This window comes from Mesoplodon bidens (genome assembly GCF_964165515.1).
Source record: "Mesoplodon bidens genome assembly, chromosome: 4".
NCBI classification, from domain to species: Eukaryota; Metazoa; Chordata; class Mammalia; order Artiodactyla; family Ziphiidae; genus Mesoplodon; species Mesoplodon bidens.
In genome coordinates, this window is record NC_138160.1 from 139,245,008 (window position 1) to 139,520,240 (window position 275,233).

A 275,233-nucleotide genomic window follows, 5' to 3' on the forward strand; every position below is an offset into this window, starting at 1 on the left:
TCACATAGCGCCCTGTCGACAGGAAGGACTTCGTGCCTGCTCCAAGGAGCATGGAGAAGTGGGGAGGGTTGAGTCTAGATGCTTTGGATCATCTTGGAATAGGGGTACCCAGAGATCAAGCCAGCCTCCTCTCTTGGTCCCATGGGGCCCATCCCATCTCCTCAGGGCTGGGAGTGCACACAAGCCTGGTGAGGGCAGTGATGGGCAGGCGGTCCCCGAGCCAGCCATGTCCAGCCCGTCAGTTCTCAGGTCAGATACGCAGCCCAGGGCAGTGTCAGCGTGACCCTGAAGGCCTGCAGGTGCCTTGCCTGCACTTCTAAGCACATGCACCAGCCTTGCTATTCCACACTTGACAGCAGAAACGTCTGATAAGATGTCCCCAGAATCACTTCCCTGAAACCCCAGTTTGCTGGGTTTTCTCCTTCAGGGCAAAAGACACACCCTCTATGATCATCAGACCCCAGACTGCTGTTCAGCTTGTCTCCCTTGGGACCCCCAAACAGCCACGTTGTTGCTGGGACAGACCCCAGGCATCCCCTGCAGGCCACCCTTGGGGGACCACTCAGTGATGCACCCTCTGTACCCCTGCGGCTCCTTCTCAGCTTTCAGGTCCTGTCCAGTGCTTCATCATTGTGAAGCCCCTCCTGGGGTGCTCCCTCAGCTGGGTGGCTGTGCCTCAAAGTGAGTCCCCATAACATGTGCTGTCTGCACCCGCCCACCTGACCTGGGGGCTGTCTGCAGCCACCCACCTGACCTGAGGGCTGTCTACACCCATCTACATCACCCAGGGCCATAAACCTTCAGACAGAGTGCCATGCGGGGCATTGCATCTGTCCTGGGAGGAGCTGAGAGTGCGAACTGAGGCCCTTCTTACCAGCACCAGAGCCCTCAGCATGGCTCAGAGTCAGACACCTCCAGGCACCGGTGTCTGGGGGGTCGGCACCTTTGTCTGTCCCTTGGGCTTCAACCTGGCCTTGATCATTCATTCTTGGAGTCTCCCGACAGGTGAGAGAGCAGGAACCTGCCTCAGATGGCACACCAGTTCTGAGATCTGATGGAGGAGAAAACCGAGGGCCAGACAATTCAGTCCCACATGGGCATCCTGGCTGGTTCTGCCTTCTGGGCAAACAGGCTGGAAATAAAAGTGCCACAGTGAACGCTCTAGCTCTGCCAGTCAGGCTGTTTCTGTCCTGAGGAAGATGCCAGCTCAGTGCCAGGAATGTTCTGGACACGCCCTGGGCCAGGAGAGAACTAAAGAGTCACTAGGCCACCAGCAGCTCCAAGCACCCTCTGCTCTGTGGGTGGACTCACCTGACTCTGCAGGAGACTGGGTCAATAGCGGGCAGGGCCTGAGGTGGCCACTGGGCCAACAGTACCGCTGACCCACTTGCAGGGGGACAGGGACAGACCCCCCCGGATGAGGTAGGTAGGTGTAGACAGCTCTCAGGTGATGTGGGCAAGTGTAGACACCCCCCGAGGTGAGGTGGGCAGGGGTAGATAATCCCCCAGGTATGGTGGGCAGGTGTAGACAGCTCCCAGGTGAGGTGACTACTTCTTCCCCTTCTCCCCTTCCCTCATTGAGTACTATGGAAACCACCCACAAGGCCAGTGAACCACATACTCAAAGATGGACCAGGCTGGCCCAGCCCTCAGCAACTCACAATATTTAGGAAGATCAATTCTAACAGGTGAGTTCCAGAACCTCTGACAGCAGGGCTCACATCCCAGGGCATCAGTGGGGACCGAAACCCGGGATATAAAGCCAGCCCCAAGCCCATGGTCCGTAGAGGACAACTCTTCCCACAGCGCACGTGGGTGGCCTCCCAGGTGTGACACAGGGACCAGGCAGCCCGGGAGCAAGACAGACCAGCTCCCAAGGCAGCTGCTTTGCAGGAGGAGACGGTTCACAGCTCCTTCGCACAAACCTTCCAAGGCTCCCTCATCATCCTGGCTCCCCAAGCCCATGCCCCGCCCCCCACACACACACACACTTGGCCTCCTGCTGCCCTGTGAGCCAGAAGGGCTCATGCCTACCTTCCCCAGCTCATCCCTCCTCACCTGCCGTATCTCCTATGGGCTTCAGCTCTGGGGACAGGCCTCACCCCTCTCCTACCTCTATATGGAGATATAATTGACTTCCTAGAAAGTTCATCCAACTGGATAGCTACATGTAAAGAATAAAATGAGAACATTATCTAACACCACACACAAAAATAAACTCAAAATGGATTAAAGACCTAAATGTAAGACCGGACACCATAAAACTCCTAGAGGAAAACATAGGCAGAATACTCTTTGACATAAATCACAGCAATATGTCTCTGGATCTTTCTCCTAGAGTAATAGAAATAAAAATAAAAATAAGCAAGTGGGACCTAATTAAACTTAAAAGATTTGCACAGCAAAGGAAACTGTAAACAAGACGAAAAAAAAGACAAAAAGACAACCTACAGAATGGGAGAAAATATTTGCAAATGATGCAACCAACAAGGAATTAATCTCTAAAACATACAAACAGCTCATACAGCTCAATATCAAAAAAACAAACAACCCAATCAAAAAATGAGCAGAAAGGGCTTTCCTGGTGGCACAGTGGTTAAGAATCCACCTGCCAATGCAGGGGACATGGGTTTGAGCCCTGGCCTGGGAAGATCCCACATGCCGTGGATCAACTAAGCCTGTGCGCCACAACTACTGAGCCTGCACTCAAGAGCCCGTGAGGCACAACTACTGAGCCCACGTGCCACAACTACTGAAGCCCGTGCACATAGAGCCCATGCTCCACAACAAGAGAAGCCACTGCAATGAGAAGCCCACGCACCACGACAAAGAATAGCCCCCGCTCGCCACAACTAGAGAAAGCCCACGTGCAGCAACGAAGACCCAACGCAGCCAAAAATAAAATAAATAAATAAATGAAAATAAATTTTTTAAAAAATGGGCAGAGGGGCTTCCCTGGTGGCGCAGTGGTTGAGAGTCCGCCTGCCAATGCAGGACACACGGGTTCGAGCCCTGGTCTGGGAAGATCCCACATGCCACGGAGCAGCTGGCCCCGTGAGCCACAATTACTGAGCCTGCGCGTCTGGAGCCTGTGCTCCGCAACAAGAGAGGCCGCGATAGTGAGAGGCCCGCGCACCGCGATGAGGAGTGGCCCCCACTTGCCACAACTAGAGAAAGCCCTCGCACAGAAACGAAGACCCAACACAGCCATAAATACATAAATAAAAAAAAATAAAAATAAAAATTAAAAAAAAAAAAAAAAAAAAATGGGCAGAAAATCTAAATAGACTTTTCTCCAAAGAAGACATACAGATGGCCAGTAGGCACATGAAAAGATGTGTTCTAACAGTTAATTATTAGAGAAATGCAAATCAAAACTACAATGAGGTATCACCTCACATAGGTCAGAGTGGCCATCATCAAAAAGTCTACAAATAATATATGCTAGAGAGGATGTGGAGAAAAAGGAACCACCCTACACTGTTGGTGGGAATGTAAATTGGTGCAGCCACTATGGATAACAGTATGGTGGTTCCTTAAAAAAACAAAAATAGAGCTTCTGTATGATCCTGCAATCCCACTCCTGGAATATATCCAGGGAAAATCATAATTCGAAAAGATACATGCACCCCAATGTTCACTGCAGCACTATTTACAATAGCCAAGACATGGAAGCAACTTAAATGTCCATCAACAGATGAATGGATAAAGAAGATGTGGTATATTTATACAGTGGAATATTACTCGGTCATGAAAAAGAACGAGATAATGCCATTTGCAGCAACATGGATGGATCTAGACATTATCATACTAAGTGAAATAAGCGAGACAGAGAAAGACATATATATGATATTGCTTATATGTGGAATCTAAAAAAAATGATACAAATGAACTCATATACAAAACAGCAATAGATCCACAGACATAGAAAACAAACTTATGGGTACCAAAGGGGAAAGGGGGGGAGAGATAAATTAGGAGTTTGGGATTAACATATGCACACTACTGTATATAAAATAACCAACAAGGACCTACTGTATAGCACAGAGAACTATACTCAGTATTTTGTAATAACCTGTAAGGGAAAAAAATCTGAAAAAAAGAAAAAAAATAGATATATATGTATGTGTAACTGAATTACTTTGCTGTACACCTGAAACTAACACAACCTTGCAAATCAACTAAACTTTAATAAAAATAAATAAATAAAATTTTAAAAAATAAGAAAGTTAACCCATTTAAACTGTACAATTCAACAGTTTTTAGTATTTTACAGAGTTGTACAACCATCACCATAACCTATTCTAGGACGTTTCCATCACCCCAAAAGAAGACCCCCGTCCCCATTAGCACTTACTCTCTAATCCCCCTGCAGCCCCTGGCAACCACTAATCTGCTGTCTCTATACATTTGCCTGCTTTGAAGATTTCATGTAAACCGAATCATACAACGTGTGGACTTTGGGGCCTGGCTTCTCTCACTCAGCATGATGTTTTCCAGGTTCCTTCCTGAGGCACCCTTCACAGCTTATCAAAGTTGGTGGAGAAAACCAACCATGGTTCTGCTGAGGACTGGAAAGGGCCCCACAAAGTCCCTGATGTGAAAAAGACCGTCAACAACAATAATAGCATCAATAATAATAATAATAATGGTTGGCCTTTATGATTGTGGTTCATCACACACCACATACTGGGTATGAATCACGTCATTCTTCTTTTTGCTTTTTTCTCATAACCACCTCGAGTAAGGATGACTGTTCTCTGCAGTCCTCACAGGAGGAGGCTGCATCCGGGAGACGGTGGCTGTCCCAGAATCTCACCGCCCTCCTCTCTCCCTCGCCCACATTCCCCAGCCAGGTGCTTCCCTCCTGAGCCCTGCTCTGGGCACTCAGCCTGGAAGGCTCTTCCCAGCAGCCTTTGCATGGCCCATTCCTTCCTTGGGGGGTGGAGCCCTGCAGCCCCCTGCACCTACAAGGGTTCCCCGGGATGGCAGCCTGGAGACTAGGCACCAGGCAGCAAACTTGGCCCCAACTTAAATGCTCTCATTGAAAAAAAAGAAAAAAAATCAACAAGGAGCTGTTTTTCAGTCAGATGTATTGTATAAATCCGTGAGCATCTTAAAAAATTTTTTTAGAATCCTCTGCTGGTATTAGTGCATGGACTGAACTCTGCATTGCATATCATAGTTTGTCATCTGCTGATCATTTACTATACCAGAATAGTGTTGGGCTGGCCAAAAAGTCCGTTCGGGTTTTGACGTTCTGGAAAACCCCGAACGAACTTTTTGGCCAACCCAATAGAACTGAGTTCCCAACTGAAATCTACACTATTTCCATTAAGATACAAGTCTCAAAGAGAAAATCTCTTATTTACCGTTAATCCACAAATGATTTGTTTCATAGTATTGAGATTAATTTGCTGTTAGGAAAATTTTGTCAGTAAAAAAGTAAGTGCTGTTAGAATTGAAGGAGAAAAAGAGCTTGACCCCTGTAAGTGAGTTGAAAGGTATACCCTGGCAAAAAATTATATCCTTAGTCCTACTTCTTGCCCTGGAACTTGTGAATGTGATCTTATTTGGAAATAGGGTCTTTGGGTCTCCAGCTGTCAAAGGAGACGCAGGGAGACAGGAGATGCAAAGACATTGCATGGGACGGGGGTTAAAACGGGTTACAGGAGGGGCTTCCCTGGTGGCGCAGTGGTTGGGAGTCCGCCTGCCGACGCAGGGGACGTGAGTTCGTGCCCCAGTCCAGGAAGATCCCACATGCCACGGAGCGGCTGGGCCTGTGAGCCATGGCCACTGAGTGCGCATCCGGAGCCTGTGCTCCGCAATGGGAGAGGCCACAGCAGTGAGAGGCCCGCGTACCGCAGAAATAAATAAATAAATAAATAAAGGGTTACAGAAAAGAGCTCACGAAGAGCAGGATGCACCCCAAATCACTTTTCCCGTGTGTGACTAGATTACAGGCAGTGATTAGATCACAGGCGGTTAGAAAGTATAGCTCATAAATGTTTGTCTGTTCGAGGGTCATCATGTAATTTCACAAGTCATTTTGCATAAAATATCTTCAGAATTCTTCAAGGCATGTCTTATTCTGCTTCATAATTGCAGAATAATTGCAAATTGCTTTGGCTCAGCCATTGCCTGGGCCCGCCTTGCAACTCCGCAGATCTGCCCCCTTCCCTGTTTGTCCCTGTCACCAAATCTGTGGTTGTTGATCCCAACGGCCTCGTGTTCCCGGGCCCCTCAAGACAGCTCAGGGAGGCTGATGCAGACACCGCCGTGTGACTGCACAAATCGCTGGCCCGTGGCCAGGTCAGCTCTGGACCTGAAGGCCAGGAGCTTCTAGCTCTCCGCGGGCAAGTGTGGTGCCAGCAGGAAAATCTTTGTTTGGTTTGTAAGTTGAGCCAGCCCACTGTGGAAGTGATGGAAGGGATAATAAAGATGGAAACCCTTGTGGTCATGGTGTGGTCAAGGCTCTGAACTTGGCTTTGATGGGCAACGTCGCGGGCATGGCCCTAGAGGGCTCTGCAGAGAGTTGACGGACATGACCCTCGACCCTTTCGCTTTCTGAAATCATCAGACATCTGCTGAGTGAGCTGTTTGGGAACTGGTCCCAGGCCAAGGTCGTGGAGGGAGCGGAGTGTGGGATGCGGGGCAGATCATCTCAAGGGCCCTTTTCATCAGGAGCACACATGAGTCATTTTTAATCAATCAAAGAAAAGAGACCAAATGCAGTTAATGAAGGCTCGCATACCATGCTGTGATGAAACTTCCAGAAGTCGGATGGGCAACTTTGTAAAACCTTGGAGACAGCTTAAATGTCCCTCAGAAGGGAGAATGGCTAAGTAAATAAGGTTACCTCCCCACAATGAGATATCTGGGAGTTGATAAAAAGAGCAAAGGAGAGCTACGTATGCTGACACAGAAAGATATATGACATATTGTTCAATGAAAGAACAATCTGCAAAACAGTCTGTATTCCTACAGCTGCTGTAACAAATTACCACCAGCCTGGTGGCTTAAAACAACATACACTTATTCTCTTACAGTTCTGGAGGCCAGCAGTCTGAAACCAGTGTCATCAGGCTAAGTCAAGGTGTCAGCAGGGCTAGTTCCTTCTGGAAGCTCAAGGGGAGAATCTTTTTTTTTAATATTTATTTGGCTGTACCAGGTCTTAGTTGAGGCACGTGGGATCTTCGTTGCTGTGTGTGGGATCTTCGTTGCAGCATGGAGGATTTTTTTTTTTTTTGTAGTTGGGGTCTTCAGTTGCGGCATGTGGGATCTACTTCCCTGACCAGGGATCGAACACTGGCCCCCAGCATTGGGAGCGTGGAGTCAGCTACTGGACCACCAGGGAAGTCCCTCAAGGGGAGAATCTTTGCCCTTGACTTTCCAGGCATCTTAGGCTGCTTGAGTTCCCTGTTGAATGACCCCTTCCTGGATGGCACCCACCTCTTGCTTCTGTTGCCACATCTCCTATTTCTGTGTGAGACTGCCTTCTCCTCCGCTTCCCTCTCATAAAGACTACGTGTGACTACATGTAGGACACGCCTGCAAATGCAGGATAATCTCACTATCGTCTCAAGATCTTTAACATAATCACATCTGCAAAGTCCTTTTTGTCATAACCATGATATTTACAGGTTTTGAGGATAAGGACACAAATATCTTTGGGAGGGGGGAGGACATTATTCGGCCTACCACATTCATCCTTGAGGGTGGCTGAAATTGTGTCTAGTTCTACTGACGTATCACAATTTATTATGTGTCATAACATAGTGTATCAGTCAGGGATCAAGGCAGGAAACAGAAGCCACTTGAGATCTTTTAACAGAAAGGGGTTTAATACAGGAAATTCACAACAACTCAACTCTGCCACTGGAGAAAGAAAGCAGCCACAGATGATATGTAAATGAATGAGCATGGCCTTGTGCCAATAAAACTTTATTTATAAAAACAGGCTGCAGGCTGGATTTGGCCTGGGGGCCGTAGTTTGCCAACACTGGGTGATACCACGCCAGACAATGCAAACAAATGGCATAGCCCTCACTTTTCTGCTCCAAACCCCCTGTAGGCTCCTGGTCTGGCCAGAGCACTCTTGCCCCAGGGCCTTTGCACTGGCTGTTCCCTCTGCCTGTAACATACTTCACCTGGATACTCCCATGGCAAAACTCCTCACCACCTCCTCAGTAAGAGGTACAATTGCTGTTCTGACACCTTGATCTCCTCACCCTCCTAGCCTTCTCAGTTGTTGTTGTTTTTTGTTTTTGTTTTTTTACTTTTTCATAATATAGTTAGTCCTCTGTATCTGAGGATGTGGAGCCCACCAATACAGAGGGCTTACTATACTACACAATTCTATATAAGGAACTTGAGCATCTGCAGATATTGGTATCTGCAGGGGCGTCCTGGGACCAATACCCCGTGGATACTGAGGGACAACTATGCAGGAATACCTCATTTCATTGTGCTTCGAAGATACCGTGTTTTTCACAAATCGAAGGTTTGCAGCAACTCTGCATCAAGCAAGTCTATCAGCGCCATTTTTCCAACAGCATTTGCTCACTTCGTGTCTCTGTCACATTTTGGTAATTCTCGAAGTATTTCAAGCTTTTTCTTCCCTTTTTTAAAATGTTTTTTGGCTGTGTTGGGTCTTTGTTGCTGCACGTGGGCTCTCTCTAGTTGCGGCGAGCAGGGGCTACTCTTCATTATGGTGCATGGGCTTCTCATTGCGGTGGCTTCTCTTGCTGCAGAGCATGGGCTCTAGGCGCGTGGGCTTCAGTAGTTGCAGCACGTGGGCTCAGTAGTTGTGGCTCGTGGGCTCTAGAGCGCAGGCTCAGTAGTTGTGGCACATGGGCTTAGCTGCTCCACAGCACGTGGGATCTTCCCGGACCAGGGATCGAACCTGTGTCCCCTGCGTTCGCAGGCGGATTCTTAACCACTGCGCCACCAGGGAAGCCCATCAAACTTTTTCATCATTATTATATTTGTTACGAGGATCTGTGATCAGTGATCTTTGACTTTTTACTATGACTCACTGAAGGCTCAGATGATGGTGGGCATTTTTTAGCAATAAAATATTTTTATTTTTATTTTTTCAGTATGCGGGCCTCTCACTGTTGTGGCCTCTCCCGTTGTGGAGCACAGGCTCCGGACTCGCAGGCTCAGTGGCCATGGCTCATGGGCCCAGCCGCTCCGCGGCATGTGGGATCTCCCCGGACCGGGGCACGAACCCGTGTCCCCTGCCTCGGCAGGTGGACTCTCAACCACTGCGCCACCAGGGAAGCCCAATAAAATATTTTTAAATTAAGGTATGTACATTGTTTTTCAGGCATCATGCTATTACACTCTTAATAGACTACAGTATAGTGTAAACATAATTTTATAGGCACTGGAAGACCAAAAAATTTGTGTGACTGGCTTTATTGCGATATTTGCTTTATTGCAGTGGTCTGGAACCAAACTCACAATATCTCCAAGGTATGCCTGTGCTTATTCCTTTCTGATATACTATATAACTTATTTATTGTGTTTATTGTGTCTTGGCTTTCTCCCCTCACTAGAGGGTAAACCCCACCAGAGCAGGGATCTTTGGATCAATTTTCTACATATGAATACCTTTTGGTTGAATGAGTGACAGTTCTGCATGCACATGTGCACACGTATGTATGTGTGTGTGTGTGTATGCATGCATGAGTGTTCATAAAGATACATACACATATCAGAAAAGGTCCACGCCAAACTATTGGAGAGAAACTAGGGAGAGATTCTCTCTTTTTATCTCACATACTTTATAAGAGCCTGGAACCAATAGAAAACATATAAAGGGAAAACACTTAATTTGGGCATACCTTTTAGTGAGGAAAACCCCCCAGGATTTCTGAGTGAAAATGGACAAAATAGGGCTTCCCTGGTGGCGCAGTGGTTGAGAGTCTGCCTGCCGATGAAGGGGATGCGGGTTCATGCCCTGGTCCAGGAAGATCCCACATGCCGTGGAGCGGCTGGGCCCGTGAGCCATGGTCGCTGAGCCTGCGCATCCGGAGCCTATGCTCTGCAACAGGAGAGGCCACAACAGTGAGAGGCCCGAGTATCACAAAAAAAAAAATAAAAATAAAAGGACAAAATAGCCAGGGTCTCTTCGTAATCTGTTTCTGGTGTTAGAGTTCACGTTGTGATGAAACCATGTGTTAAAATGCCCTGATGAAACAAATGGGCAGATCTCAGCATGGGAAGTGGGAGGAACAGACATATCTGGAGTCCCCTGGGGCAGGCCCTGGGCTGGGGGCGCCATCCAGAGTCAGTGTTGTACCCCAGATGGGAGGGGCCTGCACAGGGAGACCTGAAGTTTCAGCTACTTCAGGTGCGCTTTTACCAGCTGGATGAATGTGCTGAGGCTGCCATAGCAAAGTACCTCAAACTGGTAGGCATTCAACAACAGGAATTTCTTCTCTTATAGTTCTGGAGGCCTGAAGTCTGAAATCAAGGTGTTGGCAGAGTCATGCTCCCTCTGAAGGCCCTAGGGGAGGAACTTCCTTGTTTCTTCCAGCTTCTGGGGGCTCTAGGTATCCTTGGCTTGTGGCCGCATCACTCCAATCTCTGCCTCCGTCTTCACAAGGCTTCCTCCTTCCATATCTTCACACTGTCTTCCCTCTATGCTTGTCTGTGTCCAAATTTCCCCTTCTTATAAGGACACCAGTCGTGTTAGATTAGGGTGAGCCCTAATGACATCATCTTAACTTGCTTAAGTCTACAAGACCCTATTTCCAAATAAGGCCACATTGTGAAGTACTGGGCGTTAGGATTCCAACATGTCCTTTTTAGGGGACATGATTCAACTGGTAACAGAGGCTGTGTCCTCTTCACAGGGCACCAAGAGATGATAGGTGTCTGCCTGTCTGTCTTTCAGGGACGGCTGAGGGCTATGTGTGCCAGGCCCACCAGGTGGACTCTCTTCCTGCAGCTGCGGATCCTGGAGAAATGCTCAACTCTCTTCTCTACCTCCCAGTAGCCTCCGGCCAGGTGAGCCAACCCGCTGGAGTCAGGAGACAGAACAGGCTTCCACTGTGAATAAACTGTTACCCAGAGTATCATGCCCATCACATGCTTATCAGAAGGGCACCCGTGATGGCTATAGAGCAATTACTGGAGAGAGAAAACAGCATTCTCGAAGAGTCTTATTTTGCTAAAATGTTAAAAGTGAGAGGAGGGAATTCTCTGGCGGTCCAGTGGTCAGGACTCAGAGCTTTCACTGTGGTGGCCTGGGTTCAATCCCTGGTTGGGGAACTAAGATCCTGCAAGTCCCATGGCGTGGCCAAACCAAAAAAAAAAAAAAAAAAGTGAGAGGAAAATGAATCTCTCCCACGGTATGAACCAGAACATTCTGACTCAGCACAGGGAGAAGGAAAGAGAACCACAAAGGAAGAGGAAGGCTGAACGCTCGCCTGAGCCCCCTGTGACAGGGATTAGCAGGACGCCAGGATTCGCCAAGCACAAGCCAAATCCCACCTGGGTCCACAGCAAGGGCGTCCTGGCTTGAGTTCTGCGTCCACAGCAGCGGTGCTCACTGTGTCAGCAAATGCTCCTAATTGCTTAGGGTCAGCGGTTCACTGAGCTAATCCTCAGGATATCAGAGGTCTCTGCAACCGCTGAGGGGGGCTTCCGGAACTCTCTGGAACCCAATCAGTTCCAATTAGCCAAAAAGGCAGGAATGTGGGCTGTGGATGGAGCCGGGATGAAAGGGCTTCTCAGCAGGAGAGGAAGTCTGGTCCAGGGGCTGCCTCATGGAAACAGGCGTGGGCTCGGGCCACATCCAGAGGAGGAAGGGAAGGAACCCGGGTCTCATGGTCAGTGGGGTCTCCCTGTTCGGCAGGGCTGCCAGGCCATGGGATCAAGCAACACCACCCTTTATAGTTAATTTGATCATTTAAAATACACGTTTCAGTAAGCTAGACAGAGAAGGACAAATATTGCATGACTCCACTTATATGAGGTCCCTGGAATAGGCAAATCCTTAGAGATGGAAAGTAGAATTGAGACTACCAGGACCTGGGGGCTTGGGGGTGCGAGGAGGAAGGGGAATTTAGAGTTAATGAGCAGAGAGTTTATGACGGGGCTGACGAAAAGCTTCTGGGTATAGATAGTGGTGATGGTTACACAACATGGTGAATGCATCTTATTCCTAATTGTGCATATACAAATGCACAATTTGTAAAAATGATAAATATTATGTTATGTGTAGAGTCTATCACACTGCATTCATTCAAGGCAAAGAAAACAAAAAAACAAACCTTCTGGTGCATAGAAGCCAGCTTCCTCGGAAGTGGCCGTCACCGTCCCTGTTTGCAGGGGACGGATGTGAGGTCCAGGGAGATAGCTCCGTCTATCCCACGGTCACCTGGCGCACCGTGGGGCGGGATTCAACTGCAGCCTCTGGCTTCACAGTCTCTCACCCCCACCCATGTTCACTGTCATTCCTCGAGGTCAAGTGGAGTCTGCAATTCGCCTGCGTGAGCCCATCCCAGCCCCTGGCTATGGCAGGTCCTTGGAAAGGAGTGTCTGAACTTGATTTGTGGCAGTGAGATGGTCCAGATCCAGATTGTTCTGCCTTGTTCTGATAATGGCCCAACCAGCTCTCACCAGTTAATTCAAGGCTTTCTCACTCATCCAGGTGGATTCCTCACCGCCTCTCCTCGTTCACTCCAGCGCATACAAATGGCGGCCACAGTTTCTGCCTCGAATCGAGGCAGCCTAAGGAGGCGTTTGAAAGCTGCTTCTTGTCCAGACTCACTAAACAATCTTAGGCCAGAGGACCACGCCCCAATCTGTGCAGTGAGAAGGTCAGCCCAGGAGACAGAGGTGGTCCCTGGCACCAAAGCCGAGGCACCCTCTTTTTCCTACGGAAGCCCCTTCATGTACCTGATTGAACCCTGTATTAGTTTCCTAGGGCAACTGCAACAAACAGCCACAGACTTGGTGGCTTAAAACCACAGAAATGTATTCTCTTGCAGCTCCGAAGGCCAGAAGTCTGAAATGAAGGTGTCAGCAATTTATGGTTACCAAGAGGAAGGTGGGTGGGGAGGGATAAATTAGGAGTTTGGGACTAGCAGATACACACTACTATATATAAAATAGATAAACAGCAAGGTCCTACTGTATAGCATAGGGAACTATATTCAATATCTTGTAATAATCGATAATGGAAAAGAATATGAAAAAGAATATATATATATTCTTTATATATATATATATGTATATATATATATATATATACACACACACATATGACTGAATCACTTTCCTGTACACCAAAAACTAACACAACATTGTAAATTAACTATAAAAATTTTTTCAATTTAATAAAAGAAAAAAAGATGTCAGCAGGGCCATGCACCCTCCTAAGGCTCCAGGGGAGGAGGCTTCTTGCTTCTTCCAGCTTCTGGGAGCTCCCAGCGTTCCTTAGCTTATGGCTGCATCACTTCAATCTCTGTCTTCACACAACTTTCTTTTTTCTCTGTCTCACATCTCCCTCTGCCTTTCTCTTATAAGGACACTTGTCACCAGATTTAGGGCTCACCCAGATAAACCAGATGATCTCATCTCAAGATCCTTCACTTAATTACATCTACAAAGATCCTTTTCCAAATAAATTCACAGTCACAGGTTCCAGGGGTCAGGATTCGGATGTAACTTTTTGGGGGACCAACATTCTCCCTACTACAGCCCCCAAGCGCATTCTCCGTGAAGGCCAGGTGTCTGCCTGAGCCTCGCCAGATCTTTGGGCAAATCTCCTTTTCATCTTCCTCCCAGGTAGTGCCCAAAACAGACCCAACCTTCTCCTGATGCAGAATTTTCTTTGAAGACCAACAGCACCAGTACTGAAATCTCCATCATGTGAATCCCCTGGCAGTCCAGTGGTTAAGACTCCGTGCTTTCACTGCAGGGGACGTGGGTTCGATCCCCGGTCAGGAAACTAAGATCCAGCCTGCCCCACGGCACAGCTAAAAAAAAAAAAACCTCCACCACAGTTCACCACCACTCGAGTGCTCCACGTGACATAGTCAGACAGGCTACACAAGGCCAGGCAACCAGCCAGGGTGCAGAGCTGAGAGGTTCCAGGAGAGAGTTGGGGCTCATACCCCACCCTGACGATGCGGGTACAGCACCAAAACGTGAAACAAAGCCTTAAAGAGTGATGACATTCAAGGACACTTGATACAAAAAGATGCCCATGCTATTGCAGATGGCAGGTTACCAGTGTACATTTCCACTTCATTTTTGTCTGAAATTCGAGTGGAATTATATGCTTCAGAATGTGAGTTGTGCTTACCTCTCACTGGTGACAATTCTGCAAGATTTGCGACTCTCCTCTTGATGATCTCAATTTTCTGCAATGAACCTGTCAAAAGAATTCCTCTAAGATATAAGAAATACTGAAACACGAATACGATCTGTGAACGTCGAGGCTTTATTTTTTTTAAGTGTGAAAAGACACGAGCAATTTCATCTGAATTGATGATGGGTGATGGCCTGGGCAGGATGGAACTGGCCAGAGGACTGATAAAGGTGGATGCTGGCAAGCCAGGGACTTGCTGCCCCCTAGAGTCCGTCTGGAGAACCTCAGCACCAGGACCAGAAGGGAAGATGGAAGGGCATTGAAGTCAGGCAGAAAGGCTGTGTAAGACCCCTCTGCACAGTGTTCTGATTCCTGCAAGCCCCCCTGCCTCATCTCCTCCTTGAAGACCTGGCCTGGAAGTGGCCCCTCAGGTGTGCTTTGCTCCCCCACCCACACCCACGAGCAGGGGCGCTGTCCACTTTGGGCCCCCAGTTTACTTCTCAGCTGACCTGAGTTCTGTCCCCTCGACAGAACTGCCACCCAGCTGAGGACGTTTCAGAGAGTGGGTGCCCTATCTCACCTCCCAGCCTGGGCGCCTGGCCAGAGTAGGCACCTCAAAGATAATTGGAGCACAAGTGACCTCAGGACTGCATCTCTGTGGCCTCTTCCTTCTGGTCTCATCTCCTCTGTCTAGTTCAGTTCATTCTGTGTGGACTAGAGGTTCCAACATGTGGTCCAGAAGTTCCACTTCGGGGTACTTATCCGAAGGAAACAAAATCACTAACTCAACAAGATATCTGCACCCCCATATTCACTGCAGCATTATTTACAATAGCCAAGATGGAAGCAACCTAAGTGCCCATGGATAAAGAAAATGTGAGATATGTATATATCTAATGGAATATTATTCAGCCATAAAAAGAAGAAAATGTTGCCATTTGTGACAATATGGGTGGAACTTGAGGGCAGTATGATAAATGAAATAAGTCAGATAGAGAAAGACAAGTACTGTATGATCTCATTTAGAGGTGGAATCTTTTAAAAAATGGATGAAGGATCTGAATAGATATTTGCTATGGACTGAGTATTTGTGTCCCCCCCCTAAATTCATAGTCTGAAATTTAAATCCCCAGTGTGATGGTATTAGGAGCTTGGGACTTTGGGAATGATTATGTCATGAGGGTGGAGTCCCCACGAATGGGATTAGTGCCCTTATAAGAAGAGATATGAAAGAGGAAATGATCTCTCTCTTTCTTTTCTGCCATGTGAGCATACAGCTAGAAGATGGCCATCTATAAATCAGAAAGAGGGCTGTCACCAAGAACCCAAGCATGATCTCAGACTCCATCAGCCTCCAGAACTGTGAGAAATAATTTCGTTGTTTAAGCCACTCAGTTTATGGTAAATTTGTTATAGCAGCACAAACTAAGACAACATTTCTCCAAAGAAGATATACAAGTGGTCAATATGCACTTGAAAATGTGCTCAACATCACCAATCATTAAGGAAATACAAATCAAACCCAAAATGAGATACCACCTGGAATGCACTAGAATGGTTACAATCAAAAGTCAGATAATAAAAAATTTTGATGAGGATGAATTAAAAATTAGAAATATCTTAATTGCTGGTGGAAATGCAAGTTGTGCAGCAACTTCGGAAAACAGCTTGGCAATTCCTGAAAAAGTTCACCATAGAGTTCCCATATGACCTAGCAATTCCACATTTAAGTATTTATACCCAAATGAAATGGAAACATATGTCCACACAAAATTTATTCTTGAATAGTCACTTCAACTTTACTGTAACAGTCAAAAAGTGGAAACAACCCAAATACCATCAACAGACAAATGGAAAAGCAAAATGTGGTACATACATACAATTGAATATTTTACAGCTATAAAAAGGAATGAAGTTCTGATTCACACTGCAATGTGGATGAACCTCAAAGCATCATGGTGAGTGAAAGAAGCCAGATAAAAAAGATCACATAGTATATGAGTCCATTCATATGAAATGTCCAGAATAGGCAAAGCCACACCTACCGAAGGTAGACTAGTGCTTGCCTAGGCTTGGGGTTGTGTGTGTGGAAGGGTGGGGAAAGGGGCTGAATGCTAGAGTATGGTGATTCTTTCTGAGGTGATGAAAATACTTTAAAATTAATTATGGTAATGGTTGCACAAGTCTGTGGATATACTAAAAATCCTTTAATTATACACTTTAAATGAGTGAATTATGTGGTTTGTGGATTATATCAATAAGTATGTAAAAAAAAACTTGTAGGTAGAGGTCAAAAACTAATAATAGACCCACTATTATATTCTCACCCCCAAGTCAAAGGGTTGCTGCTCCCTGATTGTAACCTCCTTTTTTTTTTTTGGCTGCGTTGGGTCTTTGTTACTGTGTGTGTGTTTTCTCTAGTTGTGGCGGGGGGGGGACTACTCTTCGTTGTGGTGCATGGGTTTCTTATTGCGGTGGCTTCTCTTGTTGCAGAGCGCGGGCTCCAGCGCACGGGCTTCAGTAGTTGCAGCACACAGGCTCAGTAGTTGCGGCACATGGGCCTTAGAGCACACGGGCTTCAGTAGTTGCAGCGCGCGGGCTCTAGGGTGTGTGGGCTTCAGTAGTTGTGGTGCACAGGCTCAGTAGTTGTGGCTCGTGGGCTCTAGAGTACAGGCTCTGTAGTTGTGGTGCACAGGCTTAGCTGCTCCATGGCATGTGGGATCTTCCCAGACCAGGGCTCAAACCCATGTCCCCTGCATTGATAGTGGATTCTTAATCACTGCGCCACCAGGGAAGTCCTGTAACTTCCTTTTTGAAAGTAACCATGAATTTGTGTGTGGAAATTGTTGCCTTGTTTTTTGACAGTTCTACCACTTGCATGTGGAGCCCCCATGATATATTTTAGTTTTGAAAAACCTGAGTGTCACCCAGATAAGACCTAGCTCCACTCTCTTCCAGCTGCCCATGTTGCTATTGAGAATTCAGACATCATGACTTTCTGTTTCTTCTTCTCTGCAAGTTTGAAAATCTTTCCTTTAATCCCTAGTGTTCTGAAACATATGCTGACTTGTTCAGTGTGAAAGGCAGTTTCTAACATGGCCTTTGGGAGATGACTAGGCCATGAGGGCAGAGCCCTCATGAATGGGATTATTGCCCTCATAAAAGAGACCCCAGAAAACTCCCTTGCCCCTTTCACCATGTGAGGACACAGCAAGAAGACGCTGCCTATGAACCAGGAAGCAGCCCTCACCAGACACTGAATCTGCTGGTGCCTTGAGCTTGGATTTCCAGAACTGCAAGAAATATAGTTTCTGTTGTTTGTAAGTTGCCCAGTCTATGGTATTCAGTTATAGCAGCCCAAACGGACTAAGATAACCTGTTTTCAATTCTTTGGGGTATATAACTAGGAGGGGAATTGCAAATGTATTTAACGGCAGAAGGAGAGTGTGAAACAGCTCTGATTTTCAGGTAGTGATGAGCATGGTGGCAAATTTTGTTTCAGGTATATGAAGTTAAAAATCCCTCGCTCCTTATTGGAAGGGTCAGAAGAAGGAGCTGGCAAAGAGTTTTGGTGTGATGGCAGATTTGGGGGGTATTGCGGGGTTAGGGAGAATGTGGGGAAGTGGGGGGAGCTTATAACTCTTCCACAGAGATGGTCACTTCCTTCCCTGTGTGCCCCCAGAGAAGAGCTGTGTCACCATGGTGGCACTGCTTTTTTGCATTATTTCTTTGTTGTGTGATTGTTTCCCCTGCGGTGCCCTGACAGCAGGATTTTTAGAGAGGATTTGAGTACTGACTTGAGTTGTGTCTTCTTATCTCCCATCTGCTATGATAGCTTCCCCAACCCCTCCTTCTAGAAGCAGTCACCAAATTGATATGAAACCAGCTTTTCTGATTGTAGACCTGACATGTGATCATGTGATCATTACCAAAAAAATGGAAAATGTAAACCAGGAGGGCAGAAGCTCACTCATGATCTGTCACTCAGACCATCACTGTCAGCATATTTGGTGTTCAATTCTAGTCAGTATGCTCATTCTATAAGAAGTCTTGGAAGGTCCCTCACCAGCACAGCACTTTGTCCAACTCCTTGCATGTCTGCCTCTCCGGCAATAGTGGACACCTCTTCTTTTGCATGGGAGCAATTCACAAAAAGCAAAACTCTTTCTTGGCCCACAAACCCTCACTCAAAAATGGTGACAACTTTTAAGTCCCACAGGAAAAAGCTAACTATGTTCTTTTACAACTTAGATTTCCTACTTCACTGTTTTGATCAGGGTCAGCAAACTTTTACTAGGTTAGATGGAAAGTACTTTAGGCTTTGCAGGCCAGATGGTCTCTGTCACAAAGACTCAACTCTGCCATTATAGAGTGAAAGCAGCCACAGACCACATGTACACAAATGGGTGTGGCTATGTTTCAATAAAACTTTATGTGCAGGCACAGGAGGAAGTTCAGATTTGGCTTGAAGTCTGTAGTTTGCCAACACTTGTCGAGATTTTTGCCAGACTTTGTGTTAATTCTCAGCCCAGTCATGGTCGAGAAGCAGTCACACAGAGCTGTATTCTCGTCTTTTCTTCTGCAATGAATGAATGAGGTCAATGAATGAAGATGGTGTGGCTGATGGTGTGGGGGTGGGGGCAGGCACAGGGAATGGGCCTGCCCCATCATAGGGGTTACCACACAGAGCAATTCCAGCCCTTGGGGTCACTGCGCAATGTCCAGACATGTTTTTTGGTTGGGGGAATGCTACTGGCATCTGGTGAATGAAGGTCAGGGATGATGCTCAACATCCGTCAATGTGCAGGATGGGGACTTCCCTGGTGGCGCAGGGGTTAAGACTCCGCACTCCCAATGCAGGGGGCCCAGGTTCGATCCCTGGTTAGGGAACTAGATCCCACATGCATGCTGCAACTAAGAGTTGGCATGCGGCAACTAAGGAGCCCACGTGCCACAACTAAGACCTGGCGCAACCAAATAAATAATAAAATAAAATAAAATAAAATGTGCAGGATGACTTCCGCTGCAAAAAAATGATCTGGCTCCAAACATCAACAGTGCTGACGTTGAGACACCATAACTTGAACGTAAGCATGGCAATTTAGAAAGCCTGTTTGCTTGAATTCCATGTATGAATTTCTTGCGGAAATGTGATACATGCAGATGAGAAAATACTTGACCAAAGGAACACAAAATGCAACAAGAATCACAAGCAAGCATCCCTCTAACCTCAGGGTCCCCAGTGCCCCCACCCTGGACACAGCTTCTCTCAACACATTTTTGTTTATCTTTCCAGATTTTTAGAAATGTTAACACAAATTGTTCCACACCCTACACATTATTTTGACCAGTTTTCACTTAAAAAATCATGGCAATCTTTCCATGTGATTCATCTTCACAATGAATAGTTTTTTCTTAAATAGTTTTAAGTTTAGTTCCTAACATGACAGAGTGTATTTTACAAACCATCTGTTCATTCTGCAGCCCTCTGGAGCCCTTGCTTAATTGAAGCATGTGGTATACCACTGCCCATTTTAGACGGTGGGTGGCATAATTTCACAATTGTTAATAGAGGCCAAAAGATGAAGGGAACTACAGGGAAGATGAATAGTCTAAAAGCTGCTGGAGAAAGAAGAAAAAAGAGCAGAGGGAAAAACAAGCATATGGCAGATTATCAGACAATTATATCCTGAATATAGGGCAACAGGAGGGTTTGGCCTAAGTGCTAGAAGTTTGGACTGTCATTGGTGGAGATGAGGAAGGCTGCAGAAGCAGGGTTGTGTATGTGTACATGTGTGTGCTTATCATATTAAAGTGTACCATTCAGTGGTGTATATTTTCCTGGGTCTGTCATAACAAATTAACACAAACTGGGAGGCTTAAAACTATGGAAATTTATTCTAACCATTCTGGTGGCCAGAAAACTAAGATCAAGGTGTGGGCAGGGATAGTTCCTTCTGGAGGCTCTAAGGCAGAATCCTTCCCATGCCTCTCTCCTAGCTTCTGGTGGCTGCTGGCAATCCTTGGCCTTCCTCAGCTTGTAGCTACATGGCTCCAGTCTCTGCCTCTGTCATCACATGGCCTTCTTTTCTCTGTGTCTTATGTCTGTTTTCCCTGATCTTTTCTTAGAAGGTCACCTGTTATTGGACTTAGGGCCCACTGCCAATCCAAGATGATCTCACCTTGAGATCCTTGTGTTAATTACATCTGCAAAAATCCTTATTCCAAATTCGATCTCCTTCTGAGGTTCCAGATGGATGTATATCCTGGGGGCCACAGTTTGACCCACTACAAGTTGTTTTTAATATATTCAGAGTTGTGCAACCAATACCTCTATCTAGTTCCAGAATATTTCATCACCCTACAGGAAACCCCACACCAGTTAGCAGTCACTCCCATTCCTCTCTTCCGCCAGCTGCTGGCAACCACTGATCTGCTTTCTGTCTCTATGGATTTACCTCTTCTGGACATTTCATGTAAATGAAATCATAAAACACTTGGCCTTTTATGTCTGGCTTCTTCATTCAGCATGTTTTCCAGGTTTATCCATGTTGTAGCATGAATCAGTTTCACTTTTTTATGACTGTGTAATATTCCATTGCATAGATGCACTACATTCTGTTCTTCCATTCACCCATTGATGGACATTTGGGTTGTTTCCACCTTTTGGCAATTGTGAATAGTGCTGCTATAAGCATTGGTACTCAAGTATCTATTTGAATCTCTGGGTTCAATTTTTTTAAGGTCCATACCTAGTAGTGAAATGGCTGAATCACATGGTAATTCTATGTTTAACTTTTTGAGGAACCATCACATTTTCACAGAGGCAGGACCACTGCCCATGCTTCTGACACCGATTAATTAACCAATAGTTAATTATTGGTTAGTTAATCAACAGTTAATAATTCACTAGAAGGACTCACAGAACTCATTGGAAGCTGTTATACTCACGGTTACAGTTTATTACAGTGGTAAGATACAATTAAAACCAACCCAAGGGGGCTTCCCTGGTGACGCAGTGGTTGAGAGCCCGCCTGCCAATGCAGGGGACGCGGGTTCATGCCCTGGTCCGGGAAGATCCCACACGCTGCGGAGCGGCTGGGCCCGTGAGCCATGGCCGCTGAGCCTGCGTGTCCGGAGCCTGTGCTCCGCAACGGGAGAGGCCACAACAGTGAGAGGCCTGCTTACTGCAAAAAAAAAAAAAAAAAAAAAAAACCAACCCAAGAAAGAGATGCATGGGGCAGGGTCCAGGAGGGGTCCAAACATGGGGCTTCCAGTTGCTCTCTCCCTGGAGACTCACAGACAGCAATTCCCCCTCCCAGCCACACTGTGTGACAACATACTCCAATGTTGTTAACTAGGGAATCTTACCCAAGCCTCAGTACTCAGAGTTTTTGTTGGGGCATGGTCATGTACAGCTACATGGCTGACTTTCAGTCTCCAGTCTCTTCCAAAGGCAGTACTCAGCCCCCCATGGCCCAAAGTCCTCATGCACACAGATACTCCTATCCAGAACTCTCCAGGGGCCCAGAAGTCACCTCCTAAGAGCTGAGAGCAAAGGCCCAATTTCTCTTAGGCAAGGTTAGTTCTTCACCATACACATGTATTGAAGAGTTTCTTCTGCTATTGTTTTCTCTCCTGTCTTCCTGGATTGTGAATAATTACTCTCCCCCCATTGTTTATATATTTTTTTATTGTGGTAAGAAATACAGAAAATTTACCGTAGTAACCATTTCTAAGCATACAGGTCACTGGTGTTAAGTATATTCACATGGGTGTGCAACCATCAGCACCATCTTGCAAAAGTGAGACTCTGTCCCCATTAAACACTAACTCAGAAACCACCGTACAACCGAGGTCAGAGAATGTGGGATTTGCTAGAATGGCCCTGGCTCATGGAAACGTGGGGGTTGGGAAGAGAAAGGATGAAAGTTGGGGGCGGTGAGGAACCTTGGGTTCTTGGGTGAACGTCAGCTTAGCTGCCATCAGTTAAAGATAAAATTTACCATTGAAATGTAGAGCTGGATCCAACTCCACTGGTGCTTAGGGAAATGCAAATAAACAAGAAAAATGGTGACGTCTAACCTCTGGCTATTGTTATGAGCAGTAGCTCTAATGAAAGTAAAGAGAATGTTGGGTCACACCTTCCTGCCAGAACAAGGTCAGATTTCTATAGATCTGAGCTTTGGCCACCAGCCCACAAAGGGAAAAGTTATGTGGGGACAACAGAGTACCTCTTAGGCCTCTGGTCATAATCCACATGACATGCGGGCGGGCGAACCAAGAAACTACTGATAGTGGGATGGGGTGTAGTGTCAAAAAGTTGCTTGTAGACAGGAACTGGTAAATGTCAACGGAGGCATGCTCCATGGGAACCAGGAAGACTGCCAGGGCCCACATGGTGTAGACAGAAGCCCAAGTGTGGGCTGGACCGATCCTCTGTGCCATAGTCCCGAGTGGAGTGTAGATTGCAGCTATGGCAAAACCGCATAGGCGTCCCCCAAGGATGGCCGCTGGGACTTTGGACTGGATGGGGAATTTCCATTTGAGGGCCAACTCTGAACTTGCTGTGGGTTATTGAACAGAACTGCCCTGTGACTGAAGGACATGAAATCATCTTGAAAGTGAAATACAGTTTACCCTTGAAAAACACGGGGTTAGGGGCTGTGCAGTCGAAAATCTGCGTAGAACTTATAGTCTGCCCTCCGTATCCGCAGTTATAAATCGTGGATTCAACCAACCACGGATCGTGTCGTGCTACAGTATTTACTACTGAAAAAGATCCACGTGTAAGTGGACCTGCAATTCAAACCCACGGTGTTCAAGGGTCAACTGGACTCATAATGTCTGTGAGGTTCTGAGGCTCAGGACCAGCTCTTTGGAATAAGTTGGGACGACACACGCCTTCCACTGCCCCTTACAGAGAAACCAAGGCTCAACTGCAAAACAGTTTTATTTGTTAAATTATCAAACGAGGTTATCATACAAAACAATAACTATATGGCTAGGCTAAGTGTATAAAGTGCTCATTTCCAGAACATCATATGTGGGTCACTGCAGGTCCACCCCCTCTCCCCACCCCAAACAAGGGGCACAGGACGTGCTTCCTTGTCCATGGTGTGCAGGAAGGTCCCCACTCCAGTTGGGGACACAGCCTGCATGTGGATTCACGGCTCGTTGTGGCCCGAAAGGAGCAGGCTCCTTAGCTCTCCCTGAGTTTCCCCACCAGTGGCCTCCTCAGGATTGAAATACCACTGGCTGGGGGCCTTGGGGCCCTGGGCCTTTTCCCAGGCCTCCTGGTTGATTAAGGCTGCCTCTTTACTCGCCTCGGCAGAGAGTTCCAGAACCTGGGTAAAGCTCCTGTGGAAACAAGACGATGATGACAGCTTTTCACCCTCTGTGCCCGAGCACCTTCGCAGCTGCCATGTCGGTGGGGGGCAGGTTCAGGGTGACCCTCCTCGGGCTCGTGGGAAAGCAGCGGTGAATAAGTTTTGTCCGAACAGAACTCAAACAGGGAAGCCCTGAGAGCAGGACCGGGCAGGTGTGAAAGAAAAGAGTTATTTACTCGACAAATATTTAGGGAGTATCAACACCTGTCAGGAACCATCCTAAGAGCGGGAGGCAGAGCCGTGACCAGGGACCTTCCCCAGCCACCACACAAAATAAACAGCAGTGGGGAGATCAGCACACAACGAGCGTGATTCCCCATTCACTCCTGTGACCCTGGCCACCTAGAACACTTTGGTGTGTCTGATTTCGTCCCGGGGCACACAGTAATGAAGGAGATGCCATAGCAGGTGGTGTTTATCATGAGTACCTTTCAAACCTCTCAGGCACCTCGGGAAGTACATTTGGCATCGTAAAGGAGAAGAAAACTAGATTCTTTTTTGGAAGAGGTGGAAGAAAGCCTCATGGTTAGAAATGTCCTGGAGGAGAGAGAGAAGGGGACCAGGTGGCTTTCGGGGGCTGGACATGGGCTGAATGGACCTGGGCACTGGTTACACAAGGGTGCCCGGTAGTGAGAGCTACTGAGCTGTACCGTTGCAATCTGTGGCTTTTCTATATGTACTTATACATCAAAAAGAAGTTCCTGGGAATTCCCTGGTGGTCCAGTGGTTAGGACTCTGTGCTTTCACTGCCGTGGCCTGGGTTTGATCCCTGGCTGGGGAACTAAGACCTCACGAGCCACACAGAGCGTCAAAAAACTATCTGAGGGCCCCTGAACTGCTGTGTTACCCCAAGGAAGTGATCACCCCTTTCTATTTTGGCTGCTCAAGAACGAGCACAGGAGTTTTGGTTGGGTTGAAGGCATCTTGCCCATTCCCCTCTCCCTGCCTCACTGGGCCCTCATACCCTCGGCCCCTGCAAACACCAGAGCTGCCCACCCTCTGGAACACAGCACACCTTCCACAGGGTAGCCGCCAACAGCCCATCTCTGCCTGACGAGGAGATGAGGGGAGAGGGGCACTATCTTTTTTTAAAAATATTTTCTGTAATACCTTTGGAGCTCCAGATCCTTCTTTTGGGTCATTTCCTTGAGTTCCCTCAGCAGGTCCAAGGCCTTCGCATTTTCTTCTGAGCTGCTGATGCCAAGTTCTCCCAGCAGATGGCATGTGGTCGTCAATTCCCCCTGCAACTTGTCTGGAGGGGAAAAGGGGTTGTCAGCCATGGTTTCAAGGTGCCCCAAGCAATGGATGCACGAGCTGGCTGGCTGTGTTTTTCTCCTTTTGCTGGAATGCTCTCATGTTATGCAGGAATCGTGACGAGCTCGAAGGCAGAAAGGGTCGTGAAGGAAGATATTCGTGCACTGGTCCTGCCTCTGTGCCCCTTTGCCTGAGATCACGGGGCTCTGAGATGGCGGGCCATGTGTGTCTGCCATCCGGACAGTCATCGGAACATACCTGGAATGGTGCACTGGTGTCCTCAACAGAAGCAAATCCAAAAGACAGAGAAGATCTGGTCTAGGAGCAACTTAAGAACAAACCCATGGTTCCCACTCCCGGTTCCCAGCACTTCTGCCCCCAACACCCCCCAAGCAGAGAGCCGCCTACAACAGCACTGGGTCCCCCCTGCTCTAACAAAACCAGCATCTCTCCGAGTCCCGCACGTGTCTCAACTGTAAATTATAACACTTGGGGAACCTTATAAGTGTTCTTACAAACACATATCTTCTTTGCCAGGGGACTGAACTGTGTCCTCCCAAAAAGACATGTTCAGGTCCTACTCTCAAGTACCTGTGAACGTGACCTAACTGGAAATGAGGTTTTTGTAGATGTAACGGAGTTAGAATGAGGTCGTTAGGGAGGGGCCTAATCCAATAACACAGAGGCGCTCAGAAACAAGACCATGTGAAGACAGGGGCGGCAGCACCACCCTGTCACTCCACTACACTGCGACAAGAAGTTTAAAAAACAAAAACATACCAAAATAAAATAGAGCTCGGGGACTTCCCTGGTGGTCCAGTGGTTAAGAATGCTCCCTCCAATGAAGGGGACGCCAATTCGATCCCTGGATCCCACGTGCCGCGGGGCAACTAAGCCCACAGGCCGCAGCTACGGAGCACGCAAGCCACGACTAGAGAGCTACAACTACAGAGCCCACACACTCTGGAGCCTGCATGCCGCAACGAAGAGCCCGCGCGCTGCTACGAAAAGATCCTGCGTGCCACAACTAAGACCCGATGCAGCCAAAAATAAACAAATATTTTTTAAAAAGCTTAAAAAAAAAAAAAAAAAGAGGCAGAGTTTGAAGGAATGCTCCATGAGCCAAGATTGCCAGAACACTAAAAGCCAGGAGAGAGGCATGGGATGCATTCTCCTCTAGAGCCTCCAGAAGAATCCAACCCCAATGACACCTTGATTTCGGACTTCTAGCCCCCTAAACAGGGAGGGAATGAATTTCTGTTGTTTTAAGCCACCTGGTTTGTGGTATTTTGTTACAGAAGCCCTAGGAAACTCAAACAGTCCCCAATCCCAACTCCTGGCAACTATCTAGGGCATTTATCAGAGATGGAGACCAAGAGATATAGACATGCAGTTGGTTGCCATAATTATAAAATTAGAAACCTGGACACAGATGGTGGTTCAACAAGGCTCATTTTTCAAGGTCCCGTTTCATACATATACTATTTCACTTTGGAAAAGGCTTGATTTTACATCAGTAAAATCAAGCTAAACATGTTCAGGTGGCTCATGAGAACTTTGCTTAGAAATAACCAAACTGTACGTCATATGATCCAGCAATCCCAATCCTGGGCATATATCTGGACAAAACTATAATTCAAAAAGATACATGCACCCCTATCTTCATAGCAGCACTATTTACAATAGCCAAGACATGGAAGCAACCTAAATGTCCCTGGACAGATGAATGGATAAAGAAGATGTGGTATGTATATACAATGGAATATTACTCAGCCATAAGAATGAAATAATGCCATTTGCAGCAACACAGATGGACCTAGAGATTATCATAGTAAGTGCTGGTAAGCCGGACAAAGACAAATATCATATGACATTACTTATATGTGGAATCTAAAATATGACATAAATGAACTTATCTACGAAACAGAAACAGACTCACAGACACAGAGAACAGACCTGTGGTTGCCAAGGGGCAGCAGGAGGGATGGAGTGGGGGGCTGGGGTTAGCAGATGCAAACTAGTATATATAGGATGGATAAACAACAAGGACCTACTATATAACACAGGGAATTATATTCAATATCTTGTGATAAACCATAATGGAAAAGAATACAAAAAGAAGAGAATGTCTATATGTGTATAACTAAGTCACTTTGCAATACAGCAGAAACGACCACAACATTGTATTGATAAATCAACTATACTTCAGAGAAAGAAAGGGAGGGAGGGTGGGGTGCGGGAGACAGGGAAGGGGGGAGAGGGAGGGAGGGAGGGAGGACCAAACTGTAGGGCAGCTGAAAACTTGTTTGGGGAAGATACTTGTTCTAAAGAGAATTTTAGGATGGAGGATGGCACTCTTCACACTTGGCGCCTTCTTCAAGTGAAGTATTAGGTGGCAACGCTATACAGGAAAGGGACCCTCTCAGCTCTGCTTAGAAGGCAGGACAGGGTTGGGGTCGGTGGCCCTGTTGTTCCCCAGCTGCCAAAGCACCTTTGTAGACACTGCAGGCTCCCCAGGACGACTTTCAGCAGGACGGAAAATCACTGCGGGGGTCCTACAGACCGAGGTTCAAATCCCAACACAGTCCTTACTCAGGGCATGATCCCACACAAACCGCAGGCTTGCTGGCCCCCTGCGTCCTCTGCCATTTGATGGCTACGCGCCCTCCACCTGAGAGGAGGCCTATGACCTGACACGAACGGATAAAGGTGCCCAGGACACAGGGGATACCAGCACACACTGGGAGGTTCATCCCACCCCTTGCCGGGCAGTTGCCCCGTTTCCTACCTAAGAAGCACTGCCTGTCTCCGTCCAGGTGGACCGATCTCACGGGCAGTTCATGCCTCGTGGTGTCCAGGGCCATCGCAAACGTCTTGTATCGTTCCTTAAAGCAGCCGACTATGGCCTCGCAGGGGCTCAGCATCTCGATCTGCAGGCAGAAGGGGAAGGAGCCTGTGGGATGAGGCCCTGCACTCACCTCCCTAGAAGTTTACCAGATGGCACCTGTGAGGTTAAGACACAGCACTGTTCTGCCAGGTCTCCCAGAGAAATTTCCAAGGGTGCAGTGGGCTCTCCCCTCCCTCCCAGGTGCCCCAAAGATGGCCCGGCCAGTAGCAAGGTGGCCTGGGTCTCCTCACCAGGAACGTGTGTCCGCCTTCCAGCTTGTTCCAGGGCTGGACCCTCAACTGGGATCACAGTGAGGAGGGCCTGGAAGGCTGGACCCTCCTGCTTCAGAGCACTGAGCTGACATGCCTGTCCCCCACCAAGGCCATGCCAGGCAACCCCCTTTTCCCTTGTACACACCGTTTGGGGGTTGTAAGGATTCATTTGTTTAACTGTCTTTCTTTCCCATCTATTGTGAGTTCCACGAGGACAGGGACCCTGTTCTCAGCTCAGGGCCGGGCCGCTGGGCACACTCATGTGTACATGCTGGGTGTTACGGGCTGAATTGTGTCCCCACAAATTCCTCTGTTGACATCCCAACCCCCAGCACCTCAGAATGTGACCTGATTTGGAGACTTTACAGAGGTAATTCAGTTAAGGCGGGGTCATTCAGCTGGGCCTTGATCAGTATGACAGGTGTCCTTACAAAAGGGGGAAATGTGGAGACAGACACTCAGAGGGAGAGAGCCAGGTGACGAGACACAGGGAGAAGATGCCATCGACAAGCCAAGGAGAGAAGCTGGGACACATCCTTCTCTCGTGGCCCTCGGAAGGAACCAACCCTGCAGACACCTTGATCTCAGACTTACAGCCTCCAGAACTGAGAGAGAATACATGTCAATTGTTTAAGCCGCCGCGCACTCTGTGGTCCTTTGTTATGGCGGCCCCAGGATACATACTTACTGGGTGAGGAGCCCCATTCCCTGATTGGCCCTTTCTAGGTTCCCACGATTCACTGTGACCTTCCCTGGCGTGGACACTCCCGTCCCAGCACTGACCACACAGCACCCAGCCCAAGTCTGCCACCAGGACCCTGGCCCAACTGGGCAGGTCTGGAGTACGTTTGTGTCACTGGGCACAAGTCTCAGGATACAAGTCACAAGAATACATGCCCATGCGTGTTGAAGGGACGGCGCCCTCTTGCTGGTTGGTTCTGACATTACCGCCTTGTCCTCTGATAAACCATCACGTAGCAACACCCAGTGGTGTCAGAAGCCGGGCACAGAGTCGGAGCCAGGCAAGGAGCAACACTCACAATAAAGGCTCCCTCCAACCACCCCCACCCCCACCCCCGTGGGACAATGCTGCCGGGATGCACCTCTTGGAGGCTGCGGTCACCCCTGACCTGCGCGTCCAGGACATCTGCCAGCTCCCGCTTCCTCTGACAGAGGAGAAATTGGCGCTTCAGCTCGTGGGCTTTTTTCTGGAGCTTCTCCTTCTCTTTGCACATTATTATTAAATTCTTTTCTGCCTTTTCTTCGAATGCAGCAAGACCACTTTCCATCTGGGAAATGCAAAACAAAAGCTCAGGCCAGAGGCGACCTCACCTCCGCGGCTGACGGTGGCCGCCCTTCCACCCACGACACGCGTGCAGGAGGCTCTGTCCTCACCTTCAAGGTCAGCAGAGTCAGGAGTAGTGTTTGGGATTCCATCATTTCCATCGCTTCGGAGAGATCCTTCAGAAGAAAAAGATACTGCTGGTTCCCCGTGAACTGGTATAAAGCCAGCTCTCTTCCCCGGGGAGGGGCAGAATCCTAACCCGTCTGTACTTTTTTTCAATCAGTAATTCAACAGCTCTAGACTGTGTATCGACTTGTTTCTATTTATTCATTTAGTCTTTCGAGTCCTCTGTGAAAAGGAAGGTGGTTTGGTCCCTTCCTGCAAGCTGGGCCGTCAAGCGCGAGCTGAAGGGCACCCACCAACTTGCTGCCTTGCCAGAACCAGGACTTGGGGTTCCCACCTGGGTGAGACCACAGCCTGGCCGCCCTCCCTGCCATGAACAGGGCCTGGCCTAGTGCCTTCCCTAGCGTGGCAGTGGCAAACAAGGCCTCAATCTCATTTTTCACATGATCCTGCATTTGTATCCCCTCCTGTACATGTAGCTGGGGAAACTGAAACTCTGCAAATCCTCTAAGGATGGGTGAGGTTTTTGTTCTAAAAGGCACAGCTGGCTTGTTCATTCTTGGAGCCCCCGGGTTTCGAGGGGCACGTGGCACAGGGCAGGTTTAGCCAACTTGCTATAGTGGCTTCCCTCTCATTTCAGAGACTTACTGGGCTCTTTTTCCTCGAGGCAGAAAATGATGATGACTCAGCTTTCTTTGACATTGTTTTTTCTAACTGTGGAGTCTTTCGGACCACACTTTTGTCTAAGATCAAGAAAAGCGTTTTATCCATAATTTGAAAAGATACATGCACCCCAGTGCTCATAGCAGCACTATTTACAATACCCAAGACAGGGAAGCAACCTAAATGTCCATCAACAGATGAATGGATAAAGATGATGTGGTATATATACACAACAGAATATTACTCAGCCATATAAAAGAATGAAATAATGCCATTTGCAGCAACATGGATGGACCTAGAGATTATCATACTAAGTGAAATAAGCGAGACAGAGGAAGACAAATATCATACGATATCACTTATATGTGGAATCTTAAAAAAAATGATACAAATGAACTTATACAAAACAGAAACAGACCTACAGGCATAGAAAACAAACTTATGGTTACCAAAGGGGAGGGGGGGATAAATTAGGAGGTTGGGATTAACATATACACACTACTGTATATAAAATAGATAACCAACAAGGACCTACTATATAGCACAGGGAACTATACTCAATATTTTGTAATAACCTATAAGGGAAAAGAATCTGAAAAAGAATAGATATATATATGTATAACTGAATCAATTTGTTGTACACCTGAAACTAATACAACATTGTAAATCAACTATGCTTCAATTAAAAAAAAGAAAAGCGTTTTTAGGGTGAGAAGAGCGTATTTTGGGAGCCCTCAGACATGCACTGCAACCCTCAGCTGGGGAAAGGACAGGTACAGCCAATGACTTACCGTTAATGGCTGAGAGATCCAGGTCAGGTGGGGCAGTGCCGTGCCCTTCCAGCAACGTAGACTGCAGGTCGCCTTTGCCAATTCCACTGCTGTCTGTGGGCCCAACGAGAATCCCCAGAAGTCAGCACAGTCAGCAAGATACTCTATACTTAAGCCCGGGAGCAGGTAACTTTTCTGTACAATATCACCTGCTTCCAAAAACTCAGTTTCTTATGAGGGAGCAGTAGAGAAGGCTGAAAAACCTTTGGAAATTCCCACCGATCAACCTGAATATATTTTAAAGCAGAACTAGAAAAGAGATGCAGTCTTTATAACTGAAAGATACAAATAAGCCTTTCTACTTAGTTTAAGTACAAGATGCTGTGTACAAATGAACTTATTTACAAAACAGAAATAGACCCAGAGACATAGAAAACAAATTTATGGTTACCAAAGGGGAAGGGGGGGATAAATTAGGAATTTGGGATTAACATATACACAACACTATGTATAAAACAGATAAACAAGGACCTACTGTATAGCATAGGGAACTCTACTCAATGTTTTGTAATAACCCATAAGGGAAAAGAATCTGAAAAATATATGTGTGTGTGTGTGTGTGTATAAAATATATATATATGTATGTATAACTGAACCACTCTGCTGTATAACTGAAACTAACACAACACTGTAAATCAACTATACTTCAATTAAAAATAAAAAAATAAAAGATGCTGTGTTCAGGGTATAAGAATCTAATAACACATGATATACTTGTTCTGCCCTCTGCTCTTTATTCTTTTTTTTTTTTTTTTTGCAGTACGTGGGCCTCTCACCGCTGCGGCCTCTCCCGCCGCGGAGCACAGGCTCCGGACGTGCAGGCTCAGCGGCCATGGCTCACGGGCCCAGCCACTCCTCAGCATGTGGGATCTTCCCAGAGTGGGGCACAAACCCGTGTCCCCTGCATCGGCAGGCGGACTCCCAACCACTGCGCCACCAGGGAAGCCCTCTGCTCTTTTTTCCTTCTGTAGCTTCTGGACTATTTGTCTTCCCTGGGAGTTCCCTTCATCTTTTAGCTTCTATTTAGAAATGTGAAATTATTCCTTATATCATCTAAAATGGGCACTTAGTGTACTGCACACTTCAATTAAACAAGGTTCTAGAAGGCTGCAGAAAGAGCAAATGGTATGTAAAACACACTGTTCTGTTAGCAAGTAAACAGAAAACTATTTAATGAACAACTATGCAGTTGAAGAAACGAATATGTGGAAATGAAACGAGTGAAGTCACAATACCTATGTTATGGTACCATTTGTGTTAGAATTTTTTAAAAATTCTACGTAGATAAATAAAAATCTATCAAGAGTGGTTGCCTCCTAGGTGAGAAATGGGAACTAGAGGTGGGAGATGATGACTTTTTATTGCGTTTCCACTGGTTTGAATGTTCTGTCATCTCCACGTATAACATTTTCATTAAGAAAAGTAATTGCCTATCAAACCATACAATAGAACTCAAACAAGCAGTCCCTCTAAATTATCATGACTATGTTTAAATTATGGTTTCTCAGTTTTCGTACTACTGACATCAGGGACCAGATCATTCTTTGCTGTGGGGCAGTCCTGTGCACTGTTGGGTGTCAAGCAGCATCCCATACCTCCCCCCTCGATAACCCACAGCTGAGAACCCTGATTTTTATTTTATTATTTTTTATTTATTTTATTTATTTATTTTTGTCTGTGTTGGGTCTTTGTTGCTGCACGTGGGCTTTCTCTAGTTGCAGCAAGTGGGGGCTACTCCTTTGTGGTGCGTGGGCTTCTCACTGCGGTGGCTTCTCTTGCTGCAGAGCATGGGCTCTAGGCACGCGGGGCTCAGTAGTTGCAGCATGCAGGCTCAGTACTTGTGGCTTGCGGGCTCTAGAGAACAGGCTCAGTAGTTGGGGCACACGGGCTTAGTTGCTCTGCGGCATGTGGGCTCTTCTCAGACCAGGGATCGAACCCGTGTCCCCTGCATTGGCAGGCAGATTCTCAACCACTGCGCCACCAGGGAAGTCCTGAGAACCCTGATTTTTAAATGTGGCAGGCCCAGTTTTTGACCCGTCTGGCAATGCCAGCTTTCCCAGCTTCACACATGGCCTTCAACCCTACTGCATGAGAAAAGACTAGAAGCCTGGCTCCAGCTCCATGTGCTTGCTTCTCAATCATGCCTGGGTCAAGGAACAGCACAATTTCTGACAAACATCCAAGCCAAGATCAGCAAGCTCTAGCATGCAGGTCAGATCCCGCCCACTTCCTGTGTTTGTAAATAACTGGGACACAGACATGCCCATTTGTGTACACACTGTGGCTGCTTTCACGCTGCGATAAGGCAGAGTTAAGTTTCTATGACAGAGACCGCCTGGCCTGCGGAGCCTAAAATATTAACCACTGGCTCAGAAAAGTTTTGCTGACCCTTGATCCGAACAATAAAGCAGGAAATCTAAGCTGTAAAAGAACATACTTAGTATTCTACTATGGGACTCAAAGTTGTCACCATTTTGAATGAGGTTTGCAGGCCGAGAAACAATTTTACTTTTTGTGACTTGCTCTTATGCAAAAGAAGAGCTGCCCACCACTGCTGGTGAAGCAGGCACCGGAGGAGTTGGATGAAGTACTACTCTGGAGAGGAGACTTCCCAGACTTCTAGAATGAGCACACCGACTAGGACTGAAGAGCAAATATACCAACAGCGATGGTCTGAGTGGTAGATCATAAGTGAGTTTCCGCCCTTCTGGGCTACATTCTCCAATTTTGTTTAATAACAAACACATATCATGTCTACAACCAGAAAAACTGAAAGTTTTTCGTATCACTTTGGTGAAAGCTTGTAGAAGGGGTATGGGGAGACCATTATGAGGAAGACCCAACCCAAGGTAGTGAGAGGCAGGAAAATGAGGTCTCATACCCTCTCTGAAAGTCCTGCTCTCAGAGCTCTGGTGGGGAAACAGTCACATGATCAAGGAACTGGTGCCTCAAGGGAGCACCATGATGGCAATGTGGCTCTCCTCTGGGGTCATATAGAAAGGAAATGACTCCCCCCATTCCCCTGCCATCCCCCTTCAGACCTTCATATGCCCCAAATCTGTCTTTACGCTGAAACTATCTGCCAAGCTCCTTTTCCTCATACTTTCCAGAAAGGAAAGGGAGTTTTAAACTTGCATACTTAAAAACAAAATTCACCACCACGTTCATCACTTCCTAAGCCTCAGTGCTGTTTCACACCCTCCTTCTACCTTTACGTACCTTTGCTCTTCTGGAGTAGGCTGAGTTTTCTTCCACCTTCAGGCATCTTCCCACTGGCCTTTAATGCATCTGCTGCAGGAGCCTGTTAGGGGAATACATGACATTCAGGGCACAAGACACCTTCCTTCCATGAGAAGGGGCCCCTCTGCAGTTTGCAAGGTCTGCATCTGCTCTTACCTTGAGGCAAGGGATAGATTCAAGGAGTTCTGACATTTAATTGCATACATACAGGATGAACTAATTTTGTCAAAAGAATACCCTCAAATGCATAGAACATAGGAAACCACCAAAATGTTTGCTGGTGATGATCTCTGACATGGCAGATTACAGATGACTGATTTTCTGCATAATTTTTAGTACTGGCCAGTTTAGGAAAGAGAACATATTACTTTGGTTGTCAGAAAAAACAAAGCTTTTGGACAGGTATTAATCTTCAAAACTTATTTAAAAAGCAAGCAATGCATGGAGCTGGCAAGCCATTATAACAATATAAAAGCAAAAAGAGGGAATTCTCTGGTGGTCCAGTAGTTAGGACTCGGCACTTTCACTGCCAAGGCCCAGGTTCAATCCCCGGTCAGGGAACTATGATCCCACCACAAGCCACGTGGTGCGGCCAAAAAATAAAATTAAGGAAAGCAAAAAAAAGACCTTATAAAGAGTGGGAATATTTTGATGTACAGACACCACTCCTATTCAACCTCCCATTGGAAGTCTAGGAATAAGAAATAAAAGGCAAACAGGTTACAAAAGAAGAAATAAAACTCTCTTCTTGCAGACATGACTCTTCACATAGAAAATCTCAAAACATACTACAAAACACTACTAAAACTAACAAGTTTAGCAAGGTTGCAGGATACAGGGTCAATATAACAAGATATTTCTAGCAATGAACAACTTTGGAAATTGAAATTAAAAGACAGCACCATGGGACTTCCCTGGTGGTCCAGTGGGTAAGACTCTGAGCTCCCAATGCAGGGGACCCAGGTTCGATCCCTGGTCAGGGAACTAGACCCCACACGCGTGCCGCAACTAAGAGTTCGCATGCCGCCACTAAGAGTTCGCATGCCGCACCTAAGAAGTCTGAATGCCACAAGTAAGAAATCTGCACGCCGCAACTAGGAGAGTTGCGGATGAGTCCGCATGCCACAACTAAAGATCCCACTTGCCACACGAAGATCCTGCATGCCGCAACTAGGACCTGGAGCAGCCTAAATAAATAAATATTAAAAAAAAAAAAAAGACAGTACCATGTAAAAGTTCTGAGCAAAGAAAAAAATTTTGTAACTCTGTGTGGTGATGGATGTTAACTAGACTTACTGTGATGATCAATTTGCAATATTTGCAAAGATTGAATCATTATGTTGTACCTCTAAAACTAATATCGGGACTTCCTTGGTGGTATAGCGGTTAAGAATCTACCTGACAATGCAGGGGACATGGGTTTGATCCCTGGTCTGGGAAGATCCCACGTGCCGCAGAGCAACTAAGCCCGTGTGTCACAACTACTGAGCCTGTGCTCTAGAGCCCATGAGCCACAACTACTGAAGCCCGAGTGCCTAGAGCCAGTGCTCGGTAACAAGAGAAGCCACCGCAATAAGAAGCTCAAGCACCACATCGGAGTGTAGCCCACACTCCCCACAACTAGAGACAGCCTGCACACAGCAACGAACACCCAATGCAGCCAAAAATAAAAAATAAATAAATAAAATTAAAACTAATATAATGTTATTTGTGAATTATTTCTAAACAAACAAATAAAATTTCTTCAAGAAAGAAAGAAAGAAAAGACAAGATAGTACCTTGCATAATAGCACTAAAAAAACACCAAATACTTAGGTGTAAACCTAAGCAAACATGGGGAAGGTCTGTATGCTGGAAATTACAAAAACACTGATGAAAAAAATCTAAGACCAAATAAAGGGAGAGGTATACCATGTTCATGGATTGAAAGACTTCGGTGTTTTGGGGATGTTATTCTCCCTGAACTAATGCATAGATTCAGTACAATTAAAATCCCTGAAGTTTTGGTAGGAAATGGCAAGCTAAGGCTAAAATTCATATGGAAAGGCAAAGGAACTAGAAGACTCAGTTTTGGAAAAGAACAGAGTGGGAAAATTCACACAACCCAATTTTAAGACTTACTATAATACAAAGCTACAGTAACCTGGGCAGTATGGAAATGGACTAAAGATAGATATGTAGAACAACGGAAAAGAATAGAGTCTAGAAATGATGCATACATATACAGTCAATTGCTTTCCAACAGAGGTGATGAGACAATACAACAGGGAAAGGAAAGTCATTTCAACAAATGGTGTTGGAACAAGAGGACATCCATACACTTAAAAATGAACTTTAATTCCATCATCACAACAGACACAAAAATTAATTCAAAATGGACCACAGACCTAAACTCATATAGAAGAGAACATGGGAGAAAATCTTTATGGTCTTGGGTAAGGCAAAGATTTCTTAGAGAAGACACCAAAAGCACATTTCATAAAAGCAGAAATTGATAAATTGGACCTCATCAAAATCGAGAACTTCTGCTCCTCACCAGACACTTAAGAGGATGGAAAGCCAAGCCACACACTGGGAGAAAATATTTGCAAATCACCATAAAGAGTTGGTATCTAAGATATAGAAAGAGCCCTCAAAACTCAGTAATGAGAAAACAAACAACTCCATTTTTTTTAAATGCGCAAAAGATTTGAAAGGACACATCACCAAAGATATAGGACTGGCCAATAAGCACGTGAAAAGATGCTCAATATCATTAGTTGTTATGGAAATGCAGTTTAAAACCACAATGAGATACCATTTCATACCCACTAGAATGGTTTCAGTCCTAAAGTACTGACTCTCCTCTGTGGCTCATAGGAATGTAAAAAGGGGCAGCCACTTTGGATAACAGCTGGGCAGTTACTTACAAAGTCAAACAGACATTTACCCTACAATTCCCCTCCTGGGAGAAATGAAAACACATCCATACAGAATTCTGCACAGGAATGTTTAAGGTGGCTTTATTCATAATTGCCAAAATCGGGAAACAAACCAAACGTCCTTTGCCAGGGAATGGCTGTGCACACTGTGGTCCATCCATACAGTGGAATATTCTTCAGCCATCAGAAGGAACTAGCACTAACTGTAAAAGGCAACAACAGGGAGGGACCTTTATATGAAAGCAACCAGACTGCAAGAGTCTGCATCCTGGGTGGCACCTTTTAAATGAGCCTACTGCAAAGGCAAAGCTACAGGGACAGAAAACAGATCATGGTTGCCTGGGGTGGGGAGGGGCTGGTTCCATGGGAGCACAAGGGGACTTTGCGGGGGTGTGTGACCGAGTGTTCTCTATCTTGACTGTGGTGGGTCTGTGACTGGATGTGTTTGTCAAAACTCAGAGAACTGTACACTGAAGAGTGACACTTCCTCTATGTAAATTACACCTTAATATAAAAGATGAAAAAAAAAAGAAAACGGAGAAGCTCTTAAAGATCTAAAATGCTAGAACATGCAAACACATGTTTGCATGTGTTTGCATGGGGGTACTGTAACCAAGTTTGCATGGGGGTGCTGTAACCAAGTTTGCCAGGCAACGTTAAAATTATGAAGTGTGGACTAGTATTCTCTGTTGAAAATCATTTCAATACTATAAACCACGGACTCTGGGTAAGGATGTGTCAATGTAGGTTCATCGATTGTAAATATGCCCCACTCTGGTGCGGGATGTTGACAACAGGGAAGCTACGCATGTGAGAGGGCCGGCGGGGGTGTGTGTGAGAAATCTCTGAACTTTCCACTCAATTTTGCTTTGAACCTAAAACTGCTCTAAAAAAATTAAGTCCATTAAAAAAAAAATCACTCCAAGAAGCATATCAGTTTGCGTAAAGGTATCCTTTTTCTTCAAGCCAAATCTTAAGCCACATTAACCTGCCATTCACCCTACCAGAGTAAAAGAAAGGCAGCAGAAATTAATATTTAACTAAACTTTATCATAAACAAAGATTTGGAAAATGGAATAACACAACCTTCACCACACTATCCGTACGTACACACTGAAACAAAATATGTCATTGGGTAATCTAATGATTATTTTCATTAAACATCACACAAAGCAGGTTTCCAAGTTGTTAAGTGTTTCATGCCATCATTTTCAACGGTTTCATCATTTTTGTGGTGTGGCTAGTTCACTGAACTCTTCCTGTAACACTGGGTGATTCAGCCATGTCTTTTTTCCCCTAAAACCCTTTCTCTAAAACCCTACAGGTATTTTTTACAATATGAGCCAAGGCCGGGAAACCACGTGCCAGGCATTAGACAGAATTGTTTCAGGACAGAATCCAGAAAGGAACTACCGGGTTGAGAGACAGGAATAATTTTATGATTCACTAGGGATCATGGCTTTGCAAAAGAGATTCTCAAAGTGATCAGCCACCCATGACAGAGATCCCTGCCTTGGCACGAAGGGCATGACAGCCCCAAAGGCAACTGGACCAAGTCCCCAAAATGCTTCTTTCAGGACCAGGCTGTGCCTGGCCGGCGTGACTTGTCTCAGAATTCCAAGTTCGTCAGAACTCTGTTCAGAACTGTTTCAAACGTACATTGTATGTTACCTTTTTGGTGGTTTTCTTCTCATACTGCAAGTACCGGGACTCAACCACTCTTCCACCTGTGGGGGACACAGTGTTGGTTTATAATAAAATTATGACATGGCCTGTGAGGACCCACCGTGCACCTAGGATGCCCACCCCCCACCCCGAGAGCTGGATGCTATCAGCCCTCCCCGCTCAGCCTCAAGCATGTATGGGATACCTACTGTATGCAAGAACATATATGGAGGGAGTTCCCTGGTGGTGCAGCAGTTAAGAATCCGCCTGCCAATGCAGGGGACACGGGTTCAATCCCTCATCCGGGAAGATCCCACATGCTGCAGAGCAACTAAGCCCGTGCGACACAATTACTGAGCCTGCGCTCTAGAGCCTACGAGCCACAACTACTGAAGCCCGCGCACCTAGAGCCCGTGCTCCCCAACAAGAGAAGCCACTGCAACGAGAAGCCCATGCACCACAACGAAGAGTAGCCCCCGCTCGCCACAACTAGAGAAAGCCCGCGCACAGCAACAAAGACCCAGCACAGCCAAAAATAAATTAAAATAAGTAAAATAAGTAAATAACCCTAAATAACCTTTTTAAAAAGAACATATATGGAACACCTACTGTATACAAGAACATTTATAGGATACCTGCTGTACACAAGCACCAGGGCTAGAAGCGGAGACACAGAGACCCACAGGAGCTATGATCAAGGAAGATCAGGAATATGTGCCAAAGTTCAAAACAGAAAGTGGACTCAGGGGCAGAGCAGGGAAAAGAAGAAAGATCTTCCACAGATGGCCACCTGCTCTCCTCCTCTTCCCTCCCCAGCTCACTCCCTGTGGTCATGACCCCAACTGCCCTTCTCCCACCCAAGCCCATCTGTGACCCACTCATGGTACTGCCTTTCACATCCCCCACCCCCCTCACCTAGCTCAGGACCGCTCTCCTGAGACACACTAGGCACCAATGCTCTTCTGGGACACGGTTGTGTCCCTTGGTGACAGCCCAGCCCCAGGTGCCCTTCCATCCTGACCCTGGGGCACTGAAGGTGGGTTAAGGAAACACGTGTCCCCCCAACCTCCAGGGGCTCTCGCTGCAGCCCCTGTGATCATCCACAGTCCTCTGTTCTGATCCCCCACCCCGTCTCCCAGACCCTCCTGCCCACTTCCTACAACGGGCCATCCCTCTGGTCAGCTGGTAACCTGTTTCCTACTTCATTGGGAAGACAAAAGCAGCCCCAGGAGATCCTCCCACCTGGGCATCTAGCTGCCTCCCAACCTCAGGGCCATATCCTGGGCCCCCCATGTGGAGCGACCTCTGTGCTTTGGGGTAAAACCAACCCCCCAACTCTGGGTGCTAGAGCCCAGCCCTCACTCCGTTAGGAAACTGCCCTGGCAACCCCTCTCCCCCTGCCCCACCCTGTATCACCCCACTTCCTCCCTCCAATGGTCACACTGCTCATCCCCCTTCCCCTCCCCTCCCCTCCCCCACTTCTCTGCTCCCCTTTGCCATGCCGGATCCTCTTCTTCTCCTCTCTCCTTCCCTTGAATCCCCCCGCACACCCCTGCCTGGCTCTCACAGTCACCACAGCACCAAAGAAACTCCTTTCACCCAGACCACAGACATCTCCCTGCTCTGATGCCTACCCGCCCCTTCTCAGTCCTCGTTCTGAGAAAGCGGCAGCGCTGCAGACAGCGCTCACTTGCACCCTCCTTTTTTTTTTTTTAAATTTATTTAATTTATTTATTTTTGGCTGCTTTGGGTCTTCGTTGCTGCATGCGGGCTTTCTCTAGTTGCGGCGCGCGGGGGCCACTCCTCTCTGCGGTGCGTGATCTTCTCATTGCAGTGGCTTCTCCTGTTGTGGAGCACAGGATCTAGGTACACGGGCTCAGTAGTTGTGGCTCGTGGGCTCTAGAGCACAGGCTCAGTAGTTGTGGCGCATGGGCTTAGTTGCTCCGTGGCATGTGGGCTCTTCCCGGACCAGGGCTCGAATCCGTGTCGACTGCATTGGCAGGTGGATTCTCAACCACTGCGCCACCAGTGAAGCCCTGCACCCTCCCTCTTGAGACACTCTGTCCTCCAGGCTGACTGGCCCTCTGGCAGCTGCAGCAGGCTGTCTTCCGGGTCCATTAGCTGGTGAAGGGTGAGTGCCTCCACACACCTTGCAGGTCCCGTGTCACCTGTTACATGTGCCAGCAGGCACATGCCACCCCTGCCATCTTCACAACTCTGCTCGGCCCAGCCCCTCCCTTAGGCAGGAAGCTACCCCCATCCTGCTGTTTTATCCACAGCAACTGTCATTGTCCAATACACCCTGTGTCTCCTTATGTTTCCTGATTCACCGCCTGTGTCCAGGGTGGCATGCCCCCTGAGGGTAGGGATTCTTGTCTGTTTTGCTTGCTGCCACGTTCCACCACCTCGCAGGGAGGAGGTGCTCAGCAACGTGTCAAATGCATGATGCTGCACTTTTCCTAGGTGCCCCCAGAGCTCAGGGGTCTCCCTTTTTACTAGGAAGAGTGATGTGGTCAGTGTCACCTTCCTTGACAGTTCAGTCCCAAGACTGGGATTTCAACTATATTACCTCCATGCCCAGATTTGCATCTTTCTTTAGATGGGGGTTGCAGGTACAACCACAGTTAACAGGCTGCCTGGAGCTGGACACAGAGGTGTTGGTTGCCCCGGGCGTGCCCCAGGCAGGGATGAGCCGTGCCTGCAGGGCAAGTGGCTCAGACATTCAGGCAGGAGGCACCTAAGGGTTGAGGCCAGGACCAGGCAGGGTCCAGGGGAGAGAATCAAGCCACACCTAGGGTCTGCCACTGGATATCCAGTGAAGGATTGGGGCGAAGGACACCCCCAGTTCCAAGAGGGGGAGACCATCCTGCATTGGGTCTTTCTAATACCATCAGCAAAGGGTAGGAGGAGGCTCTGGGTTCCTTGCACAGTTGAAAAGCAGTTTCAAGTTTCTGGAAAACTAGAATGCACCTGTTTGTTTTCAACAGTGGTGGATTTTCCACAGAAGCAATGTTACAATGAAGGATATAATTTGCGTCCAAGAACTAGACCCTGTGTAAATATAACAGATGTTATAGACCAGATCATCCAGAGATGCTGTGATGCTATAACATATAAACCTCCAGTCATCTGGAACTGGAATTCTGCTCCAAGTTCTCTGAGACCTGCACTAGTGCACAGGCATAAAAAAATACTTCATCATTACAGAGGCTTGAGATACAACATGGGAGATCCTTGGGTCTACAGCCCCAAACTGGGCACTGCCAAGAGTCAAGGGGGGCTGTTGACAGTGACCCCGGACCCACAGGTATACTTCAGATGTGTGGGCACCCCCAAGGGTCTGACGCGCTTACTGAGAAGAAACAGACTTTGATGTTTCCTAACGAATTCAGCTCACACTCTCCCCACCCACACTTCCAAGTGATGAGTCCTGGGTACAACCCGTGACCCCCATGGCTGGAAGGGCCCACTGCCCTAGATGACCCCCACCAGGTCCTGCCACACCCCTGGCTGCAGGGCTGGGTAACCAGACTTGGGGTCCCCAAAGGTGTGACTAGAAGCGGGTAAAGCCCCAGCTCCCCTGCTCTGGCCTGTTTTTCTCTTCTCCAAAAGCACTTACGGGGGGGGGAAAGAAAAAATCAGTTTTTAATCCAGTGGATTCCATTTCAAAAGGTAGATTCCAATTTTACTCACCTTGTATTCTTCTTCCTCTCGTCTTAGCACCACTAGGAGTACTGGGACCCCCTGCAGAAGGCTTCCTAAAAGAGGGAAACGGGGGTCTTGTTAATGCAGTTGGATAGAAAGCTCAGGGAAGCCAGCCAGGAACCTGGGCTTCCTCGGGACAGCCCAGTCCCAGCACCCACCACCCATGCCCATCTCTGCGAGGTGGGGCCACCTCCATGGCAGGAGGAAAACGGAGCCCCAGCCCCGTCACCTGGGGACAACACCTACGTGAGAAGAGCGAGCATTTTTGCCGAACCTCAATGGTCTTGATCTCATTAATTCGTTGGGCGTTTGTATGTCAGCTGTATACCACTGAGGATACAAGGTGAATAGCAGACAAAGCTCCTTCCCTGAGAGGGATGACCAGCATTTTCCTATCAGGCAAGTGTGAAGAGGGAGCACTCCAGACAGGTAAAGGGGTGGGGATTGGGGGTGAGTGACAAAGAACCATTTGCTCAGGTACATGAAGAAGGATATTCCCAGACAGGGCTCACCAAGACCAAGGGCACAGGCACAGAGGAGAATGATGCGGAAATTGGAACTGATCAGTCCTATGGCTTAGCTGGAGAAGACTGAATTTGAGGAGGGGGTGAGGGATGATACAAACATTCAGTCCCTAACAGCCTGGCAGACAGGAGGCACTTGATAAATATTTGTCAGACAAATAACTCAGGGGTGCTCACTTGAGGGCAATTCTGACCCTTAGGAGACATTTGGTGATGTGTGAAGACACCTGTGATTGTCACCACAGAGGGGGCTGCTATTGGCTCAGTGGGTAGAGACCAGGGATGCTGCTCAACACCCTACAAGGCACAGGACGGCCTCCATCACAGAGATGATCGCACCCCAGATGTCAACACTGTCAAGGTTGGGGGACCCCTGGCATGGGGAAAGAGTGATCAGGAGCGTGGGACGGAAGTCTGCTGCAAAACTCCTGTCAAGAAATAATGAACCCTGGGGCTTCCCTGGTGGTGCAGTGGTTGGGAATCTGCCTGCCAGTGCAAGGGACATGGATGGGTTTGAGCCCTGGTCCGGGAAGATCCCACATGTCGCGGAGCAACAAAGCCCGTGCACCACAACTAACTAAGCCTGCACTCCAGAGCCCACGAGCCACAACTACTGAGCCCGCGCGCCTACAGTCCGTGCTCCGCAACAAGAGAAGCCACTGCAATGAGAAGCCCACGCACCGCAACGAAGAGTAGCCCCTGCTCACCGCAACTAGAGAAAGCCCGCGCGCAGCAACGAAGACCCAATGCAGCCATAAATAAATAAATAAATAAATAAGAAATAATGACCCTGAATATTAAGTCCTAAAAAGGAATGAAGTACTGATAATGCTGAAACGAATTAATCTCAAAAATGTTATCCTGAGTCAAACTAGCCAGGCACTAAGGCCACGTGGTGTATGATTCCATGGATATGAAATGTCCAGAACAGGCAAATCCACAGAGACAGAAAGCAGACTAGTGGTTACCAGGAGCAGACTGAGGAGCATGAAGGATGGGGGGTGACTGCAAATGGACATAGGGTTTCCTTCTGGGCTGATGAAAATGTTCTAGAAGTAGGTAGAGGTGGTGATTGCACAACGCTGTGAATGTCTTAATGCCATCGAATTGCTCGCTTTACAATGGTTCATTTGACGTGATGTGCACTTTGCCTCAATTTAAAAAAAGAATGAAGCCTGACATGATAGAGAAGAGGGTCCCATGAAGTAGGAATCACTGACTAGTCAGCTGGTGGGTGTGGGAGAGTCGGGGATGCCTCCCAGGTGTCCAGTCTGGGGAGCGGGATGCCAGGCAGGGGTCTGGGCGCTGTAAATCCTGCTGTCGTCACAAGATGGGCTCCACTGGTGACAGCAGTGGTGGTCCCCTTGCTCAGCTCACTGCAGCCACCTTCTGTGTGGTGGGCTCTGGGGACTCCAACGTGAGACCCAGGCCATGTTGGGGGGCACCTCCAAGCCACAGTGGGGAGAGGCGACTTAACAAATGCTGGCTGGGTGCCAGCTGCTGTACTCCTTCATGGAATCCTCCCCACCCTACAAATACCTAACTGTTCGCCTGCTTTATCTTTGTTTTGCAGATAAGGACCCAAGGCTTATACAGCTCACCCCTGGGGAGTCTCGGAGCTGGAAATAGACAGAGCAAGAGCAAGGATTCCCTCTGGGGTCTGAGCCAGGGCTCTGGAGCCAAACCAAATGGACTTAGGCCAAACCTGCAGGGACACGGGGTGGGGGAGGGGTGTCACTACATATATTCCAGCCTCAAGTACTTCCCCTGAACCTCGGAGAGGCTAACGTCAATCTCACAGTTAGGACAAGGGGCTGTGGAGTAAACAAGTGATTTCAGATGGCCCACTAAATTTTAATTCGCACAGGCACAATAAACAGCGGCAGAATGAACAAAGCCCAGGAATCACGCCCGGCACCAGGTCATTGTTCGACGTCTCCCTTGTTCTTGCTGTGTGAGCCTGGGCAAATGACCTTCCCTCCCTAAGCCTCCATCATCTCATTTGTAAATGGGGAGAACAGAAAAAAGCGTGTGGGAGAATGAAAGGAGATACTTCAGTGGTCCAGAAGTTATCCACTACAAAGCGGTAATCGTAATAGCGACGGATCACACTTAGGGGCCAGACACTATACCAAACGCTCTTAAGCCTCACACTAGGCCTACAAAACTGAACGGCGGCGTCATCAGCCCGGTTTCGCGACGGAGGAAAGCAAGGCACAGAGAGGTTAAGCCACTCGCCTGACATCGCCCCGGATCGAAACGGGTGACCAGGGACCCGAACTCGCCCTGTCTTGAGCCCACGCTCCCGAGCATGCGCAAGGCCGCATCCCACCTCCCAGAACTTGCGCATCCTCGGTGGTTCTTGGAGGAGTCAGGTCCGGACTCACTCCAAGGACCCTCCCTCCCCAACTCTGCTGCCCCTCTGTCCCCAGCCCTCGACCAGGGCCCTCCAGCTGGCACCCATAAATCCAGACCCACGGCGCCTCGACTCACCCAGCACCACGCCCCGAAGTATCCGCCATTTTCCCGCCTTCAACTCAAAGGCCGGCTCTTCAAGTCGAACACCCCCGCCCCCGCCCCGACCAGGCCATATTGCGAAGCTACAAGAGGGGTGGCTGCGGGCCGTGTAGAGCGTGGCTGTAGGCGGAGCGGGCGCCTCCTGCTCGCGCGTCTCTCTGTCCTCCCCTCACACTTGGTTTCGCCCAGCAGCGGCAGGGGGCGGTGACGGGGCCGGGTCGGAAGTGATGGGCGAGGATTCGTGTTTCTCCGCCCCCTTGGCGCTCTGGCGCCACGCCCCCGGACCCGCCCCTCCGGAACCCGGAAGCGGGAGCGCGCGGGGGAGCGGCGGGAGCGGCGGGCGCGGTGGGGCGGAGCGCCCGAAGAGCAGCGGGCTGGCTGCCGGGCGGGGACCCGGGCCGGGACCGGCGGCGCGCGGCGGCCAAGGCCCAGGTGAGTGGCGGGCGGCCGCGGGTCGAGTGTTTGATCTCGAAGCTCGCATCGGCGGGCTGCCTTGTAGAGGGACGGGGCTAAGGGTTAGTCGGGGGGGGCGCGAAAGCAGGGGTCGAGGAGGCGGGAACGAGCTTGGGGGTCGTGGAGAGTTTGCAGGAGACGGAGTGAGAACGGGACGATGAAGGAGAAAGTTGATGTGATGGGCCCGGTGAGGGAGTTTTTGGGCGGGTGTGGAGGCAGATCTTGTGGCTTTGAGCAGCTTCTCTGAAGAGGACGTGGCTTAAGTGGTAGTTGGGGGGTCGCAGGAAACGGGGCTGGGAGGGGGAGAAGCAAGGAGGCGGGGTTGAGAGGCCCAGGCTGGGGGTTGAGAGGAGCAAGGCCGGTGGGGGAACAGCCGGGGTGCGATTGGGGGGAAACGGTGCAGGACGGCCTGGGGGCGTCTGCCTACGGTGAAGAGGTAGAGGAATGGTGCCTGAGGGAGGGCAGCGCCTGGGACTCAGTGGGAGCTCAGTAAATGTGAGGGGCTCTGAACCCACTGGTGCGGTGGCCGGCCGAATTGGTAAGAGGGGAAATGGGGGATGGGAGGGGAGGCAGAAGGGGGATAGAAGCCATGGCAAGAAGTGAGGTCTGGTCCAGGGAGAGCCTGGGGAGGAGGGGAGGAAAGGAAAGGGCTAGAATGGCCCCGTTCAGACACTGGGGTGCAGACCATGGAGATTTGGGGGCCCGTCTTACCCTCTTGATTCATCTTATCCCTGACTTCACCCCCAACTGCTGGGTGACCCAGGCTAGTTTCAGCGCCTTCTGGGCGGTATTCAGGACTTGAAAACCCAACACTGTCCTCCTAAGAGCGGACTGGCTAGTGCCTGGGGGTTCTAGGGAGCAAGGAAGGAGCTCTTGGGCCCCCCCCACCCCAGCTATGGGGCCGGAACTGGGTTTCAGAGGGGGCGGGGGTGGGTGCGCACACAGCCGCATGTGCTAGGCTGTCACCACCTCCTCCGAGTTGCATCCTTGGACTTAAATGGGTAAAACGACATACAGGAAATCTGTCCCCCGGTGGCTGTGAGCTCAGCCTGGGAGAGGCACGGTAGCCGCAGGCAGGCGCCTTGTAGACCAGGAGTCTTTCAGGGAAAACCTCTCCCACACCTCTTTGTCTGAGATGGGAGCTGGTGGGGACATTGTGCCTTACAGTTGGAGGGTCCCAGCTCCTACCTTCTGAGGTGTGTTCTGGTCTTGGAGTCTCCAAACGCTTAAGGCATCCAGGAGCAGTGGGAGGTGACATGGGCAGCTGGAAAGTTGTCTGATGGGCCTGGCTCTGGGGAGGGCCTTGCTCTAAACCGTTTTGATCAGCATTAATTTCTCTTCTTTCCCGACCCTGGGGATCCTTGTCTGGGACCTGCTAGAAGGGCCAGGGAGCCTGGGTTTATAGTGCGTTCAGGACACGAGTCTGGATAGCTTGAATGTAAAGAGGGCCACAGAAAGATAACCACCCCGTTCACTTCCAGAATGTTCTGGCCCTTATGGAAGCTTCCGTAAGCGAGACTCTCAGCCGCGCTTGCCCCAGAACACATGATTACAGCCCACAGTCATGCCTCATGCAGGTTCTGAGTGTGGGCCTGCCCTGGCTGGGACACCCCCCCTCCCCCTCTTCCCCCCCCAACCATGAACTGGACCAGAATCTTCTGGTTCCACAGCCCTGCTGTTGTCTCCTTCCTCCAGGAGCGTGGCCAGGCAGGCTCTCTTGGAGGGTCTTGTGTTGGGGGTCCTAACCTCCGTCAAGTCTCTTTGTTTCTTTACTTGCAAAATGAATGGATTGGCCTAATCAGTGTTCTGCAACTTTTGAAACCCAACCTTGGTGTCTCCAGCACACAGCCCTGTCTAGTTTTATGCAGCCCCCAACAGGTGAATCCCCACCACGGTGATCCCACTTTTGTTGGGCTTTCTGTCCTACAGTTTATATCCGAATATGGTTATCTTACTGCTTCCTTATCTTTCACGTGGGAAATTGCAGTGCCAAATGTGCTTTTGTACATCATACCTGTTCCCAGGGTTTCAGCTGCATCCTTCTGGCTGGAAATCCCTGGGTGAGACCCTCCCTCAGGTCCAGGCCTGTGACTTGGTGAAGCAGGTGGGGACTTGGGAATCTCCCCATTCTGTTTCACTGTAGGATCCATCTTCTATCCCCAACAGAGGCTTGTTAACTTGCCGCTTCCCTTTCCTTGTCTCCCTGAAGTTGTGTGTCTTGGGTGGACCCAGAGTTCAGTGAAGCAAGGGCTGATCATGCAAGATGCTGTGGGCTGGGTCCCAGGGGCAGAGATGAGCCCTTGTGCCCTGGGGGAGGGACATTCTAGTGGGCCACCCTCCCCAGCAGGAATAATGGAGTTCAGAGTAGTTGGTCAGTGCAGCAACAGAGGTGGCACAAGAAGTTGTGGGGAGAGAATCAGGAACGACCAGCAGAAGCTTCAGGGCATGGGGGATTCCAGCAAGTTTCCTCAGGAGAGGTGGCTGGCCCTAAGCCAAGCCTTGAAGGATACAGAGGTGTTAAACCAAGTGGGGAAGAGGGAACCACATAAGCACGTCCATGTGCAGCTCTTTATTGAGCATCTTCTGTGATAGATGCTTTTATACCCAACTGTTTTATTCTGCCAACCAGCAGCAAGGGGATTGCAGTTCCTATTTTCTCGGTATAGAAACTAGGCTCAGGCAGGTGACGACTTCAGAGATGGCTCCCTGTGCTTTCTAGAAGTACGAAGGGTCATTAGTAACCTCACTTTGGCGAAGACCAAATTGCTAGAGCAGTTTCTCAACTGCAGCACCATTGACATCTGGGGCCGGGTCATTCTTTGCTGTGGGGCCACCCCGTGCATTATAGGATGTCGAGCAGCATCCCTGGCCTTCACACACGAGATGCCAATAGTACACACCCACCCCAAGTTGTGACAACCAAAAATGTCCCCAGACATGGCCGTGTGTCCCCTGGGGGACAGGAGCACTGCTCTTTAGTAAAATCTGGTTCCCGCTCCAGGCCCACCATTGCCTCAGTGGGTCTTTGGTGTTTGTTGGGCTCCCAGCAAATTGCTGCCAAGGGCAGGCGTGGGGAAAAGAGGCCAGCAATTGAATCTGGAGTCCTGATAAAAAGGAGACACCACTGGGAATGGACTGAGGGGGAGTTAGAGAACGTGCCCCGAGAATGTTCAGCAGAGGAGGAAGAGGAGGAAGAGGAGGTGAGCTGGGGCCGTCATCACTCGCTGGCACAGCAGATGCCATTGTCTGTCTCTTCTTTGTCTTCCCACTGACCTGGATTTCTGCAGGAACCGTCCTTGTCTCGGAACAAATTGTTGCTTTTCTTCCGAGATTAGAGGTATCAGATTCTCCTCTCAAAGAGCTACTTTGGAGGTATCCCCAGATCACTGTGGCTCTTGTAGCCATGTTATCTTCTCCCATTTGCCCTCTTGGCTCCAGACGCCAGTCCGTCCTCAAGCACAGACTAAGTTTTGCTGTTCATGTGTCCTCCTCTGCTTGTTCCCCGGCCATGACATTGCTGCTTTAACTTCAGGGGAGGAAACCGCACATTCTGGGGCCGTCTGACTCCTTCTGGATGCTGCCCTCCCCCCAGTCCCCATCCGCCAGCCCTTTGTGCACCCAGCATCCCCAACCAACTGTGCCAGGCAGCCCCTGCTCGGCCTCCCCGCCGAGCAAGACAGGCCCTTCTCTCTGCCCTCGTCCCGGAGACGGAGGGACAGAACAAAGGGCTCTGTCTGAGCACCGCCGGGTCCCCGACAAGCCAGCGCACTGCCGGCCGAGGTGCAGAGCCCATCACTTCACCTCTTTGCTTTTTTTCATGTTGGCCCAGAAAGGGCCTTGGAGATTAGGCATGTCTCAAAAACTCAGCCGATGAGTTTGGGTTCTAGTCATTTCCTCGTTGAGACTCTGAGCCCGAGTCCCGATGATAAATAAAGTAGTGATTCAAGGGTTCAGCCTGTGGCTTAGTCGGAGCAATGAATAAGCTGTCCTGGTCTGACTCATTCGTTTACATCCCAGCTCTGTCCCGTTTCTTAGGGTTGTGTGTGCGAGAGGGAAGCCAGCTCCAAGCATTTCATGACGGTCACTGCCGCGTGTGCAAGTTTCCTGGGACTGCTGTAGCAAAGTACCACAGGCTAGGTGGCTTAAGCAACAGAAATGTATTGTCTCATGGATCTGGGGGCCAGAAGTCCAAATCAGGGTGTGGGCAGGGTTGGTTCCTTCCAAAGGCCACGGGGGAAGGATGCATTCAGGCCTCCCTCCTTGGCTTCTCAATGGCTGTCTTCTCCCTGAGTCTTCACCTCTGTGTGAGTCTACACCTTACTTCTGTGTGAGTCCGTGTCCGATTGTCCCTTTGGATCAGGGCCCACCCTAATGACCTCCTTTTGAATGAATCACCTCTTTAAAGGCCCTGTCTCCAAATACAGTCACAGTCTCAGGTCCTGGGAAGTAGGACTTCAACATAATGAATTGGGGGGGGTAGGGGGCGGGCACACAATTCAGGCTGTAACACTGGGTAAGAGACAGATTTCATTTTTATTTAGTGAGGGAATTTTAAATAAATAATGGTACTTATAGAGAATAAGTTCGTTTAGTTTTGTCTCATTCATTTAAATTAACATTTTAGGGTAGATAGGCAGGTTGGCCATGTCACCTTTGGAAGTGCCCTGTTAGGGAATTTTCCAGACCTTGCACAGATCCTTATACTTGGGGTGACAATAGAGAGGCAAGAACAGGACTTGGGAGGAGCAGACCTCATGGGACTTTACAAGGGGTGTGTTTAGAGCCAGGCCTGGGAGGCAGTGTGTGCCCGCCCAGGGGCCGGCCAAGGTTTATAATTGGGGTGTACGGGGGTCCGTGTCCTCAGTATTGCCAGGGTCAAGAGGGGAGTCCAAAAACAACCCATTCATGGAACAAAGTGACTTTGGGACCGGCTGCTGCCACAGGTGATGAGACAAAAGAAGTTTCTGGAAAATCTGAAAGTCATTCCGCAAAAAGCGTCAACAAGCCAGGTGCAGATTTGGCTCTCAGGGATACTGAGGGAGCGGGAATAGCCCTCATCTCTCTGCTCAGAGCACAGATGTCCGGCCAGCAGTCATGTCCACGGAAGTCAGTTTATCAGCCCTGTGAGGGCCGTGAAGTACCCGGCACCAGCGAGCTTGGAACAGGAGCCTGGGCCTGGCTTGAGCTGGCTAACGGAGGAAGAGGAAGGCCCAAGAGCCCTGGCGTGGTCATGTGCCTCCAAGGCCGCTGCTCCTGCTGCTGCTGCTTCCTCTCAAACGAAAGCAGGACCGTGTCAGCATCAGGACCGCCCGGGGCTTTGCCACGATCTTCCTACTCATCTCTCAGAGCCTCTCCATCCCATTCGAGGGTGGACGGAACCTGGTGAGCCCAGAGGAGACTTTGAGATTTTGCTTCTCAGATCCTGGGGGCGCACCTGGGGCTTTCATTTCCTGGCAAGCATGCCAGGGTCCAAGGCCACTGCTTGGGAAGATCACCAAGAGTCCTTGGCTGTCACGCGGAGATGCTGTTTTTCAGAACGCATGACACAAAGAAAGTGTAAGAGCATAGGCTGGCCCTTAGACCCTCAGGGGCTGGTCCCTTTCCTCCTGGTGGTCTCAAGGGAATCTGCCCCCTGGTTTAGCGGGGAGAGGAGAGGATGAAGGTGGGGAAGCTAAGGAACAGGGTATCTGGAGTGGAGAAAGTGACCTGAACGGGGGCAGGTGGCCCTAGGCCCCAACAGCTGGGGCAGTCACCCCACAAGGCCAGCTCCCTCTCTTTTTTTTTTTTTTTTTTTTTTTGTGCGGTACGCGGGCCTCTCGCTGTTGTGGCCTCTCCTGCTGTGGAGCACAGGCTCCGGACGTGCAGGCTCAGCGGCCATGGCTCACGGGCCCAGCCGCTCCGCGGCATGTGGGATCCTCCCGGGCAGGGGCACGAACCCGTGTCCCCTGTGTCGGCAGGCGGACTCTCAACCACTGCGCCACCAGGGAAGCCCCCAGCTCCCTCTCTTGACCCCTCCTTCTAAATATTGTGTAGTCAGGTGAACATGGGCTTGGAATCATGCTAACATCTTGTGTGCCTGTGAGGCCCTGGGGAGACCCTGAAGTGTGCAAACATTTTTCTTATTCATTTAAAGCATGCTTTCTCAGCCTTGGCATTGGTGACGTCTGGGGCTGGATCATGCTCTGTGGAGGGGACCGTCCTGTGCATTGTAGGGTGTTGAGTAGCGTCCCTGGCCCCCACCCACCAGATGCCAGTAGCACCCGCCCCCCAAGTTGTCACAACCAAAACTGTCTCCAGGCATTGCCAGGTGTCCCCTAGGAGAAGAGTCACACCCAGCCCCCGGTGACCGGGCTGGCACAGCAGCCTCCAGAGCCCTACCCGGGGATCTGAACTGCCTTTAAAAGCCAAGCGGCGTTCCCTTGTTCTCCAGGAGCTGCTCAATCTGGTCTCAGGCAGGGCTTTTGTGTGTTGTCACCGCAGCTCTGCCTGTATGAGGTTCTCAAGGTGGCTTTCCACCAGGGCATGATGACAGGTGGACCGTGTCATTGGAGAGAAGGGTCCCAAAGGGTTCTCCTCTGCCCGCCCAGACCCACTTCCCAGGCTACTTTCTATGTCTTTATGAGCCTACCGGTCAACAGGGAAGGACCCGGAGCCCAGCCCCCCACAGGGCCTTGCGGCTCTGCCTTCCCCTTGTAACTGGAACCTACCTGTGTCCCATGGGCTTGACCCAAACCACCATCAGTCCCCCCAACCCACACCTGCAGGAGCCGCCGAATACCTGCCCCCCACCCCGGTCTGCTTGCCACACTAGGCTTGGCTGATCCCTTCCTGATGTCACTCATGTCTCGGTCCTCCCTGTCTCCAACTAGCCAGGGTTCCCCATCAGACTTGCATGCAAATCCGGACTCCTTCCCATGTTCACAAGGCCCTGTGGGATCTGACCTTCCTGACCTCGGCCCTTCCCCCTCCTGCCGGCCACACTGGTCCCCTTGTTCTGAGGCCAGCCCCAGCTGCCCCTGCCCATGGCGCTCACCGCCCTCGCCTGAGCCGCCATCGCCAAGCTCAGCCCGTCCATCCCGTCTCACTGCGCAGGCCTCGGCAGCTATCTCCTCTGAGCGCCTCCCTGCCTCCTGGTTAATCCAAAGTGACCACCCTGCTCTGGTCAGTTTCTGTCCCCATGACGGCACTGCTGACGTCCAGGGCCAGATCATTCTCTGCTGTGGGGGCCTGTCCTGCACATTGTAGGGCGTTGAGCAGCATCCCTGGCCTCCACCCACCAGATGCCAGAAGTACCTCCCCTCCCCCCCCAGTGGTGACAACCAAATATGTCTCCAGCCATTGCCAACTGTCCCATGGGGTAGGGCAGAATTGCCCGCCCCAATTCCCACCCCGCTGAGAGCTGCTGCATGAACACACTGCATTTTTCCTGTCCAAAGCACTATTGCTGTTGGAAATGCCTCTTCTCTGGTGGGTTGATTTGTCAAGTTCCCTGAAGGCCAGATACTGCCACATTCTTACTCTATTTTGCTGCCAGCCTGAACTGGCCTGGGGTGGGGTGTGGGCAGTGGAGAAACATTTGTTGACTGGACAGACTTTGAAAGAAGACAGCCTCGTTGGGGACATAGCCGCAGACCCGAAGGAGAGGGATCAGCCTCAGGGACAGGTGAATGGACGAGGCTGCCCCAGCACTTGCCTGGAGGAATAGCTTTCTCTAGGACTCAGACCGGTTGGGCCAGACTGGAAGGCCTAGGGGGACGAATTAGGGAAGTAAGGGACAGTCATGAGAGGGTGTTTGGGATGGGCTTCTCCGGGGATATTTAAGTAAGGCAAAAGAGAGGTGGTGGCCGTTCCTGACCATAGCCTCAATCAGAGCATCCAGTATCTTCTGCACCAGACCCCTGGATTGGTGTCCTGGGGCTGCCGTAAATTGGTACCACAAACTGAGTAGCTTAAACAATAGAAATTGATTCCGTTGCAGCTCTGGAGGCCAGAAGTCCAAAACCAAGGCATCAGCAGGGCCGTGACTCTCCAGAGACTCCGGGGGGAGACCCTTCCTTGCCCCTTCCAGCTTCTGGGGGCTCCGGACGTTCTGTGGCCTGTGGCCACATCCCCCCCTCACCCAACCTAAACCCTAAACTGTTCTCCAGCTCTGAGCTGCCAAGACTGAGAAACATACGTCTTTTGTAGCTGTTTCTCAGCATGTCCATCTTTCCAATAACTTAATGTGATCATTTCCTTAAAAAATCCCAACAGGCTCAAGGAAACACGTATGGAAAAGTGGAAACACGCTGACTTCTAAATGGTGTTTCCTAACTGATTCTGCTATAACGCCGGCCTTCTCCTTTTAACTTGAGGATGATTTCATCCAATAAACATGTGGCTTCAAATTATGGCCTTATATAAACGAAGCGGCTATGCTACACTTTTTGGAGGCCGCTGTCCTCCTTATTTTCCAGTCAATTCCAAATCATTCGCCAAGCTGATCGACAGACCTCACTTTTTCACGCATGAGACCTTGGCCGGGCCTTGCGCGCGGCTCATTCACATTTGTCCACTCACCCCGAGGGCCGAAATTTGATTGCCTCCCCTTCTTCCCTGTGCCTCCTTTCTCTGAGAGCATGAGAGAAAGGCCCTGAACTGAGGCTCACATCCCCTCCAAGCGCTGAAAGGACACCAGTATGGCGTTTGCAAAAGCCTTTTTAATTTTTCAACGTTCAGGTTTTTCAGCGGGAATTCATTTTATCGTGCACAAAAGATTGGCCATTAGTAACATTGAGATTCACAGTGATGTGCAGCCACCACCTCTATCTAGTTCCAGAACATTTCCATCACCCCAAAAGGAAACCCTGTCCCCATCAACAGTCTCTCCCATTCCCCCTCCCCCAGCCCCTGGCAACCACTAATCTGCCTTCTGTCTCTGTGGCTTTGCTTATTCTGGATGTTTCATGTCAATGGGATCATACTTGGTATCTGGCTTTTTTCACTCAGCAGGATGTTTTGGAGGTTCATCCACGTTGTAGGGTGTGTCAGCACTTCATTCCTTTTCATGGCTGAGTAATATTCCACTGGGTGGGTGGGCCATATTTTGTTTATCCACTCATCCTTTTTTTTTTTTTTTTTTTTTTTGGCTGCTCCGGGTCTTAGTGGCAGCACTCAGGATCTTTGTTGCCACGTGCAGGATCTTCTTTGCAGCATGTGGGATCTCTTAGTTGCGGCATGGGAACTCTTAGTTGCAGCATGCATGTGGGATCTAGCTCCCTGACCAGGGGTCGAACCTGGGCTCCCTGCATTGGGAGCTTGGAGTCTTAACCACTGGACCAGCAGGGAAGTCCCATATCCACTCATCCTTTGATGGGCATTTCCCTTCCACCTTTTTGGCTCTTTCATACAGGAATTTTATAGTCTGCCAGATTGGTTTCCATTTTGTGATGAGGGCATAGTTCTCCAATGAGTTCCAGGTAGACGGATCCTGTCAGTTTAGGGACGGGTATTGCTTCCTGTTCACATTGCGTGTGCTTCCGTGAGCATTAGTCAGAAGGCAGAACAGGCATTTTAACTTCGGGGCATTTGAAGAGACGGTTTGGCTCAAAGACAGACACACGGGTTTTCCGGACCTGCTGCCCCCAACACACGGCCGCAGCATGCAATTGCCACTTCGCCGAGCTATCCCCCCTGGGGACCCAGGGCCCCCAGTTCCTCAGTCCCAGACCTGCTTCCTTTCATTGCACACAGAGTCTGGGGATTCTTGGGGTGCAGGTTTCACATCCACTTGTGGAAAGGACCTTAAGCCACAACATGACTGGCTTCCAGGTCTCAGGCTCTGTTAAGACTCCGTGAGGAAGGGGTGCTTAGAAGCCAGAGAAAACATCTGCGCTCCTCCAAGAGAGATGTCACTGTTTAAGGACATCTCCTGAAGCTGTGGTAATCACAGTGTGGCACCACGCACGTATCAACAGCCCAGAGGCAGACCCGCGTGTGTAACATAACAATGTATGATTTTTAACGAAGGAGCCTCCCTGGTCTGGGGAGAGACAGATTCTTTAATAAAAAGCATTAAAACAATTGCTTCACTCTTTGGAAACCATCTAGATTCTCCTTGCACTTCCCACACTGTACCAGGTTGACTGGTGTCCCCCAAAATTCATGCCACCCGGAACCTCAGAATGTGACCTTGATTAGAAATAAGGTGTCTGCGGATGTAAAGATCTCAAGGTGGCTTCATCCTGAATCCAATAACTGGCGTCTTTATAAGAAGAGGGGAGGACACAGAGACAGAGAAGGCCTCCATGTGATGTTGGGCCAGGAAATCGGAGTGATGCACCTACAAGCCAAGGGTCACCGGAAGCCAGGAGAGTCATGGGGCGGTTTCATCCTCAGAGCCTCCAGAAGGAGCCATCCCTGCCCACACCTTGATTTTGGACTCATCCAGAAATGCAAGACAGTACATTTCTCCTGTTTTAAGCCACCTGGTTTATAGTACTCCGTCACAGCAGCCCTAGGAAACTCTCACACCCTCCAGTATAATTTCCAGATGGATAAAGACTGAAATGTAAAGAGTAAGTCCAGGGAGGGAGAGGAATACAGAGTGTGGTTCCATGTTCATCAGCTCTAGGAGGGGATTGTGCGATAGACATCATGAAAGAAATGACCCACAGATCTGACTGCCTGGGAAATGTAGTATTTGTATCAAAAAGCACCATATGCAAAAGTAAATCTGTATGAATTAGATTCATCAGACGTCGCAAAGAGTTAATACCGTTCCTATACAAAGAGCGCCTCCAAATCAATGAGCTAGGTAGGCATGGTTCAGTGGGGAAAAAAGGGCAACTGACATGAACAGCTTCCAGAAACAGAAAAATCGTTACTGAATACAGTGAATTCTCAAAAAACCCAGCCTGACAGAGGATTATAAGTGACAAAATGCTCTTTTGTGCCCACTGATGGCCATGGGTTGAGAAAAATATTGATCCTCGGTGCCAGTGAGGATGCTTTGAGGCAGCACTTCTCAGGCTGCTCCAGGCAGACCTCTCACTTGGGTGGGCCTCTCCGGAAGTCACTTCGGCAGAAGGGGTCAGGGGCCTTCATAGTGAGGATGTAGAGTGGATCAGATCAGCCCTTGTTTAGGTTCAAGTGGTGCCACCTGTAGAATGAGGAGTCTCTGGGTCTAAGAGGGTACATCCGCATTGGGAACAGAGCTGCCTGGGATCTGGTGGAGGGGCCCGAGGGGCATTCCAACCTGAGGACGAGGACAGGGGACATGGATGGCACTGGAAGGAGGCAACAGTGTGGGGCCGGCCCCCGTCTGAGATGCAGGGGAGGGAAGGGGAGGGCAGGGTGCCAGGCCCGTGGTGATGGCCTGCTCAGTGTCTCATGGGGCTGCAGCCCGGGCTGGGGGAAGCAGACATCCCCCTGTGGGTTGAGGGCTTTGGGCAGCTTCTCCGTGACTGGAGGGGGCCTGCAAGCCTGGGCCTGGCTGGGTGGGGAACAGCCAGAGTATGTCCAAGAACTGCTTCCTGCAACAGCCAGTCTACCAGCGGGGGGCTGTGCTATATGGGCCTTGATGGCCAGGGGCTGAGGGCTGGCCAGAGGGGGTCCCCGAGGGGCTCTGTGTTGGGACACCCACACCTAGACCAATGCTTCCAGGCGCTGCCCTGCAGTGGCCCAGAGGATGGAGACAGGGGTCCCTCAGGGGCCCTCCTGACCTCCTGGTGAGAAGAGAAGGCTGTTCTGGGGATAGCAGACAGGATGTGGTCAGTGGGAGGAGCAGGGAGCAAACCCCCTGGGTGTTTGGGGCTGGAGGTGGGGTGGGCGCGAGCTTAGCCCCTGATGGGGGAGTGCAACAGAGTGGATGGGCTCCAGGGGCAGGTCCAGGTGACAGCTGGTCCCCACGGCTGCAGAGCAAGTGAGCAGGACCAGGAAAGGCATGATTGGCAGGAGCTTGGTGGCATCTCTGGAGAGGGGAGCAGTGGTTTCTACTGCATGGGGGCATAGCAGACCGAGGGACGGGTGCGAGCAGGAAGGACCGGCTCCAGGCTGCGTGGAAGCCAGGAGGGAGCTCAACCCTGGGCTGGAGAAGGATTTACTAGTGTCACCGGTTTTCAGGCCCATGAGCTATTTCAGTGGGAGAGTCCTCCCCTGGGAAGGGGAAAAAGGGAGCTGCTCTGAGAGGAGAGTGCAGGCTCCCTGGGGAGCAGGACCAGGTGAGGCTGGCTGGGCGTGGGGAGGGCCCCACAGGCAGGTGCAGGGGTGGAGTTTCCCAGGATGCAGATGTTGGGCCTGGGTGGGCTATGATGGCTGGAGGGGCAGCTGCTGCAGGGTGGGTCAGGTGGGCCCTGAGGGGACTCCTGTGAGGGCCCCCAGCTGGTGTCCACCCTGCCCCACCCCTCCTCTTTGGCCGGCCCATTCCGTGCAGCTCCAGCAGTCAGCAGGCCCCTTGAGTAAGGCTTATCTGTTAGTACTTCCTCCTGGCCTGGGGGTGGGGTGTGCATTGGCTGAACCTGTGACTGCCCCCATGGCCCCCAGTCTCAAGAGTATGGAGTCCCCTGCTCCTCCCACCAAGGGGCCCAGAGCTGTAAAAGTCCCCTGTGGGCTCCAAGGGTGCCTCATGATCAGCAAGCCCTGGAGGATGTGCGGCAGCACACAGCTCAGTGGGCCACACAGCCTGTCCAAGCGTCAACCAGACCCTTGTCAGGGCAGGTGACAGAGGCCCCGTGAGCAAGATCACGTGGTTGGGCCCTGATGGCTTCTCACTCAGCCCAGCTCGGTGTCCCCTGGGAGGAGAAAGCAGGCGCATCCCTGTGACCTTTCTGCCGCCTGCATTCAGGCAGCTTGGGCGTGAGACCATCCAAAGCCCCTGATCCTTGAGCTGGAACGTGCCCCCAGAAGTTGTAGCGCTTGTGAGCCGTGTCTCCACGAGTGCGTGTCACAGAAGTTCAGGCTCTGCCTGAAGCCCTGGGTCTGCACGCGCGTGTGTGTGTGCATGCACGTGAGTGTGGGTGTGTTCAAAGGAAATTCTGTTCGTGCTTGTGTGTCCACGTTTGTGTGCATGCGTGTGTGAGCACGGTCGTATGAGAGTGTGTATTCAGTCACACGTGTCCGTGTCTGCACGTGTGCTCACATTCGTACATGTATGTTCACAAGCACACACGTGCGTTCATGTGGCCGTGATTAAGGTGCAGATCTACAGTTTGGGCTCCTGCCTCTCTCACCAGGCTTGGAAGCGCATAAACTACCCACCTTCCACAGCCTTGTGGGGCTGCCCAGGAACATCCTGCAGTTAGCTCTCATAGTTTCTGGGGGGACGGTCAGGTGAGCGGCACCACCTGGCACCTCTGAACACAGACAAGTTCATAGATTCCCAGCCGTTTCCTTGCAGTGGCATCCGAGGAACTCGGTGGCTGGGCTCGAGGATTGGGCATTTTGAAAAGAAAGCAAGAGGTTTTTTAAAGTTGTACTCCTGGGGAATTGGGTCCTTTCATAATCCACATGCTTTGTTTTAAACAGCTTTATTGGGTGTAATCAATACACTATAAATAGCACTTATTTGAAGTGTGTGATTGGATGAGTTGTGACACATGCAAGCACCCAGGAGCCCACGACCACCATCAAGATAGTGAGCACATCCATCACCCAAAAAATCTCCCTGACCCCTTTGTCCTCCCGCCCGTCCCCCTCCTCCAAGGAGCCAGCGATCAGTTTTCTGTCTCTAATTAGTTTACACGTTTTAGAAATTTACGTACAGTTGACCCTTGGAACAACACAGGGGTTGAGGAGGCTGACCATCATATACACACGCAGTCAAAAATCCATGTATAAGGACTTCCCTGGTGGTCCAGTGGTTAAGACTCCATGCTCCCATTGCAGGGGGCCCGGGATCAATCCCTGGTCAGGGAACTAGATCCTGCCTGCCAACTAAGAGCCTGCGTGCAGCAACTAAAAGAGATCCCACATGCTGCAATTGGAAAAAAAAAAAAAAAAAAAAAAAAAAAAAAGATCGTGTGTGCTGCAGCTAAGACCAGTCGCAGCCAAATAAATAAATATTAAAAAAAAATTTTTTTAAATCCGTGTATAACTTTACAGTTGGCTCTCCATATCTGTGGCTCTCCATCCTGGGGTTCAACCAACCCCAGATTATGTAGTACTAAAGTACATATTTAGTGAAAAAATCTGCGTATAAGTCAACCCACGGAGTTCAAACCCATGTTGTTCAAGGGTCACCTGTATGTGGAATCATATAATATGTACTCTTGAAAATTTTATTGAGATGAAATTTGTATAACATTAAATTAACCACTTAAAGTGAACAATTCAATGGTATTTAGCATATTTGTAATGTTTTGCAACCATCACCTCTATCTAGCTCCAGAACTTTTCCATCACCCCAAAAGGAAACCCTGTGTCCATCAGGAGTCTCTCCCCATTCCCCCGCCTCTTCACTTCCCAGACCCTGGGAACCACTGGTCTACTTTCTATTTCTATGGATTTGCCTGTTCTGGACATTTCATATAAATGGGCTCATACAACATGTGGCCTTTGGTCTCTGTCTTCTTTCATTCAGCATAATGTTTTCAGAGTCCATCCACATTGTAGCATGAATCAGTAACATGCCATTGTGTAGATGGACCACATTCTGTTCATCCATTCATCAGCTGATGGAAATTTGGGTTGTTTCCACCTTTTGGCTATTGTGAATAGGGTTGCTGTGAACGTGTGTGTCCAAGTATCTGTTTGAATCCCTGTCTTTAAGTCTTTTGGGTCCATACCTAGGAGTGGAATTGCTGGGTCTATAGGTACTCTTTTTCATCTTCTGTCTTTCACTCAGCACACAGATTCTGAGATTGTTCCATGTTGTTCCATGCTGTTATGAGGTTTGGGTTGTGTCCCTTCTCACAGCTGAGTCATGTTCCATCGTATGGCTGGTTTATTCATCCATTCACCGGTTTGTGTACGTTCAGGTTGTTTCTAGTCTGGGACTTTTAAAAACAATGCCATTAAGAACATTCATGTAGGGACTTCCCTGGTGGTGCAGTGGTTAAGAATCTGCCTGCCAATGCAGGGGACTCAGGTTCAAGCCCTGGTCCAGGAAGATCCCAGGTGCCGCAGAGCAACTAAGCCTGTGCACCATAACTGCTGAGCCTGCACTCTAGAGCCCGTGAGCCACAACTACTGAAGCCCATGCGCCTAGAGCCCGTGCTCCACAACAAGAGAAGCCACCACAGTGAGAAGCCCGCGCACTGCAACGAAGAGTAGCCCCCGCTCACCGCAACTAGAGAAAGCCCGCGTGCAGCAACAAAGACCCAACGCAGCCATAAGTTAATTAATTTTAGAAAAAAAGAACATTCATGTACAATCTCTGTATGAACATCTGCTTCATTTCTCTTAAGTCCTAGGAGTGGGTCACATGCTAGGCGTATAATTATCTTTTAAAGAAACTGCCAGAGTGTTTCCAGAGTAGATGAGCCCCACCGTTTCATAGAATTTTTCTGCAGGATACTGTGGCTTTTTGAATAAAGACACTTACCAGTGTTCACATCCATTTATCTGCTAATTCTACATGAGTGAACTGATCCCAAGGAAATGCTCAGACATGGACACGAAGATGTGCGTCCAAGGACTCAGAAATCATGTTTCAAAGCGTATTTCATGGCACGGAGAAATGTTCATCTGTACCAACATACCACAGTAAGAGCAATTCAGGTTTTATTAAAACATGTAACATCTATTAAACTGGAAGGAAATATACCAAAGTTACTTAATAATTTGGAGGAAAGTTTAGAAAATTAAATACTCCCATCTCCCCCAACCTTCCTACCTGTTGCCACTACCTACCTACCTGTTTGTAGCAGCTTCATAATGTCTGGTTTTGTTCAGCCTCACCCGCCCCCCACCCTCCTAACACTGCTGTGGGACTCAGTTTCCCAGAACCCAGATCATCTCAGCCTCTGAGTCATGCTTCTGTCCAGGGCAGAGATCTGCATACTGTTTCTATAAAAGACTGGGAAATAAGTATGTTCAACTTTCCAGGTCTTAAGGTTACTAATCTGTGTCGTCACTATTCACTTATGCTGATACAACGAAGGCAGCTGTGGACAATATGTACATGAATGGGCAGAGCTTCGTTGTGAACTCCTCTTCATCCCTCAGAACCCCTCTTAGATGTTACCATTCCCCTAAAGCCTTCTCTGGCTCTTGGGAACAGTAACTTCTCACGCTCATGGTTGATATTCTCTCATATTTGTTTGCATATTAGCTTCTCCCACTGGGCTTTGAGCCAAGGTCTGGTTCATCTTTGTATCTTCAGCCACGCTTGGGTGGCACACAGTGGGCCCCCTCGTGACCCACACTGCCTTTCTGCCTTTTGCTCCAAGACACAAAATGAGCTGTTGCCAGCATTGGCTGCCTTTTCTCTCTTTCCCGAAATGTCTTTAGGAACAAATGCATTTTGTCCAGGGAACCCTATTACATTAAGTCATCATGTCTCCCCAGTTTCCTCTGCCTGGAATGACTCCTTGGTCTTTCCTTGTTGCTCATGACCTTCACAGTCTTGGGGAGGACTGCCAGGCGTCCCACAGGATGCCCCCAATTTGGGGCTGATGTTCTTGTCATGATTGGAATGGGGTTGTGGGTTCTGGAAGCAAATGCACTCTGAGCAGTTCTCTCGAGCGAGTTTTTGGGGGCCCTCCCTGACTTCATCCTTCTCAGTAGGGTTTCAGGTACCCGGGGGTTTCAAGGTCCCTGAGTTTTGGGGCAGGTTCAGTCTTGCTCATCCCAACCTTCCTCTCGCAACCTTCCTCATGTGTTTTGGGGACATAACCAAGGCCCATGGGGCCGCGTCTTCATCCACTTAGGGATCTGCCAGGGGAGGTTTTGTCAGAGAGGAGAGTCCAGGAAGGGCTGAGCTCTGAGATGGTTGTGGCCATTGGACTTGAGGGTTGAGAGGCTGGTGGGGAGGGACGGGGCCTGGGATGAAGCAAACTCCAGGGGAAGGGTTTGATCTTGGCAGGAGGGGCCTGGTGATGTCTCTCTGCAGGAGCCACAAACCTTAGGTGAGTGTCACGTTTAAGGACAGATAAGGCTCTTCGGCCCTTCTGGCTTTTCAGGAGAGCCCACAACTTCAGGCCATGGGTCTGAGGCTGTCTGTCCAGAGGTGAATGTCAGTGACCCCCCACCCCGACCTTCGCCCTTCTGATTTTGCCACCCCCCTCCCTTCCAGCTCCAGGAGGCGCGCCCCGAGCCCGGGAGGCATGCTGAGGCCAGGCTGCCGGCAGGATGAGTGTGAAAGAGGCGGGCAGCTCCGGCCACCCGGGGCAGGCGGCCTACCACCTGCACATCTACCCGCAGCTGGCCACCAGCGAGAGCCAGACCCCGTGCCAGGCCTCGTGCCGCGTGACAGCCACCAAGGACAGCACCACGTCCGACGTCATCCAGGACGCCATCACCAGCCTGCAGCTGGATGGCAGCAAGCGCTACGTGCTGGTGGAGGTCAAGGAGACGGGTGGGGAGGAGTGGGTGCTGGATGCCAACGACTCGCCTGTGCACCGTGTGCTGCTGTGGCCACGGCGGGCACAGGACGAGCACCCCCAGGAGGACGGCTACTACTTCCTGCTGCAGGAGCGCAACGCAGACGGGACCATCAAGTACGTGCACATGCAGCTCGTGTCCCAGGCCACGGCCACCCGGCGCCTGGTGGAGCGTGGCCTCCTGCCCCGGCCACAGGCGGACTTTGATGACCTGTGCAACCTCCCTGAACTGACCGAGGAGAACCTCCTGAAGAACCTCAAACACCGCTTCCTACAGCAGAAGATCTACACGTATGCCGGGAGCATCCTCGTGGCCGTCAACCCCTTCAAGTTCCTCCCCATCTACAACCCCAAGTACGTGAAGATGTACGAGAACCAGCAGCTGGGCAAGCTGGAGCCGCACGTGTTCGCGCTGGCCGACGTCGCCTACTACGCCATGCTCCGGAAGCACGTCAACCAGTGCATCGTCATCTCAGGCGAGAGCGGCTCCGGCAAGACACAGAGCACCAACTTCCTGATCCACTGCCTCACCGCCCTGAGCCAGAAGGGCTACGCCAGCGGCGTCGAGAGGACCATCCTCGGTGCTGGTCCGGTGCTGGAGGTGAGCGGGACCGCTCGGCGGAGGGGCCTTAACACGTGGGTTTGGTTATCGTTCAGATAACGGCCATGGAGGAAACAGTTATACTCACGTTTTCCAGAAACAGGAGGCTTGGCATTCCCTGCAGGGCCACACAGGGAGGCGGCAGGAGCCGGGGAGGGTGTAGGCAGGAGTCTGTTGTGGTTTTCACGGGAAGGGTTCGGTGAGGCAGGGTAAGCAGCCTTAGGGTGGCTAGTTTGAATAGCTTCAGAGTTTGGGAGCATAAAGGCTGCCCTGGTTGTCTGGTACTTGGCCCTGGGGTAATCAGGGCAGGGAGAGAGTAGCCCTGAGTGTGAGAACGTGATAATGGTGGGGGGCGGGTGTAGGCTCTGAAATGGTTGGTTTGTATTTGGAAGGCGTGTTTGTAGGAGAGTCCTTTGCTCTCTCTAGGACTCGGCCAGCCCTGGCGGGGGCAGTCCCTCCAGGGTCAGCCAGGCCCCAGGTGTCAAAGCATCAGAATAGAGAAAATAACAAGGCCTGATCAATGCCTTGTTGTCTTCTTAATGTACTCCCAATGTCTGGAGGGGCGGCAGTCTGCACTCCGGGTCCCAGAAAGAAAAGGATGGCGTGTCCAAACTGAATAGTTCATGGCGGGGTGTTTCTGGCAGGGAGTGGGACCATGGGGTAGAAGGAAGCCAGCAAGGTGAGTTCAGACCTGGGGGCTGGGGACGGGCTAGAGGAGGGGCTGCTTGGCAGTGCCAAAGAGTCAGTGGGGGAGGAGATGCCCCAGCTTCCTGCACCCTCTCCAGTGTTCCCAATGGCCAGACCCCACAGGAGTCACGGATGTGTCACTGTGGGTGAGCCTTCTGGATATGGGGGCAGTGGAAGTGATCACAGTGATCACTCACTCTCAGGGTCTTGGGACAAGATGCATCCACGTCTCAGAACGTAACTTAACCGTCGTCACCTGGTGAGGGCCAGGGCCGCGTATGGGCCTGGGGTGTGCGCCTCTGGGTTTGGGGTCTAGGGGTCTAAGACTGCTTGCTTTCTTTCTGCTTTTAATAAGATTTTGCAGTGATTAAATGATTTTAATTATGTAACTTAAATAGTTAAATTTTATTAAATATAATGACATAAATCACTCTATTTCTTTGAGCAGTTTTAGGCTTATAGCAATACTGAACAGACAGTACAGAGAGTTTCTGTATTCTCCTGCCACTTGTGCTCTTCCCCCTGTCATTATTAACATGTTGTATTTGTTAACAGTTGGTGAGGGCTTCCCTGGTGGTGCAGTGGTTGAGAGTCCGCCTGCCAATCTCTGAGATCATGAGCAAGAAATTAGCTGGGGCTGTACAGCCTGGCCCCATGCCAGCACGCATGGCCTATATCTGTCTTCTCCTATACGTGTAACGTAAAGATTCATTGTCATTTTTTGCGCAAGCATTTCAAAGACTACCTAGTGATCTGGCCACAGAACGGACGCTTTTCTCTTCAGTGCTGTGTACCCTGCATGCGTTCCGTCCTCTAATCGTCCATTCATTCTGCAAATATTCCGCGTTCAGGCACCGTTCTTGGCACTGGGCTATGCAGTGGCCAAAATCGACACAGAGGCCTGCCCACAGGGAGCTGCCGCCTGGTGACAAGGAGGCAGGCAGCGAGAGAAACAGCAGCCTCGCGCGTGAGCTAAGAGCCGATAAGAACAGTGGGCGGGCTCGTGGAAGAAGGGGTAAGGGGGCAGGAGGCGAGAAGGTAATGCCGAGCCGGGCCCGGAAGCGAGTGGGGTGAGCGATGCGGTGTCTGGGAGGGGGACACGGCTGGTGCAAAAAGCCGGGAGGCTGGACCGTGCCTGGCGTGTTGAAGAAAGCCAGGGGCCCTGGAGGGCACGGGAAGGAGCCGGAGTGGGGTGAGCAAGGGGCAGAGCAGGAGGCGATGGGGACAGGGAGGTGACAGAAGATCATTCAGGGCCTTGCAGGATCACGGGGTGGGCACTGTGTGATACGGGAGCTACGGAGGGTGTCCCAGGTTCAATCTGGCTCCATCCCAGCTCTGGAACTCAGCTGCCATGAAACCACCAATGGCCCCGCTGTCCTCCCAGCAATGGCCGGGGCCCATAACAGGTGCTCTAGGACGGAATAAAACAATGCAGGCACTGAGTGACTTTAGAACTCGGGGACAGGAACAAGAGGACACACCCAACATTTACCAAGTGGGGCATTTTGCCAAGTGGGCCCTTCACCCCTCACAGAACCAGGCAGGCGGGTGGGTGTGACAAGGTTTGATGCAGATGCCGAGCCCCAAGGTTTCAGTGCGACACAGCGAGGAGGCAGGTTTGGCCCCGCGATGCAGCTTCCTTTTCTAGCTGAGGACCATCCGGGGCACCGGGATGAGGTTCCTGGCGCTGCCCTAACAAAGTACCACAGACTGGGTGGCGTCAAAGAGAGGAATTTACTCTCTCTCACAGTTCTGGAGGCCTGAAGTCTGAAGTCTAGGTGTGGGCAGGGCCACACTCCCTTCGAAGGCTCTCGGGGCAGGTGCTTTCTTGCCTCTTCCCACTTCTGGGGGCTCCAGACAGGCGCTCCTTGGCTTGTGTTGCTCCAATCCCAGCCTCTGTCATCACATTGCCTTCTCTTCCTATAAAGACACCAGTCATCATTGGTTTCAGCGGCCGCCCCCATCCAAGATGACCTCATCCTAACTAATTACGTCAGCAAAGACCCATTTCCATATCAGGCCACGTTCACAGGTTCCAGCGTCAGGACAATATAGATGAGCCTTTTGCCGGGGGGACACAAGTCAGCCGCAGCAGTCCCCTGCCGAGTGACAGCTGGACGTGTCTTGTGCCTTCTTCCCCAAGGGCCGCCACTGGCGATCCTGGGGACCCATCCGTCCTCCTGCTGGCCTCCATGCTCCTCCCCTGCCGTTGCCCCGAAGGATTCTGGCACATTCTACGAGGGCCGTTAGTCATCTCCGTGGTGGGTGTCTGCACCCCGTGAGTCAGATGCCTCTGACCTCGCCCAGCTGCCTCCCTCGAGCCTCCGCAGTGTGAGCCGGCAAGGCCAAATTTCCCCAGGGGTTAGGAGCTGCTGGAGGGCGGTGCCCATGCCAGCTTCCAAAACAGGCTTGAGCCAGATCCACGTCACAGCCATAAATGTTCTTCCTGAGGCGACCATTTGGAAAAGGGAGAAGGTTGTTTTAGTTTAGAGCCAGGCTTTGCAGCCAGAGCACCACTGACGTCTGGGGCCAGGTCAGTCTCTGGGCTGGGGGCCATCATGTATGCTGTGGGATGTTGAGCAGCACCCCTGGCCTCCACCCACCCGATGCCAGTAGCATCCCCTTGCCCCAGTGGCAACAACCGAAAAATGTCCCCAGACGTCACCAAGTGTCCCCTGGGAGCAGAATCTCCGCTGGGTGAGAACAGCTGCCTTAGTCACAGCTTGTAATCCCACAAGACCCAGTCACCGTTTCTTTCAAGTGTTGATGGTTTAGAGATTGTCCATAAGTAAGTCCCAACCATTTCGAGCTAACTTGAGAGTTACTTTCTAATAACAGGAATAATTAGCTACCATGCCTTCGGGCCCACTGTGTGTCAGGCTTTGGGTGCCACAGTCTTCATCCATCATCTCTCTGAGGACTCACAACAGCTCTGCTCATTTTAAAGATGAGAAAACAGAGCCCCAGAGAGGTGTACGGGTGTGCAAATGTCCTGGGGCTGCCATCACAGAGTACTATAAATGGGAGAGGATGGAGGTGGAGGGCTTAAAACAACAGGAATTTATTCTCTCACAGTTCTGGGGGCCAGAGTCTGAAATCAAGCTGTAGGCAGGGCTGGCTCCTTCTGGAGGCTCCGATGGAGAATCCATCCCGTGTCTCTCTCCTGGTTTCTGGTGGCTGCCAGCAACCCTTTGGCATTCCTTGGCTTGTGGCCTCATCACTCCAGGCTCTGTCTCTGTGTCCATATGGCCTTCTCCCCGTCTGCCTCTGTATCTCGAATCTCCTTTCTCTTACAAGAACACTGTCATTGGATTTAGGGCCTACCCTAAATCCAAGATGATCTCACCTCAAGATCCTTACTTTAATTGCATCTGCAAAGACCCTATTTCCAAAGAAGTTCCCACTCACAGGTTCCAGAGATCAGGACTTGGACATATCTTTTTGAGGGACACAAGCCGACCCAGTACAGTCTGGGTACCCCAGGCCACACTGCAGGCAGCCACAGCCAGACCACCGTCAGAACCCAGCCTGAGCCTAAGTTCACGGTACCCCTCTGCACCTTTGTGAAAGGTTTCCTCTCTCAGCTCGGCTGGGGCCGCAGGAAGCCTATCGGGACTTTTTCTCAGCTCCCTGAAAGGAGAAGTTGAGTTGTTTTGAGGTTTGGGTGTCGCCGGGCGCCCCCCCACGCAGGGGTTGCCAACTTGCTGTGCAATTCTGACCAGAAAACAGGAAGACGGCACTGTGGAAAGCCGGTTCCAATCAGCTGATCTGGCCGCCCGCTGCAGTTAACTGTTACTGTCACTGTTTCACACAATGTCACTCGGCCAACCTGAACCGCCCCCAGAAACGCGACGTTTGTGCAGGAGTGTTGCCTTAGGTCAGAAATACTGAAGGTCCAGGGCAGTGCAGTCTGGGGTCCGTTACCCAGGCCGGGCGCCCTCGGAGAACCTGGCGACATTGGGGTGCAGCTGCCCCGGCATCAGCCACCGGGCTGGCCACAAAGCCCACCCAGGACGTGCCCCCCCTGCCTCGGCATCAGGGCTGAGGGTGGAGGATGCTCAGGCCAGGGTTCTCTTTGTCCTTCCTGAACTGTAACACACGCCACTGACATTTGCCAACGCGCACAGGGTTTTAATTTCGAAAGCAGAAATGAAACGAGGATCCTTGCTGGCTGGGCCATTTTCCCAAGCGGCCAGAGGCCGAGGTTTCGGGACCTCCCTGTAGCTACTGTGGCCTGACCCACGCAGAGAGAGAAGGCTGGGAGATGGTGGCACCCCAAGCTGCCTGGCATACCCACAGGAGGCTGGTGACCAGGACAGCAAGGCGTGGGACCGAGGGTGTCCTGGAGCTCTCTGCTGCCCCTGACCCACCTCGGGGGCCCTGAAGGAGCCTGTCCTGGGACTGGGATGTGTGCCGGCCTTGGTCCTGAGCACCAGTCCCCACTGAGGGCCCCACAGACCCAGTGTCACATGACCACAGACTCCCCCAGTCTCCGCCCACCCCTCAGGCCACTGGGTCTGTTCCCACTACCCTCTGTCAGCACTGGCCGGCCTACCTGAGCAGGTCACCCTGAACCAACATGCCATCGTTCACCTTGACCTTTACCCGCAGGGACACCTGCCCAGAACATGTCTTTCCCTCCCACAGGGTGAGGATGGGCCAGTCTCTGCCCATCACTGGGGACACACGGGCAAAGCCACTCAACCGGTGTGACACAAAGTTCCAGAACCAGGGGTGTGCCTCTGCGGTTAGGTTTTCTGTTTAAGAGCTTTGTTGAGGTATAATTCACCCATTTCGAATGAACAATTCAGTATTTTTTAGCAGATTCACAATGTTGTGCAACCTTCACCTCTATCTAGTACTAGAACATTTCCATCACCCCCAGAAGGAGACCCCATTAGCAGTCACTCCCTGTTGCCCCTCCCCCAGCCCCTGACAACCACTGATCTGCTTTCTGCCTCTGTGGGTTTGCCTGTTCTGGACATTTCATGGGATCACACAAGATGTGGGCTTTTGTGTCTGGCTCCTGGCGCTCAGCTTGGTTTTTTTCCAGGTTTATGCACACTGTAGCGTGTGTCAATGCTTCATTCCTTCTTCTGGCTAATAGTCCACTGTATGGATAAGACCACATTTTTTTTTACCTCTCACCAGTTTTCTCAGGATTTCAATCCTTTGTATGGCTGACTCTGCAGCTGAGTTTTCTCCTCAGTCCTGACCCCCCTCCCTGCCCCAGCAAGGCCAGCGTCCCCCAATCAGTGTCCCCCTCCATCAACAACGGGAGGGGTGGAGGGTGTGGGGCGGAAGTGGAGGTGATCCCACTGGAGACTTGGGCTGAACTGAGCCGAGCCGGGGAGGAGAGCGGAGCCCTGGCCAGCAGGCTGCTCCGGGTGTGCGGGCTTCCCGGGCGTGCCGAGGGCTGGCTGGGGGCGGGCAGACACACCTGGGTCCGTCCATCTGTGTCCTCCATCTACATGGGGCTGCCACACCTGCGAAGAGGCTGGTGGCCAGGAGGGGGCTGGCGTTCGGGAGCAGTGAGACGTGAATGTGTGGCGCAAGCCACCCGAAGCCTCCGAAAGCAGAGCGGGCTCCCCGAGTCGAGGTATCAGATCAGAGCAGACAGAGTCCAGCGGGGAGGAGGAGGCGGGCTCAGAGCTGCCTGCACAGCGCTGTCGGGATCTGCCCCCCGGACGCTTGCAGGGACTGTGGTCTGGGGTGCTTCATCCCAGGGATGCGCTGACAGCACAAAGACCCCCTTCACCCCAGCCTCGTCAGGCCTTAGAGGTTGTCCAGTCACGCAGGAGCAAGCGGCGAGCTGGGGCACCTCCCGGCCTTGCTCATTAGATATGGGAGGAGGTAAGTTTGCCAGGAGGAGTGAATGTTGAGAAACGGGCACGGGGCCACGGACAAGCCTCTGGGGACCATTTTGGGGGGCATGGGCCCCGGCAGGGAGGAGGCTCAGGATCAGGTCAGAAGGAGGGAAGTTACTGATGTCGCACCCCTACCCCCACGCCCAACCCACAAAGGGGGCCGGGGCGTTCACAGCAAGAGGGTATCTGGGCTGAGAGCCTTTATCTGGGGCTTGTCTGTCTGTCTCCAGGGTCCTAGGGCCTCAGAGGCCCAGATCGTATCTGCTTTGCGTTTTGGGGTGTTTCTCTGGTCTGTTGATGGGAAAGTCGGGCGTCAGCAGGCAGCTGGGTGGGGAGGCAGCGGGATTAGGCTCGGGAGAGTCTGGGGCAGCAGCGTGGGGCGCTCCAGGGAGAGATGTGCCAGCCAGACATCCCCCGACCCCCAGCCAGTGGTCAAGGCTCAGCTGGACCTGGGCTGTCCTCAAGGCTGGGTGGCTGGAAGGTCGGCACTGTGAACATCAGAGTCAACAATCTATGCAGGGGAAGGAGGGAAGTGAGAGCCAGGCCAGGGTGGGCTCCCGGGGGAATGAGCATTAGAGGGAGACAGGCAAGGATGGAGGAGAGGATGCCCCGGGGCCTGGAGGCTGATCACTGAGAGCCTTGGAGGATTGTCCCACCAGGGCAGCTGCAGGGAGGGAGGAATCAAATTTCTGGCTGCTTCTGTGCCCTGAGTGGCTTCCCCAGGATGTTTGGGGAAGTCGTTGGGGGGCCCTGGGTTGGCAGAGCAGCCCGAGGGAGGGCAAGAGCTGAGGCTGGAATCCAGGGTAGGAGGGGGACAGCAGGAGGGCCGATCCCACAGAGGATGACAGGGTGAATGAGGCCTCGTGTGGGGTCAGCTTCAGGCCTTGCAGACAGAAACACAGAGGGGCTAAGGCTGTGCTTCTGCGCTGCTGACACCTGGGCCCAGATCCTTCTCTGGGGTGGGGGCCGTCCCGTGCACTGTGGGGTGTTAAGCAGCATCCCTGGCCTCCACCCACCAGATGCCAGTAGCACCCCCTCTCTCAGTCAGGACAATTATAAATGTCCCCGGACTTCACCAAGTGTCCCCTGAGGGGCAGAATCACCCCAGTTGAAAAGAATTTTTAGGCCGACTGCAGGCGAAGAATGATTTCAGTGTTACAGATGTCCTGTACCCAAATAGGTTCAAATTTGGGGGTTAAAATCGTGCTGTTGTACTTACACATCAACCAGCTGTGCTCAGTTCTGTCTCACCAGCTTAACAAGGGGTGGCTGGCGGGTGGGGATGCAGTTTCTGGCTGGCGATCTGCTTCGTTTCCGGGAACGGGTGGCTGGTGCTTTTTCCTGCCCTGTGGCCAGCCACGGCCAGGAGAACGGCCACTGCCCACCCACCACCAGAAACCTCACGTCTTTCTCACCAAAAACAAAGCATGTTCGGATGCAAGGGTCAGGTTTTCCATCCAAGTTTGGTCTTCCAAGCGCACTTGGGGCGAAGTCTTCAAGTGTTATTCGAAAAGCTGCTCATCAATACAAAAAAAAAAAAAAAATGCAGTCACTCACGTGGTGACCCCCAGAGCTGAGAAGTCACACACTCCCTGTGGGTTTTCTTGCAGGCGAACGTCATGAAAGGCGAACGTCATGTGGATTTTGGGTGCAGTTCGTGCTGGTTCCTATGCACTGCAATTTTGTCATCCCCTCCACCCCTGTCCTCCTGCAGGGTGACTTTCTGAACCTCACGCCAGGTGCTGACTATGGTTCAGCTCTTCTTTAAGTGTCTCCCCAACAGGAAACAAACCAGGGCTGCCATGGTGGTTTTTGCTGCCGGGGAGCATGTGTGGTTATCCGCCGCACTTTTGTAAAACTGTGCCATTATTTTGTTATAGCTTTTGGTTGCACCTTGGTGCTTTGCTTTGCTTTGTTCAGATAACGGTTCATATTTTTAGTATCTTTTCTCCTATTTGAAGTATAATTTCTTTTTGCGTGTACCAGGGATTGGCCCACTACAGCCCACAGGTTAAATCTGCTTGTTTCTACACATAAGGTTTTATTAGTACTCAGCCACGCCTGCTCATTTACATATTGTCTGTGGTGGCTCTCAAGGCAGAGTGGGGCAGTTGTGACAGAGACACTGTATGGTCCCCAGAGCCAAAAATATTGAACCCCTGGCACATTACAGGGAAGGTTTGCCGACCCCTTGTACTTTGTGCACATGGAACATGCTAGAACATTCCAGTTACTTTCTCTGTGCACACTTCTGTCTTCTGCTCTGCTCTCCCTTCCCAAACATAAGGAAACCAGGTTCCCACCCTCGTTGCAGATGACTCCTGTCACCAGCTCAAATTTTCTGCGTTGGTCTGTGCCACATGTGTATTCATATATTCATAAATATACATCTATCTACAGGAGAGTCTGAAAGCGGTCTTGAGGGGTCAGAAAAGAAGGACTTGGATGTAGATGTCCCAGAAGTTCATCTCATAAGTTCACCTTTCAGCTCTCCCTCACCTGCTCGAGCGCTCTGTGTTCCACAGGCAGCTGGGAGCGCTTGTGCAGCCAGGGTGTTTGAGCTCTGGCTGGGGGTAGTGGGAGCTGTGTGTGGGCCCCTCCCGATCTCGCATATCCAGGAGGGGCCCTCGGAGGGTTTCCAGCCGCACCCTGGGCCCTAAGACCACCTGCATCCTGCCTGCAGGGCAACACGGTCTGCCGGGGCACAGCAGGACGAGGACACCAAGCAAGACCCCAATGCCTCCCGGACCCACCCTCCCCCCCGGCAACCCCTGGACCCTCCCTCCACAAGCTGCCAGGAGAGGCAGCATGAACTCACTGGGGCTGATGGGGCCAGGCCAGAGGTGCACATTCAGGGCCGCTGCACCCCTGGAGGAAGCCACCATCTGGGGTGCCAGATGTGTGCCCAGGAGGATGCGCTGGAGCTCATGGCAGAGGGATAATTCAGCCAGAGAGATGAGCATTAGGACAAGCTTCTCGTAGCCTGGAGTTGGGGTGGCTATGTTGCCAGCCCTGGTGCTTAGTACGTATTAGCAGGCATGGGTGTTCCCAGCTCACCACAAGGATGTTACAAGATGTGGAAAATGGTGGGAGCCGCTACAAGGAGCCACGTGTATCGGAAGAAGGGAATGGGGGCAGAGTGACAGACAGCCCAGAGACTGCCCAGCTGAGAAGTAGGGCCACACCAGAGCAGGATGGGGGTACAAAAGGGTAAGAGGTTGTCTTTGGGGGTGTGGAGAGGATCGGGGTGCCCTACAGCCATGAGTGCCTAGGCCTTTGATCAAGGGGACCCTGGAAGCGTTAGGGAGGGGACGGCCACCTGGAAGCCGTGGCCCACCGGCATTCTCTGCCCCTCCCGTGCCCTGCAGACCCGCGAGACTGCCTTTCTGGCCTGCTGCCTAAAAGGGCAGAGCCCTAACGCATTGCAGTAATCTAAGGCTATTTTAGACCAAAGTGGAAGTTATATTTTTGGGAACATTGCATCTAAGAGAAGAGTGGAATTGCGGGTGTATTTTAAGCAACCAGAAAGGCTTCCTTGGAATTTGCAAAAAGAGTTGATTAAAAGGCAAAGCATAGCTCCGGGCCCAGGACACCCCTGCCATGGCCACCGCCCTTTCAGAATATTCTGGGCACTTTGCTGCACCAGGGCTGGGTGGTGGGTGGGGATGTCCGTCCATCATCTATGAGGTACATCTGCCTCGCTGTTTGGGGCAGGGATGCAGCCGGGCGTCGAATGACCACAGGGCCTGGCAGCCTGTTTGTTTCCTAGCGATTATCTAGGATGGAGTGGCTTCAGGGCCCTGTCCCCAGCATCACTGGGGAGTTTCCCTCTGGAAGTTTCCTTCTGTGTCATTCAGCCGCTGCTGGCCGCAGCCAGTTCCCGAGGCCAGGCCCAGCAAGACCTCAGTTACCTGAGGCCCAGAAGTGATCTGTCTTTTGGAAAGGCCGAGGGGTCAAGCCCAAGGCTCTCGGTCAACCGCCCAGCCACTGACCAGCCCTGCGACCCCAGCTCATGGCTGTAGACCGGCTCCTCCTGGGTGGAGGGGAAAATGGCCACCTGCTGGCAGTGGTCAGGCGCCCGGACCCAAAGCCTTCCATGATGTGAGCTATCAGGACACGCTAGATGGTATCCTCACCCCTCTAATAGAGAGTAAGTCACAGCAACCTGTGAGTATTTACACACTTCCACTTAGCCCTTCCTGAGGGGCCAGGGATCTCCAGGGCAGCCAATTAAAAAAAAAATTTTTTTTTAATTGAAGTGTAGTTGATTTACAATGCTGTGCCAATCTCTGCTGTACAGCAGCAAAGTGACTCAGTTATACACATACAGACGTTCTTTTTTTTCATATTCTTTTCCATTATGGTTTATCACAGGATATTGAATATAGTTCCCTGTGCTCTACAGCAGGACGTTGTTGTTTATTCATCCTGTATATAATAGTTTACATCTGCTAATCCCAAACTCCCAGCCTTTCCCTCCCCCACCCCCCTCCCCCTTGGCAACCACAAGTCTGTTCTTTATGTCTGTGAGTCTGTTTCTGTTTTGTAGACAGGTTCATTTGTGCTATATTTTAGATTCCACATATAAGTGATATCATATGGTATTTCTCTTTCTGTTTCTGACTTACTTCACTTTGTATGATAATCTCTAGTTGCATCCATGTTGCTGCAAATGGCATTATTTTTTCCTCTTTATGGCTGAGTAGTATTCCATTGTGTATATGTACCACATCTTCTTTATCCATTCATCTGTCAATGGACATTTAGGTTGTTTCCAGGTTTTGGCTATTGTGAATAGTGCTGCTATGGACGTAGGTGTGCGTGTGTCTTTTTGAATTACGCTCGGTTCTTAGCCAGTGGTGATTCTGCCATCAGGGGACATTTGGAAACGTCTGGAGATGTTTTTTTGGTTGGCCAAGGATGCTGCTCAACATCCTACGGTGCACAGAACAGCCCCTCTGCAAAGGATAGTACGTCCCCAAATGCCAGTAGTGCTAAGGCCAAGAAACCCGCTCTAGTTTAGGGGCCTTTAGGATGTACAGTTGAAAATCAGGCCTGGGGCTCTGGACAGAGTCTGCAGGGAGCTGTGTGGATCCAGGTGTCACTGCAGGGACAGAGCTGCTTATTGGAGGTGTGAATATTGGTGAGATTGTGGGGAGGGGGAGAAAGAAGATTACAAGGACCTGCAGCCCCAGAGGGAACTTCTCCAGTTCTGCCAAAGTGCCTGGACCAGTTCTTTCCCCTCAGCATGTGACTGTGTCCCTCGCCTTGGAATTTACCGCCTCCAGGTCCTCTGGGCCAAGAGCCACCTCTGCCAGGAAGCCCGACTCAGCAGTACATGTGCTGTGTGACCTACAGCAAGTTGACCTCTCTGCTCTGCCTGCTGATCTCTCCTGCCCCAGGGCCTTTACACATGCTGCACCTGCCTGTGTCATCATCTAAAGGCCACCCCAAAGCCTCCTGGGAGAGGCAGAGGAGAGCTCCAGAAGGTCACGAGGCCAGCAGAGTCCTAGCACAGAACCAGCACAGTGTGGCTCCCTGCCCCACACCCTGAGGCTCTGAGGGGCTCTTTGGTGTTCAAGGCCCATTTGTTTCCTGCAGGAGCTAGTCTAGCTTAGCAGCCCCAGATTTCAGCTATGACAGAGCAGGGAGTGAGTGCGCCCTGGGATGAGGTCCTGGCAATGCTGAGGTTGGGGGGGACACCTCATGGGGATCCAGCCCTCCTGTGCATGGGCAGCCTTCTGCACCCGTTCCAGAGCTGCCCCATAAAGAAGGGAGATGCCAAGGAGAGGCCCCCCCACAAGAGAAGCGAAGGCTGGGGCAGGCCTGTGATGGAAGGTCGGAGGGAAGATCGCATCCACCTGAAAGAGGTGACTGGAAGCATTTTACGCCAGAGCGTTGGGGACATCAAAGGGCCTTTGGACCCAGTGACCCTCCTGGACTCAGGTCAGCAACAGCCGTGACTTCCCCAGACCCAAGGAAGATGGAGTAACCCACCAAGGCAGGCCTGGCCATTTCCCCTACTGCCCCTTTTCAAAGAGTGGATACAATGGAGATCACTCAGCCATAAAGAGGAATGAAACACTGACACACCCTACAACGTGGATGAACCTCGAAAATGTTACACGGAGTGAAAGAAGCCAGACACAGAAGCCCACATATTTATGACCCCATCTACATGAAGTGTCCGGAACAGGCAAATCCAAGGAGACAGAAAGCAGATTAGTGGTTGCCAGGGGCTGGAGGAGGGGGGATGGGGAGTGGCTGCCCTGGGGGACAGCGTTTCCATTGGGGTGAAATGTTCTGGAACTTGATAGAGGTGACAGTTGCACGACATAGCGAACGTGTCAGATGCCGCCGAATCGTACGTTAACATGGTGAATTTTACGTTATATGAATTTTAGCACAATTAAAACAGAAATGCAGAGCGGGCTGTACACATCTGGAACGCTCCCCGTCACGTGCCACGACATCCACCCCTCGGATTCCTTCCCATCTATCTTGCAATGGGCAGACAGGAGCCCAGCCATGCTAGAGCCGGTCCTATCAGCTCTGGCCTCTGGGGTGGCCCCAGGGGTACCTGAGCTCCATCTCCCAGGGCCTCACCCCAGCCCCTGATCCAGCAGCAAGATGTGGGACTGGCTTGAAGTCAGACCTGAGCCCCGTCCCTACGGAACAGGCCCCCTTAGGTGGAATTTCTCAAGCAAGTGTGGGAAGTGCCTCCAGAATGTTCCATCCGGCCACTTGTCTTGAACATCACCAGTTCCACCCATGAATGTTGAAGTGGAACATTCATTATGCTAATTGGCAAAACCCTCCCCCAAGGTTCAGTGACAATAAAATTGGCCAGAGCGGGTTTGCGGTGGCTGCTCCCGTGGAGTGTATCCTGGATCAAACAGTTTAAGCTTAAGCCCTGACATAGTAGTTTATACCAGGGATCTGCAAACTGTTTCTGTAAAAGGCCACATTAATGAGCATTTCCAGATTTTAGTGCCACGCAGTCTCTGTCACTACTTCGCTCGCAGCTACTCACTCTGCATCGTAGAGCAAAAGCAATACATAAACGGGTGGGGTCGTTTGCCAGTAAAACTTTATTTGCAAAAACAGGCAGTGGGAGAGAAGCATCAAAGATACCCAGATTGAAGGACATTTTACAGTATACTCAACCTGTCCTCCTTAAAACTGTCAAGGTCTCAAAAAACGAGTCCGAGAAACCTGGCGTGGAGCCAGGTTTGTCAAGGAGATGTGAGGACTGAATGTAACGTGGGATCCTGGGACAGAAAAGGGACATTAGGCGGGGAAATGAGGACATCCGAATGAAATGCTAACTTAGTTTAATAATAATATATCAGTCAATATTGGTTCATTTGTTCGTTGTGACAAATGTGCCACCATAATATTAACAGTAGGGGAAACTGAGTGTGGGGTACTTGGGAGTTCTCTGTAATATTCTTAGAAGTTTCCTGTAAATCTAAAACTGTGCTAAAATTAAAAAGTTATTAAAGAAAAGAAAGGTATCAAGCCAGATTTGGCCTGTGGGGAATAGTCTGTGGACCCCCCTGCCAACACAGACACACACACTTAGACAAAATCCCACCACATCCATGAGATGCAAATCTCAGGTAAGGTCCTGGCAAACTGAACTCTGACCCCACACACCTCTGCCGTCTCCTACTTTTCCATTTCGGTCGTCTGAGCCATCACCACTGGTCTTTGATGCTTTCCTCTATCGCCTGCATACTCGCTATCACCATATCCTGTTGTCTCTTCCTCTGAAATATTTCCTGCCACTGCCCGGGCTCCAGCTGGTGGCCCCGCTGGTGTGTACAGGGACAGTGTCCAGCAGCCGGGGTGGTGTCCACGGTACTGGCTTCCCAGCCGGGCCTGCATCAGAACAAAGCACAACCTCTTGTCGGGACTGGGGCCAAGCCATTGAGCCCAGTTTCCCAGATAATCCCTTGGTTCTTGGGGCTATGAGGAATCACAGCTGAGAGGTGGCTCTGGACAATGATTTTTCTTCCTGCGCCTGTTCCTTCATCATCACGGGGGCCTGATTTCTTCTCCCTCTCCCCTCCACCTTACAGTGCCTGGCTGGACAAGGCTACCAAGTGGCAGTCAGGATGTGAATTGGACCCATCTGGGGTTGGGGTACTGGTGGGGAGTGGCTGAACTCGATGAAATCCTGGAATATGAAAGTTTCCTGTCTCTTGGGGCTAAGCATGAGGAAAGCTGTCTAATTAAACTAAGTATACTGAGCACGAAGCTCTTTGCTTTGTCCCACTCTTGACTATCAAGACCCCTACTCCAGGTGCTCAAGAAGAAGGGAGGGGTGTAAGTAGACATCCTCTTGCTTTATTTCTCCCTAGAGATACTTCATTCTCATAATAAACCCTAGGGCAGTAGTTCTCACCCTTCCAGGAATCAGAATAGCCTCAGGCTCTGGTTTAGGAATTTTGACTCCTTAGCCTTTCCAGAAATTCTGCAAGTCTGGGTTGAGGCCCAAGTCTGTATCTTTTTTTTTTTTTTTTTTTAATTTTGTGGTACGCGGGGCTCTCACTGTTGTGGCCTCTCCCGTTGCGGAGCACAGGCTCAGCGACCATGGCTCACAGGCCCAGCCGCTCCGCAGCACGTGGGATCTTCCCGGACCGGGGCACGAACCCGCGCCCCCTGCATCAGCAGGCGGACTCCCAACCACTGCGCCACCAGGGAAGCCCCCCAGTCTCATACTTGGATTCTCAACCTTTTCTCTCTCTCACCGTAACCTACCAGAGCAGCAAGGTAGTGGTGACTCATGGTGGGGGGCGGGGGAATCTTGACAATTCTGACTCTCCTTCCCCACTGTTGTAAGCAGGGAAGCCCCAGGATGACAGGTTTGCTCACCCCAGGTATGGAGGGTGGGCCCAAGGGGAACCTGGGGCCCCAAGGGGTATCCCTCTCCCCAAGAGTTTGGAGAGAGGCTACAGCACCTGTAGGGAGGGTGGAGGGAGCTCTGGAGACCACAGACTGTCCCTCCAGCCCACCCCTGGAAGCTCCACTTTCCTCACATATGCCAATGCTTAGTTTTGCTGCATGGAAAGTATCAGAAGTCCTTGCTGTTCTCATCATCAGCACCATACAGTTTGGGATTTGTGTAGGGAAACAAACATCATCCTAAAGTGAAACCTACCACAATGAGCCGCCACTTATGGAACAAGCCCTCCACTCACACTCCCCACTTGGCTCAGCCTAAGTATGGCTCCTTCCAGTCCGCCGGGCCTAGTGGGTCCTCTCTCCCAGATGCATCCCACCACACAAATGCAAACCAAATCAGTTGCAAAGTGAGGTTGAAAAATCTTGCAAAAGGTGCATGATTTCAGGAAGTCATCAAAAGTAACCTGGAGAATTGCTCTGACTTATAGTTACTCAGCCACACACAAGCAGCAGATGGGGAAGAGAGCTAGTGATGGAAGCCTGAATTTCAGAAGGGAACGAGTCCATCGTGTTGCTAAATCTAAACAGGTTCATTCTGCCTAAACAGAGAGAATTTTCAGCTTGGCTCACAAAGCAAAGTTCACCTCTATGCTTTATGAACAAGACACAACTAAACCAAAGTAGTTCAGGAAGCTAAAAGTAAAGGGACAGGCACAGATGTATCAGGCAGATAGAAACAGGATAGAACACAGCTGCAATTGTGACGTGTAAAAAGTAGAGCTCAGGCCTCTGAACATCGCATGATGAAGAAGATTCATCATAATGCCAAAATCCTCAATTTACTCTCAAGGTATAATAGTTGTCAACATCTATGCATCATACAACACAGCAGCTGCTTTTACAAAGCAGAAATTATAAAAGATACTGGGAGAAATAGTTACAAACACATAACATAAGGCTCGTTGAGTGGACAGCAAATAAGCAGGGATGTAAGATGCCCAAACCACACATTTAGGCAGATCTTGTGGCCGTGTTGCAAACCCTTCACTCCAGTATGAGAATAAGTCTTAAGTATTCATGGAATGTTCACAAAACTCATCCCTATATCAGGTCACAGAGAAAGCATCTAGAATTTCCAAAATGGGAAATATTACAGTCAGTGCTCTTAACAATGCAATAAAACTAGAAATGAGGGCTTCCCTGGTGGTGCAGTGGTTGAGAGTCCGCCTGCCGATGCAGGGGACACGGGTTTGTGCCCCGGTCCGGGAAGATCCCACATGCCACGGAGCGGCTGGGCCGTGAGCCATGGCCGCTGAGCCTGCGCATCCGGAGCCTGTACTCCGCAACGGGAGAGGCCCCAACAGTGAGAGGCCGGCGTACCGTAAAAAAAAAAACAAACTAGAAATTAATTTTTTTAAAGCCCTTCCATATGGAAAAAAAAATGTTTTTAAGAAAAACTAGCCTTCTGTTAAGTCTTGGATGAAGGGGAAGTTAAAAACCAAAATTGTGGATTTTCTGAAAATCAGTGACCAAAACTGTGTATTATCAGAATCCATGAGATGTGTTTAAAACAGTAATGAGAGGACAATTTGTAGCCGTAAACACTTTATATCCATAAATATGAACAAATGAAAGTAAGCAAATTAATTTCCCAACTCTAAAACCTGAGAAAAAGAACCAAGTAAACCCCAAAGAGAATGACTTGGGTATCAAATGGATAAGATGAGCCCTCAGGGATCTTGATGAATCCCTCAAATATTTTTGGTACAGTAAGAACCAAGCAAGACCCTCCCCCATCAAAGCTTAATTTGTTCTTTATTCTTTCTGTGATCTACACGTGGTTTCATTTATAACCTAAACCAAAATTCAGTGAAGTATGAGATACAATAACTTGTTTCATACTTGATTTCTTTTTTCTTTTTTTTCTAAGATTCGATCACCCCACCTCCCCGCCACTCACTCCACGGCACAGTTTACCATGAAACTTCAGCCCCTGGTAGGAATCTGTCCATTTCAAAGGGCCTTGTTCTGGCCCCAGGAGCCCTTGTTTTCAGCGTTTCTGTCCATCTGTGGCCGACAGTCAGCGCCCTTCCAGATAAGAGTAACAGAGCCTGTTACAAACTGGGGGCACGGAGATGGGGTGAGTCTTATGTCCTGTCAGCACTCAGCTCTCTACGTGCCTCTATCCGCCCGTCTGTCTGTCCATCCAACCTGCCAGGTGTCCCAAGCCCCGTGGGCAACAGGAAGAGAACAGAACCCGGGCTAAGGCTGGATGTCAGCCAGGCCCTGGAAAGTTTCCACTTCCTCATCTGTGATTTGGGGAGCCATGAGGTTGGGGGTGATTCCTCCACTTCCTGCCTGGCATCCACAGGCCCACTGAGCCTGCAGCTATCACCTACGTGGGCTGGCAGGGGGTCGGGGGTCCCATCTTCCTCCCCACAACCACCGCCTCTCACCACCATCATCGCCATCCCCTTCCCACCGTCATCCTTGTCCTCACCCTCCCTGGATCCATCTCCCTCCATCTGTTCTCTGCACAGCAGCTCTGTGGAAATCACATCAGCCATGCTTCTCCCATCCCCACCTCCCACCCCCTCCACTCCCAGCTCCCAGGGAGCTCTTCTGTCTCTCCACACAGCCCCTCTGAGCCTGTGACTCCACTGGCCCATTCTGCGTTCCATGCTTCCTGGTCCTGCTTCTCTGTGTCCCTACTGTGCTTTGGGGGTAGACCAGTCAGCCCAGGCAACACTCACACCCTGTCATGCTCACCTTGCATGTCCGAGTGTTGGAGTCTTCTCCCGGCCCCAGCACTGCCCTGGCCCCCTTTGGGAGAAGGGGACGTTTAACCGAGAGCCTCTAGAACTGTCGCTGGCACACCTACCCTGTAAAGGGCCCAAGGGTCAGTATTGTCAGCTCTTCTGGACCAGTCTTCACCACCACAACTCAACCCTGCCATAGTCCAAAAGCAGACACAGACCATCCATAAACAGACATGGCTGTGCACCAACAGAACTTTATTCATGGTGGCTGCAAGTTGAATTTCATATCACTTTCATGTGTTGTGACATATTCTTTTGATTTTTTTTTCAAGCGTATAAAAATGTGACAACCATTCTTAGCTCACAGACCACACAGAAACAGGTGGCTGGCCGTAATTTGCTGACCCCGGTAGAGGTCAATGTCTAAGCCTGCCACCCACCCCGCATTTCCCCCATCCTGGGCATCATGTAGGTGTCCTCCCCATGGCCACGTCCATTCATGTACGGGTTGTCTGTGGCTGCTTCGCGCAGTTGAGTTGTTGCAGCAGAGCCCCAAATATTTATTAGCTGGCCCTTCATGGAACAAGTTGGCCCGCCCCTGGTTCACACAGATGGTCCCGTTTCGTCCTCAAACAGCCTGAGAAGATGGGTTTACCCCTTCATTTTACAGGAGAGGAACTTGAAACTCAAGAGCAGTGAACTAATTTGTCCGAATCCCCTGCCAACGCAGAGCTGTTCTCCTGGGCTTCTCACCAGAAGTAGCCCTCCACCCCGCACACACCTGGGGGTCATTTTCCTGGCATTTCCACACAGGAAAGCCCCAGCCTGACTGGATGCCCCGGGGATGTTTGCTCAGCAGACACAGCAGAGCAGATCTCCAGGGTGCCTCGGTCCACGGGCCATGGGACGCCTCCCAGCTCTCCTCCTGCAGGTCCGACAGTCACCTGTGTCCCCAAATGGACACGATCTGGGCATGGGCTGAGCGCTGTTTCACGTAGAAAGGTACGCCTGGAACTTGGAGAGCACTTGGGAAAATAAAATAACCCGAGTTCCAGCGGTGGGGCTGCCGTGCCAGGGCTGGTTCCCAGTCACCCTCAGGTGTTGCCTTTCTGCACCCACACCCAGGGCTGGAACAAGAGGGCTCCTGCAGGCCAATGAGCGGGAGACAGTCTCCCTTTCAGCCCCATTTTTAGGCTTCACAGTGGCCTAATATTTGCTAGTGTTCTCTTACCATTCGCAGCCTTTCCTGGCAACAGTGGTCACTCCTCTCTGGCCTTGCCTGGACACAAGAGATTCGGAAGTCCTGTATGGCATGGCTTGTGGTCCCGGGGTGGGGAACAGAGGCTCTGCCCAGATGTGGCATCGCAGGGGGAGGGGCAGTGTCAAGGTCATGAGAGGCAGTGGGCAGCCTCCAGGGTGTCGGGAGGTGGTGACATCTGAGCCATGGCCAAGGTGGACGTGGAGGGGGCGTCCCTGTCGGAGCACCACCAGGGAGGGGGCTCTCTGAGGCTAGAACGGTGCCAGACACAACGGCAGCCAACCAATACATTGTTGTCAAGTGAATGAATGAAACCACATGTACAAAAGCACCACACACTTGGGAAGGGAGGTCCCTGCAGCTAGATCAGGAAAACAGAAGGCCAACCCCACAACCAAGACGAAACCACCGCAGCAAGTGAGGACAGCTGCGGGTGTATCTGAGGGCAAAGGAGTTATCCCAGTTCAGGCCACCTCCGCCTGGCTGGAAGGACCACCACCCTGCAAGGTGAGGCTGAGGGACTTCTCTCCAGGGAAACCCCTACTCTGGGGTCAACTGTCAACACAGGAGATAGCAAGCACGTTTGCCTTGGTGAGCTCATTCAATGGGGCTTTTCAGTTTTGAAACCTGAAAGCAAAACACCGTTTGCCTAATGCAGTCCGTCTCAAGGCTTGTCTGGTTTTCATGTGGGATGCACAAGAGACCAGGTGTGAACTCAAGGCTCGGGAATCCGCCTGCTGGGCTGCCGGGGCAGGCAGACACCCCGAAAAGTCTCAGGCCTGCTCACCTGGCTCCCAGCTCTGAGAACCAGCCTGGACCAGGGACTGAGCGGCTACAGGCATGGTGTGGGTTGGGAGTCGGGGCAGACTTCGGGGAGGTCCGTTGACCTCTGTCCCTCAGTTTCCTCATCGGAAATGGGGAAGGCAGGTCTGTCCCTTAGAGGAATTCGAGCAAAGAAAAGAGTCACAAGCCCGCAGCACTCCTGGCGTGGGGCTGGTATACACCACAGGTCATTCTTTGATGTTATATCACCGTTCTTCCTAAAATATTTATTGCGCATTCCAACAGAGAGAAGAGCCATCCTGTTTAGATAGAAAATGCACTGTCTAGAAATTTCTGGCTATGTAGGCTGCTCAACCCTGGATGTCTTTTTTTTTTGCTCTGTTGGTTCTTAGTTGTGGTGCACAGGCTCTTCGCTTCATTGAGGTGCATGGGCTTCTCTCTAGTTCTGGCACGCAGGCTTAGTTGCCCCACGGCACATGGGATCTTAGTTCCCTGACCAGGGATTGAACCGGTGTCGCCTGCATTGGAAGACGGATTCTTAACCACTGGACCACCAGGGAAGTCCCCAACCCTGGATGTCTTTGATTTAAAAAAGCTTTTTCAGTCTCCCCAAAGAAGAACCTCAAAGACAGAGGCAGTTAGAAGACAGCCAGACATCCCCTGGCTCTTGGCATCCGGGGGTGAGGGGCACCTGGAGGGGGCACACGATCTGAGGAAGTCGGGGTATGGCTGCTTCGTTCATTTTACCTAGAAACCGTGCTTGGGGGTGGGGTTGAATTAATGGGTCATCTCTTTATGGTTTTTTCCTTTCGTTAGGTAAACTTTTAGCATGGTTCTATCTTTTCTTCCAAGTGTACAGCTTATATTAGAAACATGTCTTTTATATTATAAAAGGGAAAAAAAGCATTTCAAAGAAAGTAGAGGCCTTTCTCGAATAGCGTTTTGCCAGAGCCGTGGATCGTCTGACGTGATGGGAAGACAGCATGAGCATGTGGCCACGCCTGCCCCAGTGCCAGATCATATCACATCACTGCTGGCCCGCAGGTCCTGCTTCATCTCTTCCGTCCATCCCCAACCCCACATGATCCACCGGGCACACCAGCCACCCTTGTGGCTGGAGGCAGTGCACGGCCCCGGGAACAGCTACACAATAGCTCCCCTGGCTTCGGGTGCCAGGCCAGCATTTCCTCCTCCTCTAAGGGACGTATAATAGCACCAACCGGATATTTTTAGATCAGCTTTGAAAAGTCGCAGTGTGTTGAGACCGCATACCAGACGCATGAGGTCACTAGGCCCCGTGCTGGTAATCGCAGAACCAGAGAGATGGTGGGCCCTCACATCCCGAGGACATTCCCTCTTATCCCCAGGACGCCAGGCCTGGTTGTTTCCTTAGAAATCGCCACAGAGACTTGTCCCGAGTTCAGAAGGGACCACTGTGGCTCTTCTGGATGCAAATGTGCATTTCTGGGCTGTCTCTGCGGAGGCCCTGAACACAGGCACTGCAGGGACTTAGGACTTGCCCCTGGAGGGAGCCCACTCGGTGTCGGGCACCCCTCTGCCATCTGTTTGAAGTTAGGACAGGCAGGACTTGGCATGCTCGCTCGTGGGAGCTCATTTTACCACAAAGCAGGTCTGTCCTCAGCTCAGACACCACCCTGCAGGGTCTGGAAGGAAAGGAGGAGACAGATCTGCTGTCTGCTTTTCTCAGAGCTGTGGCTTTACCCGATGGGCTTTACCCCTTAACCCCTTTAAAAGCTGAACTTAGAGGGAACAGGAGGTTAAACCTGGAAAGACAGTTTTCTTCGCCAGGGAGCCCATCAACGCCTGCAGTGCACATGGGGACCCTCATGACAGGAGGGAGCCCCAGACAACCCAACCCTGCAAACCCTTTTTACCTCCATCTGTACACAGCAGCAATTCAGCTCTCTCTGGGGATGTTCTGCGTTGTCCCAGATGCTACCGGCATCTGGTGGGTGGAGACCAGGGATGCTGCTCAACACCCTACAGTGCACAGAACAACGGCCCCACCCCAGAAAAGGATCCCACCCCAAGTGTCAGCAGTGCTGAGGTCAGGAGAACAGGGCAGACCGTGGCCTGGCCCCCAGCAGCTGGCCTATAGCTCGGTCACACACATCGGGATGCTGTGAAGAAGAGGAGGGGGTGTGGTCTCTGTGGCTGCTGTCTGACTCCAGAAAGCGCCTTCTCAAGCTCGGTTCTGCTCCGCCAGGCCAGGTGGAGACCCCCCCTCAAAGGGCTCCCCCAACCCCACCCTGAAGGTACCCCCTTTGCAGTCGGGGCCGGGTTGCCTCTCTGGGGCCGCCTCCTCCTCTGTCACTCCCCTGCTTGGCAACTTGGCGGTTGGTTCAGGTTTTACAGCGAGGCCCATTTCTGGGGTCTGGAGCCCCAGGGGCAGCCGAGCAGGAAGTCACTCATCCTGTGACCTGATCAGCCAAGAGCGTGACAGGCGCGTGGGCCCAACTGGGGGGCCTCAGCCCTGATCGCAAGCTCTGCTGAATGGAACCATTTTCCGAGGAAGTACCCCAGGCCTTCCAGCAGATGCTTTTTTTATGGGGCTTCTGCCTTCAGGTGGTCGCACCAGAAGCTCTGATCAATGAGGGACCTGCATCCATCCCCCCTGCAGAATGAGGGTTTCAAGAAAATCCCGGCTCCTCTCGGTGTCTCCCTGTTCCTGGCTCCCCTGAGAGCCTGGCCACCTCTCTTGTACCCTGCCCTTGTCCCCCACCCCACACACACATATCCCATAGCAGACCTTGGCAGTAGCCTTCCCACCTCTTTCCAGCTGCAGCCTTCCTCCCTCCAACCTCCTCTGCCCGGCTCAGCCTCCTCAAATGGGGACAGTGTGAGCCTGACACCTTTTTCGTTTCTGCCAAGCTTCCCTTTTTGCGTGTGACTTCAGGGTGTCACCCCCCCCCATGCCATCTCTGCCTCTTCCCTTCCTCTGCCTGGCCTCACCACCACCTCTTATACTGGCCTCTCACTCCCCCAAAACAGGGAACCCCACTCCCCAGATACCTTTCCTGCCCTGAGTGCCCCCCAAGGCTCCACTAGACCCTCTCCCTGGCTGTTCTCCCTGTCTGGGTACCATGTGGAAAGGAGGTACCCCAGGAACCTTCGTGGTGGACAGAGGGTGTTCTCTGTTGTAATCTGGATGGTGGTCACATGGGAGACCCCATGGGGACTTCACCAAGCCACAGGCTCTGAGCACTATGCAGTGCTCTGAGCACTATACTTTCCTCTACATACTGGGAATGAAGCCCTGATTCTCACCACAGTGTGGTTGAACCCCGAAAACATCAGGCTGAGGGAAAGAAGCTGGATGCAAAAGGCCACCTAGTGTATGCCCTCACTTATGTGAAATGTCCAGAACAGGCAAATCCAGAGACAGAAAGCACATTCGTGGTTACCAGGGGCTGGGGGAGGGAAGTGGGGGAGTGACTGCTCATGGGGACAGGTCTCCTTTTGGGGTGATGGAAATATTCTGGAACTAGATAGAGGTGATGGTTGCACAACACGGTGAATGTGCTCAATGTCACTGAAGTGTTCACTTTTAAAAACTTAGTTTTATGTTATGCCAGTTTTACCCCAATTTAAAAAAAAAAAAAAAATTTGCAGTGAACCAGCTTGTCATCCCATGGAATTGCAGGACCCCTCCAGCCTGGGACCTGTCCCCACGTCTGCTCCCTCACACTGCAGGTGTCCAGACTGGAGCCCGTATCAACCCGGGGCCTAGCAAACTCCTTCTGGAAGTAAATATTCTGGATAATAAAGATTTTCGACTTTGCAGGCCAGATGGTCTCTGTCACAGCTACCCTGCCATCACAGCACAAAAGCAGTTTTGGACAATCAGTAAATGAACGGTCCTGACTGTGTGCCAACACACTTCATTTATGGATGCTGACATGGGAATAGGATTTTTACATGGCAGGGAATATTACTCATCTTGGGTTTTTTTGGTTTTTTTGGGTTTTCGGGGGGGTTTTTTGGAAACCATTTACAAATGTAAAAAGCACTCTTGGCTGACAGGCAATACAAAAACATGCAGTGGACTGGATTTGGCCCACAGGCCGGAGTTTGCTACATGAACAGTTATTACTGAAAAAGAATTCTGACGATTGGCATTTCTAATGTCCAGGACTTAAAACTTGAACACCTCCCACACCCTCAAACACAGAGATAAAGAGTAAGCCCGTGGGATGCGCTGGGGCTACCTACCTTTCTGTTCTCCAGGTCTCACCTGGAGTCTCTGCGTGACTTCCAGGGAGCCCCCAGGCTCCAGGCTGAGGCCTGTAGAAACTTCATCCTCACCACCTGAAAACCTGCTTTTGTTTTCCTCCCAGGCTTTCGGGAATGCTAAAACGGCTCACAACAACAATTCCAGCCGATTTGGGAAATTCATCCAGGTCAACTACCTGGAGAGCGGCATCGTGAGAGGGTGAGTCTGTAGCCACCCGGGCTGTGCACTCAGCCCTCGGTCTGAGGTCCTGAGCTTCCCTGCGGCGGGGTGCCAGGACTGAGCCAGCAGAGAGCTGGGTGCTGAAATCGTGGGCTGGCAGGCATTTGTGAATCGTACAGGGAAGCAAGTGTGATTTTCAGTCGCTGATGTGAAAGTCTGAGCGGTGGGTCGAGGTGGGAGTGTGGGTGGGGGAGGGGCGGCACCTTCGTAACCAACCCTACCTTCCCCAGGACAGCCCCGTGGGCCCAGGCACCCATGGAGTAAGTATAATGAGCTAGAGGTCCTAGCATGATAGAGTTTGCCAAGAACAGGCAAGGGCACGCCACAGGTGCCCTGGTCTTGATGTTTCTAATTCAGTGGGTCTAAGGATGCCACAGGGAGAGTTGATGTGGACTCTGGCATTTGCCAAATGTGCCCCTTTAGCTAGAAGGAGACGTGATGCTGGGTAGCAAAGTGAGGCAGTTGTCCAGGGAAGCACTCAAAGGAGGTGGGTGGGTGAGAGGGAGGGTATGTAGATTGATGGATGGATTCATGGGTGGGTGGGTGGATGGACGGATGGGTGGAAAAATGGATAGATTGATGGATGGATGGGTGGGTAGATTCATGAATGGATGGATGGATGGGTGGATGGATAGATGGATGGATGGGTAGATTCATGGGTGGGTGGACGGATGAATAGATGCATGGATGGATGGATGGACTCATTGGTGGATGGGTAGATTCATGAGAGGATGGTGGGTAGATTGATGGATTTGGATGGACAGATGGATGAGTAGGTGGATGAGTCCGTAGGTGGTAACTGGATTGTGAAGTTGACTGCCTGGTGGAAGTTAAAACAGGTCTACATTTTGTGCCAGAAATGTGAGTTCCTTAGGTGAGGGCACAGTTAAATTCAACTAAATGCGTAATGTTGAAATTGTGTTCCAAAAAAAGAAAGAAAGAAAGAAATTGTGTCCATTTGCACTCTGTGCAATGGTTATACTAATGAAAATATCTGGCAGCTTTATGCAATGAGTTAATGTTACAAGGAATTATCTGTTTTGTCATAATGTCATTTCAGAATTTAATACTATAGGATTTTTTTTTCTTTAAAAATTTATATTCTGGGTAGTTTCAAGTAGTTAAAAAAATGTAATTGTGATTTAATACTGCATAGGGTTTTGGATATTTTTCTAACATGCAAAGGTCTTATGACCCAATAAAACTATTTCACGGTGGGAAAAAAAAAAGGCTTTTCGGCACAGTCCATTGCCTGGTGACTCGAAGGAACCCACCCCCTCCGCATTCTGATGTGAGGGTCTGCAGTGGCAGTGGGATTTGCGAAGGCTCCAGGTGATGTTCTGAGCAGCAGGATAAGAAGCCTTAAATGTTAGACGCGGGGAGACCCAAGCAACAGGCCCCTGGAGGCCGTGAGAAGGCACCGGTGTTTCAGGAAGGGAGAGGTCCTCCGGGACTTCAAAGTGTCCAGGTTCTTCTGTACATCTAAACCTGACGATCATTTCAGTTGATGGTGCCTGTTCAAGACGAGGACAGAAATGTTATTTTCCCAAATCCTTCAGCCTCTGGCTTCTTTCCTTTTTCCTACTGCCCAGGCTCTGATGGGCAGTAGTGCAAGAGAGATATTCTCAATAAACGCAGCATCTGCTCTGGCCCCTTAGCCCTCAAGGACACTTGGAAGTGGGTCTCAGCCCCCCATGGGCTGTCCAGTGGTCCCTTCCCGACTACTGCTGGGCCCAGCTTGGCATCTGCATGGGCGGAGCCACCCACCTGTTCCCACCTGCCCCGCAGGTTTCAGCCCTTTCTCCACAAAGACCCTCACTCATTTTATTTTATTTTATTCTACTGTAGTCTACTCTAATGTACTCTATGCTGTGCTGCGTGGCTTGCAGGATCTTAGTTCCCCGACCAGGGTTGAACCCGGGCCCTGGCAGTGAAAGCGCTGAGTCCTGACCACTGGACCACCAGGGAGTTCCCCCTCACGCCTTATTTTAAATCTGCTTTTCTCCCATGGGTCCATATTTTGCACAGTTGTATCTGCCACATTGCAGAGCCTCTGACCAGCAGGAAAAGCCCAGCGTATCTTACTGGGTAGAGGACACAGAAACAAACTGTTTCTTTAGTTCCAGTGGCTCCTTGGGAGCAGAGACATCAAAAGGCTGCACATGTTTTCCTAGGTCCCAGGCTGGCTCTGCAGGCCAGAAGCCAGAGCCTTTGCTGCCAGTGGGCAGCGCTCCCCGCCTTCTCCGCCCTGATCGCTCCTTCCTGCGTTCTCCATTTCATGTCCTGTGGCTGCTGGAACAAAGTACCACAAACCGATTCACTCAAAACAATAGTTTATTCTCTTACAGTTCTGGAGGTCAGAAGTCCAAGATCAAGGTGTGGGCAGGGCCACGCTCCCTCCAGAGGCTCTAGGGGTGGATCCCTCCTGGTCTCTTCCAGCTTCTGGGGGCTCCAGGCATCCTTGGCTTGTGGCCGCATCACCCCAATCTCTGCCTCTGTCTTCACGTGGTCTTCTCCCCTGAGTCTCTCTGTGATCTCCTATTCTGTCTTTTGGGGCACTTGTCCTTGGATTTAGGGCCCATCTGGACCATGAAGGAAGATCTGATCTCCAGATCCTTCACTGAATTATACCTGCAAAGACCTTTTATCACAGTCACAGTCACATGTTCCAGGTAGACATGTCTTCTGGGGGCCACCATTCGATCCAGCACACCAGCAGGGCTGGCCCTCAGCTAAGTGGCCAGCCTGTCCCACCTCAGCTCCTGTCAGGCTCAGGGCCACTGTGGCCCTTGGTGGCTGGATCTCATAGACCAGCTTCAGAGTCCTATCTATGACCTCAGATTCAGGAAAGGAAGTCCTGCCTCGGCCCTTGACTGTAGCCTGCCCACACTCCGAGGAGGGAAGTACACTTCCTGTCCAGGGAGCAGCTGCCGCCAGCTCACGAGGAGCAGGCCCAGACCCGGTTCTGCTTTTGGGCAGGTGACACTTCTCGATGCCACTTCCCGCTGAGGCCAAGGGTCAGGGGCAGTCCAAGTCTTCCCCCAGTTCCCCAATTTGCAAGGCCTCGTCTTCCTGTGGTCTCAAGGGCTCAGTGCCAGCGGGATCCCTGGCTCCCTCAAGACCCCCTTAGGGGCCTAGGCTCCCAGAATGATCAGCAAAGGGGAGGGGCTAGGGCCAGTCAAATGACAGCTCGGTGCCCCTGAGAGGTCGCTGTCCTCCCCCATATGCCGACACAGTAGAGGGAATCGGCTACAGACTGCGATGAAAACATGAGTCTAGGAGCAGACGCAGCCTCCTCCCCCAGGAAAACAAACTGCTGAGAACTACAAGTTACTGGCCAGTGGAAGGAATGGAAGAAAATACGGGTTTGAAAGAAGAGACAGCACAGGCTAAGCCCTTGGAAACCCACCCATGCAGGTTGTGTGTGTGCATGTGTCTGTGCAAGGCTGCAGACAGAAGACTGCCATCCTGTGAGAGAGGCTGGCAGCATCCAGCAGGCCCTGGACCAGGGGCCCGGCCCTGCCACCCCTCGGGCACCAGCTTCCTCTTCTGTGTAACAAGATGGTTTCAGATGAGGGTGACCTGCAGACCTGTACAGCTCACACACGTGGTGATAGTAGATCCCATGAGAGACAGGGCCACTGCCAGGCTCAGGTCCCTGCCAGGCCACCTCCCTCCTGTGGGGTCCCAAGCAACATGTGGCCTCTCCCAATTTTTAGCACCCCATCCAATCCATCGGTGGGAGCCACAGTGCCCATCCCTGGGGACATTTAAGTCCAGGTCATTGAATCCCTGCAAAACAGTGCCTAGAACCTCATAGTAGATCTCCAACATGACATCAGATGTCCAACAGACATCTCCAGATGTCTCTGTTAGCATTGAGGATGTGGCCGCAGACATGCCTTATTCCTGCCCCAGAGCCCACATAGCCTCATGGACCCAGGTCCTTCAGATGTCCATCAACTGATAAACAGATAAGCAAAATGTGTTGTGTCTGTATGTGCAGACTATTATTCAGCCATAAAAAAGAATGAAGTTCTGGGCTTCCCTGGTGGCGCAGTGGTTGGGAGTCTCCCTGCTGATGCAGGGGACACAGGTTCGTGCCCCAGTCCGGGAAGATCCCACATGTCGCGGAGTGGCTGGGCCACTCTGGCTGAGCCTGCGCGTCCAGAGCCTGTGCTCCACAACGGGAGAGGCCACAACAGTGAGAGGCCTGCGTACCGCAAAAAAAAAAAAAAAAAAAAAAGAATGAAGTTCTGATACACGCTTACAATGTGGCTGAATCTCAGAATCATTGGGTTGAGTAAAAGTAAGCAGATACAATATTCGGTTAACCCTTGAACAATGCAGGGGTTAGTCGAAAATCCAAAGATTACTTAGCGTGGGTCCTCTGTATCTGAGGTTCCTCCAAATCCATGGTTCCTACGTATCTGGTTCCACATCCATGGATTGAACCAACTTCAGATCACGTAGGACTGTAGCATTTACTATTGAAAAAATCCACGTATAAGCAGACCCACAGTTCAAACCTGTATTATTCAAGGGTCAACTGTACTGTACATACTAAATGAGTCTTTTTTTTTGGCTGTGCTTGTTCTTTGTTGCGCACGCAGGCTTCTCTAGTTGTGGTGCACAGGCTCAGTAGTTGTGGTGCGAGGGCTTAGTTGTGGTATGTGGGATCTTAGTTCCCTGACCAGGGATCGAACCTGGGCCCCCTGCATTAGGAGCACGGAGTCCTAATCACTGGACCACCAGGGAAATCCCCTATTTTTTTTTAATTCTAGAAAATCCAAACTAATCTTTAGGGGTTGGTCAGTGGCTGCTTGGGGGTGGGTGGCAGGGAGAAATGACAAAGGGCCCACAGAGACTTCTTAGGGTGATGGATGTGTTCACTATCTTGGTCATGGTGGGGGACTCACAGGGATTTGCATGTGTCACAACTCATCCAGTCACACACTGTAACTCTACTGTGCATCAATTATGCCTAATAAAGCTATTTTTGAAAATTACGTAAAAGGACCCAGTCAAAACTCATCCCGTTGCGTGCTTTGAGTATGTACAGTTTATCATGTATCAATCATCAATAAAGTTGTTTCAAAAAGAATAGAAAAGTGAATCCATTATCTTGTATTTCAATTTTCAATTAGAGGAACATTTCATGGCTGGGGAGATGGTGGGAGCAGGGTTCAACCTTCCAGTGTTATTAGTGGGCACATGGGTCCAATCGTTTCAATTCCTGCCACCTGTGGGGCATCCTGCATGATGCCAGGTTGGGCTTCCATACAGCTGTCATCCCAAATCTGGTCTGGAGGGCAGAAGTGGCCAGCCCAGGTTCCTTATTTTTATAGATGGTAGTCGTAGGGCGAGGCACATTTATGATGATCGTATTTACCTTTAGAGTAAGATTTTCAACATTTAGGTTGCTTGTTTACCACACTCAAGGTGATTACCTTTAGGTCCCTGTGTTTACCATGGGTCCAGGGATGTTAATCTGCAGCTGGCTTTTCCATGGTAACAAATCACTCTTGTTCTTCAAGGAAACAGTATTAACGTGTAACACTTGTCCTTCTTTTTCCTCTTGATGACAGAGCTGTTGTCGAAAAGTACCTGCTTGAAAAGTCTCGCCTGGTCTCTCAAGAGAAGGATGAGAGGTAGGGGGATATTCCCTTGGTGATCCATCACATCTGCCTTCTTCCCTATGAAGGAGAGAAGCAGATGTCCTGAGATGGGGGAAATCTACAGGAGGCCATGGCGGATCTCCTGGGAGCGTGAGCTTTGCCACCTTCTTGTGCCTCCCCGGGGCTTTTACTGGAGTAGGTGCTCAGATGTCTGCCAGAATGTGGTTAGATTAGAAGCATCTCTGATCCACTAATGAGCAAGACATATGCCCACCGCCTGAGGAATCTACTCGCTGGAGAAGCTCCTGGTTTGATTTTGGGGTTTGCTTTTTTTTTTTTTCTTAAGACATTATAAGAATCGACTTGTTGTCTCAAATTTGTACATAGTTGAGCTGCTGTTTCCTCCCTGGCCTGGTCTCCAAAGCAATATTAGTAGTGGTTTGAAGAGTAGCTGTCACTCGGCCTCCAAAAACAACTTTTTTCTCCTAATTTTGACCTACAGGAACTACCATGTGTTTTATTATTTGTTACTTGGCGTCAGCGAGGAAGAGCGTCAGGAATTTCAGCTCAAGCAACCTGAAGATTATTTCTACCTCAACCAGGTAAACAGCCCCAAGACCCAACCACAAATGCAGCCTCTGTTCCCCACGGGCTCTTTACGCACTGCTGGGAGGTCAGAGGCCTTCCGCCTTGGCCCTCTCTAGCCCCCAAACCTACTCCAAGGAGGCCCAGAGGGGGGCGGCATAAAGGACCCCATTCATTCCCCACGTCCTGGGCCAGACCCCATCAGTTCCAGCCAAAATCATCCTCGCACACCACCCTCACCAGCCCAAAAGTACCCAGAGCACTGCCGACTTTGTTTTTCAGCATAACTTGAAGATTGAAGATGGGGAGGACCTCAAGCATGACTTTGAAAGACTCAAGCAGGCCATGGAGATGGTGGGCTTCCTCCCTGCCACCAAGAAGCAGTAAGTGGGTGGGCCCAGCCGCCCTGCCATCTCCCACACAGGCACCCCTGGGGCTTACCAGTCACTGTGAGATGTGACCCACCCCCTCGTAGGGGCCTCACTAAGGAGAGTAGCGCAGTGACAGGGGATGCTCGTCATTAGCCATTGAGAGATGCCAATTAAAACCACAGGGCTTTTCAAAGATCATTCATCATTTTAAAATCTTTTTTTTTTTTTTTGGCTGCATCACTTGGCTTGTGGGATCTTAGTTCCCCAACCAGAGATCAAATCCGGGCCCTCGGCAGTGAAAGCATGGAGTCCTAACCACTGGACCACCAGGGAATTCCTCCATCATTTAAAAATCTTAAGCCTCACATTAACAGACTAATTAACAGATTCTGTTAATTAGCAGAAAACTACATTATCTCAGTAGATGAAGAAAGAAATCTAATAAAATAAAATTTGCTCAGGTATATTTACCCAAAAAACAAAAAACCACAGGGCTTTTGCCCAACAGTGTGGGTATACTTCACAGTACGGAGCCGTACACTCAAAAACGGTCAAGAAAGCAAATTTTATATGATGTGTATTTGACCACAATTAAAAATTGTTTTAATTCTTCAAAACCACACAGGGTGTTCTCCACACCTGCCCGGGCGACCAGGATACCCAGAGGGAACATCTCTGCCGAGCATGGTGCTAGGGGGGCACGAATGGGGCCAACTGCTGTGGACAACCATTTGGCAGTTTCTACTACGGATGCGTGTACACAACCAAATGCACACATTTGCTCACCCAGAGACATGCACATGAAGGCACACAGCAGCCTTGTTTATAACAGCCCCCAAACCTGGAAACCCTCCCAAATGCCCACCAACCAGAGATTAAATAAATAAACACATTGTGATATATCTCTGCAGGGGTCAGCAAACTTTCTGGAGAGGGACAGATAGTAAATATTCTCAGCTTCGTGGGCCATGTGGTCTCTGTGGCATGTTCTTCGCATTCTGTTTTCCTTCTTAACGACCCTTTAAAAATTGAAGAACCGTTCCTCCCCACAACCCCACCCAGTGGGATCTTAGTTCCCTGACCAGGGATTGAACCTGCGCCCTCGGCAGTGAAAGTGCAGACCACCAGGAATTCCCTTAAGAACCGTTCTTAGCTAAGGAGCTGTACAAAAATGGGACCCCAGTTTGCTGACTACCTGGACAACCCCACACACAGCAGTGGTTCTCACTGGGGCCCCAGTTCCGCCCCCAGGGGACACTTGGCCTTGCCTGGAGACATTTTGGAGTGTCCCACTGCAGGGGTGGGAGGGGGCCGGGTAGGTAGAAGCCAGGTGCCAGCAGTGCGGAGGCTGAGAAGTGCTGGTTGGCAGCATTAAGAAGGGGCAGTGCTGTATACACGGTAACACGCCTGGCTCCCCCATCTCACACCTTTTCAGTAAGAGGCCAGATGCAAGTACACATGATTTCACCGAAGTCAGGTTCACAGATGGTGTTAGATGTCAGGACAGTGGTTCCTCTGTGGGGCTGGTTCCAGGGCCTGAAATGTTCTATTCCTTGGTCTGAGTGCCAGTTACAGGTATCTGTACATTTTGTGACACTTCATCAAAACTCTATACTTGGGGAATTGTGTGCTTGTTTTTTTTTTTTTTTTTTTTTGGTATGCATGTTATGCCTCCATAAAAGGAAAAATTTTAAGCTCCCCCGCAACACCACTACCACCAAAAAAAAAAAAAAAAATAGAGATATGTGCCTCCCACGTCCTAGTCCACAAAGAGAGTCCCCAGTGGAGGACTGGACATTTTCGGATTTCGTGTGTTCTGACTGGAATTGCTGGTTTTACGAATTCAGCCTCGTTCCCTGGAAACTTGGGCCCAGTTCACTGGAAACTGTTGCTGTCTCATGGCTAGGGAAGGTGCCCCGACCTAGGTTCCTTTTCTCCCCCAGGATCTTTTCCATCCTCTCGGCCATCCTGTACCTGGGCAACGTCACTTACAAGAAGAAAGCCACGGGCCGAGACGAAGGCTTGGAGGTTGGGCCCCCTGCGGCGCTGGACACACTGTCACAACTCCTGAAGGTACTGGCCCCTGTCCTCAGCCACAGCGGCCACTGAGGCCCAGAACTTCCTTCACTGACTGCGCTTCTGTAAACTGGGGCCTGTCTGCCTGCTTCCTCCCACCACCATCTCTGCTGTGTCCCTTCCTCATTTCCTTTTTTTTTTTTTTTTTTAATTGAGGTATAATTAACATACGACATTAGGCTTCCCTGGTGGCGCAGTGGTTGAGAGTCCGCCTGCCGATGCAGGGGATGCGGGTTCGTGCCCCGGTCCGGGAGGATCCCACATGCCGCGGAGCGGCTGGGCCCATGAGCCCTGGCCGCTGAGCCTGCGCATCTGGAGCCTGTGCTCCGCAACGGGAGAGGCCACAACAGTGAGAGGCCCGTGTACCACACACACACAAAAAAAAACATGGCATTATTTTAGTTTCAGGTATACAACAAAATGATTCGGTATCTGTATATGTTGCGAAATGATCACCACAGTAAGTCTAGTTACATTTGTCACCCTAAGTGGCTACAGGGTTTTCTTTTCTCTTGTGGTGAGAACTTCTAAGGTCTACTCTCTTAGCAACTTTCAATTATGCAATACGGTAATGTTAGTCACAGTCGCCATGCTCTGCAACTACTCTACATCCCCATGACTTATTTTATAACCAGAAGTTTGTGCCTTTTGACCACCTTCACACATTTTGCCCATCCTCCATCTCTGGCGGCCACCATTCTGTTCTCTGTATCTGTGAGCTTGGGGGGGAGTTGGGGGTTGCTTTTCGTTTTTTAAAATTCCATATATAAGTGAGAGATATTTTTCCATTATAGGTTATTAAAAGATATTGAGTATAGTTCCCCTGGCTATACGCCATACAGTTGGTTGTCCATTTTATATATAGTAGTGTGTATACTTTATTTTTTTATATAAATTTATTTTTTTATTTATTTTTATTTTTTATTTTTTTGGCTGCGTTGGGTCTTCGTTGCTGCACATGGGCTTTTCTCTGGTTGCGGCGAGCGGGGGCTACTCTTCGTTGCGGTGCACGGGCTTCTCATTGCATTGGCTTCTCTTGTTGCGGAGCACGGGCTGTAGGCACGTGGGCTTTAGTACTGGCTCGTGGGCTCTAGAGTGCAGGCTCAGTAGTTGTGGTGCACGGGCTTAGTTGCTCTGCAGCATGTGGGCTTTTCCCAGACCACGGCTCGAACCTGTGTCCCCTGCATTGGCAGGCGAATTCTTAACCACTGCACCACCAGGGAAGCCCCATAGTGTGTATACTTCAATCCCAAACACCTAATTTATCCCTCACCCCACCCTTTCCCCTTTGGTAACCATAAGTTTGTTTTCTATGTCTGTGATTCTGTTTCTCTCTTGTAAGTAAGTTTGTATCATTTTTAAAATTATTTAAAAAAAATTTTTCTTTTGGTTGCATCGGTTTTTAGTTGCGGCACATGGGATCTTCATTGCGGCATGCAGGTTCTTCCTTGTGGCGCATGGGCTTCTCTCTAGTTGTGGCGTGTGGGTTTTCTCTCTCTAGTTGTGGCGTGCGGGCTCAGTAGTTGTGGCTCATGGGCTTAGTTGCCCCATGGCATGTGGGATCTTAGTTCCCTGACCAGGGATCGAACCCGCGTCTCCTGCATTGGAAGGCAGATTCTTTACCACTGGACCACCAGGGAAGTCCCTGTATCCTTTTTTTTTTAGATTCCACATATAAGCGATATCATATGATATTTATCTTTCTCTGTCTGACTTACTTCACTTAGAATGATAGTCTCTAAGTCCATCCATGTCGCTGCAAATGGCATTATTTCATTCTTTTTTATGGCTGAGTAATATTCAATTGTATATATGTGCCACGTCTTCTTTATCCATTCATCTGTTGACGGACACTTGGATTGCTTCCATGTCTCGGCTATTGTAAATAGTGCTGCTGTGAACATTGGCGTACAGGTATCTTTTTGACCCTTCCTCATTTCAGAAGGACTCCCTCTGGGGCTATCCCACCTCAACCCCTCACTTGAAAGGCTCTTCAAAATTATCGTTTATATATGTATATAAAACTGAATCACTTTGTTGTACACCTGAAACTAACATAATATTGTAAATCAACTAGACTTCAATCTTTTTAAAAAATCATCTCTTGATCAGTGAGGTCATCTTGTGATTGGACCATCCCCTCTTCCACTTGTCCTCAACCCCAGGAGCACTGGGCAGTGTCTGGTGTCATTTGGGGGGTACTACTGTCATCTGGTGAATAGAGGCCGGGGTGCTGTTTAACATAATGGAATGCACAAGACAGTCCCCCTACAGCAAAGAATGACCCAGCCCCAAATACCTGTGGTGCTGAGGCTGTTTTCTAAGCATGCATTCCATCGGTGGCTCTTAAAGTGCACCTGCGTCAGGGAGCCCCAGCTCCTGTTGTGCTCATGAGGATGAATGAGCACGTCTGCTGGGAGACCGGGGCTGCTCTGCTACCCCAAAACTTGACTTCTCATGGATGGGACTCGGCAGTCGGGGAGAGCCAGGCCCCTTGCCCAGCCCCTGCACCCAGGCCAGGAACCCTCTCCAACAGCGAGAGCTTTAACACAGGTCGCCAGGCAGCACCTGGGCCCGAGGCCCGCAGTGACACCCAGGCCTGTGTGACCAAACTGTCAGGGCCATCGAGCAAGCCTGTGGGTGGGGTGATCATTTTGAGACACACCAGGCGTAACACACACTGTGGATTGGCAGCCCTGAGGGTGGGTTTTGGGCCCACTTCCCGGCCCAGCTGCTGGGTGTCCTTCTCCCTCCCTCCCCACGCCTTGCCTCAGTGACACAAGGATCCAGTCCATGAGCTCTCCAACTTTCCTCCCCTTCTCTCTCTCTCTCTTTTTTTTGTTTTTTTAATTAATTAATTAATTATTTTAATTGAAGCAGAGTTGGTTTACAATGCTGTGTTAGTTTCTGGTGTATAGCAAAGTGATTCATATATATATGTGTTTGTGTGTGCATATGAATATATATTTAGATTCTTTCCCATTATAGGTTATTACAAGATACTGAATACAGTTCACTGTGCTATACAGTAGGACCTTGTGGTTTATCTATTTTATATAAAAATAGTAGTGTGTATCTGTTAATCCCAAGCTTCTAATTTATCCCTCCCCCCCACCCCTTGACCCTGAAACAGGTGAAGCGAGAAATCTTAGTGGAAGTTCTGACCAAAAGAAAAACAGTGACCTCCAATGACAAACTCATCCTTCCCTATAGTCTCAGCGAGGTGAGTGCCGCCCTGGGCTTCTGTGAGGTGCCAGGCCCGAAAATATGAGTGCTCAAGGCAGAGGGGGAGTCTTTGAGAGCAGCTGGCATGGGTAGTCTTTTTCCTGCCCCTAAAGTGACAGCAGAGAACCCTGGTGACGCTCTGGTTTTCATGTGAGCTCAGGTGTGGCACAAAGCAGCCTATACATCTCGCAGGCCAGAGCCGGGGCCACGTGTGTGGTGTCTATGTCCAGCTGCTCAGCGGGCATGCTGGTTCTCACCAGCAGAGGATAGCCACCTGCGGCCCACAGGCCAAACTCGGCCCACTGCCTGCTTCTGTCAATAAAGCTTTATTTTCATACAGCCACGCCCATTCATTCACATGCTGCCCTCCTGCTGCAGCAGCAGAGCTGGCCTGCAAAGCTGATCCTATTGACTCACCGGCCCTTGCCCGAAAAAGCTTGCCGACCCTAGGGCTTGAGCATGACCTTTACAACCGTGTTGTGTGGGTCCCTAAATCTTGATAAGGCACCTCTCCCTGGCCTTTGCCCCAGCCTCGATGTTTTCTCTGTGATGTGTTTTTCTTGTGTTTTTACACCTCTAGACTTATAGCTTGGGAAGCAGCAGGAAAGTACCTAGCCGCGGTGGGGGGTGGATTTTTAGCTGGTGGTGGAAGCTGCTCAGGCATCTGAAGTGGGTACTGCAGACAGCTGGAGCCCCCATGGGCAAAGGCACCCAGCCGTGGTACGTGAAAGGTGCCGCAGGTCACTTGAGCCTGCAGCACGGCTGCTCCCCAGAGGCGCCAAGCTGAGCAGAAAAAGACCAGGTACAGGGCTGCGTCCTACACGGCTCCATTTCCACAAAACCAGAGGGACTCGTTCTAGATCTTGATAGCAGGCCAAGTGAGTCTTGTCACAACTTAGATCTGAGAACATACAAAGAAGGAATTCCTTGTATGTGAATTAGACCCCAACAAGCCTTTTTAAAAAGTGATAAAGACCATAGATGCTTTTAGGCACCCAGTGGTGGGGCCCATGGTGCTCCCAGAGCTGCAAGGGACCTGGCTTTGAACCCAGCCCAGCCTCCTGGTTCGTTCTCCCATGGTGCCCTCCCTGAGCCTGCGTTCCCACCCCAGCAGTCCCCAGGGTGCTCTGAGGCCAGCCGGCCCATGAGAAAGACTTGGCCAAACCGCAGGCTGCCAGGTCAGGGCTTCACGCCTCATGCTTGGGTGGGCCAGGGCATCCAAGCTGACGGGACAGCGTGCAAAGTGAGAAGAGGGCTTGTCAGATGAGTTGGGTGTTTCAAGTCACCACTTCAATCTCCCTGTGCATACAGACCTCAGGGCCTGCCCCGCCAAGGTGTGACACCCCCTCTGTGCCCACAGGCCATCACCGCCCGCGACTCCATGGCTAAGTCACTATACAGCGCCCTGTTCGATTGGATCGTGCTGCGGATCAACCACGCCCTCCTCAACAAGAAGGACATGGAAGAGTCCGTCTCGGTGAGGACCACACACCCTCGGCAGGCAACCCATGACATCAGCTGCAGTCGGTCGGGCACAGGCCAGTTCTTCCCAGGGCAGGGCCAGGGAACCAACGGGATGCAATTCTCAGGGCCCAGCACAGAATGAAAACCCAGGACTCCGGGCTTGCACTGCAGGGGGTACCGGTTCAGTCCCTGGTCAAGGAACTAATATCCTGCATGCCATGCAGCGTGGCCCAAAACAAAACAAAAACCAAAAATCAGAAAACCATAGTGCTCCTTGTTTAATATTACAGGTTCTAAGGCCCTCACCACCAGACAGGTTGCCCCTGAGGGAGGGCCCACCAGTAATAACCATTCTCTCTGTCTCCCCCAGTGCTTGTCCATCGGAGTCCTCGACATCTTTGGGTTTGAAGACTTTGAGAGGAACAGTTTTGAACAGTTCTGCATCAACTACGCCAACGAGCAGCTCCAGTATTACTTCAACCAGCACATTTTCAAACTGGAGCAGGTAAGGAAATACCATCTTATTCACCCATCCCACCCAAGGAGGAACAGAACCGGGATCTCCCTTGGGAACTGGTTTGTCATCAAACCCACCCCAGAATTTTTCTCTGCAAAAAAAGGGAGAATCTGGGAACATTCCCACCCAGCCCAGGATGAGACAAATGGCAGGGATATTTGGGGCCACAGCTCAATTTTGTACCTTCTCTCTGCTCAGACATGAAAGTCCTTTTGGTGGGAAAGCAACTGAGTTGCCTTGTAAGGATTTGCTTCAGTCAACAATAAAGATATCCTGTCTTATGCGTCTTCTCACTGAGAAATAACCAGCCGTCTTTACCCAAGTATCATCCTTCCCATGATTGATTCTGATGGGGAAAGAAAACTGATGGGTTTATAGAGATGTTTAGTTAATTTTACTATTACGTCTTTTGGCTGAAACTCACATTTCTCACTTGAAATATGGCTGGTCCGAATTGAGTTGTGCAGGAAATGCAAAATACATAGCGAATTGCAAAGACATAGCTTGGGGGCAAAAAGGGAATGTAAAATGTCTTGTTGATAATTTTTTATGTCAATTACATGTTGACATACATCATACACCTTGAGTATGTTGGGTTAAATTAAGTATATTGTTAAAGTTAACTTCACCTGTTTCTTTTCACATTTTTAAACATGGCTGTTAGAAATTCGAAATCACATGGGTCTCTCACATTATATGACTATCGGACATTGCAGTTCCAGAGCAGGGGCCGCCCAAAGTTATTGGCACGTGGCTACGCTCATTTGTTGACATAGCATCTGTGGCTGCTTTCACACTACAACAGCAAAGCTGAGTCATGTAGACACCATCTAACTTATAAAGCCTAACATATTTACCATCTGGCCCTTTACAAAGAAAGCTTGCTGACCCCTGGGGGGTTTTACGTGTGATTTTCAGCACTTTGCTGTGATACAGTAAATCCCGTACATTACGAATGAGTTCCATTCCGAGGGCGCGTTTGTAAGTACAATTTGTTCGTAAGTCCAACAAAGTTAGCCTAGGTATGCAACTAACACTGTTGGCTATATAGTACTGTACTGTAATAAGTTTATAATACTTTTCACACAAATAATACATAAAAAACAAACAGGGAGGGCTTCCCTGGTGGCGCAGTGGTTGAGAGTCCGCCTGCCGATGCAGGGGACACGGGTTCGTGCCCCGGTCAGGGAAGATCCCACATGCCGCGGAGCGGCTGGGCCCGTGAGCCATGGCCGCTGAGCCTGCGTGTCCGGAGCCTGTGCTCCGCGACGGGAGAGGCCACGACAGTGAGAGGCACGCGTACCGCAAAAAACAAACAAACAAACAAACAAACAAACAGGGACTTCCCTGGTGGCGCGGCGGTTAAGAATCCACGTGCCAATGCAGGGGACACGGGTTCGAGCCCTGGTCTGGGAAGATCCCACATGCCGTGGAGCAACTAAGCCTGTGTGCCACAACTACCGAGCCTGTGCCCTGGAGCCCACGAGCCACAACTACTGAGCCCACATGCCACAACTACTGAAGCCCGCGCACCTAGAGCCCGTGCTCTGCAATAAGAGAAGCCACCGCAATGAGAAGCCTGCGCACTGCACCGAAGAGTAGCCCCCGCTTATTGCAACTAGAGAAAGCCCATGCACAGCAACGAAGACCCAATGCAGCCAAAAATAAATAAATTTTAAAAAAAAGCCACACAAAAAATAAAACATTTTTAATCTTACAGTACAGTCCCTTGAAAAGTACAGTAGTACAGTACCACAGCTGGCATACAGGCGCTGGCATCGAGTGAACAGGAAAGAAGGGTTACTGACTGGAGGAGGGAGAGGAGGTGGGAGATGGTAGAGCTGAAGGATCGTCAGCAGTAGGAGACTGAGGGCAAGTTGCACAACGACTTGTAGAGGATGCACGCATGTGACAATGTACGCCAGACACGTGAACTAACTTAAGTGATTGGATATGCAAATGCACGTTTGCATCTTTGCAAGTTCGCAACTTGAAGGTTCGTATGTAGGGGACTTACTGTAGATGTTTGAGAATGTGTGTTCCTGTGGCTAACTGTTCATTTATTGAATAATTTTATATTTTTATTGTTATATTCCTATTGGTACATTAATGTGCATTCTATGTTATTTGCACATTTATATTTAAATATGTACAAGCATGCATAAATAAAATATGTTTTTTATATGACGTGTGCTACGTAAATATTAACATGTCCATGAAATGATGAACTTACCGGATACCCCTCGAACCCTGCAGGAGGAGTACCAGAGCGAAGGGATCTCGTGGCACAACATCGACTACACAGACAACGTTGGCTGCATCCATCTGATCAGCAAGAAGCCCACCGGCCTCTTCTATCTCCTGGATGAAGAGAGCAAGTGAGTGTCCACGGCCCAGTGCGTCCGCAGACCCGGGCACCATTCCAGCTCTGCAGCCCCAGAGCCTTACCCCAAATCCATACCATCCCAAGAACTTCCAAGTTGCTCAGACTCACGCGGCCACAAATCCTGACCTCACGTTTGCAAAATACAGTACCATCCACCACAGAAATATTAACACTCGAGATAGCTATGAACTTGGAAACACACCCTCCTGGGAGTCCTCAGGCAAGTATTGTGGGACCTGAATCTAGAAACTGGGCATGGGCTTGGTGCGTCCTTGCAAAGGGCAGGGCGTGGAATCGGGCCCAGATGCGAGACTCTCCACCAAGCCTGCCGCCCCTCGTCCACAGGACACGATGAAGGCTGGAGGAGGTATTTTTAAGGTGCTTCATGCTTGGTCACCCAGCCAGAGTTCCTGAAATTGCAGACAGCCTAAACCAACAGAAATGTATTCTCTCACAATTCTGGAGACTAGAAGTCCAAAATCAGTATTGGTGGGCTGAAATCAAAGTGTGGGAAGGGCCACCCTCCCTCCAAAGGCTCTAGGGGAGGATGCTTCTTTGCATCTTCCAGCTTCTGGGATCCAGGTGTTCTTGGCTTGTGGCTGTATCACTCCAATCAATCTCTGCCTCTGTAGTCACATCATCTTCTCTCTTTCTGTCTCATCCCCTCTTAGAAGGACTCTAGGCCTATTAGATTAGGGCCAGCCCTAATGACCTCCCTTTTATTTTTTTTGGCCATACCACCACGCAGCTTGTGGGATCTTAGTTCCCCGACCAGGGGTTGAACCCCGGGCCCTCGGTAGTGAAAGCTCTGAGACCTAACCACTGGACTGCCAGGGAATTTCCCCCTGATGACCTCATCTTAACTTGATTACATCTAAGGTCACATTCACAGGTTCTGGGGGTCCGAATGTGGACAGTCTTTTTATCAACCACTTTATCAGGCCCCTTGTTTGCTGCTGAAGTCCCCTCAGGGCTGGTGTGAATCAGGCGTACCTCCTGTCTCAGACCAAGTCCCGTCCAGGACAGGACACATCCATCCTAGGCCGGGATCTGGGTAGAGAATGTTCAGACAAGGGAAGAGGCAGGGTGCTAGGAAGGGCTAAATCATCACTCCCAGGAAACTCCCAGAGCCGAATCTGGGGGAAGCGTGCAAGACAGGGCAGGGCTGAGCAGGGTCGGATTTGTCTTTGTTGAAAATCTTGCTATAAAAAAAAAAAAAAAAAAAGAAAAGAAACTCTTGCTATTTTAGTTCATCATGGAGTTGGGGGAATGGGGGCAAGGCCGGAGAAGGCATTGAATTGAATTTTCTAAAATAGCATGTTAAAATGTTATTTATTTCCACAACTGAGTGAATGGATTTCTCACGCTCCACACCCTGGCCCTGGCAATGATGTGCCTTGTAGCTACAGAATCTCCTCCTCTGCCCCCTGTTAAGCCATGGAGCCAGGCATCGGGGATTTGGAGGCACGTCTTTCTGCCCATGTTTTGCGGTGAGGCTGGGCAGAGGCTGGGAATGCCAAAGCTGGCTGTGGCATTTCCTTCCTGGGAGGCCAAAATAGCCAGGTACAACGGCTCCCTTATTCTGCCCCCAGCCCCCCTCCCTGCTTCATCCCGTTCTCCCAGCCCCTCCCTCTAACAGAGGAACACGGGCAAGACCCACTCCCAAGACACAGCACCCAGGTGCAGATGGACCTGAGACCAGAAGTCACCCTGTCCTGGGATTATTCCAGGAGCTGCCCATGGTAGGCCCAGGTCCCAGTCTTGCCTGGACCGCACATTCGCGTGAGCACTGGGCTGCTCTGCCTGTTCCAAGTTTGCTCCGCAGCCCCAAGTGCATCACTTTGCTCGCGGCCTCTTCAAGCCCCATGGCAGGTTCCCGGCCCTCAGCCCCGTGCTCAGCCTGCAGGAGCCCAAGCACCCGCCCACCTCGTCCACGGAGGGCCCGCGACCTGCAACACAGAGTGGGTGACCGGCCGCAGTTCCTGCAGTTAAAGGTCTTACATCCTCTTCCCAGCTTTCCCCACGCCACGAGCCAGACCCTGCTGGCCAAGTTCAAACAGCAGCATGAGGACAACAGATACTTCCTCGGCACCCCCGTCATGGAGCCGGCGTTCATCATTCAGCACTTTGCAGGGAAAGTGAAATATCAGATCAAGGTATGCAGCCATCCGCTCCCATCATCAGTCAAGTCATGCTCTGCCTGGGTGGCGGGAAGGGGAACATGTCGGTACCCTGGAGGCCCCTTCCCTCTGGCACTTGCTCTGTCCCTCCTCTTTTTTTTTTTTCTTTTTAAACTTTTTTTTAATATACATTTATTTATTTATTTTATTTTTGGCTGCATTGGGTCTTCATTGCTGCACACAGGCTCTCTCTAGTTGAGGTGAGCGAGGGCTACTGTTCGTTGTGGTGTGCGGGCTTCTTATTGCGGTGGCTTCTCTTGTTGCGGAGCACGGGCTCTAGGCGCACAGGCTTCAGTAGTTGTGGCTCGCGGGCTCTAGAGCGCAGGCTCAGTAGTTGTGGCGCACGGGCTTAGTTGCTCCGCGGTACGTGGAGTTTTCCTGGGCCAGGGCTCGAACCCGCGTCCCCTGCATTGGCAGGCGGATTCTTAACCACTGCAGCACCCGGGAAGCCCTGTCCCTCCTCTTTATTGCTTTTGCTGGGCGAGGTTCCAGGGCTCTCGGACCCAGTGTCAAACCCCTGGCTCTACTGTCGAGGGCTCCACGGCAGGAGCCACCTCTCTGTTGTTGAGATGCACTGCCCACTAGCCCTTCCTGTGCTGGCCCCCAGGGCCTCAACCAGCACTGGCAAGGGACCACCCGCCTCCATCATCCCTCCTGCTACCCCCCACCAGGACTTCCGGGAGAAGAACATGGACTACATGCGGCCGGACATAGTGGCCCTCCTGCGGGGCAGCGACAGCTCCTACGTTCGGGAGCTCATCGGCATGGACCCCGTGGCCGTGTTCCGCTGGGCAGTGCTCCGGGCTGCCATCCAGGCCATGGCCGTGCTCCGGGAGGCCGGGCGCCTGCGGGCCGAGAGGGCTGAAAAGGCTGCAGGTAGGAGGGTCCCCATGTCGCTGTTGAGAAGAGGGCGCTCATAGTCCATTGCAAAGTGTAAAATTTCATTTCATTTAGCACATTTCCAAGGTTGTACAACCAGCACTTCTATCTGGCTCCCCAAACTCTTTTTTTTTTCTTTTCCATTATAGTTTATTGTAAGATATTGAATATAGTTCCCAGTGCTATACAGTAGGACTTTGTTGTTTATTTTATATATAATAGTTTGTATCTGCTAATCCCAAACTCCTAATTTATCCCTCCCACCACCCTTTTCCTTTGGTGACCATAGGTTTGTTTTCTATGTCTATGAGTCTGTTTAGTAAATAAGTTCATTTGTACTATTTTTCAGATGAGACATATAAGTGATAGCATATAAAATTTGTCTTTCTCTGTCTGACTCACTTCATTTAGTATGATAATTTCTAGGTCCATCCATGTTCTGCAGATGGCATTGTTTCATTCTTTTTTAGGGCTGAGTAATATTCCATTGTGTAAATATACCACTTCTTCTTTATCCATTCATCTGTTGATGGACATTTAGGTTGCTTTCATGCCTTGGCTATTGTAAATTAGCTCCCAAGGTCTTTTATTGTCCCAAATGGAAAGTCTGTAGCGGGGTGTGTAATTTAACCTCATCCGCACAAGGCAGGAAGGTGTGTCACCACTTTTCTGTGAGGATAACCTGAGGCCCAGAAGAGCTAAGTGGCTCCCCCAGCGTCACTCAGCTCCAGATACCAACCACGGCATGCCGTTTTAGGAAGGGTGTCGATCAAAGGAGGACCAAAAGGTTAAAGCCTTTATGAGAAGTAGGAAATAGATGGTGCTGTTTTGTGGAGAATGGAACATTTCACTGTTCCCCGTTCTGCCCAAATTTGAGTGTCAGGCCCTTTTTTTTTTTTTTTAAACGAGCTCAAGTCAGGATCACAGCCTGCATGGAAAAGTTACAAAGCCCTTCAGCTGCAGGCGACCCCCACCCCGCAAACTTCATCTGCTCTGTGTCCCCAGCAGGTCTGGGCTGCTCCGGTGCCCGAGGTCACCTGGGAGAGCTGCAGAGAGGAGCCAGCACCCCGTCGGAAAAACTGTACCGGTGAGCGAGACCTTGATTTATCCCAAGTGAAGCCAGTAGTCAGCGGCATTGTTTAAAATGGCGCCAGAAACCCGACACTCTGAACCCAGGTCGGGGTTGACCAGAATAAGGAACACAGCAGCCGCTTGAACCAGAAAGACCCAGAAGTAACGGCATCTGGTGGCCGCATTTCTGCGAGGCAGGCCTCGTGCATCATCTGCGTTAAAGGGGATGTGGGCGGCTCAGTTTACAAAGGATCTTTTCATGGCCGGTCATGACCGTTGGTGGGTGGGGCCAAAGGGCTGCTGGTCTCACAGAGCAACAAGCTTGATTTAAGAGCACTTCCGCCCTTAGCCTGCCTGGGGTGTCCCGAAAGCCGATCAGCTAAGTTCCTTCACTCTCAGTCAGAAACACAGATACACCGTTGCCTATAAGGTGACACAGGGCCACCTAGCAATGGCCAAGGGTCCTCCACGTACCCCAGTTGCTACTGAGTGTAAAAGTGAGCAGGCTTGTGCTTCCAGGATTAAAAAAGGCTACACTGGACAGACATCTGAGGCCATGACAAAGCCAGGGGAGGGACCCTTCTGGCAGCCTGAGAGAGGCAGGCTGCATTGAGAAGGGACCACTTGGGCCAGACAAGGCAGGCAGGGTGTGCTAGCCATGGGGGCAGCATGTGCAAACGCCCTGGGGCAGCTGAGTCCCCAACCTCTTTCTCAAGACTCAACAAATTCCCCAGGAGCCAATCACTAAATTTCGAAACATGAAAAAGTCATTTTATTTTTGAACACTTTATAATAAAAACTCCTTCAGGAGATTCACAAACGCATATGTGTGGAGGTAGAGCTAGCACTTAGGTAAGTGACCACATGTCGTTTGTCTGAAAGCAGCGAGTCATTTTCCTGCTTTTAAAAAGGTGCATTTTTAGGGGCTTCCCTGGTGGCGCAGTGGTTGAGAGTCCGCCTGCTGATGCAGGGGACACGGGTTCGTGCCCCGGTCTGGGAAGATCCCACATGCCGCGGAGAGGCTGGGCCTGTGAGCCATGGCCGCTGAGCCTGCGCGTCCGGAGCCTGTGCCCCGCAATGGGAGAGGCCACAACAGTGAGAGGCCCGCGTACCGCAAAAAAAAAAAAAAAAAAAAAAAAGGTGCATTTTTAAATCAGCTTTTTCACCCAAAAGGAGGCAAGAGAAAAAAAAAAAAAACACGTCCCAGTAAAGTGGCCCCTGACCCACTTGGTCTCCCCAGGGCCTGGCCCCCGGGCTGTGAACCCTGCCCCAAGAGCGCATTTAGTTTATACAGATTCTCCCTTTCAGCTGCTCAATGCTAGATTTCTCATTTGACGGCTCTGAGGAGTTCGATATTAACGCTTTTGAGGACATCATTGCTTTCTATGAAAGCAAGAAGTAAGTAGAAGCAAGGGCCTTCAAACCCAAGACCAGGGAGGCACACCCAGAGGAGCCGTCATCCGAGGTGCTCAGCGCAGCATCCAGAGCAAGAGAGGGGATCGGCGAGCCGAGGGACACTCTCGCCAGCTTTGGCCATGTCAGGGAGGTGTGGGGCTGAAGCCAAGGGCCTCATTGTCATCAGGAGCTCTGGCCGCTGCACTGACCGCTCAGGGTGTGGAGGTGAAACGTGACCCCTCTGTTGTCTTTGCTCTGTGCCTCCCTGGAGGGTGAGGGAGCAGAGGTAAGTGTGGCCATTCCGGCCCTGGGCATGGTGCATGGATCACAGACAAGGGGCTGCCGATCGGGGTCTTCCCAGGCCAACTGCTCAGAGCTTAAACATGTATTTAAAATAACTGGAACGAGGAATTTTTACAAAAGAGAGAAAGTCCCAGCTCATCCTGCAGCCATCACTACCTCATTTCTAGAAGTTCTATCCAAAACATTTATCATCTAGACATTTTTCACAAATGTCCATTTTCAGAGCATTCAATTTTTGTCTCTAAGCCATTCTCATTCTCACACCGAAAATGTATGCTCAGCCCTGAACCCACGGCAACTGAACAAAAGAAAGCTAATAAGGTTGAATTTTGGGGGGGTAAGGATCTTCAACTAGGGTTTCTCACCCTTGGCACTCTGCTGGGTCACCCTGTGGTAGGGCCGTCCTGTGCACTGCAAGGAATTGAGAGGCATCCCTGGCCTCCACCCTCCAGATGCCAGTAGCGCCCCCTCCCCGAGTCAGGACAGCCAAGCATGGGGGATGGGGGGCAGGGGGCGGCATCGCCCCAGGTTGATAATCCGTGTGTGAATTCCAGTTTGTTCTTCCCAAGGCATTTCTTGAAGCCCACAAGGAGGCAGCCCACAGAACCATCAAGAGAAACTAATCTGCTGCTTCCCACAGAGACCTCCCCAGTCTTCTGTTTTCAGTAGCCCCTTGATACTTTTTACAGACTCCGAAAGGCTCTTAAATGTGAGGCCTTTTCCAGCGATCCGAGGTGCCATGTTGCAAACTCTGTTCAGCCGGAAGTGGCCCCAGCCCCCTGCCTCCCGGGAGGGCGGAGCCTCCTTGGGGTGGGCTGCTGCTCCCGGCTGAACCCCTCTTCTTGGTGCAGGAGGGAGTGGCAGCAGTGTTCAGGCTTCCCCCAGCTGCATGTTTTGGCTCCAGTGGCCTGGGGACGGTCCCGACCGTGCCAGGGACCCTGAGGTGGCGGGCCCGCTGCTCTAACTTGGTCTTCTCTCTATCACTGCACCCCTCCCCACCACCCAGCGATTTGCATGACCAAATCATCAAGACCATCAAAGGATTGCCCTGGCAGGGTGACGACCCCCGTAGGCTTCTCCAGTCCCTCAGTCGGCTCCAGAAACCCCGCACCTTCATCCTGTGAGTCCCCCCTGAGGCTGTGGGCACCCCCCGCTCCCCCACAAGTGCAACGACCGCCTCCCCACTCCGGACCCCCAGCCCGGCCCACGTGGGCTTCCTGTAACTCTGAATCAGCTGCTCTAAACGCTGCGCTGTCTTGTGGTTCTGTTCTCACACCAGCCGTCGCTAAGTGGTCCTCGTAATACTCCCTCCCCGGTGTCTGCGCTGTGACCCAAATCCTTGCCAGCTCCCCAGTGCCCAGCACAGCTTCACAGGAATGCTCCTCTACGAAGCATCTGATTTTCTGCCCCCAAATGTGCAGAGCAAGGCTTGCTTCCCCTTGCCCCACCCCCACCTTTGCCACCGTGAGCTTATAAAGAAGTCGTCAGAAGTGGGGTGTGCGATTTTGCAGGCCTCCACACATCCCGTGACCCTGCTTTGTGGGCATGCCACGCATCCCGTGACCCTGCTTTGTGGGCGTGATGTGGTAAAAAGGGCTAGAAACCACACAGACTAGGTTTGGACCTCCCACTAACTCACTGCATGACCTGAGTGCTCTGAGCATTTGGCCTCTGTCTGTAAAGCAGGGGTGATGATTTTCATACCCACATACCAGGTGGGCAGCAGCCTCAACCAGTGGGCACAAGCAACCGCTCGGGGCTCAGGCCAGCAGAGAGCAAAGCTTGTGCCTGCCGTGGAGCCTGTTTGCGAAGTCATTTTTATTATGCCTTATTCCACCTCACCGGGATTAACATGAAACCTGACACACAGAGAACCTCACAGCCGAGCATCTTGCAATCTGTGGGGAACCATTTCCTCAGTGGGTCTTAAAAACAGGCCAAGCTGTAAGTTTTTTAAAAAATCTTTCTCTCCTCTGCAAGATTCCATAAAGTGTCTAAGAGTGTAGGGGTCATCCCCCCTCCCTTGGCCAAAAGATCAGCTTTCATTTTTAACCTTCTGCCAGTTTGAGTCCAAAGGCTCCCCTACCCAGGCCCCAGCTCAGTTCTTTGCGAGATAGACCCCTGCCCTGCTGCCGGGGCGGGGGCGGAAGGGTCTCTGTGGACCGGCTTGATGTTTGCCAACGTGTAGCAAATAGAGCTGGGACACCTGGTAGGCGTCAGAGCCTCGCGGGATCCCCCGAAGCCCCATTTGGGGCATCCCACCATCGTCCTGTGAGATCCCAGCTCCCCCATAGCCAGCCCTGTGCTCTGCCCTGTAGATGACCAGCCGCCCCTTCTGCTCACAGACGTCCAAGTGGCCCCCAGGTCAGGTGCTCCTGCCACCCCAGGGGCAGCCGCTGGCCCAGTGAGGCCGGTGTGCACAGTCACAGGAGCGACAGGCCCCCACACATGTGCAGGGAGCCCACCAGGTCCCCGGTGAGGCGGCGGCCTCGTTGCACTTGTGCCTCTGGACTCTCTTCCTCTCTCTGTTCTTACTCCATCTAACCCGCAAGATGTGGCTTGCTGAACTAACCCAGATCCAGACATCATGTTCCTTCTGTTCACAAAATCATTTTTAATATTTTGACAGGAAAAGTAAAGGTATCAAACAAAAGCAGATCATTCCAAAGGTAAACACGTGCGACACCGTCTGACACTGCCTTGCAAGGGCCTGGCTCAAGTTTTTCTGGAAAACTGGGGCGGGGGGGGCGGGAGGTGACTTTTAACTTCTCAAGCTTCTTTGATTCCTTCCCTTTCCTATCACCTCCCCCTTCCCCTCTAGAAAACAGTGTCTCCTGTTGAAATGATACAGAGGTGTCTTTGTTTGGGTTTCCTAGAGGCAGGGCCTGTGATGGGGATCTCTGCACAAGTGGTGTTTAAGGGGGAGCTCCCAGGAGAAACCCGAAGCGGGGGAGGGAGGGGGAAGCAGTCTGGGCAGGGTCAGGACCGAGCCAGGAGGTGGGCTCAGACTGATCCCCCAGGGAGCCCAGGAGTGTTTACCACAGAGCTTATCTCGCCAAGAGGCAATGGGACCCTTCTGTCATATCCCCACATCAGGGGTCTTTAGCTGCGAGCCACCTCCAGAGGGCAGGATGGCTGCAGCACCTCGTGGGCGTCCAGGGAGAGGAGGCCCTTCAGCCAGGGTGGTCCTGTCAGGAAGGGGGCAGCTGTGCACCGCTGGCAGCCAAGACCCCAGCAGCCGGCCTTGGGTCAAGTGCACCCAGATGCTCTGTCTAGTCTCTACGTACAGCGTGCAGACGGAGAGTATAAAGCAACCCCTCAGTCTGGCCAACAGGTGGGACAGCGCTAGTCCCCCTCGTCAGCGACAGTAAGGGTTGGCCCATGAGGGAGGGCTGGCCGGATGAGCGCACATGGAAACACGGGGTGCTTGGCATTCCTTGAGCTGCGAGGAAGGAAGCCAGCACTCCGTAGCTCTTGGCTTCTGGGCACTCGGGCCACAAGAGGCTGTAATCAGCCCTCCCGGAGGCAGCGCCATCCACAGGACACAGCCCATGTTCAGTCCCCCTGTCACAGCCACCAGGCCCACCTGCCCTCACCCTGTCTCTGACAGCACAGCCCCAAGACTGAGCCTCAGAGCTGCCACCCGGGAGGGGCATTGTTGTGGCTCTGGGGACATCCGAGAGGCCTCCCAGTGCCCGCTGGGGCTTTGGGAGGGCAGGCCAGACCCTGTGTTTCTATCCTAGAACCTGCTGGACTCCAAATCCCTGAAGCTCATCATCAGTATGACCCTGCACGACCGCACCACCAAGTCCCTGCTGCACCTGCACAAGAAGAAGAAGCCGCCCAGCATCAGCGCCCAGTTCCAGGTAGGTGGCCCAAGGGGGCAGGAGGCGGTGCTGAACTCAGCCTGACACTCACGTGGCTGGGTCAAAACAAACCCAACACGGGCAGCCTGCTGTTATCCCGGGGATTCCTGACCTCGTCACAGCTTGACATTTGGGGTTGGGTCATTCTCCGTGGTGGGGGCCGTCCTATGAGTTGTGGGGTGCTGAGCAGCGTCACTAGCCTCCGCCCACCAGATACCAGTAGCGTTGTCCAGTCATGACAACCAAAAAGTCTCCAGATCTTGCCAAATTCCCCTGGGGTAACAGAATCACCCTTGGTTGAGAGCCACCAAGTTAAAAGAGTCATGAATCAGCATGTGAGTTGATGTGACCACCAAACTGTGTCCTTAGGTCATGTTTCCCTTTTTTTACCTGGTTGCCAGGAAGCTCAGGGACACTTTCTTTTTTTCAGGGGGGGTCCAATGGCCACTGGCCCTTTTTTTTTTTTTTTTTTTTTGTAATTACCTCATGTAGGAACTCCCACAAATCCTTTTTGGAAGCAGCAGGCCAGAGACTAACACCACTGCATCCATGGTCCCTTCTGAGGCTGACCCGTGTTTTAAAACCCTAGAAAGAGTCTGTCTGGTTCCACCACCTTCCCCCCACTTTTCACCTGAGACAGAAGCAGGATGGCCCTGGGAAGATGGTGGCTCTCAGCCATGGGGACCCCTCAGCTCCCTTGGGGGCTCCCCGGGGTAGCACAGCCTCTGGTCAGAATGTCCCGCTGCAACCTCCCATGTCCCACATCAGCACAGATGCCCCGCCGCCGATACAGGCAGGTGACCTGGCTCCCCTCCCACCAAGGAGTGTGTCCTTGGGGGTCCCAGCTCAGCACCTTCCCCCTCTCTCCCCAGACGTCCCTTAATAAGCTCCTGGAGGCGCTGGGGAAGGCAGAGCCCTTCTTCATCCGCTGCATCCGCTCCAACGCCGAGAAGGTGAGGGGCTCCCACGTCTCGGGGGAGGTGAAACCCAAGCCGAGGTCTGGTGGCTCGGCAGGGGGTGTTCCTGTTGTGGGGGGGCGGTGCTGGGAGCGGGGAGGGCTGGTCAGGAGAGTCCTCAAGGAAGCAAGTGTCCACACAGGTTTCGGGAACTGTAAACGTGGGCTGTAGCCGGCTGGGGGTAGAGGGGGTCAGCAGGAGGCAGCAAGGGCAACCTGGTGACCAGCCAAGAATAGAGACGTCCTCTGGAACATGGCAGGGCCCCAGAGAAAGTCTCTTCGAAGAGGGACAGGTCGGGGGTGCTCTTCAGATATATCCCAAAGGCAATCAGTGCAGAGAATGTGCTGGAAGGGAGAGGCTGAAGTCAGGCAACAGGTAGCACAGAGCCTGCCGCTCATCCTGAACTTTCTGGAAAGACAGAGCACCAGTGGGGGCCAACAGTGGCGGGCTCAGCCCTTGCAGCCAGGCTTCCTTCTCCCCAGGGGTCCACCGGCCACTCCATCCCCTCAGGGACTTTGCTGGAGGCCATTTAGGACCTGGGCTCCCTCCCAGGCACAAACCGATCTGTGAGCAAGTGCCTCCTGGCAGCTCCATTCATGCACGCTCTCTGTCTCCACTCTTCCTGTTTCCCTGCCTCTCCCCTGCTCCTGGGACGCTCTGCTAACGTCCAGAGCCCAGCTTGGCCCTGCCAGGTGCCACGGCTTTCCGTCCCCAGGCGAGGACCTGGACTCACCCTGTCTCCCCTCCCTTCCCATTCCTGGTCCCCCAGTGGAATCTCAGAGATTTCTGTCCCCCTTCCCCACCTTCCACCAGCAGCAGAATCAGGCCCGTCTTCTCCACCCATTCGGATTTTGCCTCAGCTTTGGGCAACTCGGCAAACACTCCATCAGCACCTGCTTTGGACATGGGCCATGCCTGCAGATCAGTCTTTGCTGTAGGGGGCGCTATGCTATGCTTTTTAGTGTATTGAGTAGAATCCCTTGTCTCCAAGACCCCACCACATACCAGAAGCCCCCCCCCAACCCAATCATGACATACCTCCCCTCATGCCCTTCCCTCCCCTCCATCCACTTAAAATAACCCCCACCAGCATGGAGTCCAGGCCCCTGAGCTCTGGGCTGGAAGCTCACTGATCCAGCCTCATTTCAGCCCCTCCTCCCCCTCACCCCCACCCCCAGCAGCAAGCGTCTCCCTGCATCCCTGTCCACCCCTCGGCTTCCCCTTCCTCCTTTGGGCCTTCACCCAGCTGCTCCCTGCCCACCCCCCCTGCCTGTCCTCTACTCGGCCCTCAGGACTCAGCCCAGGGTCCCCTCTCCTGTGACACCTCCCACGGGGGCCCCAGCAGTGTGTTCTGTCTGCCAAATCCCCACTACTCACCCTGATACGTGGCACAGGGTATGAGTTTAACAGATTTGGAAAGGGGCCTTTAGGAAATAACTTTGCAGCAAATTATCTTGAGTGAGGCAGTGAGAAGTGGCATCTGTCTCCCGGACAACAGGGAATAGAGCAGATCAGATGGCCAAGTTTTCTAGAAGAGATGAATGGCTTAGGCATCACTGCTGAGTGGCCCCATGTCTTTATTCCAAAAAAAAAACATCTGGAGCAAGGAAGAAAAAAAAACATCCTCCAGGTGCCCACGCCTGCCAGGTTGGGGACGTTCCCAGATCAGCCCCAGCCCACGGGTGTGCCCTGACTGCATCTGTATCTGGAGTCTCGAGGGATGGCAGTCACGTGGGAATAGATAACTCTTCCCAGGGATCCCGTCCCCAGCCACCTGTAGGCATCTGCCCTGATGGCTCAATCCTGTTTCAGAAAGAGCTGTGTTTCGATGATGAGCTGGTGCTGCAGCAGCTGCGCTACACAGGCATGCTGGAGACCGTGCGGATCCGGAGGTCGGGCTACAGCGCCAAGTACACGTTCCAGGTAGGATGCTCTCGTGCACATGCATGGCTGCCTGGGACACTAGCCACCTCCAGAAAGAGCGCTTCTATGGAGCATCAGCCTGGCAGGTTACTTTCCATTAGGGTTTCTCCACGCTGGCTGGCACTGTTGGCATTTGTACCAGATCATTCTTTTCTCATGGTGAGGGACATAGTTCCTTGCAAGAGGTGTGTTAAACCAAGTGGGGAAGAGGGAACTGCACAAGCAGATCCCTGTGCAGCTCGGCCCTTTATTGAGCATCTTCTGTAATACACACTTTTATACCCAGCTGTTTTATTCTGTCAACCAGCAGCAAGGGGGCCCTGGTTCCTATTTTCCCAATATGGAAACTGAGGCCCAAGGAGGTGATGACTTCAGAGATGACTCCCTGGGCTTTCTAGAAACACAGAAGATCACCAGTAACCTCAAATTGGTGAAGACCAAATTAGAGCAGTTTCTCAACCACGTCACCATTGACACTTGGGGCTGGGTCATTCTCTGCGGTGAGGGCCGCCCTGTGCACCATTGGGTGTTGAGCAGCATCCCTGGCCTCCACCCGCAAGATGCCAGGAACACTACTCCCCTGAGTTCTGACAACCCAAGATGTCTCCATGTATCACTGAATGTCCCCAGGGGTCAACATGGCCCAGGTTGAGAACCCCTGGCTCATGCTGGGAGCTGGCAGCAGCGGTGTGGTGCTCGAGCAAGCACTGGGCCTGAAACCAGAGGTGGCAGCACCTGGTCCCCGTTCAGGCTTTACCCGTATGGCCTCGGGGACATGGCTTCATTGTGGCCTGCCTCCCTTTTTCATCCGCAGCATAGGAATATCGTCTTTCTGATCCTGCATAAATAGGAAAGGCAAATTACTGAAAAGGGAGAAAATGCTGCTGTGTCTCATTAATGGCTTGGCTCTTAAAAATTTGGCGTAATTGTTTACTTAAAAAGGGCATACCTTGGGACTTCCCTGGTGGTGCAGTGGTTAGGATGCCATGCTTCCACTGCAGGGGGCACGGGTTCTATCCCTGGTTGGGGAACTAAGATCCCGCATGCCGTGCAATGAGGCCAGAAAAGCGAGGGCAGTGTGGGGACATGCCTCCAGCTACGGTTCAGCCTTCTAATGAGCCAGACTGTGGGCCCCCCAAGAGCAGCTCCATCTCCTGGCTGCCCCCCAACAACGCCAGCACCCAGCAGGTCCTCAGTGGTCACTCACTGACTGACTGAAAGGTTGGTGCTCTATGTCTACGACAGTCTTTCTTAAGCTTTAGACTGTTTCAGAAAGTCCAAGATTTTAGCTTTGTCAGTACTGTTAACATCAAACCAAGTTTTGCCTTCGGAAACTCAGCTTGACCAGGGAATTGCTGGAGCCCCGTCTTCTTGTCGGGTGGCAGAAACACTCACGCAGATTTTCCTTTCTCGGCCAAAATCACCCAGGATTTCACGGAGCAGTTCCAGGTGCTGTTGCCCAAGAATGCCCAGCCCTGCAGAGAGGTTATCTCTGCCCTGCTGGAGAAGATGGACATAGACAAGAGGAGCTACCAAATCGGCAAGACCAAGGTCAGTGCTTGCACCCCTCAGGGTGGCTGCAAACTGTACCCCGCCTTCTGCTACACACAGGGTCCTCCCATGGCCCAAGCCACTCACTGAAAAATAAGGGGCTCTGCTGAGGAAGTGCGTTTCTCGGGGCTCAGCACGTTATTTCTTCCTGGAAAGCAGAGGGGCAGACCTAAGGTGTGGGGCTCAGGCATCAGACCATCACACCATAGCACAGGATGTTCAAGAACCAGTCAGTAACCTTTGTAATGTCTGGCAGCTCCCCAACAGGGCTCTACCAGATGTGACAAGTCTCCTCACAGTGCCCCAATGAGTTAATCATATAGAGTTACCACGTGGCCCAGCAATTCCGCCCCTAGGTATCAACCCAAAAGAACTGAAAATAGATGTGCAAACAAATCCTTGTACATGAATGTTCATAGTGGCACTAGTCACTTGCCAAAAGGTAGAAATAATTCATGTATCCATCAACAGATGATAGATAAACAAAACGTGGGCCATTCACTTAGGGGAGTATTATTCAGCCCTGATACATGCCTACGTGGATGAACCTTGAAAACATCATGCTGAGTGAAAGAAGTCAGACGCAAAAGGCCACGGATTGTGTGATCTCATTAATATGAAATGTCCAGAACATGTAAATCCATAGAGACAGAAAGCAGATTAGTGGTTGCCAGGGGCTGGGGGAGGGGGATTAGGAAATGACTGCTAATGGGCATGGAGTTTCCCTTTGGGGTGATGGAAATGTTTCAGAGCTAGATACAGGTGATGGCTGCACAATATTGTGAATGTACTAAATGCCACTGAATTGTTCACTTTAAATGGTTAATTTTATGTTCTGGGAATTCTATCTCAATATTTAAAAAAAAAAAAAAAAAACTCCCCTTGGTCAGGTCAGTCAGCACACCAGCTTGGTCTCACGCACTCCTGGGGTGGGCTGAGCAGACCTGCCGAGTACAGGGGTTCTGGAGGCCATGTTGACCCCTCCTGTGCCCACTCCCTGCTAGGTTTTCCTGAAGGAGACGGAGCGTCAGGCCCTGCAGCAGACACTGCACCGGGAGGTCGTGAGGAAGATCCTGCTCCTGCAGAGCTGGTTCCGGATGGTGCTGGAACGCAGGCACTTCCTACAGATGAGGCGGGCGGCCGTCACCATCCAGGTTCTGAGGGGGCCCATGGGGCCGGGGCCGGAGGTGGCCAGGGTCTCGCCCTCCCAGCCCCTGAATGCCCCCTCCACTCTCAGGCCTGCTGGCGGTCCTACCGCGTCCGCCGGGCACTGGAGAGGACGCAGGCAGCAGTGTACCTCCAGGCCACGTGGAGGGGCTACCGGCAGCGGGCAGCCTACCAACTCCAGAGACAGAGCATCATCCGCCTGCAGAGCCTCTGCCGGGGGCACCTGCAGCGCAGGAGGTGAGCAGAATGGGACCAAGCCCCCCGCCCCCCCCCCAGAACATCCCACTCACCCAAGGGCTGCCTGAGACACCGTCTGGCCAGTGGAGCTGTCTGGACACAGGGAAACTGAGGAGGGGCTGGCAGGCATCTAGCCATCTGGGCACACAGGACCCTAGAGGGACGCTCCAGGGCTGGTAGGTGGCACCTACTGGCAAAACCCCAGGTCACCATTGGCGGTACTCAGTCTCTGCCAGGGACCCCCACACCACCACTGCACCTGCCCACCCCAGGCAGGTTGGCAGAGCACCTGGATTCAGAGCTGGAGGGTTCGGGTCACCAGGACCAGCCATCAGGGGGCTGCCCTCACCCCCGCTCACACACAAAGCCTGGAAATCCACCAGGCCAGGGACCCCAAAGGAATTCAGAGGGTTCTGAACAGATCCCTCCCACAACAGACCTAATAAAGGTTCCCCTGAACCAGCCAGGCAGAGGTGGCCATGACAACAAGAGGCCGCTCCGTGTCTCCCTCTTCCCTGGTTGAGGAGGTTCTGCCTTTCCAGAAACATCTCTGAGGGCCAGGGTCTCACCACATGCCACCTGGCTCCCCACCCCTGCACCTGCAGGTAGAAAAGGGGTCCCCAGTGCCCTGGGTAAATTTGTTCCTGAAAGCACACCCTTCACTTTCCCCCCACCAGCTTCAGCCAGATGGTGGCAGAGAAGCAGAAGGCTGCAGAGAAGGAGAGGGAAGCCCAGCGAGCCGCCAAACAGGAAACCGCAGAGACCGAGCTGGGCTGGGCAGCTGGGCAGGAACCCTCGCAGGGCCCAGAACCATCCAAGGACGGAGAGCATTTGGAGCTGGAACCCGAGGTGTGGCCCAGTGACGGGTCCCCTGTGGAGAGCTCCCAACCGGAGAAGGCGCCCCCAGCCCAGAAAAATGCAGCCGAAAGTCACGAGAAAGTGCCCAGCAGCCGGGAGAAGCGCGAGTCACGCCGGCAGAGGGGGCTGGAGCACGTGAAGCTCCAGAACAAGCACATCCAGTCCTGTAAGGAAGAGCACGCCCTCAGAGAACCTTCCGGAAGGGCCGTCCCAGAGCCACAAGAGAGCCTCCCAGAAGACAGAAAGGAGAACAGAGAAGATGAAAGCCCTCGGGACGCAAGGATGGACACAGGGATGGCTCCTCCTGAAAAGCAGCCCGAGGAGCCCCCGCAGCCCGCACCGGGCAGCCCAGTCCCAGCTGAAGCCCAGGGCGGAAGCCCCAGGCCCGGCCACGTGGAACGACCCACCAGCCTGGCCCTGGACAGCAGGGTCGGCATGCCAGCCCCCGGTGCCACCCCGGAGACTCCCAAGGACAAGAGCAAGCCAGGGGTTGGCCCGAGGGCCCAGGACAGGCCCGAGAGCCCAGGAGGCTCCACCCAGATTCAGCGGTACAGGGACCCAGACGCCGAGCGGCTGGCCAGCGCCGTGGAGCTGTGGCGGGGCAAGAAGCTGATGACCGCTGGCCCCAGCACCGTGCTGAGCCAGTCCCTGGACCTCAGCGAGCGGCACCGGGCCGAGGGGGTCGCCCTCACACCCACAAAGTAAGCCCTGTACCCTCCTTTCTCCAAGGGCTGGGGTGGGCAGGCAGCGTCGGGGGATACATAGCCAAAGCCTGGAGCAGGACCGGGGCAGCACCATGCATTCCGGAAACGCGTGAGGCTCTGTGCCTGAGAGCTGACACCAGGTGGGTGGGAGCCCCAAGGAAGAAGGGCCCAGGGGGCGGGAAAAGGCTCGGGGAAGACGAGGCACCTTCCGGGGACCCTGAAGCCCCTGTCCAAATGAGCCCAGTTCACACAGAAAGCCTCCAGCCTTGTGGAAGGTGGCCCCTTGGGTTGAGGTCCCCCCCTCCCCAGCCTGCCTGGACCTCAGTTTCCTCATCAACAGTGGGAGTGATTACACGCACCCAGAGGCTGAAAGAGCAGCTCTCGACACACTTGGACCCCAGCTGGCTAAATATCGGTGACTCCAAATCACCAGCCCCTCGTCCCAGAGGGCTGCCTGTCCAAAGGAATAAAGAGATGGAGGAAGATGCAGCCCTTTTGCTAGGACAGGCTTTCTCGGCCTTGGCACAGTGGACCCCTGGGGCCATCTCGATCTCTGTGGTGGGGGCCGTCCTGGGCACCGTGGGGGGCAGAGCAACATCCCCGGTTTCCGCTCACCACATGCCAGTAGCACTACCCTCTCCCTCTCAGTCATGGCAACCCCAAATGTCTCCTACTCACCCTTGTCAGTAAATCCATATTTCTGTGATCTTGCAGGGAGAGGCGCATTTCATTATCCACGAGCGATGTCTCCAGGCTCCTCTCGTCCCCGTCCCAGACCAAGACTCAGGTAAAGCTTTAGGCGGCAGCTCTCACCCCTGAGGGTCCAAGCGCCACCAGAAGGGAACGGTGGATAGAATGCATGGCAGCACCGGGACCCACACCTTCCCTCCGGAGAGGGCGCCTGCCTTTGCTTACCCAGCCCCCCTCCCCTACAGCCTTCTGCAGAAACCATGGACGGGGAGCCCAGCACGAAGAAGCTGGCCATCCAGAAGAAGAAGTCGGGTGACGCATCCCTGGGGACAGATGCTGGGCTGTCCCCAGGCTCCGTCGATTCTAAGTAAGTGTGGGGTTTGGGGGGTGGGCTCAGGCCACCAGAGGACACCCAGGGTGTCCAGGTCCTCCAGTCCCGGAGCAGTCTGATCTCCTAAGCTGATCACACTTTTCTCACTTCTTTTTTTGGCCGCACGGCTTGAAGGATCTTAGTTCCCTGACCAGGATTGAACCTGGGCCCTGGCAGTGAAAGCACAGAGTCCTAACTACTGAACCACCAGGAAGTTCCCAAAAGCCGATTGCACTTATATGAAGCTCTTTTGGGGAGACATTCACTTAGCAGTTCCGTGAGGAGAAACCCATGCGGAGCTCGGGTTGTGGCCACATTGGGGTGAAATGATTCCCATTGAAACCTAGAGCCAGTGTGGGTCACCTCCTCTGAGGCCACAGACAGACAGTGTCCAATTGGCTGTTTATGGAATGAGAACCAGCTCCCAGCTTCTCCATTCCCACATCTGGGAACCCCTCCTTGGTCCTTAGATAGCAAAAACTGGGCCAAGGCTCTGTCCCCAGAAAGCCTCTGTCCCCAGAAAGCCTCTGCCACAGTGCTCTAGGTGGTTCACAGAGCAGAGAGGTTGGGCCCTGGGACAGGGGAGCTTTGACCCAAACTCAGGACGGGAGCCTGAGGATGGTGAGGAATGGGCTGCAGTGGGAGGAGAGAGCCCCCTACTTTCAGGAGACCCCACCACCAAAACAAAGTACCACAAACAGGGTGTCTTCAAACAATAGGAGTTTACTCTCTCATGGTTCTGGAGGCCAGAGTGTGAAATCAAGGTGTGGGCAGGGCCGTGTCTCCCTCCAAAGGATCTCGGGGAAGATCCTTCCTTGCCTCTTCCAGCTTCTGGGGGCTCCAGGCATTCCTTGGCTTGTGGCTGCAATACCCACCCTCCAATCTCAGCCTCTGTCTTCACATGACATGCGTCTCTCCCCTGTGTCTTCTCTTTTTCTGTCTCTTATAAAGACACTTGTCATCGGCTTTAGAGCGCATCTGGGTAATCCAGGATGACTCAGAATCTTGAGATCCTTCATTTAGTGTCTTAGTCTATTCGGGCTGCTGTAACAAAACACCACAGACTGACCTGGAGGCTGGAAGTGCAAGATGAAGGTGCCAGCAGATTTGGTATCTGATTCATAGACACCTTCTTCTTGCTGTGTCCTCACATGGCAGAAGTGGTGAGGGAGCTCTCTGGGGTCTCTTACAAGGGCACTAATCCCATTCATGATGGCTCCATCCTCGTGACCTAATCAGCTCCCAAAGGCCCCACCTCCCGATACCATCACACTGAGAGTTAGGCTTCAGCATACAGATACGGGGGGACACATATTCAGTCCATAGCATATTTAGTCACATCTGCAAAGACCATTTTCCCAGATAAGATCATGCTTATAGACCCCGAGGGTTAGGACATGGACATACCTTTTGGCTGGAGCCACCATTCACCCCATCACATGCCCAGTATCCATAGTACATGATTTGCTATTTATTCTTTGAGGTTTTTTTCCCCTAACCTTGTGCCTGTAAAAAAATCTTGGGGGAGGGGACAGGGGGTAATTTTTTTTTAATATGAAAATGGGGTCACGCTGTGACATCTGCTCAGCATCTCGCTCTTTTGCCCGACTCCCCTGTCAGTTCACACAGATCAACCGTATTTTTAGTGGCATCCCCTTCCAATGATAACCAAGAAAAGGGCTATTTCTCATTACAGAAAGTGGACCCTTGCTTTGGCCTCACATCTGCCTTTATTTCCTAAGGCTTAAGTGGAATCCCTTACTTTGTCCTACAGATCCACGTTTAAGAGACTTTTCCTGCATAAGAACAAGGATAAGAAATACAACCTGGAGGGCACAGAGGAGACAGAGAACACAGTACCCGGGCAAGTCGTACTGGAAGCCGCCGCCATGAAGAAGAATCTAGAAGGTTGGTCTCCCGCAGCCTCAGGGACGGACAGCAGAGCCACTGGGGCCCCTGAGGACCGTCCCCAGATGGGGCCTTGAGTCAGCTGTGGGCCAAGCTCCGGTTGCGGGGCTTTGGGACTGGTCCCCATCCCCGGAGGCGCTCTCTGGCCGCGGACCTCAGTGTGTGACAGCACGGGGCCCTGGTTCTCTGTACTTGTGACCGTGCCCCAGAGGCCAACCTGAGTCCTCCCCAGGAACCCACTGCCCTTACCAGCCTCTCCTGCCTCCCGCCCCCCTCCCCAGCCCCCTCCAGCCACCAGCACCACCACGCCACCGGCGAGAAGCATGCCAAGGAGCCAGGAGGCAAAGGGAAGAAGAACCGGAACCTCAAGATTGGCAAAATCACGGTGTCGGAGAAGTGGCGAGAGTCGGTGTTCCGTAAGATTACCAACGCCAACGAGCTCAAGTACCTGGATGAGTTCCTGCTCAACAAGGTGGGCCAGCCGGGGCCCCGGGCCTCCCCAGAGAGCCGTCTCCACCTGGCAGTTTTGCAAACCGTCACACCAAAGCCTTTATCAGGCGGGAATGGAGAGTCCAGGTCCATGGTTCCAACACACAGAAAGTTCTGGAACCCACACGCTTGTTCCTAAGTTTGGCATCAGCTGCTTTTCTGTAAAACCTGGCAGGGGTTCCCCAGAGATCGCTTGTAGCCTACATTCATCCTGCTTGGTGGGGATGCTTACATTTTGCTACAAAATGTGTGTCTTACTATGGGGGCCGCACAGAATGTGTGGAAGCGAGTCACACCTGAATCACCTGATCCTGGGACCCCCGCCCCTGCCGGAATCATCTAGAGCACACGTGCATGTGCACACATGGGTTGGGCACCCAGCAGAGGCATTCTGTCCTGCGGTTCCTGCCCAGGAAGTTTGAGATCCGCTGTTTAAAGGCACGTGGTTTGCTGTCTCAGAGCGCCCCTTGGGGGCGGTGGCCCACTTTCTCACACACGTGAGAAAAAGGAAGCACTAGCATATCCAGAATAATCTTCCAGGCAAGGCACCTGGCACACCCGAGTCCTGCCAGGCTGCTCCTAGGTCCTGCAAGCTTTCCTTGTCCTGCCGCTCAGCTGCAGCTGACCGCGAACAAATTATTTTATTTAGAACACACTTTTACAAAATGCATTCAGTTCCAGGCAATGATTGAGCACTTAGCGTGTGAGACAGAGGTGAAGAAATCACAGCCTACACTCAGGGTATTCATGGCCCCAGCTGCAGGCAATCCCACAGCAAACAGTGTGGCGTTTGAGAGCTTCAGAGGGAGACAGCGGGCTGGCAGGGACAGTTAAGAGGTGGAGGCATGGTGAAATGACCAGGCCATTTGAGGCAGCCCCCATCCTAGAGCACAGCCGGGCATTGAGCGCCGGGGTGGGGCGGCAGGAAGGGCCCCAGTTAAACCAGTGTTTCTCAACCAGGGGTGAGTCTGCCCCAGAGGACACATGGCAACATCAGCAGATGTTTTTGGTCCTCACAAGCTACCAGCATCTGGTGGGGGAGGCCAGGGGTGCTGCTCAACACCCACAGTGAGTGATCCCCGAGACATCAGGGTTGACGAGAGGGCCGGGATGTTTCCCTGCAAGCCCAGGGGAGCCAGGGAAGGACTTGGGACAGGGCAGAGCTATGGCTGCCCAGATGCCCGGCCTGAGGTAACGTGGGGTCAGCACATCTCTCCCTTCCTCTCCAGATAAATGACCTGCGTTCCCAGAAGACTCCCATCGAGAGCTTATTCATCGAAGCCACCGAGAAGTTCCGCAGCAACCTCAAGACCATGTATTCCGTCCCTGTACGTGGAGCCCCAGCCCCAGGGGGGCCCCCCCGCGGCAAACCCCACGCCCTCCCCCGGGCACCCCCGTCTGTCTGTCTCACAGAGGGTCACACCCTGCATTGCCACAGAACGGGAAGATCCATGTCGGCTACAAGGACCTGATGGAGAACTACCAGATCGTCGTGAGCAACCTGGCGGCCGAGCGCGGCGAGAAGGACACCAACCTGGTCCTCAATCTCTTCCAGTCGCTGCTGGACGAGTTCACCCGCGGGCACACCAAGAACGACTTCGAGCCTCCCAAGGTGGGTGCTACCGCTCCAGGCAAGGGAGGGTCCCGGCGCCAGAACGTCGCTGGGGTGGGGGTGTCCCCAGGGGACCCCACACAGAGCCGGCCTTTGTGCTCCCTCACAGCAGAGCAAAGCTCAGAAGAAGAAGCGGAAGCAGGAACGTGCTGTGAGTATGGGTGTTCTTGTGTGCACGCGCACGGGTGTGCGCATGTCTGTGTGTGCGCATGTGCACGCGGGCGGGCGTGTGTTTTCCTACCCAGCCTTGAGGGCCCCCGGTCCTGAGATGCCGCAGGCAGCATCCCCACTGTGCGGCCCCGTGGCGACCCCATTGGGGGTCCACCTTCCCACTCGGCCCCACTCCCCCACTGCTCAGGTCCAGCAGCACAACGGGCACGTGTTTGCCAGCTACCAGGTGAGCATCCCCCAGTCCTGTGAACAGTGCCTCTCCTACATCTGGCTCATGGACAAGGCCCTGCTCTGCAGCGGTGAGTGCCCCTCGCCCACCGATCGCCCACTGCGCCCCTGGCCACCCCCCCAGGCCCCCCGACTCCCCACTGTCACGCTGGGGCAGAGGCTGGTCCTCAACTGACCCCCAGGCCCGCCCTCCCAACTCCGCAGCCCCACCTCTGCACGCCTACCTGGGCAGGTCACCCTGGGCCCTATCTCCAGGTCTTTGTTCATGCTGTTCTCGCTGCCTGAAGTGCTGGCCCCGCCCCCATGTGCCAGGCGAGGCCAGTCAGTCCCCACAGGGACCCTGAGAGACAGGTGCAGCCCAGGGTGACCCAGCTGGCCCACAGTCAGGCAGCCAGGAGGTGGCCAAGGCCGGGTGGGAAGTCAGTCAGCCCCCAGGGGCCCAGGCTGGGTCAGGCAGGCCTCTAGCACTGCTGTTCTCCTGCCAGGACCAGTCAGGGTTGGCTTTCTTTTCGGGCCAGGGTAACCTCTCCCCTTGGCCCCTGTGTGAGGAGCAGCCCGCCACTCCGTGTCCATCGTAAATACCCAGGCAATTGTCACTGTCCTGAGACACAGGGACAGGCGGCCACGGGACCCATGGGTCCCCGATGCGCCGTCAGTGACCGCCATCTCCCTCTCCCCCACCATGACCTCCTAGTGTGCAAGATGACCTGCCACAAGAAGTGTGTGCACAAGATTCAGACCTACTGCTCTTACACAAGTGGGAAAAAGGTGAGCCTGCTGGGGCCAGGAACTTTCCAGAACACCTGGGGGAGGCCGTTCTGAGAGATGTGGAGGAGAGGGTGTGCTAGGTGCAAGGCCAAGGCTGGGTGTCAGGTGGGAGCACGGAGCTGGTGGGAGGGGCTGGTCCCGAAGCACAGCGCACCCCGGTCCTGTCAGAGCCCCCAGAGGGCCCCCCAAAGCTGGGGCCAGGCTTGTATGTGCACCCCAGGCCTTGGCCCTGCCCTTCCCTCCTCCAGGTGGAAGGAAACCCCTACCCTGCATGAGGGAGGCAGGGTCCTACAGGCTGGCACAAGCCAGGATCAGCTGGGCGGAGGGGACTGTGGCACTTCACACAGGGACCCCCTGCCAGCAGCCATCCGGGGACCTCCACAGCCCGGCACCTCTGGCAGCCGTGCAAGAGAGGACGAGGAGCAGGGGGCGACGACGGCCACAGAGGAAGCCGGGCTGGCGGGGGGGTGACAAGTAGGACAACCAGCCCAGGCCTGACCCTCACCCCCATCCCCATCATCACAGATCGAGCCAGGCACTGAGCCGGGCCACTTTGGCGTGTGCGTGGACAGCCTGACCAGCGACAAGGTCTCAGTGCCCATCGTGCTGGAGAAGCTTCTGGAACACGTGGAGATGCACGGCTTGTACACCGAGGGCCTCTACCGCAAGTCAGGTGCCGCCAACCGCACTAGGGAGCTCCGGCAGGCGTTGCAGACAGGTGGGTGCTGCGGACAGGTAGGTGTCAAGGGCAGGAGGGCACCGCGTGGGGCTCCAGGCTCAGCCCTCCTGCCTTCTCCGAGCTCACTGGCCACTGCGCCCTCCCCACAGACCCCACGGCAGTCAAGCTGGAGAACTTTCCCATCCACGCCATCACCGGGGTGCTCAAGCAGTGGCTGCGGGAGCTGCCCGAGCCCCTCATGACCTTTGCCCAGTACGGCGACTTCCTCCGCGCCGTCGGTGAGTCCCACCGTGGCAAGAGCCGGCAGGTGGTCGAGGTCGGGGGTCAGAGCCTCGAGCATGTGCTGTGGCCGGTCAGGGAGGATGGACCCCCGTGCCCTGAGCTGAGAAACCGGGCCCCAGACAGTGGGAGGCTCCCCGGTGCTCTGGGGCCTGTCGGGTGAGGGCCGCAGGGAGCTGACCCCCAGGGCCCTCCTAGAGCTGCCAGAGAAGCAGGAGCAGCTGGCCGCCATCTATGCCGTCCTGGAGCACCTGCCAGAAGCCAACCACAACTCCTTGGAGAGGCTCATCTTCCACCTGGTCAAGCAAGTGCCTGCCCTCCTATTGCCCCGCCTTCTGTGGGGTGGGGTCCCAGCAAGAGTCCCACCACGGCGTTCCCCGGGCTGGCGTTCTCTGGTGGCTCCACACCAGGATGTGAGTCCATACTGGGGGATCCAGAAGGGGGCCCCCGGCTTCTTCGTGGCGCCTCTCCACCCTGCAGGAGCAAGTGTTTCTCACATCCCGGCTGCGGTAGCACTTTCCCGGGATCTGGACTCTGGTCTTGGGGCTCCCTGTGGCCACCCCCTAACTGCCGCTTGCTGCACAGGGTGGCCCTGCTTGAGGATGTGAACCGAATGTCACCCAGCGCACTGGCCATCATCTTTGCGCCCTGCCTCCTGCGCTGCCCCGACAACTCGGACCCGCTGACCAGCATGAAGGATGTTCTCAAAATCACCACGTGAGTACCAGGACAGGCTGGCTGCCACCCCCTAACATGCGCTCAGGGCAGCCGAGCCAGGGATCCCACAACGAAAGAGGAGAGCCCTCTCCAGAATCCTGGGACTGGCCTGGCCTCGGTAGTGTGTAAATGTGCCTGCAGAGGAAAGTCTAGAAGAACATAGCCCGATCACAACGGCCCCGGGAGGTGTCCTGAGCACTGGGGTCCTGGGTAAACTTCGTTTGGTCTCTCCACCCTTCTTTTCTAATGAACACATGTGACTTTTGTACTAAAACCGAACTTCTAACAAAGTCTGCATGTGCGCTGGCTGCTGTGAGCGGCGAGCAGGGCTCTTCTGACAGACGAGGGACGAGAAGCAGCCTGGCCTCATGGTGGCATCGTAGGGCTCACACATGCCCAGACCCAGGTGGAGACCTGGCAGCATCTCCCCAAGCAGCAAGAGCATCACTTCTGAGTTCTCTTGAGGGTGAAAAACCAAAAAAGGGGAGAAATCCCTCGTCGTCTGTCCAGGGTGAGGGGCAGATGGTGAAGCCCCACATTCCCAGCCTCTGGGAGCAGTGAGAGCCTGCAGCAAACAAGCGGTTGTCTCAAGTTTCCTTCTTCCCCGCAAACGATCTTCGAAAGTTCTCAGAAAGTGCTTCAAAAAAAAAAAAAAAGTTCTCAGAAAGTGCCTGAAGGGAATTCCCTGGTGGTCCAGCAGTTAGGACTCCGTGCTCCCAATGCAGGGGGCCCAGGTTCGATCCCTGGTCAGGGAACTAGATCCCACATGCATGCCACAACTAAGATCCCACGTGCCGCAACTGAGACCCAACGCAGCCAAGTAAATAAATAAATATTTTTTTAAAAAACACACGAAAAAAAGGAAGCGCCTCAAAAGAACTCAGAAAGGGACTTCCCTGGTGGTCCAGTGGTTAAGACTCCACGCATCCACTGCAGGGGGCACGGGAAATTAAGGTCCCGCATGCCTCGCAGCACAGCCAAAATATAAAAATTAATTAAGAGGAAAAAAAAAAAAACTCAGAAGGAGGTCAGCAGACATCCATCACTAAAAGGACATTGTTTAGACTTCGAGTTGTAAAAATAAGAACCTGTCACCCAAGGCGGTTTCAGGAGGCAAAACATAGGAAGGCCTGAGGGCTACTCCTGACAGTGCACACCCCACACCCCGGGCCACACTCAAGAGATCAGTGAACAGCTGCTGGTTGGCAGAGTGGAGGAGAGTCCAGTGTGGCCCTGACACTACCTGGGCAGCGGTATGCTGTTGACGGATTTGCTTCCAGCATGTTCCTTGGGGTTTTTTTTTTCTTATGTTGTCACGACAATGGGAAATCTGAGTCATGACTGCCTCTCCATCTAGGCTGAGTCCGTCAGGTCCCACCACACCCTCCCTGCCTCGGTACTGACCACTGAGGCTGGCCCTGACCACTGAGCACATGTGCCTTGGGTCACAGCACAGTTTTAGAGCCCTTGGGGCCAGCTGCCTGCAGCCCCTGGGACAAATCACCCAACCTCCATGGTACTGTACTTCCTCCTTCAAATGAGGAGGCTTATTAAGACAAGGATTCAGGCTCAGAGAGGTGGGGTGAGCTACACAAGGTCACACAGTGAGTGAACTGGGGCCACGATGGGAGCCACAGCCATGTCCATGGCCCTGCCTGGTCTCTGGGTCTCTGTCTCAGCCACCATGCCCCAGTCTCGGGCCAGCATCTCCCTAGATGCAGGCCCCCATGTTGACCATACCCCCCGAGGCGGTAGCTGAGTCACCTTCTCCACAGGTGCGTGGAGATGCTGATAAAAGAACAGATGAGGAAATACAAAGTGAAGATGGAGGAGATCACCCAGCTGGAGGCTGCCGAGAGCATCGCCTTCCGGAGGCTCTCTCTTCTGCGACAAAACGCTGTGAGCAACGCAGGGTGGGACTTTGGTGGGGGCGGGGCCTTGTGGGAGTGGGGACCGGTGGGCGGGGTTTGGACACTGGGCGGGGTCTCACTTACCCATCCAGCACACTCTCCCAGCATGCCCTGGGCCACCGACAGCCTGACCTGGGGCCTCGTGGCAGCATGTTTAGGGGCTGATTCCTCCCCTCGGCCAAAAGACCACCATCCTAGCTCAGCCTCAAGGCCAGCTGCCGCTCTCAGCAGTGGGGGTCCTGTCACCTACTTGGTGGTGGTCCTGGTCATCCTCCAGCCATGTCCCGGGCTGACCTGGGCCCTGCCCACAGGGGAACATTGCCACAGCAGAAGTGGCCTCACAGTGGGGGGTAGAGGGATAAGGGGCCGGTCCCGGGCTCCTGTGGGAGGATCCTGTCCTTGTCCCGACGGTCAGACGTGGCCTTATGCCCATGACTAGCGCCTGTGCCCTGGTCATGGCCCTGTGTGGTCACCCACTCTTCATCTCTCCCCCAGCCCTGGCCTCTCAAACTGGGGTTTTCGTCTCCTTATGAGGGGGTCCTGGTATGTACACGTACGGTGGGTCCTCCTCACACGTCTCCCAGTGCGGTGCATGCTGGGGTTCCTCTCAACCCCTAGGGTCCTCGTAGGATAAACCGAGCGTGTCCTAACCTTCTGGAAGTGCATGCTGGGGGAAACCCACTGCCTGCTGATTGCCTGTGCTGAAGATGCCTAATGAGCCACGTGCCGGTCACGCGGTCCCTGCATGATCCCCGGAGAAGCCTCTCTAAGCCTAGCCATCCAAGTCAGAACTAACCTCCCCCGGGGCTGCTTGCACCACCCTCTCTTCATCCACAAGCACTGACCCCCACCCACCCAGAGGGGCTGGCCAGACCTGCCGCTTCTCTTTGCAGATCAAGAACCCCAAGGCCCGGATGAGCAGCAGCGGTGGCCTGGAGGAGCTGGGGGTGCTGCCAGAGGAGGAAGTGGCCGGCGGTGAAGAGGATCGCGAGAAAGAGATCCTAATTGAGCGGATCCAGTCCATCAAGGAGGAGAAGCAAGTGTCTCTCTGAACCCTTGCCACACTCGGCCGCCCTGTCCAGCCCCCATCCACTGGCCCCCCCACTATAGGGGATCTGGCTGTTAGGAAGCTAATGGGCTAGGCTCAGTCCCGCGGTCCAGTGCCCACCTCATGGGGTGCTGCTGTCCTGAAACACAGCCTAAGCTCGTTAAACCCCTGGCTTGACCACAGGGAATTACGATGGCCCATAGGGAGAGAAGGGAAACAGAGGGGCGATGCCTGAACTTTGTCTTAAAGTTGGCCTTAGCTAGGGTGATCCACCAGTTTGTGGTCCGGTCAAGATGGAAGTATGAACGGAGATGCCGTTTAAAAATTATGCCAGGAGAACAGGTGTAATCCAGGCCCCCTGGGCATCCTAGTCTTAGGAATAGGGTAGGGCACTCCAGGCAGAGGGAACAACATGTGCAAAGGTCCTGAGGCAGGAGCCCCTCACTAGCCGAGTACTAGTCCAGATGCCTGGCTTCCCTCAGCAGCCTGACACCCTCACATGACCTTCACTGAGTCAGGGGCATTTTGGGCCAGGTGTGCTTTTGGGGTTGGGTTTGGGGTGCTGGGAGCAGGGAGTCCCCTCCAGGACCAGGATGACCTACTCTGTCCCCTACTGGCCTGGCACTTTTCCGTGGGGGGGGGGGGTCTTCCACCATGGAACAGCCTTGGACACTGTGACCCTCTCATCCCCAGGGAGGACATCACGTACCGGCTGCCAGAGCTGGACCCTCGGGGCTCCGATGAAGAGAACCTGGACTCAGAGACATCAGCTAGCACCGAGAGCCTGTTGGAAGAGCGGGCTGGGCGGGGGGCCTCGGAAGGTCAGTATTAAGGTAGCGTCTGCTTTTTTCCTTCCCACGTCCACACCCAGCAGGCCCCCGGGCGAGGGTCCATCTTCTGGCACCGAAGCTGCAGTAACCCTGCCATCTGTCTCTCAAAAGGGCCCCTCGCGCCTGCTCTCCCCTGCCCCAGCGCACCCACCCCGAGCCCCCTCCCCGAGGCGGCCGCCCCTCCTCGACGAAGGCCGTCGTCCTTCATGACGGTTAGAGTGAAGACCCCCCGGCGGACCCCCATCATGCCCACGGCCAACATCAAGCTCCCGCCCGGCCTGCCCTCCTATCTCCCTGGCCGGGCACCAGGTGCCCAGGAAGCTGCCATCCCGGTGAGGCGCCGAGAGCCACCTGCTCGCCGCCCAGACCAGGTACGCTCTGTGTATATCACACCTGGCACTCACCTGCCCACTCAGGGCCCTCAGGAGCCCCTGGACAAGGACGACCGGCCACCCGGGACCAAGCGGAGGTACTCGGACCCCCCAACCTACTGCCTGCCCCCTGCCTCGGGCCAGGCCAATGGCTGAGGGCCCACAGCTGTCAGAGTCCGCATATCCAAGGACGGCCCCATGCCAGAGCTGGGTGCCAGAGCTCCAGAGCCAGCATTCAGTGGTCTGAGAAGGATCCGGAATGAAAAGCTCCAAGAGCGATGTGAGGTGGGCACCGACTCCAAGTGAGTGCAGGCAGGGAGAGGCCGGCTGAGGCCCGGCTGCCCTTGCTGAGCCCCTACATCGCACAGAGTTGCCCGCCCAGAGCACCGAATCATGGCGGGCAGCCTGGCATCTCCCAGCTCCCCTTTTGTACGTTTTTCTGGTCACTGTTTCTTTGGGCGTGGTTTACATAACTTTAAACTGTAACAGCCTTAACAGAAGACCAAATTGTTTTTTTACATGTGTATGTACAAACTTTTATATTAACGCCCTGCATCTCCCTTATAACCTGGACATGAGTCTTCAGAGTAAAGGCCACACCACCGCGAAGCTTTGGAGGCTCAGACCCACGCTGAGAGACAGCTCAGGGGACAGTCTGAGGGCTAGGACCCTGCACGAGGGGTTTGAACACTTGTGGCCCCTGACTGCCCCAAGTCTGTATTGGACTCGTATTCTGGCCCGGCAGTGGCCACCTGGCCGACGTGCACTTGAGGGAACAGTGAGCCTTCCGTAGTGATCAAGACTGTTGGCTGGAGCCAGGACACGAGGTGGTAGGCAGCCTCCACTCCAGGCACCACAGACCTCACATCCCAGGGAGACTCGAAGGTGGCCATCACTCCTTGGTCCACTGTGCCCTGGACACAAGAGGCTGGAGGAGGCCACCCTTGGCACTGCCCGCCCCATGTGGCACAACAGGAGCCCACAACTCAGGACCACTCATGGGTGGGGAGGGCAAGGCCTGGGGTTTTATGTCCCTACAAGTCTACAGTGACAGCCTGGACATCTGGCATCTCCGGAGCAGGGCTCCCCTCTTAGGCTCAGCCCACTCTCCAGACACCTGGACACATGGCCCCAGGTCTGGAACAAGAGGCACCCACAGGCCATGTGAAATTAAAAAAAAAAAGTGCCTGAGAGGTGTCTGCATGCAGTTCCTATTCAGGCCAGCTCCAGGCTGAAAAAGCAGGGGTTGGCGGATGGGGGTCAGCCCTGCGGCCTCCGCCAAGAAGGGTACAGGGCAGGGATTGGGCCCCTTGCCTGGAAGGAGCTGCCTTGCTCCTCCAACCGACTTTGCTGTTTGTTTGCTGGAATTTCACGCATACTTTTCACACAAGGGACGTGGGCTTTGCTGGAAGTTCTTTTTATTGATCCAGAAAGCTGGGAAAGCAGGCACCTCCTGGCAGAGCCACATTCAGTGAGGAGAGCCTGCTGTCCTGGGCGCTGCCTCCTGTCACGCCTAGCCTCTCCCCAGCTGGGGCTTAAATGTCAACTGATGGGGCCATCCGCCGTGGGTGGGGCGTGGGGAGTCAGTCCTGGTGGACCCACTACAACCAGAAGCAACACTACCACCACCACCACCACCACCACCACCAACAACAACAACAACCACAGAAGAGCTCCCAGGTTGCAACCAGATGGGCAGTTGTGGGAACTGGCTGGCAGGTGGGCCCTTTGGGGCGGGGGAGTTGGAGACCATGACAAACCGGAGTTTCAATGGCACATGCAAGGAAGAGTTGGCGGGCTAGTCCAAGGCCACACAGCTGGAGTGGGGCGAGGCTGGGATTCAGACCCTGCCCTGTCTGCCTCTAGAGCCCCCCTTTATCAATACCCTGAGTTTGGTCTCATCCATGGTAATTTACAGGGCACCAGGCCCACCGGTGTGACATGGACAGAGGTGACCTGAAGGATGGGGAGATGGTTAAGGGCTGCATGCCAGGCTTCAGTCCCTGTGAAGCCCCCATCCTCACCCTGTCCAGTCCAGGAGGGGGGGACTCGAACAAGGGGCCTTTGCTTCCTGGGACACAGGACGGGGTTCCGTCCATGGGAGTCTGGGCATTGGGGGTGACCTCTCACTCCCAGGTTTAGCCCATGTCACTGCCACACTGCCAGTTTCCCAAGGGAGGAGACAGGTCCAGAAGAACTTAAGAAACTCGCAGAAGGGCACGGTGGGAGGTGGAGTCAGAGTCAGGGCTGGGACGGGATATCATAGCTGCAAAAGTTTGGAAATCATAGCCCGTAAGTCTCGGATTCCCAAGTCCCAGGTCAGAGCTTCTCCCCCAGGAGAATCTCCCCCAGGCTGCCTGGATGCGGAAGAGCTCAGTGTGGGAAGAACCCAGGAAGGCGTGGGGAGCGGGGGAGGAATTTTGAGCAGGGGGGAAGTAATGAGCATGTCACGCGTTGCACGTGGGCCTGAAACGAAGGACTCGACCCTTTCAGCCCTTCCGGAAGGGTTAAGATGCTCGCGAGGATAAGCAAGCGATTGAGTCCTGAGTAAATACGGACTGGATGGCGCCTCTAATTGAAACAAGACAAGAGTGAGAGAGCAAACGCCCAAACAAGAACGAGAGAGCCCCAAATAAGACTGAGAGAGCAAACAAGGCACTTCCGCCCGGAAGGAGGCCAACGAAAGGCACTTCCGCCAGCTCTTAAGATGGCGCCGGCGGAAGGGGCGGGGAACTGCTGGGTGGTGATGGCAGCGTCGAGGCTGGAGCTGAACCTGGTGCGGCTGCTGTGCCGCTGCGAGGCGATGGCAGCGGAGAAGCGGGACCCGGACGACTGGCGTCTAGAAAAGGTGAGGGAAGCCCGTGTGTCCGGGTAGAGCCCGAATCCCGGAGGGTGGTCCCCGCAGCCGGGGGCCACCGGGCCCGACTCCCCCACCCCGCCAGCCAATGAGGTCACGCCCCTGCCGGTTGGCTCCGCCACGTTCGTTTTCGCTGCTCCCCCGCCTCCTCCCTGGGGCTCAGCTGGTCCCGCCTCCTTGATACTTGGCTCCTCCCGTCCCAGCCCCGCCCCCTACCTGGCCCCGCCCCTTGATGGCTCTAATCCCTTTGAGCCGGACGGTGGTGGGGGGCACCGGGCTGAAACCCCACTTTTCGTCCCCAGTACGTGGGAGCCCTCGAAGACATGCTGCAGGCCCTGAAGGCACAAGCGAGGTGAGTGCAGGCGGCCACAAGTGTTCACATCTGGGGCACGGAGTAGAGTCCGGGATCCCTGGTCTCCAGTCCCTCCCTGCTAAGACCCTTCCCTGAACTGAGGACAGTGGGCAGGTTTCCTTTTTCCTCTTCTCCCCTTCCAGCAAACCGGTCTCCGAGGTGATCAATGAATATTCTCGCAAGGTAGATTTTCTGAAGGGGATGCTGCAGGCAGAGAAGCTGGTGAGTAAGGGGCACCTCTGTCTCCTCAGCCTTCATCATGCTCATCTGGTACCTGCCCCTCTGGTGACCCTCTGCCCTCTTCTGCAGACCTCCTCCTCAGAGAAGGCACTAGCCAACCAGTTCCTGGCCCCTGGCCGAGTACCAACGACAGCCAGGGAACGGGTACCTGTCACGAAGACAGTACACCTACAGTCACGGGCACGGTACACCAGTGAGATGCGGAGTGAGCTGCTAGGAACGGTAGGGCTCCCTCCCTGGTCCCTGGGAAGCTTTGGTTGGGGACAGGAGTTCAGTGCCTGGGGGTGGCCAGAACAACAAATACTGTCAGGTGCAGGGATCCTAGGGGGCCCACAGACTCTGCCCTGGACCATCAGAGAAAGCTTCCCAACAGAGAGGCACTGCAGCCAGGGCTTTGCTAGATGAATAAGAGTTTTGGTACAAGGCAAAAGTGGCACATCTCTGCTTAAGCCCCAGAGTTGGCTAGAGTAAGGTTTGGCCCCTGCCTCACCACACATAGATGAGTTTTTTCATCTGTAAAATAGGATGACAAATGTCTCTATGAGCACTTTATGTGGATCAGCTAAACCCTGCAAAATATGAGCTATTGTTTTCAGTTTAAAGATGAGAAAACTGGGCTCCCCTGGTGGCACAGTGGTTGAGAGTCCGCCTGCCAATGCGGGGGACACGGGTTCGTTCCCCGGTCCGGGAAGATCCCACATGCCGCAGAGCGGCTAGGCCCGTGAGCCATGGCCGCTGAGCCTGCGCGTCCGGAGCCTGTGCTCTGCAACGGGAGAGGCCACAACAGTGAGAGGCCCACGTACCGCAAAAAAAAAAAAAAAAAAAAAAAAAAGAGAAAACTGAGGCTCAGAGGGCACAGGACTTGTCCAGGGTCCTGACTGAGGGGAGTTTCTGGGAGCAGAGAGAACAGGTCTGGGGGCATGGCAAGGTGGGTGACTTTGTGCCTCTCCTTTTTTCCCACAGGACTCTAGTGAAGGTGAGTCATCCTGAGCAGAACAGGACTCAAGGCCTGGGACAGACATGTGTCCTTCCTGCCCCACACCTCACGCCTAACCTGGCTCCCACAGGGTCTTCCACAGCCCAGGGAGAGTGTGTCCAGGGGCATTACCGAGTTATGCTTGGAAGCGGTGCCAGGACAGAGGAGGGGCCCCCAGAGGAAACAAAGTTGGACACTCCCAGCCCAAGGGGCCAAGGCTGGCTAGAGGGAAGGACTTGGGACCTGGGGGAGCCCAAATGAGGAAAACTTCCTAGAAGGGAGTACTCTGAAGCCTGATCAGGAGCCCGCCCACTGGGGAGCAGACAAGATGAGAAACGGCATTATGCGTAGCAGACACATCCCGGGCAATGGTCAGGAAGCTGGAAAACAACAAACCAATTCTCTCCTTCTTCCTGCTTGGCCTGTTTTGCTTCCAGAGCCTGAACTGGATGTGAGGAAGAGAATGTGAGTATCTTCAGCCCTTGGGCAGCATTGGGGTCAGGGGGATTGGACAGACCTTGGGCCACTAAAGCGTCACCACGAAGCATCTAAACCACCAATCAGGGAATTTCCTGGTGGTCCAGTGGTTAGGACTCCATGCTCTCACTGCCAAGGGCCCAGGTTCAATCCCTGGTCAGGGAACTAAGATCCCACAAGATGTGCAGCATGGCCAAAAATTAAAATATAAATTTAAAAAATAAACCACCAATCAAAGGCCACTTCTGAGGATGCTCTTCCCAGAAACCAAAGCAAAAAAGGGGAAACAGCCCCAAGCAGGGCAGTGGCTGGAACCACAACCTCTGGGTTCCTTGAGAACATGTTAGTTTCTTCCCTCCTACCCCCACTCCCCCCCACCTACCTGTCTACCCATCTCTGGGGTCAGTGGGGTGGCAGGGCCCAGGCCAGGCGATGAGAAGCAGTCAGCAGCCGAGCTAGACCTTGTCCTGCAGCGACACCAGAACCTCCAGGAGAAGCTGGCGGAGGAGATGCTAGGTCTGGCACGGAGCCTCAAGACCCACACACTGGCTGCCCAGAGTGTCATCAAGAAGGACAACCAGGTATGAGGACTCTGGGAACTCTAAAGCCTCTGCCCTGGGGCATCAGAGAAGTCTTCCCAGCAGAAGGTCTCTATGGCTGGGGCTTGACTAGATGAATAGGAGTTTGGCAGAAGGCAAAAAAGGCATTCCCAGCAGAGGAAACAGCACTGGCAAGGGCCAAGAGGTGTAGATTTGCTCCAGCGCAGTAGGAAGAGGCCACACTTGGACCAAGTCCTGTTGACATTCTCCCCACCTCACCCTCAGACCCTGTCGCACTCACTCAAGATGGCCGACCAGAACCTGGAGAAGCTGAAGACAGAATCTGAGCGGCTGGAGCAGCACACACAGAAGTCAGTCAACTGGCTACTCTGGGCCATGCTTATTATCGTCTGCTTCATCTTCATCAGCATGATCCTCTTCATCCGTATCATGCCCAAACTCAAATAAAGACCTGGCCTGGCCCACCTCACCTGTCCTCTCTCTGCCCTCCACCCCCGTCCAGGGGAACCTTTGGGGTGGGTAACGTGATGGGAAGGCCCTTGGTGCCCCTGAGAGCCACAGAGAGCACATGAGCAGGGGAGGAAGGAGGTCAGGCTTGCGGGGGGCGGTGAGGACAGTGACTCAGCAAACCTGCCTCCCGTTCCCCCCTGGTACCTACCTCACACTGGACAAGGCAGGGCCCCTAGAGGCCCCAGGAGCTCCCAATCTGATAGAGTCAGAGTCAAACACATACCTGTGGGGTCAGAGTAAGGTCTGGAGGGTGGGGGAGGAGTGGGGCCATGCATGGAGGCCAGCTTGGAGGAGGGGTGTCAGTGCTGGGCCTTTCTTGGGATTGAAGGTGATAATTCAGAGACAAGACTTAGCCCACCCACTGCCACAGCCTAAGATCTTAGGACATTGCAGATGCTTCACATAGTCATTCAGCAAACACATGAGAATCAGTGGAGACCCTGCCCTGCCCAGGTCATAGTCTGATCACTTCAGACAAGAACTGGGTGGGCATTGGAGTTGGGACCCTGGAAGGGATTACTGAGCACGAGTCCAGGGGAATTGTGGGTCCTGGGCTCTGCTTACCCCCACTCCAGATGTCAGGGGCAAAGTCTGTCAGGGGGGTGACTGAGGGAGCTTGATAAGGAAGAGTGGACAGGAGGTGTCTGTCCCAAACCATGGGAGCATGAGCACTGTGGGACATGCATGGAGTTGCCCACGTGGACCCCACCCCCTCCCCACCCCCAAAACCACCAGGAAGAGCTTTTAAAAACTCTAGTGGCAGTTTTTAAAGCTTTTTTGAAAGCTCTAGTGGCAACTTTTAAAAAATAGATCATAAGAAGGAGGCTCATGCTTGTGACTCAGGGATGGTTCATTATTAGGAAGCATTAGTGGCCACATTAATGTACCAGGAAACAAAAATCATAGGGTGAAATGGTACTTTGTACTGTTCACAGCATCCATTACTCAAAGTCTCTTAATTAAAAATAAGGAATAGATGGATGTTTTTCCTCATTGAACTGAAAAACCTCAAGCCAAAGGCAGTGTTGAGTTTAACGGGCAAATACTCAAAGTTTTGCCATCAAAGTGGAGAAAGTGAGGTGGGGATGGGGGGATGCCCACAGTCCACCCACCCCCTCCCTTGATTTAATATTGTCTGGAGATGCTAGTCAATGAAACTAGACGAGAAAAAGAAATGAAATTTTTAAATGAGAAAAGAGGTAAAATTATTTGTAGATGATGCAACTGTCTATATAAAACATCCAAGCAAACTAACAAAAAGCTATTTCAATAAGAGAATTTAGTAAACCAACAAGGGACTTAATGAATATTTAAATTAGTTTACTATATGCAAAAAAAAATAGCTGCAAAATATATTGGAAGATCCCATTTATAATAGTAAAAGATACACTATGGTTAAATTAACATCCTTGATATACAGAAAGCTCCTAAAAATCAACAAGAAAGGAAAAAAAAAGACTTGCAGGAAATAGGAAAAGAAATACAAATGGTTTCTGAATTTTTTCACACACCATATTAGATTTAAAACTTTGAAAGTACACTTACAGGAAACTGATACCACTGAGGTTGCAAAGGTTGTGGGAAAACCAGCTGATTAGAGCATCAGTGGCACAAGCTCACTGAGGAAAAACTTGACAGTATTTTTCCAAATTAAAATACACAGGTCCCTTTTGCCCGGGCAATTCTGGGCAATTCCACTTCTAGGAGTTCCACATAATCCTCCACAATCGGCCAAAGAAATGTGCACTTGAATCTTTTTTCTACAGTATTGTCTGTAGTGAGGAAAATGTGTCATTGAATTAGAATCTCTCTGGAAGGAGACACAATTAACTGCTGCCTCTGGGGACAAGGGTGGGTGAGAAATTCACTTTGCCCTACGCCTCTTTTCTATCTGAACTTTCTAAACATGCCTCCAATAATTATTTAAAGAAATATTTTCAAAATATAACCGCTGGAAAAAATACATATAACCGTTGAGTAAATAGATAAATACAGGTTCTCCAAAACCACCAGTTTTTCAGACAAATAAACTGAGGGTCGGAAAGGGTGAGTCACCAGCCCCAAACACACAACAGGTAGCGGTCTCTGTTGGACTCGGGGCAAGGGTGCGGTTCCACTTTCAGGTTCGCCAAGCCCCGCCCCCTCGCCGCCAGCCCCGCCCTATACCTCCAGGCCCCGCCCCCGACCTGCGGAGCGACCCAGCCAGTTGAGTCCCTCCCGTAGTTAATGCACTGCACGGACTCGAGCGCCTCTCTTCGGGAGCGGACCCAGACTCGGAGCCCCATACGCTGGGACAGGTGACCCCGGGAGGGAGTGGTTCGTGCGGCCCGCTGCCGGGCCGGAGATCCCGGGGGTATTCTCGGGGGCGGTGTCCACGGGCTCCACATAACCCTGCGGCAGAGGTTGCGGCCGCGCAGGGGTTAACGCGAGCCAATCCTCGGCTGCGTGGTGACGTAACGGTTCATAGCGCTCTTTCGGGTTACGCACTGGGCGGCGGGGTCTGGGGATCTCTGAAGGCCAATGGCGTGCGTCTATGCAAATGAGGGCGGAGCTGGAGAACGCGCCGCTGGTGGAGAATTGGCCGCTCCGTGAGCAGCTTCCCCGTGAGTCCTCCCACCTTACCCTCCTCCAATCGCATCCTCCTCCTGTGTCCACAGTCCGCCCGCCGACCACCCCCGCCACGCGCGGGCCACGACTCCCCCCGCAGGGCCCGCCCACCGGTGCGGGGACGCCCGAGCGGCACCACCCCGAAGCCGATGCCCACCCGGGAGGCCCCGCAGACCCGCGGCTCCCGGGGGAACTTGCAAACCCGCCCTCCTGGCCCTGGTCCCCCGGTGAGTCTGAACGGGAGGAATGTCCCCAGGCTGAGCCTAGGCAAAGGATTCATTCCCCCCTGTATAATGGATCCCGGCTGACCCTCGTTAACTCCAAACCATGATTCCTGCGGCATCTGCAGCGACTAGTGCCTGGAGGCCTCGAACCCAGCGCGCCCCGCCCTCTGTGCCAGCCTCAGCCCGGAGCACACGGGACAAGGTCCAAGAAGATTGTATTTGAGGATGAGCTGCCCTCGCGGACCCTCCTGGGCTCCAAGAAATCTGTTAGAGCCGTCGCCGGGGAACATGTGCCTAGGCCCCACCCCGTGCCTGACTATGAGCTGTGAGTGCCCGCCTGTGGTTCCTGACTTCTGGGAACATGGAAGGAGCACTGAGGCTGGGGCTTTGACAAGTGAATAAGAGTTTACCAAATAGTTAACAGAGGAAAAGGGCATTGGGGGCTAGGAACCCAACATGGACAAAGAAAAATTACACTGATTGGGGAAAAGAGAGGAATTCTTTACACTCATACTCTGACCCCCTGTCAACCTGGTAGTAAGTATCCACCAGTGAGCAACGAGAAGGATCGGAGCCGCTATGCTGCAGTGTTCCAGGACCAGTACCCAGAGTTCTTGGAGCTCCAGCAGGAGGTGGGCTCTGCACAGGCAAAGCTCCAGCAGCTGGAGGCCGTGCTGAACTCACTGCCCCCACCCCGAAGCCAGGTTAGCACCCAGGTGGAAACCCCCATCCTACAACCCTTACAGGTAGCCCAGGCCTCCGGAAACCCACTGGGTTCAGATCTCTGGGCCTCTTTCTCCTCCAGGCTGGGCAGGCACCACAGCACATGGGCCAAGATCAGCCCTTGACAAGGTCCACTTTGTCTGTCTGAGCCTCAGTTTCCCCATCCCTCCTTGGGTCCTGCGCTCCCTGAGCACCCCCTTCCTTCTCCTTTGGCAGAAGGAGGCCCATGTTGCTGCCCGTGTCTGGAGGGAATTTGAGAAGAAGCAGTTGGTGAGTCATGCCTCTTGAATCCTACAGCCTGTCCTTTGTAGCCCCCTACACACACACACACACACACACACACACGCGCGCACACGCGCGCACACACACACACACTCACACTTCCAGGAGGCTGGGACACTTGTGCCTGCCCAGTTTCAAGAAAAGAAAACTGAGGCTCAGAGAGGAAAATGCAAAAGGTCAAGCAGCTTGAGAGCCATAGGCCAGACTGCCACAAGGACTTACCTGGATCTTGCCCTGCTCAGGACCCCAGCTTCCTGGACAAGCAGGCTCGCTGCCACTACCTGAAGGGCAAACTAAGGCACCTCAAGACGCAGATCCGGAAATTCGATGACCAGGGAGACAGCGAGGGCTCTGTGTACTTCTGAGTGTCCTGGCAAACAGGACACTGTTTGAGGGAAACATTGGAGTCGGGGTGCCACCCTGCCCTTGCTTCTCTTCCTACCTCCTGGCCTTAGCTCTTGCTATTGCCCCGCCTGGGGTAGCCGTCCCTGATTTCAGATGCCTTCGCCCTTGAGGCTGAGATCTGATGGTCCCTCCTCCAGGAAGGCTTCTCAGGACCTCCTCCAGGACCCCCATGTAGATCCCAGATCTCAGCCCATCCCCTGGAAGAGGTCCTGCTCTTCATCCCAGTGGAATAAACACTTATTAAATACCGACTGTGTACAGCTGCTTGAAACTCCTGATTTCACTCGTTGTCACCAAAAAATTGTTCTTCCATTTTCCAGGGGAAAAAAATTAAGGTTCTGAAAAAGGGACTTGTCCAGGATCTCTGGGTGAGCTGTGAACCCTAGTCTGTCTGGGGGGGGCTCCCTCTCCTCTAAGAGCCTTCAAGTGGGAAGCAGAGGGGCTGCCATCTAGCATCACCTCCTCGGCCAGGAGGGTCCCCTGATGTCCACTGCATGCCAGGCCCTGGGTAGGGGGGATGGGACACAGATAGCACCAGGCTCTGTGTGGGGCCCTGTGATGGTGGCCCAGCAACTACTTTGAGTCTTGGCCTCCCAGGGGAGCCACAGGGAAAAGGGACAGTCAGGAAGACTGTGGGCAGGGAAGGCAGTGCCAGTCACTGGGTCACAGAGAGGCCTCAGTCCCAGGACTGATCCTCAAGGAACCCATGTCCTCAGGGAAGAGAGCCCAGTATGACAGAGCAATGACAGAGGGCTGGACCTGGACAGCAGAGTCCTAACAACCAGGGAGGCTCAAGATGTCTTCCTGCCGAAGAGGCCATATGGATAGGGTTTTGTAGGAGAAGTAGGAGTTCAGCAGACAGGGCTGGACAGGCATCCAAGTCTCTGGCCGACTGGAAGCAGGACAGATACCATGGTCTCGGTCAGTCCACAGATGTTCTGTGAATCTGAGAAATGGGGCATTGTGTCCAGCCCAACTGGAATGGACAGACATTCACTTATGCACAGTACAGCTCGGAAAACACCTACCCAGATTAGAAACCAGCCCAGCCACCAGTGGGAGAGCCCAGTAGCCTCTCCATCCCATTCCCACCTCAGTCCCCTCCCGGGGACAGGGCATACCCAAGAGACCCTCGTTCTTTCCTCCCCATCTTCCCAGACCTCCTCCAAGACAGACATGGGGGAGACTGGGGTGCCAGTGGAGAGCATTTTGGGGGACTGGGACTGCCTTAGGGCTGAGCACTCGCCCAGCCTGTAGGGTGAGGGTTTCTTTGCTCACTGTTTTCAAAGGGGCATCTTTGATAAAGGGCTTGTCTTTGCCTGACAAGACCTGTCAGGATCAACAGGTGCCACCCACCACCACGATCTGGGCCCTTCTAGCCATCCCCTAGAGCCACAATCCTGGCAATACATTCCATAGATGTCTTTCCCACCACAGAGCTGAGCCACAAACTTCCGAGGACAGGGTGGCAAGCTCCCTGGTGCTGCGTCACTCCACATCAACTCAAGTCCACATTTCAAAGTCTGTCCTTAGAGGTCCTCACCTTCCAAGTGTCAATTTCCAAAACAGGAGTTTTTTTAGTTACGTGTGAGAAGAAACCAAATTCAAACTGGCTCGGGCACAAAAGGGGAAGTCTGGGCTCATGGAACTTAGAAACACCCGAGGGTTTCAGGTATGGCTTGATGCAGGGGCTCCAAAGGCATCCTGGGAAATTGGTCTTTCTCTTTTGGCTCTGCTTTGCTTTAATGATATCCTCCTAATTCCCAATCCTGCCATTGAATCTCATTGGCCAGCTTTGGGCCACGTGCCCTCCCTAAAGCAGACGCTGTGGCCAGGGAAATGGAGGGTTCTGTCTGGGCTGAGATCATGTGACAGAACTAGCCCCAGATGTTTCTCCCGAGGATACTGGGGCCCAGATGATTAAGGGCCGACCAAAGAAAACAAGGGAATTCCCTGGCAGTCCAGTGGATAGAACTCGGCACTTTCACTGCCGTGGGTCCGGGGTTCAATACCTGGTCAGGGAACTAAGATCCCGCAAGCCGTGTGGCATGGCCAAGAAAAGAAACAAGTGTTTGGTCTAAGGCTTATGTTAATCTATGAGGCTCACCCTCCTAGGCCAAAATCTGAATTCAAACCTGAGCCATCTGCTAAGCTCAACTCCTACAGACTCATTGGCTGACCTCGGGCCCCCCTTCCTGCACCCAGCTGCAGGTTCCCCACAAAACTGTCCAACAGAAACAGCCAGTAGGGCTGTTGTTAGGTGTTCCAGATGGCTGGGAGTGGGTATCCATGGTAGGATGCCCTCCGTGCCACCCTCCCCTCACAAAGACGACAGAGGCTGTGCAGGTAGGAAACTTATTTATTATTGGCCTTGATTCATCCATCATGTAGTGTCCAACGTGGATTACGTGTCCAGAGGATCCGCCTGGTACATGCTACCCCTGCCAGGGTGCAGCTGCCCCTCCAGTCCAGATGCCAGGACTTTGTCCATCACACCAGAGAAGCCACTGCACCATGAGTTCATGCTTGGGGCACCAAGGGACATGGCTGTCCTGGGATTGGACCCTCAGTCTTGCCCCTCATCTTGACCAGGGCTTCTGGGGAAGACTTGGCTGGAGCCTAGACAGTCTCTTTTTGGTTTCATGATCACTTAGAAAACAAAAGACAAACATTTCACAGTCTTTAAAAAACAGGAGTCTGAGGAGGGAAGCCGGGGTCCTCTGCCTGGGGGCCCCCACTGGAGGCTTGAGCATACGTGTCCCTGGAGGTCTGCAGACCCGGCCCTGTCCAGTCACTGGCCCGAGCCGTAGGGCCAGTTGAAGGTACTTCCCGACAGCAGCATGTCTCGGATCAGCGTCTCGATGGGTGTCTTGCCCACCAGGCGCATGAAGAACAGCTGGGAGATGAGGGAGGCGGGGACGGCACGCAGGGCAGGGAGCCGCAGCAGCAGGCGCCCAAAGCGCTGGGGCTGTGATGGGTACTGGGCCCGCACATACTCGGTGAGGGCCACCTGGGCCTTCTCCTGCAGGCTCTCCACATGCGCTGGGTCTGAGAGGCCACAGGCATCTGGGGGACAAGGGAAAGGTCAGAAGAGGAGGTGGCGGGAGGACACAGGACCCCAGGGCTGATGGGGGGGGGCACCACTCAGGGCTGTTGATACAGAAGGAGGGCACTCAGGAGGTGGGAGATGGGGGTCTAGGGCACAAATGGCAGTGTTGGTCCTCAAGAAATATTAAGGTGGCTTCATCCAAGGACGATGACACAGGGGTGCAGGCAGTGATGTCTCAAGGGTGGAGGGGCCCTGACTAAAGCATTTAGCAGGGAGACAAGTTCTAATCCAGCTCAAGGGGAAGAAGAGGCTGGGGAGGGGACTTGGGGAGGAAAGCAAAGCCTAGAGGGGGTATTCAGACACCCCAGAGGGACCTGCGATGTGAGTGAAGATGACAGCCCCATGAATGGGGGCAGAAAAAGTCTCCTGGGGAAATGAGGGGCAAAGCCATATTTATTGGATGCAAGCCACCTCCCGGAGTAGCCTGTGTCTGGTTCCCACATCCCTGGCCCCAAGGAGACACCTAGTGGGGCCTCCTTCCAGAGTGCAGAGCCAGCTGCGCCACCACTCCCTGGAATAAAACAGGGCTTTGGCTGCTGGACGGTTACCAAAGACACCGGTTACCAAAGACACGTAAGGAAGCGCACAGCTCCGCTCGGAGCCCCGCCCTTCGGTGGGAGGGGCTCCAAGCCACACCCCCTACCCTCTTCGGCTCAGCGAGGGGTGGCCCCTGGAGAAGGGTCAGGGGGCAGGTTGGGAGCCCTGGGTCAGAGGTCCAGGGGCCCAGGAATCTGGAAGTGGAGAGCCCAGGGGAACCCAGAACCAGGTGTCAGGGGACCCCTGCCTGGCAGCCCTCCGTAAGTGGTAACAAGAAGAGAACCCTGATTTGGCAGATGAGGGTCAGAGGGTTTGGGGAGGACAGAGATCAGGGAATGAGGGCCAGAACCAGGTGGGGGGACCTCTCCTCCCGTGTCCCCCGACCTGTCATTCTGCTGTTAGTGCCCACTGAGCACGATGAGTACCTTGATGAGGGGGTGAAGGATGGGGGGTCTCAGGGAGCCTGGGAATCAGGGAGAGAGGCTGTGGGGCCGTGAGTCACGGGTCCGGACAGGGATCGAAGTTCTTAGGGAGACCTGGGATCGGGGGTGGGGCCATCAGGGTGTCACACCGCCCGCATCACCTCCTCCACTGTCCCCCATTAACGCTCAAGGCGCTTTCAGGGACGCAAGTCTAGCTAGCTGTGGATCAGGGAGTGGAGGGCTAAGGGGGCCAGGGTCAGGATCTAGGTCGCACCCCTACCCCCTACCCCTCCCACGGCCTCAGAGCCCCCCATTCCAGGTCATCTCACCAGGCGTGAAGAGCGCGATGGCCTTGAGGCAGCCGTACTCCGCCGAGTCGACCTGCAGGCGGCCCAGCTTGTCCACCTGCTCCTGGAAGGCGCGCACCTGGTCCATGAAGGCCACGGCGCGCTCGGCGGCCATAGGTGCGGCGTGCAGGCCGGCGGCGGCCAGCAGCGGCGCCGTGTGCAGGGGCAGCGCCGCCTGCGCCGCGTTCAGCACGAAGAGCTCGCTCCAGCTGAGGCGCAGCAGCGCCACCTGGTCAGCCACCGGCAGCTCGGGGAAGAAGGGCGCGTGGCGCGCCCACTCCACGGTGCTGAAGAGCAGCCGCGCAGCCAGCTCGCACACGTTGTCGATGCCCAGCACCGCGCCCGCCGCGCCGCCCCCTGCGCCGAACGCGCCCGCTGCGCCCGCGCCGAAGCGCCCAGCCGCCGCAGGGTAGGGCTCGGCGCGCAGCAGCTGCGCGATCAGCTCCGACACCGGCTGCCCCGGGAAGAGGTCTCCGCCGGCCGCCGCCAGCGCAGAGCCCGGGGGGCTGCCCGAGGAGGCTGCCACGGCGCCAGGCAGCGAGTGCGGAATGCGGCCGCGCTGCACGGCTGCGAGGGGGAGATGGAGATGGGGGGGCGGGGAGGAGGGGAGATAGCCAGCCCCGCAGGAAATGGGGGAGGGACAGGAGAGGGAGGAGGGGAGAAGGGAGGGGTGGAATCAGGAGATGGGAGAGAGGGAGTGACGAAAATGGGATAGGAAGGGGATTGAGGAACACGGGAAACCAGAGAGCGGTGAGTGGGGTGTGAGGAAAAGGGAGTGGAGAGGGAAGGAAGGAGGGGGAAGGTGGGTACCCGGAGAGAGTGGGCCGGGGCCAAGTAGGGAGGAATAAAGGGAGGAGATAAGGTTATCAAAGGGTCACTCAGACCCCTCCCCTCCAAGCCCCCCAGCTCAGCCCTTCCCTGGACCCCCAATCCCCACCTCATGGGCACAAAGCTTGTTGGGACAACAGAGGCCAATGTCTTGCATGCCCCACCCTGCTCTGCCCTGTGTCCTCAGCCTGAGTCCATGTCCAGCCACCATCCAACTCCTACTTCCTTCAGAGAAGGGCCCTGACCCTGGGAGGGTGGGAACCTTCCCAGGTGGGAATGGGACCACTGGGTGAGGGCTAATTTAATTCGCACCTAGCCCCCTCTTACTGGACTGTGTGAGCACTCCTCCGCAGCCAGGGAGACTAAACCTGTCAATCATGTCCTCATCTGTCAATCATAGGGGTCCAAGACCTGAGAATGGGTCCAGGGAGCGATCACCTTCCTTCCTAGGACTTGGGGCACATGGCCAGCCTACCCCTAAAACAAGTGATCAGTATGGGCTGAGCACTTATCTCTCCTATGGAGGTGGGATATTTCCCTACCTCTCAGCCCCACCCTCCAGGTCATGGCCCCCTAGAGCAGGTCTCGTATCTCTGGGTCTCTGCAGTGACCTCAGTGCTAAGAGTGGAGTCCTGGCCAGTAGCAAGTGCTCAGTAAACATTTGATTCCATCAGTAGCCTTGCCTATGAGGGGGGAGGACCAATTGCTGGCCTTGGCCAGTGCCCCCAGTGATCGGGTTGGTGAGAAGAGGGAAGCTGAGGTGCAAAGAGGGGAGAGGTGGCTGCATGCCAGTCTGGCCTGTGCCACAGTGGGAGGGGCGGAGGGGCGGAGGGGCTGACTGGGCTGGGTGCCAGGCAGAGACTAATTAATGAGTTTTAATGAGGTGGAATGCCCTGTCTCACCACCTCCATGAACTTCTGGTCAACCCACCATGAAGCAGATGGGGAGGGGGACGCAAGTGGGAGCCAGGGGCTAGCAGAGCTGATCAGGGAAACAGGGGCTTGGATTCAAGCCTTGCTCCATGTGATTTCGAAGTCTCAGAATCATCTGTCAAATGGGTGTAGCCAAATGAGGCCCGAGAGTGAATCCCAAGTCAATCCCGGGCCCACTTGGTTCTAAACCCCACCCCCACCATTCTTCCATCATCCAGCCACGTTTCCACCTTAGGGCCTTTTGCACCTGCTGTTCCCGCTTCCTGAGAACCCCTTCCCCAGCTCTTCCTCTTCATTCAGCCAGGACTGTGGGTTCAAATCCCAAACACAGTTCTATTGCTCTCTGTGCTGTCTTCCCATTTATAAAAAATGCAGTTGATAATAAAAATGGTGATGATGATGAGATCAATCACTGAATTTACATGAGAATGTATCTAACTTGCTTAGAATAGCATTTGGCACTTAGTAAGAGCTAAATGGATAGTAACTCAAGCCAAGAAACATTTATTAAGCAACTTATGTGTTTCTGGGCTGGTCTAGGCACTGGGGATATGTCAAAAACCAAGACAGACAAAAGTCTCTGACCTTGAGGGGCAGAACATCCTGACAGAGGAGCAAGTAAATTATAAAGCAAGACAGATGGCGCGAAATAAAGAGGGGGTGGCGAAGGGTAATCAGGAGGGCTTCTCTGAGGAGGTGTTGTTTGAGCAACTCTTAAAGGAGGCAAGGGAGGAAGCCATGCAGGTGTCTGGGGCAAGCGTTCCAGGCAGAGGGAACAACCTGTGCAAAGGCCCTGAGATAGGGCTATGCTTGGGGCATGACCTGAGATTATTATTTCCACCCCGAGACTTTGGAGATCTGAAGCCCTGATATGATGTGTATCAGGAGTTTAGGTCAGATCAACAAGTGGAGGTAAAATCCAGGTTGGCGGCGGGGCGGAGAGACAGTCACCCCCACGCTTAAAATGACTAAAGGGAGTGACGAGACGGTCTTAAGAGAAAGAGTCTGAGCAGCTGTCCCAGCTTCTCCCAGAGGCCCAGCAGAGGAGAAACCATCTTTAGAGCAGGAGAGGCTCAGGTTAGATGCAGGGAAGAACTGCTGGCCTGGCTCATGAGAGTCCAGGCAGGGACATGAAGCCCAGCACAGGGGCCATCACTGAAATGGGCCAGATTTTGCTCCCAAGCCCAGACATCCATGTACAAGTCTCTGGGTTCCACTTGAATTCTAAGAGTGCTTGGTGGAGTTCTAGACCCAGCTACCCGGCATGTATCCACCCAAGTCCCCAGGGCAAGGACAAGAGGCTGGGCCTCCCTCTGGCTCCCAGTGCCCCGGGTCAGGCGGAAAGGTAAGCTGCCCTTTGCCTTAGTCAGGTGAGTTCCTGCCTTGGGCAAACACAAGGCAGGGGGTGGAGGGTGGAGGGTGGAGGGAAAGCAAATCAAATTTAAAAAAATACATCCTTGTTCAGAAAGCGGTAGCCTGGCTAGAGGGCAGTGGGGTCACCAGGGTATCAGGGCCAGGGAACCTGCCTCTGAGGCCAGGGGGGGCCTGAGGAGGAACTGGGGAGGGTGGGGGGAGAACAATTCTAAAATGGGCCGGAGTCAGGGAGTCCCTTGCATCCCAGTTCTGCAGCAGCCACCAGACAGCCACGGATAATTGGATTCCTCCAGCCCAGGGCCAAACCCAGGCCCACGGGATCTCAGGATCATTGGTGGTAACGAGGTTAGCAGGCACCAGACCCCGCCCTCCATAGCTCCCAGACCCCAAAAGGAGCAAAGGGCAGGCTGTTTGTTCATCCCCTGCCTGCACCACCCCAGCGGGTACTCACCCTCCTTCCTCATGCCCACCCGGAAACACTTCTTGAGGCGGCAGTACTGGCACTGGTTCCGGTGATGCTGGTCAATCTGGCAGTCACGGTTGGACCTGTGGGCATGCAGAGGTCACCAAGGGGGCTACCGTGACACCCACATCCTGCCCCTGGAGCCACCTTGTGAAACGCCTTTGAAGGCTGCCCCTGAGAACTACCAGCGCCGCCCCAACCTCGGCTGGGCAAGTGGCCCCAAAGTGGCACAGAGGCTAGGCCTGCAAAGAGGAAAGGACAATTCGGGTGAGTGCCACAGATGAAGAGCAGTCTGTGGCAAAGTAGATTAGCACACCAGGGTGGATATGTTGGAACTGGGTTTTTATTATTTTTTTTTTTTGCGTTATGCGGTCCTCTCACTGTTGTAGCCTCTTCCGTTGCAGAGCACAGGCTCCAGATGCGCAGGCTCAGCGGCCGTGGCTCACAGGCCCAGCTACTCCGCGGCATGCGGGATCCTCCCGGACTGGGGCACGAACCCGTGTCCGCCGCATCGGCAGGCGGACCCTCAACCACTGCGCCACCAGGGAAGCCCTGGAACTGGGTTTTGAAGGATGAACAGAAGTTCCCCACGGAAACAGAGGCAGTTCTAGGCAGAGTGGGCAACGAGGGCAAAAGGTTGGAAATGCCAAAATATGAAGGCCTAAACAGTTTCACTGTACTTGGTCACTGTCAGGCCAAGGGTCAGGTTCTTTGTCCCAAGGGCAATGTGAGAGCAGAGAAGGAACATGGTCAGGGAGCAAGGCTTTGTGAGTTGACTAAGAGACTAGGAGCCAGGCCAGTCCTCTACGGGGTCACAGGACTGTGGAGCCCCAGCATTACTGCCCTACACAAGGCCGCCACAAACGAACGATGAACGAACAAACGAATGAATGAGTGAATGAACAAATGAACTCCTGTACCCCTTTAAGGTCCCAAACCCCTTCTCTGGAAAGAACGTCCAATTCCTAACTGAGTCCAAGAAGCTTCCTCTGGGTGGCCCTTGGGGATTGTGGTTGCCTCTTCCAGGGATGGGACAGGTGGCCCCGCCCTGTGAGGCAATGAGGTCCCATCCAAGGTCAGTCCCTAGCAGTAAGGTTCAGGCCTTTGTTCTTCAAATGTCCCCAGCACCTTTTCCTCCTGGCCCTTGCCCCTGTGCTCCCTCCCTATCTCTCTCCACCCTGGGCTCAGGGCCTTTTGAGGCCCAGGCCTGGGGCAGACACCCTGGAGTCCCAGCTGGGCACCAAGAGGGTACTAGAGACAGTCACAAAGTAAAACAAACACTTAATGAAGTTAAAAGTCAAACACATCTCAACTGCAGACACCCAGCCCTGATCCTTGGGCTGTGACTTCTCCACTGAGCCTTGGTTTCCTCATCTGAAAATGGGAGGCCAGAGGCCAATTCTATATGAGATGCACTCATTCTGGAGAAACTGGGGGCGTGGGGAGAGGGCGGCAAGACCCAAGCCCCAGCTGCGAGTCCCAGTGGCAGATTTAGGAGAGCTGAGGCTCTGCAGGGCCTCTGTGTCCTGCAGCGCCAGCCTCTGAGCCCAGGCCTCTGTGTCCCACCAGCCTGAGCCCCCAGGAAGAGGCCTTACTAGGGCAAAGGGAGCTCAGGCAGAACCAGAACAAAGCCCAGCAGGCATGCAGTGGGAGGGTCCTGGGCAGCCGGGTGGAAACAGCCAGACCTGGGGCAGGCAGGCAGGCAGGAGCCTGGCTCAGGAGGGCCCTCAGACCTCAGGGGAGGCCCTGAGCCTTCTGCCTCAACTTCCCCAGTTGTAGAGTCAGGACAGATCTTCTGTCCCTCCAGATGAGGAAACAGTAAGTTCTACCCGTTATCCCACCTAAAGAGCACATGCTTTGCCGAACCCCACAGTCCAATTCAGCCTCCTCCCTGGGCTCTGGCTTCCAGTCCAATTTGATCATAGCCCTCTCTGGCTCACACACCCTTCATGGATCCCCACTGCCCTCAGTCCAGCATTTCAGACCCACTCACCTCTAACTTCTCCTATGCCTGGGTGGTCTCATCTTACATCACTGCTCCCCAAACCTGCCACTGAGCGTTTGCTGTAGCTACACTCTCTGCAAGAGTGCCCTTTGCTTCTATCTGCTAAACCCCTCATGTTTCAAGGCCCACCTCCGGTGGCCTTCCTCTCTGACCCTTAGGCAGAGCCCCTTGTTCCCTCCTGGGACCCCAGACCATCCTTCCCTCTGGCCCAACCCACACCCCACAGGCTGGGGACACCTGTGTCTCCCCCAAACTGGGAGAGGGCTGGGCTTGGAGCTAGGGTCTTTTCTAGGGGGCCGGCATCAAATCACCCAGGCCAGGCCCTGAGGGGACTTTGCTGAATCAATCTGAGGCTCAGAGAGAAGCAGTGACTTCACCAGGTCACACAGCAGAGAACTTCTGAAGAACCTGCTAGCCCCAAACCATGCCCCCTCTCCCCGACCTTGGTGCTCCCTTCTCCCACTCTCAGGGAGCCTCTGGGACCCCAAAACTACCTGAGCCCCTCCTCTGCCCTCCCTAAAGACCTGGCCAGAGAGCAGGCAGTTATTCCAGCAGCAAAAATGAGGCCAAAGTCTGGTGGCCCAGTTAGCACTGGAGGAGAGAGTTAAGCCAGCTCCCCCCCACACACAGCCACCCCAGACAGGCTGGACCTGGGGCCAAATTCCTACTTCAGGTGCCCGGGGCTCCGCCCAGTGGCCTTGCCAACAAGCCCTCCACCAGCAGCTCTCACTGGGGACACCCTGACCCAGACTCAGCTGCCCCTCTCTTCCCAACCCCACAGTTTCCCTTGCTAAGCCCCAAGTGGAGCAGGGTCTCTCCCTGGGTGACCCAGGGCAGGCACCAAGAGCGTTCTGGGCCTCAGTTTTGCCCATCTGGAAAATGGGACTCTCCAAACTGGCTCTACAGAGCCCCAGCACGTTCCTGGAGGATGCAGAGTAGGGGCTTGTCAATGGAGCAAAAGGAGGCTCACCAAAGAGTGGTGGGAAAGGGAGCCCTGGCCTGGACACTCAATGCCAGCGGCTTCTCCCCCCAGACCTAATGCCCCAGAACTAAGGAGAGAAGCTAGCACGGCCACACCCTGTCAGTGGGGACGCCAACCTAGGTCAGTCCAGGGCTTCTTCTTGGAAACATTCACGCCCACCCTGTCTCAGAGCGGACCAAAGTTTCAGGGATTTTCCAGGAGCCCAGCTCTGCACCAACTCCTGGCTGGGAGGTGGGGGGGTGGGGCGAGCAGCCAAGATACGGTCAAATCCCACCACCCACCCGGACCTCGAGCAAGAGTGTCCGGTGACCCAAAGCCCAGGGTGAGCCAGGGGTGGGGTGAGGGGTGGGGGGGCGGGGGTTCCCCCGGTGAGCAGCCTCAACCCCACAGCAGGGGCCCCCACTCGAAGAAGGCTGCCCTGTGCCACCCCAGTTTCACTCCCGCCGCAGCCTCGGTGGTCAGGGCGACTTTGGAAGTGATATTTGACCCCAAGGGCGCGCCGTATCGATCCGCGCGGCCGCAGACAATGGCCCCTGGACACTGTGAGCCCCACAGTCCAAGTTCCACGTTTGATTCCCGCGGGGTACCCCACGCGCCGAGATTCCCAAGAGAAGGGATGCCCTGGGGTCAGGGACCCACCCCTGACAGCACCACAACCCCTCCCCGCGCGGAGCTGACCCCTGTCCGGAGAAAAGGAAGGGAGGAAGGGGGAGCAAGTAACTAGGGCGGATGCCGCAAGGGACCACCTGAAAGGGGGAACTGCATCGATACAGCGCCGACAGTATACACAATCCCAGGAATGTAATGGAGAGGGGGAAAAGGATCTGTGCCCCTATCTCAGACGGGAAGTGGAGACCCAGGGAAGGTCAGCGCCAGGCCCAAGGTGACCGAGCAGGTCAGAGGCCCGGCCCACACCGGGGCCGGGTGCCCGGCGGCGGTGCGCTGATAGGGGGCTCACCGGCAGGTGTAGCTTAGGTTACGGCGGATGCTCCGCTTGAAGAAGCTCTTGCAGCCCTCGCAGGTGAAGACGCCGTAGTGCTTGCCGCTCGACTTGTCCCCGCACACCACGCAGTCCACCTGCAGCCCCGGCCGCTCCTCGTCGCCTGGCTCAGCGTCGCTGGCAGCGCCGGGGGGTGAGGCCGAGTCTTCCTCCGCCGCGCGCGGGTAGCCGCCCGCCTTATCCACGCCGTTCGTGTCGCCGCCGCCGCCGCCGGGGCCGCCCCAGCCGCCGGTCACCATGGCCATAGCCCCGGGGCAGCGGGGCCGGGGCGCCCCCTCCGCGCTCTTCCCTCGGGGCACCCCTCTCGACACAGGGGACCCTACCCGGCGTGCATCCGGCCCCGGCGCGCGGGGGGCACCCGGCTGCACCCCCCAAAAAAGTTTTGCAGCAACTTCCTGCGGCCGGTCCGCGCGCCCGGGAGGAACTGGTCGGGCCGGTTCCAGGCCAACTTTCCCACGCGAGCGCGGGGCCAGGCCCGGGGCCGGGGGGGCGCGCTAGAGGTGCTGGCCGGGGGCCCCGGGGACTCGCGCCCCGCCGCCCTGGGGCCCCGGCGGGGGAGCTCGGGCCATGGCCCGGCCCAGGCTGCGCAGGGAGAGCCCTCTGGCCTGGCCGCCGCTCGGCCGAGGGCTGCGGCCAACTTAGCGGGCTGCCATCCGAGTGCGGGAGGCCGGGGGGAAAGTTTGGCCGCAAGTTGCTCGGCCGCCCGCGGCGGGGGGAGGGGCGGCGGGCGCGCGCCGGGGCCGGTCACCGCGCCCCCTGAGTCCCCCAGGCACCCCGGTAGCCGCTCAGGGCCTGCAGGGCCGCGGGCAGGCGCTTCCCGAGCTGCCGCCCCCGCTGCGGCCGCGCCCGCCCGGCCTGGGCCTGTGCCTGGGCCCGAGCCTCGCTCTCGCCGCCGCCGACCCCGCGCGCCGGCCTCGCGCTGCGGCCGGTTTGACACACAACGTTCCATTCGCGGGGCGGGCGGGGGGTGGGGGCGGGGGCAGGGGCGCGCGCCGCGGGCTGGGGGCGGGCGCTCGTTGCCCCGGCGACGGCCGCCCTTATAAGGACATGGGTGGCCGTGCGCGGCGCCCGGCGCCCAGGCCGGCGGGAGGGGCGAGGGCGGAGCGCGGGGCCGCACGGCCAAAACCTCCTCCCTCTCCTTCCCTCTCCCACTCCACTCCCACCCCCGCCCTCGCCCAGCTCCAGCCTTAACCCCCGCCGGGCCGCGGCGGGAGCCTGGGCCAGTGCTGCCCTCTGCCCTTCCGCAGCCTCGCCAAGATGTCTCTCTAAGGCCCTCCCCTCCACCTCCGGCCTTGGACGTTGTGTAGCTCAGCCGCCCTCGAGGCGCCCCTCGGCACCACCCCCCTGCATTCCCGGCAGAAGCAATAATGGGGGGCCGGTTGCACCCGGGGGGCACGCCCCTGCGCAATACACACACACACACACACACACACACACACACCCTGGGGCATTTCTTTGCACAGTTGCATGATGGATTGTGTTTGCTTCCTCTTCCAGAAAGTCTCCGCGTCCGACCCCCACCCCACCCTTTCTCTGCTTGGGCTAACACCTGGTGCTCGGAATCTCCGGGGGGAAGGGATGTTGTGGTCTGCGGCCGGCGGGGGCGCGAGGTCGGGGGCGAGGGTGGGGTGGGGGGTGGCCTCCGCCAGAATTTCAGGCCTCTGTGGGCAGGGCGCCCACCCGCCCAGCGAGGCTGGAGGCGACAGGAATTCCCACCACCCCTGCGGGGCCTGCCCCTTTCCCCTTTAATTTCCTTTTCTTTCTGTGCTTCAGAGAAAGGGCTTGGCCGGGGGCCGGCTGGACTACAGATGTCTCTTTCAGGCTCCCCAGAGCCTCCCAGTTGCCGTTCTGACACACACACACACACACACACCCCACCCACCCACCCAAGACCACGGGCTGGGGCAGCCAGCATATATTGCATATATTAAGCACTCTTTGTATGCCACCCCAGCCGCCCTGGGCAAAGAAGCCTGGGTCTCTGTTTCTGGGCCTGTTAACATTTAACCAGCTGGAAAAGCCCTTCCTGCAGTGACCTTTCACCTTGGAGTCCTGCAGGTCCAGGCACCCGGCCTTATCTCCTGCCCTGTCCTAGGCTGAGCTGGACACCCGGGCACGTGGCAGGGCCTCTGAGGCTGTGGGCAGGAGAGCAGTGCCCTCTGCCCCCACCAGCTCCTACACCCTCGTCTCTCAGGAAGCGTCCTTGGGAAAAGCCATTCCCCTCTCCAGATGACGTCTGAGGGGGCACCCTCCGTGACTAGGGCAGGAGATGCTTGGAGATCATGCAGCACTTAAGACGATACCAAGGTTCTGGACAAGCCAGGAAACAGATGCCCAGCCCTGGGCCTCTGGGCCTTCTGGGGAGGGTCTGGCTGGGTGTGAAGTGGGGGAGGTTTTAACAAGTACAGAAAGCAAGAAGGACTAGGGTTAGACACGAGCAAGGACTTTCTATGGGTCTGACTAGAGTGGAGTTCTCTGCCCTGTAAGCCGCTCTAGGGGAGGGGGGCCTGGATGGTTAGAGAGGACCCTTTGGTTCTGGGGGTGCCGGGGAACGTGGGGGTGCTGGCTGGGTTTTGAGGTGAGGACGGGAGTCCTAGGTCCCTGGTCTGGACTTCCTAGGATCCTTGATGGGGTGGGGGGAGACATGGAGGTGGGTGTCTCAGAGAAGAGATGAGAGAGGGAGACTTGTAAGGGAAAGAAGGCTCAAGGAAAGGAGTCAGAGGCGGGCTGGAGAAGGGAGGAGGCAAGGAACTGCGGTTTGAGGGCCACAAGTCTGGAGGAAGGGGGCTCCGAAGTGGCGGTCTGGGGACCGGTTGGAGACTGCGAGAAGGTCTGCAGCAGATCCCGGGACCTCGGATTGGTCCAACCCTTCGGCGGCCGCCCCGCCCCCTCCCAGTAGCTCCACCGCCCCCACACCCCGGGCCCTCCGGGGGAGGGTCGAAGTCCTGCCCCGCCCCCCTGACCCCTGCCCGCGGCCCCGCGGTGACATTTGACCTTGCAGCGGCCGCGGACCGGGGACAAAGAGGCCTGGGCCCATCTGCCGCGGGGGCATCCGTGGGAACCGCAAGACCCGGCTCCGGGCGGCCTGGGAACCTGCCCCCGCCCCCCAATGGCGACCTCAGCTCCTGCCTCCACCTCCAGCGCGAACTCCTTCCCCACCCTCCAACAGGTGACCTTGTCTCCTCTCGGGTCCCCCCCTCCACGGGCAACCTGGTGGGACTCGGGGCTAAGGTCACTTAGACTCTTAGGGAGGGAGAGGAACAAGAGGGGGGTAAAGTCGGCTCCTCTCTTCGGCCACTGGAGACCTTGACTGCCTGAGTTTGCCTGCTTTCTTCAAAGCCCGCCTCGGTCCAGAGAGAGTGCGCGGGGTTCGAAGGTCACCAGCCCCAGCGCTTGCCCGAGGAGTCTGTGGATCCGGAGGACCAGGTTGAGTCCTGGCGGCTTACTAGCGCCGACCTCAGGCCAGCCTTGCCCTCCCAGGGAGAGCCGGTAACGCCGCGCACACACCTGCACAGGTGCTGCCTGGAACCTCGCGCCCCGCCCCCGTCCCCCCCCCACCGGGCTGAGAATGAAAATCTTTCTAATCCCCGTCTTGAGTTTCAGCTACCGCCCAGGACGGGACAGCTGGCGACTAATCCGGAGCGGCAGGGTTGAGCCCAGCCCCCCCTTTCCCAACTCTGCCAGACCCGGGTGGAAGGGCAAGGGGTGTGGCCTACGCAAATAACATGCTAATCAGTTACCTGCTATTAATCTGACACTAACACCTCCCACAGTTCCCATCTCTGGCAGGTGAAAGACTCAACTTCTCAGCCTGGCCAAGGGCCATCCAGGCCCTGGAGGGCAGTGTGCCTCTTTGCCCACCATTAGCACCTCTCTGAGTTCCTCATCAACAGCTGTACAAACCCCCTGAATGACTGCTTGCAGCTTTTCTTCCCTTTGCTTTGCTCACCACCCAGAGGCCCTTTACCTTAGCTCCACATTCTTTGAATGCAAATTCCAAAGCCACCTCTGATTCCTCCTCCCTCCACTTTCACTCAGGGAGCAATGCTCTTCCAGCTAATGTTCCACACCCTGAACTGTTCAGGCTTCAGTCTTCCTTCTGGGTTATGGGTATCTTCCTCTTGGGAACATCTGCCAGGCCAAACCCAGCATTTCCTTGGGAAGGAGGTGCGCAGGGGAAGGTGTGCCCTGCCCCAGTGGACTCCCTGGGCTTCTGGAGACAGATAAGGGTTGGAATTTCAGCTCTGGCTATGTAACCTCACTGAACCCTGAATCCCCCCAGCCAGCCCTGGGGATCCTGTCCCCACAGCCCAAGCTGCTTCTGGCATGACCCTGCTGACATGTCTCTTCACATGCCACATGGGGTCAGGCCAAAGATACCAAGTTTATCTCAAATGCCTGGCCACTATCAAGCCCCAGACACCCAGGTATCAGCCCCCATCACACCAAACACGCCTCAACATGCAAAGTCATGCCACATGACATAACATCACTCCAGAACAGTTTATGACATGACCTGCCATAATTATCTGGCACGTCCAGACACAACCAGAGCAGGGCTTATAGAAAGGTCCCCCCTGGCCGGGGAGGCAGGCAGGGCGGTCTGGGCCTCCCCAGGGCCCTTGCGGTAGCTTCCAGCACTGCCAGCTCCTCTGCCTGTCGGGCTTCCATTAGTGCCACCTGCTGCTCCAGCTTCCGCCGTTGCTCTTCCTGCTTCCGGTGGGCACCACGGAAGGCCATGACCAGGGCACTGGAGGGAGTAGGAGGATGAGCCAGGAAACAGCCCCCCATTCCACCCAAGACAGGGGCTGTGTACTCCCAGCTCCAGACGGGAGCTCTTTTTTTTTTTTTTGCGGTATGTGGGCCTCTCACTGTTGTGGCCTCTCCCGTTGCGGAGCACAGGCTCCGGACGCACAGGCTCAGCGGCCATGCCTCACGGGCCCAGCCACTCCGCGGCACGTGGGATCTTCCTGGACCGGGGCACGAACCCATGTCCCCTGCATCAGCAGGCGGACTCTCAACCACTGCGCCACCAGGGAAGCCCCAGTCGGGAGCTCTTTGAGATTGGGTCTTCCTGGGGTCCCAGAATCACTCAGCAGGGGCTGACACACATCAGGCACCAGAGGAGGTGTGGAATGGATTGAAGCTGCCACCCACCTTACAGGGGGGAAGCTGAGACCCAGGGAGAGCCAGGGATGCTTCTGAGGTCACACAGGGGGACCCACCTGTGAGCTTTGCATAAATCACTGTTCAGCTCAGTACTCTGAGCACGTCTGGCTCGCCCCTTTTGAGCCACCTCTTCCAGCTCCTCCCGCAAGGACTGCAGCTGCTCCCGCAGGCCCAGAGCCCTGATACAGGGGTGGAGAGAGAGGGGCTCACAGCCATAGCCAATCTTGTCTTCCTTCCCTCCTCCCACCCACCTGCCCAAGATGTTTCCATGTGAACACAACTGTGTGCAGGTGTATACCCAGCCCTGCACGGTATGCAACACCCCCACGGGCTCTCACATATTTCCCCTACCCAGGCCACATATCCCCCAGCACAGGACCCAGGCACACACCGGGTGAGTGATGCTGACAGTTCCTGGGCTACCTCTTCTGGGTTCTGCACTTTGCTCACTTGGCCTCCATCAACAGCCCTGCTGCCACCAGGGAGAGCCGGAGGGCCCTGTGGGACGCAGCAGGGAGGGTAGTGACACTGGCCTAGGCTGAGTGTGTGCTCAGCCCAGTTGGACATCGAAGTTGCCCAGATTGTGGTGGCTACAGCCCCTGCTCTCACAGAGCCCCCACTCTGGTGAGATACCCCAATAAGGGTACAGTACCCAATAAGAGTACCCCAATAAGGTACAGGGAAATAAATACTATCTCATTTTCAGGCAGTCCACGAGGACTTCTGGAGGAGGTGGTGTCTGAGCTCAGACCTGTAGGAGTTTGAGGACTTAATTAGAAAAAGAGGGAAGTGACTAGTGTTCCTGGCAGGGGCACAGCACTTACAAAGCCTTGGAGGTAGGAGAGATGATTCAAAGGAGGGTTCCAGAAGCTGCTAAGGCTTTAAGCAGAGGACAGACATGATTAGACAGTAAGGGGCAAAAAGGAAAGCCTCAGGAAGGAAGCTGGAGGGGGAAAATGAATCAGCCTGGGGGGTGGGAAGGAGGAGGCACAGGTGTGACTGGAAGGCATTAAATCCCTTGGGGCTTATTGGGCTAAATACCCTCAAAGAAAGAAACGTGCAGCTTAAACATTCAACTCCTTTTTTGTGTGTGTAGAAATGGAAACTGAGGCTCAAAGGGGGCTATGATTAACCAGGACCACATAGCCAGTAATATACTGCTATCCCTACCAGGTCCAGGCAGGGCCACTCACCTGGGACCACTCCTCTTCATCTCCACTGCTCCCGCCTCCACTGCTGTCTCCACCACTGCTGTTGGCCCCACCAGTCCAGAGCTTTGCACGCTCCCAGCGCAGCTGCTCCAGCAGGAGCACGTGGGCTGGGCCCTGGGCTCGGAGGGCAGCCTCCCGCAGCTCCAGAGCCCGCTTCTCCCGCCGCACCAGCTGTAGCCGAAGCATCAGGTCTGCTAGGGTCTCCTAAGAGACCAAGGAGAGGGTAGAGGGTTTGCACCTCTAGGGTCAATTGTTGGGAAAACTGAGGCTCTAGGAGGCGCCCACTGAGAGCAGGTCAGGCAAGAACCCCAACCCTCGATCCTGATCTTGCAAGATGGGAAATATCATCCATAAAAACTACAGCTGTAGAAATGACAGTTCAGAGAGAGCAAGTATATTAGACAAGGTCAAGTAGCAGTTCAGTGGAAGTGTCTGAGTTTCTCCAAATTCAGAACCTCAGCTTTCATGCCAGGTTATAACCCCCAGGTTATGCCCCCTGCCCCTATCTCTTTTCCATAGGAGGGGCATCTTGGAAAGCCAGATTGGGAGTCTTGTGAGAAACTGAATTCCAGAGGATGAATTCCTAATCATCCCTCAAAATCCCAGCTCCAACTCTCCTCCCTCCAGGAAGCTTGTCCCCAGCCCAGCAAAACTCTCCCTTGTTACTTGGTCCCTGAATCACATCTCTCTCAGACTCAGCAAAGGGTTTGGTCCCACCAGGAAAGACTGACACAGTGGCCACAGCCCATGTGTACCCGTGTGGCCACCAGGTCCTCCTGGATCTGCATCTTCTCCAGCCGGGGCAGGGCTGGGCCAGGCTGGGTCCCCAGAATGGCCTGCACCATGGCTTCTGCACGGGGCACAGCAGACATGGGTGCCAAGGTGGGACCAGGCTCTGGGGGAATCTTCACCAGAGCACGGCATTCCTGAAGACGCTTGACGTAGCCCTGGAGCTGTATAGCCACCTCCTGTGGTGTCGGCCTATCCACACTGCTGCCCTCAGGGCTACAGGAAACAGAAAAGGGGCCTATGTCAACACTGCTGGGCATGGTTGTGCTAACTTTGTGCCAACGCTGGTGGGCTTCATCAGCTTCCATCTTACTGACCATGATGGGTCCTTCCTATGCCATCTATGCTGGGCATGGTCAAACCAACATGGTGGGTACCATAATGCAAACCCCAATGGGCAACATCAGCCATCAGTGATGAATGATGGATGAACACCATCATGCCGATGGGCACAGTCGCTTTATGTTATCATGGTGGATGCCATCACACCAACCCAATGGGGACCATCACTCAACTTGCCAACCCTGTAAGGCAGCATCATGCCAATGCCAGTGGGTACCAACATCAAGCCAACCCCATTAAGCTCCATCATGCCATTTCTAATCAGTGGGCACCATCATCCATCTTCATGCCACCTCTGGTGGGTCCTATACCAACCCCAATGGCTGTCACTGCTGTGCCAACTTTGTTGTGTAGGAACCAGCCAACTCCAGCAGGCCTCATGCCAACCATAGGAGCCATACCAACCCCCAACATGTGGCCAGTTCTGGGAGCCCCATTTTCTCCAATCAGAGCCCCACTCATTGGCCCACCCAGTCCCCAGGGTTCCCAGGCGTACCTTGGACGTGGATCCTGAAGTATCCCTCCATCCATGGCAGCCTCCTCTTGCACCAGAAGCCTCTGAGCTTCCTTCTCAGCCACCTCCAAGTCATCCATGAAGGCTCCTTCTCCTGCTCCTGAGTCTGCCTTCCGAAGAGTGAGCAAGGCCCCATATGCCTCCTCACAGTGTTCACTGTGGGACACCAGTTCTGAGCGCTCCAGGACACCCATCTTGCTGTGTAGGTGACATCCTCACTTGCTCCTGGACCCCTCACTACTCCTCCCACCCCCACCCCTGGGAGTTTGTAAACTCCTTCAGCACTCTTGGACTAAAATTGCCTTAAGTTAACTTCTGTGGTGAGAGAAAGTACTTTCCTGCAAGGGCTCTGTCTCTCTCTGGGGATTGGGGCTATCCTCTGAGGACACCCATTTCCCTCCCAGTCAGTGATATCATGGGCAGGGTGCACTGACCTATACTGCAAGGCTAGACGCAATGCAGTGGCCTCAGCCTCCCGCTGGCCCAGCCGCATGCTGAGGCCCTCACACCAGCCCTTGTACTCCTGGAGCACAGCTGACAGCAGACGGTTGAAGCATTTGAGCTTCTCAATGTTCCTGCCTCCAGAGGTGGGGAAGAGGCAAAGTGAGAGGCCTTGAAGGGCAGTTAGAACCCAGTTGATTTCCACCCTTCCCCACCCCACCCCAAATCCAGCTCCAGACTCCTGGCTTTATAACCCAGCTGGGAGGCACCAGTGCCCTTATGAGCTCAGCATTTGTGTCTCTTACCCCTGGAGATGCTCCATCTGGGCTTCCATGATGTGCATCTCGGGGGCAAGGAGCTGGGTGGGGAGAGACCCAAGCATCTGGGTGCTGGAATCACTCTGGAGGTGCCGGAGCAGGGGGTGAGCCAGGGAGAAGGGATCCTGCCAGAAGGAGGTGACTTGATTCATCCAGATTGTCACTGAGAGCCCAGCATCACGGGTTTAGGTCTTTTCCAACCCCAGAAGTTACTGGATCACATGACCAGGATTTGAGTCTCATGGCCCTGAATCCTAAGGATCTTAAGAGCATGCATGATTTTCAGCTTCCCACACTCACCTGAGTGCCCCAGGTCTCCCCATCAGCCCCAGAGCTGCTGGAACCACTACCCGAGCCGCCTGCTTGGTCACAGGAGGGAGGTGGGAAGGGCTTCAGCCTCAGCAGGGAATCCTGCAGCTCCTGGACCTGTGGGGGAATGGGGGATGTCAGGCCTGGGTGCTCAAACCACCCACCATCCTTCCCTAAAACCTGTTCCTGGAGCAGTGGCAAGAGCCCCAGGTGGAAGGTAGGACCCCCAGACACTCATCCTGCCAAACCCCTCCCTGTATAACCTTGCACAAGTCACTCAGCCACTCAAGACTTCTCTTTCCTTAGACATACAGATGGCCGACAGGTACATGAAAAGACGCTCAACATCACTGATCCTTAGGGAAATGCAAATCAAAACCACAATGAGATACCACCTTACATCAGTTAAAATGGCAAGCATCAAAAAGACAAGAGATAATAAGTGTTGGCGAGGATGTGGAGAAAAGGGAACCCTCATGCACCATTGGTGAGAATGTAAATAGGTGCAGCCGCTATGGAAAAAAAAGCATGGCATTTCCTCAAAAGAGTAAAAATAGAATGACCACATGATCCAGCAATTCCACTTCTGGGTATTTATCCAAAAGAAACCAAAACACTAACTCGAAAAGACATCTGTACCCTCATGTTCATTGCAGCATTATTTACAAGAGCCAAGACATGGAAGCAACCTAAGTGTCCGCTGATGGATGAGATGGATAAGATGTGGTATATACATTTATACAATGAAATATTATTCATCTGTAAAAAAAGAAACCTTGCCATTTGTGACAACATAGAAGGACCTTGAAGGCACTATGCTAAGTGAAATAAATCAGCCAGATAAAGACAAATACTGTATGACCTCATTTACATGTGGAGTCTAAAGTAAAACAAGGAATTCCCTGGCAGTCCAGTGGTTAGGACTCAGTGCTTTTACTGCGGTCACCCGGGGTTCAATCTCTGATCGGGGGACTGAGATCCTGCAAGCAGTGCGGCCCAGCATATATCAATCAATTGACCAATCAATCAATCAAAATTTTTAAAAATTGAACTCACAGATACAGAGAACAGGTTGGTGGTTGCCAGAGGCGGGGGTTAAAGGGTGGGTAAATTTAAAAAAAAAAAGACTTCTCTTTCCCAGCTGGTAAATGTGCTCCACTCTGTAGGGAAATGAGCCCCACTCCTCGTGCTGGGCTCCCGCAGCCCCAAGTCTCACCTCCTGTGTCCCTCCTACCCTGACATCCCCTGGGCTCTGGACTTGGACACAGAACTGTCCCTTTAATGGCCCCGTGTGGGTGGCTCATGGCATTTTGAGCTGATCAAGGCCCAAACAGCTCTGGTCTCCCTCTCACCAAACCTGCCCCTCCCGCAGGCTCCCTATGTCTCACTTCCAGTCTCCTAGGCTCCCAACCCAGGGCTCATCCTCAACCCCTCTCCAGCTTTCACACCCCACCTGCCAGCTCCACCTTCAGCATCACCCAGAATCTGCTCACTTCTCACCACCTCCACAGCTTCCATCCCTTACATGTCTGGACCAGTGCCTCCTTCTGGATCTCCAAGATTCCAGCCTCTCCCTCCACTAGCTGTTCCTCCCACAGTGACGAGAGGGCGCCTGTGAATGCCTGCATCAGGTCTCCACCCTTGCTGCCTCGGAACCCTCTGTGGCTCCCACCTCACTCAGAGCAAAAGCTCAAATCCTCCCTGCAGCCCGCAAGGCACTCCAGGATCTGCTCCCACCACCTCCGTAACCTTGTCTCCTCCTGCTCAGCCCCACACTGGCCTCCTCACTGTTCGTTGAACACAGTAATCACACTCCAACCTCAGGGCCTTTGCATATGCCGTTCCCTTTGCCTGGAATGCTCTTCCCCAGCTCCTTGCATGGTTCCTCCCTTGCCCCCCTGTGGTCTTTATTCAAGTGTCGCTGCCTCCTCACTGGGCCTCTCTGATCACCTTAACTAAGGTTGCAAGGGACCTTTGTCTCTTTGGGGTTCAGCAGCCAAGCCTCCACAAAAGCTTTACAAATGAACAAATGATTGAATGTGTCCTACAACACGCCTGCCGCCTCCCTCCCACCAGGGAGCCCTGGGAGGCAGCCCTGCCCCACTCACCTCTCTCTGCAGCATCTCCTTCTCAGCCTGGAAGGCCTTCAGGGAGTTCTGTGTGCGGATCAGCTCGTCCTCACGGCTGCCCAGGGCCAAACGCAGCCAGGCGTTCCTTTCAGTCAATCGGGCTGCATCCCGCTGGCAGCTCCCAGCCTGCTCCTGCTCCAAGCAGGGCTTTGGTCCCCCCTCGCTTCTGTCCTTTGCCTCCAACGGCCCAGGACGTCTTGGGGGCTGGTGGCGCCAGGCAGCAGCAGTGGCTTCCAGAGAGCTCAGAGCTTGCTGGAGAGTCTGAAACACGTCAGGGGCTCTGAATCCAGAGGGGACATTCTCCCTGTCCCATGGGGCTGCCTCTGGGGCCTGCTGGGCTTCCTGGGCAGGCTCATAGGGCCCCTCGGGGGCTGGAGCAGGTCCCCTGCTAGAGTCCCCATCAACTTCTTTGTCAGTCCTGTGAAGAGGTGAGACATGGAAAGTTCTGGAAATGGGGTCATCTGGGGTAGCTAACACAAAGAAGCTTTGTAACAAAGCTGGGACTGCATCACACAGGGCCTTGAAAGTCAGACTGGGGGCAATGGGAGCCATGGCATGTGTGTGAGTAGGGGAGGGACATAAACAAATCTATGGGTGGGAATGATGTGTTAGGCCTGTAGTGGGGGACACAGACCAAGTGGGCCTTACCTGCTCTCCAGGCCCTGACCTTTGGCCTCCGCCTCAGGGCCCAGCGGCTCTGGCTTGCAGCTATCCTGAGATGGCACAGGGCCCGGCTCGGAGCTCCCACTGGCTGCCTCAGCCTCTTCTGAACTCTCTGCCACAGGGTCCAGCTCACCCTGCAAATGATCCCCAAAGCTGAGCTCTGAGCCAGGCAGGTCTAGGTCCTGGGGTCTCGCAGAGTTGGGTGTGGCAGGGAGGGGGGACACTTACGGGCAGAGCGTGCCTCCCTCGCCGGCTTCGGGGCCGTGTGGCCCTGGCACTCATTGTTATCCAGAAATCAGGGTCCTCTGAATCCTCCTCCTTCCTCACCCCCTAAAAGCACAACCTGATCTCAGCTCAAAGCAAATGATAGCCTCAATTTCCTGTCCCGTTATATAGGCATTGATTTCACTTCTCCGAAAGGATCTTGAGTTATCAATGTTGATTTGGCACATTTGAATGCCTCCCTTGATGGTCAGCTCACAACCTCTCAAATTTGCCCTCACCTCTTCTTTCTTTTCGGCCTCCTTTATTTTTCACTACCTCTTTGCTCCCCTCCCTCCCCTATCTGGGCTTGGGACGAGGACTTCAACAGTCCTCTCTCCTCCCCAGCGCTCTCCTGAACCAGAGATTCCAATCCTGGGGTTTGGTCCCCTCAGCCCACTCTAATTCCCTGTTCTTCTGGGGGCACCTTGGTCAGAAAACCAAGTCCCTGGGCACTCTTGGGGTCACTCTGGCCACTGCCTACTCAGGCTTGGCCTGGCCAAGGCCAGCCTGGGAGGGGCCAGGAAACAGGAAGCCCACTCCCCGGCCATGTGACTTGTTATTGTGCAGTTTCCTCTTCAAGGACAGCGGCTTCCTCCAGCCCCAGCAGGAGGACATATGTCCAGCTCCCACGATGTTAGTCCCTCCTCGCCTCTGCTTCCAAGCCCATGGCTCCTCCATCTCTGACCCTTGGATTTTATTTCTCGGAAGCTAGAATGCTCCCCTGGGCTGATGCTCTCCATCTGGCTCCCCTGTGAATTTCTTTCCTCTGCCTATCCCTTCAGCATCAGGGTCAGAGTTCTCATTCCACTTCAAGTCACAGACAGACCTGGGACTGGTACCCCTGAGCAAGTGATGGTCCCCTCTGAGCCTCAATTTCTATATCTTCCTACAGTGTCATGGGAATTTGTTGTTTTTTTTCAAAACAAACAACTTGTATTGAAGTACAGTTGATTTACAATGTTGTATTAGTTTAAGGTGTAAAGCAAAGTGATTTTATTCTTTTCATTCTTTTTTATTCTTTTTCAGGTTCTTTCCATTATAGGTTATTGCAGGATATTGAATATAGTTCCCTGTGCCATACATACATCCTTGTTTTTTTTAATCTATTTTATATATAGTAGTATGTACCTATTAATCCCAAACTCCTAATTTATCCCTCTCTCCTCCCTTCCCCTTTGGTAACCATGTTTGTTTTCTTTTCTTTTTTTGTCCCCCCTCCTTTGTTTTTTGGCCATGCCACGCAGCTTGTGGGATCTTAGTTCCCCGACCAGGGATTGAAGCCAGGCCCCCCTCGGCGGTGAGGGTGCAGAGTTCTAACCACTGGACCGCCAGGGAATTCCCAGTAACCATAAGTTTGTTTTTTTTATGTCTGTGAGTCTATTTCTGTTTTGTAAATAAGTTCATTTGTATCATTTTTTTTAGATTCTACATATAGGTGATATCATATGATATTTGTCTTTGTCTACTCACTTCACTTAGTATGATAATCTCTAGGTCCATCTATGTTGCTGCAAATAGCATTATTCATTCTTTTTTATGGCTCAGTAATATTCCATATTGTGCGTGTGCGTGTGTGTGTGTGTGTGTGTGTATACCTATATTCCAGTGTTATAGAAATTTTAACAAGCAATTTGCACATGGCCAGGCACCACCAGGAACTAAATCATAAGGCACCCTCCTTGTTCCCTACTACCTTTCTGACCATCCCATCTCTGCTTCCTCTGCCAGCTACTGTTTCTTCTCCATAAATGCTGGGTTCCTCAGAGCCCAGATGGTCCCTACATCCTGCTCATTTTTCCTGAATCCACCTCTAAAGGGCCTCCTCCTCATCTCCATCCATAGTCACAGTCCAAGCCTCTCCTCCCCAACCTGGATACCAGCCCAGCTCCCTCCCTGGGCTCCCCAGCCATCCCTCCACTCCCTTCCCCACCAAAGCCGCAGAGATATCTCACTGTTCACCTACCTGGCTCATACACCCTCCATAGCTCCCCATTGCCCTTGAGAAACATTTCAAGCTCTTCAGCCTGGCATTCAAGGTTCTTAAGAAAATTATGCCTGCGGCTGGCACCAATGTGTACTCCACACTCTAGCTGCTATAACCTCCTCTGTGAACAGCTGAAGTTTCTCATTTCTCTCACACCCTGGTGCCTTTGGCCATGCCTTAACCTCTGCCTGAAACACACCTTCCTTCCTTCTGCACTTCTGTGTAAACTGTGCAGAGCCTGGGATAGCCTGAATCTTTCTGGTCCCACTGACAGAAGCTATGAGGCTGAATCTTCCTGTTTCTGTGTCTCCAAAGGTAGTAGTGAGAGAAGTTGCAATTCTCTGACTTGGGGGTACCCGGGGCATTGAAATTCTCACTCTTAGCTTCTGCTCTGGCCATATTAACCTGTGAGAGGTTCCACCACTCCAAGGGTCTTCAAAGCCTCCAGACTTTTGCCCAGGCGGTTCCTTCTGCCTGGAATGACCTTCCTCCTCTTGTTTTTCTAGCAAATTCTCCATCCTTCAAGGATCATTTTCCACAGCCCCTCTGGGCTGTCACTGAACCAGAGCCTGGCTGATGTGGACAGGCTTAGCAGACTTTAACAAATAAAGAAACTGAGGCTCAGTTTTTAAATGGTTATGGAGCTGAAGGGAGAAGTGTGCATGAAGAAGGAAGGGGGGATTGAAATAGTTCTGGCTTAGCATTTTTTATTTTTTGCAAAGATTTGTGAAATAAGGAGAATTAAATAATTGGGAGGGCCCTTGGGCTCTGGACCCCGCCCACCTCTGCCGCAAAAACCCCTCACTGAGGTTCAGTCAACTCTATTAATCACCAATCAGCCCCACCTCTTCTAAATCCCACCCAACTCAGTCCCGCTACGTTTAATCACACTGCAAACTAGGACTTCTCCATCTTTCTGAGACTATCGCACCGAAAGCCCAACTCCATTCTGCCTCGTTATGGTAGAAACGCTGACCCGCGCAGTCCGAATCTGCCAGAAACATAAAAGCTCCGCCTTATCTGACTTTAGCCAATCACATTCCAGATCCCGCCCCCCTCAGCTCCGCTCCAGTCTATCACAATCCAAACCCCACCTCTTAGAACAGTATCAGCCTATCAGCTTCCAAGGCTCTCCAGCCTCGTCCCATACATCTCTCCTCTAGGCCTGCGGCCTGCCGAACTACATTTCCCAGGAGGCGTGGCGGCCGCGCCGTACCATTTCCGGCTGGTAAAGATGGCGGTTTCCCAGCGAGCTGGCAGCTGAGTCGGAGGGAGGCTCACGCTACGGTGAGCAGGAGTTGGGTGGTGAAAGCGTGCGGGATCCGTCCCTAGAGGCCCAGCTTCCCTAGCCCCAGAAATTCAGCCCCTCACTTGCCCTGAGGCTTCTGCCTTCAGCTCTGGTTTCTCCTGCAGTCTAGCCTCCATCCCTCTTGCTGCAGCTAAGCTTTGTTTTCCTTAGAGGTTGTGGGGACTGCAAGGCTCAGAAACCATCCCCGGCAGCCCGCACCCATTGCCCAGATGGGCAAAACTGTTCCACTAGCGTCCTGTTTTTCCTCAAAGGAATTGTAATACCAGATCTGCTCCCCTTCCGTGTGCAGACACCCCGTAGGCAGCCAGCGCTCCGCTGCGGAGGAGGGAACCCTAGAAGTTATTATTCTTTTATTCACCAAGACGTCTTCAGTTTCAGGTAACAAAAACCCAACTCAATCTGGTTTAAGCAAGAAAGGGAATTTAGGCATAGCTGGATTCAGGTGCTCAGAAGTGTATCTGTCATTTTTTGGGTGAGCATCACTACAGGCAAGCTCTGTTTTCCTTCTTGGAGGCAAAAGAGGCTCCCAGCAGCTCTGGACTTGTAACTTCCCAGCTTTGCAACTCTGACGAGTTCCTTTTCTCTAACAGTACTATTGGAAGAGCTGCCCCTCACTGGCGTGTGTTGGGTCATGTCCCTATCTCTGAGCCATTCACAGTGGCTCACTAGCCAAAAGAGGGAGGGGAGGGGTTAGCCCTACAGAAAAAAAAAGGGAGACTGTTATCTCGAGTCAGGGTGGATGCTGGGCTGATAAGTGTTAAAGGCACCCATCCTACAGATGAGGAAACTGAGGCCCTGAGAGGCGTTACTCTTAGTAAGCAACTCATGACCTGTTCTCCTGCCCAATAACCAAATGCTTTTAAAACCCCTAAGGGAAGGATCCTGGCTTCCCCCGTACCTGCTCCATCCAGCCACTCAGGAGCCATGGAGGTGGCGGAGCCCAGCAGTCCCGCTGAAGAGGAGGAGGAGGAGGAAGAGGAGCAGTCAGCTGAGCCCAGACCCCGCACTCGCTCCAACCCTGAGGGGGCGGAGGACCGGGCGCTGGGGGCCCAGGCCAGCGTGGGCAGCCGCAGCGAGGGCGAGGGTGAGGCGGCCAGTGCTGACGATGGGACCGCCAACCCTCCCGGAGCCGGTCCCAAGCCGTGGCAGGTGCCTCCACCAGCCCCAGAGGTCCAGGTGCGGACGCCAAGGGTCAACTGTCCAGAGAAAGTGGTAAGTGAGGGGCTTGACCAGTGGCTTCGAGGTGTTAGGGAACCTTGGGTTACACATCGTCTTTTAGGATCCACTCTGGAAAACAGTCCCTTTGTTCTAGTCTCCTAGGGCTGCCACAACAAGTTATCACAAACCCAGTGGCTTAAAACAACAGAAATTCATTTTCTCACAGTTCCAGATGCCAGAAGTCTGAAATGAACGTGTCATGTTCCCTCTGCAGGCTCTAGGGGAGGAGACTTCCTTGACTCTTCCAGCCTGTGGTGGCTCCAGTCGTTCCTTGGCTTGTGGCTGCATCTCTGCAATCTGTCTCCGTCTTCACATAGCCTTCCCCTCTGTGTCTCCCAGTCTTCTCTTTTCTTTCTTTCTTTTTTTGTTTGTTTTTCTTTGGCCGAGCGGCATGCGGGATCTTAGTTCCCTGACCAAGGATCGAACCCGTGCCCCCTGCAGTGGAAACGCAGAGTCTTAACCACTGGACCGCCAGGGAATTCCCCAGCCTTTTCCTTTATAAGGACACTTGTTCTTAGATCAGAATGATCTTATCTCAAGATCTTTACCTTAATTGCATCAGCAAAGACCCTAATTCCAAATAAATTCACATTCTGAGGTTCCAGGTGGATATATCTTTTAAATTTATTTATTTATCTTTGGCTGCATTGGGTCTGTTGCTGTGTGCGAACTTTCTCTAGTTGCGGCAAGCGGGGGCTTCTCTTTGTTGCGGCACGCAGACTTCTCATTGCGGAGGCTTCTCTTCTTGTGGAGCACAGGCTCTAGGCGTGCGGGCTTCAGTAGTTGTGGCACGTGGGCTCAGTAGTTGTGGCGCACAGGCTTAGTTGCTCCGCGGCATGTGGGATCTTCCCGGACCAGGGCTCAAACCCGTGTCCCCTGCCTTGGCAGGCAGATTCCTAACCACCACGCCACCAGGGAAGTCCCAGGTGGATATATCTTTTAGAGAGCCACAATTCATCCCACTCTTCCCTTGGTTTCTTGTTTCTGTGTTAAATGTTCTCTGGTGTGTTTGTTCACTCATCAGCCTGGACTCCTAGTCCAGTGCTCTTTTCCCTTAGCTGCCTCCTTCTAAAGTGGACGGCTTGGCTGGGAATTGGGAGTCATCATATGGCCTTTTCCAATGGGGCTGCTTGGAGAGGGCCAGCAGAGTGGTGCGGGGGCCTGCATTAATGTTCAGTCACCAGGTGCTGCAACTCACAGCTCTCACCACCCTTCAACTTCATTGCAGATCATCTGCCTGGACCTGTCGGAGGAAATGTCGCTGCCAAAGCTAGAGTCATTAAATAGGTGAGAGGGATATTTGGGGGCTTGAGTTTGCAGCTATGGCTGGGAAGGGCCCAGCCCAAAAAACGCAGGGCTGTCTCTCTCAGACTCACCCCCGGGGCCTGGCGGTATTGGAGAGTAGCAATGATATCTGGTAATGATATAGCTGCAGCCCATCGGGGCTCTGTTCTAAGCACTTGAGAGCTATCACACGCCACCCAGGTCACAGCCATGACTCGGAAACTCCAAGAAGCAAAATGACTTGCCCGAGGCCTCCCAGCAAATGGGCAGAGCCAGATTCAGACCAAGGCCTGGCTGACTCCAAAACCCTTGCCCCTGAGCAGCTAAGTCTCACTGGGGTCAGGCAGCAGGGCCTGGATGGGGCCTGAGGACGAGCCCGCCTTCCCCTCCCTGGCACTCGTGATGACCTGCGCTGAGCAAAGGTGGGGTGCCTCCCACAGATCAGATGTGAGACCCAGGCTGGCCAGAGGGACCCTTTGGAGAGGGCAAGAGCTGGAGAGGGGTCAGCTAGGTTTGCGGCTGGGCTCTGCCGCCCCCACTGCCGCATGACCTGGGCCTTAACTACCCGGTCACTCTCTGGCCCTCCCCAGCTCCAAAACCAATGCCCTCAACGTCTCCCAGAAAATGATCGAGATGTTCGTGCGGACAAAACACAAGATTGACAAGAGCCACGAGTTCGCGCTGGTGGTGGTGAACGATGACACTGCCTGGGTGAGGCTGGGGCAGGGCTGGGTGCCCTGGGGTCCCCTGGGGCTGAGGGAGCCCCTCGCTGAGTCCCATGCTTCCCTGCAGCTGTCCGGCCTGACCTCTGATCCCCGAGAACTCTGCAGCTGCCTCTACGACCTGGAGACGGCCTCCTGCTCCACCTTCAGTATCCTTTCCACACAGGGAGCCCCAGGGAGCAGCCTGGCTCGGCCTGGCTCAGGTCTAGATCCCAGTTCTGCCACATCAGGCTTGGGCCAGCCACGCCTCTGAGCCTCAGTTTCTTCATCTGTAAAATGAGAGCCATAAAACCTCCTACCCCACAGGGTCGCTGTGAAGATAAAGTCAGAATACAGAAGCAAAAACAGCTGATTTGGACTCTGGATGTCAAAAATGCATCCACTTGGAGAACACTTCATGAAGGGCTAAGTACACAGTTGGTGCTCAGCAAGTGGCCGTATGTGACTAAAAAGTCACAATCATTGCTACAGCCCCTTCAACCAGGGCACAGCACATTTTATATTAACTTGAACATTAAAGGCTCACTGCAGCCCAGAACTTAAATATAATATGATCCCTGTGAGTTACAAAGAAAACAGTAATGAGGGGAGGGGGACAGGGACACCCATGGCTCTTTCTTTGTGAGGAGAATGGCCCTAGCCCTGAGGGAAAGGGGGCTTTGAATCACTACGGGCCTTCAGGGCATCTGATGCCAGCCCCCTAGTTCATGATCTGTGCTGAGGGAAAACAGGCTCAGAGGGCAAGCGACTGGGACAGGGTCACACAGCGTGGGTCCCGGCAACCGGCTCAGAGGCACCTGCGCTCTTCCGGCATCAGGAGGGAAGCCACCCACCCCTGCCCAGCCATGCGCTGCTCTGCTCTCCTTAGCGTTCCCACCAGATCTGGAAGGTCTCTTCAGCCTCATGTAAGTCCCCCATGGGGAAATTGTTGTTCGCCTTTGAAGAGAAGAACCCCTTCTGGGTAAAAGCTCCAAACAGCCCAGGAATAGTCCTTTAGGGAGGCCTAAAGCCTTCCTTTCTCACCCTTTCTCCCTGGAACAATTGCTCACTTACCTGTCTGGAAGCATTTTTGCAGAAGAGGTTCCTTCTCACATCTCACCCTCTGTGTTATTCTCTGACAGCCCAGTGGTTCTCCACTACTTTCGTATTGATTGATTGATTGATTGACTGCTGCATTGGGTCTTCGTTGCTGCACACGGGCTTTCTCTAGTTGCGGCGAGCGGGGGCTACTCTTCGTTGCAGTACACGGGCTTCTCATTGCGGTGGCCTCTCTTGCTGCAGACCATGAGCTAGGCGCATGGGCTTCAGTAGTTGCAGCATGCGGGCCCTAGAGCACATGGGCTTCAGTAGTTGCAATGCATGGGCTCAGTAGTTGTGGTGCACGGGCTTAGTTGCTCCGCGGCATGTGGGATCTTCCCAGACCAGGGATCAAACCCGTGTCCCCTGCATTGGTAGGCAGATTCTTAACCACTGGACCACCAGGGAAGTCCCTCCACTACTTGAACCTGGAGGCAGCCAACTTTTTCTTTAAAGGACCAGATAGTAAATATTTTTGACTTTGTTGGCCACATCATCTCTGTCTTGGCAACCAGACTCTGCCCATTTTATTTTTTTATTTTTTTGCGGTACGCGGACCTCTCACTGTTATGGCCTCTCCCATTGCGGAGCACAGGCTCCGGACGCGCTGGCTCAGCGGCCATGGCTCATGGGCCCAGCCGCTCCGCGGCATGTGGGATCTTCCCGGACCGGGGCACGAACCCATGTCCCCTGCATCAGCAGGCGGACTCTCAACCACTGCGCCACCAGGGAAGCCCCTGCCCATTTTAATTAGAAAGCAGCCACAAACCATACGTACGCAAGTGGGCATGGCCATGTACCAATAAAACTTTATTTGCAGGCACAAATTTGAATTTCACGTTTCTGATTGTCACAAAATATTCTCCTTTTGGTTTTCTTTCTTCCCAACTGTTTAAAAATGAAAAAGGTTCTTAGCTTGTGGGCCCAAGTATTCTAAGCCCTGTTTTTGCCAGCCCCTTGATGGTGGCCAAGGAGCTTGTTTTGCCCATCTCAGCAGATTTTGGAAGTGAATCTATGGGGTAAATTCCTAATGGAGAACAGGCTGGAACAAGGTGGTCTGTGTTTTTAATTTTGCTAGACTTTGCCAAAGCGCTTTCCCAGGAAATGAACCCTGTTCATCTCCCCCCACCAGCACCGGGGTTGCTCACACAGCTGAAAGTCCTGCCCATCTGATAGGTGGGAAGAGACCACATCTTATTTTGCTGTGCTTTTCTTTTCATTCATTTTTAAGCCATTCAGTATTCTTTCAGTAATTTGTCTGTTTGTTCCCTTTACCTATTTTTCTAGGGGGATGTTGGCTTTTTTCTTGTCGGTGATCAGATTTGCTTTTTACATATTAAGAACATTAGCCCTCTGTCTGCCTAGTGCCCTGTACTCAATGTGAGAACCATCTGTGGCTGAGTGGGGAACTGGGCACTGACTTTGCATATAAGATCTGGTCCCTGCCTCAGAGTCTCCTGGCCTGGTAGGGCAGGTCCAGCTCAACACAGTGATGGGGGACGCTTAGGGTGCTGAGGTTGGCCTGAGCAGGCCCTAGCTTTGGGGTCAGCAAAACCTCTGATGGAGCAGGAGAGGTCAGGCAGAAAGGAGAAGCTGAGGAGGTGCTGGGGCAGAGGGAACAGCATGTGGGAAGGCTCAGAGGAAACAATGAACTTGAGAAGGGTCAGGTGGGGCCTCACATACCTGGTGAAGAGCTGGGCTCTCTGATGGTGACAATAGGGGTGTGCTACCAGGGTGTGCTCTGACCTGTCCCCCATCCCTGCTGCGCAGCCAGCAGAAGACTGAGCTGCCAGTCACAGAGAATGTGCAGACGATTCCACCGCCGTATGTGGTCCGAACCATCCTGGTCTATAGTCGTCCACCCTGCCAGCCTCAGTTCTCCCTGACGGAGCCCATGAAGGTGAGGGAGGCCTGGGAGAGGGAGGGATGCCTACAGCCAGCAGGATGGTGGTTAGACACTAGGAGGGACTTCCTGACCACAGGAGCTGGGATGCCTAGAGTCAGGTTCCCAGAGTCTTGGCCAGTACATGGGGAATTGTGATCATGGGGGCATGGGGTGACCAAAGTCCCAAAGGCCGGCTTTCTTCCCCTGCAGAAAATGTTCCAGTGCCCGTATTTCTTCTTTGATGTTGTTTACATCCACAATGGCGCTGACGAGAAGGAGGAGGAGATCAGTTGGAAGGTGAGAGGCTGCTGTGGGTGTGGGTGGCAGGTGGATGTAGGTGCAGATGGGATGGCTCCGAACCCACCTGCCCCGGCCTTGAGGGAAAGGGGGACTTTGAATCACTAAGGGACTTCAGGGCATCTAATGCCAGCCCCCTAGTTCATGATCTGTACTGAGGGAAAACAGGCTCAGAGAGGGCCAGCAACTAGGCCAGGGTCACACAGTGTGTCTCTGGCACGGTGGCACCTGGCAACAGGCTCAGAGGCACCTGTGCTCTCCTGGCATCAGGAGGAGGGAAGTCACCCGTCCCTGCCCACCCACGCACGGCTCTGCCATTAGTCTTCTCCTTAGCGTTCCTGGTCCTGCTGGATCATGGTCATTCAACTTCCATTTCCCACATGTCTTCAGTGAACTAATGGGGCTGTTGGGACAGTGGCCCATGAGTATGTAGGGTCCTGTCCACCTCATCCCCAGCGTCCCCTGCTTCTCTCTCTTCCTGCCTTCGCTTTCTCTGTGTCCTCTGCCTGGAGCACGCTTCCCTCCCTGCCTTGCCAGGCTCTGCTGGTCCTTTACATCCCAGCCCTGAACTATTTGTGGCATCTCGAGTCGGCCACTTATCTCTCTGAGCCTCACTTTACCCAACTGTGAGCAGAGGGGGTTGAGCCCAGCTCCTACTTATACTTCAGTACCCAAACGGTAAGTCCCTACTTGGAGAAAACTTCCCTGCTCCTCAAGGTAGATCAGCATGGGGGCTGGGGTCATTGTATCCGACTGTGCCTCTCCAGACTAGGGGCTCCAGCACTGAGACCTCTTGGGGTCCCTAGCACTGAGTGGGTGGCAGGAAATGTTTGCTGAATGTGGGAATGTTTTCTGCCTCGTAGACTCCTCTTTACCCTTCAGAACCCATTCCTGAGGCCCCCTCCTGGGAGGCCCTCCAGGACAGGGGTGGGTCTGTCAGGGGAACCTCTGCCTGAACAGCCCTTCCTTGGCCCCATAGGACATGTTTGCCTTCATGGGAAGCCTGGATACCAAGGGTACCAGCTATAAGTACGAGGTGGCGCTGGCTGGGCCCGCCCTTGAGCTGCACAACTGTATGGCCAAGCTTCTGGCTCACCCACTGCAGCGGCCCTGCCAAAGCCATGCCTCCTACAGCCTGCTGGAGGAGGACGATGAAGCCGCCGAGGTTGAGGCCACTGTCTGAACCATCCCTGTACATCCAACCTTCTAGTACGATGAAACACTTGGCCGAGAATGCTGGTTCTCACACTGGGCTCTGTGGGACCCCCAGAGGGAGGTCTAGGAGGTATCCAAGGCACCTGGGGAGCCCTGAAGGAAACCTAGGATTCCAGGAAGCATCCCAGGGACTCTGGACACCCATTCCCTATGTTTCCCAGCCCATATCCCACTCCGAGTTTTTCAGTTGTGATTCTTGTTGTGCCCTGTGTGATTTTTGTTATCAAAATAAAAATCTGAGAATCCCTAACCCAGGTCCACAACAATCAACTTGTGTTAATTGGAATCTTTTTCGTTGCAAGTGACAGAAAACCCACCCACTGAGCAGAAAGGAGAATGGCTTGGTTCTTGTGGATAAGAAGCCATGGTGTAGCTTCAGGCTTTGCTGTATCCAGGTGCTCTGACATTGCCATTGGGGAGGGCTGAAATACCCTGCATGGTTGGTGTTCAGTGTGCCCTGCTTTCCTCCCAACCCATGGAAAGGGGTGAGATGGCTGTGACTGCTCCCCAAATCCCAACCCAGGTGAAGTGAGGGGTCTCCCAGCACCCCTTATAACTGTCCTTGCCTAGGTCATGTAACTTTGCATTGGGCCAGTCATGGGCCAGAGCTGTGGTACACTCTGATTGGCCAGGACTCCATCAAGCTTCTCTGGGAAGGGAGGTTTATAGTTCCATCAGGAAATAGTGTGGGTGCTCCCCAGAGGAAGGGAGACAGATATAACAGGTGCATCACTCAACTATCTTACTGGATGATGAGCAATTGTGAAAAAAAGCTTACCGGCTAGGTTTTCTCAGTTCCTTATCAAACGAAAATAGCTTTATCGAGAAACAGCTTTTCCTTCCCATGAGGATTTATTAGGCACCTGTGTGCCAGGCCCCTCGTTCAACTTCACACCAGCCTGGAAAGGATTATTCTCCCATTTTGCATGTGGGGAAACTAGAGCCCTAAGAGGCCCAGGGCTCCAAAGTAATGGAGTCCCGACTCCGCGGAACTGAAAATGGGCAACACAGAGCCACTGCGGGAGGGAGATATTAATTGAAGCCTAACATACTGTCAGGGCTGCGTGCGCTAATGGAGGCTGCCTCGGCAGATGGTTCTGGAAGACCTAATGCCTTGTGGGCACCATCGGGTCCCGGGAGCGTAGCTCCACCCCCTCCAGCAGGCTGTGTTAGTGTTTACGCGGTCTGAAGAGATAACGGCACACACGACGACCTCCACCCTACCGGGCCCTTATCGGCTGCCCCTAGCCCTGCCTGGGCACTACTTGGTGTCGCAGGCTCGGGCCAGCATTAGAGCTCCTGAACCTAGATGTGGACGACAATGCGGCGCGGGTCGGCCTGGCTGGGGACACTGCACTGCGCCGAGGGGCGGGGACCGAGGCTGAGGCGTGGAGCGGCGCGTGCGCACAAGGGCGCCGCGGGAAGTTGGAAATCGGCCGGCTGGGCAGCTGGTCTGGGGGACCGCCGGGGCATGAGCTCGGCGTTAGACCTGGCGCGGCGGCTGCGGGCGGCGCTGCGGAAGGAGGAGTTGCGGTGAGGGCAGGGCACGGGGTGGGTGGGCCAGGGGTAGGGGGCGAGTGTCGCGATCCACTCTGACCCTCTGTCCTTAGGGCAGTGGAGGAGCTGCTGCGCCGTGGTGCTGACCCCAACCTGGTGCTCAAGGATGGCGCGGCGGCCATGCACCTGGCGGCCAGAGCCCAGCACCCGCGGAGTCTGTGTTGCCTCGAGGCCCTGCTGCGCCGAGGCGGGGACCCCAACACTCGGTGAGGCAGGGTCTGGGCTCCGGGCAGCTTTTCCGCGAAGGAGAGGGGTCTCCCGAGTCCGAGGGAAAGACCTGGGAATCCTGGAGAGGGCGTCCCATGGTTCAAGGATGCGCACTCAATGCCCGGGGGCGGAGCTTGGAGAATCTGGGGAAGGATCTTTAGGGTCCAAGGGCAGAGGCAGGGTACCAGACTGAGGGTGAGGTATGAGGTTGCGCTGAGGCCAAATGGGGATCAAAGGTTCGGATCTGGTGGTAGGCGTTCTAGAATCTGAGAGCAGAGGTTTGGGTCCTGACCCGAGGGCGCAGGATCTAGGTTCCGAGTGTAGTGTCTCAGGCTGGAGGGCGGAGATGGGGGTGCTGAGAGTCAAGGCCCCGGGCGGGGGGTGGGAGGATGGGGGAGGAGATCGAGTTCCCTCTTCCACTGACCCCTCCTCCTGTCCTGCCCCAGATCGGCCGAGGCGCTGACGCCGCTGCACGTGGCCGCTGCCTGGGGCTGTCGCCGCGGCCTGGAGCTGCTGCTGAGCCAGGGAGCGGACCCCGCGCTGCGCGACCAGGTGGGGGTCCCAGCGCTGTTTGTAGCAGGGCGAACCCGGAGGGAGGGAAAGAGGAAGGAAGAGAGGAAGAGAGGGGGAAGAGGGCGCCCCCTGCTGACCGCGTCCATGTAGGACGGACTCCGGCCTGTGGACCTGGCCGAGCAGCAGGGGCACCAGAACTGTGTGCGTGTCCTGCGGGAGCTGGAGGCTCGGACCAGGACCCCGACACGGACCCGGGCAGACCCCCAGGAGCCAAAGCCCAAGCCAAAGCCTGGCAGTGAGTGGTGCCTGTGCGTCTGGGGGTGCTTAGCCTCTGATCTAGCTTTGCGGGTCTCTGTGTGTGACATCCACGCTCTCCCACTGTTTCTGTTTCACGACTAAGGTCTCTGGTCCGTCTCTCTGCCTCCGACTCTGTCCTTCCTCTTTGCGATTGCAGCCGCCTCTTTCTGTCTGATCTGACTTCCATCTTTGTCTCTCACTTCCTCTTCCCCTCCTCTCTGACTCCCACTCTTATCCCCTGCTCCAGGCCCAGGCCCTTGGAGAAAGGGGCTGAATATCAGCCCCTCTGGACCTCCCAGTGTGACACTGGACTCCACAACACTGGGCAGAGGTGATGGTAAAGACATGAGCCTGGAGGCTGGCCCTGGACCCCCCAGCCTCCTTGCCCACCCTGAGATTGCTGACACAGGTGGCAGCTCGGAGTCCCCCCTAGGGCGCTGGGACTGCAGCTCAGTTGCCTCCTTTGTTACCGCGGTTGAGGCCTCTGGAGCTGAGGACCCAACCGCCCACATGTCCCCCTGGGCTGGTGTCCGACCCTCCCAGAGGGTGCCAAGATCTTCGGGTACCCCACAGCAGGAACATCGAGCCCTCATGGAGGACAGGGAGGCAGAACTAAATGCCCGTCTGCAGGCCCTGACTCTGACCTTGCCAGATGCCTCCCCCTCCCCCAAGTTCTTCCCAGACAAGAGTCCAGCCCATAGTGCCCCTTGGGAACCACTGCCTGGACCCTCTGACTTCCACATCCCAAAAGATGACCAGTTGTCCCTCGACAGTGATGTAGCTGCCCTCTGGCTGACAGAGGATGAGGCAAGCACCACAGGTGGCAGGGACCCCATCCCCTCTTGCCAGTGCCCACCGGACCCCACCATGTCTGACCTGGAGCTGCTGCAAGGGCTCCTGGCACTTGGCAAGAGCCGTGGTCCCATCACGTCCTTCACCCGGCCATACTACCTCCAACCACTAGAAGAAGCCCAGGCTGCTCCTGGTTAGTATCCAGAGTCCAAGGAGCCTCCAGGAGTCCTCAGAGACCCGTGGCTCTCAGTGCAACCTACTTCTCCCTTCATCTCTGGGAACCACCCTTTACTTTATCTCCCTTGACTCAGTTTCCCCTCCCAGGCCTAGAATTCTCAGGGCACAGCCCAGAGCTGGCCAAAGCCCTGCGGACTGGCCATATCCCAGATGCCCAGGCAGATGAGGATGCACTTGCCAAGCAGTTTGAGCGGCCAGAACCCACCAGCCGGTGGCGGGAGGGTGTCATGAAGTCCAGCTTCACGTATCTGCTGCTGGACCCCAGGTACTTGGAACAGGAATGACCCAGAAGTGGGAACTGGAAAATTCTGAGATTGGTTCTTATTTGCTGTGTGTCCTTAGGAAGGGAACTGGCCCTCTCTGGTCATCAGCTTCTTTATCTATAAAAGGCAATTGGATCCAATTCAAGCTGCTGAGTGTCCTTGGCGAACAGCCACCCACCCTGCCTTTTATAAAACAGGGGTCACTGGACGTGGGTTGCTCTGTCTTTAAAGACTGTCTCTGGGGCGACTCTTGTCACTTTTCCTTCTCTGAGCCACCTACTTCATCTAGGAAGACTCAGAACCTTCCAGCCCGAGCCTTCTCACTGACCCTGGCTGAATGCCTTCGGATTTTTGTCAATGCCATCTTCTACGTGGGCAAGGGAACACGGGCCCGGCCGAATGTCCACCTCTGGAAGGCCCTTAGCCACCGAGGGTGGCCAGGAAAACAGGTGTGAGGATAAGGACCAGGTTCATGGCAGGGGCGGCACAGCTGCGGGCAGGTAGAGGAAAGAGGGAATTGGGGGACAGACCTCTGACCCTGCCCTGGCTCCCTCCAGGCCTGCCCCAAGGTGCGCCAGATCTTAGACATTTGGGCCAGTGGTCGAGGTGTTGTCTCCCTGCATTGCTTCCAGCATGTGGTTGCTGTGGAGGCTTACACTCGAGAAGCATGTCTTGTGGATGCTCTAGGTAGGTGCCTGGCTTGTGGGGTCGGGGGGTCACATGAAGGGCACTTGATCTACTGATTCCCTCACCCCTTGCCCCTCAGGGCTGTTCATTCATTCAATGAGCAATTATTGAGCATCAATTATGTACCTGCATATGCACAGATTTTGCTCCATTGGTTTATCCCTGCTTGAGGGCAATACCCAGTGGGTTTACTGGCACATACTTCTGCCTGGGGTTCCTGGAGGCTGCTTTTGTGACCTTACCCCTAATCTCCCCAGGGATCCAGACGCTGACCAACCAGAAGCAAGGACACTGCTATGGAGTGGTGGCTGGCTGGCCACCCACCCGGCGCCGCCGCTTGGGGGTGCATCTGCTGCACCGTGCCCTCCTTGTCTTCCTGGCTGAGGGTGAGCGAGAGCTATGGCCCCAGGACATCCAGGCCCGTGGCTGAGCACTGGGGAATTGGCCATCCAGCCTAAGTCGAGATCAGGGTGTTTGAATGTTCCAGCTGCCCCGTGCTGAGAGCAGCCCCCCATCTCCAGCTCCAGAAGGCTGGTGGGGGAGCAGCAGGACAATCTCTCCCTCGGGCTGAGGGAGGACTTTATTACAGATGGAACTGCTGGAGAGGTAGTGAGCTCCCTGCCATGGGTGGAGAATAAGGGGATGTGAGAGGAGAACAAGTAGACCAGAAGGTTCTTTGAACACTCTGGTGCTTTGAAACATGCCAGTGCTTTGGCAGTTTGGTCCTGTTTGGGCAAACAGAGTCCATTTTTATCTCCCTGACACAGGGGACCCACAATGTAGGCTGGGCTGGGGTCTTCCTCAGCCACTTGAAGGGAATCTGCCCAGCTCAAGAGTTAGGTTTCACTGCTTCCCAGCTTTGGGACCTTGGACCAGCAATTTCTCTGTCTGAGCCTCACTGTCCTCAGTTGTACACAATGGGGAAAGTGCGAGGTTCTACCTCAGGGGGTCACTGAGGAAATCAGATTAAACCGTCATGGGGTAAAGTGTTTGGCTCAGAGCGCTGCTGAGCCAGAGGTGGCCCTGCAGGCGGAAAGTCTCTGGGGGAAGGTAGGGGGTGTTGGGATGTTCTCGAGGTACCGACTTGTGTATTGAGGGGTGGGCAGAGCTGGGGAGGTCATCGCGGTGTGGGTGTGAGACACCAGCTCTCCTTGGCATCACCGTGTGACTGGAGCCTCCTGGTGTTGCTTCTCTGAACCTGTTTCTTCCACTATAAAATGGGATCACTAACCCCATCACTAACCTCTTTGCTCTTTATGCAAAGAGCTTCAGTATGTGCCAAGCCGCTATCCTGGTGAGGTGGTGGTAGGATCATTTAAATTTTCCAGAACTTGCTTCTTCAAAGCAGTCCAGTGGGTTTAGGGACTTGGTGAGATCCGCTGCCTCATTGGGTTTGTCACCTGCCTGTCATCGTGGCTCAGAGAACCAGGTCCTGCAGGGAGTGGGCTTAGGTTCCACCTGCCTCCTGGCCTCCACTGCTGAGCCCCTGGCTACTCTGGCTGCTGTGGTAATTAGGGTTCCTGCCTCTGGAGTGGGCCTGGGCTCTACCATTTTAACTGAGCTGAAGAAACCTCACTCCGAGCTTCCCTTTCCTCATGTGTAAGACAAGTAATTCTCCCAGACACCAAGTAGGTGCTTGATAAAGTGATAGCAATTCAAACAGCATGCTGGGACTTCCCTGGTGGCGCGGTGGTTAAGAATGCGCCTGCCAATGCAGGGGCCACGGGTTCAAGCCCTGGTCCGGGAAGATCCCACACGCCGCAGAGCAACTAAGCCCGCCACAACTACTGAGCCTGCGCTCTAGAGCCCGTGAGCCACAACTACTGAGCCTGCGCTCTAGAGTCCGTGAGCCACAACTACTGAAGCCCGCATGCCCAAGAGCCCGTGATCCACAACAAGAGAAGCCACCGCAGTGAGGAACCTGCACACCGCAACGAAGAGCAGCCCCCGCTTACCGCAACTAGAGAAAGCTCGCGTGCAGCAACGAAGACCCAACACAGCCAAAAATAAATAAATTTATTAAAAAAAAAAAAAACCAAGCAGCATGCCATCTCCCAAGAATACACAAACAGAATCGAGACATCCCTCCCCCCGCCAAAAAAAGAGGCCCAGAAGAGGTGGGATTTGTCTAAAACACAGGGTATCCCAACCTTGGCCCTACTGACTTTTGAGACCAAGTTACTCCTTGCAGTGGGGGCCAGGGGCTGTCCTGTGCACTGTAGGGTGTCAGGCAGCATTCCTGCGCTCCACCCACAAGATTCCAGAAGCACCTCCCCCTCCAGTTGTGGTAATCAAACATATCTCCAGAATTTGTCAACCAACAGCAGTGCCCCTGTAAGAACCCCTGGTTTAAATTAAAGGTGGGCTCACAAACCAGTGGGGAAAGGACCAAAGGTGCAGCAACTGAGGGGACAAATCTCCTCCCACCGGCCACACAAACCACGGGTAAACCTAGATATACATACATTAGAATAAAATGTAGAGGACCAAGAGCACAGCCATGGAACAGGGAAATTCAGAGAAATCTGGATTCAAAAAAAAAGATTCAAAATAAAAATCATCTTTGTGACAAAAGCAACTCAAAACCAAGTTATAAGATGAAATGGGACAGTAAGAGGTACTAACTTGCTGTGTGGTGTGGAGTAAAGGGGATTCAATGAACCTATGGGTGTCAGGCACTCAGCATAGGGCTTTGCATACAGCTGACACAATTATGGCTACTGTAATCAGATGCAACCATCCTCGGATCCTCACCTCAACTTCAGCATCGACCTCAGTTGGTTCTCCTCCTCCCCTCCAGGGACGGGGAGCTCACCCCCTATCTGCCTTCTGCTCTAGAAATACTGCCCAAGTAGCTCCTGCATTTTGAGGAGGGAGGGGAACTCGGGAAGCAAGCCTGGATGGCCGACATCCTCAAATCTCTGTGGGCCAGCCCTGAGGGGGAGGCACTCGACTCAGTTCAGTCTGCACTTGGGGAAACTGAGGCTCAGGGCGGCCCCGCGCTGCGGTCACCCAACACAGGCCTGGAGGCTCAGATTGTCACTTCTTTTTATTGAGTTACAAGTTGAGATGTGCGGTTTCGGTGGTGCCAGCCCCCTCCCAAACCCTCCCTCCTTGGGCCACAATAGCCCCCAGCGCCGAGGAATGGGGGGTGGTAAGGGATCTCGGGCATTGGGGCGGGGTCTCGAGGGTCCCTGCGGGGCTCGTGGGTCCCAGGATCAAGCACGGCGAACACGGAAGACAGAGAGCGGGGTGGTGGCCTGCCTCGGCCCTGGCGTTTTGGGGTAGGGGACTTCTGTACAAGGTCATCCTCCGCGGGGGTCCCGGCTATGGCCCCGAAAAACCGATGGGTCCCGCAGGACTAGCAGAGAGCGGTGTGTCCACCTGGCTCCCACGAACGCCACGTCCTGCCCAGCCGGCCTGGGGGGGCGTCTCCCTGACCTGACCCCGCCCACTGGAGCGAACGGCCCGCCCAGGTGGTCCGCGCGGGCGGCAGATCCAACTCCGGCTCCGGGCCTCTCCTCAGGCTCTTCGGCTCACTAAGCGCTACCCTGCCCCCTCAGCGGCTACTTCTTTTCCTCTGGGGGCGTGGGCAGGGGCTCGGGCAGGGCCTTGGGCGAGGGCTCGGGCTCCCAGAGCAGGAATTCGTGGAGCAGCGTGTTGACCGTTTCCGGACACTCTAGCATCACCATGTGGCTGCCTTCATCGATGAGCTTCAGGAAGGCCAGGAGCAGGATCTGCGGAGGACGCGGGCTCAGGGCAGGCAGAGACAGGTCGACAGAGCTCGGGGCCAGGCAGCCATGGGACTCCCCCCGCCCCCCCATCTATGCATGGCCTCCAACATCAGGAAGTTCTTCTTGCAATCTACCTTGTATTCCTCCACTTCCACCCAAGGGGGATCTGGAAGATGGCCTGTCACCCAGCTGGAACCCAACTGGATATTCATTCATTCCCCGTTTATTAAGTGCCTACAATATGTCCAGAGCAGGATTTCTCAACCTGGGCACTAAAGCCATTTGGGGTGGGATCATTCTCTGGGATGGGGACTGTTCCATGCACTGTAGGATGTTGAGCAGCATCCCTGGCTTCGATCCACTAGATGCCGGTGATAGCATCCCACTCCCCCACCACAGTGTGACAATTTAAAATCTCTCCAGGGACTTCCCTGGTGGCGCAGTGGTTAAGAATCTGCGTGCCAAAGCAGGGGATACAGGCTCGAGCCCTGATCCGGGAAGATCCCACATGCCGCAGAGCAACTAAGCCCGTGCGCCACAACTACTGAGCCTGTGCTCTAGAGCCCGTGAGCCACAACTACTGAAGCCCACCTGCCTAGAGCCCACACTCCGGAACAAGAGAAGCCACCACAATGAGAAGCCTGCTCACTGCAACAAAGACCCAACGCAGCCAAAAATAAAAAATATAAATAAAAAAAAACTCTCCAGACATTGCCAAATGTCTCTTGGGGGCAAAGTCACCTCGGTGAGAAATCACTGACAGATGGAGAGTCTCTCATGCTAAGGTAGGGTTTCTCAACCTCCACATGACAGACACTTGGCGCTGGATCATTTTCTGAGGTGGGGCCGTCCTGCTCATTGTAGGTTACTGGGCAACATCCCTGGCCTCCACCCTCCAGATGCCAGTAGCACCTCCCTCCCCTACAGTCATGACAACCAAAAAAGTCTGCAGACATTTCCAAGTGTCCCCTGTGGGGCAGAATCATCCCTGGTTAAGAACCGCTGGCCCAGAGCTATTCTTAGCCCTAAGGATCTCAAGACCCTTTCTGGGGAATCTGATCTAAAGATCCCCAGCTCGCCCTTGAAGAATTATGTAGCCCATCACAAATCCCAACTGTGAAGAGTGCCTTTTTATTTTTATTTTTATTTTTTGCCATGCTGCATGGCATGTGGGATCCTAGTTCCCTCACCATGGATCAAACCTGTGCCCCCTGCAGTGGAAGCACGGAGTCCTAACCACTGGGCCACCAGGGAAGTCCCATGAAGAGTGCATTTTAATGTGCAGTGGGGACAGCACATAAACCTACCACCTGTTCAAGGCAGCCCCACTTTCTGGATTCCACCTTTGACTCTCCATCTAAGTTCTGACGTCCCTGGGGCTGGAGCACAAGGCAGAGTCCCCCTGGACTGTGCAAGGGGGATCTGAAGGGTGTGGTGGCCAAAGTACCATACCTCAGCCATGCGCTGGTCTTCCTCCACTGGCACAAACTTGTCGTGCATGCCATGGACGAGCAGGACGGGCACGGTGAGCTCGGCATGGTAGACCTCGTCGCCCTCAGGCCAGTACTGGCCACTCATCATGGCCCGAAGCACAAAGGAAGACACATTGAACGCATTGCCCTCCTTCAGCAGCTGCTTCTCTTTGGCCCCTTGGCGGGCGAAGCCAGCCCTGGGGGTGGGGAGGCACTGTTGGAGCCCTCATGCCAGCTCAGCCACCAGAAGTGCCCCCATGCCAGCCCCAGCCATATAGCTTCCCCTCCCGTCCACCTTAGGGAGATGCCAGGGCAGGGCCAGGTCACTCACTTGAGGAAGCTCCAAGCCAGACAGGGTGACAGGCAGTGCAGGACGCACGTGGGCATGTTGAAGATGGAGCAGAAGCTGGGCTCCAGTGCTGTGGGGCCCCCGCCGTTGATCATGATCATCTTGTGCACCAGATCTGGGTACTCATGAGCCAGGAACGTGCAGAAGGAGACACTGCCCCATGGGTGGATGGTGGGGAGGGTTGAAGGGCAGTGGTCAGCAGGATACAAGCAGTGAAGGGGTTAATGCCCTCCCCTCACCCAGAGGCATAACCTTGAAGGCCAAGATTCTTCCCCTGGGGTCCATGGGCACCAAATGGGGGTGAGGGATGGGTGGGGCATCTCAAATGCCCTGAAACTGAGAGACTGTGTGTGTGTGTGTGTGTGTGTGTGTGTTGAGGGTGGATTTTTTTTCTGTTGGAGAAAGGATCCAAATACAGAACTTTTATCAGACCCTCAAAGTCATCATAACCCCCAAAGGACTAAGAATTACTTATTGCCAAGTGTTAGGAAAGCTATTTGATTAAACAAACCCTTTGGCTTCTCAGAGAAGGTCCTTGTTTCCAGCGTATCCCTTCCCTTTAAGGATCTTCTCTCATTGGCCCCTGGGTGTGGCACATCTGCCTGCCTTATGCAAGGTGGAAGGGTGCAGGTACCTCTCCTCATTCCCCCTAAAGCAGAGTTTGTTTTGCAAACTATGGCCTGTGGGCTAGCTGCTTGTTTTTGTAAACTTAAGTTTACAATCTTGTAAATGTGTAAAATATTTTATAAATAAAGATTTATTAGAATAAAACCATGCCCATTTGTTTACAATTATGTCTGCTTTCTTTCTACAACAGTAGACATGTGAAGTTTCAACAGAGATCAAACATTATGGCCTGCAAACCTAAAATATTTACTATTTGGCTCTTTAAGAAAAAGCTTGCCAACCTTGCTGAAAAGAGGGACAGGATACAAGCAGGAGTCAGGTGGACTTGACTGTCTCAGTGACTCACTGTGTGCCCTTGGGCAAATTGCTTAACCTCTCTGAGCTACCATTTCCACATTTGTGACATAGTAACTGTGCTGACCTCATAGCATTGTTATGGGGTCACAGGAATTTCCACAGGTGGGTGCTCATTTAATTGGAGGAATCATTTAGCATAAGCATCCACTTTGAGGTATGTTTTCATATAAGCAAATAGGAGCTATGCTACTTCCCAGTCTGGCTTCCTTTCTTTTGGAAACTTACGTAACATTTCCTTTTCTTGTCTAGTTGCATGGGCTACAACTGCTAAAACAGTGGTTCTCAACCTGGCTGGCTGATCAGATCCTGCCTTTTCTCCTGGGTAAAGGACAGAATGGTACCACTTGGCAGTGATCAGGCACCCAGGCCCAGAGCCTTCCATGGCGTGGGCTCTCATCTAAATGCTAGGTGGTATTATCTGTCACCCCTTTAAGGAAGAGTGAATTATAGCAACCTGTGCCCTTGTAAACAAAAATTATGGGATTCCAATTAGTCTTTCCTTGGAGCCCTTGGGGTCTCCAGAGCAACCAATTTTTGAACTTAGTTGAAGACAATGGTTCTCAGCTAGGGGTGATTCTGCCTACCAGAGGACCTTTGGCACTATCTGAAGGCATTTTTTTTTTTTTTTTTTTTTTTTTTTTTTGCGTTACATGGGCCTCTCACTGTTGTGGCCTCTCCCGTTGCGGAGCACAGGCTCCGGACGCACAGGCTCAACAGCCATGGCTCACGGGCCCAGCCGCTCCGCGGCATGTGGGATCTTCCCAGACCGGGGCACGAACCCGTGTCCCCTGCATCGGCAGGCGGACTCTCAACCACTGCGCCACCAGGGAAGCCCTGAAGGCATTTTTGATTGTCATGATCATTACTAGACCATTGTGCTAGCGGCATCTAATCGGTAGAGGTCAGAGACGCTGCTAAACATCCTACAGTGCACAAGAAAGCTCCTCACAGAAAAGAATTACCTGACCCAAAATGTCAATTGTTCAGGGATTGAGATACTGCTTTAAAACAATGTGAAACAATAGCATTGGTGGCAGGAATCCCTGTTTTGTTACAGATGTTAGTGGGACTTTTCAAGAAGGGAAATCAGTATTTTGTGAGTGGGTGTCCAGTTTCTGCCAGTCTCCATCCCTCACCCTCATCCCCACCCCAGTGTTGGCTCACCCGTAAGAATGCCCAATGAGCACGTTTCGCTTCTTGGCATAGCGCTTGAAGATGGCACGCATGTCCTCTGCCAGTGCATAGAAGGTGTAGGCGGCGGCCACCTGGGGTGCTGAGCTGGCCCCGTGGCCGGCCAGGTCGGGCGCCACCACCTCGTAGCCCAGGCGCACAAAGAAGTCCAGCTGTTCCTTCCAGATGGCCAGGGAACCGCCGACACCGTGGATGAAAAAGAGCACCACATCGGCCTGGGTGCCCTTGCAGCTGGTGATGCGCTTCTCACAGTCAATGTGGATGGTCCGCTTGGGGCGTCGGGCTCGCCGCCGTCGTCCGCCACTGCCACTCCCAGCACTACCTGGGCCCGAGCGGCTATCGCTGCCCGCTGGGTCAGCCAGCTCTACCTCGAGGGCGGCTGGTGGCTCCCCAGAGCCATTCTGCCCGTGCAGGAGGTCAGCTCGTGGTGCCCGGCCCAGGTTCTCCACCAGTAACCGCCCGTTGCGGTACACGGTAATTCTGCGCTGGCAGTGGACCAAGCCAGATTGGTCCCCCTGGGCGGCGTCTGACAGTGGTGGAGGTGGGGTGGGGAGCGGAGCGGGTCCAGCATGCTTCACCCGCAGCACGCGACCAGGCTTGACCTCCACAAAGGTGTAGCCATCACTGGACTCCACACTCTCCAGGGGCCCCACAGCATTGGGTGGCGCGCCCAGCAGGCAGCAAAAGATCCCATCGGTCACCCCGGTCAGCATGGTGTGTCCTGTGAGTGGGGTCATGACAGCCAGGTCAGAGGCCATCTAAACAGGGAGACTTCCACTCCCATAGCACCCACTCCCCACACCTGGGTCAGGTGAGTTGCACTGCGAGGCCCCATCTAGGCTCCAGTTTGGGGGTGGCCAGAACCAGCCACGCACTGAGATGTTTTGTCTGGTCAGTGCCTGTGTGGCGTTCGGCCACCCTTCTGGGCCAGCCTAGTCTATCCTAGAGAGAAGGTCGTGGCTGACACCAAGAGGCATTCATTGGGGGTGGCTTCCCGGAGGAGGGGACATTGTGGCAAATGTGGCCCATCCTTGAGGACCCTCCAGCTCAGGTTTATAGCAGTAATGCCTTCCTAAACCCATTCATTCATTCGTCCATTCATTCATTCATGCACTGTTTCCTTAATTCACTTTCACTAAACCAGCATATCCTGAGGGCTCCAAAGGCATCTAAAAATGTGCAGATCCCAGGCCTCTAAACCTGGCTTCTGAAAGGTGAGACCCTGGGAGAGGGGTTTCAGGACTGAGCCCCAGAAGCCCTTGCCCAACTCCCCAAGACCATGAGTGCAATGGGTCTGTTTCACAGACCTACAAGCTGAGGCTCAGACACCCTGGGAAGAAGGTGCTCTGTCCCCACTGCTCAGTACCTTCGGTTCTGGGGAATCTGGCACACAGCCGCCAGTGGTGGAGATGAGGATGGAGAAGGTAAAGCCCTGGCTGGGGGCCTCCAAGCCTCCATCCCGCTCCCTGGACCACGGCCCCCACTCCGTGTCCATGGCAACTGCAGGCAGTTACATAACTCGAGGGGGATACCCGCGCAGCGCACCCCCATTGTTTAGGCCCTGGTGATGGGACCAACCCCTCCCCGTCCCCATCCTGGGCTCCGCGGGGATAATGAACGCCGAACACCCGGCCTGCAGTGGCCCGTACTTGCTGAGGAAGGGGGAGCAGGCCGCGCCCCCCACCTCCGGCGGGGTTCCAACCCGGGATTGCCAAAGGGGGCGCAGATGCGCCACGCCAGACCCCCCTCCACAGAGCCAGGCCCCCGCCTCCTGGGTGCCCGTCAACCCTGCGGCGGGGTCGAGGCCACTGGGGCTCCGCGGCTTCCTAAGGGCTTTGTGGATACCCCCACGCAAAGTGAAAGACCCAGGGGCCTCAGTGTACCCTTCCCACGGCCCGGTCCCTGCTCACCTCATCGAGGGCCCTGGGGCCCGGGGCAGGGCAAAGGGGTCCCGGGCGGAGAAGCCGGCGTCCGCCTGCGGGCGCCGTTTACATGGTGGCGCGGGATCGGGCCGGGCGCGTTTACGCGGGCGGGCGCGGGCCCAGGGCGGTCAGTGCGGGAACATCCCGCTACCGCCTAGCGAGACGGCCCTTTAAGTGTCTCCCCGGGGGGGCGGGACCGCGCGCCGACTGACTGGAGCCTCGACCAATCGCAGCTGCATACTGACCTGGCCTAGTTAGACTGCCAATCAGAGGCAGCAACTCCGGGATCAGGGCGGGCTCTTGGGGCAACGGCCCCGCCTCCCTCAAGGTTTACGGAGGTGGAGGGAGGGATTGGGCCTGGTTAACCGCCGAGAAGGGGTCGCAATCTGAGGTCTTCCGGGCCCCTCCTCGCTGCAAAGAGTATCTCCTCGGCTAGCCTCTGCCTCCGAACTGCCCTGTCCCCTCCAGACGGAGCCCCCATGCCCCTCTCTCTCTGATGACCTTTCCGTTCTACAGTCTCCCAGATCTTTGCAATTTCAGGTGGGGAAACTGAGGCTCATAAATGGCACAAGGTCACAAAGCAAGCTGGGGGGCAGAGATGGGACTTGGAACCACGGCTGTGTGATTCCAAGTTCTGCAAATTGTTATTCGTTAAACCATTAAACAGATATCTTGGAGCTATGGACAATTAAGGAATTGGAGTTTCACAGATAGGCCAATTTAACTGGTGACCCTGGTCCCAGCCGGAGCCAGAAAGCCCACGGTTCAAATCCAGCCTCTGCCCTTTGCTGATATGTGACCTTGGGCAAGTCCCTTCCCTGAGACTCCATTTATTTCTCTATGGAATTAATTCCCTCATGAGTTTGCTCAGCAGGGAAAGTGCTCCATACATTATTGGCATTATTATTGTACTGCTGTAGTATTGTAGTGGTTTGCTAAATGATGGTGCAGGTAGGATGGGCTTCAGAGGACAAGGGGTTAATCATCCCTTCCCCACTCCTATCCCCTGGAATTTGCTGCCAGAGCTGGATTAGGTCCAGCCACCCACTCTTGCCCACTCAGGGTGCTCCTGGGAGACTACAGTTTATTAACGCAGAAAAAACTCCCCTCCCCCTCCCCAGGCTGGGAGATGCTGGGGTGCCTGCAGGGACTCAGCTGCAAGCCTGGCCCTTGAGGGCGCCCTAGGCTTCAGGGAGAGTCTGGGGAACAGTGTTGGGCCAGAGGGAGGGACAGGACTGGGGGAAAGGAGAGCATCTGAGGAGGATTTTAAAAAGATGACTAGGGGAGCACCAGGCAGAGGAGGTTGTAGCTGAAATTTAGGGTGTGTGTGTATGGCGAGAGCGGGCTTCAAATGCCTGCCAGATATTTTCCCTGGGGCAGTGGGGAGCCGTAGAGGGTGTGTAAGAAGGGAAAGGGCTCAGATATGAGTATTAGAAAAATAGGGCCTGAACGGGGGCACCGCCAAGGGCAAGCCTGCAACCGCTGAGTCCTGCAGATTGAGAAACTGAATGACCACCCCAAGGACATCCAGCCAACACCAACTCAGACTTCCTGGGCTCCCCGCCAAGGGGCGGAGACTTGGCTGGGGCTAAAGGAAAGCTGCCAGCCGTGTGCCGTCTGCCTGGCTCCCGCTGGGGGTGGGAAATTCAACCAGCCGGTTCCTGAGGCTGCCACCAGCTGCGCCACCGTCACCCCAGGGTACCCTCTGTAGATCTACAGGAGAAGGAACTACAACTCCCAGCAGACCCAGGGACATAATGTCTTGTACACACGCGCATGCGGAGGATGCGCCGTTCGCCTGTCACCTGCTGGTCCACAAGAACTACACTCTCCAGTGGGCACTGACGCTCACGCCTAAGATGCGGTGCGCCTATGTAGAACTACAACTCCCGCGGCAATGAGGGCTCCGCCTAGAAGAAACTACATTTCCCAGAAGTCCACGTCCCGCAGCTGCGGAACCTGTGGGCTTTGGAATAGCTGCCACCGGACGGCGTGCCGGCGGCGGACATGGCTTTCTCGATCAGATCGGTGGGTCGCCTGTTGGGGCCAGTCAGTAGGTCAGCGGCGCTTTTGGGTGGCAGGTGAGTCCTCAGGGGGGCCCCTTCCCAAATCTGGGAGTAAGGGCGGTGTCGGGGGCTGGCCCCAGCTGTTTACCAACCACATGACCTTCCAATGCCTTGAGAACTCCTCGAGCGCCTTTTGCTGCCAGGCTCCCTCCAGCATTGATCGGGAAGCCCAAGCTCGGAGAGGTTGGGCGCCACGCAGAAGTCACACAGCGCCCCCTCTAACCTTCCCCGGCAGGTGGCTCCAGCCCCGGGCCTGGCTGGGGCTCCCCGACGCCTGGGGACTCCCCGCCGTGCAGCAGACCCGGGGCAAGGCGCGCGGGAACGAGTATCAGCCGAGCAACATCAAGCGCAAGAACAAGCATGGTTGGATCCGGCGCTTGAGCAAGCCAAACGGCGTCCAGGTCATTCTTCGCCGCATGCACAAGGGTCGAAAATCATTGAGCCATTGAGCAGCGCGACGCTGCCGGCTGGACCCCACCCCCCCATTAAAGCATTTTTCCTCGCTGACGACTGGGACTCGGACGGACATGAATTCTCAGATTTCGGGGTTGGCCTAGGGGAAGAATTGTGGGATTGGACTGGAAGAGAGAGTGGGAAGTCAAACCTTGCCAAATGCCTTTTTACGCTTTTGAATTAGGAAGAATTTCGAACATGTGCATCAGTCCACAGAATGGTACAGTGAACGCCCTTGTAACCCAGTACACAGCTCTACCCACAACCTATCCTGCCCTCTCCTGAGGTGCAAATCTCGGGCATCAGGTTATTTCTTCTGTAAATATTTCAGAACTCACTTCTCTAAGATAAGGGCCCTTTAATACATATTCACAAAGCTTTTCAAAGCTAAAAAAAAAAAAGGTCAACAATTCCTTCATGTCATTAAAAATCTAATAAATGTTCAATTTTTCACTTGTCTTATAAAATATCGATTCTCACAGTTCTAGGAAGGCTTGTGGAGAGGTGGGAGGGATTTGAATCCTCCACCTGCCCCTTGGGGATGGGCTCTGTGACCTTGAGCAAGATCTTAGCCCTCTGAGGTTCATTTGGTTCCAATAAAATGCGACTTCCCTGGCGGTCCAGTGGTTATGACTCCAGGTTTCCACTGCAGGGGGCGCGGGTTCCATGCCTGGTTGGGGAATTAGGATCCTGCATGTTGCGCGGCCAAAAAAATAGAGGATCTATCCTTAAAATGAGATGCTCATTTCTCCTTTGCTGTGATGTTGGTGTAATAATACTTGGTAGCTTCCACTTAGTAACTTATTGAGTACTTCCTCAATAAGTTCTTGTTCTCTCCAGGCTGTCAGGCTGGTGGTGGGGGGTGGGTGGGGGCGGTGGCTTGATTCGTACCCAGGCAGTTTGGACACAGTGGAGTCAGGGCTGGGAGGATGATTGTGAGGACTGTGGAGCCCAGAGGAGGCACTGGACTTTGCCTTGGGAAGAACGCAGTCGGGGAAGGCTTCTTAGAGAAGGTGGCAGGGTCTGGGAGGGCCCAAAGGGAGGAGGGATTGGACGGGTCAGGATAAAAGGTGGACGAAGGAGGCCGGAGGGGCCCAGAATTTGGGACCGAGGAGGCGGGACTGGATCCTTGGGATACTGGGGAGCCAAGGGAAGTGTTTCAAAGATGCTCGGTCAGCTTAAAGATATCAAGCGGCTAGCGTGGGAGCAGTTTAGATATGCCGAAACCTAAGGTTGGGACCCCAGGGAGGAGGCTGGGAGTGTAACGGTGGGTCCCTATCCTTCCGGGGCTGCTGTGAGAACCCCATGAACCACCATATGAAAAAGCGTAGCAAACGCTAGAGAGACCCGTGGGACCTTCGGGTATTGCAGACTACAAATCCCAAGGGGCTTTGGGGGCGCGGCCTCCGCCCACTTCCGGATTTCGCCGCTCTTCGCTTGCAAGTCCCGGGCGGGGTTTTGCTCTCTCAACTGAACTTGACCACGAAGGGAGGTGGCGTGGCGACCAATGGGCGCGTGACTCAGCCGGATCAGGCCAATGGGAGTGTGCAAAGACCGCATAACTTGGAGGCAGGGCCAGAAGGCGGACCAACGACTGAAGGGCGGCCGCACCAGCAGTGTGGGCTGTGCCGTGGTTAGAAGTTACTGTGCGGCGGCTGCTAAGGAGGCGGCTGTGGTGGCGGCGGCGGCGGCTGAGGCGGTGGCTGAGGCGGCGACGGAGGAAACAGAAGATGGTGAGGGTGGCCGCCGGGGCCGTACTCCCCCTCCGCTCGACAAAATGGCGCCGCGGGCCCACCCACCTCCAGTAACCCCCGAGGCCCCTCACCGCCCTGGCCGGCCCCCTCGGGCCCGGCCCCGCCCCTCTCTCTGACCTGTCACCTTCGACCCCCCCGGACACTGCTGTGAGCGTCTTGCTGACCCCGTCCTGGCTCCATCTCCGACCCCTGACCCTATCTAGGTTTCCAGGCCCTGACAACTCATTCATTTCCGGGTTGCGGCTCCCCCGGAAATCGCCTGTGGGGGGTGGGGATGGGGTCCCCCGAGACCCCCAACTGAGGCCTCGTCCTCCGGGCGCCAGACCTGGGTCTTTCCTGTTCGGGAAGGTTTGGGAGGCCGGCCTGAGCGTCGGGGCGGGGAGGGGGCTTGACATCGTGACATGCGAGGCTTTATCGCCAAAGGAAGTGCGACATCGCGAACTGCCTTGGTCCCCCAGAGCCCTGACCCCACCTCCAACATTCCGGTCCCGACCAGCTCTAAGAGGGAACGACTTAATCGCTTCAGCCACCAGGCCCTGTCCCTGTTAAATGAGGGTAGCAATAGTCCAGATTTCATAGGGTTGTGATAATTTGGGGAACTGACGTCTTAAAGGGCTTGGGACAGTGAACGCTCAACAGATGAGCTGGGTGACTCGGGGATGGTGACATTCCCTCCCAGCTGTCTCCTCATCTTGAAGTGGGGATAATGCCAACTTTTTGGGAGGTTAAAATCCCCCTTGGGCCGCTCACTCATCCTGGGGTTTGGGTCTGGTGGTTCTTTGGGGTTTGGGCTCTCCACCTGTGAAGTGGGACACAGCCTCACAGTTGGGCTGAAGCCCCCTTCATTCCCTCCACTCTTTGGCATCCCTAGGGCTGACAGAGGTGATGGAAGGTTTTGTCAGGGCAAGTCAAACCCCATTGTTCCTGGACTCAGGGTCCCAGCCCACAAGCCATAGTCCTTGGGATATGGTGAGGAATAGGTAAAAGACTTCTTGTCAGGAAGGATATGGGAAAGTGGTAAGTGGGTTCCTAGCACGTGGGTCCCCAAGCCTGCGTGTTGTCCTTGACTCCTCGCTGTGACCTCATTGCCAACTCCCAGTTCCTGAGAGGGTTCTGTTGGCTCTGCCTCCAAAACGAATTCTGAATCTGTCCACAGCTCTCTGCCCTGGTCCCGCACTGCCACCTCCCGCCTGAACACCTGCTCCAGCCTCCTCCCTGGTCTTCTTGCCTCCATCATGCCCCACTGGCAGTCTGTAATTCACCCAGAACCAGAGGGAGCTTTTAAAGATGTCAATCAGATAATACCACTATCTAGCTTACAAAACAGTCGGGGGGCTTCCTGTTGTAACCCCAATGAAACCCACCTCCCCACTCAGCCTCCAAGGTCCCTGCCCAGCTCTGTGACCTCATCTCCACCCTCTTCACCCCTCCCCGCTGTGAGCTCCAGCCACAGTGGCCTTGTTTTCACATCTTCACATTCAGTCCCTGCCACCCCAGGGTCTTTGCACCTGTTACTCCTGCCTGGATTGCTCTTCCTCCTGTGAATAACATCTGCTCAGAGAGTCCCTTCCTGATTGCAGGAGGCCCCCATGCCTCCTCTCTCTGCACACCATTTCTTTTCCTCATCTTGCTTTGGTTGGGTCACTGGCAGGCTGCCCACACAGGGACTGGCACACAGATATTCAGTGAGTGTTTGCTGAGGCAATGGACAGCTTCTGGGCCCAGCTGTAGCTAGGATCTGTCTGGCTGAGGTGAGGATTTCTCCCTGTGTCTGAGGCTTGGTTTTCCTGCTTAGCTGACAGGAAGTACTGGCCATGTCCTGTCTGCATTCATTTATTCAGTATACATGCACTGATACTAACAGCTGCCCTCAGGGGTGCTCTGGGCAAAGCTCTCTCCCTGTGTTGTCTTACTGAAACCCAGAATAACCCTGGGAGGGGTCCCTCTTGTAAACCCGGTTCACAACTGGGGCGGCCAGACTGGGAGGTCACCTGCCCCAGGTCACACAGCCAGGGAAGGGCCCATCCAGGATCAGTGCAGGCCTGGGGCTTCGGAACCTCTCACCACGCTGCTACCCGGCCCCATGTTAGCCCTGTCAGGGACCCAGGGTTGAGCCAGCCCTGCCCTGCCCTCTGCCTCAGGGAGGTGGCAGTCCAGTGAGGGAACTGGCTGTGTAAACAGATGACCTCGTTGGGGTATGAGCGTGGTAGAGGTTCCCGAGGTGTGGGGAGAGGGAAGGGGGAGGGGGCGTTTTGAGCTGGCTGGAGAGTTTGGCGGGTGTTTCCCACATGGAGAGCGGAGGGGCATTCCTGGAGGGTGGCACGGGCTGAGGAGGTGTGTGGCAGGAGGCTGGCATGGGCCAAGCCGAGCCAGGGCTGTGGAGGGGTTTGAGTTGGGGCAGGGAGCCCTCCTCTCCTGTAGGTCTCAGGCCTGCATCACTGCATCTGGGCAGTCCTCCCCATCCCCCAGACCAGCCAGCCTTCCCTCCCCCCTCCCCCTGCTGTCATGGGCCTCACATGGCACCTCGTGGTGCCCTGTCCTCATGGCCACTCTGCATTCACTGCATGGCTCTTTGATCCACACCCGTGTCCCCAAGCACTGGCTGTTCCCTGGGGCCAGAAGTAGGTCTGCTGTGGCTCTCCACAGTGCCCTGGTGCCTGGTGTAGGGCCCGCCGCACAGCTGGGTCCTGAGAACACCATGCCGGATGGATGAAGCTGGCCCCGTAGTCTGGGGCTGAGCTGAGGCAGGGGTCCTGGGACAGGGGAGGCAGGTTTGAGGCACTCTGAGCTGGCTGTGGGGCCTTAGGTCACGCAGATGTGAGGGCCACCTCCTGGGTGGGAGCAGGAGGCCCATCTACATTCCAGCTCCCCTGGCTCACCCATCCTGCTAGGTTCTTGCTGGGGCCCAGCAGAGGAGGGGTTGGGCCCCACACGGGTGAGGACGCCTGTTTCCGCCGGCACCAGAGGGTGTTGGGGGATCCCCTCAACAGCGGCTTCCCCAAGAGCGCAGCTCCTGGGTCAGGCATGGCAATGGAGCACCCGAGGGAGGGTTCACGTAGCCTGTAGGCTCTGAGCCCTCAGCTCTCAGGCAGGAAGCAGAGGCACTGGCATCACAGAACAGGAGCTTGGCCTCTGAGGTTAGGCGAACCTGGGTTCAGTTAGCTTCCTTGTTTTCTCTTTGGGGCTGGTGGACCTCAGATGAGTGTTACATGACCTTTTTGCCTCAGTTTCCTCATCTGTATGATGGGGTGACTCCAGCTTGGGAAACCCGTGGTCCTCCCCAGCTCTCCCTCTCCAGGCCTGACGACAGCGTTGCCCTCCTGCTCTGCTGGGAAGTCACTCCCTGCCCCAAGTTCTCAGCCTTCATCCCTCCCCGGGGCTCTTGTGCCTCAGTTTCCTGAGGTGGGCACAGCTCCCCTTGGCCTTTATTCACCCCCATCTTGTGGCAGAGACCTGCCCTCCACCCAGAGTCAGGGTCTTCCCCTTCCAGAGCTTTCTCCCTTCCTTGCCCAGTTGGTGCCAGAGCGTCAGAGAAAAAGGACTTTCCAAGAGTCAGAGCTGTGAATGAATCTGTCGCTGGCTCCCTGGCACCTTGCGGGCCTGAAACCTCTGGTGCCTGGACCCCTGCCCCAGGCACCGGGGGCAGGGAGGAGCCAGCCTGCTTTCTTTAGGCTTCTGGCCCTCCCCACAGTGGGAGGCATTCTCCCCTTACAGGGCAGCCTTTGGATGTGGTGACCCCAGGAGCAGCCCTCGAGCCAACCCTGGTCCACACAGTGTTTGCTGCAAAGCTCAGCCAGTTTTAAAAAGCTGGCACTGGAACTTCCCTGGCGGGCCAGTGGTTAAGACTCTGCACTCCAATGCAGGGGACACAGGTTCGATCCGTGGTTGGGGAACTAAGATCCTACATGCCACATGGTGCAGCCAAAAAAAAAAAAGAAAAAAGCTGGCACTGACACACTGAAAGTTGGGTTTCTGAGTTTTCTCAGGATTTGGAAGCTCGGTTGACCCCAGGCTTTGGGTCCTGTGTCCCAGCAGCCCCTGTGTCCCAGCTGCCGTTTCCCCTTCACCCAGCCTCCTGCTCCCCCACCCCCGTGTATTGTCACATGGACTCTCAGGGTTTCTTAGGGTGGACAAGTCTCCATCCCAGGCTCTATCAAAGGTGCATAAATGGAGGTGAGACCACGAGTTCAGTATTCAGCTAGCACAGAGGACAGGCCTGCAGTCGGATGGGCCCGGGTCTGGCTCCCCACCCTGCTGCTTGCTCCTAACTTGATGCAAGTGTCCTGTCCTGTTTGAGCCTCAGTTTCCCCGCTCCTTGGCCTGGTGACGGGTTTATTGTGAGGACCCTGTGGGAGATCATACCCTTACTCTGGGGTTGGTTACTTTGTTCTGGTCATAAGAGTGGACACATCAGGTGGCCAGCTCAAGGGTGAGTTCTAGAAAACTTGAATGACAGAACAGAAAGAAGGAAACCGGAAGTCGCCCGGTAGGTAGCCCACCCGGTCACAGGTGCTCCGGGGGTGGCCCAGCCTGCTGCCTGATTTCTCACTTACCATCTTCCCTGTCTTCTAGGCAGATTTTTTGAAAGGACTGCCTGTCTACAACAAAAGCAATTTTAGTCGATTTCATGCCGACTCTGTGTGCAAAGCCTCGGTGAGTACTTGGGCCGTGAGCTGCCCTCGGGGAAAGGGCCAGGGGTGGTGTGCAGCTCCCAGGTCGGGGTCTTGCCAGAAAGAGGGGCTGAGCTTCAAACCCAGCCCCACTTGAAATCCTCGCACGTCTTTTGATCTGCGTTGGAGGGCGGGTGCTGAGTTGAGGGGTGAGGGGACCCCAGACCTGTCTACTCTCCTAACCCATGCCTTCCCAACCCTCCCACAGAACCGACGTCCCTCAGTCTACCTGCCCACTCGGGAGTACCCGTCCGAACAGAGTAAGTGGGCTCTGTTGTTCTGTCCCATCCCGGCTGCCGAGGGGAAGGGCCAGAGGGTGGTGCAGGAGGTGGCCTGTGGGAAGCTGGGCAGCTCCCAGCCCTTGGGAGCAGCGGGAAGCCTGGCTTTCCCTGGGACCCTCCTGATGTCCACGCCGGCATCCACGTCCAGCCCTGCAGGGTCCCAAGCTGGCCCTCATCTGCCGCTCGCTGGCCCTCACTCCCACCCCCGCATCAAGTCAGGCCTCCCCTGCTGGCTCCCTGTCACAGGTCTCAAGACTCGTACCATGGGGTGGAGGACCCAGCCCAGGCTGGGGTGGGCAGCTTGGGGAGGGGGCGGCTAGGCAGAGGGACCTGCAGGGAAAGGCCTGGAGCCTGCAGAGCAGGGGGATCTCAAGGTTATTTATTGTAGTCACGGTGTTTTCTTTCAACCGTGAAAAAATCCTGGACTCTGCTGGGTGCGTTCTGTGGTCACTGGGGCACAGCATGTGGATCTGTGCTCCTGGTCTGTCTGGGAAAACACCCACGTGACCTGGCATGCCGGGGCTCATTCCCCCGCCCGAGGGTGGAATCTGAGCTCAGCTTAGGACTCGGCCTCTCTCTGGGAAGCAGGGACCCTGTCAGGGCAGCCAGCTTGGGCTCATGGTAGTGGCCTGTGCTCAGGAGGGAGAATGCTTGGCTTCCTGAATTCTCCTCCAGGGTTGGGGGTGGTGACTTGAGTCACACAAAGGCCACCCAGGGCAGGGACAGCCCAGAGGCCAGGAAGGGGTAAGCTCGTCCTGGGAGGGCAGTGCAGGCTGGGATGGGGGCTGGGCTGCCTGCAGCCGGCTCCCCACAGCTTCTTCCTGCAACTTTATCTGTCTTTCCTTCTCAGTTATTGTGACAGAAAAAACAAACATTCTTTTGCGCTACTTACATCAGCAATGGGACAAAAAGGTAAGGCATGTGGGGTTCGAGTGCTGGGACTCGGGGAAGGAACACAATGCCCAGCAGGGGGCTCTGAGTAGCGGAAGGACACCGGTGGCTGGGAGACTGGGTGTTCGAGTGGGGCCTTGAGGGCTGAATAGGAGTTTGCTAGGTGATTCAGGAGAAGGAAGAATGCTCTAGAGGAATGGCTGTGCAGAGGCCACAGGGCTCTAGTGCTCAGGGACAGGCAGGTAAGCTGTACTGAGGCCCAGTTCCCCACAATTTGTGGGGAGCACGGCCCTGGTGGCAGATGGACTTCAGTGTTGTTACTTGGAGTCTTTGTTCAATGATGAAAAGTACACACGATTAAAAATCCAGGCCCTACTAGGATGCGTCGCTGCTGTGAAAAGTCGTCGCCCCCGTCTTTCCCATAAGAGGCCACCTTTCTGACAGGATATTTTTTCTTTTTCTTTCTTGAAAATCTGCACATGTAGTTTTGCCGTGTGGTCAGATTGTTTTTTCCCCATAATGGTGAACATTGGACAGTGACCTGCTCTGGGCCGGGTTGGAGGGGGACCCCATGATGAAGTGACTGCTCAGAAAACCCCAGGTCCTGGCCGCCCCCGCCCCACAAGCCTTGATTCCCACCAGTGAGGAAAGGAGGTTTTCCCAAATCAGCACGCTTTCCTCTTCTGTGGCAATTTGGGGGCTTCCCCGGGTGGCTCATGAGTGCCCTTTGCCCTCCGGCAGGGTGGATGGCTTCTCTGAGTGTCTGAGAAGTGCTGTGTGGGGGTCACTGAGAGTTGCGGTGACTCCTTGAAGTGCTTGTCACAGGCTGGTGTCCCCAGGGAACTGTGGCTTGGTGGGGCAGGTCCAGGGGGCAGAAGGGGCTGCCCAGCCACGGGCCCTAGGTCGACTGCCCGGCTCTGTGATGTGCTGGGGCCCCAGGGCCAGCCTCAGATTTCAGGAGCTCCCCCAGCATGAAGACTCACAACCCCTCCGCTTCCCCTGCCCCCCAGAATGCTGCCAAGAAGAGAGACCAGGAGCAAGTGGACCTCGAGGGTGAGAGCTCGGCGCCCCCCCGCAAGGTCGCACGGACCGACAGCCCGGACATGCACGAGGACACTTAAGACTCACACTCCCCCACAGACGCCTCCTGTCTTGTCTGCTCCTCGCCCGCCCGCCTTGTGTAAGCGCCCCGCCCCCCAACCCCTCCGCCGGCCCACCCACGCCCCACCGTCCACACCACTTCCAACCTCATAGGAGCCGATGTATTTATTTTCCTTGAGTTTTTATTTATGCTGTAAAATGTACCAAGCGATGGTTAAAGGGGACGTCAGACCCAGTAGTGTGATGTTGGTAGATGCTTTTAAAAACAATTGTTACTCACCTCCCCGCCTCCAGTTCCCCCTCCTCTTGCCCCCCAGTTCTCCTCTGGAAAACTGGAGCGTGTCTGCGAGGGTCTAGAGCCAGGCCCCTGCTGCAGCCGGCCAGCAGGGGTGGGGGCCCTTCTCCCGGCTCCCACCGGCTGGTTCGGGCCTTAAAGACTTGCCTTGTCTCGAGTTCCACCGGGACCTATTCTGTGCCCAGACCTTGCTCTGAGCATGCGTAAGGGGGAGAAGTCAGCCCTTCCGGATCTTTCTCTTAAGTCATTTTATCATGGACTAGTGCGTGCTCCATGTCCACCCCAATAAAAGGATCTTTCCTACCCGACCTCGCGTGTTTGCTCGGCGTACCTCAGCCCCAGAGGATGGAGCCACTGAGAGTCGTCCCACCATCACCAAGAGGAGCCGAGAGGGTCCCCCAGACGCTGGGGCCCCAGGACCAGCTGGATTCCCTCGTGGGCCTGCTGCGGCCATCTCGCTCAGAGCCAAGACCTGCCCGGACCCACCCCTCTGCCCCAGCTGTCAAGGTGTCCTCGAAGACCGGGACATCCCAGAGAGACGGTCCGTGCTGCCAAGGATGGAGCTGTGGTGGGCCCCACGCCCATGACACTGGCGAGCAGGGCGGCACGCCCACCAACCTCTGTGGAGACAGCCCAGGTGGCCCGGCCTTACGCCCTCAGACAGGAGGCACGTGGAGCGCCGCAGGACGCCCAGCCCCAGTGCCCTCAGTCGGCAGGTTCCACGGCTACTCCCGGGAGCCAGCTGGACTGGGCTTGGGGCTGAGCCCGGGGACGTAGGGGGGCATTTGGGCTCCAGGCAGAAGGTTTGAGTTCCTGACCACTGGGCACAGGGCCAGGGGAATGCCGCTGCTTCCCCCGCCAGCCCTGAGTGGGAGCCAGAGTGCTGGAGCTAATGGCTGGGGTATTGGGGGCGGTGAAGGGTTGGGCTGCGGCGTGAGGGACACAGAGGCTGCAGGGGGCGCCTGCACCAGGTTTTCACCGTGGAGGGCCCAGCCTGAGGCAGACTGCTCCGGCCTGAGCTGCCCCGTACCTGCTGGGTGGAAGGCTCCTGGATTAGCTGCCCAGCTGCGGGGCCCAGCTCTGGGCGCATGTGCAGCGGTGTTCAGTTCCTGCAGTCACAAGGCAGGTGCTTAGGAAATGCAAGCTTGACTGTGGTCGTGCCGGGGGGTTCTCAGACCAGCTTGGAATCCCCAGTCCCAGGGGTTGGCCTGACCCTGGGCAGGCGCGTGGTGTCGCCGTTTGTTGGTGGCAGAGTAGATGGCCGGACTTCAGCTTCAAAGGCCATGGGGCAGGGCAGGCGCAGGCTTCAGCCCCAGGTTCCCCTTTGAGGGGCTGGGTTCTGTCTCCTGCCAGTGCTGTCCACGGTGTGGGCAGGGGTCCCATGGACTCCCTGCGGTCTCCCCAGCACAGGCCCCTCAGCCGGCCTCCACCCACCGCTCTTGCCTTTACTCTTACTCGCTGTTCCCCCAAACACCAAACCCTGCCTTCCCACACCTCTGTGCCTTTGCACAGGCTGCTCTCCTGCCTCCAGTGAACCCTGACTTCTCTTTCATGGCCCCCCCCAAGTGCCCCTTCCTCATACTGGCTCCCCCAGCCCTGCCTGGGGTGGGGCCCGTCGGGCCCTGAGCCTTTGTATGTGGACACACCTGAGGGTGGGAGAGGCCACGTCCACCCTTGATCACAGTGAAGAGTCCCAGCGAATAGGGTCTGACATCCGTCCCGCAATGGGGCATCCCGGCCCTTCCCGGAAGCCACACCCCAACATGCCATCCCCTCAACATCGAGACTCGGGCACCAGGTGCTTTCCAACTTCCACACACAAGTTCTCCCCGCAGCCCTTGACTCCTCAGATGGCAGCCTGGGAGGCGGGTGTGCCAGGAAGGGTGCCCCTGCACGACTGAGGCTGACTCAGGACCCAGGCCCAGGGCCCAAACTGCTGAGTCCTATCAGCACTTTGAGATTTCTTCCTTAGTCTAGGAGGCCGAAGATGGGGCCTGAGGCTCTGCAGCTCCTCCCAGGGGCCCCTGGGCCTGGATTTTTGGAGTTTTCCAGCCATGGCCTGGAGACCCAGTTCTTTGGAGGAGTTCCCAAAGGGTCATAGGGGGGGAACCCACCCTAGGCCTGCCAGGCCCCCAAAGAGCTGGCCCCAACCTCGTCATTGGGCGCCTTACGTCCCTTTTCCACAGCTCTGCCCTTGGGCACTGTTGAAATATACTTTTTATTGCATTTCTGCCGTTTTACAAAAATATGACAAAATAAATTAAAAACAAATAAATAATCGCCTATTCTGTGTGTGTTTTCTGTTGTTTTGGGGGGGTTTCCTTTCCTTTCCCCCCATCCTGGTCGAAAGGAAAACGGCAGATAGAGGGGCCCCAGGCCCCCGGCCCTGACCCAGGAGGGGGCAGCCAATACTGGGATACACCGACAGCAGCGTTTTCTGGGTGGCGGCTGCCGACCCGTCCGTGATTGATATTGCATATGAAAACAGGAAGGCAGGGCGGGCGGAGCTAATGCCAGCCGCTGGGCCAGCACACGGCCTGGGGACTGGGACTGGGACTGGAGCTGGGGCTGGGCGACGGTGCCGGGGGCTCCGGGGGCTCGGAGGTGGGAGGCAGCGGCGGCGGCGGGAGGCTGTAGAAGCTGGCGTCCACCGGCAGGACGCCAGCTGCCGGGGCGGGCAGGGGCCCGGCGAGGGCGCATGGCGGACACTCGGCGGCGGCGGCGGCGGCAGGGGCCTGGCGGGGGGTGGCGCCCTCGCCCCCGCAACCCCACGGCCCGTCCCACTGCCAGCAGCCGGCGGGTGGCGTCGGGGGCCGGGGTAGCGGTGTTGGCGGCGGCGGCGGCGGCGGCGGCGGCGCAGGGCTCCGGCTGTGGCGGGTGCGGAGGGCCGGGGCGCCCACAGGGGCCGGCGCTGTCCCTGCGGAGGCGAGAGGGGCCGTTCCGGGGAGATGCCGGCCCCGCCGCTGGACCCCGCTGGGGACCCTACCCGCGCTCCCTCCGGGTTTTCAGGCACATGGAGGGCCTTATTGCTTCTGATCAGTGACAAGGGGTGGGCTTCTTCGTGTGCATCCCCCGCCTCTGGGCATTGGGCCCCTCCCCCTCACGGAGAGGGCACGGTCTGAGGAAGTCCCTCTGACTTCTGACCTATATCCCTGGTGCTACAGCTGCCACCTCTTGGGCTCCCTGGGATGGGCTGCTGGACTCCGGGCTGGGACGGGGTGGCGGGGGCGGCAGTGAGGGCTGTGGCTCTGCTCAGCACACGTATGGCTGCAGCCCTGAACTCCCTGGGCGGGCAGCCTGAGCTCCACCTTCCAGGAAGGCCACCTCGAACAGCTGAGCTGCAGGGTGGGGACTTGCATAGAGGCCTGGGGGTCCAGTGCCCCCAGAGTGAGCTGGGTGTAGGGTCTCATGGGGGGCAGGAGAGGCTGGGCCAGGTGGTGAAGGGGCCTCCCTCATCTCTCCTGGCACTGGAGCATGGCAGGCCGTGCGAGGGGCACTGGGACGAGGGGCTTTGGCATCCCTCCCCAGGGGTGAGGAGGGTCAGGCACAGGGCTCCAGGCTCTCCGGGGTCCCGGAAAGATTGGGTAGGCTTTGACCAAGAGGCTCCATATACCACATACCCAGGTCCCCAACCGGTACCGGGAGACTGGGCCTCCTCTGTCCCCTTCAGCCCCTCTCCCCAGGCCTGGACACCCCACCCCTATCCCCAAAGCCCGGCCCGGAGTCCCCACCCCCGAGTTAAAGCTTGTGACCTGAGCCTTCCTCTTCGGGCCGGGGTGTGTCCGGCTCCTCAGCTGCGGCCTCGTCTGCCGGCCCACTCCGCTGGGCTCGGCTACCACCGCTGCCACCGCTGGGGGTCCCGTCCTGCCGGGCCTGCCCGCCCGCCCCGTTGGACCCGGCCTCAGCCCGGGCCCCGCCGAAGGGGAAGAGCTTGCTGGCGTGGAAGGCCTTGGGCGGCGAGTGGCTACGCTCTGGGTCCCGCCGGGTCTCGGGCGACTTGAGGAATTTGAAGCTGAGGAAGGCCGGCAGGCGGGTGTCACTGCCTGTGGGAGACGGGGCAGGGGGCGGCCGGGCAGTGAGGTTGGCCCCCGCGCCGGCCAGCGAGGATGCAGCCCCGGACGACAGGAACTTGCCCTGCAGTGGGATGATCTGCTTCAGCTTCATGACGTTGTTAGGTGCCAGCAGGGACCCCGGGCGCTTGGGCCGCTCCGGCCCATGGCCTCCTGCCGCCCCACTGCCCTTGGCCTTGGCCGAGGCCTTCTCTGGGGCAGCAGGGTCCAACCCGGAGCCCTCAGGCCGAGCTTCCTCCCGGCCACTGGCGTCGCGCTCCCTGCGGGCATGATGTTCCGCGTGGCGCTGGCGCTCCTCCTCCTCCCGCCTCCGCCGCTGCTGCTGCTGGTAGCGGTGCTGGGCCTGGCGCTCATGTCTCTGCGGGCAGAACGGAGCCATTATGGGGACACTGGGAAGAGCAGGCGGGCGAGCAGGTACCAACCCAGGCCCGGGCCCATGCCGGCGCTCTCCTGCGGAAGTGGGGAGAGATTCGAACGCTTCTTGGGTACCAGCTGCATCCCTGGACCCACCCTGGGGCTCTCTGCAGAAGTGGGGAGAGATCTAAACACTTATGGGGCACCAACTGCATCCCTGGACCCATGCCGGTGCTTTCTGAGGCCTGAGAAGAGAACGAACATTTGCTGGCCACCACCTCTGTCCCTGATCCCCTGCCAGACACCATCTTAGGAATTGGGAGAGTGTAAAGAAATATTGGGCCTCAGTGGTTCCCTGCTTTCTGGAGAACTGGTGAGAGACAGAGCTGTGACTGCCCCATCCAGTGGCCGGTAGCCACACACGGCTTTGTCAATTTAAATAACTGGAAAAAAGTCTGTTTCTCAGTGGCACCAGCCCCGTTTCAAGTGCTCATTGGTCATCTGTAGTGAGGGGCTACATGGGCAGCACGGATATAGAATGTTTCCATCATGGTGGAGAGCTCCATTGGTTGGCGCCAGTGAGCTCCCTGGCCTTCTCTGCAGCTTTCTGAGGAATGCGGCAGAGGCTTGGGCTTCTAGGAAGCATCAGCTGTGTCTCTGGCCCCAAACAGGGCAACGCTGGGCAAGCTGGCGGATGACAGTTTGTGAGTGCCAACCTGGTGCTGGATGCCACCAGGATCCCAGAGGGGACCGGGCCCCTTTGGAATGCTAATTATTACACCAGGCTCTGAACACCCACCCTCCTGCTAAGGACTGGACGGCCAGCCAGGCTAGGTGGAGAAGCCCCAAGGAGCAGAGACGTAAAGCGCACTGACCCCGGCCCACATACCTTGAAGGCCTCCCGGCGCTGGTACTCCAGCTTGGCCATCTCCTCAGCCACCCAGCCTGGGATGTCGGGGATGGCCACGTGGATGAGGTACTTGAGAAGCAGAGCGAAGTGCTGAGGTGACAGAGGAGGAGGCTGCAGGCACGAGGACACCCACCCGCCGCCTGGCTCCCCCAACCCGGCCGCCAGCCCCACCTCAAGCACCACCACGGACACGATGGCCGCCTCGGGGCTGAGCCAGGGGAAGAGGCGCTGCAGCTGCCCACACTGGCCAATTAGATAGCAGTTGACTACGATTGCCAGGACGCCCATGACCTCCATCACCTTCTGCAGGGGGACAGGCGGGCTCAGGGGGGCCCCGGCCACCCTCCCCAGCACCCACTCCTCCTTGGTGCACCCCGGCTCGGGGCCCTCAGCCCTCCCCCCACCTGCCACTGGCCAATGCTCTCCACCCGCTGCCCAAAGGGCCGCTGCAGCCCCGTGCACAGCTTGAGGGCGTCACTGCGGATCTCGATGAGGTTGTTGATGAGGGCGCAGAGGGCAGCCAGGGGGAAGGCAGACGAGAAGAGCACGACGTAGCCAAACTGCACGAACATCTCCTGGTAGTCCTGGAACGTGTCCTGTGGGCGGGCACCTGGGTGGGGCCTAGGGCTCTCCTTCAGCCCAGGACACCTCCTCCCTCAGACCACCTTCCTTTCCTCAAGCCCACTCCCCAGATTACTCTGCATGGACCCAGAACTCCCCATCGGGCAAGTTCCTGACCACATGAAGGGTCCCGTTATTCCTTCCCATCACCCCCAGGCCCTCCACCTCACTGTGTGCTGCGCCCCTCGGAGGGCCCGGCCCCTGCCCTCAGGCGTCCTCCTCACCTCATATTTCTTCATACAGCTCTCGAGCTCGGCCTGGGTGAGCTGGGCCGAGTGTTCCTCCTCGGGTGGGTCGATCCAAGATGACCGGTTCTGCCGCCGCTGCTTCCGGGCTGAGTCACCCAAGCCCGGCTCTGGGTCTGGGCCCCCATCGGGGCCCTGGTCGCGGCCCTCACCTCTGGCCCGGCGGAGCAGGACAGCCGGGGGCTCCCGTTCAGGGCTGCTGGGAGCCCCCTCGGCCTCATCGTCCTCCTCAGCCAGCATGAACACACCAGCTTCCAGCCCCTTCTCCACCATGGTGGGGCTCCCCTCCTCCAGGAGGGCCTCCGGGCTTGGGCCCAGCCGCCGCCGCCCAGCCCCCCGCTCAGCAAAGCTGACCTTCTTCAGCCGAAGCCCGCAGTCTAGGAGGCCACCCTCCTCGCCTTCCTCCTCCTCCTCCTCCTCCTCTTCGTCCTCCTCCTCCTCCTCGTCCTCCTCCTCCTCCTCCTCCCTGCCCCCCCGAGGCCCGTCCCCCACCTCCCCACCTTCCCCTGCTGGCCGACGCTCTATTGTGGCCTCCTCCTCCTCCTCAGGTGCCCCGCAGGCCCCACTGAGACACCTGCGGCCCCCCCCACCACTGCTGCCATCGACACCCTCTTCAGCCTGGGGTTCGAGGTGGCGTGCAGGGCGCCGGAGGCTCAGTAGGCCAAGCAGGGCACGGGCCAGCTCCCAGGCAGCCCGCAGGCCAAGCTCGCCACGGCCCAGCCGCCGGTACAGGTGCGGCTGCAAGACCTCTCGAACATTCTGGAGGAACTGGCGGGTGATCAGCAGAGTGGCCAGCATCTGGGAGCAGGAAGGGGGTGGAGAGAGGCCATGTGGGGGGTGGGCGGGGCTCTGGGCACCGGGACAGGCTGCGGGGCCTGGGCACCCGCCCTCCCGAAACACGCTTCCAGACACACTCTGAACCCAATTTGGATGTCCCTAGACATGGAGGCAACCCCAAACCGCAGCTGGGCAGGTCACAGCGCTCCTAGCCAATCTCCTGGGCAGGCAATGGCTTCCCTGCTTGCAGCACCGCCCAGGAGCTCGCTCAGCTGGTGCCCAGGGCCTCTGGGGGCTCCTGCCACCTGAACCCCGTCAGCGGAAGCCCATCCCCTCAGAGCATGCACCCTCGGCTTGGTGTGAGGCCCCCAGCACAGCCACACTGCCCACCCCGGCGAGGCCCCGAGGGCTCGCCACCTGCCAGTACTTTGGCCCGGGCCACGAGCAGGAGGCCCCGGAGGGAGAGGAGGAGCAGGCGGAAGCGCAGGGCCGCGAGCGGGACTAGCACCGCCCAAAGCTGCCGCTCGAGGCTCTGGGACAGGGACAGGACGATCAGGAGCTGTGGAGGGACCGACGGACAGGTGGACAGACAGATGGCGGGGCGACAGGTAGAGAGAGGACACACAGACGGACAGAGAGGAGAGAAGGATGGAGGAGGGGGGAGGGGCTGGAGAGCCCATGGACCCGTTGGGCCAGGTCTGGCCCCTCCAGTGGCTGCCATGGGGGCCACTGCTTCAGGCCGGGGTCTTACCTCTTTCAGGCGCTCCATGTCCTTGAGGTAGAAGCCAATGTAGAAGAGGCTCAGGTATGAGTTGACGAATTGGAACTGTGGGAAGCAGGCAGGTGGGCGGTCACCCTGACACCTCTGTCCCAGGAGCTCCCGTGTGTCCCCTGCAGAACCCCTAACTGCCTGCTGGCCACCGCTCACCAGGACAACCTTGATGATGAGGTGCTTCTCGTAGGCGCTCTCCAGCCGGTAGTTCTCTGGGGGCCAAGGAGGCGAGTGAGGGGGTGGCCCAGACCGTCATGGGCGGCAGGCACACCCCGCAGGGCAGTGGGGCCCTTCCTCCTGGGGGGTGGGCAGTGGGACCTCCCCTCGCAGGGCATACCCATGTCGTTGAGCCAGACGGCCAGCTTCTTGTAGCCCTCGGCGCTTGCACTGACCAGCAGGGCCAGCATGACTTTGGGCAGGAAGCGGGCGAGACGGGGCAGCCCCTTCACACTCAGCACCAGCTCCTGCAGGGGCAGGGCGTTCACAGGTCACCCCGGCAGCTGGGCTCAGCTCACAGCACACCTGGACAGGTGGCCGCCAGGTCTGGGCCAAGGCCAGGGCTAGGGGCTGGAGGTCACCTGCAGCTGGAAGCAGCCGAGCATGAGCAGGAACACACAGGCCAGGCAGGTGAGGCACAAGGGGAGACTCACAAGCAGCTGGAAAAGCAGCCGCTTCCAGGGCGGGTAGTAGAACTCCTCGGCCCGAGTCACGGGGCTGATGCGCCGCACGCCCTGGCAGAGGGTGGGGGCCCGGCCCAACATGAGATCAGAGGGGCTGCCTCTGCCCTGCACCCTTCCCGACCCTTCGACCTCAGTGTCTCTTTGTCATGCTTTGCTACTGCGGTGCCCCCGCCTAATGCACCCTTTCAGCCCCTCAAAGCCAATTTCCCACCCCTCTCCCTTCGGGCATGGAGAGTCCCCTACTTGGCATACCATCTCGGATGCTGCAGCCCTACTTCACCCCTCCCTGTGTTCTTGCAATGCTCCTCGCCCAGTGTTTTCTCTTTTACCCCATTCTCGAGGTCCCTGGACTCAGATCCCCCCTGACTGACCCTGAACTGGGGCCGTGGCTCCTCCACAGCTTCCCCGGGTGAGTCCAGCGTCCCCCACTTGTAGGCCAGCTCTGCTCCCCTCCGTTTCCACTCCTCCAAGAAGAGCGTTGACCAGACCACGTTGAAGAGGGCAAAGACCACGCAGGATACATCCCGGCTTGTCTGGGGGTGGCAGAGGAGGGCTGAAATGTTGGCTGGCCCAGTCCAGGGAGGAAGGTGTCTTGGGTGTCCCAGCCCCTGTGCAGTCCACACCCGGCACCTGATCAGCCTCTGTGAATGTGTACAGGACAGAGCCGAAGACTGCCGGGTACACCATTGCCGATGTGTAGAAACCCAGCCAGGCGAAGTACATGGCAATCTTCACGCCAAAGTAGTCACAGATCTCATCTGCCAGGGACAGGGGTGTCCCAGTCAGCCCTGACTGCCTCCTGGGACCCCCACCCCCACCCCCCGGCCGGGACCACACCTAGAGGCTGGTTTTCACACACAGCCTGCACCCATGACTTCATGAGGCGGTTCAGGATGCGCTGCTCGTGGACTGGGAACACCTGCTGGATGATCCCGCGGGCCGCCAGTTCAGGGACTGTTGGGGGACAAGAACCCTTCTGCCTGTGCTGGGCCTGGCCAGCCCCCCTCGGCTGAAACCCAAGTAATAGCTTTTTGCCTGCTCTTTGCTCTTAAACTCGCAGAGGCTCTTCCCAGGAGAGGAGTTCTTGGTGGAAGGAATATCTCCCTCAAAATTTGGGAGGTGCAGGGGCAGGTGGGGAAGGGTGCAGGAAACCTGAGAGGGTGGGATCCCTGTGGGGAATCACTTTTTTTTTTTTTTTTTTTGGTCCACACCGCACAGCTTGCGGGATCTTAGTTCCCCGACCAGGGATCGAACCCGGGCTCCCTGCAGTGGAAGTGTGGAGTCCTAACCACTGGACCACCAGAGAATTTCTCTGAACCACTTTTTTTTCCGGTACGCGGGCCTTTCACTGTTGCGGCCTCCCCCGTTGCGGGGCACAGGCTCCCGACGCGCAGGCTCAGCGGCCATGGCTCACGGGCCCAGCCGCTCCGCGGCATGTGGGATCTTCCCGGACCGGGGCACGAACCTGTGTTCCCTGCATCGGCAGGCGGACTCTCAACCACTGCGCCACCAGGGAAGCCCTGAACCACTTTTTAAAATAGAGCTATTTGGCCTCAGCTCATTGCTCCAAATGTCTGAGGAATGGTGCAAAGCTGGCATTAGAAGGTGAACTTGCAGCGGCTGGTTTCCTGGAGGGGAAACTGAGGCCCAGGGCTGCACCACACGGTACGTGGAGTGCTGTCCATGGTCCTGCCCCTACCTTATCCCAGACCCAGAGAAGGATTTCTCCCGGACCTGCCTCCGAGGGGACAAGCCCCACCCCTTTGCTGAGGCCACACCCCTTCAGCTCATTGATTGATTTCCGGGCCCCGCCCAACTCTTCAGTAGCCCCTGATTGGTTGCATCTAGGCCTCCCTTTCCTAACGCTCCTACTTTGATAGCTGTCCTCTAAGAGCCCCAGCCAACTCCCCACATATGATTGGAAGGTTGGGACCGCCTCACTCACTGATTGGCTGGTCCTCCAGAAAGCGCACATTGTGCAGTGCCTCTCCCTGCTTGGCACGGAGGTTCTGCAGCCAGAAGCGGATGATGCTCTGGCGCTCCTGCAGGGGACAGGGCGTGAGCACAGGGAGCAGCCGCCCACGGGCTAGGAATGTGCGCTCGGGGCCAGAGCCGGCCGCACCTGGGAGGTGAAGAAGCGCAGCTCACTCTCCACATTCTCGTAGATGAAGTCCTCCTCGCAGGAGAAGCCGCGGGTGCCCCCGCCAAACTCAGTCTTCACTGCTTTGCGCAGACCCAGCTCGTCGGCCCCTCTGAGTAGGCTGCGGGAAGGGCAGGGGAGGTGGGATCACGGGGAGACCCTGGCTCACCATCCTGGAACTAGGGATGGTGTACCTGGTGGCCGTCAGGGACAAATGCAGGGTGGCTGGACCTCGCAGTTGGTGCTTGGAAGGGCGGGGAGCTGAGTAGCAGGGTCAGCGAGAGGCCAGGGACAGGGACTCGCCTCTCATACGTGGCGGTGACAAAGAAGGCGTAGGCACGCGTGTGGCGATGGTGGCGGACTTGCACGATGAGCTCGGGGATGCCCACGCGGATGTGGTTCAGCAGCCATAGCAGCGTGTGGTCATCGGTCGTGTCTGCCAAGGGGCACAGGGACCGATAGCTCTTGCCACGGGTGGTCCAAGGCCTCCTGCAGACTCCTACTCAGGGGAGCCCAGCTCAAGGGAGCTCACTCTGGACCCTGGGGGAATGGACACAGGTACCTGGGAAGGTCATTAACACGTCGCAGTTCTCTGTGGGCACCGTCTTCATCCATGCCTTGTGGGACACCAGGTACCGACCCACCTGCAGGAGCCGCTTCCCAAAAAGCTTATCTGGGGAGCAGGCAGGGCAGGCTGGGGTCAGGCCATTCCTGGATCAGAACCCTGGCCTCCAGTCTTGGTCCCTCCAGCCCTTGCCCCCGATCACACACTTGCCAGGGCTCCTCGGCTCTCAGCTTGGCATTCAAGGCGCTGCGAGCTCTGGCCTTGGGTTGTTTCCTTCCCTCCACGTCCTTGCACCAGCCAGGCCCTTCTCCAGAAATGCCCTTCCCCCAGGTCCTCCGTTACAAATCTTACTCATTCTCTCATTCTCGAGGCCCAGCTCCGCCTCCAAAACCACAATCGATGGGGCGCTCACTAGCAGATCTGAGCGCCTCACCACATTATTTCAGTGCGTCCTCATAGCTGGGCGCGGTTCTTACCCCCATTTCACAGGCGAGGAAACTGAGGCCCAGAGCATTTAAGTCACGCGCCCAAGGTCACACAGTCGAGCAGGGATTCGAACCCAGGACTGTACGATTCTGTAGCCTCTGTGGAGAGGCTCTCTCAAGCGCATCACTGCTCGGCAGCGATCCGGTAGCCCAAGGGGTGACTGCGCTCAGCCCCGGGCTGGGGTTCTAGGAGGGGCGTGTCGTTGTCTCTGCGCTGGGAGCCCCCACCCGCTGCACCGTCCCAGCCGCGCCCGCCCGGCCGCAGCCGCAGTGCCGGAGGAGCGGGCCCCTCGACTGGACTCCAGACCGGGACCGCTGACTCCAATCCCCTCCCCGTACAGCCGCCGCGAACACCCCAGGCACCTGCCACCCTGTCAGATCCAGGCACTGCACACATACCCAGAACTCCGGACGCCGGGGCTGCAGGCTCGCCGTCCGGCGGGGGCCTCTTGCCACGCTCACCCTCTAGGGACGTGCCCCCGGCGCCGGAGGCAGCTTCGGCCATTGCGAGGGCAGGTCAGGTCAGGGGCTGCGGGCGGCTCAGGCGCTGGGGGACCGCGGGCTCATGGGGCGGGTGCAGCCACGGAGCGCGCCAGAGGAGGAGACAAAGGCCGCGCCCGCCCGCGCCGGCCGCCGTCCCCGCGTGCCCGAGCGCTGCTTCTCGTCCCCGCCCGCGCCGAACCTCGATTCTCCTTCCCGGCCCCGGGCGCGTCTTTCTCTGGTTCTCGACTCCGCCCGTGTTGTTTTCTGGGTTTCGTTCTCGCCCGCCCACTTCGCTCTCTGGTGCTCGTCCCCGCCCGCACCGAACGTGCGTTCTCTTCCCGGTCCCCTCCCGCCCCGGGCCTGGATTCTCCGCTTCGGAGCCTTAGTTTCGCCATCGGTTTGGAATCTGAGATGGGTGTGGGAGATTCCTGGTAGCAATAACTTCAACCACCACAGAAAGGATGAGAATAAATATATCAGGTTGAGAATAAATATATCGTGCCTTATGGCCTTAGCACATGCTGTTTAGCTACCTAGGTCACTCTTCACGCCCTCTTTGTCCAGTTAAGCCCTGCACCCTTCAGGATGTAACGTCCTCGGGGAGGACCCAATAGAGTTATCAAGTTTAGCAAATAAAAATACAGTCCTCCTAGTTAAATGTGAATTTCAGATAAATGAATAAAATTTTAGTATATCCCAAATATTGTATGGGACATAGTTATACTAAAACGTTACTCCTTGTTTATCTGAAATCTACATTTAACTGGGTGCCCTGTATTTTGCCTGTCACCCGGACCCCCTGACCATCCTGTGTAGCCTCCTCCGTTAGACTGACAAGCCAGCGAGGGCAGGGACCCAGACTGATTCTTAGTGGTCACACGGTAGGCGTTTGATGTATACTTTTTTTTTTTTCCTTTGCTGTACGCGGGCCTCTCACTGCTGTGGCCTCTCCCGTTGCGGAGCACAGGCTCCGGACACACAGGCTCCGCGGCCATGGCTCGCGGGCCCAGCCGCTGCGCGGCATGTGGGATCTTCCGGGATAGGGGCACGAACCCGTGTCCCCTGCATCGGCAGGCGGACTCTCAACCACTGCGCCACCAGGGAAGCCCTGATGTATACTTTTGACAGATGGAACAACTCGGAGACTGCTAATGTCATCATTCGTCCGTCTTTTACAAATGAAAAAATTGAGCAGGGCGAGGTGTGAGGTCATTAGAACTGTGTCCTGTTCTCGTCTACCCGAAGTACAGGCGGGCTGCCCGCTCTCTCCGTCCAAGAACCAGAAAATTAGCCGCGAGAAAACACCCCCGGAGACCCCGCCCATCTGGTGCCTGGAATTCCACCATCTGCGCTTTATTTCGCGAGCCGGCGCTGTCCTGGGTTAACCTGAAAGTAATCTTTGAGACTCCCCTTTCTGGCTTTCGGGGAGCCAGAGACAGACCGGACACTCAACTCTGCAGGAACAGACCTGGGCCAGAGTAGCCCAGAAGGGAAAGAAGACTGTGCTGGGGGTCCTTGGGAGGTTTCCTGGCGGAGGGGGACCTTGGAGCTAGGCACTGAGGCAGAGTTTGTCAAATGAAGAAGGGTATCCGAGGCCGAGGGTACGGCGGGAGGGAAAGATGGGGAGGGGCGAGAAACTGTAGAGTTACGAGAAAACAAGTAGAAGTCTTCCTAGAAATTTTGACAAGATTTTCCCAGGGCCAATGCGTAGGTTCCCCGGAACTCATCACTCCCGCCACTGAGATGCTCTTGCTTCGACTCAAACACTCGCCTCTCTATAATTCCCACTGCTCTATGCCAAGCCCTGTCCTTACTTCCACCTCTCACTTCCGGTGTCTAGGATCCCGGCCGCTCTAGGATCCTAAAAATTCTGTCTAATGTTGCCGGTGGAACACACTTTCGCTGCACCCCTGCGTGCGAGCCCCTTGCCTCTTTCCTTGGCATCAGCCAGTAGAAGCGAAGATCTTCAGTGGGTGGGCGGTACGTCTTCTAGGGGGCCCAATGGTAATCGAGAATCGTTGAGCGCTTTACCAGTCACGCCGCGGAGTGGGCGGGGCTTCCTGCCTGGACTTGCAGACTCCCCGGGCTGGGCGAGCAGGAGTGTCGCTGGTTGAGAATCCATGTGGCGGGAGCTGTGGACACTGGTAGCCCGGGCGGCACGTGGGCCTCGCAGGTGGGGCGACCTGGGGAAGGGGTGTGACAGCGTAGGGCGCTACTTGGGCCCCAAACCCTCTCCCTGGGATCTGGGGGCACAGTTCCCTGCGGCAGAACCACCTTTCCCCTTTTTCCAAGCCCCAATCTGTCCATCCCCCTGCCGCAGAGCCCACACCTGGGTCAACTTCTGCTCTCAGAGATCTCAATCCAGTCATCTTCCGGCCTCAGACCTTCCAGTCTGTCCATCCCCCAGCCGCAGAACTTCCACTTGGGTCAGCTCCCGACCATCGAGCCCACTATCCACCTGCCACTCTGACGGCAGAACTTCTCAGATGCACTGACTGATTCTCCTCCTCTCCAGTCCCAGACCGTGCACGCGCCAGGGCAGTGGCGCCCCGGCCCCCGGTTCCGGAGCCACTATCTTCGCGCTGAGCTCCGGCCAAGGCCGCTGCGGCATCGCGGTGATCCGAACCAGCGGCCCCGCCAGCGGCCAGGCCCTCCGGAGCCTCACAGCCCCCCGGGACTTACCCCCGTCCCGCAAAGCCTGCCTGCGCCTGCTTAGCGACCCCCGCTCTGGGGAGCCTTTGGACCGCGCGCTGGTGCTTTGGTTCCCGGGTGAGGGGCTCCAGATCCAAAACCGCATGTAGCTCCGATGACCCAGCTTCCTCCTTCCAGGCGTTGCCCAGGCTGTATCCTCCTGACACCTATCTCCTCAACATACTAGGTCCCCAGAGTTTCACGGGTGAGGATTGCGCGGAGTTCCACGTGCATGGAGGCCAGGCTGTGGTGAGTGGTGTCCTGCAGGCCCTGGGTGAGTCTGCAGCCTTGGGTTTGAGGTATGTCTATGTCGGTGGGCCTAGGTAGGGACCAGGGGGGCTCAGGACCCTGGACCTTCCCGTAGGCAGTGTGCCAGGGCTGCGGCCTGCGGAGGCAGGCGAGTTCACCAGGAGGGCGTTCGCCCACGGGAAGCTGAGCCTGACCGAGGTGGAGGGGCTGGCGGATCTGATCCATGCAGAAACCGAGGCACAGCGGCGACAGGCCCTGAGGCAGCTAGATGGGGAGCTGAGCCATCTCTGCCGCGGCTGGGCCGAGACCCTCACTAAGGCAAGTACACCATTCGCTCATACCTTGCCTCAGAGACCCTACCTAACCATCTCCTATATTAGCGCTTCCTGTCTATGAGCCTCCAATCTGACCCTTTATGTCGGGCTGGACCTGGGCACATTGAGGGGTAGGTTTCTGTGTGATCACACTATCCACCCCTCCCTCCCTCAGGCTCTGGCCCACGTGGAGGCCTATATCGATTTTGGTGAGGATGACAACCTGGAGGAGGGCGTCCTGGATCGAGGTGGGTCTGCCTGTTTGTGGTTGGGAGGTGGGGACATCTGGCATCTCAGACCCCAGAGGCCTCCGTACTCCCTCTCCTTTCCTCCATCCACAGCTGACAGTGAAGTGCGGGAGCTGGAGGTGGCACTGGGCGCACATCTTCGAGATGCCAGGCGCGGACAGAGGCTCCGCTCAGGGGTTCATGTAGTGGTTGCGGGACCTCCCAACGCCGGCAAGAGCAGCCTAGTGAACCTGCTCAGTGCGTGGTCAGGGGGCGGGGCCCAGGGCAGGGGGCTAGGAGCGGGCGGGGTGGGGGTGGGTGGCTACCGAGCTTTCAGGGATGGGGAAGGGGCCAGGGAGGTCGAAGAAAAGGTCCAGCTCCGGGGTGGGGGTGGGGTGGGGGTGGAGCCTTGGGGGAGGGGCTCCCTCATCTCCACTCCGCCTCCTTCCTCTGACCCCACCCCCAGGCCGGAAACCTGTGTCCATCGTGTCCCCGGAGCCGGGGACCACCCGAGATGTGCTGGAGACCCCCGTGGACCTGGCCGGGTTCCCGGCGCTGCTGAGCGACACTGCGGGGTTGCGGGAGGGCGTGGGGCCTGTGGAGCAGGAGGGCGTGCGGCGCGCCCAAAAAAGGTGGGCAGGCAGGGCGGTGGGAGGGGGAAACGGGGCCCTTCCGCTGCTGTTTCAACCGGTTGCATTTATTTTTCATTCTTCCTTAATGAGGAAAGGCTACTAAGCCCCATTAAGCGGGGACCCAGCTATTTGGGGAGGGCAGCTTTTTAAGTTCGGCTTCTGCCCCTGCCCCTGCCCAGTGCTCCTAATTGCTCAACTCTGAGGTCCACGCTCCGTTTTCCTGCTTCCCCAGGCTGGAGCAGGCTGACCTCATCCTGGCCGTGCTGGATGCTTCTGACCTGGCCTCTCCGTCCAGCTGCAACTTCCTGGACACCGTTGTCATCCCTGCAGGAGCCGGGAGCCCAAATGGGTGCAGCCAGCGCCTCCTGCTGGTGCTGAATAAGTCAGACCTGCTGCCAGGGGGCCCAGATCCCAGTCCTGACCTGCCCCCTCACCTGTTGCTGTCCTGCCTGACTGGCGAGGGGCTGGATGGCCTCCTGGAAGCGCTGAGGAAGGAGCTGGCTGCATTGTGAGCCCCCCTTGCCTATTGGGCAACCTCCCTCTGTCCAAGTTCAGGGGCTGAGCCACTGGCTTTGGGCACGAACCTACCCTGACTTCTCCAACCTACCCCAAAAACTCAGTTTTTGTATCTAAAAAATGGGTATGATTATCCCCCCCCCTTTGAATGTTGAGAGAGACCCCATCCTTTGTCCCTTCCAGGTGTGGGGAGCCATCCACAGGCCCACCACTTCTGACACGGGCGAGGCACCAGCATCACCTCCAGGGCTGCCTGGATGCCCTTGACCACTACAAGCAGGCGAAAGACTTAGCCCTGGCGGCCGAAGCACTTCGGGTCGCCCGAGGGCACCTGACCCGCATCACCGGTGGAGGGGGCACCGAGGAGATCCTGGATATCATCTTCCGAGACTTCTGCGTGGGCAAGTGAGGGGGCGGCCAAAGCTCAGACCCAGGCTGGGCGGACACCCAGAAGCCTTGAGGCATCTGGGAACAGCTTAGTCCAAGTGGGAGTCTCAGCCCCTAGGGGAAGAACTTGACCCCAAACGGTGAAGCCTCTATTGCTAGTTGTGACCAAGCTACAGCTGTCCAGATTCCCTAGCAGGGACTTTCTGGGGGTTCAGGCCTAGGAGTGGGGCTGAATGGAGGTCTCTTTTGGCACCTGATGCTGGGGGACTAGGAGTGGAGGGTTGGGATGGAGGTCAGAGGGTCTCAGGGGTCTTTGTTTCATAGTTTTTAATTTATTTTGCAAATACCAAAGGAATGTAAAAAACTCAGGTGATCCGGAAACGTTTAAACACCCCCTCCCTGGGGTCACGGCTTAACGTGTATACTTCCAGAACTTTCTCTGCATGTTTGCATACTTGTGACTGCACCTATAAAGTATGTTGTATCTTGTATTTTGTACACAAATTGGTGTTTATTGCTCTGCAAGCTGTCATTCCTTTTTGTAGTATTAATCTTGAAACTTTGCTTCTTTTTTTTTAATTTTAATTTTTAAATTTTATTTTATTTAATTCTTTTATAAGTTTATTTATTTATATTTTTGGCTACATTGGGTCTTCGTTGCTGCATGCAGTCTTTCTCTAATTGTGGCAAGGAGGGGCTACTCTTCGTTGTGGTGCATGGCTTCTCACTGTGGTGGCTTCTCTTTTTTTTTTTTTTTTTTTTTTTTGCGGTACGCAGGCCTCTCACTGTTGCGGCCTCTCCCGTTGAGGAGCACAGGCTCCGGACACGCAGGCTCAGCGGCCATGGCTCACAGGCCTAGCCACTCCGCGACATGTGGGATCTTCCCAGACCGAGGCACGAACCCGTGTCCCCTTCATCGGCAGGCGGACTCTCAACCACTGCGCCACCAGGGAAGCCCTGTGGCCATGGCTTCTCTTGTTGCGGAGCACAGGCTCGAGGCGCGCGGGCTTCAGTAGTTGTGGCGCGCAGGCTCTAGAGCACAGACTCAGTAGTTGTGGCGCATGGGCTTAGTTGCTCCGCGGCATGTGGGATCTTCCCAGAGTAGGGCTTGAACCCGTGTCCCCTGCATTGACAGGCGGATTCTTAACCACTGCGCCACCAGGGAAGCCCTTAATTTTTATTTATTTATTTATTTGTGTATTTATTTATTTTCTTTTTGGCTGTGCCGCATGGCATGTGGGGTCTTAGTTCCCCGACCAGGGATTGAACCCGCGCCCCCTGCACTGGAAGCATGGAGTCTTAACCACTGGACTGCCAGGGAAGTCCTGAAACTTTGCTTCTTTTATCTTCAAAGTGACTTGCAAAATCCCTACTTCCTTTTCATGCTTAGTCATTCATTCAGTGATTCATTCACTCATTCAGTGAATATTTACCAAGCACCTACTATGTGTTAGAATTGTACACATCATTTGATGGGATCTTCATAACAGCACAATGCAGTGGATATTTTGTTACAGTTTTATAGGTGAGGAAACTGAGGTTCAGAGAAGTAGTTAGTTGCTGGAGGTCCCCAGCTTGGGATTTGCACATAGGTCTGTTCAAGTTCAATTTGAGTTCACTGCAGGCCTTCTGGGTGACAGGCCGTGTGTAGAGGGCTGGGATCATTGAGGGGAATAAACAGACATAACTCCTACCCTTGTTAAAGAAGAGACACAGTTCCTTTTGGTGAGGTCTGATGGCTGCTGGGCAAACTTGCAATGAGGAGACCTGACCTGGTCAGGGGTGGACGTAAAGGCAGGCTGCCCTGCAGAGGTGGCATCTGCACCGACATCTGAAAGGTGAGAAGAAGGAAACCAGATGGGAGAGGCTAGCGAGAGCATCCCAGGCGGAGGGCACGGCACGTGCAAAGGCCCTGAGGTGGGAGCATCACGGTGTGTTCGAGGGACAGCAAGGTGGCTAGTGTGGCTGGAAGTAGAGTGATGAGGGCTAGAGAGGAGGGAGAAGAGGTCCAGGAGGAGAGGAAGATCCTGATAGCGAAGCCTTTGATTCCAAGACTTAATGGGTGACCTGATGTGGCGGTGAGGAACCAGCAGAGGGCGCTTTGCTCTAACAAAGAAGGTGCCTGGCAGTCCAGTGAAGCTCCGGGCCCCTAAGGTCCCAGAAATCCAGACTTCCACACCCACCTGGTGGCATATGAATCGTTAACTCCCCTTTTGCCAGAGGTGGACATGGAGTCTCAAATAGGGTCAGGATCTTTTCCAGAATCAGAAAAAAATCACCTCTAGTAGTTGAAGATACAAACTCCGGTTTCAGGGGACACATGAGCAGAGTCTGGGAGGTGTCCAGGGCCCACCACCCAACTAAAGGGACCTCCGACCCCGTTTCTTCATGACTTCATTGCAATATGTCACAGTCTGTTGATTTGTTTGCTTGTTCGACAGCTGCTGCCCCCCCAACCCCCACCATGAAAGGCTTCTGGAGGGAAAGGGTCACTCCATGAGTTTAGTGCATGGATCTTACTATTATGTCCATTTTGCAGAAAGACAAGAAGAAGCAACAATGTGGGTCTAGAAGACATGGGTGCCCAGATGTCCTCTGTGTGGGCAAGGCCTGGAGGGCTCCCAGGAGGGGTGAGTGGGGTCTGGGTTGGGGAGATGCTTTTGGGGAAGGAAGCCTGGGCCCTGGCACACAGCTGGACTGAGGTCCTTGGCTATGGTCCCTTTTTCCAAGAAGGGAGAGGCAGTTTGTGGGAAGCAGCCAAGGGGGGTTATTTATAGAGGTCACAGGAAATCCCCAAAGAGTCAGAACCTCACCCAGCGGCTGGACCACAGGGTCTCCCAGTTACTCCCTGACTGGTACTCAACCCCTACCTAGCTCCCCGGGGTGGGTGGAGATGGGGAGGACACCAGCCTGGAGAAGTCAGAGCTACAGGGTCAGGGCTGGGAAGAGGGAAGGATGGGGCCCAAGAGGTACCCAGAGGGAGCAAGAACTATACCTGGGGCATCTAGGGGGGCTGCCTGGAGGAGAAATCTCTAGGGCTGGGCCTTGGGGGAAGAAGAATTTGCAGGCAAGAAAAAGGCATTCTAGTCTGAGGGCACAACACAAAAGTCACTGAGTAGTCAAAGAGTCAAAGGTCCAGGACAGCTGGAGGCAAAGGCGGCATTGTGTGTGAGGAGGGAGGGCACAGGAGAGCTGAGGAACTGGGCTTTGTTCCCAGGGTAATGAGGAGCCATGGAGGATATGTGAGCGGGAGAGGCACATGGTCAGATCCCATGATGAATAGATCGGGTGTGGGGGCTGATTAGAAGGATGATATTGGGATGCTCTGAATGGGAGAGACCAACCAAGAATCAGAGACCTGCGCCCATGGGTCCAGAGAGTTAAGGATGATGATGATTATTATTTTGGCCGCACTGCACTGCTTGCGGGATCTTAGTTCCCCGATGAGAGATCGAACCCTTTCCCGCTGCAGTGGAAGCACGTAATCTTAACCACTGGATGGCCAGGGAAGTCCCTAGGATGATTATTATTACACTTATTTCTAGGTGAGTAAATGGAGGCTGAGATTGACTGAGCCAAGATTTGAATGCAGGAATGTCAGAGTCTGGAAGCCAAACTCAGGTGTCCGACGGTTGCTTGGGACTGGCTGCTGTCAGCATCCTCCCCAGGACTCCAGGCTGCTCAGGCAGTAGGCTCAGGGTCAGGGACGTCCCTGCTTCCTTGGGGCCTCCAGACTGGCCCGTCTGGGCGGCCAGGCCTGGCTGACCCTCCTGCCCTTGCTTGGCGGGGCCCCAGCCGAGTGTTTCCTGCAGCGGCCCGTCTCTCGTCCGGGTTCCTGTATCCAGGAAATATCGCTCCTTTGTCCCTCCTGACTAGCCTGCCCTAAGCGTGGCGTTGCCAGCCTCGGCTCCTCGTGATTCATCCCCTCCCTGTCCAAGGTCCCAGGGGATGGGCTGGGAGGGAATCAAATCAAAGTGGAGAGACAGACAAGCTGAGATTCTAGACCACAATTTTTTGTGTGTGTGTGGTATGCGGGCCTCTCACTGTTGTGGCTTCTCCCGTTGCGGAGCACAGGCTCCGGACACGCAGGCTCAGTGGCCATGCTCATGGGCCCAGCTGCTCCGCGGCATATGGGTTCTTCCCGGACCAGGGCACGAACCCGTGTCCCCTGCATCAGCAGGCGGACTCTCAACCACTGTGCCACCAGGGAAACCCTAGACCACAATTTTTAGGCCATTTACCACCAATGGCCATTTGCTTTGTTTCCTGGAGTTTTCACTTCTCAGGGATAAAGTCCCAGGAATGGGGTTGCTGAGACAAAGGATTTGTATGTCTTCACTTTTCTTTTTTTGGCCACGCCACACAGCTTGCGGGATCTTAGTTGCCCGACCAGGGATTGAACCCGGGCCCTGGTCAGTGAAAGGGTAGAGTCCTACCCACTGGACTACCAAGGAGTTCCTGTCTTCATTTTTATTAAATATCATCAAACTAATTTCCAGAAGGGCCAGGATGAGATGTGCATTTCTACCAGTCCCACAGGAAAATGCCCTTTTCTCTACATCTTCACCAGCAGTCGGTATTACAGCTTTTTAACATTTTTTCCCCCAGCCTGTTGGGTACGTTGTGATTTCCCTGTGTTCCTCTAATGTGCAAAATTTCCCCAGCTTCCTGCTAATTTAGTGATTGGTGAGTTGAAGTGCTCCCTAACTGGACACTGGTGCCCTTTCTAACATCCCATCTTCCCACCAAAAAACCTCAAACAAAACAAATGCCTGGGACTTTTGTGATATTGTTCTGGAATCATTTTGGCAAGGAGGAGGTCCTGCAAAACAGGCTGTGGTACCTCAGTAATTGTTGTCTGTACCTGGGGGAATCTCTGTAAACCTAGCAAAAACAAAAGCTACAAATAGATAATCTGCTTTTTCAGAAACCGCTTTTTATTTGTATTTATTTAAGAAACTGCTTTTTAAATATCTGCTATTTTTTTAAAAAATAGGAAAAAAATCTACTTTAAAAAAACACTAAATTGACAAAAATGTTGTCACAATGTGGGGTTTTGTAGGCATTTCATGAAACCCTTATTGACTATGATTTTGCCATTTCTCTTCACATATGGAGATGCCTACAGCTTGGGGGAAGCTGGTGTCTACTCACGTTTGCTCCAGGTTGAAGGGTCTTCTGACCAGGGGACGCTGGGGACGGGATTCTTCAGCTTTCATCTTATTTCTAGTTTTTTTCTCACTCAGAGCCTGGTGGTGCCTTTTCAAAGCAGAAATCATGACTCTGGAGTCTTTGAAGGGATTTGATAACATTTATTTAGTGCCACTAATATTTATATGGGCACAGACAGGGCTGGATATGGAGGGGAGAGAGAGTGAGGGCAGCACCCTCGTGGGTTCTGAGGGGTCCCCTGGACCAGATGCTCCCTCTCTCGGGGGCCTGGAAACTCTCAGGGGAGGACGAAGGTGAATTCCTGTTCTCACTCCCCCAGACCTGGAGCACTAAGATGCTCCAGATGAGTGGGATGCTGTGGGTGCCTTGACCCGCGTGCACGAAGGGATGTGATTTTGGGCAAGGGCTGGGCAGAAAGTGCGTGTGTGATGTCGCCGTGTATCTCTGTGATGTCATTGCCTTGTCTCGGTGTGACGTCACCACCATGTCTGTGTGATTGATGTCACTGCATCTGTCACGTCGTCCCGGCATCTAGGGGGTGAGGGATTGTGTGGTGCGGAGAGAGTGTTAGGGGGTGTGGGTGGGGTGTGGCGGAGGATGAGCAGAGGACGCAGGCCAAGGGCGCCCACTTTGTCGTGCGTGCGTCATCTGACTCCACCCTGGCTGTGTCCCTCGCCGTGGGCGTCTCGCTGCACCTAGTCTCCAGACCGGTGAGTCGGGGCCACCCCTCGGTCCTCGGGGCCTACAGCCTCCTCAGCCACTGGGGCAGGAAAGAGATGGGAATACAATAGTCAGTCAGACAGACAGATGGCAGGACAAACCTCGCCGGGGCCTGCCTCTTACCCTGGGCCCCTTCTTGTTCCCAAGAACCCTAGGGCTCCTGCTGGTTTCAACCTCCCCTTAGATTTCGCCTTGAACCTCTGTGGGACAGGTGGGACTGAGATGTGTGCCCATTATATAGACTGAGGTACAGAGGGGCTGCCTCCTGCACTCCAGGCCTCTGTGGCAGTCTCTCTGACACTCTCCCCTTTGCTCCCTAAGGCCCTGGGGATCCTGGGTGTTTGCCCAAAGTCTCCGGGTCCCCCGCCCCCCAGGCAGGGCCTCAGTTTCCCTCTTTGGTCTACACAGAGCTGACCTAGACCTGGCCCCTCACTCATTCCCAGGAGGGTTTTTCTAATGAGCCTGCCCCTACTCACGTGCTCCCATGGCTCCCCAGCCCCCTTGGGACAAAGCCAGATCGTCTGTATCTGGCATTCAAGGCTCCACCCACTGTGCCCCCACCAGGCCTCCCCACTGGGGAATCAAAACCTGACAAAGTACCCCCCAAATTCTCAGAGCCATCACTTCACTTCCGCCCCTCCCCCTTTGCAGGAGCCATCCCGCTGTCTGGAATGCCCCTCCCCCTCCTGGGCCTGCCAGAGGTTCTCACGAGGGGTCAGAGGTTGGCTCAGAGGCTGTTTCCTGATGGGGGAGGTGGGGGCCTCTGCCAAGTCCTGCTTCCGCTGGCCCCCTCCCTTCCTTCCCTGGCTCTTCCCTGGGGCCCCCGCAGCCTCACGTTCCTTGGCTGGCTCTGGTCCCCCCCCTTCCCAGCTCCAGGCTCTGTCCTCTACCAGGATTCACAGTCTCCAAGGCAGCCCTGACAGACATCCTTTAACTACTCCTGCTCACCAGCCTGCAAGGGAGGGTCATCCCTGGCCATTTTCAGAGACTGGGGCTCCTAAGCCCCATCGCTCATCTGGACCAGCACAGTCGCCTTCACCCCTGTCCCACGTTCCCACCTTCACCCTCCACAACAGCGACCAGAATGAGCCTGTGAACACCTGAGTCGGGTCACATCCTCTGCTGTTCACAGCCTTCCCAGGGCTCCCAAAGTCCTCACTGCAGCCCCAAGGCCCTGCCTGATTTATCCTGACCTCACCTCCTCCCACTCTCCCCTCGATCACTCAGCTCCAGCCACACCAGCTGCCTCACTCAAATTCACCAGGCATGGATGGTCCTGCCCCAGGGCCTTTGCACGGGCTGTGCTCACTGCCTGGTGCACCCTTCTGAGAATCCCCTCATGGCTCCTCCCTCATCTTCTTTAGTTCTCTGCTCAAATGTCACCTCCTCAGTGAAGCCTGCTCTGGCCCCGCCCCTCCCACCCCCGTGGAAAATTCCAACCTCCTGAAGCTCCCTCATCCCTTTTCTGTCTCACGCATCACCAAGGGTCCCTATCACGGCTCACTCATCTGGTTTGTCATCCATCTCCCCCACTAGACTGTCAGCCACACGAGGGTGGGGATTTGGATTTCTGTGCCTTATTCCTCCCTGTGTCCTCAGCACCCAGCAGCTGCTCAAGAAATATGGGTTGAATGAAAAAACAAATGGTCATAGTGATGGCAGAGAACTTGAATCGACACTCGCTGTGTGCTCCGCTCAGAGCCAGGGCTGAGCTCCCATCTTCAGCCTTCCACATTGTGACTTGTGCCATCTCTAGCCACGTAGTCGCTAAACCAATATTCACTTATTATTTGTCTTCACCTCCATTGTGTTGTGTTTTTTTAATTTAAATAAAGTGATCTCCAAAGGATGCTCAGTCTTACCAAGTAAAGGAAAGCTGGTGCATTTGCCATTAATAGAAAACCACTTAAAAATGTTCAGTGAAAAAGCAAGACCATGTTCTCAAGTGCAGCTGACGCCGGAGCCTGGGTCTGCCCTCCCTCTGTGAATACAGGAGAACTGCAAGGGTCTGGGAGGCCTTAGGGTGAGTTAGCAGCAGCGCAGACTTTCTCGAAGCCCAGAGGAATGAGTGGAAAAGGAATCAACAGTCCCCATCATGGGGTGGGTGATTTGATGCGGGGCCTCGGATCTGGCCCCCTGTTGGGTGCATATAAAATTTGGACGTTACGATTCAGTCACTCACTGGCTGTCCACTGAGTGCCTGGCCAAGCTGGGGCTCAAAACCAGAGCCGAAGGAAGACCCCAGCCTGCTCATGCCTGGCCCCTCTCTCAGAGGAAGGCAAATCAAGGCGGGAGCCCATGGGCCAGAAGCCCTTCCTGTGATACTGCAGAGAGAAGCAGGAGGGGCCCAGGCTTAAGTACACATTGTTTCCTCCATGGCAGGGGGCGGGGGGGTACGTCATTTGGGGTAAACAATGTCAAGAGCTTCCCCATCCTCAGCTGGGACCGGGACAGGCTTGGACAGGGAGCCTGGCTCCAACCCTGACTTGCTGACGCACGACCCCGGGCTGATCACTTCCCTGGGGCCTCAGTTCCCTCCTCTGAGAAATGGGGATAATAATAGAACCTCCTTCCTTGCCATGATGGCTTCAGGCCAAGATGGAGAGAGGAAAACTGTTTGCTCAGAGCAGGGTCTTCTCCTTACCCACTTGCCTCCCTCTCTGTAGGCTGCCTGAGGCTGAGGGATTTCTCCCAGGCAGAGCTATCCAGAGCGAGGGGACCCAGTTCCGTAAGGGGGTGAGCTCCCTGTCAGAGGGAGCATGTAAGAAGAGGCATAGTGAAGATGGAGCTGGGTGCGGAGGACCGTAGGGAGTTAATGACAGACATTTTGGAAATCTTTTTGGCCCCAAGGGCTTTGTTTAGCACCCTGGGGCTGAAATAGACCTAGCTTGACAATAGCCTGGTGGCAAAAGTGTTGATGGCACAGGCTTTGGGATCAGAGGGGTCTGACAAAAATCCCACACACCTCCTCGAACTTCAGGTCCTAAACTGCAAATGGGATGCCAATCCTAGGTCAGCAGCGTGGTCCTGAACAGGGTAGGGGGTGGGGGGGTGGGGGTGTAGGAGCGACCCTGGAGGGAGCACAGGGTGTTCTTGGAGCTGTGGTCTGAGTCACCTTCCCCGTGACGCACAGGGTGTCGTCCAACAGATGACCAGGCCTTGGGAGGCAGTGAGGGGGTCAAAGGCATGGAGCCATCACCTGAACGTGTGCCAGGCACCCTCGATGCTCCCCTCTGAGGCCCTGGGTTCCTTGCTCCAGCCATGTGTGGACAGCACTTGACAGCTGGCAAAGCATTTGCACGCCTTTGATTTCAGAGACCCCCATTTTTATAGAAGTAGAAAGTGCGGCTCAGAAGGGTGGAGTGAGAGGCCCAGGACACTGCTCTCCCTCTTCCCCTTTCTCGGCTCCATTCACTTCTGCCACCCTACTCTGGCCACAGGGCCTTTGCCCTGGCTGTTCTTGTTGCCTGGAGCACTGTTCCCCTTGCCTTCCCCCAGGACAGCTCTTGTCTAGCCTCCAGCTCAAAGGTCCCTTCCTCATCCAGGCCTTCACTTTCCTGTCTGGAGTCTGATCTCCTAGGTTCATGTCCCAGCTCTGGCTGTGTTACCTGGGGCATGATGCACACCCTCTCTGTGCCTCATTTGCTTCATCCAGAAAGTGGGGATAACAGTAGCTCACCCATGGATTAGGATTCTGAGGATTAAATGAGTTAATTGGGCAGAGTGCTGAGGACTGTGCCAAGATCACAGTAAGCATCCAATCCTGGTAGATTCTTGGTCACTCTTCTTACCCTGCCTCCTTCATTGTCTCTTTGGCCCACTACTCGGGAGTTTCATGAATGGAACTGTGTGTGTCTTGGTCACTGCTGTGTCCCCTGGGTCCAGCATAGGGCCTGGTATACAGCAAGCGCTCGATTAAGGAAGCAACAAGTGTGATACAAGCCTCCCTCCACCCCTATTCCTGTACCCAGCCTCATCCAAACCCTGAGAATGAACTGTCTCAGCCTGTCCAGAGCCTCACCTGGCTGATGCTAAGACACTGCTGGCAGGGGGTCGCTGAGACTCCAGGATCCTCCTCTTGAATTCCTCCAGCCCAGCTGGGTCTGCCGAGAGAGGGAGGGGTCAGCCCCGACCTAATGTCTTAGTAACCCCCGCTCCAGCGTCAGGGAATGGGCTGGCAACCCAGGATACAAGGTGGAATCCGCCACCCTTTCCTGGCTCTGCCCTCTGTCACTCACCAATGGGCGGGGGATTGGGGGCAGGGCCTGCAGGTCTTGGCACTGGTATTGGCTGCGACTGTGGGAAGAAGGGTGAAAGGAGGTTGGTGGAGGCCAGGGCTACCAAACACAAGTCCCAGGGAGTTTCCTGCCTCTCCACACCCTTGGAGACCTGAGTTCCTTCCAGGACAGAAAAAACAGACTGATACCCATGGAGAAGGACACATGTGATGATGCATATATAATCACCTGTAGACACCTGCCTTCAAATGACTGGGGACTGCAGGGACCGGCTTCCCTTGGCAGCCCCCAGAGACCCCACTCTGCAGGGGTCCTGCCACGATCTCCATTACAGCCTTGGTGCCAGCCTGACTCCAATCCAAGACCCCATTTGAGTCCATCCACCCACCCCAGCCACGCTCCAAACTGAAGCTGACCCACTCTGTAAACCAACTGGACCTCGATCCTCAATGCCATCCCTTGAAGGACCCCGAGAGGATCTTTCCAAACCTGAAATCCAAAACCAGTTCTGAACTCAGTCACCTAAAATCAGATCCCAACCTGAAAACAGAACCTCCCTTAGAATCAAAGCCTGACCTTAACCCAGTCCCAATGACAAACCTGATCTGATCATAACTTTACATCTAACTCTGACCATAACCCATCCCCTAGACCCAGCCGCTATGAAACATCTACCCCCCACCCCCACTCCCTCAGCCCCAGCCCTGCACTCCACTACGACCACCTATAAATACCTTCCCAATACCACACTCAACCCCAGCTCAACCTCAGACCTCAGCCTCTACCTGAGTTAGAACACCAGCCCAGCCTCAGCCTAAGATCAACATCCACCCGGCTTCTACTCTAGACCCAGTCTTGACCCGCACTCGAAGCCCAGGCTCACCTAATCCTTCACGTCAAATATATCCTAACAAACAGCAGCCACCCTAAATGCAACCCAATCTCAACTCCTAGCCCATGGTCAATGCCAATTCCAGTCTTAATGCCCATGAAGTTCTGAATCCGCCCTTGGCCCCAAACTTCTAATCTCTAGGCCCACCAACCACCTACACCCGCCTGACCTTCAACTCCAGCCTCAACTCAATGCAATCCCAAACCCACTGAAACCCTAGATTCACTCTTCACCAAGTCCTTGATCCAAGAGCCACCCTGCATGTGACCCCTGACCCAACTTTTAACCTTTCCTCACAATCCAAACTCCAAACTCAACCTAATTCTAAGACTAATGAAATCTTACATGGAACCCTAACCTTAACCCAAATCAACTCTAGACACAGGAGTCACCAAGAACTCACCTTGACCCAACTCTAACCACAAATTTAGAGTCCACATCAAGCCTTTCTCTAGACCTGCCTTAACCCTCACCCTAAGCCCAGTATCACTTCCAATCCTTAACCTGGTGTCCCCTGATCCTTCAACTCAACTCAAACCCATCCCAGCCCTGACACCAACACTGGATGAGTCGCTAATCCTAACCTTAAGCCAATTTTGAGGCCCACCTTCCTTCCTAAACTCAACCCCAATCCTTAACCCTTTCTTAATGTCATTCCCAATCCAAACTCCACCCCAATCCTAACGCCAATAAAATCCTTATGTTAATACATGACCATAATCTTAAAGCCAATTCTAGACTCACAGTCACCCATGTCTGATCTCAGCCTCAAGCCTAAATCCACCCTCAGTGCCTCAGCTCACCCCAATCCCAAAGCAACCACAATTCTAGATTTGTCCCTCCCTCAACCCTGGACCTGACAGCCACCCGACCTCCAACTCCAGTCTTAACCGGACACCTTTTCTCAATGCTGATCCCCATTCCAAGCCTGCCTCAATCCTAACATCAGTGAAACCAGTGAAATTCTCAAGTGAGTCTAAGTAACCCAACCTAGACTGGGAAGCCAACCTCAACACCAAGATAAAAAAAGAAAGAAAAAGTTCAAACCCAACTTCAACATCACCATCAGCTTGGCCTCCAGACCCACCCCCAACGCAACCTGAAGCCAGGGACCTCTGGCCCACCTTCGCCTTGATGCAGGTGTCCAGGGCCGAGCTGCTGACAGCCAGCTGCACCTTGAGCTGCTCAGCCTCCCTCTTCTTCTCCTCCAACTCCTTGGCCAGGTTGTCACGCTCCTTCCGCAGCACTGCCTTCTCCTCCAGGGCCAGCTGGGTCTGCCGGGCACATTCAGCCTGGAGCTTGGCCTCCCGGGCCTGGGCCTCCTTCTCCACCTTCTCCTTGGCCTCCTGACTGGCGTGCAGACCTTGTTCGGCCTCCAGCTTCTGGCGCTGGAGGTCCGAGTTCTCACGGGTCACACGCTCAATGCCAGCCCGCAAGCTCCGGGCCAGCTCCTCCACCTTGGAGCTCATGAGGATGGGCATGTGGTCGCAGGTTCTCCGGATGGAGACTAGTTCTGAGCTCATGGGATGGTACACATTGTAACCCAGGCTATCAAGGGAGCGCGGGATGATGGAGTCCCTCCAGAGGTTGCGCAGCTCCACCTCAAACTTGTCCTTGTCCAGCGGGAGGCAGAGGGCCTGCACCTTCTTCAGACGGTCCTCTGCCAGCTGTCGCTCCTGCCGCTGCTGTTCCCGGGCTTTGCTGCACTCGGCCAGCTGCTCGTCCATCACTCGCTTGCCCAGCACTAGACCGTCCTTGTCTTTGGTACATACCACCTTCTCCTTTGCCAGCTCCATCTCCAGTGTCTTGGCTTTCTGGTTCAGTGTGAGGGCCAAAGCTAAGGGTATAGGACAATAAGAGTCAGGAAGGTTGGGGGTTGCCAAGAGACTGGGTGGGGAGTCAGCTACCCTGCTATCCACTGTCCATAATTGTAACCCTAACCCTAATCCACTCACCATCGCAGCTCTTGTTACTTTCCTTGAGTTGTTCTTGGCATTGTTTCTCATTCAAGATGATGGCAGCCATGTATCGCTGGTTGTTCACGTAGATCACCTGTCCGGATGAGACACAGGACAGAGCTCAGTGTCCGGCTCCTGTGGGACCCCCTGCCCCCGGCGCTGCCCAGATTCTCAGGGCTAGGGCCTCAGATCCAGCACCCAGGTGGTCTGTGTTGGCATAGTTCACAAGGACATGGCTTATCTACAGGGGATGCTGCTCTGATCTTCAAAAGTTGTTATGATTATAGACAATGGAATACTACTCAGCCATAAAAAGAATGAAATTTTGCCATTTGCAGCCACATGGATAGACTTGGAGGGCATTATGCTAAGTGAAATAAGTTAGACAGAGAAAGATAAATATTGTATGATATCATTTATATGTGGAATCTAAAAAATACAACAAACTAGTGAATATAACAGAACAGAAGCAGACTCACAGATAAAGAACAAACTAGTGGTTACCAGTGGGGAGAGGGAAGAGAGGAGGGGGAATATAGGGGTAGGAAATTTAAAAAGGGGTATTATGGGATTGTATGAAATCATGTGTGTGAAACTTTTGAAAACTGTAAAGCACTATAGAATTTAAAGGATCTTTCATTCATTCAATTAGAAAAAAAGTTAAAAGAAACCCCACCTGGACTTCCCTGGTGGTGCAATGGTTAAGAATCTGCCTGCCAATGCAGGGGACATGGATTCGATTCCTGGTCTGGGAAAATCCCACATGCCGTGGAGCAACTAAGCCTGTGCGCCACAACTACTGCGCCTGTGCTCTAGAGCCCGAGAGCCACAACTACTGAGCCCACGTGCCACAACTACTGAAGCCTGTACGCCTAGAGCCTGTGCTCCACAACAAGAGAAGCTACCGCAATGAGAAGTCCACACACTTCAACGAAGAGTAGCCCCCACTGGCCGCAACTAGAGAAAAGCCCGCGCGCAGCAATGAAGACCCAACGCAGCCAAAATAAATAAATTAATTAATTTAAAAAAACCCCACCTCTTTCCCTAGGCACTTTAGTCAACCAAGATAAAAAAAAAAGGTTATGATTAATACTATTTGACAATAAAAAGGAACAAAGCACTGATATATTCTACAACTTGAATGAATCTTGAAAACATTTACAGCCAATTAAAAATGGATTTTGGCTGTGCTGTGTGGCTTGGGGGAATCTTAATTCTCCAACCAGGGATTGAATCTGTGCCCTCAGCAGTGAAAGTGCTGAGTCCCAACCACTGGACCTCCAGGGAATTCCCCTAAAAACAGATTTTTTTTTTTTTTTGACAAGAATGCTGTTATGGGCTGGATTGTGTCCCCCACCCCAAATTCCCATGTTGAAGCCCTGATTCTCAGGACCTCAGAATGTAAACGTATTTGGAGAGAGGGTCTTTAAAGAGGCAGTTAAGTTAAGATGAGGTCATTAGGGTGGGTCCTTATAAGAGGAAATCTGGACACCCAGACATGCACAGAGGGAAGATGATGTGAAGACACAGGGAGAAGACAGCCATCAACAGGCCAAGGAGAGAGACATGGAACAGATCCTGATGGGCCTGGGAAGGAAACAATTCCACCAACATCTTGATCTTGTGCTTGTGAGAAAATAAGTTTCTGTTATTTAAGCCACCTGATTTGTGGTACTGTAAGACAGGCCTAGCAAACTAATACAGCTACCAAGATCATTTCATGGGAAAGAAGATTCTCTTCAACAAATGGTTCTAGCACAACTGGACAGCCACATACTAAGGAATGAATTTGGACCCCTACCTCACACCATATACAAAAATTAGCTCAAGATGGGTCCAAGACCTAAATGTAAGGGCTTAAGCTATAAAACTCCTTAGAAGAAAACAGGTGTTAACTCTGCATGACTTTGGATTTGGCAATGGTTTCTTAGATATGATACCAAAAGCACAAGCAACAAAAGAAAAAGCAGATAAATGGACTTAAAATTAAAAACTTTTGTTCATGAAAGGACAACATTAAGAAAGGGAAAAAAACAACCCACAGATGGGAAAATATTTGCAAATCGTGTGTCTGATGATGTGTCAGAATATATAAAAGTAAACTCTTAGGGACTTCCCTGGTGGCGCAGTGGTTGGGAGTCTGCCTGCCAATGCAGGGGACACGGGTTCGTGCCCCGGTCCGGGAGGATCCCACATGCCGCGGAGCGGCTGGGCCCGTGAGCCATGGCCGCTGAGCCTGCGCGTCCGGAGCCTGTGCTCCGCAACGGGAGAGGCCACAACGGTGAGGCCCACATACCGCAAAAAAAAAAAAAAAAAAAAAAAAAAAAGTAAACTCTTAGAAATTAATAATAAAATACAACACAATTGAAAAATAGGCAAAGCATCTGAATAGACATTTCTCCAGAGAAGATATATAAAAGGTCAACCAGCACATCAAAAGGTGTTCATCATCTTCAGTCATCAGGAAACGCAAATGAAAACCATGATGAGATATCACCTCACAACCATTAGGATGGCTATAAGTAAAACAAAAAACAAGAATGGACAAGTGTTGGTAAGGATGTGGAGAAACAAAATTCTCAGGCAGTACTGATGGGAATGTAAAAATGGTGGAGCCACAGTGGAAAGCAGTCTGGCAGTTTTTCAAAAAGTTAAACATAGAATTACACTATGACCCAGCAATTCCACTCCTAGGTATATATACCCAAGAGCAATGGAAGCATATGTTCACACTAAAACTTGCACCCAAATATTCACAGCAGCACTAATCACAGTAGCTAAAAGGTAGAAACAGCCCAAGTGTTTCATCAACAGATGAATGGATAAAACGTGATCCAACCACACAGTGGAATATTATTTGACTATCAAAAGGAATGAAGCACTGACACATGCTACAATGTGGATGAACCTTGGAAACATCTTGCTGAGAGTGAGAACCCAGACACAAAAGGTCATATAGCGCATGATTCCATTTAAATGAAATATCTAGAGTAAGTAAATCCATAGAAACATAAAGCAGATTTGTGTTTGTCAGAGGCTGGGTGAGGGGGAATGGGAAGTGACTGCTGACGGGGTTTCTCTTGGGGGTGATGAAAATGTTCTAAACTGAATTGTGCTGATGGTTGCCCAACTCTGTGAATGTACTAAAAATCATTGTTATGTACACTTTTTTCTTTTTTCTTTCATCTACACTTTTTTTTATTATATACACTTAATTATTAGTATTCTTTTTGGCTGCACCACACTGCATGCAGGATCTTAGTTCCCGGACCAGGGATCGATCCTGTGCCCCCTGCAGTGTCCCCTGCAGTGGAAGTGTGAGTCATAACCACTGGACCGCCAGGTAAGTCCCTGTTATGTACACTTGAAATGGGCCAATTGTATGGCATGTGAATTAAATTTTAACTTTATAACGTTTTTTATGTCTTTAAAACTTTGGAACAGAACACTCTGCAGAAATATAACAAGTAAAGGTATGAAGGGTGAAGAGGGTGTGCCTTTCTGTCACTTTTTGTCCTTACTCCTTTGGAAGCTGGCCCTGTCCTAATGACCTGGGCATGGGGGAGGACAGAAATAGCTCTGGAAGCTCCAGTGACTTCTGTTTTCAAAAGCTTTAACTACAGAAAGGGAAGATCTCAGGGTATGAGTTGGCTCCAAAGATGAAGTGGGAAAGAGGTTTTCTTCCAGTTGGAGGAAATGGCTCCCCAAAATACAGAAGTATTTTTCTGCACAGGTTCTCAGATGTCAAGATGATGAGAAGAATATTTACTTAGAACTAGTGCAATCTGACAATACAAAAAAAAGTATCTTCTCTTGTTAAGGAGTGTTCAGGTACATCTTTATGAAGTAATTCAGGAGTCTCTCCCTCACTTTCCAGTAGCCATGGTTGCCCTGGACTCAGAGGAAGAGAACTAGTTGATTAGTGAACAAGTTTAAACAATCTGAAGGGTTTTCTGGAATATCTGTTAGGACATAAAGCAAGGAAGCTCTCAAAGACTAGTGGAGTTCCATCAAAAGACACAGGAGCCAGATTGCGGGTGTTCCTACGGCCTATTTCAGGATAATTTGACCATCAAAAAGATTATTACGAATGCTGAATAAAGAAAAATCCATGGCAAAAAAAATCTCTCCTGCATGCATCCTGGGTGGAGGTGCTTCCTTGACCCAGGCAGAGTGGGGTATAACCCTAAAAAAACCACACTGAGTTAATTTCCCCTTTCTCTCCCAGGGTTTCAGAGCCAGAAATGCAACTGCATTTGCAGTGAATTTAAGAAAAAAATCCGTCTCATAGCACCACCAGGATCAGGGAAAGATCAAAATTCGTACTTGGTACCATCAGACATGTGGGGCTGCCGTGGCAGGGGTGGGGCTACTCCCCAGCATCAGTGCCCGTTTCCTGGGGGTCCTTGGAGAAAACCCTGAGGGGTTCCAGGACAGAGGAATTTGTCAACTTGTGTGTGGGGGGAAGCTACGATTTTCAAAATTTAAAGTTGTAAAGAGGCAGATTCTTAGATTTCTAATATTTTATGATGGGGCCATCTGGGATTCGGAGATGCGTGTGAGGGTCTAAAACTTTATGATACAAACAAAAAAAAAACCCAAAACCAAAAACAACAACAAAAAAGGGATTTCCCTGGCGGTCCAGTGGTTAAGACCCTGCGCTTCCACTGCATGGGGCATGGGTTCCATCCCTGATGGGGGAACTAAGATCCTGGCTCAGCATGGCCAAAAATGAAAAACAAAAACCAAAAAACAAAAGGATAAAACTTTATGATCCTGGGATTCCTAATGGCTCCTGGACCGGAAGGACATGCGTGTCCTGAAAGATTCAAAAGGGCCAAATCCCGGGAACTGAGAAGTCTGAGGGGGCTGCCCTTGTCAGGGGTGGGGAGCATTTGAGGGGGTACATGGTCCAGCTCTGTGGTCTGAGGGGGGACTTGCCTCAATTGGGGGTCTGAGGGGGACTCACCTTTTTCTGAGGATCTAAGGGGGACCTGCCCTGTCCTGGGGGAATGAGATGGGGAGACCTCACCCTTGCCTGGGTAGTTCTGGGGGAGCTGTGCACATCCTTCCTGCCCAGTGGCAGGGGCTGGGTGGTCTGAAGCCCCAGTAAAGGCCTTTTCTTTCCACGGTCCCCTGCCCCAAACAGCCCAGACACCTCCTGTGGGAGAAAGAGAGCCTGCCCCTCTCCCCAACCCTTCCCTTCCCCTGCCCACCCCTTCTCTCACCCCATTCCAGCCAAAGCCTGAGGAGGCAACATCTCAGTGTTCCCAGGAACGGGACCTCCTCAGAGGCATCGTGTATGTGTGAGAACATGGGGGATCTTGCTGAGTGCGTTTGACAGGAGTTGGGGGTACGAGGGGGGCTGACAGTCTCCACAAGACCCAGGGTTGCCTGTTTCTGCTCCCTGCTGCCCCCCTCCCCCCAACAAGCCACCTCTTCTCTTAGGCCTCCATTTCCCCTCTGCAAAAGGGTTTTAAATCTTCTCCCTACCTCCTGGGATTCAATTAAGAGATAATATTTCCTAAGCGGACATCCAGCCTTTAGGCAAACCTGAGCCATTCATACTAATTACTAAGAATCCAACACTCTGAGCGTTTATTAAGCCAGCTCTTATTTGCAGCTAGTGTGTGCTGGTACATTCTGGGCGCTTTATACACATGAAGCCATGGGCCTAGGTCTGATAACTGACCGGATGCCCAGTTCAACTTGAATTCCAGATAGACCACAAATCACATTTTAGTCTAAGTGTGTCCCAAATATTGCATGAGATATACAGACAAAATACGCATTGCTTCTCTACATGGGCTCGGCACGCAAAATGTAGGGTCCGTGACTGTCCCTGTCTCATGAACGAGGAAAGTGAAACTCAGAGAGGTGAGGTGACCAGCCCGGGGTTCCCCGGGACGAGTGTCCGGCCTGTGGACTTACCCGGTCGGCCTGACACTGGCGGAAGCTGGCGTTGATTCGGTCCAGGTCGCGGCGGGTGTTTATCAGCATCTGCATGATGGCATCCTTGGCACGGGAGGTGAGGTTGAGCTCCTTGGACAGGTTGGCCTGGGAGGCTGTGAGCCCCACCACCTGGCCGAAGAGGCCGTCAGCCCGGCGCTCGGTGGCCTGCAGGTTGGATTCGGTACTCACGTGCGCGTTGCCATAGACCATGAAGAGGACAAGGCCCAGGATGATGAGGAATTGGATGAGCGAGACAAAGAGGAAAAAATAGCGCAGATAGTACCAGCAGCCCCTCGGGCTGGCCCCTGCCCGTGAATAGGATCCCCCGTGCTCCATTGCCAAGCCCATCTCCTCCCAGCTTCTGCCCGGTGCACTGGCACTGCTCTGCTGGCTGGTCTGCTCTGGGTGGTGGCTCCTGCCCCTTCTAGACCTTGCCACGGCAGGGGGGAGGGGGGAAGTGTTTATATTACTCCTCTTAATACTTCCTTTGCCTGGCTCCTTCCTGGCCAGGAGGAAACGGGGGCTGTGGGTTATCACAACACTCCCACCCGGGCTGTGAAGGGAAGGGGGAGGGCACCAAATCATGTCTGGGCCTCTCTGATTAACACTGGGTGGGGCACCGGCTAGGTGACCAGGCGTCCTTGGCCGTGCTGAGCTTCAGTTTCCCCACCTGCCCTTGCTTTGTGCCCAGAGCTGGTCTCACCTGCCTATGACCTCATGTCAACATCCCCATCGTGGGGAGGAGGATACCGAGACGAAGGGAGGAGAAAGGATCGCCTGGGTGTCTCACTCTGGTCGTTTAGAGCTGGACTCACCTCCCCTCAGGAAGGGCTGGCTACAGATGTGTGCTCATCTTACATGGCAGGGATGATTACAGGAGCTAAATTGTGCGGAGCGCTTAGCTGAGGGCCAGGCACACAGTAGGTGCTCAGTAATTGGCACAGGAAGGCCTCACAGAGGGCTGATGGGTGGATGGCATTGGCGCGGGTTCCCCTAGCTGCATCCCACCCAATGCCCGGCTCATGTAGGCGCTTAGTAAGCACAGGCAGCAGTGAACCTGGGGCCAGGGTGAGCTTGAGTGAGGGGCTTCTCCTGTCTGTGTCTCAGTTATCCCCTCTGTGAGATGAGGTGGTCACAGTACCAGGTCCCAGGGCCGGGGAGGGGGCTGGGAGAAATGATTTGCCGTTGCTATTATTACTACCATTTCCTGCTGGAAACCTCATCTTGGGGCTCTGTGAGCTGGTGAAGGGGAAGCACCAGATAGAGGGGGTCAAGCTTCACTGTGGGTCACCCCCAGGTAGGCAAGGAAGGGATTTCGGGACCAAGGAGCAAAGAAGGATTCTGGGTATACCCTCCTACCCGTCCCCCCAGATCCAGGAGCTCCAGGGAAAATCCCTATGCTGGGTGATGCCAGAGGCCCCACCAAGAGCCCCAGACCTGGCAGTGAGGGGTCCTCAGTCTTGGGGAGACAGAGTGGGACACAGCCCCTAGCCCCATGGGGTCAAGGCTGACAGGAAGGAGGGATAGGATCCGAGGGGAACGGGGCAAGAGGATGGAAAAGAGGCTGGACCATGGGTGGGTGACGATAACACAGTTGCTGTCCATTGCCTGTGGGGGGCACAGCAGGCTGAAGGCGGTGGCATGGGGACCCATACCCCTATTAGCCAGGGTAGTGGAGTTGGGGGTAGTTGAGCGGGGAGGGGTCCTCCAGGGTGGTGTTCATCAAGGAGGTGGGAGTTGGGTCGGGAAGGGGAAGTTCCCAGGGATGGGCAGGAAACCCCTGCCTGACCTTTGGCCTTTGCAGCTACCCATTGATTCCTGATTCCGGACCCTTCCCAGCCACTACTGGGAGGGAGGAGGGTTGGGGGCTGCCAGTGGTGCCCAACCAGCTATTTCTCTGGGTTGGTCAGGCCCACCCAGAGTCCCCTGGAGTAGGGTGGGAGGAGGACATCTCCTATCTGCATTAATGGGGAGTCATGTAGGCAGAGTGAATACATGGTTTCAATGCAGGCCTCTGGAGTTAAGTTCTGGCTGGGCCCCCTGCCGCTGTGAGACCTGGAACAAGTGACTTCTCCTCCTTGAGTCTCAGTTTTCTCCTGTCTAAAGTGGAGGCAACAAAGCCAGTTGTGAAACACTTGTCACAGTGCCTGGCACACAGTCAACCTTAATAAATGGTGGTATTTTTTTAAGGTGGGGCTGGATCATGCGCAGCCTCTGATGTGAGGCTGGGGAACTGAGACACAGGCGAGGGACGCTGTCCCAGCTGCTGTTGCCCTGGGCCTGTGGGATCACCAGGGGAAAGGCGGCATGACAGGGGTAGAGCCTGGGTGACGAGGGTCCAGTTGAGAGCTCAGGCATGGGGCAGTGCTTAAGCCAATGCCAGGAGGTGTGACAGTCTTGGTATGAACTTAAGATCTTGGCTATTTTTCACTGTATATTGAAGATGTTGCCTATATGTATGTATGAACATGGTATCTGTTGTCAAGGGAAAAGAAAGGCAACCATAAACTCTTAGAAAACAAAAAAGCCACCCTAGACCTGATGTGCTACAATTTTGAGCAACTGTCACAGTGTAAGAACAAGTTTTCAATATACACACTGATGTCTTTTGTATCCAGCTCAAAAATAACATTCTTTTTGGCAATTTGATCTCACAACTTTGATTTGTAATGTTTCTTTCTCCAATAATTTGTTTTAAAAGCTAGATTTTTTTTTCATGGAAAAGGTAATGATGAAACTTCCTCTTTTTGCTCAACATTATGACTTTGAGATTGTTGATTCCTTTTGACCACTGTTTAGGTTTTCAGCACATACATTACCATAATAATTACCAATGGGCACTTAGACTGTTTCTAAATTTTTTGTTTCAATGAACAAAATAAGACTTGATATCAAATCTCCACAACTGAAATTGCTGGGTCCTAAAGCAATAACATTTTACATTTTGACAGCTGTCATCAATTTGTCCTCCAAAGAGGTTGTTTCCATTGACACTCCTGCCAGCAGAGTCTAAAATTTCTAAAAACAGACTCTCTGAACACGTTCTGCCTCAATTCCTGGCCAGAAAATTCCAGAGGGAGGAGGTGAGCAACTGGTCTTCGAATTCACATGAGGTCAAATGCATCGAATGATGTGAGCATTTGGTTTTTCCCTGAAAACCATTTGTCATAGTCACAGGAAATTTTGTGCATGAATCTCTCTGAATTCCCTTGGAGGGTCATCATAAAACCTGACTTCGATTTTAATTATTTTTTTCTAAATTAAAAACAATCCATTTGGTTTCATTTGATTGTTTGGGCAGAGACGGGAAGACTGTCATGAGGAAGTCAGCTCTGTGTCACTCTGAAGACCGACATTGAAGTTCTCAAGGAGACACAAGGTTTTTAAAAACTCTCACAGAACTTCAGGAAGGTTCTGGAGGAAGCGATATTTCTGGCGAAGAAAAATTTCAGCAGAGTTCTGAAAACCCTCCACTTTTATGCCAACGTGTTTGGGTTTTGGTTAAACGCAAAGGAAATTAAGTTTTGGGCTTTTGGAGTTGACAGAGGAGGCAAGGAGAGCCCTTTGTTGGGGGGGAAGAGCCTGTCCTCTCTGGGCATCCGTGTTCCTTGCTGAAAAAAGGTGACCCACTTTCTTACCTGGGACTGGGCGCCAACAAGTTCAGGCTGCTGCTGTCCCCAGTGCCCTCCACCCAGCTTGTGCCAGGCTTCCCCTTTCCACCCCCCCTCCACACACACTCCTGTTTCTGTAGCCACGGAGGGACCCCAGGGTGACCATGAATAGGGGAGGCCAGGGCAGGGACCTGGGAGAGCGTGCTGGGGACAAGGTGGAGACACAGAGGTAAAGACTCGGAGACAGGGACTTCCCTGGTGGCGCAGTGGTTAAGAATCCTCCTGCCAATGCAGGGGACCTGGGTTCAAGCCCTGGTCTGGGAAGATCCCACATGCTGCAGAGCAACTAAGCCCGTGAGCCACAACTACTGAAGCCCACGTACCTAGAGCTCATGCTCCACAGCAAGAGAAGCCACCGCAATGAGAAGCCCGCACACTGCAACGAAGACCCCACGCAGCCATAAATAAATAAATAAATAAAGTTTAAAAAAAAAATACTCGGAGACAGAGGGACAGACAGAGACTTTGAGTGGTAACTGGACAGGTGGAGACAGGGAGGCACAACAGAGCAAGGGCAGGCTGGGGGCTGGCCCTGTGGGGAGGGAGGAAGGTGGGGTCTGGAAGGCAAGGCAGCTGGGGGATTCTCCGTTCTGGCCGGGGAACCAGATCTGATAGTACCCTTCCTGCTCACACACCTCTCATGGCTCCCCATTTCCCTGGAGCTGATTTTCAGGGATCTGGCAGGTATGGCCAAGGTGAAGCTAGCAGAATAAGTGAATAGTAATGATAATATTTTAGGTTCCATTTACAGCCCTGAGCCCAGCCCTTTGCGTGCATCAGCCCTGGACCCCACAGTGAGGGGTCTGAAGTCCCTGGGGCCCCAGACAAGGCAAGGCCAGTCTCAAGTCCTCGCTGACTCCAGAAGGAGAAGCTGTTTCCTGCTCACTTCTGGATTTACGCCAGAGTTGCAGGGGGAGGGGGTGTCTCAGACCCATCTTCCCAGCCTCTCAAGTTCTGGGCCCTCAGCCAGCAGCAACCAGGTCTGCAGACTGGGTTGACCCCTGGTGGCCAGCAACGGAACAAAGCGGTTAGACTCTCATCCCTCCCCTCAGCCTCACCTCCTCCTTTGCAGAGGGGGAGGGCCCTCCAATTCCCCCCCAACCCCAAGTTGGTCCTCTCCCAGTAAAGGCCTTGATCAGGCACCACCAAGCCACCTCCAAGGTGGGTGGGGGGATAATAAGCAGGACTGGCTGAGGGGGGGATCACAGTTTCAAGTGCTGCTGTTCCCCTCCTTACAGCAGCCTCTTTAGAAATTTTTCAAAACAAATTTTAATTATTTTAAGGGTAATACATGCACATGACTTTTAAAATGCAAACTTTACAAAAAGGTATACAGAGGAACTTGAGACTGCTTCCCCCACCGATCCCCAGATCCCTGATTCCTTTTCCAGAGGCCACAGCTGTGACCAGTGTTTCCTTCAAGGATATTTGGATAAGTTTCCCCCAGTCCCGAATTTTAAAAGACGTACACAAATTATTGCTCTCCTGCTTTTTACATTAATGCGTCTCAGAGAAGATCAGCTTTGGCCTTTTTAACAGTTTTATAGTGGGAATTCCCTGGTTGTCCAGTGGTTAGGACTCTGTACTTTCACTGCTGAGGGCGCAGGTTCAATCCCTGGTCAGGCAACTAAGATATGCAAGCCGGGCAGCTTGGCCAAAAACGAAAAATAAAAAACCCCACACAAACCAGTTGTATAGCATTCCATGGTGTGGATGGACGGACGCTCATTTAAACAGTCCCCAACTGATGGACACTGAGGTTGTTTCCAATTTTTTGCCCTCCCAAGTGGTTGTACTAATGAGCAGTGCCACCAGCAGCGTGTGGGACTGCTTGCTTCCCAACAGCAGTGCCAACACAACGTGTTCACAAACTTTTAATTTGTTTTTATTTTTGTCTTTGACAAACTAAAGGGTAGAAAGCGGTATCACATTTTTTTCAGTTTGCATTTCTTCTCTAGCAGTGAGATTGGGCCCCTTTTTCGTATATTTCTATGAACAGGCTGCCCATGTTCTTTGCCCATTTTCTACTGAGTTATTTTTTGAAAAATTAATGTAGAATAGATCCTTACATAATAAGGAATGTAGTTTATTCCTGGATATAAAAAATTATCTGAAATGGATCTTTCTTTTCTTCGAAAGGATTTTCTACCTAGTTTAGATATAGGAAAGTTTCCATTAATTCTCTTGGGTTTTCTATATATAGTCATACCAACAGCAGATAATATTATTAGGTTGACTGTTTCTGAGGCATTCCTGCCAAAAATGCCAATTAATCATGAGGAAACATCACAAAAACCCAAACTCAGACACCACAAAATGACTCGCTTGGGCTTTTTAAAAAATGCCAGTGTCATGAAAGGCAAAGACAGATTGAGGAATGTTCCAGATTAATACAATGTGTAAGCCAGGATACTCTTTTGTTACAAAGGACATTATTAGAACAGTTGGCAAAATCTGATCACAGTCTGGAAATTAGAATCTAAGTGTCCATCGATAGATGAATGGATAAAGATGTTATATATATATATATATATATATATATATACACACACACACACACACACACACACACACACAATGGAATATTACTCATAATATTCTCATAAAAAAGAAATCTTGCCATTTCAACAACATGGATGGATCTAGAGGGTATTATGTTAACTGAAATTCGTCAGGCTGAGAAAGACAAATACCATATAATCTCACTTACATGCAATTGTTGCTATTTTGATGACCTTCAGAATTTTTCTCATCTGATCCATTTAGTATGGCGAATTTTATTACCAGACTTCCAAATATTGTACCATCTCTGCACCTCAGGCATAAGTCACTTTGTTATGGTGTATCTTAAAAATGTGTTACTTGGTTCTCTGCTAAAATTCCATTTGGGAGTTTTGTACCCTCTTCATAGGGAGAGGGGTCTGTAGTTTTCCTATTGTGCCATTTTTGTCAGCTTTTGGTGTCAAGGATATGCTGGCTCTCACCATTCCAATCACTCATTTTACAGGCAAGGTAAACTGAGGACCAGAGAGGAGAAGTAACCCCTTCAGGTCACTCCCAGGTCAGGGCTGGACCCTAAGTCCTCACGTCTGTGGGATGAGGGCCACACTGTCCTTGTCCTTAGAGGGGACTTAAGTCCCAGCTCTGCACTATCTCACCTTGTGACCAAGTGGACCTTAATTTCCCCATCTGCAAAATAAGCACTAGATGGTCAAGGAGAGGGTCGGGTCTTCTTTCTGCACAGTTTCCGTTCAGGGCGGCTGTCGGTCGAAAGCTGAGCGTTGATGGGTGTCGACTGAGCATCTCATCCAGCGTGGGTATCTCTGTAAGTGTCCCAGCAGAGCCCCCAGTGTCTGTCCTCCTGGCCTCGAGCCCTGATCCAGCTGGGGTCTGACTCACCCTCTTGCGCGCCGCGCTGGTCGCCTGCAACCCCCGGAGGTTCCCGGGCGAGAGCGCGAGCGAGGGTTGGGCCGAGGTCGGGACCCGGAGCGGGTCCGGGGGAGTGGCACTCTGCGCTGGGGGCCCGTCTGGGCTTCCAGGGCGTAACTGCCGGGAAGGAGGGAGGGTCCCGTCAGCACCTGGACCCCCCTTCCCCAGAGACCCTCCAGCATTCTTCCGCCTTTCCTGGGAACGCCCCCTCCCCGGAGATCCCATGCTCCAGGATCCCTCATTCCTTTTCCACCCCTGGCCATTTCCAGGACCCCTCCCCATGGACTCCCAGCCTTTTCCCCAGAAGCTCCGCCTCCAGGCCCCCGGCCCCGCACTCGATACTCGATTTTTCTTGCATCCTCCACTTGCACTCCCCGCCCTCCCCGGAGCCCCCAGTATGCGCCCGACCCCAGGGACCCATGCCTCCAGAGTGCCAGCGCTAACGTGGGGGATTCCTGTCCCCAAAGAGCGCCTCCCCCGCCCCCCAGGTTCTAACTCCTGACCTTCAGGAGGACCTTGACTCTCCACAAGGCCCCGCCCACATGGGCAGGGGCATGGGCTCGCCCTCCGCCGGACCCTTCCCGCCCACCCCTCACTCACACTTGCTCGCGCAGCGCCGCCTCCCGGGCTGCGCAGGCTTCACCCTCTGCCTCCGCCGCGCTCGCGCGCCGCTGCACCGCGTCCAGCCGCTGCGCAGACTCCGTGGCCACCGCCTCCCAGCGCGCCAGGGCTTCTGCGGGCGCAGGGGGCAGGATCAGACTGGAGACCAGGCTCCTGCCCCTCGCACACCGGCTACGAATTCATAGTCTGCCAACTATTTGCGTGGTTTGTTTTATTTGAATTAAGTTTGTGTGCTGTTTGCCTGACCTTTACGTGTCATTTGCATAGCTTTTCATAGGTTTACATTACTTTTGGGAGTCTCTGCACGGCGTGTGCATATTTCGTTGTATTTGCATTGTTTTCTGACATTCGCATGACCTTTGCATATTATGCGCATTTCTTTCACAAGTTTTCGCGTTCTTCTGCTTTACGTTTGCACCTGTACGTGTCATTTGCGTAGGTGGGAACCTTCTAGGCTCCTCCCACCTCTAGCCCTGCCCACCACTTTGCACCCCAACACACCTGTCAGCGCCCCGTTCTCAGCCCCCATCTGGGTCCCCTGAGCCTTGGCCTCGTCCATCTCAGTCTTCAGTGTCATCAGCTGGGTCTGAAGCCGACTCTGCGGAGTGGAGGGGAAGTGAGGGGGGGAGGGGGAGGGGAGGAGTGAATTGGCCCCGCCCTTTCTAGGGGAGACTGAGACTACACTGGTGTTCCTTGAGCTTTATTTGGACCTTTGGGGTTCTGTAGTTGTAAAACACAGAAGTGGCCTCTGAAGTCTGGGGTACCGAGTGGTGACAGGTGCCTGCCTGGAAGAAGACCTCTGTCCAGGTCAACCGGCCCCTACTCCAGGCCAGCTAGATGTAGAAAAGGTTTAGCTCTGCCGACAGGATCTGGTTCCAATCCTAGCTATATCGAGACTCGCGAACTGGGGTTTCAGACCAGCACAAGCCAATTTGATGGTTGACAATTGGGTTTCTAGGGTATACTTAGTCACCTCTGTGAGACCGTTGCAGTAGAAGTGGAAAATGGGGTTTTTCTTTCCTACGAGCAAGCCGGGAAAACAAAGGAATGAGTGAATGGCTATAGAAACAGCAAAAGCAGGACTATAAAAGTTAAGCAATCCTAGTTTCACTTTAACTGTTACTAATCTGTAGTGCATGCAACTAGAATTGTCCTACACAAAGCTAATTCCTTAATCACTCTCTGACTCTATATGAATTATATCCTGCACCTGGCATTCTTTTCTCCCACACTCCCTTGTAACACTTCCTTGTAGCTTTCTTCATTTCAGAGAGAAGGTCACCGGCGATAATCTTGGAGATGACCAGACCCAGTTATGGAGCTGCCTGATGTCAGCTGTGGCCGTTTTGAAATTTCCCAGAAGAAAGATGAATGCAAGTCCATCACTGCCTTGATCCTTATCACCTACCCCAGACTACAAGCCCTGACTATAAGACTTCTCCCTATTCCCCCAGAGAGGGGGGCACAGTTTTTTTGAGGTGCTAACCTGCTGTGTTCCCTCTTTGCCTGGCAAAGAAATAAAGCTACTCTCTATTTCCTCCAAAACTCTGTCTCTGTATTTCTATTTGGTACCAGTGTACAGAGGCCAAGATTTTGGCAACAAGACATTCTGCAAAACCACTGGCCTGACTTCCTCAGAGAATCCTCCATCGAGAGGCAGAGACAGAATTTGAACCCAGTGCAGGCTGCTCTTAACCTCGGCTACCCCAGGCCTTTCCCTTAGGCAGTCAGGAAAGGTGTAGGGATGAATTTTCAAAAGGCATGAATTTTCAAAAATTCATACACTGCCCAACCTCTGCTGCGCCTGGGACACAGGGGTACACAGTAGTTACTCAATAAACGTGAATGGTTGGGACTTTGAGGATGATTCTTCTGCGAGGTCCAGGGCTGGGAAGGGTTAAGGAAGAGTTTGAAGGGGGTGGCAGGAGGAAAAGGGAGGACCTGGCTGGTACCTCCCCCAAGAGGCCAACTTTAGCCTCCTAATTACAGGTGACATGAATGTCCCTCTCCCGAAATAGGGCTGCTGTACACTGGCTGGGAGGTGGGATGTTGAGTGGGTACCTAGGGGGAGGGTTAGCACAGGGCCTCCCCAGGTGGGCTTAGGGGTCTGAGGCTTCCCTAGCCTCCACCAGTGATCTGGCAAATAGCAGAGGACAGTGACACCTTCTTGGTCAGAAGGTAGACTCAAGGCTGAACTGGCATTGTAGGAGTTGGAAGGAATTACGTGTGTATTCTTATTTTGCCTCCCTCAATTGAAGAATGGCGGAAACCAAGGAACAGGGCGGGGGTGGGGGGGAGCCCCAGGGATGTGTGTGCAACCTCTCCCCCCCTATATTCTGGATTCCCCAGCCCCCCACGCTGCCCACCTACCTGGCGGCCCTCACAGGCCCTTAGGGCCTCCTCCAGCTCCTGTCGGACACCCTCGGCCTGGTTCAGCTGCCTGGTCAGGGCCTCCTCGCGCTGGGCAGCCTCTGCCAGCCGGCGCCGAAGTTCCTCGACCTCGGGCTCCAGGTCTCCAGGCGGCGCCGTGGTGTTGGCCCCTGGCTCTGGGCAGCGAGGCCTCCGGGAGGCCGAGGCGGCCAGATTCCAGGCCAGCAGGGCTGCTCCAGCCGCCACCGCTGCGAGAAACACCGCGGCCCCGCACAGGGCGAACACTCTCCAGGCGCGCCCCGGCTCCGGCCCCGGCTCGGCCATGCCGCCGTCCACAGCTCTGGCCCCAGACGGCCACGAGCATTTAATTGGCACCTTGGGACGCCAGGGACACCCACGGTTCCGCCCTGCCTGGCGGTGGCTTCGAGTTTTTTGGGAGGGGCTGGACCCACGCCAGGGGCCAGCCCAGGCTAGTGGAGCCCAGGACAGGACTGGGGGGTCCTGGATTCCAGTCTGGCATCTGCATCCCACGTGACCCTCTGAGCCTCAGTTTCCCCCTCTGTGAAGCGGAGATGACAGTAGCTCCTGTCTCGTAGGGCTTTGTGGGAATCACTCGAGCACATCTGCGCAAAGCACCCATTTGCACAGGGGGCGCTTGGCGAGGGTCTGGGGGCATATTGTCCCCATTCTGTTCATTGAATGACCAAGCCTAGAAGACGGGAGGCTACTCGAGCAATTGAGGCCGGCCTGGCTCAGGCTGCCACACTTTTTGTGACTGGCTGTGAGGACCAGAGGGTAGACGCAAGGGTGGATCCGTCCCATCTCCCTGCCCGTTCTTCACTAGGCCACCAGGGGGCGATCTTACAACGTGAATCAGATCCAGGCGCGTTCACACCGTTCCCCAGACTTCCCTCTGAGTCAAATCCTCCTCCTCCCCCTCCGCCCTCTTTCCCCTTATCTCCTCTTGGCCCTCCTCCATTTCCACCTCCTCTTCCTCCACCCCACTCCCCCGCTTTTTCTCTTCCCCCTCTATCTCCCCGTCTTACCCTTCCCCCCTTCCTAATCCTTCCCCCTCCTCTTCCTCCCCAGCAAGGCCCCTAGCAGGTCTTCGATGTCACTGCCTGCTCTTAGCTCCCTCCTGCCCTCCTCAGCGCTCTTCAGGCCGGCGCATTCCTGCCCCAGGGCTGCCCGAGAGCCCTCTCCTCCCTCTTTGCCCCGTTAATAGTTGCTACCAGCTCTCCCCCTGTCCACCAGTGTGTCTCCTCCTCCAGAACCCTCCCCCTTCCCCACTAACTCAGGCCCCCTTTTTTTTTTTTTTTTTTTTTTTTTTTGCGGTAGGCGGGCCTCTCACTGTTGTGGCCTCTCCCCTTGCAGAGCACAGGCTCCGGATGCGCAGGCTCAGCAGCCATGGCTCACGGGCCCAGCCGCTCTGCGGCATGTGGGATCTTCCCAGACCGGGGCACGAACCCGTGTCCCCTGCATCGGCAGGCGGACTCTCAACCACTGCGCCACCAGGGAAGCCCTCAGGCCCCCTTTTGATCAGCTCTCTCAGCTCTGCTGTCCTTTTACCTGTGTTTGATTCCTGGCTGCCTCCCCCATCAGACTGGGTGAGCCCCTAAAAAGCAAAGCCTGCACCTGCCCTGTTCACACTGCCACCGCGTGGGCCTGGCACACAGTAGTTGGGCAGAAATGTGAGCTGAGTGAACACTATGAACTAGAATCTGTGTCCCTCCCTGACGTGCCCTGCCCCCCCGCCCCCCCAATTCCACATTAAGAAACCAGAGCCCAGAGAGGCTAAGTCTCAGGCCAGGGACACACAGCAGCCACAGGTCACTGCCAGATTCCTGCTGAAGCTGGAATCCCCCCAACAGCCAGCCAGGGAAGAGGGGCATTTTTAGGAAAGAGAGACGTTTATACCCTGGCCATTGGGTGCGAATTTAGGGGAAGAAATTGAGTAGGTCAAACCCGTAATATTGGGGCAAACCTGCCCCCTCCATCAGCGAAACACAGCCCAAGTATGGTGGGGGTGGGAGGCACAGCTGTTTTGGGACTTTCCAGTAGCCCAAGCTGGGAGTTGTGGGGGAAGATGTTGAGTGGGGATGGGAAAGGACTGAGGTCATGTGAGAAAGGTTTGCTTCCCGGCAATCAAAAGAACCTGCTGGAAGCAGAGGGTTCCATTGCCTGAGCAGCTGAGAAACCCTGAGCAAGTCCAGTCACTCCTCTGGACCTCAGTTTCCTCATCTGTTAGATGGGGCTGCCGATGGGGGTGGTGGTGAAATGACTCAGTCATTGTAAAGGGACTCCATGGGTGCGCCTGCTGAGCCCCCCTGTGAGCTGGGGACACTCACAGAACTGACGGGGACCCAAGCCTCACCTTCTAGAGCAGAGGTTCTCACCGGAATTGATTCTGCCCCTCAGGGGAAACCTGGTAATGTCTAGGGGCATTTTTTTTTGTTGTCACAACCTCGGGGTAAGGTGCTATGGGCCTCTAGTGGGTGGAAGCCAGGGATGCTGCTCAACTTGCTACAGTGCACAGGGCAAGCCCCACAGCAGAGAATGGTCCAGTCCAAATGTCAAGAGTTTGGAGGCCGAGAAACCTTGCTCTAGAACTTCAGAGTGGGGAGCTGGTGCTCCGAGCAGCAGGTGGAGACTAGCTGAGGCCATGAGGCAGGAAGGAACTTGACAAATCAAAATGCAGAGAAATGGTCACAGGGGCTGGAGCAAGAGGAAGTTAGGGGCCGGGGGTGGGGTCGGAGGGGCGTCAGGGGGGCCTGTTGCAGGGATGGGGTTTGGGGGGCCCTGGGAGGGCAGCGGGAGCCATGGAGGGGGGGCCCGACCATCTGGGCTCGGGACCATGGCGAGGGTAGTGCAGAATTCTGGGAATTCTGGGCAGATGCAAGGGACCTGCCCCCACCCCCAGCCACGCACAAGAAGTTGCCCGGACAATAGTCAGGATTCCAGGGGAACTTGGAGGAAGGAAGATAACAGAGAAGGAAGGAAGATAACAGAGGAGGAAGGAATTATGGGCCATGGGAAGATCCAAGAAAGTGGGTTGAAGGGTTTATCAGATGGTAGGCTTCAATTTTGAACACCTTCCAATTTTTGGGGGGAAGGTCCATGCCACGCAGCTTGCGGGATCTCAGTTCCCCAACCAAGGATTGAACCCGGGCCACGGCCGTGAAAGCTCAAAATCCTAACCACTAGGCCACCAGGGAACTCCCAGTAGCCTTCAGTTTTGAGAAGCAGAGAGGCTGTCTGGAGGAGGGGCCCCCAGAGCTGGGTACTGCAGGATGAATAAGAGTTTGGGGATTGGGGTTTCCCTGGTGGCACAGTGGTTGAGAGTCCGCCTGCCGATGCAGGGGACACAGGTTCGTGCCCTGGTCCAGGAGGATCCCACATGCCGCGGAGCGGCTGGGCCCGTGAGCCATGGCCGCTGAGCCTGCGCGTCCGGAGCCTGTGCTCCGCAACGGGAGAGGCCACAACAGTGAGAGGCCCGCGTACCGCAAAAAAAAAAAAAAAAAGAGTTTGGGAGATGGAGGAGGAGGGGGCATTGTGACACAGGCCTGTGTGTGTCTGCAGATCCAGGTTTGATCCCAGCCCTGCACTTTCTGTGGAAAGGGATTGGGAACCAGGACAAAGTGTCCCTCATCACATCCTCGGTTTCCTCATGGGACCGCCGCCGTCAGAAGATCCCCGCGAGGAGATGAGAGCAGAACACTGCAGGCAGGCTGACGAGGGTGCAGAGTTCTTTAAGACGATCCACATGGACAAGAGGGCTGGGGAGGCAGTGGGGTGGTGACTACCAGAATCGCAGGGATTCCTGAGAACATTCTAGAGCAGGGAAAGCTGGATGTGGATGTCAATGGGTGTCCACCCTGGCCCGCAGGGCAGCCCCCAGATGCTTGGGGGTGACACAATAACACTCTGAAAACTTGAGAGTAAAGTTTTCCCCCCCCAGAGGGGTGTTTATTTTTTTGGAGCCCAAAGACCCCAGAAGAAAGTGACTTTCTAGAAACCGTGTCAGCAAGAAGCAGGTGCCCCACCTTCCACCCCCATGCCCTCCTCAGCTCTAGGGCAGCCTTGGGCCAACTCTGCTACTTCTCCATGCCTAAGGTATCCCTCCAGAGCTGCCCTAGAGCTGAGGAGGGACCTGGACCCCTTAGGCTACCCCATCCCCCCTCTCCTCCCCACAACCATGTTGCCATGTGGTCCCCTCAGAACGGGCCAGGTCAGGAAGCCTCAAAGCGGGAAGCAGAGAGGGAACCGGACCAGTCCAGGTTGTAGCCTAAAAGACGTCAAAACAGGGACTCAGAGGCAGATACAACACAGGCTTCGCACCCCCCCAAGCCCTGCAGCGCTCCAGGACCGCCCCCCCCATCTCCTCCCTGCTCACTGGGCTTTCCCTCCCTCTCCAAGATTCTTCTCCTCGGTGCCCAGCCCTCTGCCCCGCAGGTAGGCCACCTCCCCAGACCGTGACCCATCCCAGACTCCCGTCCTTTCGCAGCTTTCTTTTCCCCCGAGCTGCCCCCTCCTTACCGGCCGGCCTTCTGGGACCTCAGATCAGCAAAGCCTCGAGGACCACGACAACGACCACAGCGAACAGGACGCTCGAGCAGCTAGAAGAGCTGTTCTCAGCTGAGGCCTCACTCCCTCTTCTGGAGTAGAGATCGGTACAACTCAGGCAGCTGCCAGGCCGGCTCCAGCAGCTGGAGGCTGCGTCCCTAAGAATCTCCATTCCTCCCCTACCAAGTCACTGGGGAGGAGAGCTGGCAGCGGCCACCCCATGGCTGTGTGACACAAGGGACAAGGCTGGGACTTAAACTTTGCCCCCTGAGCAACGGGGTTTTTCGAAGCCAAGGGGGTCGCGAGTCTTCGGGGTGGGTGAAAGGGGAGTGGCCGGGGGGGGGTGCGGGTCGTCTCGGACCTTAGTCGCTGCACCTCCGCCAAAGTGTCCTCCAGCTTCTGCTTCAAAATCTTGACCTCTCCTGGTGGGGGCGGGTACAGAATCAAGGGGCGCGTCAACACACTGACCACGCCCACTCACCTGGCTCCAACCCGGGACATGTCCCCGCCTCTAGCCCCGCCCTCATTCAACCCACGCTGGGAAACCTGGCGTGCTTCCCCGTCCCCTACTCCAAATGGAATCTGGCCCCATCCCTCCCTCCCGACCCTAACCCTGGGACCCTCCCTCCTTAGTCCTTTTCAATAACTGGCCCACCCCTCTGAGCCCCCTCCGTGGAACGCTGGCCTTGTGCTTTTCTCACCCCGAAGCTCTGCCACCCGTGCCTGCTCCATCTTCAGAGAATCCCTCAGGGTCACCTGCGACGCGGGGGTTGGGGTGGGGTTTGGGAAACTGGACTTCTATTCTTGGGCCCTGGACCCTTCCTTAGGCCCTGGGATCAGAGGAGCTCGGGTCCAAACCCCCTTCAGTTTCCACTCCGACCGCCCCCTGCACCTCAGCCTCCCACCTTGAAGAGTGGCCACAACCTCCCACCCTCCCAGGGCCACCGATAAGGGTGTGATCCTCGAAATGGGAGTTTTGAGGCCCTCCCTAAGAGAATTTGGAAGCGCCTCATGCCCAAACTCTAGGAGAAGTTTCCAGATTCCCCGGGCTATTGCCCAAGAAGATTGAGAGGTCCTCCCAAAACCAGAACACAGGGGGGATTTCGGAGTCCAAGTAGAGGACCAGTGGGAGTTTCAAGGTTCCCCCATATCAGGACACAGATGAAACTTCCAAAGTCTCTCAGGATGCAGTGGAAGTATCAAGAGCCTCTCCTTTCTTTGGGACCTGGTGAGGTCCCGATCCCAACCCATAGAGGGGGCTTCTGCTCCCTCAAGACTGGGGCCCGAGGGGAGTTTCTAGCTCCCACACACCAGTGCCCTGGAGTCTGGAGATTCCCCCATATCCCAGCAGGGATACTGAGGCCCCTGATTTGGGTGCTCTGGGGAGTTTTAAGGCCCCACCCCACGCTAGCACCCTGGAGAGAGTTTAGAGGTCTCCAAACCCTGGTGGGGACATCCAGGGGGGAGTTTTAAGGTCTACCTTGATCTCCACGTAGACCCTGTAAGAACCCCCGCCAAGTACAGGGCCCTCTCTAGGGGGTGCAGTGGCTTACCACCGTCTGGTTGCAGGTGGCGGCCTGGACCTCCATCTTGTGTAAGACTTCCTGGGCCTGGGTCAGCTGGTGCTGCATGTATCGAGTGAGGTTCTGACACTCCCGCTCTGCTTGGAGGCCATCCGTGCAGGCCTTGCTGTTGGCCCTGACAGCGAAGATGAGCAGGGGTACAAGGAGAACCACCAGCATCCCCAGTAGCAGCAGGAAGCACAGGCACCGTGGCAGCTGGCAGCAATGCCGCACCGACTCATTCAAGTGGTCAACCATGGGCACAGGGTTGTAGTGATAAAGAGTAGGTGCCCTCCAGATCTGCCCGTAGGGAGTCTGGACGGGAGTTAGGGGAGGGCGCTGGAACCTCCTCTGGGCTGGGGCTACCCCCTTATTAGCATAGGAGCTGTGCTGACCAATGACAAGTTCGAGGAGGATCCTCTGACTTGGAGATACTTGAATGGGGCGTCTAAAGGCAGAGCCGAGCCCAGGCTTTCTGTTTCGGTTTCCTTTTTCCCTTTCCCAGAAAAAGAGGTGGGCTGTTTCTGCCTAATTTTGGCCTCGGGACTTTCTGGGTTGGTTGCTGGGCAGTGAGATCCTGTGGGAGGGGAGCTGGGGCTACCTGCGACACCCCCATCTCAAGTCCCTGCCCTTCTACTTTATGTTTCTAAGGGTGACAACTGCAGTTACTGAGTGCCTAGTGCATGCCAGCTTTGTGTTCATCTGTACCACGACCTGAAGAGGCCGAGGGCATTTTTGGTTCCCAAGTCCCCAGCTGGGGAAACTGAGGCTGAGAGGTGACTAGTGGACAGGGGACAGGGTCTGGGTCTGACTGAAGAGGCTGGGTTTTGAATTCAGGGGTCTCCCTGGTGACCTAGCAGGGGTTCACTTAGCATCCCTGCCCCTCCCACGCTGCCAAGGGGACCATAGGGTGCCATGGAGGGTGTCAGAGGAGGGACCATAGCCTGTGGGAGCGGGGAGACGGTCTGGATGGACCCACGAGACTAAGGCTGCAGTCCCCCGATTTGGCCACCAGAGGCTGCCCCAGCCAACAAACCAGGTCCCTGTTCTAGCTCCACCCAGGAACCGGCTCCTACTTCCACAATCTGCCCCTACCACGCCTGGACCCTAAATAAACCCTCTGAACTGTAAGCGAGCAGGACCCTATGGGGCCTTCATTCCTGAGTTGTTTTTACAGATGTGAAACGCCTCCCTCACCAAATGGAAGATGTTAACTACTTGATGGCCATGAGCATGTAGCCCCCAGGCCTAGTGGTGCCTAAGGATTGATCATGTTAACCCCTGTGACACCACCCTTTTACCTCACCATCAGTCAGTCAGAGAATTGTGCATGAGCTGATCACAGACCCTGTGACCAACACCTCCCCCCCACCCCGCCACCCCCATACCTGGCCTTTAAAAATGTTTTGCTGAAACCCTCCGGGGAGTTCAGGGCTTTTCTGAACCCCGAGTTCACGAGCCACCCGCCTCCTTGCATGGCCCTGCGATAAACCTTTCTCTGCTCCGAACTCTGACGTTTTGGTTTGTTTGGCCTCACTGTGCGTAGGGCACACGGACTTGTGCTAACAGAACCTCAGTTTCCTCATCTGTAAAGTGCGGCCATAACAGGAGCAGCCTCAGCAGGAGGGGCCAGTGAGGAGTTTTGAGTAAAATGCTTTGGCATCCAGTAGGCACTCAATGGATGTGTGGACGGCTGTGTGGCTCAGGGCAGGAGAGGTGGGTAATGCAGAAACATGACCATGGAGTGAGGAGCACATTTTGAGGAAAGATAATCATGTCCATCTGGAGCACGCTGAACCCAGAGGGCCCGGGGGTCGTCTGGGGAGAGGCCTCTAAAGGGAGTTGGACCCTGGAGTGAGGTTCAAGGAAACTCAGGCCACACTGATCTCCTCTCTATGTGGCCTGGGGAGCCAGAGCTTCCTGATGGAAATCGGCTTGATTACAGGCTTCCAGTTGCCGGCTGTGACCTCTGGAAGGCAGCTGCGTGCTTTTCCTGTGGCTTCTTCAGCCGCAGCCTGACCACAGCCCAGATTCTGTTGCGTCAGCCATTTGCCGTGTTTGCAGTCAGCTGGGTCAGATGGTGCATGGGGCCAAGGCCAGGGGCCCAGGTCCCCAGTTGGACATCCCTCTGCCTAGAAGACCCCCATTAAAACCACTCAGCAGCCAAATTGACAAGGGATCAGTGATGATCTTGCTGAGGAGGCCCAGGGGGAGCTTGTGTGTCCCATGAGTAGGGTCCTCCCTTCCAGGCCAGGACTCCAAGTGCAAAGACACGACCCTTGGCAAAGCTGACTTATTGGAGCCTCACTGTGCTGGCCTTCGGACTTTAGGGTCAGCTTGGGACCACGATTTCAGGTAGAGGCCAAGATAGTGTGTGAGCAGCCCTGCCTCCCTATGGGACGCTAGGCAAGAGATTTCCTCATAGCCTCAGTTTCCATAGCTGTAAAATGGGGGTAATCATAATAGAACTTTTGGGTGCCCTCCCCCTTACATTCTGCAACCAAAGCAAGTGCCTTATTCACCTCACTCTAGTCCCAGTGCTGCAAACAGAAAGTCTGTGGGTTTTCCCTCTAAAATTCCCAATGGAAATAGTTATGCCACCGTTCTGCTGATTTTAGCTTTGCTATTTTTTAAAGAATCATTTTATTTTGGTTTGCAGAAATATAGCGAAGATAGTACAAAAACATTCCATAGACCCCACACCCCATTTTCCCTACTTTGACCCTCTTACATCTGTATGGTATATTTGTTACAATTAATGAACAAATTCTGATTGATAACATTATTATTAGCTGAAGTCCATGCATTATTCAGATCTCCTCAGTTTGTCCCTAATGTCCTTTTTATGCCCCAGGATCCTCACGGGACATTTATGTCTCTGGGCTGAGACAGTTTTTCAGACTTTCTTGGTTTTGATGAACTTGACAGTTTGGAGTCAGGTGTTCTGTAGGAGGGCCCTCGGTTGGGATTTGTCTGGTGCTTTTCTCATGGTTGGACTGGGCTTTGGAGAGAAGAACCACAGAGGGGAAGTGCCTTTCTCATTACACATGTGTCCAGGGCACGCTCCCTCAGTGTGACTTATTCCTGTGATCTTGACCTTGATCACCTGGTGGAAATGGTGTCCATCAGGTGTCTCCACCATAAAGTTACCTTCTTCCTCCCTCTCTGCGCTGTGCCCTTTGGAAGGAAGTCACTGTTTACAGCCCACACCTAAGGGATGGGGAGTCGTGCTCCACCTCCTTGAGGACAGAACATTTGTGTAAATTGTTTGGGATTCTTCTGCCTGGGAGATTTGTCTCTTCTTCCTCATTTATTTATTTATTCAATCATTTATTTATATCTGTGTGGACTCGTGGATATTGATTTTACACTTGACATTATTTATTTTGTCACTCAAATTGTTCCAACTTTGGCTCTTTGTTACTTTTGACAAACTTAGTTCCACCAAAACATACTGGAACATTCCTTGTAGGCAAGTAGAAACCACATGCTCATAAGGGGTTCAGTTAAGAGAAGGCCACTATCATTCTCTGGGGCAGGCAGGGCAGAGACACTATTTTAGGAGAAGGGAGCACACACAAGGGAGATTTTTCTTTCCTTTTCTTTTTCATTTTTTGGCTGTGCCTCATGGCCTGTGGGATATTAGTTCCCAGACCAGGGATTGAACCCAGGCCCTCAGCAGTGAAAGTGCAGAGTCCTAACCACTGGACTGCCAGGGAATTCCCATAGATTTTTCTTTTTGTGGTTAATTATAAGAGAGTAATGTAAGACATTAAAGAAACACATTTCGTAAAGGACAAAAAGCTCATCCATAATCCTTCCTTCACTTAACTGCTTTATTTCTGTTCATAAAACTACACATGTATTTCATTGCATTGACAGAACACCTTACTCTGGGACATTGAGGTGTTTTCAGTTATATATATATGGCCATGTGTGGGCGACAGAGGACATCGCCATGCTTATAGGAAGGCACTGGCCCAGGGACGATTCCGCCCACAGCGGACATTTGGCAATGGCTGGAGACAGTTTCGGTTGTCACAACTGGGGGAGGAAATGCACTGGCATCTAGTGAGTGGGAACCAGGGCTGATGCTCAACATCCTATATAATACATAGGACGGTGACCCCACCACTACAGAGGATGCTGGGTCTCAACAGTGCCGAGGGTGAGATGCATTGCCCTGAAGGGTCTTAGGTGCAACTTAGGAATCAGACTCGACCTCAAATTCCATCTTGGCTCTGGACCAGCTACTTCACCTTGCTGAAATTGTGCTTTCTTTTTTCTTTTCTTTTCTTTTTTAAAAAATATATGGTTATATAGAATTAGCTTTTTAAAAAAATTATTTATTTATTTGGATGTGTTGGGGCTTCATTGTTGTGTGCAGACTTTCTCTAGTTGCGTCCAGTGGGGACTACTCTTCCTTATGGTGGGCGGGCTTCTAATTGCCGTGACTTCTGTTGCCGAGCACGGGCTCTAGGCACACGGGCTTCAGTAGTTGTGGCACTCGGGCTCAGTAGTTGTGGCACACGGGCTTAGTTGCTCCATGGCGTGTGGGATCTTCCGGGACCAGGGATCGAACCCGTGTCCCCTGCACTGGTAGGCAGATTCTTAACCACTGCACCACCGGAGAAGTCCCAGATTATGCTTTCTTATCGAATGGGTGTGAAATCAGCTCCTTCCCAAGTTGTTATGATGATGAAATAAATCAATATATCAAAAGTGTTTAGCTCAATACCTGGTGCCTTCTCATGCCCCTGTGAGAGTTCATCCCTGTCACCATTTGATAAGTTTGGATTCAATTGAATTTTTTCCTTAGATTGAGTTCCCATAAATGGGGTTACTGGGTCCCAGGGGAGGCATGTCTCCCTGGCTCTTGCTTTCCCTAAAGAGGAATCCAGAATTTAATCTATTGCCTGCCCCTGAGTGGATTCTTGTCTCTCTGAGTATGTCACAGTCATTCTTGTTTTCCTTTCAGCTCCTTCCATGGTCCCTGTTCCATCAGCTCCTCCCTCTCCTGTAAGACACACAAGCTCCAGAGTGTCCTCCACCCACATTGGACATTTCCCTGGGTCCACAGTTCAATCAGCACTCCTTTCTCAGTCCCAGGGCTGAGTGTGGGCATTCAAACCATGTTCCTTGTTGCAAGAGGTCACCAAAAGGATGTGACCTCTGGTTGAACTGGGAGCTGGACAGGGGCAATTGGAGGCTCCATATCTCTTCCTTTATCCTTGGAATGTGTATTCTGCCTACTTTTCTCATTTCAAGTCACTTCAAGACACAACCTTGAGAAAGTAATGCACTTTTGAGACCATCTAGATGATATATCTGACTGTACTCCCATTAAGGCCTCTGTATAAACTTGTAAGATTCTGGTGGGTGGGTGAAGATATCTACTCATCTTGCAGCCACACAAGACAAGCCTCATAAGTAAGTTCCCTTGCTTATTAAACCTGCCACCTACCCGTCTGGAGTGGTCTGCCTCTTTCTTCCATCTCTCCTTACCCTCTGTCTATATGAGCCAGTTTCAGATTTCACTCAAGGAATTCCAGAGGTTGGGAACCAACAATTGGTGAGCCAGCCAGGAGACTGAAAAAATGGGCCTTGGGGAAGAGGCATTGCAGGGGAAATTACAGGTTGGTCATCAACCTCTTTGTGGGGAAGAGTGGCCTGTATGTAGATGCTCATGGAGCTCTGCATAAGTTCAGGGATGTCCTGAAAACACCAACTGGTCTGATGTTCTGTTTGAGGAACTGTGCAGAGTGCACTTCAGGAAAGAAGGGAGATTAATGGATGCCACAGGGGGCTGTCCACTGATGCCCAACTAGAGGCTGAAGTTTGAGTTAGAAGTTGAGGGAAGAGCTGAGGTTAGAGAAGGATGTGAGGTTGTTCACTACTCTCCTAACTTTGGGGCTGATGGGCAACGTGAGAGAGCAGGATGTTAAGTTGGAGAACCGAGTGTGCTGTTTTGCAAAGCTAGGAGGGTGCAAGCTGTCTCAGATTAAGTTCGGGACACTTGTGACAAAGCCACTAAGAGGTAGGACCCCTGGGAAAGTGAGGAGAGTGAAGGGGAAGATGTTGTGGTGATTGACGGTGAAACAGACAAAGCACTCTGTGCTGTCGGACCCCTAAGACCAAAGAAAGCAGAAGCACAGCAATGACAAACTCAGCCAGTGGGGCAGCCCCCAGTTCAGGAAACATTCATGATGAGAGAGTGTATGCCTGCTGAGCTTATTGATATAGCATCTGGGAAAATTAATGAACATTTAATTTAAAATGGAGTGGGGAGGCCTGAAAGACGAGCTCTCATACCTTACCCCTCAGTGTCAATTCTGCAACAAAAAGAGATGGTACCTTTGCATCTTCAACAGGAAGAAGATTACTACTTTGCTACCCAGGAGGAGGAAGGGAGGATTTCTCTTCGCCTGGCAACGGCCCAACCAATGAGAGACTGTCACAACTCAGCCAAAGAAAAGCCACTACACTTCAAACTCCCTGTTTCCTCCAATGGATTCTTTGCTTATAACAGCCCTTCCCAACTCCACCCCTTCTCGATAAAAAAACGTTTCTCTCCTACGTCTCCAGACTTGCCTGTGGTTTTCCATAGATTGCATGTCCCAAATTGCAATTCTTTGCTGTTCCCAAATAAACCCATTTTGTTGGTAAAATAACTCGCTGTTTTATCGTTTTAGGTCAATATTACTTGGTATCTGAGAAGTGGGGTTCAGAGGAGACCCCCAGTGACTCTGAGGCTGGTGAGCAAACAGGTGTTGGTACCCACAGAGCCCACTGAACTCCCTGCTTCCTTGCCAACTCTTGAGTTTGAGGGTAAACTTTTCTCCTGGATTCAAGCTCTGCTCTTTTTGCGTTTTGAAAGTCTCCAGGCTTTATTTGGGAATCTGCTTATTGTATTTATTTATTTGTTTGTTTGTTTATTTATTTATTTTTGAAGGCTTCATCCTTTCTGTTAAATGCTTTGTCCTTTCTGTGAGTACTCATTTGGCACTTTGGCCTGACTTTTGTTTTTGAAATCAGGCTGTTTCTCCTGGAACTGTGCTAGTCCTCAGTCTAATTCCTTTTGGAACCTGGCTGTTCCTATTGCAACTGTGCTGTTTACTCCCCACGCGGGGGTCAAGCTGGTTCTTTTTTTTTTTTTTTTTTTGCGGTACGCCGGCCTCTCACTGTTGTGGCCTCTCCCGTTGCAGAGCACAGGCTCCGGACGCGCAGGCTCAGCGGCCATGGCTCACGGGCCCAGCCTCTCCACGGCATGTGGGATCTTCCCGGACCAGGGCATGAACCCATGTCCCCTGCATCGGCAGGCAGACTCTCAATCACTGCGCCACCAGGGAAGCCCGCAAGCTGGTTCTTTAAATGGGGTGAAGGTGAGGGCGGATCGGTGGGTTGAGCAGAGGCATACTTAAGTGGTCTGCGTACCACCTTGGCGGTGCTGTGCGCAGGAATCATGTACAGTACCCTGCTTTCACTGGCACCACAGGAATGGCAGTTGGTTTGTGGCCTTTCTGTATCTTATTGTTCATAACTGCCCCTACTGAGCATGCGTGTAGTTATTTTCAGTCCCTTATATTATAGTTTCTTTGTATTCTGTTGCTAGAGGAGACATTTGTCCAGGTGCCAGCCCTCCAGTAAAGGGTCCCAGGTCCCAGCCTGTCTCAAAACTTACCAACCTGGTTTTCCAGATCTATATCAGTTAGTCCACATGCTTGTTGGTGAGGGTCAAGACAAATATCGGATGAAACTAGACAAATGGGAACATCCTCTGAAAGAGATTTAGAAAAATAAACCCCTACTTTTTGGCAAGAAGCTAGAACATTTGCTGGACACCTCCACTGATCAGTTACAGGAGCTTTTCCTACACCTATTGACTGGAAAAAATTTAGGCTTGCACACAAAAATCTGATGAACCTGTTCATGACTATTATAATCAACTTCAGATTGTTTTCAAAGAAAATTCTGGTCTTCCTTCAGATGCTGAATCCACTTGGGTAGCTTTTAACTCTGTGTTTATTAGTGTGCTGAACTGGGATCTTTCTCTTTTAGTTAAAAGGACGAGGGTTGGGGCTTCCCTGGTGGCGCAGTGGTTGGGAGTCCGCCTGCTGATGCAGGGGACACGGGTTCGTGCCCTGGTCCGGGAGGATCCCACATGCCGTGGAGCGGCTGGGCCCGTGAGCCATGGCTGCCGAGCCTGCGCATCCGGAGCCTGTGCTCCGCAACGGGAGAGGCCACAACAGTGAGAGGCCCGCGTACCACAAAAAAAAAAAAAAAAAAAAAAAAGGACCAGGGTCGAGGCAGAAACTATGTCCACTCCAGATTTAGTTAATTTGGTACATCAGCTCACTCACACCCTAGATGAGTCACCTAAAAGAAAGACCTCCAAAATTCTTAGTTTTCAACTCTGAAAAATGAAGTTCTCTAAATGAAACCAAAACTCTCTAGTTTCTGCTATTATTGCAAAAAGCCAGGACATTGGAAATGAGATTGTTACAATTTTAGGCTTTCAGAATCTTCAGTTTTCTAACCAGCCTTTCTAATTCCCAATGCTGAGGCTCCAAGGGATTACATCGGCTCTTCCCAATACTCTGTCTTAATCTGCTCAGAGAAACAACTCTCCAGACTGGGAATGAACCTCTCTCTGTCCTCATTGACACTGGAGCCACACTCTGGGTGTCCAATCCCACTGCTTTAGAGCAGCCCCTGCCTTGGAGAACCGAAACAGTTCAAACATCGGGGATCTCTGATGAACCTCAAGAGGTTCCTTTCTCTGAGCCTATTCCCTTTTGTTTAGGTCCCTTGAGGGATACCCACCCTTTTCTCCCTAGTTCCTCTGCCCGTATTTATTAGGCTGAAACTTCTTAGAAATGTATCATGCCAGAATTTCTTTCTCCAAAAATGGGGAAATAATACTTGAATTTGACAGTAGCAATCAAAATAACCAATCAGGTGAATTAAATAACCCTTCAACGTCTTTTATTTGCCCCATCTCTGATGATACTGGAGTTGATTCTGGAAACCCTGATCATTTGTCCCTATTGATTCAGCCACCACCCCCCTTATGGGCAAAATCTCCAACTGGTGTTTGCAAAGTCCACAGTGCATCTCCCATTGATATTCAAGTAGATCTCTCAAAACCTCTCTCCAGAATTAATCAATACTTTATAAGTAAAGATGCGCTTCAAGTTATAAAGCTCACAACAGAAGATTACAAGGATCAGCACCTCATTCTTCCTTACACTAGTCCTTGTAACACTCTTATTTTTTTTTTTTATTATTTATTTATGGCTGTGTTGGGTCTTCGTTTCCGTGCGAGGGCTTTCTCTAGTTGTGGCAAGCGGGGGCCACTCCTCATCGCGGTGCGCAGGCCTCTCATTGTCACGACCTCTCTCGTTGTGGAGCACAGGCTCCAGACGCACAGGCTCAGTCGTTGTGGCTCACGGGCCTAGTTGCTCCGCGGCATGTGGGATCTTCCCGCACCGGGGCACGAACTCGTGTCCCCTGCATCGGCAGGTGGACTCTCAACCACCGCGCCACCAGGGAAGCCCTGTAACACTCTTATTTTACCTGTGAGAAAACTCAAGGGCTGAGGATGGAGGTTTGTCAAGGAGCTCCGAGCAACAGACCACATTGTTATCCCTTGTCACCCTGTTGTTTCTAACCTATCCACACTACTAACATTCGTTCCCACTGAAAGCAAAAGTTTCACCATAATTGATCTATGCAGGGCATTCTTCAATATTCCAGTTGATAAGGCTAGCCAATATCTTTTTGCCTTCACCTGGGAAGGACAACAATACACCTCAACAGTAGTGCCTCAGGGTTTCACAGAGAGTCCCTCTTAACTTCTCACAGATATTTATTTATTTATTTATTTATTTATTTGCCACACTGCACGGCATGTGGGATCATAGTTCCCAGAACAGGGATCGAACCCTTGCCCCCTGCAGTGGAAGCATGGAGTCCTAACCACTGGACGACGAGGGAAGTCCCTTAACTTTTCACAAAATCTTGAAAGCTGATTTGGATAATGCAAAACTTTCTTCAGACTCTACTTTATTGCAATATATAGATGATTTGCTCCTATGCTTCTTTTCTCAATCCTTTTCATGGGAAGATAGCATCCACCTGTTAAAACTTTTGGTCTTGGGAATTCCCTGGTGATCCAGTGTTTAGGACCCGGCAGTGGCCCAGGTTCAATCTCTGGCCAGGGAAATAAGATCCTGTGGCCAAAAAAACAAAACAAAACAAAACAAACAAAAAACCAAGAAAGAAAGAAAGAGAAAAAAACCACAAAACAACAACTTTTGGTCTTATAAATTCTCCAAAGAAAAATTGCATTTCGCTCAAATTTAAGGTTTGATATTTAGGGCACCTGATCTTGGAACAAGGACTACATTTGGGTCCAGGTAGGCTTCACAGCATCACAGCAACTTCCCAAAACCGAAAACTAAGCAGCAATTATGAGGTTTTCTTGGGCTAGCTGGCTACTGTTGAAATTGGATTCCAAATTTCTTTCTTATGGTCCAGCCCTTATATGCTTTAAAAACATATAAACAGCAAACTTGACCTTATTTGGGGAGGTCAGGATGACATAGCTTTTGGAGCCTTAAAGAAAAGTTTAATGAGACCACCTGCCCTTGGACATCCTAATTATCAGCTTCCCTTTTTCCTCTTTGTATTTGAGAAGGAAGGGAATGCTCTTGGAGGACTCATCCAAAAACATGGGGACCGTCACTGACCCATAGGGTATTATAGCAAATATCTGGACCCTGTGTGCCACAGAATACTCACCACCTTTGCCTTAGAACCATTCCTCCTACTGGCCTTCTGGTTAAGGCCACCAAAGAAATAATTATGGAATCTCCCTTAACCATCTTTGCACCCCATGCAGTAGACCCCCTCCTGAATTCCCAGCACACTCAACACTTTTCAGTTGCTTACATCCTATGAAATCCTTTTGCTAACTGCTGTTCATGTAACTCACCTTGTTGTAACCTCAACCCTGCTATTTCTCTCCTCTCCTTCACTGACGCATCCCCTCATGACTATTTAACACTGACAGATCACCCTTTGACTCTCTGTAATAATTTACAGGAAACTCCTCTAACCAGTGTAGATAGTTCATGGTTTACTGATGGTTCATAATTAAAGGATGACAATGGTAAACATCGTGCTGGGTACGTTATTACACCTCTTAAAATTGCTGAGGCAGCACCTTTATCTTTGGCTGCTTTGACCTGACAAGCTGAATTATACACTCTCACTCAGACTTGTACTTAGGCAAAAGCAAAACTGTAAACATTTACACCAATATCCAGTATGCCTTTGGGGTAGCCCATGACTTTGGGATATTATAGAAACAGCAAGGTTTCCTTACCTCTAATGGGGAAAATATTAAAAATGGCTCTTATACCCAAAATCTATTAGATGCCATGCTCTTGCCAGCTGCTTTAACTACTATTAAGATCCCTGGGCATTCCAAGCTTGACTCCCTAGAGGCTAAAGGAAATCAACTCACTGATATTTCTGCCAAAAACTGCTCTCAAAGGAACCAATGGCCAGGGGCTTCCCTGGTGGCACAGTGGTTGAGAGTCCGCCTGCTGATGCAGGGGACATGGGTTCGTGCCCCGGTCCGGGAAGATCCCACGTGCCGCAGAGCGGCTGGGCCCGTGAGCCATGGCCGCTGAGCCTGTGCGTCCGGAGCCTGTGCTCCGCAACGGGAGAGGCCACAACAGTGAGAGGCCCGTGTACCGCAAAAAAAAAAAAAAAAAAAAAAGGAACCAATGGCCAAACTTCTGTCATGTTCCAAAGGGATGCTCCCTAAGATGATGGTCTAGAAAAATTGACAAGAAATGCCCAATCATTGGCCCCAGAAAAGGAAAAGCAATATTGAAAATCTAGTAACCGTTCATTTGATAAAAAGAGAGAACTCTCGTTTGGGTTAAATAACAAATCCTGACTGGACTTGTACATCATCTGGTGACCTGAAGGTAAAGATATCCCAGAATTGAGGCAGAGACATCTGGTGAGAAAGCTTTCCCAAGATATTCAGACTCAAAGGTTTAGAACTCACAGAAGCCTCTCTCTTTCATCTGGACTATTAACTGACTCTGGATTCTTATCCAAATCCTTGGTCTCTGAATTTGCAACCTACAGGCTATATTATTGATAAGACATTTAATTCCAAATAGTTCTTTTGCGATAACAATATTGTTTTGTTTGTTTGTTTGTTTGTTTGCTGTATGCGGGCCTCTCACTGCTGTGGCCTCTCCTGTTGCGGAGCACAGGCTCCGGACGCGCAGGCTCAGCGGCCATGGCTCACGGGCCCAGCCGTTCCGCGGCATGTGGGTTCTTCCCGGACCGGGACACGAACCCGTGCCCCCTGCATCAGCAGGCGGACTCTCAACCACTGCGCCACCAGGGAAGCCCCAACAATATTGTTTTTTAAAAACAAGTCTTTGAAGTTTTGCTATTTTTGTGAAAAGTCCGTCAGTTATTGCTTCATGTTTAATCCTGCACTGTCTTCCCAAACCAGGTGTTTAATTTTCAGTTTTGAGCGTCCTCTTGCTGTTCTCACTACTCTAAGACACAGACTTTAGATGGGAAATGCCTGAGAGGTCTCCCTGCTACTACCACTTGTTACTCGAATGTGACCTCAATAGGTTTCCAATCTGTGCACTTTTCCCTCCAGCTTGGGCCATGACACCCAGGAAAGTTTTCCTGGCATCAAGGGACAAAAGGTCACTGAATCTGGAAAAAATAAAAGCCTGACTCTTGATCAACAATGTTTTCAGAGAAAGATTTTGATCAAGAGGGGAAAATGTGAAAATTAACAAACAAAAACCTCACTTAAAATGGAGTCAAGAGGCCAGAATGGGGAGCTTTCCCGCGCTACCACTCCTTGCCAGTTGCAGATCCAACAGGAAGAGATGGTATCTTTGCATTTCCGACAGGAAGAAGGTTACTACTTTGCTACCCAGCAGGAGGAAGAAAGAATTTCTCCTCACCCGGCAATTGTCCAGCCGATGAGAGACTGTCAAAACTCAGCCAATGAAAAGCCACTACACTTCAGACTCCCAGTTTCCTCCGACAACGGACTCTTGTTTATAGCAGCCCTTCCCAACTCCGTCTTCTATAAAAGAACATTCTTCTCTGTTTTCCAGACTTACCCGTGGTTCACCATAGATTGCATGTCTCAAACTGCAATTCTTTGCTGTTGTCAAATAAACACATTTTGTTGGTAAAATAATTGGCTGTTTTATTGTTTTAGGTCAACCCCGCCAAGTTCCAGCAAAAGGCCAAGGAAAGTATCCAGACGTGGTTAGTGTGGCTTTGGGATACATGGGGTCGTGGCATTTTTCTGACTGGCCAGGAGGCAGAGAAAATGAGCAATATTACCACACACCCTGCCCTCTAGCAGCACCTGCATGTACTTGGGGGTTCAAATTACTCACTCCCTTATAGATTGGGTTATTCCAGCCTGCAGGGCCCAGTGAGGGAGATGTCCCTGGGCATGTGGGACCCTGAAAATCTATAGAGGAGGTAGAACAAGTTCTTAGGGAGCTGGGAATAAGGGAGGCCATCTATGCTCTTGTCTTTGAGGGTCCTAATTGGGCCACATTCACTGCAGAAATGAAAGCCAAGATACTCCAGTCCGCCCCCAGCACCTGGTAGGGACTGGTATGGGATGCTGATATCCATTCTGAGCTAAGTCATGGGAATGGGTACGGGTCCCCGAGACAGAGGGGGAACTAGAGAAGACAAAAAGCTAGCCCAGTTGGCTGTAAAGGGTTCAGTAAAAGTAACCCAGGAGCAAATGTGGTTTAACCTAATTGCTGCCAGGACCTCACCTGAAAAGGAAGACCAGCAACCCAATGCTGTGTTAGTCAACCTGTGGAAAGCCTTAAGACTGGAATAGTGAATTCAGACCTGCCCTGACTATCCCTAGTGCCCTGCTAGCTCTCACAGAAGCCTCAGGGATACAGTCCTATTCGGGATGGGTGCCTCCCATGCCCCAGGTTTAGGATGCAGGGCAAAATCACCTCCAGGTGAAGCCTATTGGGAGCAATTGGAGGCTCCACGTTGAACAGACTATTCCCTAGTCCCCTTGAAATAAATAAAAGGTGATGGCTCTGGTTGACACTGGAGCCAAATGTACTCCACTACATAGCCACACTCAGAAGTTTTCAGGCCCCCATGGTGCCACTGATGATTATGGAGGGCAATGTCTTTGGTTAGGAAGGTCCCTTTGACATTGTAACTTGGGTGTTCTCCCCACTGAGAATACGAGGTTTTTCTCTCTCCAATACCAGAGAACATATTGGGTATTGATATCCTACAAGTTCAGTCTACAGACCTCTACCTGTGAATTCCACATTGAGGTTAGAGTAATCAAACCAATGCTGAGGGGATATGCCAGCTGGGAACCAGTAAGTCTACCGGCCCCCTTCAAATAGTGGTTACTGTCAAATGATGTAAATGGCCTGGGAGGCATAATGAAATAGGAGAAACTATCCCCAAACTGCACCAAGTGGGTATTGTACGCCCTGCCCATAGTGCTTCCAACAGACAGGTATGACTTGTAAAAAAGCCAGATGGCTCATGGTGGGTGACCGTGGGCTATCGAGAATTGAACACAGGGGTGTCCCCCATCCATGCTGTTGTGCCCCAAAGTGCCACCATCTTAGATACCTTGGCCATAGTCCTAGGAGTGTGCCATGTTGTGCTGGACTTAGCAAATGCTTTTTTTCAATCTACCCCTGGCCACTGAGTCACAAGATCAATTTGCCTCCAAGTGGGAGGGGCAACAATGGACTTTTCAAACACTTCCCCAAGGCTACCTGCACAGCCCCACCATATGTCATGGGATGGGAGCCCCAGACCTGTCCCTGTTCTCCTTCCCCACACCACTAAAATGAGCCCATTACATTGATAATATAATGTTGACATGTAAAGACTTGCCTCTGCTGCAGGACACTCTGCAGATTTTGCTGGAACATCTGTGAGGGAGACGATGATGTGGATGAACCCACAGGAAATTCAAGTCCCAGGCTCCACCATAAAGCTTCTGGGAGTCATTTGGTTGGGTGAGAGGTACATTGTCCCAGAAGCCGTGATTGATAAGGGGCAACCCCTAAGAATCTGAAAGAGGTGCAAGCTTTCATAGGGGTTTGGGGGTTTTGGAGGACTTTCATTCCCAACCTGATGCAACGCCTCCATCCTCTTTAGAAAAATTTTATTGAAGTATAGTTGATTTACAAGGTTGTGTTAATTTCTGCTGTGCAGCAAAGTGACTCAGTTATACATATATCTATATATTCTTTTTCCTGTTCTTTTCCATTATGGTTCATCACTGGATATTGAATATAGTGCCCTGTACTATACAGTAGGACCTTGTTGTTTCTCCTTCCTATATATAATAGTGTCTCCATCCTTTACACCAGCTTTAAAGTAAAGAAAGGGCATGTGGGGATTAGAGCAACCAGCTGCCTTTGAGAAGGCAAAAAATACTAGTGAAGCAGATGAAAGCTCTGGGCATCTCCCAAGCAGGGCTACCATTTGAGTTTGAGTTAGATGTATCTGTGACTCCAGAAAGTATGGGTTGAGCACTGTGGCAGAGACAGCAGGAGAGAGGACCCCTAGGATATTGGTCCCGCTCTGGAAGGGGGCAGAAACCCGATATACCCCCATAAAGCAATAGATTCTAGCAGTCTACATCACCCTCCTGCAAGTAGGACCTCTGGCGAAAACCAGCATATCATGGTAATATCATCCCTTCTTATCAAGGGGTGTATTGACAATATGTTCCATTGACCCACCTCTGCCATGGCTCAGACTCCCACGTTGACTGAGTGACAGCGTTTTGTACAGCAGAAGAGCACCCGGTCGGCCAGCCCACTCTCTCTAGAAATGCGAGTGCTCCCAGGCTTTGTAGAGTATGTAGATCCTCCAAACACCCGCTGCTCCCACCGCCTCTATTCCTGTGTAGCCCCTGCAACCTGTAGAGAGGAAGTCGGGGAAATTCCTGCTGATGCCTGCTTCACCTAAGGGTCTAGTCGGGCAACCGGAGACAGGAATTGTAGTGGCTATTCAGCCCAACACTGACACCATCTGGATAGCAAACGAACTGCAGCAGCCAGTAGGCTGAATTCAGAGCGATTTGGCTGGGGATGACTCAGGAGCCCAGGCTGTTTGCTAACCTTTGCACTGATAGTTGGACTGTTCTGAAGAGGTTAACCCTATGGCTTGGACAATGGGAAGCCAAAGGGTAGATGATCGTGACTAAGCCCTTCTGGGGTGAGGATATGTGGAGACACATTTGGGTTCGCTTCCAACAGCCTGAGGCAGCCCTCACTGTTTTCCATGTCCCTGGTTCTTAAGGTGCTGACGCACCCTGGCAAATGGGGAGCTGATGCCCTAGCCCAGTATGAGGCCTAGTGGACCCCTCAATAGATACAGCAGATTGGGCGCATAGGAACTGCAGCCACTGCAGTCCCTGACTGGGATGGCATATTGCCAAGGATGCTGGATTGCCCTTGAAATAAAGTGACTTGGTTAATGCCATAACCGCATGTGTGTTCTAAACAACACCCCAGGCAACTGCCAAAGGACTCTGGCGCCATCCACTGGAGTTCCCAACCAGTGAGGGATTGGCAAATTGATTATATTGGCCCCCTCCCTCCAAGTGAGTGTTCTAAATGTCTTGGTTTATGTGGACATGGCATCTAACCTAACCCAAGCTTTCTCCTGTGGCTGCCCAAACCAGGTTGCCACCATTAGGGGATTAGAGAAACAGAGTACAGATACCCTCTTCGAATAGACAGTGACCGGGGGTTACATTTTAAGGGTCATGTTGTGCAATATTAAGCAAAAGCACATGATGTGGAACGGAAGTTCCATTTCCCCTAAAAGCCACAGGCAGCAGGGTTGGTAGGAAAGAAGGATGGAATTTTAAAGCAGCAGAGATTAAATGACTAACAGGTAAAACCGCCTTGGCCGATTCGACTCAAGTACTATCCCAGGCTTTAAGACATTTAAATGATTGACCAATAGGGCCTGTTGCCTCGTATGCCAGACTGGGGAGCCCTGCCAAGACACCCAACACTGTAAAGTTACGGAAGTGACGGGAGACAGCCAGTGGCCCGACTCTCATCATGATGAATCACCGTGTTGTGCGGCTGAGATCACCAAGCCCCATCACACCTGAGACAGGCGTTATCTCCCGGACTTTGCAGTGGGGCTTCCCATAGGGATGGGTGAGTTAGTTCACATCCCCAGGTGAGGAGGAATCCCATTGTCCTGCTACAAGCTGCACCCATGGAAATGCACTGTCCCTGGAATGGAACACGTACCACTGAGAGGGAAGAAAAGGTGGTGGTCCTGGTCTGACATATCCCACCCCCAGTCCACCTCACACCTGACAGCACTGCCTCTGCTGGCCAACATCTATGCTATGTACAACCAGGTCAAGTTCCTAAAGCTGCAGCCACGTTAACATCTAAGGATCAGGCCACAAGTGTAATTCTTCTAGAAGGGAAGACCTCCCAGTACCAGTTCCTACTAAATAAT

General features: G+C 53.5%; 16 protein-coding genes across 43 annotated transcripts; 8 read left to right on the top strand and 8 right to left on the bottom strand.

Annotated features, from left to right (window-relative positions):
• Positions 1-23,267: 23,267 nt before the first annotated feature.
• On the bottom strand, positions 23,268-45,660 carry HAUS8 (HAUS augmin like complex subunit 8). Of its 2 annotated transcripts, none has more exons than XM_081231148.1 (11): positions 45,584-45,660; positions 42,555-42,619; positions 38,868-38,923; positions 34,255-34,336; positions 30,997-31,089; positions 30,191-30,285; positions 29,530-29,595; positions 29,265-29,423; positions 27,764-27,905; positions 24,832-24,973; positions 23,268-23,692 (listed from the first exon to the last, which is right to left on the bottom strand). In XM_081231148.1, exons 1-11 carry the CDS (start codon positions 45,610-45,612, stop codon positions 23,500-23,502), a joined length of 1,122 nt encoding a protein of 373 aa, XP_081087274.1. In that variant the 5' UTR covers positions 45,613-45,660; the 3' UTR covers positions 23,268-23,499. The 2 variants fall into 2 exon arrangements, with proteins under 2 accessions (XP_081087274.1, XP_081087273.1); XM_081231147.1 differs by having other exon boundaries at positions 38,856-38,923.
• Positions 45,661-45,951: 291 nt separating this feature from the next.
• On the top strand, positions 45,952-134,840 carry MYO9B (myosin IXB). 16 transcript variants are annotated; one of them, XM_081231131.1, is made up of 42 exons: positions 45,952-46,039; positions 63,273-64,180; positions 88,803-88,897; positions 94,507-94,569; positions 95,039-95,138; positions 95,404-95,504; positions 97,436-97,565; positions 100,702-100,791; positions 102,154-102,270; positions 102,628-102,762; positions 105,031-105,152; positions 107,175-107,316; positions 108,012-108,216; positions 109,225-109,306; positions 110,599-110,688; positions 111,995-112,108; positions 113,618-113,657; positions 114,732-114,854; positions 115,727-115,807; positions 117,623-117,733; positions 119,162-119,284; positions 120,289-120,438; positions 120,522-120,688; positions 121,366-122,247; positions 122,965-123,037; positions 123,186-123,307; positions 125,085-125,218; positions 125,500-125,690; positions 126,937-127,035; positions 127,146-127,319; positions 127,429-127,470; positions 127,678-127,789; positions 128,413-128,486; positions 129,012-129,204; positions 129,315-129,443; positions 129,643-129,748; positions 130,030-130,161; positions 131,937-132,060; positions 132,567-132,629; positions 132,965-133,111; positions 133,817-133,940; positions 134,061-134,840. In XM_081231131.1, exons 2-42 carry the CDS (start codon positions 63,329-63,331, stop codon positions 134,474-134,476), a joined length of 6,570 nt encoding a protein of 2,189 aa, XP_081087257.1. In that variant the 5' UTR covers positions 45,952-46,039; positions 63,273-63,328; the 3' UTR covers positions 134,477-134,840. The 16 variants fall into 16 exon arrangements, with proteins under 16 accessions (XP_081087257.1, XP_081087267.1, XP_081087266.1 ...); XM_081231141.1 differs by having other exon boundaries at positions 132,567-132,614; XM_081231140.1 differs by having other exon boundaries at positions 127,432-127,470.
• Positions 134,841-134,973: 133 nt separating this feature from the next.
• USE1 (unconventional SNARE in the ER 1) lies at positions 134,974-140,243 on the top strand. The gene is made up of 8 exons (XM_081231149.1): positions 134,974-137,168; positions 137,480-137,529; positions 137,673-137,751; positions 137,839-137,991; positions 138,733-138,745; positions 139,183-139,210; positions 139,629-139,803; positions 140,047-140,243. The coding sequence occupies exons 1-8, from the start codon at positions 137,028-137,030 to the stop codon at positions 140,227-140,229; spliced, it is 822 nt and encodes a 273-aa protein (XP_081087275.1). The 5' UTR covers positions 134,974-137,027; the 3' UTR covers positions 140,230-140,243.
• Positions 140,244-142,474: 2,231 nt separating this feature from the next.
• OCEL1 (occludin/ELL domain containing 1) lies at positions 142,475-144,775 on the top strand. 2 transcript variants are annotated; one of them, XM_081233182.1, is made up of 6 exons: positions 142,475-142,589; positions 142,950-143,126; positions 143,249-143,448; positions 143,662-143,827; positions 144,063-144,116; positions 144,671-144,775. In XM_081233182.1, the coding sequence occupies exons 2-6, from the start codon at positions 143,049-143,051 to the stop codon at positions 144,764-144,766; spliced, it is 594 nt and encodes a 197-aa protein (XP_081089308.1). In that variant the 5' UTR covers positions 142,475-142,589; positions 142,950-143,048; the 3' UTR covers positions 144,767-144,775. The 2 variants fall into 2 exon arrangements, with proteins under 2 accessions (XP_081089308.1, XP_081089307.1); XM_081233181.1 differs by having other exon boundaries at positions 144,371-144,763.
• Positions 144,776-146,874: 2,099 nt separating this feature from the next.
• Positions 146,875-157,436, bottom strand: NR2F6 (nuclear receptor subfamily 2 group F member 6). The gene is made up of 4 exons (XM_081232060.1): positions 156,491-157,436; positions 152,534-152,628; positions 148,931-149,515; positions 146,875-147,599 (listed from the first exon to the last, which is right to left on the bottom strand). Exons 1-4 carry the CDS (start codon positions 156,775-156,777, stop codon positions 147,325-147,327), a joined length of 1,242 nt encoding a protein of 413 aa, XP_081088186.1. The 5' UTR covers positions 156,778-157,436; the 3' UTR covers positions 146,875-147,324.
• A 3,580-nt stretch (positions 157,437-161,016) lies between these two features.
• On the bottom strand, positions 161,017-169,144 carry USHBP1 (USH1 protein network component harmonin binding protein 1). Of its 2 annotated transcripts, none has more exons than XM_081232946.1 (12): positions 168,645-169,144; positions 168,402-168,550; positions 167,733-168,171; positions 165,616-165,741; positions 165,304-165,440; positions 164,992-165,132; positions 164,540-164,713; positions 163,824-163,917; positions 162,895-163,116; positions 162,093-162,199; positions 161,758-161,880; positions 161,017-161,282 (listed from the first exon to the last, which is right to left on the bottom strand). In XM_081232946.1, the coding sequence occupies exons 1-12, from the start codon at positions 168,696-168,698 to the stop codon at positions 161,093-161,095; spliced, it is 1,956 nt and encodes a 651-aa protein (XP_081089072.1). In that variant the 5' UTR covers positions 168,699-169,144; the 3' UTR covers positions 161,017-161,092. The 2 variants fall into 2 exon arrangements, with proteins under 2 accessions (XP_081089072.1, XP_081089071.1); XM_081232945.1 differs by having other exon boundaries at positions 163,668-163,917.
• A 2,718-nt stretch (positions 169,145-171,862) lies between these two features.
• BABAM1 (BRISC and BRCA1 A complex member 1) lies at positions 171,863-179,921 on the top strand. Of its 2 annotated transcripts, none has more exons than XM_081233637.1 (10): positions 171,863-171,951; positions 172,263-172,351; positions 172,847-173,185; positions 174,420-174,478; positions 175,066-175,186; positions 175,268-175,346; positions 176,078-176,102; positions 178,045-178,174; positions 178,370-178,456; positions 179,436-179,921. In XM_081233637.1, the coding sequence occupies exons 3-10, from the start codon at positions 172,898-172,900 to the stop codon at positions 179,637-179,639; spliced, it is 993 nt and encodes a 330-aa protein (XP_081089763.1). In that variant the 5' UTR covers positions 171,863-171,951; positions 172,263-172,351; positions 172,847-172,897; the 3' UTR covers positions 179,640-179,921. The 2 variants fall into 2 exon arrangements, with proteins under 2 accessions (XP_081089763.1, XP_081089764.1); XM_081233638.1 differs by having other exon boundaries at positions 171,866-171,951; positions 172,225-172,351.
• A 1,059-nt stretch (positions 179,922-180,980) lies between these two features.
• Positions 180,981-186,106, top strand: ANKLE1 (ankyrin repeat and LEM domain containing 1; the record flags this gene model as incomplete). Its single annotated transcript, XM_081233797.1, has 9 exons — positions 180,981-181,204; positions 181,282-181,434; positions 181,882-181,987; positions 182,099-182,243; positions 182,493-183,230; positions 183,362-183,539; positions 183,827-183,986; positions 184,095-184,224; positions 184,482-186,106. 9 exons carry the CDS (start codon positions 180,981-180,983, stop codon positions 184,652-184,654), a joined length of 2,007 nt encoding a protein of 668 aa, XP_081089923.1. The 3' UTR covers positions 184,655-186,106.
• Positions 186,107-187,287: 1,181 nt separating this feature from the next.
• ABHD8 (abhydrolase domain containing 8) lies at positions 187,288-194,049 on the bottom strand. Its single transcript, XM_081233798.1, has 5 exons — positions 193,865-194,049; positions 191,928-192,675; positions 189,762-189,932; positions 189,411-189,627; positions 187,288-187,961 (listed from the first exon to the last, which is right to left on the bottom strand). Exons 2-5 carry the CDS (start codon positions 192,665-192,667, stop codon positions 187,791-187,793), a joined length of 1,299 nt encoding a protein of 432 aa, XP_081089924.1. The 5' UTR covers positions 192,668-192,675; positions 193,865-194,049; the 3' UTR covers positions 187,288-187,790.
• A 1,630-nt stretch (positions 194,050-195,679) lies between these two features.
• Positions 195,680-196,848, top strand: MRPL34 (mitochondrial ribosomal protein L34). The gene is made up of 2 exons (XM_081232880.1): positions 195,680-195,957; positions 196,178-196,848. Exons 1-2 carry the CDS (start codon positions 195,884-195,886, stop codon positions 196,389-196,391), a joined length of 288 nt encoding a protein of 95 aa, XP_081089006.1. The 5' UTR covers positions 195,680-195,883; the 3' UTR covers positions 196,392-196,848.
• A 1,069-nt stretch (positions 196,849-197,917) lies between these two features.
• Positions 197,918-205,695, top strand: DDA1 (DET1 and DDB1 associated 1). 2 transcript variants are annotated; one of them, XM_081231446.1, is made up of 5 exons: positions 197,918-198,128; positions 202,726-202,802; positions 203,028-203,079; positions 203,951-204,012; positions 205,002-205,695. In XM_081231446.1, the coding sequence occupies exons 1-5, from the start codon at positions 197,933-197,935 to the stop codon at positions 205,110-205,112; spliced, it is 498 nt and encodes a 165-aa protein (XP_081087572.1). In that variant the 5' UTR covers positions 197,918-197,932; the 3' UTR covers positions 205,113-205,695. The 2 variants fall into 2 exon arrangements, with proteins under 2 accessions (XP_081087572.1, XP_081087573.1); XM_081231447.1 differs by having other exon boundaries at positions 198,008-198,128; positions 202,722-202,802.
• Positions 205,696-207,586: 1,891 nt separating this feature from the next.
• ANO8 (anoctamin 8) lies at positions 207,587-217,714 on the bottom strand. 5 transcript variants are annotated; one of them, XM_081231441.1, is made up of 18 exons: positions 217,406-217,714; positions 216,519-216,629; positions 216,260-216,392; positions 215,939-216,077; positions 215,762-215,858; positions 214,654-214,770; positions 214,447-214,574; positions 214,188-214,349; positions 213,715-213,867; positions 213,474-213,600; positions 213,293-213,348; positions 213,116-213,190; positions 211,567-212,385; positions 211,126-211,317; positions 210,893-211,024; positions 210,701-210,811; positions 209,140-209,815; positions 207,587-208,304 (listed from the first exon to the last, which is right to left on the bottom strand). In XM_081231441.1, exons 1-18 carry the CDS (start codon positions 217,509-217,511, stop codon positions 207,895-207,897), a joined length of 3,744 nt encoding a protein of 1,247 aa, XP_081087567.1. In that variant the 5' UTR covers positions 217,512-217,714; the 3' UTR covers positions 207,587-207,894. The 5 variants fall into 5 exon arrangements, with proteins under 5 accessions (XP_081087567.1, XP_081087568.1, XP_081087569.1 ...); XM_081231442.1 differs by lacking the exon at positions 210,893-211,024; XM_081231443.1 differs by lacking the exon at positions 216,260-216,392 and having other exon boundaries at positions 217,406-217,509.
• A 1,831-nt stretch (positions 217,715-219,545) lies between these two features.
• On the top strand, positions 219,546-227,435 carry GTPBP3 (GTP binding protein 3, mitochondrial). 4 transcript variants are annotated; one of them, XR_014015520.1, is made up of 11 exons: positions 219,546-219,662; positions 220,005-220,258; positions 220,368-220,454; positions 220,545-220,747; positions 220,919-220,991; positions 221,085-221,228; positions 221,437-221,602; positions 221,835-222,110; positions 222,302-222,523; positions 225,049-225,135; positions 226,051-226,183. XR_014015520.1 is itself a non-coding variant. In XM_081230955.1 (11 exons), the coding sequence occupies exons 1-11, from the start codon at positions 219,610-219,612 to the stop codon at positions 226,195-226,197; spliced, it is 1,716 nt and encodes a 571-aa protein (XP_081087081.1). In that variant the 5' UTR covers positions 219,546-219,609; the 3' UTR covers positions 226,198-227,435. The 4 variants fall into 4 exon arrangements, 3 of the variants coding, with proteins under 3 accessions (XP_081087081.1, XP_081087082.1, XP_081087083.1); XM_081230955.1 differs by having other exon boundaries at positions 225,045-225,135; positions 226,051-227,435; XM_081230957.1 differs by lacking the exons at positions 225,049-225,135; positions 226,051-226,183 and having other exon boundaries at positions 219,547-219,662; positions 222,302-223,920.
• Positions 227,436-227,802: 367 nt separating this feature from the next.
• On the bottom strand, positions 227,803-241,842 carry PLVAP (plasmalemma vesicle associated protein). Its single transcript, XM_081231752.1, has 6 exons — positions 241,417-241,842; positions 235,483-235,579; positions 234,652-235,364; positions 232,636-232,693; positions 232,419-232,500; positions 227,803-228,437 (listed from the first exon to the last, which is right to left on the bottom strand). Exons 1-6 carry the CDS (start codon positions 241,783-241,785, stop codon positions 228,431-228,433), a joined length of 1,326 nt encoding a protein of 441 aa, XP_081087878.1. The 5' UTR covers positions 241,786-241,842; the 3' UTR covers positions 227,803-228,430.
• Positions 241,843-248,216: 6,374 nt separating this feature from the next.
• CCDC194 (coiled-coil domain containing 194) lies at positions 248,217-251,852 on the bottom strand (the record flags this gene model as incomplete). The annotated part of the gene is made up of 4 exons (XM_081232720.1): positions 248,217-248,654; positions 249,138-249,270; positions 249,660-249,756; positions 251,529-251,852. The coding sequence occupies 4 exons, from the start codon at positions 251,850-251,852 to the stop codon at positions 248,504-248,506; spliced, it is 705 nt and encodes a 234-aa protein (XP_081088846.1). The 3' UTR covers positions 248,217-248,503.
• A 3,642-nt stretch (positions 251,853-255,494) lies between these two features.
• On the bottom strand, positions 255,495-258,086 carry BST2 (bone marrow stromal cell antigen 2). Its single transcript, XM_081233153.1, has 5 exons — positions 257,645-258,086; positions 256,793-256,847; positions 256,453-256,513; positions 256,065-256,183; positions 255,495-255,813 (listed from the first exon to the last, which is right to left on the bottom strand). The coding sequence occupies exons 1-4, from the start codon at positions 257,909-257,911 to the stop codon at positions 256,084-256,086; spliced, it is 483 nt and encodes a 160-aa protein (XP_081089279.1). The 5' UTR covers positions 257,912-258,086; the 3' UTR covers positions 255,495-255,813; positions 256,065-256,083.
• Between the last annotated feature and the right edge of the window lie 17,147 nt (positions 258,087-275,233).

Coding starts and splice junctions, on each gene's coding strand:
- HAUS8 (XM_081231147.1), bottom strand. CDS start 45,612: ATGGCGGATACTTCGGGGCGTGGTGCTGG. Junction 30,286..30,996: donor GGATCTCTCAGCCATTAACG/GTAAGTCATTGG, acceptor TCTTGATCTTAG/ACAAAAGTGTGGTCCGAAAG. Junction 24,974..27,763: donor AGACAGGCAGTGCTTCTTAG/GTAGGAAACGGG, acceptor TTTCCCCTCCAG/ACAAGTTGCAGGGGGAATTG.
- MYO9B (XM_081231131.1), top strand. CDS start 63,329: ATGAGTGTGAAAGAGGCGGGCAGCTCCGGCCACCCGGGGCAGGCGGCC. Junction 123,308..125,084: donor CCAGGCTCCGTCGATTCTAA/GTAAGTGTGGGG, acceptor TTTGTCCTACAG/ATCCACGTTTAAGAGACTTT. Junction 133,112..133,816: donor CCATCAAGGAGGAGAAGCAA/GTGTCTCTCTGA, acceptor ATCCCCAGGGAG/GACATCACGTACCGGCTGCC.
- USE1 (XM_081231149.1), top strand. CDS start 137,028: ATGGCGCCGGCGGAAGGGGCGGGGAACTGCTGGGTGGTGATGGCAGCG. Junction 137,530..137,672: donor GCCCTGAAGGCACAAGCGAG/GTGAGTGCAGGC, acceptor CTCCCCTTCCAG/CAAACCGGTCTCCGAGGTGA. Junction 139,211..139,628: donor CTGGATGTGAGGAAGAGAAT/GTGAGTATCTTC, acceptor CTCTGGGGTCAG/TGGGGTGGCAGGGCCCAGGC.
- OCEL1 (XM_081233181.1), top strand. CDS start 143,049: ATGCCCACCCGGGAGGCCCCGCAGACCCGCGGCTCCCGGGGGAACTTG. Junction 143,449..143,661: donor CCCGTGCCTGACTATGAGCT/GTGAGTGCCCGC, acceptor TCAACCTGGTAG/TAAGTATCCACCAGTGAGCA. Junction 144,117..144,370: donor AATTTGAGAAGAAGCAGTTG/GTGAGTCATGCC, acceptor TGCCCTGCTCAG/GACCCCAGCTTCCTGGACAA.
- NR2F6 (XM_081232060.1), bottom strand. CDS start 156,777: ATGGCCATGGTGACCGGCGGCTGGGGCGGCCCCGGCGGCGGCGGCGGC. Junction 149,516..152,533: donor GGTGGGCATGAGGAAGGAGG/GTGAGTACCCGC, acceptor TCCCCCTCGCAG/CCGTGCAGCGCGGCCGCATT. Junction 147,600..148,930: donor CATCGCGCTCTTCACGCCTG/GTGAGATGACCT, acceptor CTTGTCCCCCAG/ATGCCTGTGGCCTCTCAGAC.
- USHBP1 (XM_081232945.1), bottom strand. CDS start 168,698: ATGAGTGCCAGGGCCACACGGCCCCGAAGCCGGCGAGGGAGGCACGCT. Junction 165,133..165,303: donor CAGATGGAGCATCTCCAGGG/GTAAGAGACACA, acceptor CTCTGGAGGCAG/GAACATTGAGAAGCTCAAAT. Junction 163,918..164,539: donor CTTCAGGATCCACGTCCAAG/GTACGCCTGGGA, acceptor TGTTTCCTGTAG/CCCTGAGGGCAGCAGTGTGG.
- BABAM1 (XM_081233637.1), top strand. CDS start 172,898: ATGGAGGTGGCGGAGCCCAGCAGTCCCGCTGAAGAGGAGGAGGAGGAG. Junction 174,479..175,065: donor AAGCTAGAGTCATTAAATAG/GTGAGAGGGATA, acceptor GGCCCTCCCCAG/CTCCAAAACCAATGCCCTCA. Junction 175,347..176,077: donor GGCCTCCTGCTCCACCTTCA/GTATCCTTTCCA, acceptor CGTTCCCACCAG/ATCTGGAAGGTCTCTTCAGC.
- ABHD8 (XM_081233798.1), bottom strand. CDS start 192,667: ATGCTGACCGGGGTGACCGATGGGATCTTTTGCTGCCTGCTGGGCGCG. Junction 189,933..191,927: donor CTCATTGGGCATTCTTACGG/GTGAGCCAACAC, acceptor CCCATGGGGCAG/TGTCTCCTTCTGCACGTTCC. Junction 189,628..189,761: donor CTGGCTTGGAGCTTCCTCAA/GTGAGTGACCTG, acceptor CCCCACCCCCAG/GGCTGGCTTCGCCCGCCAAG.
- MRPL34 (XM_081232880.1), top strand. CDS start 195,884: ATGGCTTTCTCGATCAGATCGGTGGGTCGCCTGTTGGGGCCAGTCAGT. Junction 195,958..196,177: donor GCGGCGCTTTTGGGTGGCAG/GTGAGTCCTCAG, acceptor CTTCCCCGGCAG/GTGGCTCCAGCCCCGGGCCT.
- DDA1 (XM_081231446.1), top strand. CDS start 197,933: ATGGGAGTGTGCAAAGACCGCATAACTTGGAGGCAGGGCCAGAAGGCG. Junction 202,803..203,027: donor ACTCTGTGTGCAAAGCCTCG/GTGAGTACTTGG, acceptor ACCCTCCCACAG/AACCGACGTCCCTCAGTCTA. Junction 203,080..203,950: donor GGAGTACCCGTCCGAACAGA/GTAAGTGGGCTC, acceptor TTTCCTTCTCAG/TTATTGTGACAGAAAAAACA.
- ANO8 (XM_081231441.1), bottom strand. CDS start 217,511: ATGGCCGAAGCTGCCTCCGGCGCCGGGGGCACGTCCCTAGAGGGTGAG. Junction 214,771..215,761: donor TCTGGAGGACCAGCCAATCA/GTGAGTGAGGCG, acceptor GTCCCCCAACAG/TCCCTGAACTGGCGGCCCGC. Junction 213,601..213,714: donor TCGGCTGCTTCCAGCTGCAG/GTGACCTCCAGC, acceptor CTGCCCCTGCAG/GAGCTGGTGCTGAGTGTGAA.
- GTPBP3 (XM_081230955.1), top strand. CDS start 219,610: ATGTGGCGGGAGCTGTGGACACTGGTAGCCCGGGCGGCACGTGGGCCT. Junction 220,455..220,544: donor TGGTGTCCTGCAGGCCCTGG/GTGAGTCTGCAG, acceptor ACCTTCCCGTAG/GCAGTGTGCCAGGGCTGCGG. Junction 220,992..221,084: donor GGAGGGCGTCCTGGATCGAG/GTGGGTCTGCCT, acceptor CTCCATCCACAG/CTGACAGTGAAGTGCGGGAG.
- PLVAP (XM_081231752.1), bottom strand. CDS start 241,785: ATGGGCTTGGCAATGGAGCACGGGGGATCCTATTCACGGGCAGGGGCC. Junction 235,580..241,416: donor GCCAGTGTCAGGCCGACCGG/GTAAGTCCACAG, acceptor TCATCCGGACAG/GTGATCTACGTGAACAACCA. Junction 232,501..232,635: donor CCCCAATCCCCCGCCCATTG/GTGAGTGACAGA, acceptor CTCTCTCGGCAG/ACCCAGCTGGGCTGGAGGAA.
- BST2 (XM_081233153.1), bottom strand. CDS start 257,911: ATGGTTGACCACTTGAATGAGTCGGTGCGGCATTGCTGCCAGCTGCCA. Junction 256,514..256,792: donor ACGGGTGGCAGAGCTTCGGG/GTGAGAAAAGCA, acceptor CGCCCCCACCAG/GAGAGGTCAAGATTTTGAAG. Junction 256,184..256,452: donor GCGGAGGTGCAGCGACTAAG/GTCCGAGACGAC, acceptor TCTCTACTCCAG/AAGAGGGAGTGAGGCCTCAG.